At 40.4% G+C, this 288,358-nt stretch overlaps 2 protein-coding genes and 1 long non-coding RNA gene across 13 annotated transcripts; 1 reads left to right on the top strand and 2 right to left on the bottom strand.

The window, feature by feature from the left end:
* Positions 1 to 71,280: 71,280 nt before the first annotated feature.
* Positions 71,281 to 145,412, top strand: DCBLD2 (discoidin, CUB and LCCL domain containing 2). The gene is made up of 16 exons (XM_061134056.1): positions 71,281 to 71,512; positions 92,674 to 92,901; positions 106,424 to 106,561; positions 120,309 to 120,360; positions 122,649 to 122,721; positions 123,024 to 123,157; positions 124,759 to 124,799; positions 126,219 to 126,434; positions 127,497 to 127,621; positions 130,046 to 130,196; positions 131,009 to 131,095; positions 131,242 to 131,367; positions 137,801 to 137,894; positions 141,772 to 141,821; positions 143,648 to 143,785; positions 144,444 to 145,412. Exons 1-16 carry the CDS (start codon positions 71,296 to 71,298, stop codon positions 144,911 to 144,913), a joined length of 2,340 nt encoding a protein of 779 aa, XP_060990039.1. The 5' UTR covers positions 71,281 to 71,295; the 3' UTR covers positions 144,914 to 145,412.
* On the bottom strand, positions 124,069 to 126,211 carry LOC133049989 (uncharacterized). The gene is made up of 2 exons (XR_009691507.1): positions 125,149 to 126,211; positions 124,069 to 124,438 (listed from the first exon to the last, which is right to left on the bottom strand). It is a non-coding gene; the product is annotated as an uncharacterized LOC133049989 (long non-coding RNA).
* Positions 145,413 to 147,828: 2,416 nt separating the features above from the next.
* Positions 147,829 to 237,707, bottom strand: ST3GAL6 (ST3 beta-galactoside alpha-2,3-sialyltransferase 6). Of its 11 annotated transcripts, none has more exons than XM_061134060.1 (12): positions 237,457 to 237,707; positions 214,984 to 215,136; positions 197,815 to 197,914; positions 193,361 to 193,438; positions 187,228 to 187,331; positions 186,197 to 186,260; positions 158,378 to 158,473; positions 155,033 to 155,219; positions 154,795 to 154,932; positions 150,812 to 150,964; positions 148,851 to 149,967; positions 147,829 to 148,020 (listed from the first exon to the last, which is right to left on the bottom strand). In XM_061134060.1, the coding sequence occupies exons 3-11, from the start codon at positions 197,901 to 197,903 to the stop codon at positions 149,881 to 149,883; spliced, it is 996 nt and encodes a 331-aa protein (XP_060990043.1). In that variant the 5' UTR covers positions 197,904 to 197,914; positions 214,984 to 215,136; positions 237,457 to 237,707; the 3' UTR covers positions 147,829 to 148,020; positions 148,851 to 149,880. The 11 variants fall into 11 exon arrangements, with proteins under 11 accessions (XP_060990043.1, XP_060990045.1, XP_060990044.1 ...); XM_061134062.1 differs by lacking the exon at positions 237,457 to 237,707 and adding an exon at positions 237,017 to 237,133; XM_061134061.1 differs by lacking the exon at positions 237,457 to 237,707 and adding an exon at positions 221,525 to 221,651.
* Positions 237,708 to 288,358: the final 50,651 nt, after the last annotated feature.

Genomic DNA, 288,358 nt, shown 5'->3' with positions numbered 1-288,358 from the left:
TAGTGACAGTTATCCCTAAGAATGATCAATAAACTTACACATGCCCAACATTCTCAGAGTCAAAAGATTAGTGATACCCCACACCTTGCGAACATGGATTTCCTGGTATAGCTGAATTTCTCTGCTCATTACTGGAGTCAAGTGATGTATAATCAGGGTTGGCAGTGAGGGAATAATTGCTTTTGCCATCGACCAGGAAGCCATCGACCCCAGTGGAAGAGGGGTTGGATGCTGGGCAGCTGTGATGCACTGGGAAACACCTTATTAATGGAGCCACAGAATAACTTCCAAATGAGCATAAGTCATGCCTAGCAAATGTGTCAGCAAACCTCTGTGGCTTTATTGCTCACCCCTCTTCCTAGAAGAAACCACCTCCCTCTCCCACAGAGGAGTTGTGGCCAGTTCTGGAGCCTGCACAACTGAACACGTGCTCCAGAAGGCCTCTCCAGTGTCTTTCTGAAATGTTCAACCAAAGCTCTTTCCTGGTGCAACTGTCACATCCCCATTCACTCTATGTTTATCCAGCACCAAGTATGTGCTGGGCTTCACTGGTTCAGACAGTAAAGAATTCACCTGCAGTGCAGGAGACCCAGGTTCAACCTCTGGGTCGGGAAGATCCCCTGGAGAAGGAAATGGCAACTCACTCCAGCGTTCTTGCCTGGAGAATCCCATGGACAGAGGAGCCTGGCAGGCTTCAAAGAGCCTGACACAACTGAGTGACTAACACTTTCGTTTTCAAGTATGTGCTAAACCCAGGAGACAAAAATATCTCCTCGTTTAAACATGAAAGTTTAAAACAAGCCAAATTTGACTCACTCTGGCATAGCAGTATCTTGAAGTTATAACTTGGAGTTTGCCTCAAGGCATTATAGCAAGAGGTTGCATTTTATTTTATTTTGGTTATTTATTTTTGTTCTCTCATATTTTCAGTATGTAATCTTCTCATCAAAAGTTGCGTTTCAGAGTCAGGAAGAGCTGGGCTTCAATCCTGAAAGAAAAAAAAAATATTAGTAACTTTCCCTGATTAATTTACATAACTTTTCTGAGCTTTGATTACTTATCTACAATGGACCTAATAAGACTGATGACATTTAAAATCCCTGCAGCAGACCATTGCAATTCTTATTACATGTTACTTGCCTATGCTGTTAGCAACATATATCTATTAACAGTTAAACATAATAGTAAAGGCATATTCCAACAAAAATCATTGCTACTTCAAAAACACACGGAAAGAATAATCAATTTATCTTATCAGAACAATGTGCCCCTGAGAAACATGGCTAGAGAATAGACCATTAATCCCTCAATTACTTGTAATAAACAGAAGTCATTCTAGACTTTAAAATTTTGTTTTTATCTATATCTGATGGAAGCATTAATTCCAGCACAGAAGCCCTCAAGTAAGTTGCTGACTGTAAAGTAAGGTATCTTACTAGAGCCACCTCTCTCTGAGAAGTCCAAACTACTAGAAACAAACAAACCAATTAAAATCTCACATACTGTTGAATTTTGGCTCAACCCTAAATCATCCAGAAACGGGCAACCAGCTCAACTAGCTTAAACCACACTCGTCAAAGGAAACAAGAATAGCTGCTTTGTATCCTCATTCACTGTTTTCTAGACAGTAGAGAATGACCCAAGTGTTGCTGAGTGAAAATAGAAGAGCTACTTTCTGAAATATGAGAGAGAAGGCCAGGTCAAATGTTCATTTTGCTGAAGGTGAGGATACATAGAGGGATAGTGTAGGAATGAGGCTTGGAGGAGGCTATAGACCATAATTGGAAGTACTTGTATTTGCCATCATCATTTCATTTAAAACTTGTAACATATACAGGATCTAAGCATGTGAGAGATAAGGAAACTAAAATAGGTAATGTCACCATGCAAGAAAGGGGATGGCAGGGTAGATACACAATTTCCTGATTCCTAGGCCAGAGTTGTTTCCCACCATCTCATGCAACCTAGTAGATGTCTTACCAATGGACTAAAATCAATGCTTGGCAGACTGGAATAAATTTGCATACATTTGTTACATTGTTTTGTTATGTTTTGTTCACATGTCCTGTAGCATATGAAATGACAAATTTGTTTTGGTTGCATCTTTGGGGTTAGTATAAACAATAGATGTAAACAAAGTATTATGAAGAAATATACAGAGAAATCACACGTGGATAAAATAATTGAAGAATCACTTAGGTGATGAAATAAATCACGAGGGTTTTCCTTTCTAGAGAAATGAGCAAATAGAGGAGAAGCATGATTTACCATGCCTGTCTTCTCTTGGATGCATCCCCTCAACTGCAAATGAATTATTTTACTTCCTACATATTTTCCTCCTTGAAACCCTTTGATAGTTAGATTAGCTGAAATGTGTGAAGCCCACTGTTTGCTGAGAGTAAAGGAGAATTCTAACTCCAGTCACGGTTCTTCATCTGCTCTTTTTGAGCTGTGACAGTATCTGGAGCAAGGAGATATCTGCCAAGACTTTAAAAATGCCATCTTGCTGCTCCTACGCACATCGGTTAAGTAGAGGCAGGCCCTGACTCAGTCTGACCTCTACAGCCTTCTTTTCCTCATAGACAGAACTACTTTATCCCCTTCTAAATACTCCTTATCCCCAATCTAAGAAACCACTCCTGACAACTGGCAGAAAAGACATAAGTAACGCCAGCTCTCTCTATTCTAACATTTATCATCTTGTGATACTTGCTCCTAGTTAGGTCATAAGCTTGCATCCTCGTCTCTAATTGTGAGAAATCAGAGGACAGCAGCTGTGTCTTGCTTTCCTTTGTACATTCAGAACCTGGCATACCAATGGCATACAGTAGGCACTCAATAAGTGTTTGCTTACTAACTGACTGATTCATTAAACTGAGCTTCTGTCTTGGTGCTGAAACCCAGTCACCACCAGTCTGGGGACTCAGTCCCTATTCTGAGTTGGTATCCAACCCCTGTTGGGTACTTCCTAATATTGTAGCTCTTCTTGGACACAGGGCCCTCCGTTTCTCGCTCCTGGAAATTCACACACAGACCTTAACTCCTGCTCTTGAGCATCTTACTGCAAACTTTTGATTCTTGGATCACCAAATGCCATCCTTCTCTGCCTCCACCTTCACTCCGACTTCGTGACTTGCCAGGACACCGCAGCAGCCTGCATAGACTCTCCTGGGGGCTATTTTTGCCTGGACTATCACTTCGATGAGTGTAATGTATATACCCAGATGTCTTTTGCTTATCAATTATACACAGTAATTGATAAGCAAAATCACCTGTTTTTATAAAAATATAATGGTTTACATGCTACTATAGCCTATTCTATTTATATATAAAATCTGTGACTATCTAAGTTATATCAGCGTTCCATGAAATAATCTGTCAAATGCAAAAAAGAGATACGCAAAATAAATATTATTTACCCAAACAGACAATTAAGTCACCTCAAAACTCATTAAAGTTGTGTGTGTGTGTGTGTGTGTGTGTGGTTTTTGTTTAAGTCAGTTGAACTGTCTCTACCCTTTATGTTTCTTTCCAGTTTAAATAACAGGTCAGTCAACACATTTCCTCATATTGAAAGTTTCAATCTTAAGCTCTTGCTTCATCTTACTTTTCATAAAGTCAAACAATCTAATCTGTTGTTTAGATACTAAGTCATGTCCAATTCTTTTGCAACCCTGTGGACTGTAGCTCACCAGGCTCATCTGTCATGGGATTTCCCAGGCAAGAATACTGAAGTGGGTTGCCATTTCCTTCTCCAGGGGATGTTTCTGACCCAGAGATTGAACCCACATCCACTGCATTGGCAGAAGTTCTTTACCACTAAGCCATTAGAGAAGCCCCAATCAAATGAACTAAAACAAGTCAGTTTGGGGAATTCCTTCTTAAAATTCACCAATGGCTCCATTTGTCATGGAATCTGTAGGCCCAAGTGTCTTGGCCTTGATACTGAAAACTTACCTCTAAGAAAACATCCCAACCAAAAAACCAACCTCTGCCAGCTCACTGCCTACAACCACTAAGATGAATAATTAGAAAAGTCCCCTGGAGCTTGGGAAAAATCAGAGAAATTTGTAACCTTCACAAAATAATGGATAACATTGTCATCAGTTTTTCAAAATTCTTTCTGAATCATTGAGGAATGAATTGTTTTAATAGCATTTTCCCTTGCTAAGAGGAAAATGACTCATGGCTTCAAAGACGAGCTGATGCCAAGGCCGAGGCAGAGCAGTGCTTTCAGTTTATCTACCTCACTGCTCTTAAACCAGTTGTTTGGAAAATACGCCCAATCTTCCTCAAAGGTCCCCATTAGCAGAAGGATCACGAGGTCATGTTTGTCCATATCATGCCACATCCTACAGCCAGTAATGGACGAGCAGAAAAAGTCCTCAGAGGAAAGGCTCATTTCATAACGTTTTGTGTGAAGAGTGAGATGAAACACTCAAGGGAAAATATTTCCTTCTAACAGTGCTTCACCACATGAGAAAATAAAGGAGATTAAATTTAATATTTAAGGATAACAGAATATTAAAGCAGTTTTCTTTCTATCTTTAACTTCCAGATCTAATTGAGTCACAAAGCATTAGAACTGGGTCATTTTAGTTAGGTCGGATCTCCCATTACCTTTGTTTAAAAGTCCAGGGGAAGTAAACTATGTATTGAGTTCTCATGCAATTGTAGTAAAATATGATAATTACATTTAAATTTATCTCCATGGCTGGTGAATGCAGAAAGTCAGGAGGAGAAAGATGGATGTAGTGCAGTAGTCGTTTGATTGCTTTTATTTGCCTTATTGCTTCCACGTGTAATAGACCATAGTCGTAGACTGCAAACTCTTCTTCACTGGGCTGGGTTGAGGGGATATTCTGAAGCCCTTAGCTGTGGCTACCCATGACGCGCAAAGCGCAGGAATGGAACAACCACAATTGAAGGTTCTTTGTACAGATTTTCCAATGGTATTATCTCATATATTTTTAAATACTTTCATACTGTCCATTAAGGGCATCAAAATTTTGAAATTCACCTACTGCTTGATCCTGGGACTTTACCCTTGAAAACAGGCACCCCGGCTTCCTGTGTGGAATCATGGGGATCAGAAGCAACTCCCTAACAAGTAATTGATAGTTCCTCTCCAAAGAAAATGACTTGAAGGGTAAAACAAACAAATAACACCAAATCTCTCAACTTATACAAGAACAGGAAATTACTGGTACTTTTTTGGTTCTCTAAAGACAGAAGCAAAAAGGTAGGGTCAGGACTTGACTTTCTCTGTATTCCACACTTTCTCTCGTTGCTGTAAAAGAAAATCCTCTTAGAACTGGAAAAAAATAATTAGGACAAGTTCAGAGATGATTAAAAGACTGAAATTAATTAAAAGAATAGAATTGTGAGGAAATAATAAAAGCACTGGCCCAACGAGAGCAGAGTAGCCATACATATTGAAGAATATGAATGGAAAAGAGAAAAAACATTATGTATAAGAATAGTATAATGAAAAAAAAGTGAGATTTATCCATAATAGCAGTAGTTAAGTTAGTGAACTCTGCTAAATTCTGTAGAAACACTATTACTTTTAACCCTCACAACAACCTGGAGAGGTAGATATTGGCTCCACTTTATAAAAGAGGAAATAAAGATGACATGCAGAGGTAAAGTAGTTTACCACACAGCTGGTAATTAGCATAGCTGGAATTCAAACCCAGATTGTTTGAAGGCAGAGCCTACACTTTCAATCACAACACCATATTGCCTCTTGGTCTCACTTCTTTTTTTTAACCAACAAGTTGTGTGACAATATCCATCTGTCTCAAATTTTTTTCATAAAATGCACAGTAATACATTATGTTCTGTTTGTTTATGGATTTGGGCCAGGTAGAGCACTAATCTGAAAAGGCAGGGTAGTGTAATGGTTAGAATTGATCGAAAGTCAGACTGAAGGGTTTCAGTTCCCACGTCTGGTCTGCCCTTTACTATCTATGTGACTTTAGGTGAGTTACTTGACCTCTTCTTCATCCATGGTAAAATGAGGATATTAATAATCCCTGCACCATGGGTTTGGTATGAGAATTGAGTTGTTATTGGTACAGTGATCGAGACAGTGGCTGGCACATAATAAGCACCAAAATGTTTTAGTTAAATAGATTTTAAAAATCTGAATAGGTTAAGGCAAAAAGTGTTTAAACATTAGTGTGGATTGGCCACATGTTAAGCAACAGCTTAGCAATCACTACTAACACTTTATAGCCCATGTCTGCCCTCTGCTAATTTTTTAACCAGAAATTTAATCTAAAATGCCAGCTTCCTCTTAATTAAAAAAAAAAAAAAAAAAAAAAAACTTCTGTAAAGGAATTCAGATATGGTTCAGTTGGCGCTCAAATACCAACACTCAGTCCTTTTCCTCCTCTCGCCAGCACTTTCTTCTCTGTTGGCCTCTATTCTCGGGCTGGTTCTGTCTGTGTGGCTGTTTTCAGTACCCACGGGTCTCCCTGCAGCTAAAAATCCCAGTGGAAAAAAAGATTCTTATCACCGATATGTTCACCCAAGTCCAGAACTGACTCTCATTGGCCCCGAACTGGGTCACATGGTGATCCTGGAACCAGTCACTGTGCGTGGTGGCTGAAGGACTGAATGTGCTGAGTGGTCTCGCACACACTGTGTGAAGGGCTTCCCAGGGGTAAAGAATCTGCCCGCCAGTGCCTGAGATGCAAGAGTTGCGGGTTCTATCCCCGGGTTAGGAAGAGCCCCTCGAGGAAGACATGGCAAATGGCAACCGTTCTAGTATTCTTGCCTGTGAAATCCCACGGACAGAGGAGCAGTCCATGCGGTTGCAAAGAGTCAGACATGACTGATCACACACACACATACACATACCGCATGAATGGAAGGTGGGAGAAAGCTTATATCCTAAGGAAAATGAAGGTGTGGTTATGAGAAGATGTGATAATCAACAATAGAGAGGCAAGATAATAAATCTCTACCATAATAGGCAATAATACTTTTGTGCTACAAAGGTTGCATTGGGAAATAAAAACTTTGTTTACCTATTTTTTGGTCTGTGCCGCGTTCAGCATGTGGGGGTCTGAGTTCCCCAACTAGGAATCGATCCCATGCCCTGGCAGTGAGAGCACTCAGTCCTAACCACTGGACCTCCAGGGGATTCCCATTGTGTATGTGTTTTGAAATAGTGACACGCTTTACGCTGAAGTTAAGAAACTTAAACGATTTTGTCCCTATGGCATTCTCCGCCTGTTGAAAAGAAAGATGCCTTTCATAAACAGAAACGATTTAATATTTGTTTTCACTCTTTGTTAACTATTTATAAGTTTATTTTTAAACTCCATTAACCTTGTTCCTTTCAGTTCTCTTATAAAGACAAATGAATAATAAACTCAAGGAAAGCATGAAAAGTCCAACAGACCTATTGAAAGAGCAAAAGGGTTTTGGTTTTGTTTTTTAATTTAATTTACCATGATGACTCCTAGAAACGTATCTCTAGAGGTTATATTCCTTTCCAACCTTCCTGCCTCAGACTGAGATCATGGCTCATTCTGTCCTGTACTTTTTCTTTAAATTAATGCCCTCTTTCTACTCAAATGAACACATTAAATGCATCCAGAAAAACTGGCATTAGAATGAATAGACAAAGAGATTTTAATGTCAAAATTCATGTAAGAGAAATGTTACTATTTTGTTACCCTCTTAAAATCATAAGGAACAGTGATCAAAAGCGGGTTTCCATTTCTTTCCAAGAAATCTTAGTATAGTTTAGCAGAAGCACAAGATATAAGTGGTATTTGGAAACCCCCTGTATTCTATAATGTGGTTAATGTTGTCATACTGTCTTATCTAGGAATTTTTCTGTGCCCCTCTAAAGTGTCAGTCGTCACATTTTAAAATGTTTATCTTGTACAGCTGTTTGCTTCATCCTTTTCCTAAGTCACTGGAATGATATTTCTAAAGAGTTACTTTAGATAAGATTTGGCATTGACCTTACTTGAAAAAATGTAGGCCATTTTACAAGCCACAGTGAATTCCTCACAGCACAAAACCGCCATGACATATGAGCTTTGTGTGATGATAACGTTGGAGCCCATGAAATGTACTAAATATTAATCTGCTCACACTATCCTGGCTCTCTACCGAGCCTGCATTCCCACATGCACACATCTTATTCTCAAGTGAGGTGTAAGAATTGTTGAGCTCAGAGGTGTCAGTCCCCCAGCTCTGACATGTTGTGTGTGTTATCTCCCCTACCAGGCATCTTTCCACAGGCAGCGCAGAACAAATAATGTTGATATGTTTCTATGAATAGAGAAAAAGCTCACATCCAAATTCCCCAAACCTCATGCAATTCTGTGGGTGATTTAACCAAGCCCAATTTCCAGTTCCAGATCTTGGGTGCGGTGGGGGAGAGGAGCCCATTAGCCCTCCTTTTAAAAAGCCCATAACAGTTTAACAGCTTGCTCAGCCTTAATAACTGTCCTTCCATGTCTTCCACGTGTCTTGTAACCCTCAGAAAACATCTCATCTAGTAAATCCTAACTTTCTGGGGAGATGAAAAGACCAGAGTAGGAAAGATGTTCATGTGATTCTTCAGCCTATAGTTTAGAGAAAGTAAGTGTTAGAATGAAATGCTGTCTCACTTCTCTGTATTCTTATTCAGATATGGAAGTCCTCAGGTCACTAGTAAGCTCTTCAGCAGGAGCATAGAAATAAGGATGACTTTGAAATTCTATCGCCATGATCTCAAAATAAGCATTCTTATATGAATGGAAGGTTAAGATGCATCAAAATCATTCTAATAAAGGATCAGTATAGATTGGCCCTTTTGCACCACACAAGTAATACCTTCAGGACTGCTATGTGATAAACAAACATCATTGTGCAATTGAGATGTCAGTGACAAACTTGAAGCAAAGTCTACTTAGGGAAAAAAAAATTGACAAGGATAAAGGCTGTGGGAAGTGAAGAAGAAAGAGAAGGGAAGGGAGATGAAAAGAAGAGAATGAAAGGAAAGCAAAAGAAGTGAAAGGGAAAGCAAAAGGGAAAGGGGAAAAAGGAGGAAACAAAAGACTATAGATGTAGCCTGCATAGAAGTGTCCTTGACAGATTAAACAAGCAACTGTTCACAGAGGGAGGGAATGCCTATCCCTTATAGGCAGGAAATGTGACATAGTTCTTGGACCTCTGTGTAGATGCGGGAGCCAGAGATTTATTTCTCTAGGCCAAATCTAAGTATTGTACATTTTTTCCACTGCCACATTACAATTCACAACAACAACAAAATAAAGTCACACCTACTTATCTTCCTTCCTGAATAGAAAGGAATAACTTCCTGAATAGTTCAGTTCAAAAAACATTAGGTGGGGTGTCATTAAGCCAGTAGTTCATGGCGGGTGGGCGTAGGAGCAGGGACTGCAGTGGCCTGGCAAGGAGTAAAAGCCCAAATGCTGCCGCTGCTGCTAAGTCACTTCAGTCGTGTCCGACTCTGTGCAGCCTCATAGACGGCAGCCCACCAGGCTCCTCTGTCCCTGGGATTCTCCAGGCAAGAACACTGGAGTGGGTTGCCATTTCCTTCTCCCCAAAAGCTTGGTGAGGAGGGTATTTATACATGGTGTCGCTGTTGCTAGGCATTGGGCCAAGAGATTGATTACATATATGCTGCTGCTGCTGCTAAGTCACTTCAGTCGTGTCCGACTCTGTGTGACCCTATAGGCGGCAGCCCACCAGGCTCCCTGGTCCCTGGGATTCTCCAGACAAGAACACTGGAGTGGGTTGCCATTTCCTTCTCCAATATATGAATGTGAAAAGTGAAAGTGAAGTCACTCAGTCGTGTCCAACTCTTAGCGACCCCATGGACTGCAGCCCACCAGGCTCCTCCGTCCATGGGATTTTTCCAGGCAAGAGTACTAATGTGGGTTGCCATTGTATATATGGGTGTTGATCAAATAAGTAGATATATTGGAACTATAAGAATGGTGGGGATCAGCATCTTCACTGCCTAGGACAAGCTAGGATGAATCCTGTGATGTTGGATTGAACTTGGAAGGACCAGTACAAACACATAGATTCCAGTAGATAGATGGTAGATAGGCAGGTAGATAGGTAAGTAGATAAATAGGTAGATATGGATGTTGTGGTAGCCTGCTTCTAAAACAGCCTCCAGTATTTTTTTTTTTTTTTTTTTTTTTGGTAAAAACAGCCTCCAGTATTTTTGAATCCAGTTCCTCATACCTTTGTGAAGTCCTCTCCTATACTGAATAAGGTTCACTTGTGTAAACAATGCTAAAGAAATGAAAGAGTGAGACTTTTGAGGCTAGGTCCTAAAAGACATCTGGGCTTCCTCAGTCTGGGGAAAGCCAGCCACCACACTCAGGTGACAATGACATGACGGAAAAAGACCTCCTGCCAACAACTGGTCCCAGTTTGCCCAACATGTGAGTAAGCCACCTTGACAGTATGTTTTCCAGCCCTCATCAAGCCTTAAGAAGACTATAGTCCTGGCCAACATCTTGACTGCAACCTCATGAGAGGGACAGAGCCAGGATCACCCAGCTAAAAAACCCCTTCTGAATTCTGGACTAGACTGTGAAGTAATAAATATCCATTGTTTTAAGCTACTATGTTAGTTATATAGCAACATATACAATACACATATAGAGAGCACCTGCTTACATATACAGCCTAATCCTTTCCATTGATAGTATCTGGGTGCAATAACACTTTAAAACTAGTGAGCATACCAGATGCCCAGATGCCAGTTTCTAAACACAGTTCTCCACCAAAAGAAGCCAGCGTTCCTTGGAGAAATGGCTGACTTCAGGGCTAAAGCAAGGAAAAATTAAAGATGGGTCCGAATATTTTATTAGTAAGGAAATGGTCAAATAGTTATAGAAGTCATCCTGAAAGGGCTCCCACTGGCCTCTCTAAGGAACTTATAAGTTTATACTGATACAAATAAATAAGTGAAAAAATAAATTGGAAGAACAAATTCCTTACCATAAAATGCCAACTAATAAATGCAGGAGAAATGGTCTAATTAGAAAATAACCAATTGGCAACCATCATAGTAATAATGAATTCAGCCATGAAACATCAGTAGATACTAAAATTAGTGAGTACAAGTTTGATGAAGAATTAAATGTTTACATGGTCTCAACTATCCACAAAATGCTTATTCGTTTCAATGAAGAAAAGAATGGCTTTGCAAAGGAGAAATTTGGCAGACACCACCTAAACAAATTATTAAGATTAATGTCAGTATTAAGGGGATAAATTGAAAACATGTACCATGTAATTGGATGCAATAAGAAGAATACAAAATCATTATGATGGTATTCCAGCCCTAGAGGAAGCACAACTTGAATCTAATCCTTGGGAGACATTAGATAAACTTAAACTTAGAGACCATTTATAAATTAACTCAAAAACTGTCAAACCCATGAAAGTAAAAAACAAAACAAAACAAAAAGACTGAGGAATTGTTCCTGATTTTAAGGGAACTACAGAGATGAAATACCTCTATATAACATGTGACCCTGGGTTAAATTCTTTTTACTGTAGGAGACATTTTGGGACAAATAGTAAAACTTGAATAATATCTGTGATATAGGTGGTAACAATATATCAACATTAATTTCCTGTCTTCAGTGGTGTTACTGTAGTTAGGCAGAAAAATATATTTATTTGTCAAAAATACACATTAAAGTATTTGAAGATTATAAGTCATCTTGTCAACCATTTGCTCAAATTGTTCAGAATGAAAAAACTCTTTAAATTATTCTTGCTCCTTTTTGTAGGTTTTCAATTGTTTTGAAAGAAAGGGGGAGAAAAGAAATACACCACAGGTCTGAAAATTATCTCTCTCATTTGGCAGAGAATATAAAGGCAGTTCAGAGACATAGAATACTAAATAGAAATACACAGAAAGGTCATACATCATACACAGGTAAAGTGCCAAGAATAACAGCAGCATGAAAGAGAAAGTAGGAATATGAGGAATAGGTTCAAACAGAGATGTCCACTGAATTACTTAGTGTCCCCCAAAAGGAAACAGATGGTGAGTCAAAATAGAGTAACTCAATGAGGGTTTATTTACAAAGACACACTTTCAGTGAGGTGGACTAGGGTCACCATACATCCAAGACTTAGTAATAACAGCCTGATGCCTCAGCTATTAAGAGGGGAGGGGGTAGTACAGGAACCCAGGGAAAGAGTCGTGCTGCTGCCTTGAGGGAATCCATGACCGCTGGAGAGACTCAGCCGGCTGGAGGAGACCTTGCCGGGAGGGTACCAGGGCCTTCCTCCCCTTTCTCTGCCTCCAATCTACTCCCAGCACTTTCCATTGGCCAGACTCAGCCAGAAACCCCATGGGAAGCCCCTGGTGTGGTCTGTATGAGTCTCCCTGTCTGGGCAGAAGGCAGGGTACAGAATAGTTGAGAGTGAGGCCAGTGGGGGTCAAGTGGAAGAGATCTGGCCTGCCTATCTTAAATATATGAAATTAAGACCAGCAATATTTAGCTCTGCAGAAGTACCAATCAATAAAGGCTATATTTTAAATCTTTGAGAAAATTTCAGAGAGAGTGAAAATTCTTTGAAATTGTAAGTGAAACAACTACTCCAGTATAATTAGGTGGGTCATCCAAGCAAGGGACACAGAAGTCATCTGATGATTCAACACTGTACAAAGAAGTATGGTTGAAAGAGAAGAGAATCTGGAAAGCAACAGGGAAGGAACTATGAGCCATGTTTCCTTTAAGCACAACTGCCCCGGAGGTTTACCAGTTCCCTACTGAGAAAATTCAAAGTAAATATCAAAATTGTTTGGAGACACAATTTTGCCTGAATTACCCTTGGTAAACTGCATAGAGTTCTCATACCTTTGTGTAGATGCAGTCCTTTCCATTTAATCTTTTTGTTGCTGTATAAAGTTCAAAAGTCAAAATCTCTCCGGGTATGTAAATCTGAATCGAGTAAATCTCATATTTAAATTACAGTCAATAGTTTTTTGTTTTTTTTTTTATCAAACCCCAAATTGATAGGTAAAGGTAAAGGACGTTAAAGGACAGGTAAAGGACTGTTCTCAAAAATGAAGTCTTAAAAAGGTTTCTTCCTGACTGATTGTGCCAAACACTCTTTAAAAAAAAAAAAATTTTTACTAATAAAAATAAATGAAAAAAAATAATAAAAAATAAAAAAAATTTTTTTATTTGGAAGACAATTGCTTTACAATGCTGTGTTAGTTTCTGCCTTACAATAATGTGAATCAGCCGTATGTATACATACATCCCCTCCCTCTTGAGCCTCCCTCCTAACCTCTGCCCATCCCACCCTTCTAGGTCATCATACAGACCTTCTTTATGGTGCAGACAGGTGCAGAGAATGAGAACAGTTTGCAAATCAGGTAAGTCTGTCTCATAGGTTTCCTCATATTTAAAAAGCTTTTAATGCAAATAAGTCAAAGAGGAAAAAAAGTATTTTCTGATAAAAGTAACTTTGGCCTTTGTGGTCATCTTAAAAGAGACTTTACAACCATTACATATCTTTTTATAATATTTTTATTTTCATAGCAACACTGTAGAATACTCAGTCTATATTAGCCCCAATTTATATGAAGAAATTAACTAAAATGTCCATAGCTAGTAAGTAGCAGAGACAAGATTCAAATTCAAATTTTCTGAATCCAAATCTAGTAACTTTCCCCTTTTATGAAGTGAAGTGAAAGTGTTAGTTGCTCAATCCTGTCTGACTCTTTGGGACCCCATGGACTGTAGCCTGCCAGGCTCCTCTGTCCATGGGATTTCCCAGGCAAGAATACTGGAGTGGGTTGCCATGCCCTGCTCCAGGGAGTCTTCCCAAGCCAGGGACTGAACCCGAGTCTCCTGCATTGCAGGCAGATCCTTTACCATCTGAGCCACCAGGGAAGCCCTTCCCATTGTATAATTCTACCTAAAATTAAACCCAGAAGTACAATCAAGCCACTTCACCTATTTTCTATGATCACTTTAAGATTCACTGTTCTGTCATCTTAATGAAGAAAGAATTTTCCTCCAGTTAAATTGAACCCAGGAGGCAGGGAGAGAGAGAATGAGAAAGAAAGGGAAGGAATATAAAAGTTTGTATTTGAAGGACTTTCTGCTAAACTTCACTTGCTGAAAAAAAGTGTTACTTTGAAAGCAAGGCTAAGAGCCACTGATGGTCTTTCTTCATATTCTTGACTATAACTCCATCCCATGAATGGCTACTGGCTTGAATACTACTCAGGTAACCATCAGAAAATTCAGTTCTACTGCTTGGGAACATCATTGCTAATAAAAGATAGAGATTTACTGGGAAAACAGTAGTAACACCAGCCAAAAAGTCAGGCATTTTTTGAATCCCTAGCATTAAAGAAACAAAGATGAGAAAGTATGATATCAATGAGAATGGAATGAAATATATTTCAGCAATAAACAGCCACCCACTTCCTACTCAAAACTAGGATTAATTTTATGCTCTCACTGCATGTCTATTGCAATTTGTCTGGGTCTCTGCTTCAAGTCATCCTCTCTGGGACCCACTCTAGGGAAGCAGACTCTATCTGGAACACTGCTGGTCCTCGCAGCAGATGAAAACAGAGTACACAGCAAATTGTATGCTGCTCTTAAAGAGTCCATCTGAAAGAAATACATAACCTTCTCTTCACATTTCATTCCCCAAAGCAATGAATGACCAAAGTTCATGACCACTCTAACTCCAGGGAAATAGGGAAGTACAAATCTGCTGGGAAAAAGAACCAGAAATATTTGTTGAACAAAACTAATGACTACCAGACACTTTCCTGCCAAGACCTTGCTGTCTAACCTCCATAGCAGCTCCCAGGGACGGGGACAGTTAGGGATCACCAACATTCCATGTGCTTACTGATGTTTCTCAGCCCCCTTTGCAATTATTTTAGAGCAGGGCGATGAGTTAAGGCAAACAGGCCATTGAGTAGAAGTGATATTTATGACTTCTGGGCCTGTGGAGCTAAGACTGATGTGCCGCTCCATCCTTCTTTTCCTGTGCTAGGGAAATCTCAAAAGCCAAGTGTTACTGGTAGTGTGTGTGTGTGTGTGTGTGTGTTAGGGAACTTGCCTGGTGGCTCAGTGGTAAAGAATCTGCCTACAATGCGGGAGACCTGGGTTCAATCCCTGGGTCATGTAGTTAACAAATTATTAGAACCTCCATTAGCCTGGTTTCCTGGATGACAGCGTAGAGGAAAATTTCCCTCATCCCCTCCCTATAATTCTTTCTGGACTTAGACAAATAAGATGAACCCTTGGTTGTAAAAGCACTCAGATTTCAACATATTTATTGTGGTAGCTAGCATTAATCATCCCAATAAAGAAACTAACCCCTGAATGCAGGGTGTTGGTGTAACAAAACCTAACATATGTGAATTTACTTAGTGGGTGATGAACAGCAAGGAAACTGATATCAGAGGCTGAAAAAATAATGACATGTGTTTCGCAGTGATAAAATATTTGGTATAACTGTCATGTGCAGTAACTTGGAAGTCAACTCACATTAATATTCAGCCAGAAGTTTCTGAGTGAAACAAGGGAAAATAGATCTTTAGTGCTATGTATTGGTGATGTTTGTTGCATTTAGCAAGGCACTGCCAAGGAGAAATGAATTTCAGGAAAAAAACAAAAATAAAAAAACTAACCATAAGAAAGCAGGCTGGAAGGAAATTGTAGATAAAGACCAGAAATTCAAGTCCTTTCAGGTTGGAATGTCATCTTATACATCTCAAAAGTAAGAAACAGGATTTATAAAAGCTTTGAGTGACAAATGCACAATTAAAATTCCTAGTTTGTCAAAGTGCTCCTAGGCAAAGTCAGATTAAAGGTATGTTCTTCCCATTTAAACTTAATAGCCCTAAAGTAGTCTAGATATAACCTGGTTTGGGTTTGAAGAAGCACAGAAATAAAGCAAATCTGAGAACTAGGTTTCAGAAGAGGAAGGTTACTGGTACATGAAATAGATCAGAAACCTTCTTCTCTTAGGGGAATAAGTTGCCAGAGAAATAAGAACTTTGACCAAAAAAGCATTTGACTTAAAACCTTGAAGCTTCCTGGATGAGAATGGGTTAAGAAAGCTATTCGGCCCCCAAGGAGGGAATACCCACCCAATGCTCCCTTCAGATCCACCAAAGAATAAAGAGAAAAGGACACGTCCTGTGAAGACCTACAGACAAAGAGATTCCTCTTGAGAACAGAATCACAGCCCAATGAATTAAGGAAGCTCTCTCAGCCTGGATGTTCACGGTGTCTGCTCAGCGGGATTTCAGTACTTCCACAGCCCAGTACCCGCTGTCTGTCTCCATCCCCCATTCTCTGAATCAGTGTCCCTTTTCTCCCATTGTTATCTATTAGAGAGTAGGGAGCGAGGGAGAAAACCGGTCTTTGAAGTTCCCCTAAGTCTCCAAACAAGAGGAGCCACATCTGGACCTGACGGAGACGTCACTGTAATAAAATTCACTCTATCACGTCTGCGGTGATACAGAGAAAGAGCAAAATTCTCCTTCACATTTTAACTGTTTTGAGCACTTACGCTACTAGAATTTAAAACATTTGTTTTGACTTTTAATAATTTTGTTGGGTCAAATTTAGATGTGGTAGAGAACCAAGGAGGAATATCCCTAGTTTTTCTGATCAAGAGTTAGAGAAATTTTGTATAGCAATAAGAGCTGATATTTTGCATCCCAGACTGCTGCTAGTAGTAATACAGGCAAATAGCAGGTAATAGGAAACTCTGTGAGTTGAGATTCCTTTGGCTCCATCTGACCACAACCCAGCAAAAATTAACTTAAGCAGAAAGGGAAGTGAGTTGACGCCTCTGGTTAGGAAACATACTGAGATAGGTCATGAGCTTAGACAAAAAGCCACAGAAACCAGTCGTTCAGAGACTGGATCGGGGCCTCGTTGCCACCACAGTTTTTGTCTCCGTCCCATTCTTATTTGTCTTGTGCTCTGCTTCACTTGGCACGTTTTTCTATTTTCTGCTCCTTGCAAGGTCTCTCCATGCCTTGAAGGGAACAGCCACTGGCAGTCTCGGTCCGTATCCTTATGGTTTACTAAGTGAAAGGAAGTGATTCCCCCTCAACAGTAAGGTTATGGGGAAGAATTCTGATTGACCTGATTTGAGTGATATACGGAGCCTTGGAAAGAACTGTCCAGGTAGGTGTGTCGCTGTGATTGGCTCAGCCTGAGTCATGTGCTCAAATATGCCCGGAAAGGAGGAGGACAGGAATGCCATGATCAATCTGTATACCAGGACCACGTAAAAGAGGAGAAGGATCCCCCCAAAGAAAGGAAAGGAAAATGGAGAAGATGAGTGGACAGGAATAAAAGCTACCAGATTGCTTGAAGATAACTTAAATGCCAAGAGCAAAGACCCCCATGGTATATACCTAGAAAGTATGCCTACCAAGAGAGGCAGACACCTTCCTCCAGGGCACATCTGACCCTGGTCAGTTCTCGCGGTTACCCTGTGTCCCTGTCAATTTCCTCACTGCCGTTCACTCTCATTCTTCAGTGGAATACACAGATCTCCTGGGACAAGTACGATGATTATAGTGAGGTTCTGCCTCCTTCTCTTTCAGGCTTGGGAGTGACCCAAGATTAAGTTCACATGCTCTCTTCAGCCCTAAAACCCACAATATTTACATAAGCCTCTCATACATTATGATTAAATGACTAAATGCTTTCTAATTACCAAATACTTTCTAATACCTCCACCAGCTTAATGTTTCTATGGTGCCACTTTGTGTCACCCCTTATTTAAAAAAAAAAAAAAATTTCTACTCTCTCTAAACCTTACATTATAAACCACAAATCCCAGGCCTTTAAAGCACTCTATAACCTAAGCCCTAAATATCTTTGCAGTCTGATCTTTTATGAGTCTTTTATTCATGTCTTCTTTCCATGCAAAACAGGCTATTCCCTGCTTCTAGTGTACATATAACTCTTTCATCCTTCCTCATTCATTCATTTTTTAACTTTTACTTATTTATTTTATCTTTGGCTACACTGGGTCTTTTTGCTGCATGCAGGCTTTCTCTAGCTGGGGAGAGCGGGGGCTACTCTCTAGTTGTGGTGAGTGGGCTTTTCATTCACAAGCTGTAGAGCTTAAGCTCAGTAGCTGTGGCACATGGGCTTAGTTGCTCCATGGCAGGTGGAATCTTCCTGAACCAGGGATCGAATCTGTGTTGCCTACATTGGCAGACAGATTTTTATCCATGGCACCACCAGCGAAGCCCTTCATTTGTTTTTGAATCAACATATATTGATTGCTTTCTTGTGTGCCAGGAACTGTGATAAGTACCAGTGGTGCAAGGATGAATGAAACATGAACCCTGTCTTCAACGGGCTCACTCTAAGCATAGAAGAAACACACATTATACATTATTATAATTCTCTGTGAACCATGGCAAAAGTGAGTTATGAGGAAATTGCTAGACCAATCCACTGTATGGAGAATGAAGAAAAGTTTCCCCATTGGTATATTTAATCTGGGACTTAATAGATACGTGCGTGCACACTAAGTCACTGCAGTCAGGTCTGACTCTGTGTGACCTAATGGACCATAGCCCACCAGGCTCCTTTCTCCATGGGATTCTCCAGGCAATAGGTGTATGTTTATTCAGTGGAGGAATAAGAAAGAGAATTCCAGGACAGGATGAAGGCATCCAAGAATCTAGCAATATGAAGATAGGCAGCTTGTTCAGGAGAATACAAGCTGAGTAGAAGCTTCCTGAATTAATGTTCACTAAAACAACACTAGAGATTAAATAATGCACTGATTTGCCTGTGTTGGCTGTGTTTGCACTGATTTGGCTGATGCATAGGACATGCTAAATGATTATAAGTTAACATTAAATTCTTCTATTCACCCATAGAATTCTATAGCTGCTGGGTGAGTCTGACATTTATTAAGAGTCAGTGGCCCCCTTTCCCAAATCTGTTATTATAATTACACAATTGAATTAAGTACAATGTAAACCAGGGGTTTTCAATCTCACACTACTGACATTTGGGGCCAACTAATTCTTTGTGCTGGGAGACCATCATGTGCTCTCTAGGATATTTAGCAGCATCCCTAACCTCTCACAGAAGATGCCAGGAGCACCCTCCCTTGAGCTGTGAAAACCAAAAGTGTCTCCACTCATTGTTAAATGTCCCCTGGAACGTGCAAAGTCGTGAGTGGTAGAATTTGGTCAGATCATAAAGGACCTTTTATGTGGACTTGTTTTCTAGGTATGCAATGAGAAATACTTCATGTTTCCTAGTGGGAGAGTACCATGCGGCAATGTGTTTTGGGAGGATAAATTAGAAGAGGTGGACTGGAAACAGGAAGACCTACCAAGCAGGCAACTGCCATAGAGCAAGTGAGACATAACAAACATGTCGATGAATACGGTGGCAGGAATGTTTAGAGGCAAGTTGAAGAGAGAATTTTGGAGATAATCAGATGCCATTTGCTCTCACTAGGATTCCTCTCCATCTTCTCTTCCTACCTGTGCTCACAATTAAATCCAACCCAACTTCAAGGTTCAGTTCAAAACTCACATCCCCAGGCCACCAAACAAAACATGTCCTCCTTTGAAACCCATTGTTCTTTAGTCACTCAATCATGTCCAACTCTTTGCAAGCCCATGGACTGCAGCATGGCTGGCTTCCCTTTCCTTCACTGTCTCCTTGCTAGCTCAAACTCATATCCGTTGAGTCAGTGATGCCATCCAACTGTCTCATCCTCTGTCCACACTTTATCCTCCTGCCCTCAATCTTTCCCAGCATCAGGGTCTTTTCTAATGAGTCAGTTCTTCATCTCAGGTGGCCAAAGTATTGGAGCTTCATCTTCAGCACCAGTCCTTCTAATGAATATTCAGGGTTGATTTCCTTTAGGATTGACTAGTGTGATCTCCTTGCTGTCCAAGGGACTCTCAAGAGTCTTCTTCAACACCACAGTTCGAAATCATCAATTTTTCAGTGCTCAGCCTTCTTTATGGTCCAACTCTCACATCCATATATGACTACTGGAAAAACCATAGATTTGACTATACAGACCTTTGTCAGCAAAGCGATGTCTCTGCTTTTTAATAAATTGTCTAGGTTTGTCATAACTTTTCTTCCGAGGAGCAAGCACCTTTTAATTTCATAGCTGCAGTCACCATCCACAGTGATTTTGGAGCCCAAGAAAATAGTCTGTCACCATTTCCATTGTTTCCCCATCTATTTGCCATGAAGTGATGGAACCAGATGCCATGATCTTAGTTTTTTTTAATGCTATTTTAAGCCAGCCTTTTCTCTCTCCTCTTTCACCTTCATCAAGAGGCTCTTTAATTCCTCTCCACTTTCTGCCATTAGGATGGTGTCATCTGCATATTTGAGGTTATTGATATTTCTCACGGCAATCTTCACTCCAGCTTGTGATTCATCCAGCCTGGCATTTCACATGATGCTAAGGTCACAAGAGTTGGACACGACTGAAACAACTTAGCAGGGACACATGCACTCAGCATATAAGTTAAATAAGCAGGGTGACAATATACAGCCTTGATGTACTCCTTTCCCAATTTGGAACCAGCCTGTTGTTCCATGTCTGGTTCCAATTGTTGCTTCTTGACCTGCATACAGGTTTCTCAGGAGGCAGGTCAAGTGGTCTGGTATACCATCTCTAAGAATCTTCCACAGTTTGTTGTGATCCAACATTCAAAGACTCTAGCATAGTCAATGAAGCAGAAGTAGATGTTCTTCTGAAATTCACTTGCTTTTTCTATGATCCAATTGATGTTAGCAATTTGATCTCCAGTTCCTCTGCCTTTTCTAAACCTACCTTGTGTATCTGGCAGTTCTTGGTTCACATACCGTTGAAGTCTCACTTGAAGGATATTGAACATTGCTAGCATGTGAGATGAGTGCAATTGTGTGGTAGTTTGAGCATTCTTTGGTGGTGTTCTTCTTTGGAATTGGAATGAAAACTGACCTTTCCCAATCCTATGGCTATTGCTAAGTTTTCCAAATTTGCTGGCATCTTAAGTACAGCACTTTAATAGCATCATCTTTTAGGATTTGAAATAGCTCAGCTGGAATTCTATCACCTCCACCAGTTTTGTTCGTAATGATTCTTCCTAAGACTTCACACTCCAGGATGTCTGGTTCTAGGTGAGTGACCACACCATCATGGTTATCTTGGCCATTAAGACCTTTTTTGTACAGTTCTTCTGTGTATTCATCCACTTCTTCTTAATCTCTTCTACTTCTGTTAGGTCCATACCATTTCTGTCCTTTATTGTGCCCATCTTTGCATGAAATGTTCCCTTGGTATCTCTAATTTTCTTGAAGAGATCTCTAGTCTTTTCATTCTATTGTTTTCCTCTGTTCTTTGTACTGTGAACTTAAGAAGGCTTTCACATCTCTCCTTGCTATTTTCCTGAACTCTGCACTCAAATGGGTTTCTTGCCGCTGCTTAGGTGTTTCAGTCATGTCCGATCCTGTGTGGCCCTCTGGGCTGCAGCCTGCCCGGCTAGTCTGTCTATGGAATTCTCAAGGCAAGAGTACTAGAGTGGGTTGCCATGCCCTCCTCCAGCAGATCCTCCTGACCCAGGGATCGAATTCAGGTCTCCTGCATTACTGGAAGATTCTTTATTACTGAGCCACCAGGAAAGCCCTCAGATGGGTATATCTTTCCCTTTCTCCTTTGCCTTTTGCTTCTCTTCTTTTCTCAGCTATTTGTAAGGCCTCCTCTGACAACCGTTTTGCCTTTTTGCATTTCTCTTTCTTGGGGATGGTTTGGTCATTGCGTACTGTACAGTGTTACCAACCTCTACCCATAGTCCTTCAGGCACTCTGCTCATCCGATATAATCCCTTGAATCTATTTGTCACTTCCACTGTATAATCATATGGGATTTGATTTAGGTCATACCTGAATGGCCTAGTGGTTTCCCCTACTTTCTTCAATTTAAGTCTGAATTTTGTAAAAAAGGAGCTCATGATCTGAGCCACAGTCAGCTCCTGGTCTTTTTTTTGCCAACTGTATAGAGCTTCTCCATCTTTGGCTGCAAAGAATATAATCAGTCTGATTTTGGTTTTAGCCATCTGGTGATGTCCATGTGTATAGTCGTCTCCTGTGTTGTTGGAAGAGAGTGTTTGCTATGACCAGTGTGTTCTTTTGGCAAAACTCTGTTAGCCTTTATTTTAGCCTCTCTTCAGGCACCTTGTGATATTGTTAACTCAATGCCTAGATTATAAACTAGAGTTTAATTTCAGATTATAAAATCCTTAAATACAGGGTCACATTTTCTTCATATTCACTTTCTACTCAGTGCCCAATACCATGTTCTCCATATAACAGATGATGGATATTATTTGTTGAGTGAATTATGAAACTCTAGCCTAAATTACTACAATAGATTGTAAGTGATCCTTGAATTCTCACTGTAAGCATTGGGAGAGTATGGGCTTAAATTACTCAGTATTGCATTCTTTATAGATCTGCTTCCCACAGTTCCTATCTACTCACATCCCTGGAGGAAATTCATGTTCATTAATCTTAAAACCTTTCTTATAAACTGCTCCTTAGAGAAACTCCACAAAACAATGCCCACATGATCCCTTCAAAAATAAAAAAGTAACTAGAGGCTAGATGGCATCAAACTAGTGACAAATGATACGGAACTATGTTAAACCAGACTAGAATGAGTGTTAAGTAAAAACACCCATCTGGATTTTTCTCAAGGTTCGTGTTTTCTTCCTGCCATACAAGTCATCAAGATCATTACTCACAGCTATATTCTTTTTCAATCACTCATAGCTATCCTGTTCATTTCTGTGAATGAGTAGCAGGAACTATTAACTGGGGACAAAGTTTTTGTTACAAATTAGGAAATCAGGTACTTGAGAAATAAAGCTCTGGTGATAGAGGTTAGGACAAATAAATAAAATCAAACTGAACCTCAGACACTCTGTACGTAGGAATTGTCTTTCTGCATCAATGAAAATGGCCAAATTGTTCAAATCAATGTTTTTTTGAATACATACTATGAGTTTCATACTCTATCAGCAAAGCAGGAAGTACAGAATTAACAAAGTCAAGAATTTTCATAAACTCCAAATGTTTGCATTCCTAGACAGTTAGCAAAGAAAGATGATCAATGCAGAGTGGGATTTCCAGAATGTTTACATCTATAATTTAAAAGACTTTAGAAAAAAAATAATCACAGGATAAAATGTCATTCCTGATTGTATAGTTCAGTTCAGTTCAGTTCAGTCGCTCAGTCGTGTCTGACTCTTTGTGACCCCATGAACCGCAGCATGCCAGGCCTCCCTGTTCATCACCAACTCCCAGTTTACTGAAACTCATGTCCACTGAGTCGGTGAAACCATCTAACCACCTCATCGTCTGTCGTCCCCTTTTCCTCCTGCCTTCAATCTTTCCAAACATCAGGGTCTTTTCAAATGAGTCAGCTCTTCGCATCAGGTGGCCAAAGTATTGGAGTTTCAGCTTCAACATCAGTCCTTCCAATAAACACCCAGGACTGATCTCCTTTAGAATTATTTCAAATTCTCCTTTCCTCTTTTTCTGTGCATTTGTTGGCATTTGTGTTTCAGGCATCAGTGTGTCTCATTTCAGTTATTGTAATAAGATGTATCCACACAAGTTTAAGGATTCACAACTGAACAAGTGTGAGCAACATCAGTGTCAGTTAATTCATTCCATCTTGCTGGAGATGGAGAATGATTGATTTTCAGGCTTCATATATTTTCTTTGTAGAGGTTAGACACATACTGATGGAATAACCAATTCTAATACAGTACAGAGGCTAGGAGATCAAATATCCCCAGCATTCCTCTCACCAGAAGACACCTCCCTTTCATATCCCTTACTCACCACTAATTTTTAGCCTGGGTCATTTTTTCTCATTCCTACGAATCCAAAACATCCATAGACATTTCCTATAAGAGTTCATCCTGACTAATTATCATCTGTGATTCAACCTCCAGGAGACTAATTCAAGTCTAGGTGTATAGTTAAATTGTTCAATAAGTGAGAATTTCTAATGAGGAAACCTGTAGTGATGAGCCTGCCATTCAGTCTGTAGCTCTTCAAAACAGTGAAGTGCAAATGTTTTCATGCATCCCATGTAAAATCAGCCTTCAATGTTCGCAAGGCTAGAAGCACAGGCTCCACTTTTATAGAAATGATTCACATATTTCTGTCATCTTGGGGATGCCTCTTACTCATCTGACTTTCTTGGCACCATGTCCCTAAATTAGCTAATTCATCAACACAGGCATATCCAGATCAGGATTTTATCTTAGAAAATGTCTTACAACAGCTTTGCACCTCACTAAAAAGTTAGTCACTGATGTCAGTGCAAAATTGAAATGTATTATGCTGCTTTGTATACTGATCAGACAATTCATAAATTTACCTCCATATTTTATTATTAAAAAAATCAAAGAATGCTACTGTAAATTTTCAATATAGGAGACCTTTTATTGAAAAGTGATACACATTTGAAAACACCCAAGGGTAGCTAAAAGAGGAAATAAGGAATGATTTGATAGCATTGAAGCTGTAGTTGGCTACCTCTGAAGGAACCACAGGAATCACATTTTTAAACAAGGAATGATAAACTAGCCTTTACTGCAAAGCTGTTTAGTATGAGAACAGGGTACACTGTCACATAACATTCTTTTCACAGTTCATTATATGACTTAAACTCTAATAAGAACAAGATGGGATGTACAGCTGTTTCGTGAGCAGAAAATTTATTCTCCAGAGAAAACAGATTATTTAGGATGTGTTGGTATTGCTGTGGTCTTTTTTTAATGAAGAGAAAAGTATGATTTTATTTCAGAATACATCTCTTTGATTGCCTCTGTAATATGGTTTTAAGAACATTTCTCATGCCCAAACTAGTGAGAAGAAATAGTGATGCAAATGAGCCAGGACATATTCATCTTGGTGAAGAAGAACCAAGAACGGTTACAAAGACAAATCCTATGTCTTTGGCTCATAATGCTACTTCTTACGCATAACTGGTTTGATCTCCTTGCAGTCCAAGGCACTCTCAAGAGTCTTCTTCAACACCACAGTTCAAAAGCATCAATTCTCAATCCTGAAGGAAATCAGTCCTGAATGGGAGGGACTGGTGCTGAAGTTCTCACACTTTGGCCACCTGGTGCGAAGAGCTGACTCATTGGAAAAGACCCTGATGCTGGGAAACACTGAAGACAGGAGGAGAAGGGGACGACAGAGGATGAGATGGCTGGATGGCATTACCAACTTAATGGACATGAGTTTGAACAAGCTCCGGGAGATGGTGAAGGACAGGGAAGCCTTTGTGCTGCAGTCTGTGGGGTCGCAAGGAGTCAGACATGAGTGAGCAAACTAACAACAACACGTATAAGACTTAAGACAGCACATCACAAGAGAACAAAAGAAGAAAGGAGAGAAAAAAGACCTACCAAAAAAAAAAACTACCTCTCTCAATTAAAGTGACAATAGAATAAGATTATAATCCTATTACTTTATAATATAAAAAGTAACATAATACTTTATAACATAAATACATGTGTGTGAACTGGTTCAGTAGGTTTCTTTAATCCTGGTGTTAGCGTCACTTTTTCTCTAGAGATCTGACAAAAACCTTAGCCACCTGTCACTATAGAAAACATACCCTGATCCTTCATGGATCATCCTGATTTTTATCATCCTGATTTTTATGATTGTTCATTTTCTCATGCTGAACTATAAATATAATAGCAGAACATCCTTGTCCTTCTCTTCACATGGTCAATGTTCAGATTCTGAGTAAAAAAATTTCTTTTCAATGTCCCCTGAAAATGTCTTCCAACTGGGGCATATTTCACTGGCTTTCTGTGACTTCCTGTAGCTCTATCAACTCTTCTCCCTGGCAGCAGCAGGTGAGATTTTATACTTTAAACATTTCTCACCTGCTTATATGTAGGGTGCACCTATAGATGGTATTACTAACTAGGCTAGAAATTTCTCATTGGAATTCTCTAAGACATCATTTAAAACCACTTTTGGGGGTTTGGGGCCACAGATTTTAGATTTTTTAAAAAACCATCATCTAAATATCCCCATTTATTTTATCTGTGAATGAATATGATCACAGCAGTAGGATTTATAATAAAGTACATGGTAGTTCAAATGTTAACATTTGTCTGTGAGTCCAACCTACTATTCTAAAATGGGGAAATTTAAATGCTATAAAGTATACAGAAATATTTTTTATATAAAAACACTTTTAAAGGACAATAGTGAATGTTATTTTTGAGAATCCAGCTTAGGTGGGGAACTATAAAAAATTTCTAGTCTCTTTCTGATCTAAAACTACATAATTTTAGATCTTATAGTCATATAATTTTAGATCTTACTCCATCAAAAATTTTTTTATTCAGTTTCATAAATTTCTTGTATTCATTCCCATCTTGCAATCTTCTCCAAGGTTCAGAACTTGGATCATGCAAAATCTGTGGTCATCCAAAATATTCTGTCATTTCAGAGAAAGACACAATTCTGAGAAAACTGCTAGCGCTGATGTAGGTTCCCCAATGTCCTCAAAATTGACAGGTTGGTGTCCAACAAGATTATTGTCAGCTGAAATACACTTTCTAATGTTTCATAAGCCACGGTGATGGTTGTCTTCATTTTCTGCTTAGAATGACTTAATTAGGCCATGGGACTGGCACCCCCTTCAAAGAGCTTTAGACAACTTTCTACAAAACCTCACCTTCTTACAACCTGCTTACTTTGCCCCATACTATCTCCTCTCCTGCAGGTCAGATGTTGCCTTTATTCAGCTCATTTTAGCTTCATCTTTATTTCTCAGTCCCATGCTTGCCCCTATAACCTGAAGAACAGATTTTACTCTCTTGAACTTTCAGTTATGGATCTTATCTTTTCTGATACTTTGTTGCAGCTCCATCTTATCTTACCATCCCAGGGAATAGCCCTGCCATACCTTCAGGAGGCAGAAACAATCCATCCTATTTCACAGCTCCTGCACCAAACCAGGATTTGTGCTGTAGCTTCTTAACCATTCTCTTGACTTGAAGTTGTCCCTTTCCAATCTTTTCTCCATATCTTTGCTATTTTCATCCTAAAACACTTGAACATCTCCTTAAAACCTTCCATAATTCCATGCTGCTTTAAGATCTACTACAAACTCCTAAGCCTAAGAGTACCCTGCGTGAGTGCAAGGTCACTCAGTCATGTCTGACTATTTGTAACCCTTTGGACGGCAGCCCACCACGCTACTCTGTCCATGGGATTGCCTAGGAGTGGGTTGCCTTCTCCAAGGGAACTTTCAGACCCAGGGATCGAACCTCTGGCTCCTGAGGTTCCTGCATTGCAAGTGGATTCTTTACCCGCTGAACCATTAGGGAAGCCCCTACCCATTTAACTGCTCTCTACACTCCTTTATTTCAGCCACATCCGTCTCTCCACTCTCTCCAGAACATACCAAGCTGATCCTTCCCCCTACTTATTACACCCACGTTGCCACTCTCTTCATTCTTGAGGTCCTAGCTCAAGCTCATTTCCTTCGTGAAACTTCTCATAACTGGTCCACATTGTTCTACCCCTGCTTGAATACATCTAGCAAAGGGACTGAGCAGAGAGCACCACTCCAGGAATCCATGGACAGAGACTTAGATGTTGTTTGCAGTATTCATTGCAATACTTCACTAAATAGAATTCCTCTGTGAGGCTACATATGGTCATCTAAATGGTAACGTGAATAACCAGTTTTCTTAATGGGAAGTTCTAGGAAGACAAGAACTGTATCTTAAAATTCTTTAAGCTGTTCATAATACTAACAAGTAAATACCTGTTGAAAGAAGAACCCAGAAATTCAAGTGACGTTTAAGATTCTTGTTCTAGTCATCCTTGGGTTAAGACAAGGAATGGGCTAGATTATCTTATAGAATGTTTTTTTCTGTTTTTTTTTTTCCTCAGATACTAGACTGTTAGGGTTCTGTTTATGGAAATTATATTAAAATTCTTGTTTCCAAACAACCGGATGGACTATAATATCAATGCATCTGCTATATTTATCATTTTGCATGGGTTTTTAATTTCCATGAGTAATTTGTCTTGATTCACAAAAATTGTCTTCTTTTCAAATACTTCAAACTTGAGCTCTGATCAAGAGGAAGAAGAGTGGAATGATTAAGATTTGGGTTTAAAACCCTGGTTTTAAATTCTGACTCTATCAATGATATGTTGCATGTCTTAAGCAAGTAGCTTAAGCTTTTTTGGCCTTTATTTCTTCTTCTTTAAAATAGAAATATTAATAATAAATGAATCAACCTGATTAGATGGTATTAAGGATTAAATAACATATACATTAAGCAGTAATTATATAATACATAGTTAACAAAAAATACATGCTAGATCTTATTGTCATCAATCGTTTCTATGTAGGCTAAGAATCAAAAATATAGATTTTTTAAATGAATCACTTTTTTACTTTAAGCACTTCATGTATTTATTTATGCTATATGATAGGTCCTATTGGTTATCCATTCTAAACATAGCATTGTGTATATGTCAATCCCAAACTCCCTAACTTTTCCTCCCACTACCCTTTCTCCCTGGTAACCATAAGTTCATCCTCTAAGTCTGTAGGTCTGTTTGTGTTTTGTAAAGAAAGTTTGTTTGTCTCACTTTTTTAGATTCTTCACTTAGGCAATATCATGCAGTATTTCACCTTTTCGGTCTGACTTACTTCACTCAGTGTGACAGTCTCTAGATCTGTCCATGTTGCTGCAAATGACATTATATCATTCTTTTTAGTGGCCGAGTAATATTCCATTGTGTATATGTAACACATCTTCTTTATCCATTCCTCTGTTGATAGACATTTAGGTTGCTCCCATGTCTTGCCACTGTAAACAGCACTGCAGTGAACACTAGGGTGCGTTTATCCATTTAGACCATGTTTTTCTCCAGATATATGCTCTGGAGTGGGATTGCAAGATAATACGGTAGCTCTGTTTTTAGACTTTTAAGGAAATTCCATACTGTTCTCCACAGTAGCTGTACCAATTTGCATTCCCACCAACAGTGTAAAAGTGCTCCCTTTCTGCCTGTCTTCCCCAGCATTTATTGTTTGTGGATTTTTTTGAGGATAGCCATCCTGAGGTAGGAAGTGATATCTCATTGTAGCTTTGAAATCCATTTCTCTAATAAGTAGCAATGTTGAACATCTTTTATGTGCCTCTTGGCCATCTGTATGTCTTCTTTGAAGAAATGTCTGCTTAGGTCTTCTGTTTTTGATTGGGCTGTTTGTTTTGATTATATTAAGCCACAGGAGCCATTTGTAAATTTTGGAGACTAGTTCCTTGTTGGTCACATCATTTGGAAATATCCTCTCCCATTCTGTGGGTTGTCTTTTCATTTTCTTTATGGTTTCCTTTGCTGTGTAAAAGCTTTTGAGTTTAATTTGGCCCCATTTGTTTATTTTTGTTTTTATTTCCATTACTTTGGGGGATGGATTGAAAAGATGTTGTTGCGATTTATGTCAGAGAGTGTTCTGCCTATGTTTTCCTCAAAGATTTTTATAGTGTCCAGCCTCACATTTTTAAAAATTTATTTCTTTTTTATTGAAGGATAATTGCTTTACAGAATTTTGCTGTTTTCTGTCAAACCTCAACGTGAATCAGCCATAGGTATACATATATCCCCTCCCTTTTGAAACTCCCTCCCATCTCCCTTCCCATCCCACCCCTCTAGGTTGATACAAAGCCCCTGTTTGAGTTTCCTGAGCAATACAGCAAATTCCCCTTGGCTATCTATTTTACATATGGTAATGTAAGCCTCCATGTTACTCTTTCCACACATCTCACCCTCTCCTGCCCTCTCCCCATGTCCTTAAGTCTGTTCTCTATGTCTGTTTCTCCACTGCTGCCCCGTAAGTAAATTCTTTAGTACCATTTTTCTAGATTCCATATGTATGTGTTAGAATACAGTATTTCTCTTTCTGACTCACTTCACTCTGTATGATAGGTTCTAGGTTCATCCACCTCATTAGAACTGACTCAAATGTGTTCCTTTTTATGTCTGAGTAATATTCCATTGTGTATATGTACCACTACTTCTTTATCCATTTATCTATCGATGGACATCCAGATTGCTTCCATGTTCTAGCTATTGTAAATAGTGCTGCAATGAATAATGGGATACATGTGTCTCTTTCAATTTTGGTTTCCTCAGGGTATATGCCTAGGAGTGGGATTGCTGGGTCATATGATTGTTTTATTCCTAGTTTTTTAAGGAACATCCATACCATTTTCCATAGTGGCTGTATCAATTTACTTTCCAACCAACAGTGCAAAAGCATCTCCTTTTCTCCACACCCTCTCCAGCATTTATTGTTTGTAGACTTTTTGATGAGGGCCATTCTGACTGGTGTGAGGTGATATCCCATTCTAGTTTTGATTTGCATTTCTCTAATAATGAGCAATGTTGAGCATCTTTTCATGTGTTAGCCATCTGTATGTCTTCTTTGGAGAAATGTCTCTTTAGGTCTTTTCCCCACTTTTTGATTGGATTGTTTGTTTTTCTGGTATTGAGTTGTATGAGCTGCTTGTATATTTTGGAAATTAATCCTTTGCCAGTTGTTTAATTTGCTATTATTTTCTCCCATTCTGAGGGTTATTTTCACCTTGCTTATAGTTTCCTTTGCTGTGCAAACGCTTTTAAGTTTAATCACATCCCACTTGTTTACTTTTGCTTTTATTGCCATTACTCTAGGAGGTGGGTCATAGAGGATCTTGCTTTGATTGATGTCAATGAGTGTTCTGCCTATGTTTTCCTCTAAGAGTTTCATAGTTTCTGGTCTTAGATTTAGGTCTTTGATCCACTTTGAGTTTATCTTTGTGTATGGTGTTAGGAAGTGTTCTAAGTTCATTCTTTTACATGTAGCTGTCCAGTTTTCTGAGCACCATTTATTGAAGAGGCTGTCTTTGCCCCATTGTATATTCTTGCCTCTTTTGTCAAAAATAAGGTACCATAGGTGCGTGGGTTTATTTCTGGGCTTTCTATCTTGTTCCATTGGTCTGTATTTCTGTTTTTGTGCCAGTACCATTCTGTCTTTTGTGCCAGTACCATACTTGTCTTGTTCCATTGGTCTATATTTCTGTTTTTGTGCCAGTACCATACTTGTCTTGATAATCTGAAGTCAGGAAGGTTGATTCCTCCAGCTCCATTCTTCTTTCTCAAGACTGCTTTGGCTATTTGGGGTCTTTTGTGTTTCCATATGAATTGTGAAAATTTTTGTTCTAGTTCTATGAAAAATGCCATTGGTAATTTGATAGGGACTTCATTTAATCTGTAGATTGTGTTTGGTAGTATAGTCATTTTCACAATATTGATTCTTCCTACCCAGGAACATGGAATATTTCTCCATCTGTTTATGCTTTGATTTCTTTCATCAATGTCTTATAATTTTCTGTGTAGTTTTTTTGTCTCCTTAGGTAAGTTTATCCCTAGATATTTAATTCTTTTTGTTGCAGTGGTAAATGGGATTGATTCCTTAATTTCTCTTTCTGATTTTTTATTGTTAGTATATAGAAATACAAGTGATTTCTGTGCATTGATTTTGTATCCTGCAACTTTTTAAATTCACTGATTAGATCTAGTAATTTTCTGATACTATCTTTAAGGTTTTTTTGTACAGTATCATGTCACCTGCAAACAGTGAGAGCTTTACTTCTTCTTTTCCAATCTGGATTCCTTTTATTTCTTTTCCTTCTCTGATTGCTGTAGCTAGGACTTCCAGAAGTATGTTGAACAATAGTGGTGAAAGTGGACATCCTTGTCTTGTTCCTGATCTTAGGGGGAATGCTATCAGTTTTTCACCATTGAGAATAATGTTTGCTGTAGGCTTGTCATATATGGCCTTTACTATGTTGAGGTAGGTTCCTTCTATGCCCATTTTTTGAAGAGTTTTAATCACAAATGGGTGCTGAATTTTGTCAAAGGCCTTTTCTGAATCTGTTGAGATTATCTTATGGTTTTTATCTTTCAATTTGTTAGCATGGTGTTCAGTTCAGTTCAGTCACTCAGTCTTCTCTGACTCTTTGTGACCCCATGAACTGCACACGGCAGGCCTCCCTATCCATCACCAACTGCTGGAGTCCACCCAAATCCATGTCCATCGAGTCGGTGATGCCATCCAACCATCTCATCCTCTGTCATCCCCTTCTCCTCCTGCCCTCAATCTTTCCCAGCATCAGGATCTTTTCAAATGAGCCAGCTCTTCTCATCAGGTGGCCAAAGTATTGGAGTTTCAGCTTCAGCATCAGTCCTTCCAAAGAACACCCAGGACTGATCTCCTTTAGGACGGACTGGTTGGATCTCCTTGCAGTCCAAGGGACTCTCAAGAGTCTTCTCCAACACCACAGTTCAAAAACATCAATTCTTCAGCACTCAGCTTTCTTCACAGTCCAACTCTCACATCCATGCATGACCACTGGAAAAACCATAGCCTTCACTAGATGGACCTTTGTTGACAAAGTCATGTCTCTGTTTTTTAATATGCTATCTAGGTTGGTCATAACTTTCCTTCCAAGGAGTAAGCATCTTTTAATTTCATGGATTGATTTGCATACATTGAAGAATCCTTGCATTCCTGGAATAAACCCAACTTGATCATGGTGTATGAGCTTTTTGATATGTTGCTTAATTCTGTTTGCTAAAATTTTGTTGAGGATATTTGAATTTATGTTCATCAGTGATATTGGCCTGTAGTTTTCTTTGTTTGTGTTGTCTTTATCTGGTTTTGGTACCAGGTTGATGGTGGCCTTGTAGAATGAGTTTGGAAATGTTTCTTCCTCTGCAATTTTTTGAAAGAGTTTTAGAAGGATAGGCATTAGCTCTTCTCTAAATGTTTGATAGAATTCTCCTGTGAAACCATCTGGTCCTGGGCTTTTTTTGGGGTGGGGGGAGATTTTTGATCACAGCTTCAATTTCAGTGCTTGTAATTGGGTTGTTCATAATTTCTATATTTTCCTGGTTCAGTCTTGGAAGGTTGCACTTTTCTAAGAACCTGTCCATTTCTTCCAGGTTAACTATTTTATTGCCATAGAGTTGTTCATAATATCCTCTTATAATCTGTTGTATTTCTGCATTGTCTGTTGTAACCTCTCCTTTTCCATTTCTAATTTTGTTGATTTGATTCTTCTCTCTTTTTTTCTAGATGAGTCTGGCTAAAGGTTTGTCAATTTTGTTTTATCTTCTCAAAGAACCAGCTTTTAGTTTTACTAATCTTTATTGTTGTTTCTTTCATTTCTTTTTCATTTATTTCTGCTCAGAGCTTTATTATTTCTTTTCTTCTACTAATTTTGGGGGGTTTTGGTTCCTTTTTCCAGTTGTTTGAGGTGTAAAGTTAGGTTATCTATTCAGTGTTTTTCTTGTTCCTTGAGGTAAGATTGTATTGCTATAAACTTCCCTCTTAGAACTGCTTTTGCTGCATCCCATAGGTTTTGCGTTGTCGTATTTTCATTATCATTTGTTTCTAGAAATTTTTTGATTTCCCTTTTGATTTCTTCAGTAATCTATTGGCTATTTAGAAATGTTGATTAATTTCCATGTGTTTGTGTTCCTTACACTTTTTTTCTTGTAACTGATATCTAGTCTCATAGCATTGTTGTCAGAGAAGATGCTTGATATGATTTCAATTTTCTTAAATTTACTGAGGTTTGATTCATGACCCAAGATGTGTGTATCCTGGAGAATGTTCCACGTGCACTTGAGAAGAAATCTGCATTTGGATGGAGTGTCCTGAAGATATCAGTGAGATCCATCTCATCTAATGTATCATTTAAGACTTGTGCTTTTTTTATTATTTTCTGTTTTGATTATCTATCCATTGGTGTAAATGGGGTGTTAAAGTCTCCTACTATTATTGTGTTACTGTCAATTTTTCCGTTTATGTCTGTTAGTGTTTGTCTTATGTATTGAGGTGCTCCTATGTTGGGTGCATAGACATTTACAATAGTTATGTCTTCCTCTTGGATTGATCCCTTGATCATTATGTAGTGTCCTTCCTTATCTCTTGTAATCTTCTTTATTTTAAGGTCTATTTTGTCTGATATGAGGATTGCTACTCCAGCTTTCTTTTGCTTCCCAATTGTATGGAATATATTTTTCCATCCTCTCACTTTCAGTCTATATGTGTCTTGAGGTCTGAAGTAGGTTTCTTGTAGACAGCATATATGGGTCTTGTTTTTGTATCCATTCAGCCAGTCTGTGTTTTTTGATTGGAGCATTTAATCTATTTACATATAAAGTAATTATTGATATACATGGTCCTATTGCCATTTTCTTAATTGTTTGGGGTTAATTTTGTAGATCTTTTTTCTTCTCTTGTATTTCTTGACTATGTGAGTCCCTTTAACATTTGTTGTAAAGCTGGTTTGGTGGTACTGAATTCTCTTAACTTTTGCTTGTCTGAAAAGCTTTCTATTTCTCCATCAATTTTGAATGAGATCCTTGCCAGGTACAGTAATCTTGGTTGTAGATTTTCCCCTTTTGGTACTTTAAATATATCCTGCCATTCCCTTCTGGCCTGCAGAGTTTCTGCTGAAAGATCAGCTATTAAGTGTATGGGGTTTCCCTTATATGTCACTTGTTGCTTCTCCCTTGCTGCTTTTAATATTCTTTCTTTGTGTTTAGTCTTTGTTAGTTTGATTAGTATGTGCCGTGGCATGTTTCTCCTTTGGTCTATCATGTATGGGACTCTTTGTGCCTCTTGGACTTCATTGACTCTTTCCTTTTCCATGTTGGGGAAATTTTCAACTATAATCTCTTCAAAAATTTTCTCATACCCTTTCTTTTCCTCTTCTTCTTCTGGCACCCCTATAATTCGAATGTTGGTGCATTTGATATGGCCCCAGAGGTCTCTGAGACTGTCCTCAGCTCTTTTCAATCTTTTTACTTTATTCTGCTCTTCAGAAGTTATTTCCACCATTTTTTCTTCCAGCTCACTGATTTGTTCTTCTGCTTCAGATATTCTGCTATTGATTCCTTCTAGAGTATTATTAACTTCAGTAATTATGTTGTTTGTCTCAGTATGTTTATTCTTTAATTCTTCTAGGTCTTGTTAATTGATTCTCACAATTTCTTCATTTTGTTTTCAAGGTTTTTAATCATCTTTACTATCATTATTCTGAATTCTTTTTCAGGCAGTTTGCCTATTTCCACTTCATTTATTTGGACTTCTGTGTTTCTAGTTTTTTCTTTCATTTGTGCAGTATTTCTCTGCCTTTTCATTATTTTTTTTTTTAAGTTACTGTGTTTGAGGTCTCCTTTCCCAGGCTTCAAGGAAAGTTGAATTCTTTCCTTGAAGAAGGTTGAATTCTTTCTTCCTTTTGGTTTCTGCCCTCCTAAGACTGGTCCAGTGGTTTTTGTGAGCTTTGTATGGGATGAGATTTGTGCTAAGTTTTTGTTTGTTTGTTTTTCCTCTGATTGGCAAGGCTGAGTGAGGTGGTTCTCCCCTCTGCTGATGATTTGGTTTGTATTTTTGTTTTGTTTGTTGTTTAGATAAGGCGTCCTGCACAGGGTGATACTGGTGGTTGGGTGATGCACGGTCTTGTATTAAAGTGGTTTCCTTTGTGTGAGTTCTCACTATTTGTTACTCCTTAGGGTGAGTTCTCTGGTATAGGCTAGGGTCTTAGAGTTAGTGCTCCTACTCCAAAGGCTCAGGGCTTGATCTCTGGTCAGGAACAAAGATTCCACAAATGGTTTGTTATGGCATTAAGTGAGATTAAAACAAATATCCAAAAATGAGAAACCAAAGATGAAACCCAGACAAATGGCAGTTACAAAATCAGGCAAATAATAATTAAAATAATGAAATATACATATATACATATACATCCATGAGCAAAGTGAAAACAGTCCAGCAAAAATAAAGTACAGTAGATTGACCTGGCAAACAAAGGAAATCAAAAATTATATTTACCAGTTAAGAACAAAGCTAACTTACGGACAAACTGGAAAACAAAACTAAAGCAAGATGCCAAGTGGGGAATAAAGCAATGAAAACAAAACTAACAAATATTTTGAGAGGAAACGAAAGAAAGAAAAGAAAGGATAGATATGCAAAGTTAAATAGAGGTAGATGAAGAAGATTTATATACATTAAAGATTAACTGTAAGGGGAAAAGAACAGCAGGAAAGACAAAAAAAGGAATAAATGTAGAAAAATAATAGGTTTTTAAAAATTAAAATTATAAAAAAGAGAAAACAAAAAAAAATTGGAAGAAGAAAGAAAACAGGGGGGAAAAGGAAAACTCCACAGAACTGCAGAAGTCCAATGTAGAGGCAGAGGTTTATAACAATACGAAGTGTGACTGCATATACACGTATACATATACATCCATAATCAAAATCAAAACAGTCTGACAAAAATAAAGTACAATAGATTGACACAGCAAACAAAGGAAACCAAAACTTATATCTACCAAAACAAAACTAATTAAAGCACAAACTGGAAAACAAAACTAAAGCCAGGTGCCAATCGGGGAATAAAGCAATGAAAACAAAGCTAACAAATATGTTGAGAGGAAAGGAGAAAAAGAAAAGAAAGAAAGAATAGATATGCAATGTTAAACACAGGTAGCTAAAGAAGATTTATATACATTAAAGAGTAATTGCAAGGGGAAAAGAACAGTAGGAAAAGCAAACAAAAGAATAAGTGTAGAAAAAATAATAATAGGTTTTAAAAGTTAAAAATTAAAATTAAAAAAAAGAGAAAAGAAAAAAAAGGAAAACTCCACAGAACTGCAAAAGCCCAACATAGAGGCAGAGGTTTATGACAACATAAAAAAATCTGGCTGAGGAAAAAAAAACAACAACAAAACAAAACTCAAAACCTGAATTGGATTTCTTAGTGCCAATAAAATCGACAACTACAATGGCGGGGAGGGGGGGAACGGGGAAGAATCCAAAAAAATCTACAGAACAAGTCAAAAAATGAGAATAATAAATGTTTTTTCTTGACTCACTGCTGTCAGAGTCCTTTCCCTTGCTGGGAGTCACAGTTCCCCTCCCCTCCCCGGGATGCCCTCCAACACTGCGCTGATCTCTGGACCTGCTGTGGGGGCAGCTCAGATTCTAACCTGGTCCTGCTCCTCTGTGTTCTTGTCTCCAATGTCCACAGCTATTAGAGCTAGTGCGTTTTCTCCTGTGGGAGCTCTCAATGACCTTTTATATATTCCACAGACACACAGTCTGCTTAGTTGATCGTGTGGATTTAATCTGCTTGCACAGCTGGTGGGAAGGTTTCGGGTCTTCTTCCTTAGTCACACTGCCCCTGGGTTTCAACTGTGGTTTTATTTCCCCCTCTACATGCGGGTCGTCCACTGGGGTTTGCTCCTGAGGCTGCCCTGGAGGACGTGGGTTTGCCCCTGTGAGGGCCAGGTGTGGAGGTGGGGCAGCTGCTTGGGTCACAGGGGTTCTGGCAGCACCAGGTACTCAGAGGAGTTGGCAGCTAGGGCAGCAGGAAATACAGTGCTCTAGAAGGGTATGGCAACCAGGATTGGCCAATACAGTCCAACATACTTGCCTGGAGAACCCCATCTATGACAGAGAAGCCTGGCAGGCCACAGTCTACAGGGTCGCAAGGGGTTGGACATGACCAAAGCGACCCTGTGTGCATAGACACAAGGCATATTTTTGCCAGTGGCAGCTCTGCCCCAGCGAGAGTTGAGCAGGAAGGTGGCGTGGCTGCTTGGCTTGCGGGGACCCTGGTGGTGCCACGTGTGCAGGGACATGGACTGCCTCACTGCAGGAGTTATGGCCCCATCAGAGTCTTTTTTCAAGCCTCTTGTAGCTGGTGATCAGAAGGCCTCTATGGCCAGCCTTTCTCTGTAGATCTGCCCATCCCGGCACTTAGAGGGCTCGCTTGCTGTGGGGTCTTTCTCTGTTGTTCAGGGCATCAGGCACATAGAGGGGCCCCCCTGGCTGGGGTCCTACTCTGTAGAGCCTCAGGCGTTTGATGGGGCAGCCTCTCTATCGTTCAGCTGCCAATGCCCGCATGTGGGGAGAGAGAAGCTATGGTGATGGCTCCAACCACTACGCGTGACTCAGCAGTATCGCCTTGCTTCCATGGGTGCCTGCCTTTCCTCCACCAGCATTTCCCACCACTATCTCCTCCCTCACATCCCCTCAATCCATCTCTCCACAGTCAATAGTGGCCCTCGCCCTGGAATTGCTGCACAATCCCTAATCTTCAGCTCCCAGCCACTGCGCCTTCCAGGAGACCAGCATTCCTGTCTGGGCTATGTATGGCTGAGGCAAGGACTGTCTGATTCTCATTGCATTCAGGCTGCCTCGGATCAGCTGTTTCACTCTCAGCCTTAAATGTTTCTCCTCTGACTCAGACAATTGCCCCACTGTGGGGATCAGACCCCTGCTTAAGTTCCCCCACCTGCTGAGCGTAGGTCCAGTCCTACTAACACTCCTGTTTCCCCCACTAGTTCCTTTGTCCTACCAAGTTTTCTGTGGTTCTATATATTCTTTTCCACTGGTCAGGTACTCCTGTCCACTCTCAGCTGTTGTTCTTCACGCACTTCTGTGTCTGAAGGTGAATTCCTGATGTGTCTGTGGAAAGAGAATGTACTCCACGGCCACCTAGTCCTCCGCCATCTTCTTCTCCTCCAAAACACTTTTAAAACTCTCGCCAGGGACTTCCCTGGTGGTCCAGTGGCTACGACTCCATATTCCCAGTGCAGGGGGGCCAGGTTTCATCCTTGATCAGGGAACTAGATCCCACATGCTGCAACTAAGAGTTTGCATGCTGCAGCTCTAAAGCGATGCCCAGATTCTCCTGCTTCTTTTTAGTCATGTTCCAGTCTCACATTTAAGTCTTTAATCCATTTTGAGTTTATCTTTGTACATGGTGCTAAAGTGTATTTTAATTTCATTTTTCTACATGTAGCTGTCCAGTTTTCCCAGCACCATTTATTGAAGAGACTATATTTCTTCCATTGTATGAGATTGTCTCCTTTGTCATAGATTAATTAACCATAAGTGTGTGGGTTTATTTCCGGGTTTTCTATCCCACTCCATTGACTTATATTTCTACTTTTGTGCCAGTACCATACTCTTTTGATGACTGTAGCTTTGTAGTATAGTCTAAAGTCAGGCAACATGAGTCCTCTGGCTCTGTTTTTCTTTCTCAAGACTGCTTTGGCTATTTGAGGTCTTTTGTGTCTCCATACAAATTTTTAAGATTTTTTTTTGTTCTAGTTTGTGAAATATATCAGGCAAAATATAGATGTTGATGTAACTCTTTTTCTAGAACAGTCAGCTGCTATAAATATTTTCCATAGTCTGATCTAATCCACAATTTTGAAGCAGACTAATGATAATTAATGTGATTATTCCCTCAGTCACAGAAAGGGAAAGAAGTGAATTCCCTTCATTTACATGATTCCAAAGTACAGAAACAACAGGGGCAAAGCCAAAAAGACAAGTGAGAGCAAAGAAATGGTTTTATGGCATTCTTTTGGAGGTTCCCTTTTTGGTGACGTGTTCAAGCCTACCCATAAAACATTGAGTAAGTAAGACATCAATATTTCTCACTCCAATCATCTCACTTTAGGGACTTCCCTTGTGGCTCAGCTGGTAAAAAAAAAAATCTGTCTGCAATGTGGGAGACCTCGGTTTGATCCCTGGGTTGGGAAGATCTCCTGGAGAAGGGAAAGGCTACCCACTCCAGTATTGTGGCCTGGAGAATTTCATGGACTATATAGTCCATGAGGTTGCAAAGAGTCGGACATGACTGAGCATCTTTTACTTCACTTCACTTCATCTGACTTGATTGTGTTTTGTCTAACCAAACTGGCAGTGCATTAGCTGATTTTAATGAGTTCGTCACGGTTGATAGGTTGCTTTTGTCCTAAATTCATTGAGCCATATCTTTGTATGGCCACAGAACTTGTCAAGGTGAAAACTGAATACAGTACGCACTCCTATATTTAAAGTGGATAACCAACAAGGACCTCCTCTATAGCACAGGGAACTCTGCTCAGGGTTATATGGCAGCCTGGCTCGGAGAGGAGTTTGAGGGAGAATGGGGACATACATATGTATGACTGGGTCCCTTTGCTGGCCACCTGAAATGATTACATTGTTAACTGACTATATTCCAATACAAAATAAAAAGTTTAATTTAAAAATTAGTCATTTAAAGCCAATTTTCTTTCAAAATTTCCCTTGTTTTCACAACCCAATTGTTCTCTATAACTCCTCAAAGAATAAGAACTTATTGTGTTTTGAAATCTCAATCATTTTTATTAACTGCATTCAACTAAGAGAATACTAGTTTGCTATGAAATGGATTATCGTCATCAGTGTATTGTTGTCATCATTTATCCATATGTGGTATGGTTTTTTTTTTATTTTGTGTGTGGGTTTGTTTTTTTTTTTTTTTTTTTTGGCTGCACTGTGACATTTGTGGGATTATAGTTCTCCAACCGGGGATTAAACTCGTGCCCCTGGCAGCAGAGGCACAAAGATCTAACTACTGTACTTCCAGGGAGTTCCTATCTATCCATAAGTATCCTGTGTGATCATGGCAACAATACAGAGTGAAGAAAAAAATAAGTCTCAATAATAGGTGTACATTTTGAGATACTGAGAATGTTGAATGTTGAGAAAGTAAGGAAAAGGTTTACTCCAAACACATTCCAACTGGACTATTTATTTCCCCTATGGGTTCTCTTCAGCATCTTTATCACTTCTCCAAGTTTCTCCCTGTATCACTTAGTTATGGTTCCTCATAAGTCAGAAGATATACATCACTAATGATAGGGTTTTTTGTTGTTGCTGTTCGGTCACTAACTCACATCCAACTCTTTGCAACGCCACGGACTGTAGCACACCAGGCTCCCCTGTCCTTCACCATCTCCCAGTTTCCTCAAGTTTATGGCCACTGAGTTGGTCCATCTCATCTGCTGCCCCCCTTCTCTTTTAGCCTTCAATCTTTCCCAGGATCAGGGTCTTTTCCAATGAGTCGGCTCTTCGCATCAGGTGGCCAAAGTATTGGAGCTTCAGCATCAATCCTTCCAGTGAATATTAGTTATTTTAAATCAAACATTTTAATGAACTGTTTGGAAGGACATCAGTATACATAAATCGTCTGGTGCATTTCTTTCAAAGTGTATTTGAATATTCAGTTTTTTTAAAAAATCCTCATAACATAGAATTAAGAGAATTGCAATGATTCATACCTCCTTTGAAATGCTAGGATTCAGCTCACTACACTTAATATTGACCTCACAAAGCACTAGGAGGCCATTTCTAGTACTGGATCAGTCATGAGTTTAGTCATGATCTTGAGCAAATTATCTAGCCTCTCTGAATCTCTGATTTTTTTTAAAAAAATTTGTAAAACAAAATTGCCAAAGTGAGCAGTTTTTCAACAGCTTTCCAAATTTATTTCTCTATTTTTTTCATAGGATAAGATCTCCAACTCACATAAGAAAATAATCACATTTGTAAATTTCAATTATGTCTCACCTATCTTTTAGCTATTGACCTGACTGCAGAGTTTGAAGTGAAATAATGAATACTTTCCACTCAGATGTGTTTTAGTTGATAAAAGTTTGCATAGAAATGGCAACAATATAGTAACTTGATAATTGTAAATAAAATACTTAGAGTGGATAAGCACCAAGTTAAATATTGATAATGTGCAATGCCTTTAAAGGAAATGTCTTTAAAGGAAACAACTATTAAGAAACCTCATCTATAAATTCATCCTGTGGCTGAACATTTATTTAAACCACATGCATCCTAATTCAGAGTTAATGCTCAACACAGTAAAGCAGAAGAGATCGGTGGAGTCTGGAATAGTAGTTAAAGCAATTCTCATGTTGTTGAAACATAGCCAGGAATATCTACTGTAGTGGTTGCATGTTCTCCAGTACACCGTGATATAAATTCAGTTGCATCATTTCATCTGTAAGGAGACAAGATGAGGGTGTGCAGCTCGCTCCCTCATGCCAAAAGGAGAACATTCTCTGTATGCAAAGAGGGCTTCCTGCTGGCTCAGTGATAAAGAATCTGCCTGCAATGCAGGAGACCCAGGTTCGATCCCTGAATGGGGAAGATCCCCTGGAGAAGGGAACGGCAACCCACTCCAGTATTCTTGCCTGGAGAATTCCATGGAAAGAGGAGCCTGGTGGGCTACTGTCCATGAGGTCACAAAGATGGACATGGCTAAGCAACTAACACTTCACCTCATGCACTGAAGCAGAGATTGGGTTTTCCTGATACTCCTACTGTGGGAATAAGGAAAAGTTTAATTTGATAGAAACCAGTCTATTTGATGAAAATCAGTCAAAGTCCTGAAGAAATCTAAGCAGTGACCTCAAATAAGTACAGTCTCCTTCTTGCCATTTCTGTTTCCTTCTAATTGTTTTCCCTGGTCCCTGGACTTGGCAGAGTTTTCCCAAAAGGGTGGCAGAATACCTAGAGTGAGGCAATTGTACACCAGAGTTGCTCATTTTGCTGTTCTTCCTGTCTAGAAAGTGGCTAGTCAATCCTGGAGGCATGGGGCCTAGCAATCTGTGTTTTTAAGAAGCACCCCCCGCCCCCCGCCATGTGATAATACACTCAGGTTCGAAAACATCAACAAAGGTTTCAGAGTTTCACTATGCTCCCTCCCCATACCCATCCCACAAGAGTAACAAGGCTTAAATTGCCTTGAGACATTAGATCCAGTTTCTCAGGGCAGCTGTTTTATTTAAAAAATCAGAAGTATCTGACACCTTGGTTTTTTATCCTTATTAAAATCCTCTAAAGCATCATGATTAAAATACAAGCATTCTTTCCAAGTATCAATTGAATAGAGTGTTTCAATAAATATCTATTGATCTCAGCAACTTTATCTTCCAGACAGTCTCTGAATTAAAGAGAAAGGTGATGATAATGAATTTACTCTTTCATATTGAGAACCCTAGCAATATGCCATCCCAGATATGAAGAGAAGAAAAAATTCTTCCTGGGTTCCTCTACTTTGCTTAGCTAAAAGTAGCAATAACTCCAGAAATCTTATCTCTCAGTGGACAAGGAGCTGTGTATAACAAAACTAAGGTATTTTTCACCTATATGACAAAAGCTGAAAAGAATGAAAACTAAAGCTAAAGGATAAATTCAGGTGCGAAGAGATCAAAATGAGCCAGAAAGGTATTTGTCTCCAACATAAGAGTCTGGAGGCAGGCAGTCCAGAGCCCACAGTGCAGTTCCAGATGTCAAAGACTTGTAGCTTTTCTATTTTGTTGCTGTGCTGCATGTGAATTTCACATTGAAATTGATATCCAAAATGATAGCTGACCCATCAGCCCTATCTGAGCAGCAGGTACAAAGGGAAAAGATGACAAGTCCTTTACTTAAAGAAAACATTCCAGAAGCTCCACATACCATTACTTTTAGATACAACTTTTTTTTATTTATACATACCATTATCTCATTTATAATGAGATCTTTAGATCTCATTATTAGACCTTAGCTATATTCTCACATCTAGCTGCAAGAGTGAAAAAGGCTGGCTTAAAACTCAGTGTTCAGTAAACTAAGATCATGGCATCCAGTCCCATCACTTCATGGCAAATTGAAGGGGGTAAAATTGAAAACGGTGACAGACTTTATTTTCTTGGGCCCCAAAATCACTGTGGACGGTGACTGTAGCCATGAAATTAAAAGATGCTTACTCTTTGGAAGAAAATCTATGACAAACCTAGACAGCATATTGAAAAGCAGAGACATCACTTTGCCGACAAAGGTTCGTGTCATCAAAGCTATGGTTTTTCCAGTGAATTGGACCATAAAGAAGGCTGAGTGCTGAACAATTGATGCTTTTGAACTGTGGTGCTAAAGAAGACTCGAGAGTTCCTTGGACTGCAAGGAGATCAAACTAGTCAATCCTAAAGGAAATCAGCCTTGAATATTCATTGGAAGGACTGATGCTGAAGCCAGGTGGTTCAGTGGTAAAGAATCCTCCTGCCAATGCAGGTGACTCGGGTTCAACCCCTGGATTGGGAAGATCCCCTGGAGTAGGAAATGGCAATTCACCCCAGAATTCTTGCATGGAAAATTCCATGAACAGAGGAGCCTGGTGGGATACAGTCCATGGGGTTGCAAAGAGCTAGATGCTGAAGCTGAAGCTCCAATACTTTGGCTATCTGATGCAAAGAGCCAACTCAATGGAAAAGACCCTGATGCTGGCAAAGATTGAGGGCATGACGAGAAGGGGGTGACAGAGGATGAGATAGTTGGATGGCATCATCGACTCAATGGACATGAGTTTGAGCAAACTCTGGGAGATAGTGAAGGACAGGGAAGCCTAGCGTGCTGCAGTCCCTAGGGTCTCTAAAGAATCAGACAGGACTGAGTGACTAAACAGCAAGGAGCATAAACTGGTGCCATGTTTCTATGAACACTTTGGAAATATTCATCAAACACTTTAAAATGTGACCCCAACACTTTAAGGAAGTTATCCTAAATGTCTTTAAGAAAAGGCATGTATTATTATTACATTTACAATAGTGTTTTTTTCCTAGTTGTGGTAAAATAGACATAAAATTTACTATCCTTGGAGAAGGAAATGGCAACCCACTCCAGTATTCTTGCCTGGAAAATCCCATGGATGGAGAAGCCTGGTGGACTGCAGTCCATGGGGTCGCTAAGAGTCGGACATGGCTGAGCGACTTCACTTTCACTTTCCGGTATTCTTACCTGGAGAATATCATGGACAGAGGAGCCTGGTGGGCTACAGTCCATGGGGTCACAGACATAACTGTGTTGGGCATGACTGAGCATGCACTCACATGCACGCACAGAAAGTATACTCAAAAAAAAATTTACTATTTTAACCATTCTTATGTGTACAGTTCAGTAGTGTTAATTAATTTTACACTGCTGTGCAACCAATCTCCAGAATGCTCTTCATTTTGCAAAACTAAAACTCAATACCCTTTAAACAACTATTCATTCTCACTTCCACTTTCCTCCTAATCTACCCCCAGACCCTGACAGCCACCATTCTGCTTTCCATCTCCATGAATTTGACTACTCTAGGTACCTCATATAAGTCAAAATATACAATATTTGTCCTTTTGTGTCTGTTTATTTTACTTAGCATGAAGTCCTCATGGTTCATCCATGTTGTAACATGTATCAGAATTTCCTTACTTTTTAAGGCTGAATAATACTCCATTGTGTATGTGTGTGTGTGTGTGTGTATATGTCACATTTTGTTATCCATTGATCCATCAGTGGGCACGTGGGTTATGTCCACCTTTTGGCTATTTTGAGAAATGCTGTTATGAACATGAATGCATACCATACTAATTTTTTTCTAACCACAGTGATCTTAAGAGCACAGTTTTTGCTCTTACTACTTATTGATGGGAAAAATACATTGCTACAACAGTGACAGGAGTTAAATATTAATTAAATATTTGTATTAAATACATACTCATTCACTCTAATCATCAGCCCAAGAGTAGCCATTCTGTTTAGGTCTGACACACGTCTAGTCAATCACGTCTGGATAGCACTTTATCAGGAATGCGTAGAATGTGTGTGTCTTGCAAAGAATAGGATAAAATAAGCCTCTACTTACGACCTCTGCTTATGAAAAGCATTCTCATAGGAAGCTGAAGCAGATCTAGGCAGAGGGTCATAGAGCATCAGTACTATTGTTATTATTATTACTGTTATTGTCTTGTAATACCTGTGCCAAGTTTTGCTATCCGGTTAGTGCTGACCATATAACATGAATTGGAAAATGAGCCCTCTTCTATTTTCCAAAAAGGCTGTGTAGAATTGGCAGTCTTTCCTCCTTAAATGTTTGGAAGAATTTATCAATGAAACCATCTGGGCCTAGGGATGGGGTGGAGAAGATAGTTTAAATCATGAATTCAATATCTATAGTTGTTATAGGATTATTCAGATGGTCCGTTTCATATTTGATGAGTTGTGGTAGTTTGTGCTTTTAGAAGAATTGGTTCATTTCAACTAAGCTGTCAAGTTCATATGCATAGGGTTCTGTGCAGTATTCCCTTATTACCCTCTTGATGTCTGCAGGGTCTGTACTGATATAGACCCTGTTATAGTGATTCATTCCTGATTTATGTAACTTGTGTCTTTTTTTCAATGTTGTTAATCTTATTGGAGGCTTATTAATTTTATTAATCTTTTCAAAGAATCAGGTCTTTCTTTCATTGATTTTTTTCTTTTTTTCTGTATTCAAGTTCGTTTATTTATGTCCTCCTTTATGATTTCCTTTCTATGCTTACTTGGGGGGGGCGGTGTCTTACAGTTCTTTTCCCAGTTTCTTAAGTTGGAAAGTTAGATTATCAATTGAGATTTTTTCTTCTTTTCTAAGGTACCTAGCACTATAGATTTCCTCTCAGCACTGCTTTAACTTGAGCCCCCAAATTTACATATGCTGTATTTTAATTTTCGTGAAACTCAAGTGTATTTTTAAATTTCTTTGAGATTTAGCAGCATGGCAAATGCTAGGCTGCCAGAACTTCTTGGCCCACCAAAAATGATTTAGACAAGAAATAAAATTATATGACATACTGATACAATTATACTTTCACAATAGTAGTATGCTTTCCTTAAAAATTGGGCTATTTTCTGTAATTTATACAAATTATTGAAGTGAAAATGGGTATTGTAAAACATAAGATGTTGATCCATATTAAATTTCACTATTTGACTTATTTTACCAACAAAAACATTAGTTTTTTTCATATAAAAAGTATGTAACATTGTTTCATGTGGTTCAACCTAATAGTCCTTATAATGTGCTACATGCAAGTCTTCTGTAGTCATTGCCTCTCGATATCCCATCTCAGGATTAAAGACCACAAAGAAAGAAAAAAAAATGTGTGATGCAGATCAGAGTCAGCAGCATGACTCAGAACCAGCTGAGGTCATAGGTCCCCTAAGTCTACCAGATAAGAGAGCAAATTCTTGAGAGCTAACTAAGAGAAAAATGAAGCCTTGACTGGCTATCTCAAGTTTTCTAGAGTGCCCAAGAGGTCAAGGTACAGGAATGAGAAGACAGTGCCAAAGATGAGGTCCCAGGTAAAGGCTTCTTGCTCCATGTTTGGCTACAGGTGACAATCGAATATATCCTTTAGAGGGTAAGGTATAGAATTAGCTAGACTGAAATCTGTTTCTGTGACTTGCAGTGTGACATTAGGTAAGTTTGCTTTTTTTTAACCTTGTCTATAAAGCTGGGATCATAATCTCTGGCTTGAAGTGCTGTCACAGAGATCTAACTAGATAATATATGCTGGGTGCTTGGCATGAATTAGGCACCCCGTAAACGTTAGTTCCCTTCTTTATCAGTCTCTAAGGAAGTCATGCTCTGGCAAACCCTAAAGTTTGAGAAGGGGCATGTGTCACTGGTTCAAGCATGGACTTTGGAACCACAAGACCTGTGTTCAGATCTCAGTCCCATGTGACTGTTGCCAAATTATGCAACCTCCCCATGCCTCGGTTTTCTTTCTCTGAAAGCTGTAACAATAGGGCATACTTCCTCAGGCTGTATAGACGATTAAATGAGCCAATATATGTAATGTGTTTAGTAAACAGTCTGGCACATAGCAAGCACAGTGTAAGTGCCATTTTATTTGTGGTCTGAGAAAATTAATTGGGATAGAAGAAAATTCATTTTTAAGGGAAACATGAATTCCAGAGGAAGAGGAGGGAGAAGAGTGGGAGGAAGAGGAAGGGAGTGGAGGGAAAGAGAGAAAAAAGGAGGAAAGAGCAGAAGGGGAGGGGAGGAAGAGAGGAGGAGGGAAAATATGTGTTGAAAATAGTTCCTTTTTTTCCTGAGAAGTTGGGAGAGGTAGTATTAGCACTGTACCAGACAGGATGCTCTCTACATAAGAGTCTCTGGTAATGAAATCTAGAGTATTTTTGTTTGTTGTTAAAGAAAAAAAAGCAGGTAATGAGGGGAAGTCCAGAGAAAAAGACCTTCACAATCAGTGAATGAGAACGTAGGTAAAAATGAGAGGGAAAGCTCATATGCAGCTATATCATAGCCACTGTGGATTCCATTTCGGAGAACTGTGAGTGACAGATAATCACTTCATTTACTTTGTAGGTCTCTGGAGATAGTTCTTGATGCAGGAGTATCTTTGAGGAGCTCCTTAGTGATTTTTTTTCCCCTTAATGGATTGACATCTTCGTAGAGCATGTTGCGAAAATTAACCTTGCTTCATAGAACATGTTGCAAAAGTTAACCTTGCTTTATCTCCTAAATGCATAACCTTTCAGTTTTCTTTTTAATAATTGTTGGAAACTAGCTTGCATGACAGCACTGAACACAAATACCACTGACGATGATGAATGGATAGAGGAATGTGGGTTGCATTGTACTGAAAGGGTAACACATTATGTCTATGTAATTGCTTCATCTCCCTTAGGGTAGACAAAGTTCAAAGAAATGTGAATGTAGATGACTCACAAGACATGCTCTTTGGGGCTACCCAGAATTCATTTCTCTAATTACATTAACCTTTTCTCCCTTCCTCACTCATCACATGCGCACTTGTTGGACAGGGCATCTTGACAGGGTATTCAGCCACTTCACTTGCCCACTTTTATTTATTGCAGTCTTTTCTCAAAGACAAAGCACTTAAAAACACTAAAGTGGCAGGAAAACATCCATTTGAAATTGGATTTCAACATTTTTGTAAAATATATGATAAGGAGTTTAGGAGTTTCTTTTAAGTATTTCAAGTATTATTCCTTCAAATTTAATGGTAATATTGCCCATTATTATATGCTAAGATGAGTCCTTCAAAGCTTTCTTAATTTGATGCTTTCCAGTTAACAATTGTGTGGATACCTGATTTTTGGCTAAAAACTACCTTTGAAAAGCCAGATTCCTAAGAAAAGCCAAATTCCTAAAACAGCTTTGTTGCAATGCTATTCCAATTAACACTGTTTTCTAACAAATGAGATGTTCAACAAATTGTCATCCAGACACTTCTTGAACCTTCTATTGCCTGGGAACTCACTGCTTAATGAGGCAGCCCTGACTATTGTGAAAGACTTTGAATATTTAGATGGTTCGTTTTGGTTTTGAGCTGAGATATTAACCATACCATAGACCATACCTCTTCAGATATTCTTGGAATATCTAAAAACTGCTATTATATGCCCTCATTTTATGCGGAGTAGTCACTGGACTGAACATCATTTTGGCTAATATCTTGAGTTGGATAGTGTTGCTCGTGAACTCTGATACCTGATAGATGAAATATTCCAGCATAATCTACTAGTCAGAATTAGAATACAGTGGAACATTTACTTCCTCTATGCTGAATCATATTTTTCCTTGCCAGAAGCCTGGGGTTGTGTTAACCTTTTTAGAAGCAGCTTATTTCCTTTCAAATCCAGCTTATGATCACCCCAAAGCCCTTGTCCTCTTTCATATAATCTGTTCTAAAATCAGCTCTTTCCTTATCTATTGTATTCTGCTGTTTGTTTTAGCACATCAAAAATACCCATGTATGGGTTTAACTCTTACACCACGCTGAGGGCATCAAAACAGAATGACTAGGAATATGTACTTTAGAGCCAGTCCACTTAGATTCAAACCTCAACTCTATTCTTCCCTTGCTAAGTGGCCTTGGGCAAGTAACTTGAAGTTCCTCATCTGTGAAACAAGAATTAAATGAGCTAATACTTGTAAGGTAGATAGAAGAATGGATACAGTAAGCACTAGGCAGGGATTTGCAGCTGTTATTTTGTGTTCAGCTGTTTCTTCCAGCCTTGTGTCATCTAGAGTACTATGATTTCTACTTATTAATCGAATTGATAAAAATGCAAACAGGATAGCAGTAAGGATAGACCCACAGAATTTCCCTCAGATTGTCCTTTAAGTTTGAGTTCTGAGAGTAGAGTAGACATTTACCTTTCTGTCTAGAATGTTGGAAGAGGCAACTTCACAGAGTTATGGAAGAGACTGTAGAGATAGCAAATCTTGCCATTGATATTCTATTACTAACAGCCTTATTGTTATCGTTGCTTAGTTGCTAAGTCATACCTGAGTCTTTTGTGATATAGCCATGAGAGGGCCATAAATTACCCTCCTTTGGAATCTGGTGCGATCTGGGCTTCCTGGTGGTTCAGACAGTAAAGAATCTGCCTGCAGTGCGGGAGACCTGTGTTGGATTCCTGAATTGGGAAGGTCCCCTGGAGAAGTGAACAGCTACCCACTCCAGTATTCTGTCCCGGAGAATTCCACGGACAGCGGAGCCTGGGATGCTTTAGTCCATGGAGTTGGAAACAGACACGACTGAGCGACTTTCACTTTCCCTTTTTGTGATCTAGCCATGAGAGGGCCATATTTTACCCTCCTCATCTTCCCAAGTCTTTCATGACCTGGAGTGGTATAGAGAGCAGCTGGAAGTAGAATATGGGGTTTGAATAAGTGTGCACTACAGAGAAAAGCAAGGTGATGTGCCAATCCAGGGTTCTTCAGTGTGGATGGGGAGTGGATATGACAAAGGTACCAGGAGGAGAGTTCTCCACTAAAGTTAGCATTTAGTTGTGTCTCTGTAGATTGTAAAGGCAGGTGAAGCACGCAAACTAGGTTGGTGCCCATAGAGTGTCCAGTCACTAATGGCACCAAAGCAGAAGAGTTACCTCCAGAATAAAAGGCTAGTAAAGAGCACTGTGGATCAAGATTGAAAGCTGACAGCTCCAGGCCCAGTGATGCCTTGAGACAGTCGCATCACAGACCTTCCTGATTACATTTCTTATGTATATGACTTTTTCTGAACTATCGTGAAACCATAAGTATGTACATCGCATAATTAGAAGACCCTCCCCCACTCACACGCCCTAAGTTTCACCCTACCAGCTCCTTTTATGTGATACTGCCCCTTCTTCCTATTACCATTATAGAAGAGTTCAAAGGCACTCATATTAAAGTGAAAAGCACAGATTATTTCAGCACTGTAGATGAAGTAAAGTACAAAAAGACATCATTATCCGGTTATACTGAAATGGTTTTAGCCATGAAACAGTTCATTTAAGCATACTCTATAATTCTTTTAATGTAGCATAGACCACTGGCTCTCAGCTTTGGGGGTCACTATCTCCATTCAGCTGTGACTATTTAAAAGTAACAGAAAACCCTACCCAAGGTCAATTACATAACATTTATCAGTAACAGAAAGGAAGTCCAGATGGAGGTCAGGCTTCAGGAAATGGTTGAACCAGGGGCTCACTGAAGTCATGAGGGCTTCAGTTATTTTCATTTCTCTGTGCTTCCGTCCATAGTGTCAGACTCATCTCTTCATAGCTGTAGGCTGGGTCACATGCTTCCCCAGACTGTGCCTTTAGTCAAAGAGCAGTTTTTCTCTCTCAAGAGTCAGGAAAAACACTCAGTGATGGGTCTCTCAGATTTATTTTTCTATTCTCTCTCATTTAAACCAAGTATTGCAAATCAGATGTGGGGTTATCCTTAGATCAAGCACACCTCCCTAGAGCAGATATTAGTTTCCAAAACTATATCATTGCTACTCATTGGGGAACCATAGACTGAGGGAGTTAACTACCAGGACGGCTCTTGTTGAATCCAAAGAACATGATGGAGCCTGTTTCCCAAAACACAAATGTCTACCGAGATTTTCCCACAGTTTCAGGGGGGTTCACAGGGCCTCCTGAAGCACACTTCTGCCTCCTCTAGGAGCCTACAGACCTCAGGGTTATAAACTTCTCAGCAAAATACTGACCCTGTGCTGCAGTCATCCTAGCACTAGACCTTCCTTCAGTCTCTCCAGCCAGAAATTGCTACGGTTCTCCCTCTGACCTCCAGAGAAGAAAAGGCATCATGTGTATGCCAGGAAGCTCTTTGGTCTTGTGTGTGTGAGTGTGCATTCTCTCAACTGAGTCCAACTCTTTGAGACCCCATGGACTGTAGCTCTCCAGACTCCTCTGTCCATGGGATTTTCCAGGCAAGAATACTGGAGTGGGTTGCCATTTCCTTCTCCAGGGGATCTTCCCAACCCAGGGATCAAACCCACATCTCTTGCATCTCCTATATTGGTACCACTATGTCACCTGTCTTAACCTGATATATAAAATCAACACCTCCGGGATTGCCAGTCTCCTTCTTTCTCCTTCCTTCATTGTGTGTTTTCTGCACCTCTCCACACACTCCATAGACCCCCCACACATGGAGGCTTATCCAATTTTCAGGTCACATTTATCCTTCCTTTCTCTCTGCCTTAAATTCTTTATTAAAAATCGAGTACCTTAGTACCTACATTCTGCATCAAAATAGCCCACATTCTAAGGCACAAATTTATTAAGCATTTACTATAGAGTAGGCATGCTGGTAGGCAGTTTTTGTACATTAAGTTGTAAAATCTTGACAACATCATAGAAAAAGTATTATTTGCCTCGTTCTAAGGTGAGAGAGTCACTGTTCAGAGAGGTTGGTTAGCAAGGGGCAGAGCTGGGATTTGAACCCAGATTTTTCACTTGACTCTGGGTCATGTGCTCTTTCTACAAGTCTCCACACTGTGAGACTTTCCGGCTCTGGACATGACCAAAAAGATACCAAATTTTCAAAGAAGTCTTTGATAAATGCCTATTAGCATTTTAAATATTTCAGGTCTCACATTTATATAAAGCCATGAACATATTGGCTCTTGATCCAGAACTCACCCTTCAATTTACAGTTGCCATATGGGGAATTTCATCCTGGTTTCATAATTGATGCTCTCAAAAAGGAGACTTTTTTTGCACCAGTCACAAAATTTCAATTTTTTTTCTTTTTCTCTACTTCTCACAAAGTCTTAACTTGACCTAGTAATCAGAAATATTTACCATGTGACTTTTGAGCAAAGAAACACAATCTTTTTCTTCCCTCGTTTTAGCCCCAACTCTCTGAAACTCTTCTTTGGTTTTCTTAACCCTATTCACAGAGACCAATTGTCTTCTCCACATTCCGGCCAGGGGAGTGGATTCACACACAGAAACAATCTTTTTACAAATGCTGTGATTATGAGAAGAGACAGAACTCTCCTTTCAAAGCTCCTTGCTTGAAGAAACCATAATCACACTGCAATTCAGTAATGTTGATAACAAAATCTAATACCTTCCTCTCTTAAAGAAATATCTTGCTATTTATGATAAGTATAAATAACAGCTACAAAATTGAATGTGACATACATGTATAATAGAGATGAAACAGAAAAATAGACTGTGGGTATCTTCACCGTCCTGAGACTAGGATGATAGATGACAAAGTCAGAGAAAGGGAGACTTGGTAGATGGTAAAAGAACTGGCATAATAGCAAGGTGTTTAATAACTGGTATGGTACAGGCCCCTATCACAGCACATGCAAACCTCAGGCCCGGTATAGGGCCCTATAAGCCTCTGACCATGCCAAGGCCATCCTGTTGAGATGCTGGAGGGAGGTCTGGAGAGTCCTGGGAGCGGTGCTATAATGGTGAAGGTGCTTTGTCTAATGATTCACTGAACAGAAATATCCCGTGTGCTGTGCTTAGTCGCTCAGTCATGTCAGACTCTTTGCAGCCGCGTGGCCTGTAGTCCGCCGGGCTCCTCTGTCCATGGTGATTCTTCAGGCAAGAATACTGGAGAGGGATGCCTTGCCCTCCTCCAGGGGATCTTCCCGCCCAGGGATCAAATCCAGGTCTCCCGCATCACAGGCAGGTTCTTTACCATCTGAGCCACCAGGGAAGCCCAGAAATATCCCATACATAGCTCCTGCTCTTCGAGGTGTGAACCTGCTGCATATCAGCTTGGAGAGAGAGAAGGGTAGGTGATCAGACACCCCAGGGTGCTCAGGATGGTCCCAGTTTGTATATGTTATCCCAGTGTCATTATCAATAGCTCCTTCTTAGAGAATCATGTCTGGTCTTTGTGTCCTTGTATTAGGATGACCATATGAAGTCTTTTAAAGTGCTCTCAATTAGGCTGTATATGATATAGTCACCCTCATAAAAGGACACAAAGATAAAATATGTTTCTTTTTGAAGAATATTATCCTTTGAATAATGTTCTTTTGCTTGACAAGGAGTCCAATTAAAGACCATTACACATTACATGGTGGGCAAAGATAGTCAAGGAGATTGCATTTATTATAATCCTGAGGTTGTTAAAAACAGCAACTTCCAAATCATCATGGAAAATAAATATGGTACTAGTATATTCCAAACTCTCTCGCAAACAGAGGGTACAAATAAGGAATTTGTTTAATTAATACCACCAAATCACAATGTCCTCAGTTCATCCTTTTGTTGCTAGAAATAAATAGAGAAATAAATTTTTTAATCTGACAAAAAGGTCAGTGGTGGCTGAAGGGGAAGACCTTGGCCACCGGAAGGAGGGGGAAAATGGTAACAGAGAAAATATCCCCACTAAAGGCCCAGCAAAGACTGTGGGTATATGAATGTCAGTTTTCAAGGTCGTCTAGGAACTCAAGGACAGAGGCAAAGACGGCCTAGGATAACAGAGCTGCCAACAGATCCCACTGCCAAAGCTCCAGGGAAAGTAAGAGCGGCAGGAACGGCAAAATACACAGGGAAACTTGGCAAGAGACTCCTTCAGCTACAGTCAGCAAAACAAAAGGCAACCAAAGAATGGCCTGGGCTGCCTTGCATGGCCTTGGCGGCTGTGCATCCCCCAGCAACAAGGGTGCCATTCCCCAGGCTTTGATGCGAATGTCACTGTCTAGAGCTGAAGAGCACACAGCATGCATGTGGCGGCTTCAGAGCAGCGTTATTCCAGCTTCCTTGTGCCCACAGAGAATACAGTTTTTGTTATGCACACTTTTAATTAATTGCATTTCTTTGCTGAAACCCCTACAGTCTGTTCAATCATTCAGACGGTTGGTTCAGATTATGTGCCAAGAAGTCCATGGTATTAATTACTTGGCAACCTTGAAGCAAGGTAATCTCTCCATCCCACCATCAAGGAACAAAGTATATCAGAGACTCGATTTTAAAAATATAGGAGTTAAAGCAGTGAATTAAGATTCATTAAGGATTCTCCCACACTGTGGAAAAATTCACAAAATACACATTCTTATCAGTACACAGACCCTATCACTTCCTTTGAATAATGTTCTTTTGCTTGACAAGGAGTCCAATTAAAGACCATTACACATTACATGGTGGGCAAAGATAGTCAAGGAGATTGCATTTATTATAATCCTGAGGTTGTTAAAAACAGCAACTTCCAAATCATCATGGAAAATAAATATGGTACTAGTATATTCCAAACTCTCTCGCAAACAGAGGGTACAAATAAGGAATTTGTTTAATTAATACCACCAAATCACAATGTCCTCAGTTCATCCTTTTGTTGCTAGAAATAAATAGAGAAATAAATTTTTTAATCTGACAAAAAGGTCAGTGGTGGCTGAATTAAAATATAAATGCAGGATCTCAGTGATCTAAAATGATATTTTGACAATTATCAGGAGCTGGGAAAAAATAGTATAGTTTGTATGGTAGCTAATAACATTCAAGATCATACTTTTTATGTTCCCACGTTCATGCCTTTGTCTACACCATTCTCTTCTCTGATCATGTCCAAACCTTTCAACCTACTGAAATCTAGTTCATCTTCAAGGCCTCTTCTATGAAGCTTTCCAGATCCCTCCAACAAAATGCAAAGTCTTTACCCATTGCATCTATACCCATTTCATGGTAGGCACTGGACTCCACTTTTTAACACATATATTTGTATGCTTGCCAGATATCTCTGGGCTTCCCTGGTAACTCAGCTGGTAAAGAATCCGCCTGCAATGCAGGAGACCCCAGTTCAATTCCTAGGTCAGGAAGATCCACTGGAGAAGGGATAGGCTACCCACTTCAGTATTCTTGGGCTTCCCTGGTGGCTCAGCTGATAAAGAATCTGCCTACAATGCAGGAGACCTGGGTTCAGTCCCTGGGTTGGGAAGATCCCCCTGGAGAAGGGAAAGGCTATCCACTCCAGTATTCTGGTCTGGAGAATTCCATGGACTGCATGGTCCATGGGGCCACAGAGTCAGACACAACTGAGTGACTTTCACTTCATACTTCTTAGTTGATTAAGGGCTTCCTTCATTGGTCAGTCTGTAAAGAATCTGCCTGCAGTGCAGGAGACCTGGTTCTATCACTGGGTCGAGAAGATCCTCTGGAGAAGGAAATGGCAACACATTTCAGTATTCTTGCCTGGAGAATCCCATGGGCAGAGGAGCCTGGCAGGATATAGTCCATGGGGTCACGAGAGTTGGACATGACTTGGCGACTAACCCACACCATAGTTGATTGACCATGTTGTGTTAGTTTCAGGAGGACAGCAAGGTGATTCAGTCATCCGTATACACACACCTATTCTTTCCCAATTTCATACTCAGCATCCGTGAAAGTGACTGTTAGGCCAAGTTATAGCAAAGTCTTTTCAATACAAAGTCCTCTTAGAACATGTTCATTGTCAACTTGCTTAATGATTTGTTTCAGCAGGAGTGTGGTACATCCTACCCCCCATACATATGCATCAGTTAGGATTGCCTGTGGCTGCAAATAACAGAAACCTAAATATATAGACTACTAAATAGGGGTTTATTTTTTATTTTTATCCTGTAACATGGGCTTTAGGACAGAAGGTACTGGCGAAATCTGGAAATAGAAGGGTGGCACATAAAATCTAAAAAAGAAGACAATTTTTCTGAGTCAAAAAACTCACAGTTCTTTCATTGATACATGATTAATGCATCAAACATTTATTGAAAACCACTATGGTGCTGTCTATATATATATATATATATATATATATATATATATATATAGTCCATGATCTCTAGCAGCAAATACTCTAGTTACTTAAAATGTAAGCATGTATGTAGACCAACATTCACAGTTAAGCCTGGATCTTAAGATCCCGTGATATTAAAGGAATGGTCTATGGCTCACTTTACAGTAAGATTTGAAGGGAAAAATTAAGCTCCCAGAAGGGATTCTGTAAAACCTTTAACCTACGCTAAGAAAATCCAACAGTGTAAAGCAATATTTGTGATTTCCAGTTACTCTCAATAGTTTGTACCAAGTTCACTGTAGGTAGACTTCACGCAAGTGGAGGTAGCAAAGCAGCTGGAAGCATGGAGGAAGGGAAGAAGTCAAGCAGAGACACAAGCATGACTTTTGGGAGAGCAATTGTTCCTCACGGTTGGGGTTACGGTGGTGAAGGGTTATTCTAAGATTTACTGGAAGTTGGAGCTTCCCAGGTGGCACTAGTGATAAAGAACCCGCCTGCCAATGCAAGAGATACAAGAGAGTGGGTTCAATCCCCGGGTTAGGAAGATCTGCTGGAGAAGGAAATGGCAACCCACTCCAGTATTCTTGCCTGGGAAATCCCATGGACAGAGGAACTTCATGGGCTAGAGTCAATGGGGTCACAAAGAATCAGACACTATTGAAGGGACTTAATACACACCGGTGGCTGAAAAGAAATGCCTTCAGGACCCAGTTTATCACAAAATTCTCATATGGTCCACTATAAAATTTACAGTTTTATGTTGCTAAACTGGCTCAGAGCAAAAGAGCTTGACAGTTAGCTTGGCACCAAGTCAGTTCGTGCTCTCACCCACCTAGTAAGAAGCTGTGAAAATGCAAACAGAATGTTGGGACTCCAGAGATATTCGATGAAAGTACCCACTGACCAAGCCTACCTCATGAGAACTTCAGTGGGCCCAAGACAAACTATAAGCCGCATACTTCTGGCATAGGAGAATGTTCCAGAATCTCAGAAAGTGCCACAACATTTCGTTTATTTTATAGAGGTACACTGTGGTTTGGTCTTTGGAATTGTGAGAATACGAAGGCAAAAGGGCACCAGAGACCTGCAGGTCAATATGTACATTCACTGACTTGCCGCCACCACCACCCTTCCATTTCCAGGTCTAGCCATTGTCCTTATTGGTATATATTAATACTTTCCTAATTCTTTTAATATCATTTTAACATCATTTTGAGGAGGGAATAAACATTTGTGGCCAATCCACCATTTTCATCTGGAAATTAATCTCTCAGATTCTTTGATCTCTGGTGGGATTCAGCAAAGATGAAGAATGCCAGTTCATTCTCTGAACCCTAAACTCAATGCTATACAATTCCAGGACCTGGGCTTGTGCACTTATCAAAATATTCAAGACAAACATTTTATGAGCTTAGAGATAAAATGGACATCTCCTAGCAGGGTTTTCAAAATAACCATTTGTATGAAATGATAATTTTGTAACCAAAAAAATGCACTTTTATTAGGTATCTGTTGCAGGTTTTGTAAAACATCTAGGTCCCCGAGTGACATAGCATTTCTCAGAATAACATGAAGGCGGTGTGGTTAAGCTGAAAAAACACGATCATTGCTCATGTGAGGCAGGCCTGGAGTCTCAACCCTGCTGAGTCCTTTCCTAATCACTGAGCCAGTGTTTTCATGTGTGAATAATTAAACTTCACCGAGATGCCAGAAAATATCAGTAACATCACATGTGTCAAATACCTAGCAGAGGTAGATGCTCACTAAAGATGAGTGCCCTGCCCTTCCCCTTCTGGCTAGGGTCCCCACACACAGGAGGGGACCCAGCATTAGAGCATGATTCTTCAGGGGCTCATCCTGGTCACAGACAGCCTTCTGGCAAATCCTGGAGACAGGAAAATGTGTGCAACTAATTCCTACCATGAGAAAGCTGCACCCACTGTGACAGGCGGGCTGCTCGCTGGAGACAGAGGGGCCCATTAAGCAGGCACCGCATCTGACCTGTTGTTGGGGTTTAGTCACTGTCTGCAGCCTGGCTTGCTGCCCGTTGCTCCTGGCGGCTGTAAATCAACATTGTGACAGAGAGGGCATTGGGTCAACTACATTCCATTAATGGATCAAAGTGTTTTCTTTTAGACTCATAGAAAAGGAGAAGGAATATGGAAGATATACAGCTTGGAAGGGACACAAGCTTGGCAGAAACAGACATAAAAAGGATTTTTGAATGTAAATCTGAAAAAGTCAAAGACCCAAATGAACTCAAACTGCCTGGTTGTCAGAACTGAATCCTCTAGCCCAGGGGTTCTCAGTATTTTTCCCATCACTACTCAAAAGAGACCAGCGGTTTCCATGAGTGGGCTCTCAGAATCAGGTGACTCAGTTGGTACTCACCATCTCAGGAGAGCAACTCATTGATTCTGCAGTCCAGAAAATTATGTCATAATTTTTATACAGCTTGTTTTAAATTAATTTGGAAATCTGTTAGAGAAAAAAATGAACCTTCACTGGGTAAAGCATGGAATTCTGAGTTTCTTTACATTTTTTTTTCCAAGGATATTTTACATTCTCAAGAAATCGTCAGAGACAATTCATACTGTCTTCTCCTAAATACAGTTTTCTTATCATTTATTGGCTACATGAAGTCCATGAAGATAATTTTTAACAAAAATATTTAGAGGTTACTCTATCTTTCACAGACGTTAGCCACCTCTTGGATTAATTTGGTTTGGGGGAAAAAAAAAAGGTGGGGATTATTTCACATGATGGAATGGAATGAAATTCACAACTGTGAAAATGATTCTAGGACCAGGAAAAAAGTCTTGATAGGTAAAGAAGAGCTTAAATGCTTTGCACACATAGTATACAGACATAAATGCTGGAAACTAACTTTCAGGAGAGAATATGTGATTACAGATAGGATTTGAGTATACTATTTTGTTTATTTATTTATTTGTATTTTATTTTCAGTTGTGCTGGGTCTTTGTTGCTGCACATAGGCTTTCTCTAGTTGTGGTGAGGGCGGGCTACTCTTCGTTTCAGAGCATGGTCTTCTCATTGCAGTGGCTTCTCTTATTGCGGAGCGTGGGCTCTAGGGCTGTGGGCTTAGTAGTTGTGGCACACAAGCTTAGTTGCTCCACAGCATGTGGGATCTTCCCAGACCAGGGATCGAACCCATGTCCCCTGCATCAGCAGGCAGATTCTTATCCCCTATACCACCAGAGAAGTCCCTGAGTGTAACATTTTAAAGTATCTTTAAACACGGCTCATTTGTTTCATTTTGCTTTCCATTGGGACATAGATGGTATTAAAAGATTTTATTCTGGGCCATGCACAACTATAATTTCTCTAAATTGACAGCTGCCATAAGCATGTATGTATGGCTATTAAGAATTGGTTAAGTTGTAGAGAATTTCAATTTAATTATATACACATTGCATGGCTCTCTGTTGGGGATATTATTTTGTAGGTGCTTTAATTAATTCTATGCATGTGTGACATCTAACAGTATCTAGAGTGAATGGATATATTTATATTATGATAGGAAGTATTTTGTTAATCTTATTTTTATATATGTGTATAATAACATGTGATGAAAAGACCAAATTAAATCCTGAATTGCTTTATGTCTGGTATTTGATTTGGGGGAAATCACTTTTACTGTTTCAAATCAAACAGCTAAACAGATAGTTAAGTTTTGTTATAAGGTGGAGTTGTTGTTAATATCTGAGCATCTTCCAAATGAAACCTAGCCAGATAGGAAATCCATGATTTTTTGTTACTATGTGACTTTTTGTGACTATAATTTATATCTTTTACCAAGGTCTTCCCTCACCCTCCATTTTAGTCATCAGTAGTATCAAATATACTGACTATATTTATCAAAAATGAATCTACATATTTTCAGACCTACAGATGGAAACTAAGCTCTGATTTAAAGGGATTACCAGTAAATAATGCCAGATATATGATGAGAAAATAATTTTATTTATTCAAAATCCTGTGAGCACTAGGCATGTACTGTCCTTCAAGATTAAAAAAAGAAATTAGCTAAGTAAGGGAAATTATATTCTGCTTTTTTCCCTCCTAGGAGTTATCTTGGTCTGCAATCAATCCTTCAGAAAAATCCCTCACATTATCACTTTTGTGCAGTATGTTAACTAGCAGCAAAATGATAGTGTATGTCAGTCAAATGTAAAGCGTGACTTCTATTGGTGTTAAAACCTGATGATTAATGCAGAAGCTCATGGCAAGTCAGGTTAATCTGAACAATATATTATTTCCTTTTAGTCTACAATCTGTCATTTCACAGACTATGGTTAATAGAATGCCCCAAATAAATCAATTTAAATGAAAATGTATAATATATTTTGCATCTCATTTATACCTTATTGTATTGAAAGGCAGGCTAACATTAGCTAGTCTGTGAATGTGATATGAAGGAGATGATATACTTATTTGTTTTAAAAGCCTTAGGTATTCTTTTTACATACTGAATCTCTAGAGGCTTCCAATTGTTGAGAATACTGCTTCCTATCTTACTGACTTATTACATTTAAAGGATCTAGATTAAATTTAATTAAAAGATCCAAAAGGAATCGTTGAAAGAATATGCACATTAAAAAAAATCTCTAATTCTATTCTCTTGAATCTTAGAAAATAAAAAGTAGAATTATTGTATTATTATTCACTTGTCCTAGTATAACAGATGTCAGCTACCTGGATGATTCCAAATCGTCTAGCTTGCAACCATCACCTCATCCTTTAATACTTAAAATAGTTCAAATATCCTGACTTACTTGGGGCTGGAATCCGAGTCTCTTGTTAAGAAATGGTGAGCAGCACAGAGGGTTAGGTTTCTCCAGGCCTCTGGTTCTAGGAGCTTTCTGATTTCTCTGAATTTTTGATCCCTGCTGTCATTTCACCTCCTAAGGAAGCATCCCTTTTCCATATAGAATCAATAAACTCTACCACCTGATTGTCCCCCATCCAACTTGTGTACAACTCCGCTTTTCTCAGAGTTTCACCCGGTCTAGGCTGTGACTCGAGCAAACTTGATGAAGAATTTGGGAGGAAGAGGGCTAGGAGTGGCATATGCCACAAACAATCTTAGCATTCCAACCACTGGGGAATTTGCACTGTTTCTCGCCTCTCCTCCATTCCAGCTTCCATTCAGATTGCAGGCCAGCTTTATCTCCTCTGACCTCCCCCATCTCCTTCCTGATAAGGTCCCCTCCCCCCTCCAAGGTCCCATTTGCTCCCTTTCACAGAACAGAACTAAAACTCTTCATCCAGCTCCAGTTCATAAAGGCACTGCTGGGCAGGGTGATGGGGTGTGAAGCAACTCCTGCAAAGCCACTCCTGCTCAGCACAAACAATGCTTTCACAGAGGAATTCTGTAGTCATCAGTTTCCTCTCCCTTCTATAATAGGAAGTGATTCAGGGATTAAGGACTTAGAATCTGGCTGTGCGATGAAAGGGGGCAGCAGACAATGAGAATTTGGAAGAATTGTCTAACTTTATGCATATATCCAGGAAGACCCCCTGGAGGAGGGCATGGCAACCCACTCCAGTTTTCCTGCCTGGAGAATTCCACAGATAGAGGAGCCTGGTGGGCTGCAGTCCAGAGAGTTGCAAAGAGTTGGACATGACTGAAGCCACTTAGCACGCATTCTATACTATGGACCCTATGAAGGGAAGTCGCTCAGTCATGTCCAACTCTGCAACTCCATGGACTGTAGCCCGCCAGGCTCCTCTTCCGTCTATGGGATTTTCCAGGCAAGAATACTAGAGTGGGTTGCCATTTTCCTCTCCAGGGGATCTTCCCGACCCAGGGATCAAACTCAGGTCTCCCACATTGCAGGCAGACTCTTTACCCTCTGAGCCACTAGGGAATCCCATGGACCCTATAGGAAATGCAAGTTAGAAAAGAATCATGCAAAAATTTGGAGCAGAAGCTCCAAATGAGGTGGTGAGGTGGTAAAGAATCCACCTGCCAATCCAGGAGATGTAAGAGAAGATGGTTCGACCCCTGAGTCAGGAAGATCCCTGGAGAAGGAAATGGCAACATGCTCCGGTATTCTTGCCTGGGAAATCCCATGGACAGAGGAGCTTGGCATGTTATAGTCCATGGGGTCACAGAGAGTCGGACACAACTGAGCACTCACCCAGACAGATGCATATACTGAGATCTAAATATCTTCTGTTCCAGACAAGGAAACTGATACCTGAAGAGTCCAGGAGACTTGCTGGAGGTTAGACAGCACTTTTCAGTTGGATAGAACTATCTGGTTATAGTTTTCCATGAGCTCATGAAACAACTCAATTTCTCAGAAGCCAAACAGCATTTCATCTTTGTCTATTTAATTCTGGGCTACGTTGCCAGCAAAGGCCCCAGAGGAAAGAATACAGGGGGAGGCATGCAGCTACTACACACCTATATCATATTATTGCAAGTACTCTAGTATGTTCACTCTTCAATTTTCACTTCTCTGCTAACCATGCATGTGTAATTAATTCTCTAATTTCTAGGCATGATATTGATCTTATGGAGGTCAGTGTGTACACAAATCCTTTGCAGCTTCCATCAGAGATAAAATACCAACCTGAAGCCTTCTTCTTCTGACCCCCAAGAAAGTGAATTGGTTAAATTTCTTATGTTCCTAGAAAGACCAAGGAGGGTAGGGTGGGGAAAGAGAGAGATGCTTGTGACAGAGGAAGAGGCAAATGGAAAATGATCATGGTTAATCATGTTGCTGAAATAGGACAAGAAAAAATATTTAACCTCTTTATCTATCAGTAGAAATTCAATATCTTCTATAATAAATTAGGTTCCCAACACTTATATTTGCTGTAACAAATAAATACCTAAAGAAATAATTTATACCTATTAAGGAAATCGGAGCAATAAATCTGAGAGCTACATTTGACTGACAAGACCCACTGAGAGAAACTTACAAGATAGAGAGAAAAACGTATCCAAACCACTTCCTTCTGTGGGAATGAAGAAAATCTCCTCAGCAGAATTCAGACATTTAGCAGCCATCTTGGTGGTAAACATTTGTCCAAACAGTCAACAGGACAAAGAAAATGCTCCTGTGAAAACAGTAACCAGATCTTAGGGCTCTGGTCTTTGAAGTTTGAAATATTTCCCTAGAACTGCCACATTCCTGTTTCTCCCATTCCTCTAGAAGATCACAAAAGTAAATTCTCATTTGTTCTCTCTCTCTGTTATCCTGCCGAAAATACACATTCACTGATAAAACCCACCAGTGATTCATTACATATCATCATCCCAAGGTTTCCAGTATAAATGCCATATTAAATGAGCCTCTTCTGTTTTATTAATGCATAACAGACACTTAATAGCAATGATGGTGCCAAGGATTCTTACTGTATCATACCATTAAAACCCAGATGTTCTGATACAGTCAGAAGCAAATATACCAGCCCCCAGCCTCTTTTCCTCCATCTTATTTCCTTAGAAGTTGCTGATCTGGGATTCATTTGGAAGCAGAAACAGTGGTATATTACCTCTCTTTTCATATTTCTCCTTTTCTCTACAGGTCAAATTCATTTTCACTATTCCTCCACTTATCAATTAAGGAAGAAAGAATGAGAGGAAGAGGGAGAGGACAAAAAAGGGGAGGAAGGTCTTGGAATTAAAATTTAAGGTGAGACTCTATTTATTTTTAAATTTCTTAACATGGATTAAACAAACATAAATATATTAAAATGATATATATTTCAGTTTTCTTATATTTCATATACAACTACCCCATGTATGCCTTTGCCCAGAGCCTTCATCCAAAGTATTCATTCATTTACCAGTCCATGAACAGAGTCCACCGTGACCACTACAAGTTCTAGTGCATTGTCAGTGAGCTCCTGTGTCATGAAGGCATTACTCGGTACATGTTGGTCTTATCCCCATGGGAACCCCTAAAGAACATGCCTTTTAGAGACTCTGTAGGAAGGAGCTTGGACCAGGGTCTCCTTTGTGGAAGCACTTTAGCTTCCAGGGGTCTCTGGCTACTCTGAAGATGGCCTCCTCCAGAACCATCCACTTTGGGTCCTGCTTAGAATCCTCAGTTCTAATCTAGCCCAGCCATCTGGGTCATGCGTGTTAATAGTCCTGGACAAGTAATGCCTCAGCAGATGTCAACCCCCACACCCCTACACCAAGCCCCAGAGACAAGGAAGATGACAAAATCAGCCTGAGTAACATGCAGGCAGTGAAAAACATCATATAACTAGAATTCTACCCTCCCCAGGCATTGTCCTAGAAATGAGTATCTGTTACACTCTACTGGTGTGAGGTGTTCCAAGAGTCTGGCCCTCTCAGCCAGGTCTTTTGTGGTCATTTTTGCAACTTAGTAGAATAACAGTGATCAGAAGTGAGGAGAAAACAGAGGCAGAAAGAATTTCTACCTATTTGCTCTACTTACAGTTCCCTCATTCAGACAGTAATGGGGCCTCCACAGATGTTCTTTAGCCAGAGTTCTAGACTCTGTATTTCCAAAACAAATCCCAGGAAGCCGAGGCATAAGAATACATACTGAAGTTGTTAGATGATCTCAGTCATCAAGATATTTTGGTTTCACCTCTCTCTATATAACTCTAATTTGCTCCTTTCCCCCTCATCCCCTTCCTGCCACTGACCTCAGTTAGAACCTCTTTAGCTCTCTATTCTCCACTTTTAATGACCCTTTAAAGTTCCAGATAGTCTGTGAAACAGGGATAAAAAAAAAAAGAGATGAAGAATGTAAGTGCTCCTACCTCTTGTGCTATGTATATGTAGGTATGTGTTGCCAGGATCTTTTCATCCTATGATAACCAGGAGTAGAGGCACCTACAACCCAGCGTCCCTGTTCCAGGAAGGCGTTTATAACCTGTTAGCTCACAGAGGAATACTCTGCCTCTGATGCAGTTCTATGTAGTCAATAGAACACCATCCTGAAATTCATAAAATCTTTCTCTGTCCACCGCCTCTGTGACCTCAAGGTTATCTCTCAATGCATGATGAAAGGAGTTGTCCAACAAACAAGACGGGCTGTCTCAGAAAGAATGGCAATGCCTGGAAGTCTTAGCACATGACTGACTGCCTGTCACATCAGTACATATTCAACTGTCCCCATACTGTACTCACACCCTTGTCTTCTACTTTCTCATCCAACCAGTTTCCCTTGCTGTGTAATAGGTACTGCCTTCTACTTAGAAACCTGAGCATCTTTTTCAACTCCTCCTTACTCACCATATCCAGGCAGTAAAACATTCATAAACATTCCTGGGAAAGTCTCCCCTTTCCAAGCCCACTGGAATTGCTGTTCAGACACACCATCACTCCCTTTAACCACACAGATCACTGGGTCAGTCTCTGGACTGGCTCTTCCTGTCTTCACAATCTCTCTTCCTCCAGTCTATTCCTCACCTACCTATCTGGTTGAACTTGTAAAGTAAAAATTTGATAATGTCATTCTGTCTTAGAACCCTTCAGTTGCTTCTCAATACTACAGAATAAAATTCTGACTTCTTCAGTTCAGTTCAGTTCAGTCGTTCAGTTGTGTCTGACTCTTTGGGACCCCATGGACTGCAGCACGCCAGGCTTCCCTGTCCATCACCAACTCCCAGAGCCTGCTCAAACTCATGTCCATAGAGTTGGTGATGCCATCCACCTATCTCATCCTCTTGTAGATCTTGCCCCTATCCGCTTTTCCACACTAGTCTTCAGTTACTCCCATTAAGTCAGCAGTAGTTAACCCCATTCAGCTCCATCAACACCCTTCACCATGGGGTCTGTGGGCCAGCCTACTTTACAGCTGGCCTGAGACCACCTTCCTCACTTTGTCTTCTCATTTAGGACTTGGTGGAGGTTCATCCTTGCCATGACGGGTTCCTTAAACTCCTTCCACTTAATATTGGGTCATCAGTCCATGCTTCCATCCTGGCACTGATAGCAACAAATTTCTTTATACATTTGCCTCCCCCATTCAATGCTGGCTCCTTTGATTGAACTTTGTTTGCTCACTGTCCATGTCAGGCCTTGAGCACCATAGGGTTTTATAGGCATTCAATAAATGCTAATTGAATAAAAACTGGTGCAAGGGTTTAGTGTATGAGTGTATGCTAACCGCAGGGGAATTGAAAACGATGACCTCCAAAATCCTTTTGAATTCTCAGATTTTCATTTGAGGATGTCAGTCCCTTCCATAGTTTTCAGATCACACTCACTTATGACCCTCACCCATAACTTCAAGGTATTCCTCAACCTGAGCTTTAGACGAAAATGTTAACCTGCCTGTTATATAACATCATGTGCTAGCTGAGTGAACATCCCAAGTTCAGTATGTCCAAACTTTTTATTTATTTATTTATTGCTGTCCTGGGTCTTTGATGCTGCACTCAACTTTCTCTAGTTTCAGCAAGCTGGGGCTACTCTCCAGTTGCAATGCTTGGGCTTCTAATTGTGGTGGCTTCTCTTGTGATGGTGCACAGGCTCTAGGCAGGCAGTCTTCAGCAGCTGTGGCACACAGGCTCAGGGGTCTCACACAGGCTTAGTTGTTCCAAGGCATATGGAATTTTCCTGGACCAGGGATTGAAGCCAGGTCCCCTGCATTGGCAGGTGGATTCTTAAACACTGGACCACCATGGAAGTCCCGTACGTCCAAAACTGACGCACTTGCTCATACAACCTGATCCACCTTTCCAGTTTTTTAATGGCATCATCCCTTTTTTAGGGCCCCATGTTAAAAACATCCCAGTTAGTCAGTTCAGTAACTCAGTCATGTCCAACTCTTTGTGAACCGATGGACTGCAGCATGCCAGGCTTCCCTGTCCATCACCAACTCCTGGAGGAGTTTACTCAAACTCATGTCCATTGAATTGGTGATGCCATCCAATCATCTCATCCTCTGTAATCCCTTTCTCCTCCCACCTTCAATCTTTCCCAGCATCAGGGTCTTTTCAAATGAGTCAGTTATTCCCATCAGGTGGCCAAAGTATTGGAGTTTCAGCTTCAGCATCAGTCCTTCCAATGAACACCCAGGACTGATCTCTAGGATGGACTGTCTGGTTCTCCTTGCAGTTCAAGGGACTCTCAAGAATCTTCTCCTAGACCACAGTTCAAAAGCATTAATTCTTTCGTGTTCAGCTTTCTTTATAGTCCAACTCTCACATCCATACATGACTATTGGAAAAACCATAGCATTGACTAGATGGACCTTTGCTGGTAAAGTAATGTCTCTGCTTTTTAATATACTATCTAGGTTGGTCATAACTTTTCTTCCAAGGAGCAAGCATCTTTTAATTTCATGGCTGCAATCACTATTTGCAGTGATTTTGGAGCCTTAAAAAATAAAGTCTGTCACTGTTTCCACTGTTTCCCCATCTATTTGCCATGAAGTGATGGGACCAGATGCCATGATCTTAGTTTTCTGAATGTTGAGTTTTAAGCCAAGTTTTTCACTCTCCTCTTTAACTTTCATCAAGAGGCTCTTTAGTTCTTTGCTTTCTGCCATAAGGGTGGTGTCATCTGCATATCTGAGGTTATTGATATTTCTCCCAGCAATCTTGATTCCAGCTTGTGCTTCATTCAGCCCAGTGTTCTCATGATGTACTCTGTATAGAAGTTAAATAAGCAGGGTGACAATATACAGCCTTGATGTATTCCTTTCCCTATTTGGAACCAGTCCAGTCCCTATTTGGACTGTTCCATGTCCAGTTCTAACTGTTGCTTCCTGACCTGCATACAATTTTCTCAAAAGGCAGGTCAGGTGGCCTGATATTCCCATCTCTTTCAGAATTTTCCACAGTTTATTGTGATCCACAAAGTCAAAAGCTTTGGCATAGTCAATAAAGCAGAAGTAGATGTTTTTCTGGAATTGTCTTGCTTTTTCAATGATCCAACAGATGTTGGCGATTTGATCTCTGGTTCCTCTGCCTTTTCTAAATCCAGCTTGAACATCTGGAAGCTCACGGTTCACATACTATTGAAGCCTGGCTTGGAGAATTTTGAGCATTACTTTGCTAGCGTGTGAGATGAGTGCAATTGTGCAATAGTTTGAGCATTCTTTGGCATTAACTTTCTTTGGGATTGGAATGAAAAATGACCTTTTCCAGTCCTGTGACCACTGCTGAGTTTTCTAAATTTGAAGCATATTGAGTGCAGCACTTTCACAGCATCATCTTTTAGGATTTGAAATAGCTCATACTAGAATTCCATCACCTCCACTAGCTTTGTTTGTAGTGATCCTTCCTAAGGCCCACTTGACTTCGCAGTTCAGGATGTCTGCCTCTAGGTGAGTGATCACACCATCGTGATTATCTGGGTCATGAGGATCTATTTTGTATAGTTCTGTGTATTCTTGCCACCTCTTCTTAATATCTTCTGCTTCTGTTAGGTCCATACCATTTTTGTCCTTTATTGTGCCCATCTTTGCATGAAATGTTCAGGCAAATTTGGCCTTGGAGTACAGAATGAAGCAGGACAAAGGCTAATAGAGTTTTGCCAAGAGAATGCACTGGTCATAGTAAACACCCTCTTCCAACAACACAAGAGAAGACTCTACACATGGACATCACCAGATTGTCAACACCAAAATCAGATTGATTATATTCTTTGCAGCCAAAGGTGGAGAAGCTCTATACAGTCAGCAAGAACAAGACCGGGGGCAGACTGTGGCTCACATCATGAACTCCTTATTGCCAAATTCGACTTAAATTGAAGAAAGTAGGAAAACCACTAGACCATTCAGGTATGACCTAAATCGAATCCCTTATGACTATAGAGTGAAAGTGACAAATACATTCAAGGGATTAGATCTGGTAGAGTGCCTGAAGAACTATGGACGGAGGTTCGTGACACTGTGCTGGAAGCAGTGATTAACACCATTCCCAAGAGAAAGAAATGCAAAAAGGCAAAATGGCTATCTGAGGAGGCCTTACAGATAGTCGAGAAAAGAAGAGAAGCAAAAGGCAAAGGGGAAAAGGAAAGATACACCCATCTGAATGCAGAGTTCCAAAGAATAGCAAGGAGAGATAAGAAAAACATCCTAAATGGCATCTTTCTCCTAAAACCAGTAGTCCTGTGCTTTCCCCTTTCCCAAAGAGCCAGTTCTTTTTTTAAATTTTTTTTGGTTACTCCATCTTTTTACAGCCTCCCTCTGATTACTCACGACTCTGATTAGTATTTATTTTATTCTGACTTTCACGATGCATTTCCATCTCTGTCCCAGCACAAGATTTTGGAAGATTTCTGTATTATGACTGCAAATCCCACAACTTGTAAGTTTGCAGGTACACAGCAGGTGGCCAACAAGTCTTGGTAGAATGGCTTAGTGAATGTTAGGAAGTCAGGTTTAAATTGCTTTAGGGGCATGGATCTTGTCATACACTTTTTTTTACGCCATCCCCCGGCCCACATTAATATAGTAAAAGGCATAGGCAACAGCAAATACATATACATCTTACAGTGAACACTGTATCTGTTATTGTAACTGGGAGTTGCTGCAACAACTGGATGTAATTTTAATTAAACACACACACACACACACACACACACACACACACACTCTGCTATTGAGCGAAAAAAAACTCCCTCCGACTCAGCTCCCAGCTAAAATCAGCCAGAATCCAGGTTTCCCACCCCTTCCAGTGGCCTGATGTGCGACGTGGGAGGAGCAAGGAGCAAGTTGGGTCAGAGCAGCAGGGAGAGCGGGCTAGGGGGAAGTCCCGGAAGTCATTGACCAGAGCGAGCAACCGCCTCTGCGGGATCAGCCTGGGCTGAAGTCCCAACAATAACAGGCGCGCGGGCCGGGGAGGGGGCTGTCGGGGGCTAGAGTTTGGGGGCGGAACCCGTTTTGGGGGAGGCGGGTGGGACGCTTCCCAAGGCCGCAGGGGATTGGAGGAGAGGGATGAGGGGCGGTGGAGCTCGAGGAGTGGGCCGGGGAGCTAACGGGTCGACCGAGGCGAACGAGCGTTGATTGGGTGGCGCAGAGGGAGACGGACCGGGGCTGCCCGCGGATTGGCCGGGGCGGGCTGTGAAGGCGTGGCCAGCACGCGCGAGAGGGAGCGCGAGGGAGCCGGCGGCCGGCCTGCCTGCCAGCCAGCCCGAGCCCAGGACGCGCGCGGCGGGCAGGGGTCGGGTTGCTGAACGCGGCTCGGGAGGCGCGTCCCCCCAGCTGTCCTCCGCGGCTCGAGCACCCCGTTTCCTTCCCTCCCCTCCCTAGCGCTCCGGCCTGGGGTCTCGGGGAGGGGAGCGGAGGGAGGGGACGAAGGAGAAGGAGGCTTCGCGGAGTGCGGGCGGCGTGGGGCGAAGCGCGCGCTGCCTCCTGCTCTCCCGCCGCTGCCTTTGCCTGCTCGCCCGGTGCCGCGGCCCCGGGGCGCCCGCACTATGCAGGCGGACTGCCGGCCGCCGCGATGGCGAGCCGGGCGGTGGTGAGAGCCGGGCACAGCCCTCAACGTTTCCTAGTCCGGGCCGCGGTCGCCGCCCCCGCCCGGGCCGCGCTCCCCCTCTCCCGCTCCTACCCCCTCCCTCTTCGCTCCAACTCCTCCTCCACCGCCTTCCCCAGGCCTCTGTTCCTCCTCCTCGTACTGATCCTGCTCCTGCTGCTCGGGGACGCCGGAGCCCAGCAAGGTGAGTTCTTCCCGAGGAGTGCGCCGCGCGCGGGGCCCCGGGGGCCGTGGGGGCGCAGTTGGAGCCTCTGGGGCGCAGGGTGTCCGGGTCGTTACGGAATCTGCAGACACGCAGGCTAGTTGTGGTGCGCCTCGGTGCCTGGCCAGACCTGGTCCCGCACTCGCTGGGTTGAATTGCAAAGCTTGGTTGTCTGTTTTCCCCCAAGTTGGCGTGGCTTTACTTTTGGGGAAGCCCATTCATTTTTTTTTGAAAAGAGGGAAGTGAGACCTTGCTATGAAGACCTCCTTTGGGCATTGGATTGTTCTGGGGAAAGTATTTGAGAGGAAAAGGACAAGTTTTGGAGATGCGCTGTCTAATCTTTAAGCTAAGTGGATGGACGAACAGAGTAAAACGGCCAGGTAATTCGATAGCATCTTAAATCCATTGAAGGGAGTTGACGACGATTATCTTTTGTGAAAGTGCCACGTTCAAAATCGAATAGAGTTGATTCTGGTTATCTTTGAGTCTTGGATTTAGAACATGCTCTTTGCAATCCCTGCCTATTCAGGATGGTGGTCTAGATAGATTGTCTGGGTCAGACTCTACGTCTGGGACCCAAGACAGCGTGCTCTATTGCCCAGACGGAGCGATCCGTATTAAATGGGCAAGCCCTTACAGAAAGTGACAAAACTTCTTTCCTACTAGGATCGTTCGAGATTCCAGAGCGTACAAAGCTATTTACTTAATAATCATAGTTGAAAGAGAATGCTGGGCTGATTTCTTCCCCTTTTTAGTACTTTTTTCAGGCACTGAACGGCAATTTTGAAAACAATTTGACAGGTTATTGAACACATTTCTCCATTGCATTTCCATTTTATTACAGTGAGAGATAAGAACTGGACTGATACTTAATACTTGGAAGAGGTTTTGTTAGTTTGTTTGTTTTTAGGTTGATCTCCATGTTTAAGTCCAGCATAATGTTGCTTTCATGTAGTTTTCAGTAGAGTGTGGAATCATGGCCTTAAGCATGTCATTGTGAAGAAGCTAAAACTTTGACAGGCATATGGAAATATAATGTAAATGGAAAAAATGTATTTGGTAAACTGACCTCTTTCAATTCTAGGCAGCATTCAGGTTTCAGTTAGATCATCTCCTTAATCGAATTCTTGAACATCAGCACTCAATTAAAGTGAAATCCTTTCCTTCATTGAAGTTTTAGCGCCTATGCTTTTATTTTCCTCCTGGTAGACAGAAAAAGCAATTAACAGACTTATATTAACATGTGGCTAACACTGATCAAATGGGTCTTAATTTGTGACAACCCTAAGTGATTTACATCTATTAACTCATTTAATCCTCACCACAGCAGTCTTAAGTATTGTTATCCCATTTCAAACACAAGGAAACTGAGACACCAGTAAAATAAGGTATGTTGATACAAAGTATAACTACATAAGCAGGATACTCTGACCACTTTTGCTTATTTCAGAATCTGAAAGTGTTTATGTTATGTTTAAAAAAGATCTTTGAATAGTTTATAACTGATTAAATGTCTCCTCCGCAAATGAGACAATTGCTTTGTTTTTAGAGTTTCTCAAGCCTGGCCTAATTAAACATGCAACATTACTTTTTTTTTTTTTAAGTTAGTTTTTTTTTTAATTTTAGTTTTTACCAAGTGTTTTAACAACTAGAGTATCTGGTTCTCTTTCACCATGTCATGTTGTATAAAAACATCAGTATAGATTAACACAAATAGAAATGATCCTGATAATTTAAAAGACCTGATTTCTAGTTCTCCCAAGTTGATTGGGTAAATTTTGTAAACTCACTTAGTTTCTTTGTACCTCAGTTTTCTACATCAGTGATAAGAGAATATATACCTGTTTGCTAGCTTGGTGAAAATGAAATGCTAGTACATAGGAGTCTGGCAAAGGGTAAAGTACAAACAGCTATAACTGATTATCATTGTTAATCATGAGCTTACTAAATTGATAAAGTAAGGGTCATTTAGGTATACATCACCTGAAAACCCAGGAATTGTATGGCATTTGAATTCCCCAATTTTTTAAAAAATTGTATTTCTTATCTGGTGGATCCAGATGCAGTCTGTGGTGCTGTCCATGTTAACAGATGTGCTTTAGGGTCCACTGGGATTCTTCACATAACCTGGAAAGAAGTCTGGCTTCAAAATGAGAAGCAATGCTCTAAGATGCCTATAGAACTTTTTCTAATGGGGATGTCTACAATATTGTAATGTTAAGTTACACGCTGGAGTTTTTACTCTATCAGAAGTCTTTATAATAACACTGGAAGGAGATAATAAAATGATAAAAGTTGTCTTTCGATGGTAGAGTTGTAAATTTCTTTATGCATTTTCAAATGTTCTGCAAATTGCAATAAAAATAAGCTGTGAGAAAGTGTTTTGTGATATACAGATTTTTTTTTTCCTTAGCCAGCCTAGGTAGAAATGCATTTAATATGTGTTTTGAGGTAGAACTGTATTTCAGGATTTTTTTTTTAGTCTTTCAGACCTCATTTTGAAGTGGAAGATACTACACTCATTTCAATTAGTGCCACACATTAATGCCATTCCTCAGCAGATTTTCTGCTGAACAAATGTTTTTTTTCTTTTTATTTGGTCTAGAATAAAATTTATCATTGGTCTGAAAACTTGTCAACCTTTCACAACAGAGATGTATTTAATTAATCTTACTTCATTAATATATTTATAAATTCTGTTTATTCACATCTGTTTGACTGTGATGCTGTTTTCGACATGGCTTATATTTGTGTGTCTTGAGTTCTAAGTTTGATATTAAGTTCACCTTCAAAGTCTTTCTCGTTTTTATTGAAAGCATATTTTACCTGTAAAATATGTCTCTCTAAAAAACTTAAATTGGTGGAACTTATTATGCTGATTGCCTGCCTGTTACTGTAATAAATTTACTTAATAGGAAGTTGCGGGCCTACTGAATGAATTTAAGTCTCTGGTTTACATTATGACTGTAGGAATTTGTGTCACCTCATCTCAGGAGCTCAGCTTCCTCCTTTGGGTCGTGGAGGGTTCACCTACCTTCTGGGTTGGAATTTTTTTTCTTTTTGGCTGTGCTCAGCCTTCCTTGCCTGTGTGCAGCGCTCTGTAGTTGCGGTGCATGGGCTTCTCATTGCGGTGGCTTCTCTTATTGTGGAGCGCAGGCTCGAGGGGTCTCGGGCTTCAGTAGTTGTGGCACACACTTAGTTGCTCCACAGACCAGGCAGGGATCGAACCCATGACCCCTGCACTGGCAGGCAGAATCTTATTCACTGCACCACCAGGGAAGCCTGTAGGTTAGAATGTTATTTGAATGTGGTAAAATATCAGGGGAGTAAATTTTTAAAAATCCATTGAGACTGACTTCTTTATGCCTATTAATACAAACTATTCATGAAAATAATTATTTTTGTTAGCTAATTTAATAAATCTGTCAAATCAGATTCTTTTTTAAAAAGAATCATTCAGTATTACAATGATTTTTGAACTAATGTGGGAAAAAAATTTACAGTCTGTGGGGTAGTGCCTTTATTTGCTTGTGATGCAGGGAAATAGTTTTTGAGCAGTATTTGTGAATTGTCGGAAGTGAAGAACATGTCCCAGTGCAAAGAACATTTGTAATTATTACTAATATTGATATTAGGTTAAATTAGAATTTTACGTGGTCTGTTTTTTTGGTTTGATGAAACATTAGGGCTCCTTGGTGGCCCAGGTGATAAAGAATCTGCCTGCAATGCAGGAGACACAAGTTTGATACCTGGGTCTGGAAGATCCCTTGGAGTAGGTCATGACAACCCACTCCAGTTTTCTAGCCTTGAAAACTCCATGAACAGAGGAGTCTGGAGGTCTGCAGTCCATGGGGTCGCAAAGAGTCAGACACGACTGAGCAGCTAACACTAGGGCTCTTATATGTAGTTTTTTTCAGAGGCAAAAATCAAAGCATGCTTTTTCTCCTATATTTCCAATTAATTTTGCATAGTGAAGGTTAGAAATATAGCGCATATTCCATATGTGTTGATCAAATTTAAAATTCATATTTTAAAAGCTTGTAAATTAAAAATTAATTGTAAAATTACAGGTTAAGGATTTTTAGGTAGATTTCCCAATGTTATCAACAGAGAGGAAACTTTATTTTGTTCTGGAAATACTTAATAGTTCTGTTTGAACATTCAAGCTTCCAACGAAATGTGTATGAGTTAAAGTATCAGTACTAGAATTTAAAAAATAATTAATTAATTTCCAAAAAGAAAGCATCAGATTATAGTATGATGAGGAAAGTCTTAATTTACATAGAGTTAGACTTTAAATATAAGACTGTACTTTACAAAATGAACCCAGGGTATGAAAGTTCAGGTGGTAATACGAGGTATTAATTAAATGTATGCAAATAGATGGTTTCCACTTCCACTTCTTGACTAGTTGGAAGGATGTGGACTGATGACACGAAACTATATAGATCAGGAAAAGCTTTGTAGAGGGAATGATATTTGCTCAATGTGATTGTTGATGTAGGAAGTGAGACCACTTGGCGGTTTTTCTTGTGTGGCTCATGGATTCAGTTTGTTTTATAACAACCTTATGGCCTTAGCACTTTATTTATTTAAAAAATATTGGGAATACATGTAAATCCATGGCTGATTCATATCAATGTATGACAAAACCCACTGGGAAAAAAAAAAATAATAATAATAATAAAAAAAAAATATCATACAGATGGCAGTTATATAACAATTACTCAAAACCAAAAGCTTAACTAATAATTACAGTCCTACCCCTAATCTATCCATTTATAATTTTTGTTGGGCTTCTCTTGTGGCTTAGCTGATAGAGAATCCACCTGCAGTGCAGGAGACCTGGGTTCGATCCCTGGGTTGGGAAGATCCCCTGGAGAAGGGAAAGGCTACCCACTCCTTTCCCTGGAGTGCATTCCTGGCCCAGTATTCTGGCCTGGAGAATTCCATGAACTGTATAGTCTCTGGGGTCGCAAAGGGTCGGACATGACTGAGCGACTTTCACTTCACTGCATCTTCCTTTCTCGTCCACATGCACACACCTGCATAATCTTACATGGTTGTAATCTTAGTAGTGTGGTGTTATGTTCTGCAGACGTATCATGTTAAAATTAATATGTAGACTGATTTAGTACACAGAAGCCTACTTTGAAAATATGGCAAGACAAAAATTTTGAAATTAAAATTTTTTCACAAGACTTTGATTCTTTATGAAGTAATTACTATATTGTTCAAAACTGCTATTACATTATTTCCTTTAATCCATTTGATTATATTCTTCATTTAGGATAGGATCTTTAAGAAAGTATGTCAGTTCAAACTATTACTTTAGAAACCCACATAATGCTAATTTTCCAGGTCCTTATGTGGATTGAATTAGTATATTCTGTAAGTACAAAAAAATACAGGTATTCACATAAACTAGAATTTAATGAATGCCAGTGTCCACTGAAGCAGACGAATAGTGGAATGATCTTAAAAGGCTGCTAAAACATCACCTGCTAGATCCACCTGCACTCTGAAGGTGTGTAGTTGAAAGAAGATCTTTGGCTAGCTCCTTGAGTTACGGGAAAGACCCCAAGATGCATACTCCCTCAACTGCTTTCTAAGGAAAGGACGCTCAGCGTTCCTTGCTTCTGTGGAGTACAGTTTCTGCGAGTTTGCAGCCAGAACTCAATCGCTTGGGATCAAAGAGAAAATGCTGGTACTCGTTATCATCCTCTCATAAAAACTCTCAGCGTGAGAGAGTTCCAGCTATAAACTCCCAGGGTGTGTGCACATATGTTAACACAGCCCGAGATAGTTATGAACGAGTAAAATACTGTCATTGTCTTCAGGGATCCTGCAGTCTAGTTGGTGCAATAATCATCTTCGAGTTGGAGCATGTGTGTAAATAGCCAGGGAAAGTTGCATAGCGCTGTGAGTTTGAAAAGGAGGGTAAGCTCACAGTGCCCAGGGAAGTAGGAGAAACCTTACTGATAAAATGGTTTTAAGCAGATCAGCTGTTAGGGTCAGTAGATTCCTAGTTCACAGGGATAAATGACATTTAAGGAGTAAAGCTCGCAGCATCAGAACAGCAAGGAGTCAGGAAACTTGCGAGTGTCAAAGCCAGCCCTGCTGCGGTGAGTAGCATGCCTCAGCCTCTGGCCCTGGCCCACTGCTTCCTCCACAAGCCCCATACCCTGCACTCTTGCCCCATATTTGGGCAAATATTTGTTGATTCTTTTCTGAGGGCTATGGTTCTGTGCACTGGGGCACCGCCCTCTGGGAACTCTATTAATACTTCCATAGTGTGTCCAGCAGCCCCTTTATCACCTGTAAGATAAAATCTACCGTCTTCCCAGTATCTAGACTCCTATGCTTTTATAGTGAGAGGAGTCCTTTGCGTTTTATATATATTTTTTCAGAATCTGGCCCCGCCCTTCCTTCTCTGACTTGATTGCATGCCAGCATCCCTCACCCTTTATATGTATATAGTTCTGTGTAAAACTGAGATGTTTATTCCTCCCATGTGTAATTTGATCCTGTTTTGCCGTGTTCTCTATACTGGTCTCTTGACATGTATCGTTTTCTCTACTTGAAGAGAAAGAGCACCTTTCCTTATCTGCTTGGTAACCTCCTTGCTGTTATTTAGTTGCTGAGTCATGTCCAACTCTTTGTGACCCCGTGGACTGTAGCCCGCCAGGCTCCTCTGTCTATGAGGTTTCCCAGGCAAGAATACTGGAGTGGGTTGCCCTTTCCTTCTCCAGGGGATCTTCCCGACCCAGGGATTGAACCCGTGTCCCCTGCTTGGCAGGCAGATTCTTTACCATTAAACCCCCTGGGAAGCGGTAACCTCCTTATCATCCTTCAAACCTTCCTCGGTATCATCCTCTCTGAGAAGAGTTCTCTGTCACCCCATACACTCATCTCCAGATGGTAATTTCCAGTGTTTTTCTGTTAAGTCATTAATCACAATGTATATTAAATATTTATATCTGGCAGAGTTTTATTCATTTTCTAATACTTACCATGTTGTCCATCATTCAAAAATGTGAGTTTAGGGGAACTCCCTGATGGTTCAGTGGGTAGGATTCGGCGCTTTCATTGCCAAGGGCCTGGGTTCAGTCCCTGGTCAGGGAACTGAAATTCCACAATCCACTCAGCTGGGCCAAAAAAAAAAAAAAAAAAAGAATTCGGAACTCATTTCTGCAGTGAATTTGCCGCCCCAAGCATGTTATTCATTAGTCACCTGCATGCCCTTCACACTGTTGTCTTTTGTCTGATTCCCTCAGAGCCTGGGCTTCTCAGTTCCATGGAAATAGAGCCCTTTCTTGAACCTTAAGCTGCTTGCACAGGGCCTGACATCCTGCCCAGTGTTTTCCCAGCCACCCTCTTCCCAGGAGCTAGCCTCTTTTGCTTTCAGAATGAGAAGAGTCCTCCCTCAACCGCAACTCTGAACAAAGCCACGGCTGCTGTTTAGAGAACACTGCTCTCTTGCCCTGTCAAATTAGTGGTCTTTAAGAGCTGTGCTAAGGAAACTATAAGTAAGGTGAAAAGACAGCCCTCAGATTGGGAGAAAATAATAGCAAATGAAGAAACAGACAAAGGATTAATCTCAAAAATATACAAGCAACTCCTGCAGCTCAATTCCAGAAAAATAAATGACCCAATCAAAAAATGGGCCAAAGAACTAAACAGACATTTCTCCAAAGAAGACATACAGATGGCTAACAAACACATGAAAAGATGCTCAACATCACTCATTATTAGAGAAATGCAAATCAAAACCACAATGAGGTACCATTACACGCCAGTCAGGATGGCTGCTATCCAAAAGTCTACAAGCAATAAATGCTGGAGAGGGTGTGGAGAAAAGGGAACCCTCTTACACTGTTGGTGGGAATGCAAACTAGTACAGCCGCTATGGAAAACAGTGTGGAGATTTCTTAAAAAACTGGAAATAGAACTGCCATATGACCCAGCAATCCCACTTCTGGGCATACACACTGGGGAAACCAGATCTGAAAGAGACACGTGCACCCCAATGTTCATCGCAGCACTGTTTATAATAGCCAGGACATGGAAGCAACCTAGATGCCCATCAGCAGATGAATGGATAAGGAAGCTGTGGTACATATACACCATGGAATATTACTCAGCCATTAAAAAGAATTCATTTGAACCAGTCCTAATGAGATGGATGAAGCTGGAGCCCATTATACAGAGTGAAGTAAGCCAGAAAGATAAAGAACATTACAGCATACTAACACATATATATGGAATTTAGAAAGGTGATAACGATAACCCTATATGCAGAACAGAAAAAGAGACACAGAAATACAGAACAGACTTTTGAACTTTGTGGGAGAATGTGAGGGTGGGATATTTCAAAAGAACAGCATGTATACTATCTATGGTGAAACAGATCACCAGCCCAGGTGGGATGCATGAGACAAGTGCTCCAGCCTGGTGCGCTGGGAAGACCCAGAGGAATCGGGTGGAGAGGGAGGTGGGAGGGGGGATCGGGATTGGGAATACATGTAAATCCATGGCTGATTCATATCAATGTATGACAAAACCCACTGGGAAAAAAAAAAATAATAATAAAAAAAAAAAAAAAAAAAAAGAGCTGTGCTAAGCCAAAATCAATGAAAGCCAGTGAGGTCCACTCCTTTGCCCGCTCATTCAGATTTTGATCTGAATAGTCACCTCCAGTCACCTGCCTTTTTCTCTGCTGGCTGAAATTCCTGGAGAACATTCAGGTAGCTTCACCAGTCTGGTGTCAGAGGAAAGTAATGCAAAACAGGCCGGAAAGGTCAGTGGGGACGAGATTGTGAAGGACTTCCACTGCGGGGCAAACTGAAGAGTTTGTACCTATGGTGATACTAGCAGTGACATCACCCTTAGCTACGTCTGCTTCTCCCCAGCCCATTTGCCCATTTCTGGGTCACATGTCTCAGCCCAGGTCCATCATCCCATTGATGCTTCTCCCCATGTCTTTGATCGATCCTAAACCTGGCCCACATGCCAGTCCCCACCGCTTTCTCTCATTCAGAATAGCTCTGGGTTACTGGAGAAAGGCATGTGACCCTTGTGACTAGATCTGCCTCAGATAAGGATCACTGGGCGAACGGCCCATGGGATTTCTGCTCAGCCACAGCATCACGACTGACCTGCCTTGTCCCGAACCCTTGTCCTGCTGTTCATCCCTGCAAGTAACACTACATCCTGCCTCACCTTTTCTTCTTCTCAAATCATCTCTTCCACCTTGTCCAGAACCCTGCTTCATTTGGGAATGGAAGTTGTGCTTTTAGTGTGATTTAAACTTCCATGGTGCCTCTTAACCTTGTGTCTGGAAGCACGGTCAAGACGCCACTGGCTTATATATACATCTTTTCTTTTAACTGGTTGCTTTGCCAGCAGCTTATATTTCTCCTTTTTTCAGTGACCAACTAGCAAGTAGACTACATTTGTGCTGTACATTTTCTTAGTGTTTAGCACACATAAGATATTTGTTAAATGATGATTTCCTTGCAGTCTAGCTTCTGCTCTTCTGAAAGTGTCTCTTTAACTGTGAGTTTTTTTTTTTTCTTTTAAACCTGACAGCTTTCTTTGTCTTCATTATTTTTTAACTTGGATGGAGTTTGAAAGTATAGAGATGTTGAAGTCAGACATACATGGATTTAAATATTAATACTAGGTGTGTCACCCTCGGTGTTTTTTTGTTTTTTTTTTTTTAATGTATAACTCACCTCTGTAGAATGTATGAGGCTGTGACCAAATCTAGGCAGTTGCTAAATTTTGGTTCAATGAGTGAAACAATGTGTGAATGAAAGTTTTGTTTCTCTTTCCCTACTCTGCAGTTAAGATTTCCATTTTCAAGTGTTGGCTTTCTACTGAGATCCAGTGCTTCCCCATCCATCTGGCCCTTCTCCCCATTTTCCCTACACTTACTGTATAGGAAAGCTCCACCCCTAGCTTAGTGAAGGGGTCAGGCCGTGTAGTGAAGAAATGTGACAGATTGTTCATAGGAAATGTCCTTACTTGGCCTCCAATCCACTGAGACCTTAATACAGGTTTTGTCACCTCGCTTTTGGCCTCCCCTTTCTCCAACTTCCTACCTGTTGATAGACTTCAACTTCCTTTGATTTCCACTCTTTTCAGGTTCATGGTTCCTCTCCCTCTTCCTAGCATGACCTGTTTCTGGTTACTCTTTTTATCTTAGATGCTAACTTTATAGGTCTGGATGTGAGACATTCTGTTGCACAGGTGGAGGAAGAGTGTTTTAGTTAGTAGGGTTATAGGGAACTGAAAATTACACATGCTTAAAGTAGAACGTAATTTTGGGCAGCATTTTGAGGTAGCTTGTGGAATCTTCTTAAGGACTGAGCCAGACTAAGCTCCTGGAAAAGCAGGGATGCAGCCAGACCTCCGACACCAAGGACTCTGTCTTGTTACAGTCTGGCTTTCTCTGTATGCAGCGGATCATGGCTGCTGGCAATCCTCAAGGCTTGTAGCCTCAACACTGGAGAGATTCTGGGGTTTCCCTGACATGGAAGGGCAGGAAATGGGAGGGCAGGGTAAGTTGGCCTCAAATGGGCAGAGTGTGAGTCAGTACCCACCCTTGGACCAGTTAGCTAACCAGGGGGCATGAGGTCATATGAAAACTGTTGCAACCTACAAAGTAGTTCCCAGAAGGAAGGGAGGGTACTAGATATGTAGACATCTTCAGAGAGATTGTGCCCATTTATAGAATCCACTGCATTTTACATAAGTTCTTACCAAGCCCTCACGATTACCTTGGGAGATGGGGTGGTTATTATTCCCATGTCTAGTTGAGGATGTAGAGGTTGAGTGCTAGGATCACTTCAGAAGTTGGCATAGCTAGAATTTACACCGGAAAGCCTGTCTGATCCCCAGGCCTATGTACTTGCTATTGTATCACTTATCTCCCATTTGCCTAGCCTTGGTTTGTTTTGAGTTTGTTATTTTCTAAATTCGGCAGCATTTAAGAACCAGCGTGCCTTGTTTCTATGTCTGGGGCTACCCAGGCGAACAGAACACATTGCCTGCCTAGCAGAGTTCTGCAGCTGGTGTGGCAAACCGACATAAATATGCATAATTAAGCATATTCAGTAAAGAGATTTTAATCATGGAAATGGAGAGAAAGACCTGGACTTTCAGAAAGGTTTCCCAAGAGAGCACCGAGTAGGTATTTGCCAGGTGGCTCTGAGGAGGAAGGACATTATTGCTGGCAGAGCTGAGAAGTGCAGAGGAGAGAGGGTGGGTGCAGCATGGGGGAGTTACCTGGGAGTCACCCACAGTTCCAGAGCAGAGATCCAGGGGGCAGAGAGGTTCTGGGCAAAGTTGAGAGATGAGATGGGAAAGGGAGTCAGGGGACAGATTATAATGGACTTTGTATTCTTGCCGAAGAGTTAGAGATTTATTGTAGCATCAGTGGAGAACAGTTGAAGGTTTTTTAAATGAGGGACCTACATGACCCAGTCTAAGAAACACTGGCAGGAGTGTGGGCAGTGGATTGGAGAGGAAAGAAAGGAGGTGGAGGGAACTTGTTGGAGAACTCTTGCAAGGGCCTGCAGTTGTTCAGAGGGACTAAATTTAGAGATACTAAGGAAACAAAGTATAAAACTTAATGACCAGTTAAATCTGAGAGAGCAAAGGTCAGTTAAAAATGCTGGGTTTTTTTCCTTCTGTAATTGTCTTCTCTCTGCTTTCAACACCTCCCTCATCCACAAGTATTTGTCTACTTAATTGCTATTTATCCTGTGCATGCGCACGCATACACTGTATCACATCCATTACTTCCCTGCAGTACTCAACATCCCGGAAATTATTTATTAATACTATGTCTGTCGTACTATTTTGTAAATTCTGTAAGGACAAGAGCCTTGTCATTTCTCTTGTTCTAACACCTGGTTCAGTACTTGGCACATGGAAGATGCTCATTGAATGCTTGGTACATGAGTTTGAATACTGTGGAATTTCTGAGTGGAGATGCTTAATATAGAAGTAGATGACAGATTTGAGAATTAGGAGAAAGGTTGGAAACTTTGGAGCATTCTCCACCTAGTGGTAACTGAAGTCGGGGTGGAGAGATGGCCCTGGCAGCATACAGAGAGAGGGGAAAGAGCTCTGGAGAACCGCAGCGTCAGTGATCTATAGTCCAGAGATGTCAGCTAAGATGCCAGAGAAGTGGCAATTAGAGAGTTAAAAGAAGAGCTAAGTTGGGGAAGGAGAGTTCTAAGAAGGAGGGAGGGCCGATAAGGAAGGAAGGAAGGTGGGAGGAAAGGAAAGGCCAGCAATACCAGATGCTGTGGAAAGGTCACAGATGATAAGGATGGCAAAGTATCTGTTGACTTGGCAGCTCGCAAACTGACCGCTTTAGTGAATTAGTCCCATTGGGAAGGTAGGTCTCTGCTTCCTGGTGCTGCCATAACAGATCACCACAAATTTAGATGGCTTCAAGCAGCAGAAATTTATTGTCTTACAGTTGTGCAGGCTGAACTTATGAAAGTCAGGTATTGGCAGGGCCATGTGCTGTCTCTGAAGGCTCTGGGTGAGGGCCCTTCCTTGCTTCTGGCTTCTGGGGGTTGCAGTCTTTGGAATCCCTTTGCATCGCTCCAGTCTCTGCCTCTGAGGTTCCGTGGTATTTTCCCTATGTCTGTATCCCTGTCCGAATGTCCCTCTTTTTATAAGGACACCAGACACTGGATTAGGGTTTGTCCTGATCCAGTATGACCTCATTTTAAATTGATTACATCTGCTAAGACCTGTTTCCAAATAAGGTGACATTCATAGGTTCCAGGAATTAGGAACATATAATTTGGTTGTTGGGGTAATGGGGTCTAGGGAAAGCACAATCCAACCCACAACTGTCTGGAAACCGAATTGTCGTATTTGGAGCCTAGAATGGAAGGGAGTACAAGAGACAAAGAAATAAGACATCAAATGTGGAAAACTGAGAAATCTCTATAAGAAAAAAAAGTGGGAAAAAGTGGTAGATATTGGGGAACACTGGGTGGAGAAAGATTGTATGTTTTTGTTGTTGCCCTCATTGTTAGAATTCTGAAGTTGATTAAAAGTGTGGCTCCTTCCTAGGCACCACTGAAGCAAAATTATACCTGTCGTGCAAATATAAAATTAACACATCAAAGATTTTATTCAACTCATTAATTAATGAAGGAATCAGTAAGAGGTTAAAATGTGTCCAAAGAGTATTTGAGAGACTAGGTGTTTAGATAGGCAGTGTTAGGCTGTAATTGCTAGATTAGATGACTAAAAGTGGGCTACTAGGGCTATAAACTGTAATACTTGGATTTATTTTTTTCAGCTGTCCAGAAATTATATGCATCTCCACAGGACAAAAATCTACAAGTTTATAGGAATAAAACTAGCATATGACCCAGCAGTCTCACTACTAGGCATATGCCCTGAGGAAACCCAAAACTGAAAAAGACATATGTACCCCAGTGTTCATTGCCGCACTATTTACAACAGCTAGGACAGGGAAGCCACCTACATGTCCATCAACAGATGAATGGATGAAGACGCTGTGGTACATATATATAATGGAATATCACTCAGCCATAAAAAGGAACCCATTTGAGTCAGTCCTAATGAGGTAGACGGACTTGTAATTTAGAGCCTGTTATACACAGTGAAGTGAGTCAGAAAGAGAAAAACAAATATCATATACTAACACATAGATATGGAATCTAGAAAGATGGTACTGTTGAACCTATTTGCAGAGCAGCCGTGGAGACACAGACGTCGAGAACAGACTTATGGACACAGCTTGAGGGGAGGAAGGAGAGGGTGGGATGTATAGAGAGAGTAACATGAACTATACATTACCATATGTAAAATAGATAACCAGTGGGAATTTGTTGTATGATTCAGGGAACTCAAAGTGGGACTCCGTAACAACCTAGAGGGGTGGGATGGGGAGGGAGGTGGGAGGGATGTTCAAATGAGAGAAGAGGGACATAGGTAAACCCTATGGCTGATCCATGTTGATGTTTGGTAGAAGCCAACACGATACTATAAAGCAATTGTCCTTCAATTAAAAAATAAGTTAATTAAAAAAAATTACAAGTTTATGTGCAACCAAGACTAGGACCTTTAGTTGATGATAAATTACAAGTCCGATTAAACACTTTGTAGTTTGGGGGCAGCTTTTGGTCTCTATGGCATTTAAAGGTTCTGCTGCTCACCCTTTTTTTTTTTTTTTTTTTTAGCGTATTTCCAAATTTCAGATAATTTTTCTTCCATATTTATTATAATCTATTGAAACAGAGATGGGGGCCTGAGAACCTAATGTTCTAACGTTGACAAAATTGTGAGAAACACTGAGTGAAAATACTGGTGACTTTCAATGCCCATCTGCGATCAGGATCCATTACTGTAATGGCAGCTGTTCCTTAGACTGTGATTTTTTTTTTTCCAGTCGTGCTTGGCTCCTGGGCAGAGAGATCATTTGATCCCAGGTGGAGGGTTCCCAGGCAGATAGATCCTCAAGAAGGCATAGGGGCCCGGAAGTGAAGGGGCCCGGAAGTGAAGGGGCCCGGAAGTGAAGGGGCCCGGAAGTGAAGGGGCCCGGAAGTGAAGGGGCCCGGAAGAGTGTAGCTCACACACTGGATGTGAGAGCCAGGCTGGGTGGGGAAAGAAGTGAGGCTAAGGGCAACATAATAGATGGGGAGAAAAGAGAGAAGGTCACAGAAACCGAGCAGTGGGTGTAAAAGAGCCGGAGGGTCAGGAGACTGACCAAAGGAGTGAGACATTAAAGATTTTGACATTTCACAGGTGGGAGGAGTCTACAGTAATAGCAAAAACAACGCCTAGGTTGTGTTTTCATGAGGCACTGAAGTGAAGTAGAGGTCATCCGGGAGAAGATTAGTGAGAATTACTTTCTCATGATTTATACTTTTCACAGGACACTGTACTCGAAGCTTTAAAGCTGCTGTAAATCTTCTGAAGTAATGAGCCATTGTTCTGATGGCTTAGCGAGGCTGTGCCAAATGCACTGGCTCTACATATGATAAGCAAAAGCCTTTCTGGTCTTTATGACTGTAATAATACCCTCAGACATTTATTGTGGATTAGGCCCTTGATAGTAGACAGGGTTTTTTGCTTTGTGTTGTTTTATCTTTTTATTTATTTACATATTTGTTTGTTTTTGGTCATGCTGGGTGGTTGTTGCTCTCTGGGCTTCCCTCTAGTTGCTGCGAGCGGGGCTACTCTGGTTGCAGCGCACGGGCTTTTCATCGCGGTGATTTCTCTTGTTGCAAAGCATGGTCTCTAGGGTGTGCGGGCTTCAGGAGTCGCAGCACGCTGGCTCAGTGGTCGTGGCTCCTGGGCTCTAGAGTTCAGGCTCAGGAGCTGTGACACAGGGTCTTAGTTCTTCTGTGGCATGTGGGATCTTCCCGGGCCAGGGGTCTAACACGCACCTCCTGCGTTGGCAGGCAGACTCTCTACCACTGAGCCACTAGGGAAGCCCGATAGTAGGTGTTTTCATACAGTATCTCATTTCATTCTTCCCCTATGCGGTTTGAGATAGTAGTATACCCATCTGAAAAATAACTGACCTTTAGCAGCAGTAAACAACCTTCTCAAGATCACAGTGAGTGGTAGGGCATTTGCATTCATCGTGTGACCCCAGGGCCCATTTTGCTTAACCATTGTGTTCTATGTAGCTGTGTGTGCTTGGGGATTGAAGAGGATTTAACATCTCACTTTCGTACATGTGATTGTTTTGTAAATTATTGCTACATGCAGGCAAGAGTTTGGGCTTAAAGAAGACTGAGCTGGGAGCTGTTTCTTCTCCTTAAAATTGCCACCATAACCCTCTTGCAGCTTTCGGCACTTATCCATCTTATTGCAATATTTTTTCAAAAAATGAATGAAATTAAAGTAGGGCCTTGAAGTATCTTTTTGAGATTGTCGTGATGCAGCTTTAAAAATCTTAGAGTAATAGGATTTATATAGTACTTTGTAGTCTGAAAATTCTTAGTGCTAAATAGTGCATTAAAAGTCTTCATTGAAGTCTAATGAAATAGGATATTCTGCTTAATGTGATTCATTCTTCAGAACACTTTCCTACTCTGATGTCTCTCTTCTCTGTTTCTTATAAGATCTCACAGATGTGTTACAAGATGTGACAGAAGTGACTCTTATTGAGAGGAAGTATACAGTCAGACTCAGCCGTGCACCTTGACAAAAACCCTTGAAAGTCCACTGGAAAAGTATAAGCCTCTCCTAGTTTATAATGATTGTAATGAAAGTTGCCTTGCTCTACATTTTTGGCATATTTATGCAAGTTTCCTACATTTGTGTTTGTTCTTGTTAAAGAACGTGTTTTTAGAAGTCATTTCATGTTCATGTTAATAAAATTAAGGTAATTTCTATTATTTTTAATAGTAATGTGACTACAATATGGGGTTAGCTGGAGGGTTACATAAAATCAGAATCATGAGCACATGTTTATCTAAAAACACACTTGCCGTTTAAAAAGCAGCCTAAAATAAGCATGTGTTCTTTGTTGTATTAATTCACTGCTATTTAAATTAACATTCCTTGTGTTTTCTCTTGAGATATGTAGTAAAAAAAAAATTACTCGGCTATTTTCCTGGAGCAGTATCAAAATTTGTATCTGGCTTACCACATCTGACCTGACAGTATTCAGAGGAAGTGAACACATGTTCTCTGAGTAATCCCCTAGATACATCTGCAGCCAAAGGGGCAGTGAAATCAAATTCCAGTGTTTTCTGTCCACTGAAATAAAATTAAAATTCAAAAATTGCATGAAGAGGCTTTCTACCCTTTATGGTCCACTATAGTGTGGTAGAGACCATCTAGGGAAGAAGCAGCTGACAAGCACGGGGGTGATGATGGACTTGGAGAGGGAGAAAGAGCTGGCCATGTGGAGTTACTGATGAGAGTGAGTGTATGGATTGGTCCTGCGATACCCATTTTGAAAATTATTTTTCCAGTAGTGGTTACACTCTCTGTCAATTCTACCTTGTGAAAGTGAGTAATAATAGGTGGTGTTAGCCTGGTCACAGATTATTATTCTTTCCAGTTACAAAGCTAAGCAGAAAATCTGGAGACTCTTACTTCCTGACCCTATTACCGTCCTTTTTCATACACTCGTGTTAAGTGAGGGGCCCCGACCAAGAAAAATACTTGAGGGCTGCAGAGTAATAAGAAGAACCTTTTTTTTCCTTTCCTCTTTGGCTTAAAGAAAAATAAGCCTTCTGCTTATTTCTTTGACCTTGTGGGAAAAACTATTCCCTGGGTTGTACCCTTAGCCAGAGGAAAAGGAACTAACTCAGATCTTCTGTTGGAGATGCCCTAGCCTTTTCTCCAAGTCAGCCCATCTCAGCTTTGACTCTGTTTGACACTTTGGGTCCATCGCCCTTTTATTCTTGGGGGCTGTTCTGTGCCTTGTAAGATACTTGAGCAGCATCTTTGGCCTCTACCCGCTGGATGCTAGTAGACCCTCCCCCTCCAGTGGTGACCTGTCTCTTGTTATTATTTAGTGGCTCAGTCAGGTTGGGTGGGTTGCCATGCCCTCCTCCAGGGCATGTTTCCCACACATCTCTATGCTCTGCCAAGTGAAAGGTAGAATTGCTCCAATGTCCCCCATCCCCGTTTGAGAACCTCTGCTGTCCTGTGTTAGATGATTTGTTGATAATATTTTGCCGATTTTAGTGCTATTTTAAAATATGTCGTCCCATTTCCAGTATTTTGGTGTAGACTGGGCTTCACTTTTAAGCACTGTAGACATAAACTGGAAGCACATTTTCTAATTTGGGGGCAAAAATGAGCACAAGGTCTTTGATTTGAGAATTCAGCATTGTCACCTTTGGAGGCGTGGTACAGTGTTTTTTGTTGTTGTTGTGCAGGTGGGGACCCTTTGGTGGGTCAGGAATATATATTTAAAACCATATTGAGTCGCAGTGTAAAATACATTTCTTACTTTGTAATAACAGAGAAAAACATTTGAAAACTGCTGGCATAGTGTCCCTTCCAACTGGAATATTCTAAACATGTTCTTCATAGCAGTAGGTATTTGATCAGGCCAGCTAAACTATTTATCAAGTCAGATTAAACTTATCAGATAGACCTGGAAATATGAAACATTCAGGCTTGTGCATTGCAGTAGGTTTGAGACTTCCTTTTTTCTGGTGCATATCATCTTGTTTGCAAGAGGAGAAAAGCTCTGAACTCCATCACATATTTTAGAACATTCTTGGCACGTAACTTGTGGACTGTTCATGCCCTCCCCCTCCACAAGATACTGAAAAAAAGACAGCTCCATTTTAATTGTTTTCTTCATCAGCACATGTGCAAAAATCCTGTTTTTCATTCGTTAGTATTTGTTTTGTTAACTTTTGTAAGAACTACACTGCATAGAGGAAAAGGCAAAGAGACGTTTTGTGTGTTTATGAAGAATCAAACAAATATGAACATAAAGATATCTAAAAATTGATATCTAAAAAAGATATCTCCTCACACTCTGCTTGTAATCTTTTTGAAAAATTCATTTTTACATGACAACCTTAGGTTAAGTAATAGCCTGTGGGGAATACATGAAATGCCACAATCTGCCATTACTAAGTTCTGACTTCAGCTGTTAATAACAAAATTCTTGGCTTTCTGAAATCCATCAACACTTTTAATCACTTAAAAAACTGCCTTAGTTTTATACATACTAAAGAAAATACACTTATATTTTGAATTACTTCATTTATTCAGGGTTACTTTTTAAAGATTGAAACACTTCCAGAAAGCTCAGTTTCATCTTTTCAGTGGTAAGAGTACATTTCTGACTAGTTTCATATTGCTATTAATAGACGTTCTCTTAGGATGGTTGTCTTTTTCTCTAAGGAAAAATGTTGGTGATTATTCAAAAGTTATTTAAATTATAATTCATTTATTTTCACAAGGGAGGTTTTTGTATCCCTGTGTTTTTAATTTAGGTCATATCCAGAAGCGATATTAAAGGTATTTTCATGGTAGTTTCAGGGGGAAATTTGTGGTTATTTTCTATTCCTCTGAGTTGTATAACGTTCTAAATTTTATATTTGTAAAAGGTCAGTGGATGTATTACAAAAACTCACAGGTTTATTTAATGGTGCCTTTCTGTATTATGATATCATTGAGCTACAATGCCTCATTTTTGTGTGTGGAGTGAAGGCAGGTGTAGAAGACAAATGAAGTCCGGGTGGGTCAGATGGTAAAGAATCTGCCCCGCAATGAGGGAGACATGGGTTCGATCCCTGGGCTGGGAAGATCCCCTGGGAGGAGGGCATGGCAACCCACTCCAGAATTCTTGTCTGGAGAATCCCCATGGACAGAGGAACCTGGCGGGCTGCAGTCCTTGGGGTCACAAAGAGTCAAACACGACTGAGTGACTAAGCACAATGGTGGTTAAAAGCTACCAACAGAGAGAGATTGATTTAAGAAGCCAGATGTTGGCATTGACCTCAGTAGATTAAGTAACAATACTAATGTGGATTTGAGAGTAAAATTTCTTTATTAGCAAGATATTAAGTATTGTCCTCAGAATCTAGGTACAGAGTTGTTGTTCCTTCCTTGAAGCTAGTTTTGGGACTAGTTAGAGATAACTTTTTCATAGGTTAATGTACAGTTTCTTTATTCATTCAGCTCAGTTCAGTTGTTCAGTCGTGTCCAACTCTTTGCGACCCCTATGGACTGCAGCACGCCAGGCCTCCCTGTCCATCACCAGCTCCAGGAGTTTACTCAAACTCATGTCCATGGAGTTGGTGATGCCATCCAACCATCTCATCCTCTGTCATCCCCTTCTCCTCCTGCCCTCAATCTTTCCCAACATCAGGGTCTTTTCAAATGAGTCAGCTCTTCGCTTCAGGTGGCCACAGTATTGCAGTTTCAGCTTCAGCATCAGTCCTTCTAAAGAATATTCAGGACTGATTTCCTTTAGGATGGACTGGTTGGATCTCCTTGCAAATAAACATTTATTTTACAACTGCTACTTGTTAGATACTATGTTCTTATTCATAGACTTTTAAAACTCTGTTCTAATAAATAAAATCAGCCCTGCATTGCTCTTAAAAATAAAAAATCAAGATAATAGAAAATTTTCTTAAATTTATCTGTATTCATATTGAGGTTAAAACTCAGAAGTGTCACTTTTAATAGTGTTTTTTTTCCCCTAAGTTCTAAACTATTCCAAAAGGTGATTATAAACTGCTCTTTTGAAGGAGAAAATACTATCATTTTGAATGGATGTATTCATTTTCCTATTAGGCATTTATTTGAATCTCATCATTAAGGAATGCTAAATGATACAATTGGAGCAGCAGCTGAAACTTTTTAATCAGTATTGTTGTCTCTTTCCAGGTGCTCAGTGAAATAGCACATTTTATGATAAAGGGAAGAATGCAGATATTGGAGTTTTACAATGTGTTAAGTTAGCTAGGTTTCCATATTCATTTGCTGAGGGAATTTCTGGAACAAATAATGCAGCTCCCAAGATGTGAAGGGTTGCTGTGCCCTCCTCCAGGGGATCTTCCCCACCCAGGGGTCGAACCCCCATCTCTTAAGTCCCCTGCATTGGCAGGCAGGTTCTTCTACCACTTGTGCCACCTGGGAAGCCCCAGTCTTTTGTATAGCTTAAGTATTTTTAGAAATCATTCAACTTCTCACAGAGATTTTAGAAGAGGCTTGTGGTGTTTGTAAGTAAATAGGTGAAGCTGATCATGTAGATTTATTTTTATAGTTTTATTTATTTTGAACAATTACTGTGAATTAATACTCTTAAAGATTGGATTTATTATGATATGTATATATAAATATGGTATAATTGTTACTAAGTTATGTTTACTTCTGTTTATTCTGATTGGAAAGTTCTTTGAACTCATAAAGCTAACCATTGATTGTTTTGACCTAACCTGGCTTCTCCTGGCTCACACAAGTATATTTACCAAGAACCATGTCATCTAGTTTATCTTGTATATGGGAGGTATTGGCGGTTGGTATAAAGTATCTGATGTCATACATGTTTTAAAATATTCACAAAATGCTGATTATTTATAGTGTAAGTTAAAGATGTAAAGAATAATATATCACTTCTTTAACTTTTTCTTTTTTTTAAGGTGATGGATGTGGACATACTGTACTAGGCCCTGAAAGCGGAACCCTGACATCTATAAATTACCCACACACCTACCCTAACAGCACTGTTTGCGAATGGGAGATCCGTGTAAAGACGGGAGAGAGAGTGCGCATCAAATTTGGTGACTTTGACATCGAAGATTCTGATTCTTGCCACTTTAATTACTTGAGAATTTACAACGGAATTGGAGTTAGTAGAACCGAAATAGGTAGGACATTTTCGATATATCCGTGCCCAGAGTTTTAAAACTGAAGCCGTATTAGATGCTTACCACTGATTAACTGTGCTCCATAGGATATGTGGGAAATTATTGAAATGTCTGGAAATCTTAAATTTGAATCTTCTTTTGGGAAGAGAAGATTCTTCTCTGTCTTGTCCACTTTTCTAATAAGCTTGTGTTGGTTCCTTTGTAACAAGATACCACTCTACTGCTTCTAAGGAGGAGGAAGTTAATTATCTTTTTGTATTGGTTTTTTTCTTTGATGATTTTATCTGCAGTTAAATATAAGTCATGCTTAGGAGTCAGTATATCATGGTAATTAAGAGTACGGGTTTTGGATTCAAACTTCCTGTTAGTAAAGCACTAACTCTGCTTTTAGCTTGCTCTGTGTCCTCAGGAAAGTTACCTGATCTCTCTTTCCTCAGCTGTTATATAGCAAATGAGACTAGTACATGTGAAGTGCTTAGAATGGTACCTGACACATAGTATTTGCTTAGTAAATACTAGCTGCTGTTGTCTTTATTTTTAGCTAAGAACAGTGGTTCTCAATTACAGCTGCATTTTAGAGTCACCTGGATAGACTTTTAAATAATACCAGGTCTCTGGTCTCCAACCTACAGCAGTTGAATCAGGATTGGGTGGGACCCACACCTTGGGATTTTTAAAGCTTCCCAGGAGAATATACTTTGAGGTCCAGTTGAGAACCTTTGGCTTAGAGATCAGCACCCTTCTCTTTAGCAGGAAAGGTAGAAAAATTCCTAAGACTGTCTTGGCGAATTAACATCATAAAATTAACGACTCTAAAATTCTCTGACTTTATTTGGAAAGACTTACTGACACAGGTGTGTAAAATGTCTTTTAAAACTATAACTGGAACTTCGTATCTTGTTCTTTTGAGCATCGTGTTCATCTCCTGGGCTCCTCCCCATCTCTAGTCGAACCCTTCATCTCTTCCCCACTTTTCAACCTACCAAGAGGAACAGTTCCTGGTCTGTTGAGTTTTAACCACTGTTGTCTCCCAGGCAGCTCTTAATTAATCTGGGTTCTTGGTCACCATGTGCATATTGCCTTGAATATATGGTCTTGGATAAGCTTTTAGAAACTCAAATCGCCTGAGGAACTATCTATCCCTGTAACAGTAATAGAAGGCGTCTGGATATTAACTGCCTCCTGAGGTGATGCAGTAGGGAGTCAGCAGTCCACCTGAGCATCTTTGAGACAGCGATGAAAAAAGTGAACCACGATCTGATCAAGCCCTTAGCAGTTTATAGGAAATAAAGGGGCTAGAGAAACACATTCTATCAACCATAAAGACTACATGTAAGTGGCATTTTTTAAAAAAGAAAAGGAAGGAGATCAAGATAACTGGCATGCATTAGACAGATAGGTCTTCCAAAAGTAATGTGTGGACCTTGTGATTTTGTTTGGATCTTGATCCAAATTGATTGCAAGAAGACATTTTTAAGATAAGCAGAGAAGTTTTAGGGTAAGATAAGAGTAATTGGGCATACAGCAATACTCAGGAATAATTTTTTGAGGGTATGGTAACGTTATATTGGTTTGTTCAAGATCTGGTTTGTTAGAGACATTCTGAAGTTCAAACAAAATGTCTTGGATTTGTTTTTAAATAGGTCAGAGAAAAAAGTGGTAGGAAGAGGGCAGGTGAAACCAGGAGGGCTCACTGGGCACATGGGAGTGCATCTCTCTACTTTGAGGTTTTTTTGAAAATTTCCATAATGAAAGTACTTTTTATTAAAAAAAGAACACAAGAGGATTATGTATTTGGACAATAGGGTCATGCTGCTAGAGAGGAAGAGTGACATGGGAAAGAAATGGAGCATAGGTTTTAAATCACTCACCAGGTTCTCATCCCAGTCCTAGGACCTACTTGCTGGGAATCCTTTCTGCAGGGCAGAGTCATCACCTGTACTGTAGGAAGATTAAATGAAGCACTTCACAGTGCTCAGCTCTCCCTTATTTCCGTGGGCTTTGTTTTCCCTTGCTATCTCTTCACACAGGTGAGTGGGAAGATGCAGAAAGGTCAGGGGGACTGAGTGATGATTCCTGTTGGACTTGAGTTCTGCTCCACTCCACCTCCCTACCCATTCCATCTCCACCTACCATATGTCCTCTGGTCCTCCATTTGAGGAGCTGTTTGAGGTGCGGGGGTAGAAAAGTAACTTTCCTGACTAGCAGAGAAATAAAGGTCATTCAAGAAAAACTGTTTAATATTCTGATTAGGTAGATGTGCCAGGAATTACAGGATAGAAACAAATATATGTAGGCATAAGATTCCAGTGACAATGGTAAATAGTCCTGTTTTCTGTGTTACCTTTTTTCAGGGTCCCTTTTGAACAGAGGCAGCTTCAAATGAGCTGCATTTTCCTATAAATATGGTTCCTACTTTGGTATAAAGCTTAGATTTTTTTCCCCCCTGTAGGTGTTAATTTTAGGGACTTTTCTCCCCTGAGAGATGGTATTAAGGAATAATGAAGAAAAGAAAGCGAAAGGAATGCTTTCTCAAGGAATCACTTTTTAAATTGTAAATCATTAGAATGTGACTTAATTGATTAAAGCACTTTTGTTTTACATGGTTATTTTCTATTTTATTTAAAGAGTGGGCAGTAATATGTAATATTATTTAAACATATGAGTTTATTATGATACTATATAACAACTTTCTAAGTAGCTAGACTGTCCAGAAATCTTTGTGAAATTAGTGTAGTGGTACTCATTTTCACTGACAAAAAGAATGTGTTTAATGATAGAGTTAAGACTGGCTTTCCAGATCTGTTCCTTTTATAGGCAGATTTTGTTGGAATGAGAAATTTTCATTGTGGCTTTTCCATTTTGATTATTCTTTAATCCTTGATATCTGAAACATAGTGGTTGCTTTATAGTTGCCCCACAATCATAGAGGTGAAAATTAAATTCATTTGTTGTTAATCTTAACTTTTATACATATATAAATATATAACGCCAATGTTTTATTTTGGTCCATAGACATCTACTAGCATCATTTCCCTGATGGATATTGTTGATAATTAGTCCAAACGTGAAATTTAAAAACAAATATTTAAAAGAAAAACCTTTGCTTACTTGTAACCTTTTCCCTCTCTATTGTATATTTGCTTATTATTATTGTATATTGTATTATTTGCTTAAAATTTCCATTTTAAATGAACTTCTGGGGAGATGAAGGAGTTTGTGGGTAGATCTCTAAAAGAGAAGGTAAATATTTTAAAACCAAGTAGCTATTAAAGGAAAATGCATTTTGTAGAAGAAATGTAAATATGTGTCTATGTGTTCAAAGGTATATTTAAAGATATATATTCTGTCTTAAACCTTCATCCAAAGTATCTTTAAAAATTGTGTCTCTTAGATTCTTCAAATGATATTTACAAAGAGGGAAACTGAAGCCTCAGGGCTTCATCTCGTAAATGATTCTGTGTCTATTACATTTTCAGAGAAGTTTCTCTTTCTGTATTGTTTGTCTCCTTTCTCTATAAGATGCTTAGGTCTTCCTTGTTTAAGAGAAAAAGTAAATATATTCTTTCTCTTTACCATCAAACCTCTTGAAAAAGCTGTAGTGATGATACTAGGTATGCAATGATAATAATGATTTCTAATATTTTCTGATTTGTTATTCTGTAGAGGCTCAGTTTAATAATGAAAATAACTACCATGCATGCAGTGCCTGCTATGTGCCAGGAACTATTCAAATCACTTTTGTCAATTAACTTATGTAGTCTTCACAAGAACTCTTGAGATAGGTACTTTTATCACCCCATTTACTGATGAGAGAACTGCAGCCCAGAGAGGCTAAGTTGCCCAAGGTCACACAGCTGGCGGATTGCTGTGTGGAGATCAAACCTAAGCAGCCTGGCTCCAGAATTGGTGTCACTTACTCTAAGCCCTTGGCATGCTTGATTGTATTGAGTCTTGCAAGAATCCTGCTCATTATTCCCATAAAACAGATAAATAGAAGATTTTAAAAAGGTAAGCAACTTGCCCAAAGTCGTATAGGCAGAGTTGGGACTTGAATTGAGGTCTGGCTAACAGCAAAGTCCGTAACCTCAACCACTAGGCCATAGAGTAATAGATACCAGCTATTAGTAGGTACCTATTGGCAGGTATTAACAGGTATCCAGCCAGTACACGAGACACAAGAGACATGGTTTCTATCCCTGGGTTGGGAAAATCCCCTGGAATAGGAAATTGCAAACCCGCTCCAGTATTTCTTGCCTGGAAAATTCCATTAACAGAGGAGCATGGCAGGCTACAGTCCATGGGGTTGCAAAGAGTAGGACCTGACTGAGCGTACACGCATGGTGGTGGTGACATTACTCCTTAATTTTTTTACTGTGTGGTCCACTTACCGTAGGCTGTGGAAACTAGCAGCTTTCTAGTAAAGATTAACTTTTTCCTTTTAGCTATCTATTTTGAAATAACCTTGTTTTTTGGGCCATGTGGCTCATTTCCCTGATCAGGGACTAAATCTGGGCCACAAGAGTGAAAGCCCATAATCCTAACAACCAGGCCACCAGGGAACTCCCTATTTTGACATTATTTTTTCTTTGCAGCCAGTTTAAAATATTTAATAGTAGTTTCAACATAGATATTGACCAATCAAAACAAATGTCAACCCTGAAAAATCTATTTTTCTACAGTGACTAAAATATGTTAACTGATGCACATACATAAGAGAGACAAACTTTTTATACAACAAACACAACTATATGAAAGCTAACCACCCAGAGGTAATATCTGCCTTCATTAACTCGCTCGGATTTCTATTACAAATTATCCTGATCCTTATCCTTCTCTCTCTATAAATCCTAGCTGGACCTGTAACTCTTGTATTTAGCTTCAGCCTCATGGTTAATTTAACTCTGTAAACCTCAGTCAACTGACTTTTCTTTTTGAGAGCTTTGTCATTCTCTCTTTGGACAGTGTTCTCAAAAGTTTGTCATTTTGCCTTCCAAGGGGACACTGGAGATGTCTGGAGACATTTTTGGTTGTCCCACTGGGGGAGAAGGCAGTGTTACTGGCATCTAGGAGGTGCTGTTTTGTGCCCTTGAGTACATAGGACAGGCCCCAAAAGTACTGTCTGAGCCAAGTTCTCCACGGTGCTGCTTTAGATTGACAGTATCAGCTCACTGCCTCTAAGTTGGTCCTCAGGTGGTTAGTATTAAAAGAAACATTGTACACATACTGTTAATGTTAATAGTTGTTTAGTTTTATTGCATTGTGCTTAGAAAAATTGTAATATTCTACTTTATGGAACTTGCTTTTATTTTATGTATAACCTAAGATATCTTTTTTTGTGACTGTCTCATGTATGCTTGAGAGGAAGGTTTATTCTCTAATAGTAAGATATAAAGTTTAATATGCCTCCAAAGTATCTTATTATGCTGTTTAGGTTTTCATATCTTTATTTTTGTTTACTTGATCTGTTTCTACTGTCCTTTTTCTTTCGGCATATCTTTGGGTTTTTACTTTTATAAAGGTGATTGCAATGTTGTTGCATAGCTATTCATAATTATAATGTCTTCATTTTAAATCGTGACTTCTAGCATTAAAAAGTTTCTCCTTTGTCATATTTAGTACTTTTGAGTTTGCATTTTTCTTTGTCTGATATTAGTATCACATAGACACCTTCCTCCTTATCTCTTTTTACATTCATTTGCTTGGCATTCCTGTCTTTGCTCATTCCTTTCCTTTTAGCCTTGCAGAATCATTTTGTTTGGGATGTATTTCTTACATATAACATACTTGAGGGTCTCATTTTATGAACCAAATTGAAAATATTGTTTTAAAATAATTAAAGCTAAGACCTGTTTTATCTGTTTATAAAACTGTAATTTTTTTTGTCTTAATCATGTTATTTTAAGGTATAATCAGTCATGTGTTTTATATTTGCTGTGTTTATCTCTTTGTATTGTTTTCTTTTCATCTATATTTAAACTCATAAGCTTTGTAGTTTTAAGTATTACCTTCCAATTTTGCTTTTTTTTCTTTCAATTTTATGTTCTTAAATGCCTCTAATCCCACTGACTTCGTCTTTTATCTGATTTGTCTATTTTTCATGGTGTCTTTTCATTCCTACCAGTTGCCTGTAACTCCTGTCTTTTATTCATATAACATTCAGTAAACTGTTCTATTACGTTAGTGCAAAAGTAATTGTGATTTTTGCCTTGTTGACATTTACCATTTGATATTGAATACATTCTTAAGTAAATAAATATGGTTATGTTATACCTCATTTTACTACATGTCTTTCTCTGTGGTTTTTTTTTTTTTTTCTTTTGGCTAATGACTTATTGCTTGCTATGTATTTTATATGTATTTTAAACTGTGGAAATGATGTTAGACAAAAAAGCAAATTTAAGTGGTTTTCTTATATTTGAGTTCAAAATGGGTCGTAAAGCAGCAGAGGGACAACTTGCAACATCAACAACGCATTTGGCCCGGGAACTGCTAACAAACATAGAGCGCAGAGGGGGTTCAGGAAGTTTTGCAAAGAAGACAAGAGCCTTGAGGATGAGCGTAGTGGCCAGCCATCAGAAGTTGAAAATGACCAACTGAGAGCATCATCGAAGCTGATCCTCTATAATTATACGAGAAGTTGCCGAAGAACTCAATGTCGACCATTCTATGGCCATTTGGCGTTTGAAGCAAATTGGAAAGGTGAAAAAGTGGGTGCCTCGTGAGCTGACCACAAATCAGAAAAATCGTTGTTGTGAAGTGTCGTCTTCCCTTATTCTGTGCAACAATAAGGAACCATTTCTTGATCAGATTGTGACTTGCAAAGTGGCTTTCAGACAACAGCCGGCGATCACCAGCCCAGTGGTTGGACTGAGAAGAAGCTCCAAAGCACTTCCTAAAGCCAAACTTGCACCAGAAAAAGCTCATGGTCACTGTTTGGTGGTCTGTCGCTGATCTGATCCACTACAGCCTTCTGAATCCTGGCAAAACCAAGTATGCTCAGCAAATCGATGAGATGCACCGAAAACTGCAGTGCCTGCAGCCGGCATTGGTCAGCAGAAGGGCCCACTTCCTCTCCACGACAAAGCCCGACCACCTGTCGCACACCAGGGCTTCCAAAGCTGAACGGATTGGGCTGCAAAGTCTTGCCTCATTCACCATTTTCGCCTGACCTCTCGTCAGCCGACTACCACTTCTTCAAGCATCTGGACAGCTTTTTGCGGGGAAAAAGCTTCCACAACCAGCAGGAGGCAGAAAATGCTTTCCAAGAGTTTATCAAATCCTGAAGCACTAATTTTTATGCTACAAGAATAAGCAAGCATATTTCTCATTGGCAAAAATGTGCTGATTGTAATGGTTCCTATTTTGATTAATAAAGATGTGTTGGAGCCTATTTATAATGATATAAAATTCACTGTCCGAAACCGTAATTACATTTGTACCAACCTAATTCTTTCCTCTTTCCCGCCTGCTTCTTTCTTCATTTCTACTCTGACATAACAAAATTCATAACACATAGTCTGTATCATATAATATCTTAATATTCAACTCATCCAACTTTTGTCACTGTTTAAATATATTAAATGCTCACCGGCAGTCTTTTTACTTAAGTTCTGCCAATTATATCTTAAATGAATGAAGTTCATCTTTGAATAGATTGGTTCTTTAAAAGAGGCTTGAGTACAGTTATCTTGCATGTTCAGAGCTGCTTAATTTAAAATTTTTTCTTACCTTGAGTATCAGTTTGATTTTATATGTAAGGTTTTGGTTCATGTGTTCATTCTCTGAGGGTTTTGTGTTTTTTTTTTTTTCATTCTTTGAGTTTGGAAAAAAAAATGCTCTTCCATTATTGCCCGACTTTTTTATGTTATTGTTGTTGTCTTTCGAGAAGTTTGATACTAATTGAACTCTCTTGCCCTTATGAGATATTTAATCTTTGTATTGAAGCTGTAAAGATTCCTTTAAAGTCAAACAGTTTTACAAGGATATGTATTGAAGTTTATCGTCGGGTTAGTTTTCACTGTATCCAATGAGCACTTTCACTATTTAGATTCTAGAAAACTTTCTTGCATTATAGTTTATGTTATTTCTGTTCCATTTGTCTTGTGTATCTTTTCAGAATACCTTAATTGTAAGAAAACAGCCTTCTTGGCTGTTTCAGTCACAGTCACTTAAGCCACACTCTCACTGATCCTTTTTACTTTTTTCAGTTTCCTTTTCATTGTATTTGTTCTTTTCTTCAACATTTATTATCATATTTTCATTAGAATATTGTTTGTTGTGCACCTTGTAATATTTCTGACATAATTTTGTCACTGTTTTGTATTTCTTTTCTGAGATCAGCCAACTCTTTTTCTTCCCTGCTTTTTGTCCATTTCTGTTCTTAGTTTTTGAGTTTCTGTTTCGAGGTGTTTTGCCATATCCCCAGTTGCTTGTTTGAGGACATTTAATTAAGTTTAGTGTTGTGTTCCGGTTTCCTTCTGTTTTACCATCATTTGCGGGGGTTAGGGGGGTTCCATAAACTGAATTGCTGAGATTCTCATTTTTTTTCTACTTTTTTTCTTTAAATAGGTAAAGACAATGCATAAGTATTTCTGTGGACAGTGCTGGCAGTTTGCAGTAGTTTACAAGTTTTGTAGTTTATCATAAGTTCATGATAGCCCTCTTCTGTTAGTGTAGTAAATTTTTCTTTCCTACCTTTTTTTTTCCCCTCAAGAGAAGAGGCTATAGAAGAGAAGGGATTGTATATCCCTTTTTTAAAATATATATATATATATCTTGCAAGATCCTAAATTTCCTGCTGTTATTTGACTTCATCCCCATCTTTGCCGTACAGTTTCTATATCTCTCTGCTACTTTTAACCTACTTCTTCCACCAAAGTGTTTCCTTTCCAAAATTGCCCTATTCATGATTTCTTTGCTTTTGAGTTCCTCCTCTGAGGTCAGTCGTCTTACTTACCAGTGGATTTAGTTTTCAGTATTTTCTAGCTATGCGTAGGATATCTTAGATGTCTTTGTCTTCCCTGATTGGTCTTTCATTAACCTTTGCCACTTAAGTTACTTTTAGACTCCATGAAATCTCTTGATATGTTTTAGGGATTTGTGACCCTGATAAAAATAAAATAAATTTCATTCTTAGAGTTTCTTTTAAAGTTATGTTTGTCAAAAAAATTATTATTTTACAACAGTTTAAAGTATAAATTATTTCATTTCATTTGAAAGCAGTGTTATTACAATAAAATCATCACTAATATTTTACTTATGGGCAGGAATTAAAGAAGTGATCTTTAATCATAATGATTATGGGTATTTTCCATAGTAGATTTAAGAGCCATGTAAGAATTTCATGTGAGATAAAGTCCTGGTCTGTGAAAACATGATCTCAGGAAGGCTAAAGTCATCTCATATCTGTTGACCACAAAAATACATTGATTACTGTGAATTTTTTTTCATTAGAAGCTGGATGGGTACCCACATTTAACTTAGATTTGTTCCTAATGCAGAAGCATCATACGAGGTTGGTTGTTGCATTGGAAAGTACAGAGGCCACATGCATTTCAAAAGACCTTAGTGAATCTTTGTACCCTAAAATGGTCAAGCTGATTTGTGGACTAGAACAGAGAAATGCTAAAGCTTTGTCTCTGTAAATGGTGTCCTTCAGAATGTTTTTTCTAATGTTTTGAGACAGGTTAGTGAGGAATTGACCCCTGTCTCATTTCTCATTGTCATTCAACTGGATAAAACTAGGCCATGTGATGCTGACCCTACCTAAGAACTCCTATTTGTAAACCCTTACAGGAAAATATTAAAAAGTCTTTGACATCTTGTAAGTGGTAAAAAGTTTACTTTTCCAGAAAATCTTTGAAAGAAATTTCATGGTATGCTGTGTGTGTCTCACCTGTGATGCTTGGCAGCACTTTTGGTTTTGCTGAAGTCCACAGTTATGACTCATTGCTCTTCACATTAGTGTACGTGGTGTGAGAAAACTCTGCCAGCTCCTGAAAGAAGCTGTCAACTTAATAAGAGCCAGGGCCTTGAGTCGTTTACCTTTTCTGAGTATGGAGCTTTCCTCTATCCAGAAATGTGCTGCTTTTCTAGAGAAAAAGTCTTGTAGTTCTCAGTTCGGGTAGAAAGTTTCACAAAAGAGAAGGAAAGCCTACTTAGAAAAATTTGATGAGGAAGGTTGGTATTGCTTTGCAGACATTTTGATCCACATGATTGCGATAAAATTTTCAGTCAGGACCCTTTAAGGGTCACCATCATGGGAACTGATAAAAACTTGGGTGCTCTTTTGTCCATGTTGCCATTATGAAAGAGAATATTGGAGGAGGCAACTTTTCTTATAATCAGAGAAATGTAAACGTTTTAGAACTAAGTATATGACCTCCCTTACTCTTGGATTGGTTGAAAACATAGCTTTTAATATAGTGCTGTGATGAAATTTGTCATTTTTTTAATATTGAGGCTGTAATAACTGGCATAGCTCACTTTAAGTAGCAGTGTGGAAGCAAATGTTAAAAATCACTCTAAAAATTCACTCTTAAATATTTTAAAAGATAGAAGTTGTTATGTTAGGAAAATGTTTATTGCAATATTATTCACTGTGTAGAAAAATCAGAAGCAAGCTAACTTCTGACAATAAGGAAATTAAGATATATCCACTATATGAATAACCCTTTTTGGCTGTTATTAATTGTTTGCTGTGAATGTTCTCTCACCTAGCTTTTGGTGAACATTAATGCACATTTCTGTATCTAGGAGAGGAATTGCTGGTTCCCTGAGTGTCCATATGGTCAGCTTTGGTAGATATTGCCAAGAGCCTCTGTGGTAGTGCCATTCCACACCCGCCACCAATGTGGGAGAGTTCTAGTTATTACTCTCTATTTTTTTCTTTTATCACACTTCTAGTGTGTATGAACTGATATCATGTTGTAGCTTTGCCTTATCTAATGGCTAATGATATTGTTCTCTCTTCATGTGTTTATTAGCCATTGAATATCTTTTGTGAAGAATCTTGAAGTTTTTAATGCATTTTTTCTATTGGATGATTATTTTATTTGTAGGGGTTCTTTTATATATTCTGGTTATGGGTTCTTTTTAGATATAAATGTTACAAATATTCTCTCTTTCTATAGCTTTTCTTTTTGTTCCTTTATATTGGTATCTTTTGATAAGCAAACATTAATTTTAACTTAATTTTAACATTCACATTAATTTTTTTTCATGATTAGTATTAATACTTTTGCATTCTCTTTTAAAATCTTTGCCCTCTTACAGGTTATGAAGATGTTCTCAGGGTTTGCCTTTAAATGCTTTTAATTTTTCCCTTCTGCACCTTTAAACCCTCAATCCATCCAGATAGTTCTTTGTGACTGTGTGAAGGAAGATAAAGATCTCAAGGTCCATTTTCTCACATGAACCTTATTCATCTTAAAATGTGCAGATACTGGATCTGTCATTTAGTCATGAACAAAATAATGCTGAAATAGCTACTTTCCCTTGAAATCAAAATGAGCAATGACTAAGTAGTCCTAATCTTTCCTTCTTTAGAAGGAAAGGCAAATCCATTCTTAGTGATATTACTGAGTCCCTTTTAAACATAGTAATTTGTCCCTCCCCACCTCTCTCTCCCCCGTTTGGTAACCATAAGTTTGTTTACTGTGTCTGTGAGTCCATTTTGTAATGAATTCATTTGTATTATTTTTTAGATTCCCTGTATAAATGATATCATAGATTTGTCTTTGTTTGACTTAGTTCTCTAGGTCCATCTATGTTGCTGCAAATGGCAATGTTTTGCTTTTTATGGCTGAGTAATATTCCATTATGTATGTCTGTGTGTGTGTATATATATATGTATGTATATGTGCATGTATATGTATATATATATATGTATATATACCACATCTTTCTTTTATCCTTTCATTTGTTGATGGATAGTTAGATTGCTTCTGTATCTTGATTGTTATAAATAGTGCTTTGTGAACACGGGGCGGGGGTGGGTACACATGTCTTTTCAAGTTAGAGTTTTTGTCTTTTATGGATATATTACCAGGAGTGGGATTGCTGGATCGTACGATAGCTTTATTTTACCGTTTTCCATAGCAGCTACACCAGTTTACATTCCCATCAGCAATATAGGCGAGTTCCCTTTTCTTCACGCCCTCTCCAACATTTATTATTTGTAGAATTTTGATGATGGCATCAAAGGTGTGAGATGATACCTCATTTCTCTAGTAATTAGCAGTGTTGAGCATCTTTTCATGTGCCTGTTGGCCATCGGAATGTCTTCTTTAGAGAAATGCCTGTTTAGGTCTTCTGTCCATTTTGATTAGGTTATTTTTCACAATTGACTTCTGTATATCAACCTTGTGACCTTAGCTCCCTTACCAGTTCTGGTTTGGGTGGTGGTGGTGATAGAGGTGAATTATTTAGCATTTTCTACTCACATGATAATGTATAGTCTTTGAAAATGATGTCTATGGGAAGTACACATTACTCTCGTTAAAGTGATTTGGTGGTGGCTTAGTCACTAAGTCGTGTCCGACTCTTGCGACCCCATGGACTGTAGCCCACCAGGCTCCAGGCAAGAATACTGGAGCGGGTTGCCATTTCCTTCCCCAGGGGATCTTCCTGACCCAGGAACTGAACCCGGGTCTCCTGCGTTGCAGGCAGATTCTTTCCCAACTGAGCTACGAGGGAAGCCCGTAAAGTGATACGGCTCAACTTAAAGTATTTTTAGAACTTTTTATTCAGAATTTGTTAAAGTTACCTTGTGCATAAGAAAACTCATTTTTATTTTTATTAGTTGTTGGTGCAATATCTTTTCTTTCAATTATTTTCTTTTCTTCCCTTTTATCTTAATAAACTTAGATCTGTTCTGAGGGAAGATCTGTTATTTTTCACATGTCTGTTAGACCTTAAAGAGTAAAAGTTGCTAGGCAGTTAGATATATGCTTCTGAAGTTCAAGGAAAAGGCTATATAGAGGCGTGAATGTGAATGGTCATGTCATAGTTAAAACTGTGGGACTGAACATGACAGAAGGGGTTGACAGAAGTCTAACAATTATTGGAAGAAAACTTGAGAAGATCTGTAAAAGTTTGGAGGGGTCCCTGTGCTCAGGAATCTAGGGGCACCCTATGGGAAACATGTTAAGAATACCACTGATTAACCATTGGTTCATTTATGAGCCACTTGCCTACATGAAATACTTTAAGTTATTTTTTTTTAATTCCTTGTCACTGTTTTAATTCCTTGTCACTTGTGTTTCACAGGGAATTGAGTCATTATAAGTCAGTGATGTCTGAATACACTGTTTTTCCCTTTGAGTCATATGAACAGTTTATTACTTGCTGTTTTTTTGTTTTTTGTTTTTCTTTCCAGAGTAATATTCTAGTCATCATTTTAGATTAATGTAATACCTAGTTTGTTCAGCTTGGTGTACTATTATGATTCTGTTACCTACATCGTAAATAATGTTGATTTTATGAATCATACCAAATATCTGCTTTTCTTTCATCCTAGGCAAATACTGTGGTCTGGGGTTGCAAATGAACCATTCAATTGAATCAAAAAGCAATGAAATCACAGTGCTGTTCATGAGTGGAATTCACGTTTCTGGACGAGGATTTTTGGCTTCATACTCAATTATAGAAAAGCAAGGTAATTTTCACCTTATATGATGATTCTCACGTTTTACAAATTCTGAAAACAGAAATGCAGTATTTTCTTTGAGTACCTGTTATCTGAGATTGGAATAGCGTAGGAAGGTTGAACAGTTTATAACACATACATAAATCTGACAAATAAAATTAAATCAGTTTCAGAATTTTAAAAATTAAGTATATTAACTTTTCATAAAGTTCTTTTGTATACTTACCTTTCCTTAGCATAAGAAATACTGATTTTTCCACTTTTATAAGATTGGAGCACAAGCAATAACTTTTAAAAAATCTGTCAGTTGCTGAAATGATCAATTTAAAGCTTTATTATCCACAGGTTACCGCTTCATCTTACTGTGTTAAAAACCATATTACCATTCTTTCCTAAGAAGCGTGTTGCATACCATCAGGGGTAATGGGGAAAGTGCTCTCTGAGACACTGCAAAATAAGCATGAGATGTTTTCTAAATTGTTGATGTTTACAATATGAAGGGGGAATTAAAAACAAGACTATTAAGTGGAATAGAATGGAAAATTAACTCAAATCTCTATAAGCTAAAATGCAGGACTTGAATGAAATCTCTCCCAAGTTTTGGTCACTGTAGCATTCGTTCATTCCCCTCTGCCATTGGGTTCTTGTGGTGAGAAAAATTTTTTTAATTTTATTAATACAAGGGCATATGAAAGAAATCATTTAAAGTAGAAAATTGATAATTATTTTGATAGTCAACAATGACTTAACTAGGTTGGCCATTTAAAATTAAAAATTAGCCTCTACTTTATGTTGTGTAAATGAGAAAATTGTTGAGAACCTCCTTGGTGTGAGAATGTCTGGGAATGAATGGGCCTGGGAATGATTCAGGGCAGTGCCAGCTGTTCCTTCTCGGCTGCGGTGGGTTTGAGATACACTCTGTGCCTCATTAAAAGTTGCATTAAGAGGATAAGAGAGGGGAGCGGCTGTGTGTAAAGGAAGGTCTGCTTCCCCTTAATCTCTAAGCTATGGGAAAAGGTGTGATAGAATCCCTCAGAGTGAAAAAGAAAGCTCATTTGAATGGAATAATGGGAAGAAATGAGCTGGAAATGTTGTGCTAAATAAACAGTTAATGTATTTGACAGAACAAGGAGACTAAGGCAGTGGGGTGTTGTAGAAGGGGCACTGGGCATCTGGAATCAGAGCTTGTCTTGTGCCAGGTACCAGCCAGGGGACCTCTGACCGGTCATGTCACCGCGGTGAGCTTCATCTGCAAGTGGGTTAGTTGTGAGGACTAAATCTAATAATGTATGTTTAGTGTTTTAGGCCCACATCACAGTAGGCAGAAAACATGTTAGTTTCACCCTTTCACTACTGTACAAACACGTATCTCGTTTTTTCCCACTGTCCACCCTCCCACTATCAAGAGAGTAAGGTGGAAAACAGAGTGAAATGATAAGCTTCCTATCCTTTTCAGTTTTACTTTGTGAAAGTCTTGGGTTATTGGGTGAGAGGATAGAAGATAATTAGCTGCTTATTCTCCTTAAGTTTCTTGTCGCAGGGTCAGTTTAAATTATTTATTCTGCATTTTCCTGTTTTCCCCTTTCTCTGTTATTCATTGAATTAAAAGTTTCTGGAAAATAAGTATCTCCTCTTTAAAAAAAAAAAAAAAGTTTCTTACATTGGATATTTAAATTACGGAGCTTTTGATCCAAAGGGACCTGAATGTCCTACGTTAGAGTTTCTTAAGAACTTCCAGTCCTCTCAGATACCAGAAACAGTGTCTTGTAGACGTGTATACATCTGTGCTAAACTTCAAATAGCTGTGTCACTATTTTAGATGAATCTTCAGTTCCAAAGAATTTTTGAAATATCCACCGTAATCTGGAACTTCTTTATAGTAGCAGTGTCCAAAGTCATAATCATCTTGGGAAATCCTCATTTCACAGCTCACTCCTGGACTTTTTCTTAATGTTTTTTGTGCGTTCTTGCCCATCCATCAAGCATTTGTTTTATTTGAAGTGAATTGGCTAAATTCAAGAGAGCACTGGTTGAATCTCATATTACTTCTTCTTGGGTGGCCTTTCAGACATAATTTCTTGTAATGACTTGTTCATTTGAAGGCTGGTTGGCTTTGGTTTAGAGTCTCAGTTTGTTTCCATCCAGGAAACCTAGCTGCCACACTGAATTCCATGAATATTTTCAAGGAACATCACATGTCCCAGCTTGATAACCTGGTTGAAGGTTGAGAGTATTTGGGAATGCAAAAGTGGTGAAAACCTTGCTTTACTGGCTTCCTCATGTGTTAAAGTGTCACAAAGACTTGTTAATGTTATAGTGTGATATGTTATTGATAGAGTCATGATTTTGTATGAGACAGATTACTTTTCGTTACTTCTTACAGGAGCCCATTGCAAAATTATATTCCCTTTAGTGCCTTTTTTCCTGCCATATTCCTGGCACTGGGAAGACAGCAGTAAATGAGACAGAGGCAATCACACCTTCATAGGATTTGCAGTACAGGGTTGGAAAAAGGCATTAGACATGTGGTTGTTTAATTGCAGTTACAATAAGCGTGATGAAGGAAACATTCAAACAATAAGAGGCCAGAGGGTACGGGTAGTAGGAGATAGATGAAGATTAAAGCTCTCTTGAAGAAACCACTCCTGAGCCCAGAACCAAAGGATTAATTGGAGATTCCAGACAAACAAGGACAAACACTGTAGGGAGAACAGCAGATGCAAAGGCCTTAGTGGGGGAAGGAACTTTGAAGGAACTGGAGAAACAGCCAGCTCAGCTGAGGTGAAGTGAATGAATAGAAAGTCCGTCACGTTATTCAGGACCTTGTGGCAGATGTAAGGGTTAGAGTTTTATCCAAAAAAAAAAATTGCATGGAAGCTATTAGAGCAGAGGAGTGATATGATTGGATTTATGTTTTTGCATTTCCTTGATCTGTAAAGAATGGACCAAAGAGAAGGAAAAATAATTGTAAGGAGGCCAGTTAAAAGGCTGTTCAGAGGACTCTGGATCAGAGATGATCAAATTAAGAGATCTTGTTTGGGAAGATCCCCTGCAGGAGGGCATGGCAACCCATTCCAGTATTCTTGCCTAGAGAATCCCATGGACAGAGGAGCCTGGCAGGCTGTAGTCCATGGGGTCACAAAGAGTCAGCCTAGAAGGAAGTGATTTAGCATGCATGCATACGATGCATGTTATAAAAGTAGCTCCGGGATTAGGCCAGATTCTAATCTAATTCTTTTTAAAGACTTTTGAACCAGGCGTGTCTTTTCCAGGGAAACATTTCAAAGAGTTAGTATTCAGTCTGCACAAGTTCATGTTGAAGTAAGAGGCTCTGGACACAAAGAAGCCTCTTGGGTAAGGCGCTGAGTTGCTGTGGTGTGTTGGGCTCTGCACCTGGTGTCCTCTTCCCTTCAGGGTCTAATTTTTATAACTTTGTGGTCTTATTCCTCTTTGTTATTTTTAAAATCTTTCAGCAGAAGTTTCCAGTCTTTCCCATTACCAGTTACCACTTTTAATTTTCACCTGTAAATGTCATTGTTTGAAAGATTTTATCTACCAATGAAAGGAAGTTTCCCTGTTTCCACTGAGTAACATAGAAAGACGGAAAAATATATGAATCAGCACTTCAGTGATAATTAGAAGATTGGTGGTTCTACTCTGACTTGGCATGTATGTTAAGTCACTTCAGTCATGTTCGACTCTTTGCAACCCTATGGACTGTAGCCCTCCAGTCTCCTCTGTCCATGGGATTCTCCAGGCAAGAATACTGGAGTGGGTTGCCATTTCGTCTTCCAGGGGATCGTCCCAACCTAGGGATTGAACTAGACTTTCTGAAATTGAAATTCTTATCTGACAGTTGAAGGGATTCCCTGGTTGCTCAGGCAGTAAAGAATCTGCCTGCAATGCAGGAGACCAGGTTTCAATCCCAGGTCTACAAGATCCCCTGGAGAAGGAAATGGCAACCCACTCCAGTATTCTGGCCTGGAGGAGTCCATGGACAGAGGAGCCTGGCAGGCTACAGTCCATGGGGTTGCAAAGAGTCAGACATGACTGAGCAACTAACACTTTTTCCTTTTCTGACAGTTGAAGATGTTCGTGGATTCTGAGGTATCCTGGGGTTAGAAGTTCTGTAGAGAGAACTCCTTATTACTGCTGGTCTTACCGAGAGAGGCACAGCCAGCCTTGCACAGGTCCAGATGCACTTAGATCTTTTAATCCAGAATGATAAATGATGCTGACATTTTTATCCTAAAATGTAAATGTAAAAAACAACATTTACCACAGGACTTGAAAATAAAATAAATTTTATAGATGAGTGCTCTCAATTCCTAGTTTTGAATCTGTTCAACATTAGCTGGTTTCTAAGTAAAGCTCAACATTTCTGGGATGACTCTGGGCAATAATTTTTTAGGTAATTTTAGTTACTGAATAATGAGCTCAGAAGACATCCACATTTGCATCAATAACTTCAGGTCTTTTAAGGCAGCCTCTCTTTGTTATGTGCCATCAATTAGCTGTCTGTGTGTGTGACTCTGTGTGTACACATATCTAGGTACATGGCCAGCTGAAAAGTGATATTCTGATATTCCTTTTTTAGAACGTGAATTATCACTTAAAAAGTAATGTTAAAGCTTATTACTTCAGATTTCATCAATCCAGAGTTTTATAGTGGTCAAAGTTTGCCTTTTTTTTTTTTTTTTCTTAGAAAGAAACAGGAGCTAGTTTAAAATTTCATGTGAAATAAAGTAATCCAGTGAAGATATATTAACATATTCCCTAAGTGGAATTCATAAACACTTGTTTATTCATTGTCCGCCAACACCTTTGAATCTGATGACAGTGTGCGTAAGGCTTGGGAACAGCTGAGCCTGGCAAATATTCCCACTTGACAGGGTTATTGTTGCTATATGTTAGATTATTTTTAGAATTAACAGCAATTGTATAAAAAGTTTTAATTGCTACATTCTTTAACTACATTTTTTTTTTTCAGATATTTTCCATTTCTTCCATCTTACATCAGATTGTATTAACTTATAAATAAAACATAGGGGCAGAATAGAGAGCTCCTTTCTAACAGAGTCCAGATTTCTGTAACTGGTTGTTGTTGTTTTTTTTTCCCTGCTTGGCATCTTTTTGGTTTTGAAAATAGAGCATGAATTCCTTGGATTGTTTGCTACCTTAACTGCACAGTAATTTTATAGGATCCTTTCTGTTTTGAGGACTGTGTTAGCTGCGTTTCTGTTTTTAGTTTTTCTGTTGTGTACCTAGTTTCTGTTGTATCTGGCAAGCAGTTTAAAACTTTTAAACTATTCAGTAAGATTTCATTAATGAAGTCTCAATTTACATGCATATTTTAAACTTTGTCCTTGTACACAAATCAGTGTGCATGGTGTTTGTGTGTACACATGCAGAAAAATACATGTATTTTGTTGTCAGTTTGTAGAACAAAGGTGCTGATGAATAAAGTTTTTACCAGTTTCGCAGAGAAAGAGCATTTATAAACAGAATTAGTTTGTTAAGATGGTGTAACCCAAAGAGGCAGTTTATCTTTGTAAGATAAAGTTTATTTCAAGCTGACAGATAACCTGAAGAGCACCTTGATGATTTTAAGTGTTTTCTAGGTGGTTTGGGTTTTGTTTTTGTTTTTTTTTCTTTTTAGTAAGTTAGAAGTGCTTTGAAGGGGCTGCGTATGTATTTGTGCTGACTTGTGCCATCCAGGGGACAAATTCATTCACTACTACTCTTACTAGATATTATGAGTGTCCTCGATACTAGATTACAAAAGAATTTTAATGTCTTATAATTTTTAATATTTTAAATGTCTTTTATATTTTAATATACAATGTCTTATGTTATTTTAACATGTCTTATAATGTCTTTTAATATGTCTTATAATTCATTTTTTAGTATAGAGGCATTTAGGTGTGAAGAGGATTTGATTTATCCATAAGTAGTTTGTGGTCTATTCAACTGTATCACTTACTGCTTAGGCAGCTGAGCCATGCCTACATTGTCTGTTTAAAAACTTTTTTTTTTTTTTTTTTAATATTTCCATCTGAGAAAATTTTCCCTGAGCTCCTGTTGTGGACTCAGCTTCCATAGATGGTGATGTATTAATAATCTTTCTAGGAGAAACTTAAGATTTACTCTACTCTCAGTATGCTAAAGGAAATTAGATGTAAAATACTACATGAGTTATCTCCCACTTAGTAAATATTAGTTACTAATGTCAGACTCTCAATCATGATAAATTACATTTTATGATACATGTAAATTTCCCTGACACTGCATTGCAGATTGTACAAATCAGTGCCAGGTTCCTATTGTGGAAAGAAGGAATCATGCCCAAGGTCACACAATAACACTGACACGAGAATCTAGTAGAAAGGTGAACCTTGTCCCTGGTACTGTAGCTCTTGAATGAAGTGACTGACTGTACACCTACAATGCAAGGTTGCTGACAGAGTGAGAGTTGGAAAGCATGGTGTCATGTCCCTTCAGGCTCTGGGGGGTTTGTTATTTAAAAGAGTTTCAGAGCAAATAAAGGAGGAGAATCTGTAGGTCTACATTGTCTTACTTCATGTATTTTCTTCCTTTTGGTAAATAAATATAATTAGTTATAGTGCTTTATGCTTTGTTGAAAGAAAAGTGAAAGTGTTAGTCAATCAGTCATGTCCAACTCTTTGTGACCCCATGCCAGGCTCCTCTGTTCATGGGATTTCCCAGGCAAGAATACTGGAGTGAGTTACCATTTCCTACTCCATGCATTCTTGAGTTAGAATAAATACAGGCAGTCAAGTATCCCTTCCCTCAGGAGTAAATGGCTTCAAGTGGACAAAACTTATACCCTGCAGCTAATGTAGTTCACATTATACTCTTGTGATAGATACTAACACCGCTGAGAGTCTTTTCCAATATATTCAAGATCACAAAGCTGACTATTAATTGGAGGAAAATCTAAATCTCTTTCACAGTCTGTAGTCTCAGGAATAACCAGTGCTGTCAATCAAAAATATTTCTAAGTTGGTAACCAATATGCTGATATTTTTATTGTATATGAACTTATAAAATATTTATCATATTTTCATAGTATTTTATGTGGATTAGCATTAGATATCATGTTTTTAAAAAATATTTCATGAAATAATTATGAAGCTCCCAAGCCTATTCAGTTATTATGTATTGGGAAAATTTTAATTGTACTTAAAGAAAGGCCTGTGCATAGGATATCAATTGTGGCTCATAGTGATATTGCCAACTAAGTCAGAGCTGTCTTAGGAAATCTGATGTTGATGTCTTTGTTAAGAAAACCCAGAATCTGTCATCCTGTTATTGAATATTGGCTCACCTTTTTATTTTTTTTTTTTAATTTTCTCATGCTCTTCCTCACAATCACATTATCTTCCCTTCAAAACTCCACTGACCCTCTCCTCCTCTGTAAAGCCTTCTGAGGTTAAGGAAGGCAGATGTTACAGCAGCTGTCCGTGTAGACATTATGATCACACTCACTTCGGGGTGGACCCTGCTGCTAAGACCAGTGTAGAGTCTGCCCTGTAGACCCCACCCATCCTTGGGCCCTGCAAGGAAAAGAGGGATTGAGTGCCGTGGGCTTTGGAAGAATCCCTGTGGACATCCTCCTTGCTACTGCTGCTCCTCTGTTGTCCAGAGCACCAAGATGAAGTACGCCAGATGTTTGGTGTTTTGTGTAGTAATATGTATGTTACAAATATTCTTTTGTATGTATTAAGGATTAAAATTACAAAAAAAAAAAAATTCCCATGCAGAAGCTCTTAGCGAACAGAGTGAATTATATCCTGCTGTTCACTGTGAACATGCTACTGATTTCCTGGTGTTGTCAGACATGGTAAAGTGGATCCAGCATAATTGATATGACAATGAGTGCTTTATTAGTGCTTCTTCTTACAATCATTATTGCCTAACTGTTACGTGTGTGTACTCAGTTGTGTCTGACTCTTTGTGACCCCATGGACACAAGAGATACCTGGAGTAACAGTCACATTTGGCCTTGGAGTACAAGATGAAGCAGGCAAAGGCTAACAGAGTTCTGCCAAGAGAACGCATTGGCCAGAGCCAACACACTGTTCCAACAACACCAGGGACGACTCTACACATGGATATCACCAGAAGGTCAATACCAAAATCAAATTGATTATGTTGTTTTCAGTCAAAGATGAAGAAGCTCTGTACAGTCAGCAAAAACAAGGCCAGGAGCTGATTGTGGCTCAGATCATGAATTCCTTATTGCCAAATTTAGACTTAAATTGAAGAAAGTAGGGAAAACCACTAGACCATTCAGGTATGACCTAAATTGAATACCTTATGACTATACAGTGAAAGTGACAAATAGATTCCAGGGATTAGATCTGATAGAGTGCCTGAAGAACTATGGATGGTGGTTCGTGACACTATACAGGAGGCAGTGATCAAGACCATTCCCAAGAGGAAGAAATGCAAAAAGGCAAAATGGTTGTCTGAGAAAGCCTTACAGATAGCTGAGAAAAGAAGAGAAGCGAAAGGCAATGGGGAAAAGGAAAGATATACCCATCTGAATGGAGAGTTCCAAAGAATAGCAAGGAGAGATAAGAAAGCCTTCCTAAGTGATCTGTGCAAAGAAATAGAGGAAAACAATAGAATGGGAAAGACTAGAGGCCTCTTCAAGAAAATTAAAGATACCAAGGGAACATTTCATGCAAAGATGGGCTCAATAAAGGACAGAAATGCTATGGACCTAATAGAAGCAGAAGATATTAAGACGAGGTGTCAAGAATACACAGAGGAACTATACAAAAAAGATCTTCATGACCCAGATAACCATGGTGGTGTGATCACTCTCCAAGAGCCAGACATGCTGGAATGTGAAATCAAGTAGGTCTTAGGAAGCATCACCACGAACAAAGCTAGAGGAGGTGATGGAATTCCCATTGAGCTTTTTCAAATTCTCAGAGATGATGCTGTGAAAGTGCTGCACTCAATATGCCAGCAAACTTGGAAAGCCCAACAGTAGCTGCAGGACTGGAAAAGGTCAATTTTCATTCCAATCCCAAAGAAAAACAACGCCAGAGAATGTTCAAACTACTGCACAACTACACTCATCTCACATGCTAGCAAAGTAATGCTCAGAATTCTCCAAGCTAGACATCAAAACACTACATGAACTGTGAACTTCCAGATGTTCAAGCTGAATTTAGAAAAGGCAGAGGAACCAGACATCAAATTGCCAACATCTGCTGGATCATCAAAAAAGCAAGAGAATTCAAGAAAAAAATGTCTGCTTCCACTTATTGATAGCCAAAGCCTTTGACTGTGTGGATCACAGCAAACTGTGGAAAATTCTTCAAGAGATGGCAATACCAGACCACCTGACCTGCCTCCTGAGAAATCTGTATGCAGGTCAAGAAGCAACAGTCAGAACCAGACATCGAACAACAGGCTGGTTCCAAATTGAAAAAGGAGTACATCAAGGCTGTATATTGTCACCCTGCTTATTTAACTTATATGCAGAGTACATCATGCAAAATGCCGAGCTGGATGAAGCACAGGTTGGAATCAAGATTGCCAGAAGAAATATCAATAACCTCAGAAATGCAGATGACATTACCCTTATGGCAGAGAGTGAAGAACTAAAGAGCCTCTTGATGAAAGTGAAAGAAGAGAGTGAAAAAGCTGGCTTAAAACTCAACATTCGAAATACAGAGATCATGACATCCAGCCCCATCACTTCATGGCAAATAGATGGGGAAACACTGAAAACAGTGGCAGACTTTATTTTGGGGGGCTCCAAAATCACTGCAGATGGTGACTACAGCCATGAAATTAAGAGACACTTGCTCCTTGGAAGAAAAGCTATGACCAACCTAGACAGCATATTAAAAAGCAGAGACATTACTTTGCCAGCAAAGGTCCCTAGGCAATGCTGTGGGTTTTCCATTAGTCGTATGTGAATGTGAGAGTTGGACCATATAGAAAGCTGAGCACTAAAGAATTGATACTTTTTTTTTAATTGATAATTTTGAACTCTGGTGTTGAAGAAGAATTGAGAGTCCCTTGGACTGCAAGGATCAAAGCAGTCAATCCTAAAGGAAATCAGTTCTGAATATTCATTGGAAGGACTGATGCTGAAGCTGAAGCTCCAGTACTTTAGCCACCTGGTGTGAAGAACTGACTCATTCGAAAAGACCCTGATGCTGGGAAAGATTGAAGGCAGGAGGAGAAGGACAGAACAGAGGATGAGATGGTTGGATGGCATCACCACCAACTCAGTGGACACAAGTTTGAGCAAGCTTCGGAAGTTGGTGATGGACAGGGATGCCTGGTGTGCTGCAGTGCATGGGGTCGCAGAGTTGGACATTACTGAGGGACTTAACTGATTATGCATGTGTGTTCAGTCATGTCAGTCTCTTTCTGACCCCTTGGACTGTAACCTGCCAGTCTCTGTCCGTGGGATTCTCCAGGCAAGAATACTGGAGTGGGTTGTCATTTCCTCCTCCAGGGGATCTTCCCAACCCAAGGATGGAACCCGCGTCTTCTTGCATCTCCGGCATTGGCAGGCAGATTCTTTTACCATTATGCCACCTGGGAAACCCACTGCCCATATGCTGTACTTGGAATGCATACCTTTAATTAGCACAGTTCAGAAGCCTTCAAGTTATCTTTGACTCTTTGTCTCAAACCTCACAACCGTCAACCACCTCTGAATGTATATGTACATATTTATCAGCGTCAGACCTTACTGTGATTTTTATTTTTATATCCCTGATAGCTAATCATGTTGAATGTCTTTTTAGGTGCTTATTGGCCATTTGGTATATCTTCATTGGAAAAACGTCTATTCAGATCCTTTGATCCTTTTAAAATTTAGTTTTCTTTTTAGTGTCTAGTTGTAACAATTCCTTGTGTATTCTGAATACTAGATTCTTACCAGATACATGATTTACAAATATTTTCTGTTATTCTTTGACTTATCTTTCTTTTTCAGGATAGCATTCTTTGAAGCATAACAGTTTCAAATTTTGGTGAAATCAGTTTATTTGCTTATGTTTTTGGTGTCATGTCTAAGAAGCCATTGCTTAAGGCAAAATTAAGATTTATGCCTATATTTCCTTCTAAGTATTTTATATTTTGAGGTCTTGAATTTGACTCCACCTTGAGTTAACTTCTGTGTATGATCTGAGATAGGGGTTTCGTTTCCTTCTTTTGTATGTGGATATCCAGCTGTCCTAGCACCATTTCTTTAAGACATTTTTGCCCCCTTTAAGTTGTCTTGGCACCCTTGTTGGAATCAATTGACTGTAAGTTTGAAGATTTATTTCTGGACCCTCAGTTCTAGTTCTGTTCCATTCATTATGATAACTTCCTACGTTGCTATGTGAAGTCTTTCCTGAGTCAGATGGTTTTCTTTGAGCTGTATTCATCTTGCCCAGGCTGCATACTTATTAACTAGGAGCCTTAGAGTAATAGTGATTTTCTGGAATGCTCTTTACTTGGGAAATGCTTTCTAGAAAAACACATTTTAAAACTTACCAGTTCTCTGCTTCATTGATATTTTCTTTGCCTTTGTGCAGTTGTAAAGGTCAAAATCTCTAAATCAGACTTTCTTTGTCTGTTTTCTTGACTCTGCTTATAGCTTTCTGTTCTGAATTCATGTTTTCCTCCTAGGGAGCTCTTTTGAGCCCCCAGGGAATTTGAGAGTGAGATCACGTGAGTTACATACATTTGAGCATAATCTGGACTTTCAGCACTGCATGGACTTTTACTATAATAAAGCCCAGCTTTGATCAAGTATATCCATCGTTGACTAGCATCCTGGCATGTGGCCTGAAGCTAACAGGGCCAGCTGGCAGTCTTCTTGTGACTTGAATACCATGCTGGACCACACAGGTACCTTTTCATCCCAGACTATTAATCTTAGAAGTTCACTTGCTAATCTTAGAAGCTGGAAACTCTCTTGGTGGAGCAGGAAAGTGGAAAATAAATTTCTTGTTGAGGCTGTGTAAAGATTGCCTTGAATAGCTATAAAGTGCAGGTAATTCAATTTGTCAGCTTTTCCCAGTCAGTCAACCAGGTGGTCGTTAAACTCCAGCCAGGCATGTATCCTCTCAAACTCCTTAAACACAGATTCAACTTAATCGTTATTCAAGTACCTCTGGTATGTAAATACTAATCCATATACTCACTCTCAAAATACCACTTTCCTGTTAGTTTAACAGTTATTATGCTCTAGTTCCTTCAAGATACATAGCAGTTGGATAATAAATACATAATTTTTCTTCAGAATTGTAAAATAGAATACTCGGTTATTTTGTGCTCTCTACTGATTTAACAGATATCTGTACCCCTGCATTGTGCTGGGAAGCATGTGAAGCATTACTTCTGTCAGTGTTTTGGGTGACCTCATCATTCACATTGTATGTGAAATCTCACCTTTTTGATTGGCTTACGACCGTCTTCTAGGTTTTCCTCCTGCGGGTTAGTCTTATGATTGGACTTAGCCAAACATGTTAGCAGTCAAACATTTATTTTTCCATTTATTCAGTAAATGTTGGTAGAAAGCCTCCTCTTGAAACGCTGTATGCTCTGGTAGTTGCTGACGATACAAAGATAGAGACCAACAGCCTTAGTCTCTACACATAAGATGATGTTGCTTCTACCTCTAGAATTGCAACAGACCTTTCTTACATAAGACTGCGAGAATGTATATAGTCATCCATTCATTAAACCAGAAAACCTGTAAGTGCCTACTATGTGCTATCACAGTTGGACTTGCAAAGATCAGGAACAGCTTTTGAGAGGATGTGATGGTTGAGCTGAGCTCTGGAGAGGGTCAGCCAGGTGAAGGGATAGTGGGAAAGCCTTCCTGGCCAAGAGAGCACCGAGGCACAGAAAGAAGGCTCATATGGCAAGAAGGCAAGACGGGGACAGAACCAGACCTTGAGATGTTGTTCCTTGAGGTGGGACCTTGCGGGCCATGTTGAGAATTTTGCCCTCTGTCTTAAGAGCTGAAGGAAACCCCTGAAATGTTTGAACCAGAAGCCTCTTACACACAGCATGTGACTTAGTTCTTAATTGGACACGGTTAGCTCTTACACAGATTTGATTTTGAGATAGAAAATGTTAAAACTTTTATGCTTCATCTTTTGCAGAGTGTGCTTTAGAATTACCTGCAGGACTTGCTAAAACAAATTTCGGGGCCCCACTCCCAGAGATTCTGTAGCTATGGATGGTGTTCAAGAATGTGAATTCCTAGTAACACCCCAGAAGACGCTGCTGCTGGTCCTACCCATGGACCAGATTTTAAATAGCAATTGTTAGTGCCATGGAACTAACTCACCTCTCTTTTCTTACTGTTCCTCATGTGTAACCAGCAAAGGATCATTTTTAGTCATGTAATAACAAGAAACATTTTTTGTTTCAGGAGCTGTATATTATAGAAGCTACTTCCGGGCTGTAAATTATACTTTTTCTGTGTACCATCCATGTGTATGATATGTGATTCTGTGAGGTGATGTGACAGTATTTAGTACGGGGTAGACATAGCCCCAGAAATCAGGATACTTAAAATCAGAAATAAATCGTGATTAGCAAAAACTTTTTAAAAAGTTAAAGTACATCCTTGACAGCTGTTAAGATTTTGAAGTTTAAAACAATATGATTTGGGTTTGGAAAAACAGTTGGTGTTTCTGCAAGAGTAAAGCCACTTTTATTGAATCAGGTTTTTTTTTTTTGCTTGTTTTTCTAGATCTAATTACTTGTTTAGACACTGCATCCAGTTTTTTGGAACCTGAGTTCAGGTATGACTATATTTGTGACTTTTTTTCCTTAAATGTCACTGTTCATTTACTTCATCCTCATCTTATGCACTTGATTATATAATGCACTTTGTATGACTCATAACCGTTGTTCTAAAACATCAATAAATCAGAGCTTATTTAAAGCCACTCAGTTGTCATGTTTAAATTTTGCTTAACTCGTAGCATGTGAATCTTCTCCACAGTGGAAATATAATTTGGATATACTTTAAAAGTAGAACTAGTCAGTCTTCAAAATCTAGTAAAAACTCCTTGGAAAGATAGAAGAGCTGTTTATTTTTGCTCAAAAAGAGTTAGGTAGACAGTTGAGGCTGTTAGAGGAGAATTCTCTGTTCTTAGCCCGGTGGCATTTTTACTATCATTTCCCTGCATTACGCCCTTGACTCTTGCCTGGACTAGGATGAACTCATAATTGGTTTCCCGTTTCTCACCTTGCTGGCTTTTTTCTGCCATTCACATTCTGCCAGGTTATTTTCTAAAATCTGTGTTCTATCACTCCTCTGCTTTGAAATATTATTTCAAAACTTACTATGACAAAACACCATCCCTACTCCTTAGCCTGGTTTTCAGGTTTTCACAAATAGTCTGTAGGCCATTTTTCTAGTCTTACATTGAAACGTCTCTGGATTATTTATACTGCTCTGAGCTCTCAGAACTTTTGTCTGGAATCACTTTACTCTTTGCTGCTTAGTAAATTCATTCTCGTCTTCAAAGACCCATCTCACTTACTTCCCCCAGCTTGCTACTACTCCCCAAAGAAACTTCATTTTATCTTCAAGAATGGGTTCATTTTATCTTCAAGAGTGAGTCTCTCTGTGAGCTGGGGGCGCTCTTCAGCCCTCCAGGGGATCCTGGTCAGCAGAGGTAATCCTGGTGTCACTGTGTGTCATGCAGCCCTCCCAGAGGGTCAGCTGTCTTGAACCCCCCATGCACCAGCTCCATCTTCACCACCCAAGTGCACACTGCCATCCTCTCTTGCCTGGACTACCTAACAGTGTCTTATCCTCCACTCATGCTCCTTACACTCTCTTTTCTTTCCAGGAGCCAGAAGAACTTAAAAAACAAAAAGCAAAATAAAGCACAATCAGGTTATGTGTAGACACCATTAAAATCCTTTAATGACTTCCTCTTTTAGAAATATACCCCCAAGTCTTCTCCCCACAGACCCCCCAGCTTCTGTGTGATCTGATCCCTGGCTCCTGTTCCAGGCTTCTTTCAGACTAGCCGCGCCTTTCTCACCGCACTCGGCCTGCATGGTTTGTCTTTGGTCCAGACCCACACGAGCCACCCTGCCCCAGGGAGAGGCTGTTTCTCCTGGTTGGAGCGCATGTCCCTACTGTCTCCAGTGATGGTCTCCGGTTCCCTGCTGAGGCTTCGCTTCCTCAGAGCCCCATCCCCTGGCCGAGGCAGTTGCCAGAGCCCCACATGTGAACACAGAAACTGGAGCCCAGCCGCCTCGGCACGGCTGTGTGACCTGGAAACACAGCTCCTCGGTGTCTTCATCTGTGAAATGAGGATAATGATGGTACCTAGCATGTAGGGTTTTTACGTGGATGACCTGAGTGTAACTCAGAATGCTGCTTGGCGCATAGGGGGTTTGTCAAACGTTCATAATACTTTTGTGAAGTTAGAGTCCTTCTGATTATTTCACAGAGTACCTTTTCTTTACAGCAGAAACATAATCCCATCCTTTGGTTTCATGAAGTATTGGCTTAATACTTAATACTTCTCCTACCGTGGGCATATACACCCAGAGAGGACCGCCACCATTTGTCTGGTTGACCTTCATGAACCCCACCCCTTGCTCAGCCCAGCACTTACAGTGTTACAGACATACATACATGTAAATATGTGGAGTGTGTAGGTGGATGAGTGAGTAAGTGAATGAATGCCTAACATTTTTTTAAAATCACCTTAAATTTGATCAATAGAGGATGGGTGAAACAAATTATAGTTCATCCACAAAATCAAGTATTATGTAGCTACTAAGTATTTTGAATTGCTTTTACAGCAGAAATATGTCTGCCATTCATTATGAAATAAAATAATCAAATCAACATGTAGAATATGAGGTGATTTTTGTATATTTGTGGGTGAAGACATGTGTAGATGGATGGAAGAAAGTCTTAAGGACCTTTTAGAAGTGGTGGTTCTCTCAAGGTGGTGAGATTATGGTACTTACATTGAACTAAAAAAGGGTAGGTTATTTTTTGCTTTTTTCCCCAGAAAGTACAGCAATGTATACCATTTAACTTGTTTTTATTTCACAGCAAGTACTGCCCAGCCGGTTGTCTGCTCCCCTTTGCTGAGATATCAGGAGCCATTCCTCATGGATACAGAGATGTAAGTTGACTGTAGACTTAAGTTAAAGTGATGCCAAAACTTCTCATAGACAGATGTGTAACCTATTGTGTATCTTTATTGTGACTTTTATTTTCTGACAATTATTTCTTTTTAGTAATATGTAGTATTTTGTTCTTTTTCTTCTGCTACAAATCAATTCTATGTTGTATTACCAGTCATCTACCCCATCTTTATTAAGAAAACTGCCCAGATCAAATAATTTCTAGAGGAAGTGTAAGTGTCTTGTTTATGAATTATCAAAAGAAAATGTGGACCTCATCTTGTCTCTTTCCTTCCTGAAGTCCTCCCCGTTGTGCATGGCCGGTGTGCATGCAGGCGTCGTGTCAAACACTTTGGGCGGCCAGATCAGCGTCGTAATCAGTAAGGGCATCCCGTACTATGAAAGCTCTCTGGCTAACAACGTAACGTCCGTGGTGTAAGTACACGTGCTGTTTATAATAAATGTGCTGCGTGGGGTGGGGTAGGGCCGAATGACGCCTGAACAGTATCGCTGGTGATGGTGTTCATGAGATAACGCTTGTGCGACAAGGACTCAAGTGTGTGTCCGATGTCTGAGTGCGCCGAGGAGCACAGCCAAGGTCGCTTGTTCTCCAGCTGACAGGGCAGTGGTCATTTGGGGGGAGTAATTTGTTTCTTCTTTCTGAGCGTAGAAAGAGCCCAGAATGAGTCTGGAAGTTTATGGCCAAATCTTTACTTCATTTTAAAGATGAGAAGGCATAACTAACTACTCTGTTCCTGATGCCTGTGTGGCCCAAGATGGATTAAGATAATTGAAGTACACTGAATAGAAGTCAAATTTTGACATAAATCAGAGATAATACTGTTAGGAATCCCTGCCATCCCGAGAGAATATTGTAGGAATGTGTTTTCATTGTATTGATGATCTACTGTTTCACAAAATCTAAACAAGGTATCCAAAGTGGGAGGAGTTGAAACCCCAAGTAGAAACATAGGATGGGTGATCTGTCTGTAAACCTTACATCTCAGACATGCCCGGTCCTGCAGTATAATTGAAACCAGCTTCTCTTTAGGTCCTGGGCCAGTCTCCTTCAGAAGCCCAGAGCTCCACACTCAGGACAGTGGAGAGTTTTACTGTAGAAAGCCAGTATCTCTGTCGCTTACTCACAACTTTTTAACCATGTAAAAACCATTCTAAGCTTTCTGATCACACAAAGCAGGCGACGCCTGGACTGTCATTGGTCCATCCCTGCTATAGATAGAGTCAGCTACCTTTTCCCCTCTGGTTTCTTCTGGATGATTTTATGCAAGTTGTTTCATTCCTTTCCTCTGTTCTACTTTTAGAAAGAATTTCTTTTTCATGAGTTCTTTCTTTTTCTTTTTTTTTTTTTTTAATAAAGGACAAGTCGCATCCACTTGTAATGGTTTGAATGTTGTGCTGAAGGCAGACGTATACACTGCTGATTTAGATGGTTTTATCCCTCCAAGTTCCTCAGGGCCCCTTGACCTGCCATGTGGTGAACTAATCACTTGTCCCACCCATGCGCTCTCCCCAGGCACCTATCCTGCCAGTTACAAAACCCAAATGCAATGCTACCTTGTAGCACTGAAACATTGATTTCCTATAACAAATGCAGTCTCTTCTTAGTAGTCAGCTTTTCTTCTGTTTGCCCCTGGAAGCTTGAGCCTCTTTCTCCAAGAAGATCACCTTTTGTTTTATAGGCCAAAAAAGCAATTGCTGTAGAAACATTTTAGAAATATGTTAATCTCATGAGAAAGAAATAGAATACGTACTTATTAAAGGTTGCATGGATACACTTGCATAATTATGTATGAAACTAGGCACTAGATACTTGAAGACAAAATTATTTATGCTGATTTCAGAAGTTGTTCTGCTTAATTAGAAATGTGACTTTTTTGCTAGGAACAATAGCAGTTGTCTAATATATAGCCATAGACGATTCTTAGTAAAATAAAAACAAGAAAGTTTTGCTAAGACAAATATGAGGAAGTCATGTGTTGTATGAATGTCACCAAAAAAACCTTTCTCTCTTTCAGGGGACACTTATCTACAAGTCTTTTTACATTTAAGACAAGTGGTAAGCCTCTCATGGACTTCATAACTTATATGATTTATATAATAGCCATTATTTTTTGAACACCGTATGTTAGGCACTTTGCCAGTTTCTAGGTTTTGTTTTTTTGTTGTGGTTTTTTTGTTTTTTGGGTTCTTTTTTTTGCACTTCCTCATTTAGTACCACAAATAACTCTAGGAGAAAAAATAGATTGTAGTTGTTGTTTAGTCACTCAGTCGTGTCCAGCTCTTTGTGACCCCAGGGCCCGGAGCACACCAGGTTTCTCTGGCCTCCACCATCTCCTGCAGATTGCTCACACTCCTGCCCATTGAGTTGGGGGTGCCATCCAACCATCCCATCCTCTGTCACTCACTTCTCCTGCCTTCGATCTTCTCCTGCATCAGGGTCTTTTCCAGTGGGTCAGTTCTTCGCATCAGGTGGCCATATTATTGGAGCGTCAGCATCAGTCCTTCCCATGAATATTCAGTCCTTCCCAAATCAATTCAGGGTTGATTTCCTTTAGGATAAAATAGATACTTAATGATTTAATGAATAGAATAAACTGGAGGTTTTATATTAATAGAGAAATGATCAAGTGACCATGGAAGTTTCCTAAGTAAAAGGGATTTTTTTTTTAATATGTCTGAAGAAATTAATTAATCAACAGAAAATAATGAGTGCCTTTTTTCATTTGTCAGACACTCTTCTGGTGCTAGTGAAACAAAAGTGAGCAGAATTTCCATTCTGGTAGTGAGATATGGACAATGAACAGTGGATAAGTAAATGAATGTTTACAATGTACTGTCTATAACATTATAAAAGATATAGGAAATAAGGCAAGGAGCGAGGACAGGCACTGCCGCAGGGACTGGTTGGGAGTTTGAAGTGGGTTGGGGCCGGCCTCACGGAGAAGGTGACGTCTGAGCAACACCTGGAGGAGGTCGGGGAGCCTGTTGCCCGCCGAGGAAGGTGTCCCAGGGAGAGGGTAAGGTGTCGCCAGTGACTAGTGGGCATTGCTGTAAATGGGCTTCTCAGGTGGCTCAGTGGTAAATAATCTGCCTGCCAATGCAGGAGATATAGGAGATGCAGGTTCAACCCCTGTGTCAGGAAGAACCTCTGGAGGAGGAAACAGCAACCCACTCCAGTATTCTTGCCTGGAGAATTCCATGGACAGAGGAGCCTGGCGGGCTACAGTCCATGGAGTAGCAAAGAGTCGGACACAGCTGAGCATACTCACATCCATTGCTGTGAATACATACGTCTGTGTGTTCTCTGATGAAACACAAAGACAGACCCAGGAAGCATTTGTCTGCTTTTGAAATCCTCTAGTACGGGCTATTGTCAGCACAGCGAATGTTAATTAAAGGTACAATTCAGAGTTTCCAATGAATAAGTATGTGTAGCTTTCTGAGTTTATGTCTGGAAACTAAATTTGTGTTTCAGGTTGTTATGGAACGCTGGGCATGGAATCTGGCGTGATTGCTGATGCTCAGATAACAGCATCCTCTGTGCTGGAGTGGACAGACCACACGGGACAGGAGAACAGCTGGAAACCCGAAAAGGCCAGGCTGAAAAAACCGGGACCTCCCTGGGCTGCTTTTGCCACTGATGAGCATCAGTGGTTGCAAGTAGATCTGAATAAGGAAAAGAAGATCACAGGTAAAAGAGACAGAAGTTTCTAGATGATTTACAATGCTGATTTCATTTGAAAATCTGGTGACATGTAAGAATTTCATAGAAAATTTGGTCACTGCCAATTTAATTATATGATTTTAAGTTTAGTTCTGGAGAAGGAAATGGCAACCCACACCAGTATTCTTGCCTAGAGAATGCCACAGACAGAGGAGCCTGGCAGCCTACAGTCCGTGGGGTCACAGGAGTCGCACACGACTCAGCAACTACACTGCCACCAAGTTTAGTTTACTGGTGTTAATATGACCAAAGAAGGTTTTATAAAGCATTGCAAAGGAGAGAAGTTAGTATTTGATTCTTATTGGTTTTTCTTTTCATTGTAGTAAGTTTTTTTTAAGGGTAGTACTAGAGTAAAGGGATCTTGAGGCATCTGAAATAACCATCTCCTACAGTCATTAAGTGGAGAAGGAAATGACAACCCACTTCAGTGTTCTTGCCTGGAGAATCCCATGGACAGAGGAGCCTGCAGGGATACAGTCCCTGGGGTCACAGAGAGTCAGACACGACTTAGTGACTAAACAGCAACAAGAGTCATTAAGAGAAGTTTGTGTTCAATGAGTCCATTTTAAGTGCTGCAAATAATATCCTACATGTATAAGAATATCCCACGAGAATAAATTTAATTATTTAGAGCAACTTAACAAATGGCCAGAATAGTTGGTTAGGATTGCTTTAGATAATTTTGTTAAGATTTATTTTGCTTTGGTACTAAAAATAATGCCAGTAATCTTTATTCATCCCCAGGAAGGCATTCTCTTTTGGTAAGTGAGCAGTATTTTGCAGTGACATGAGTACAGGCTGCCAAAATACAATAGTCCGTTCCTTATATGTGGTCATAATTCTTCCTGTCCCTCCAAGGGAACGAAGCCAAGGAGCAGTTCCTATTAGGATGAAACCTGGCACTTAGGTATGGTCCTGTGCCATAGACAAAACTGTTTGAACAGTACATGTTAGGTGTTAATGCTTCAGTGATGAACAAGCTTCAAGGATCCGACTGTGAGCTCTAATGAATGACCTTCCTGTTCCTAGGCATTGTGACTACTGGCTCCACCATGGTGGAGCACAATTACTACGTATCGGCCTACAAGATTTTGTACAGTGCCGATGGGCAGAGGTGGACTGTGTACAGAGAGCCTGGTGTGGACCAGGATAAGGTAAAATGATCACTAAAGTATTTCTAACGAGCATTTTTAAAAGTGGGTGATGGGTAGGTGTGGCCTCTGCAGTGAGCCACGGAAGCTCTTCCTATGTGATACTGAAAATTAAATATCACTTGGTTTTGCTCTGCCCTCTCCTGGTTGTTTTAGGTAGTGTTGGTTACCGGGCTTCCCTGGTGGCTCAGATGGTCAGGAATCCACCTACCATGCGGGAGACCTGAGTTTGATCTCTGGGTTGGGAAGCTCCCCTGGAGGAGGGCGTAGGAATCCCCTCAGTATTCTTGCCTGGAGCATGGAGGGCTGTAGTCCACAGGGTCACAGAGAGTCGCAGACGACTGAAGGACTAAGCGTAGCGCACACGGTTACTGGCCTTCTCCTTCTAACACGGTTAGGAGAGTCTCAGGGCTTCTGGGTCCTTTTTGATGGTTGTAAGGGCAAGAACTTTCTTGATTCCTTTTTCCAGTATTAATTAAATTGTTTAAGTAATTCATTATTTACTGTAATTAATTAATTTCTTATCTTTAAAAAACCTCTCTTATCAATCCACAGAATGGTGGAGATCCTAATTTGTTCCTAGATTTCTGCTCTCTAGGCAAGTTGAGGGGGGTGCAGAGGACAAGGCAGAAGGGTGTTAAATTATAGGATATTATTGAGAGATCATTTCAAGATCACCTCACCAACGTTTGTTGTAAAAAAACAACTATTTTTTTTCCTACCTGGAGAATTTCCCTATCTTATTTTTCAGTTAGCCAAAAAACGACAGTGCTGTAATGTGCCAGAACAGAGGCTAAGGGGTAGAGAGAGAGAGTAGCAGAGGTGGCCCTCAGCTGGAGGTCAGTGTCTTTCACCTGGGCTCCCGGTCTTGATCCACCCACCGCAAGCGGTCCCTGTCCCCAGGGACGGTGGATGCCTCTCATCTGGAATTGAATTATGAGCACATTTTTTTCAGTGAAACCTCCCCGTGAGTTTTGTTTTGATTTTATGATACTATCAGTTCTCTGTCATATATATGGTATGCTAATATTTTCACTTGCCACTTATCTCTCCGTTCAAAAAACTCCAGGGGTTCCTTTTAGTCTTTCATCTGGATCTAAACTCTTCAGCTGTTATTCAAGGCCTTCCTTCTTCTCTTCTACTTGATATCACATGAACTTAACCTTTAGTGAGCCTCCACCCCTTGAAGCAAATAACAGTATTGTCTCTGTATGTAACTTATTTCTGCTTAATGCCCCCAAACTTGACTACTTTTTACTGTTAGCACATCTGTATTTATTTGTATAGTAATACTTGTTATACTTGTGGAATAATTTTTATAATCATAAGTATTATCAATGGTTATATTTTGAAAACATCTTAACAAATTTCTGAAAAAATATTTTTGGGTTCTTTTTTGAAAGATAATTTCACTGAGTTTAGACGTCAAGGTTGGGACTTCCCACGTGGCTCAGTGGGAAAGAATCTACCTGCCAATGCAGGAGACGCAGGATACATTCTTTAAATTCCTGGTTCGGGAAGATCCCTGTAGTAGGAAATGGCAACCTACTCCAGTATTCTTGCCTGGGAAAGCCCATGGACAGAGGAGCCTGGTGGGCTACAGTCGATGGGGTGGCAAAGAGTTGGACATGAGTTAGTGACTAAACCCCCACCTATAGGGTCAGAGGTCTTACCTGTAAAATGAGGAAGGGGTCTGGCTTCTCAGTTCTGATCTGCTTTTCTGCTGTGACACACACAGCTATTCTGGGATGCAGTTAGGTTACTTGGAAATCATGTGATCTTTTCAAGGCTTACATGTTTGTGTTGTTAGGCAAGACCTGAGCAGCTTTAGTTCTCATCTTTCCCGACTACTGAGACAGTATTGTTCTAAGAACTCAACCCAGTATCCTTTGTCTATGAGGCTTCCCCCATCTCTGCTGGCAGAGAAATGGGAACTGTATCTATACAGTTTCTCCAGTAGGTGGAGATATATATCCGTATGTTTATTAGTGTGTTCACTTTCAATTTATTGACATAAAAATTATGAAAAGTACACAGTAAAGCATTTCCTCTAAGACCTCAAATGTTCAATTATGCTTTACTTTAAAAATAAATTTATTTAAATGGCTGATGTTTCCACAGGAATTATTAATACAATATACTGTGCACTGCAGTTAAAACCTTCTCCTCAAATTACCGTTCAACTTTTGTTATGTTTAAGTCATTTAAAATGATTTTTATATTCAGTATTTCCTTTTCTGAAATTTTTGTGAGGAATGTGCAGCTTCTTAATAGTTTTTCCAAATTTTCATACAAATTAATGCTTATTGTCATACTTTTCAGAGCTCTTTTAAGGCCCAGAGCAAAACCCAAAAGCATGTTTCAGTGGAGCAGTTTAGCCCTGGCCTCTGTTGATGTAAAGTATCAATTTTTTGTTGTTTTTTAAAGATATTTCAAGGAAACAAAGATTATCACCAGGATGTGCGTAATAACTTTTTGCCACCAATTATTGCACGTTTTATTAGAGTGAATCCTACCCAATGGCAGCAGAAAATTGCCATGAAAATGGAACTGCTTGGATGTCAGTTTATTCCGAAAGGTAATTCAACAATATGTTTAAGGCATCTTGTTTTCACTGCATTAATTAAAAATGACTTCGCTGTTTTCTGAGATACTAATAATAATGTGCTTATCCTGTGGTTATCATATCTTCTTAAAGGGATTTTAAAAAAGAAATAGTTATCCCTATTAACTATCATATTAGGTATCAAACTGGTTTCTAAAATTACAGGTGGAAGAAGAAAAGCATCACTGATGAGACAAAGAGTTGGATTTCCAAATGTAATCTCAGCCTTAATCATTTATAATCAGGTCTCATGTAGTAGAATATTTCTATCATTTAAGCACTGATGATTGTAACAGTCATCTTAGCCTAAGTACATTTTACTTTGAATAAATTAAAAGTAGGCATAAGTTCCATCAAAATTATGTAATATTTTAATACTTTGTTTACTGTTATATCCCCAAAAACTACCATAGTGCCTGACACATAGTAGGCCCTCCATAAATATTTATTAAATGAGTTGAATGAGTAGTAAGTATATATATATTGTGACAACATTTTTATAGCTTTATCCTTTCAACATCCTCTATCCTTTCAATATCATCTGGTATTCGCCTTCCTAAGAAGATTCTTTTCGGACAATTTGCTTATTTAAAAACTCAGAAATCTCAGTATATTTGTGCATTTACTGCAGATTACATTTATCATTCTGACATCTTTCTCTTAGATTTAAAGTTACTGTGTAAAACTAAGTGCTGTGGGAAATGTTAAACACATTTAAAATTACTATTTTTTAACTATGATTTTTATAAGCAAAATGTAGAAACTTTTCTAAACTATTTTTCAAGGTCGTCCTCCAAAACTTACTCAACCTCCACCTCCTCGGAGCAGCAATGACCTCAGAAACACTACAACCCCTCCAAAAATAGCCAAAGGTATGCCTCCTTTAAAAGTGAGCATTCAGTATTCCCTAGTTTTTTGGTATAATTTTCCATAAATATGTTGAAAGCATTATAAAGTAACTATTTTAGTCAAGTTGGTGTAGATAAAAGAATAAAGAGTTTTTAAAATTTCTTTCAAGGTCGTGCCCCCAAATTTACTCAACCACTACAACCTCGAAGTAGCAATGATTTTCCTACACAGACAGAGCAGACAACTGCCACTCCTGAAATCAAAAATACTACCGTAACTCCAAATGTGACCAAAGGTATGCAAACCCAAAAATTAATACCTGTTTATAGGAGTGAATTTTTTTGTTCTTAACAAGTTTTCAGGAACATCTCCAGCTTTTAAACCCTCAAGGTTTCCCCCCACCACCACCTTTTTTTAAGTATAGCAAAAAGTTCAGCTCCATACCTTATAGAAAACTGGCTGCATTGCTAAGTTCTGTTATCTGTTACAATGTAAAATCATTCTTTAAATATTTAGAGATGGCTGCTGTATTCTAGGCTTCCTTTTGTGATTTTTTTCCCTTCTATAGCTAAATACATGGAGCCTCAGCCTTAGAAAGAAAATTTTTCTAGAAATAACTAAAAACCATAGCAAGAAGCAAACTTTTTTCTGATTATATATTAATTTGTTAGATAGGGATTTGGTAGCAAAAAGGGAAGGAAAAAAAAAAAGGTTTGGTGAAAATTAACATACTTTTTAAAAAAAATAGATACTCTATTAACATTTATTTTAAAAATGGGGTCTCTGTCTTTTAAATGTTTATAGTTACTTTTTCAGATGACACTTTCCAATTTACTTTCAAGCTTGTTATTTATTATTGTTATATAAAATGTTAATATATATAAACATACTAGTTTTTTATTTTACTAGTTGAAAACAAAATTTCAGTTGAATTCAGGAACAAAAGAATCAGTGTCATTAAGGAATTAATTTCAGTGTTGACAGATGAAAAGCACACTAATTTTCAAGACAATGCAGAGAAGAGAAAGCATCCATTCAGAGTGACTTAATAAAATTTTAATCATTCTCATTTTCTGAAAATTTGTCTGGATTCAGATAGCTTTCTACAACTTTCCACATCAGTTTCCTTCGTATCTTCTAAAATATTCCCAAAGAGACCTGTGTCTTTCTCATGTTGCAGGAAAGGCTAGTGTTGATTGGAAAAAAAAAAAAAAAGCTTACAGCCTGAAAATTGAGAATTGTGTTTTAGCCAGGTTCTTACCGAGGATTGTAGTCTGGGATACAGCCTCTCAGATAGCTCTATGAAACTGTTCTAAAGACATAAGGGAGGAGCTGGGATATATAGGAATTTTTGCTGGGGAAAAAAGATAAAAAACAAGACTAATCTAAAGTTAATGATTTTAATGCTTTTCTATGTAGGGGAAGATGCAAGAGTCTGCGCTCACTGAAATTATTCATTAATATGTATCTTGACTGTTTAGAGTCAGTATTCGGTTTTTCTCCATCCTGAACTCCTCTCGGGGTACATGGTCATGGGTGGGGGTCGTGGCTGAGCACTTGAGGCAACACTGAAATGGCAGGCAACATTTATTTTGTCCACGTTAGAAAGAAGCCAGAGTTGACAGAGACAAGAAATTTCAGCATCCCACAAAGAGCTTCAGTTTACAAAAAGCATGCGTTTGGGTGGGATCCCAGACCACATACCATATGGAAGAGCAGTCATTTTAAAGTGTTGCTCATCTTAAAATCTGATTATAGAATTTTAAAATCTTAGGACTAAAAGTGTTCTTAAAGCATTTTATTCTGGAACTAGGATCCATGTAATCTTTAAAAGACTAACAAAGAGCGTACAGGTCTTTTTGATTGAAGACCTCCCTGTCTCCTTTTCTTTGAGATAGTACTGTATAGAATTTATTATTTTTTGAACCTAAGCATATATTGTGTTAATAATACCTCTGATTAAGTCAGACAGTATCCATCTGAACATGACTATTTTCTCTACGGTTTCCCACATTTTAGGGATAAAGCACTTTTGCTTTTCTAATTTCTTAGTCCTTTCTATCCTGAGTCACTATTTCTGTTGGACGCCCTTCTCCTTTCTCCATTTTTACATCCAGTCTAAGGGTGATGCTGGTGAAAATCACATCATGGCCAGATTTGTGGTGCTCTAACATCAGGGTCCTCCCTCAGTACCAGCTGGTGGTCTTTCTGTTTCCCTGGTTAGTTCTTCTGTCTGTTCCCAATAGTAGCTCTTAGAAACATTCTCTGTATTTTTCAAACCCTTGACCCAGAGATCCTCACTCTGTCTCAGTTACATCTTCAGCTTCACAAAGTAGAAGCCATTTGAAGGGCACTTCAGTGGAAGCTTTTTCTGGAACCTGCATACTCATCTATTTCCCATCCATCCTACTTTCTCGGAGGCCTGGTGTTCTGGATTATCCTCTCCCTTCCTGAATCTTCAGGCTCGCTCTTTCTTTGGGCCATGACGATATGGAGTAAAGGAGATGCAGGTCTGGAGCTTCCCACCCAGCAAGTATCAGCAGCTGTTGCTGTTGTCATTGTCATGGCCAGGAGGAGGTTAAGGAGTGGAGGAAGAAACCAGCTTCCCAGATGACCTTCGCTGTTGTTCAGTCGGCCAGTCATTTTTGACTCTCTGCGACCCCAAGGTCTGCAGCCTGCCAGGCTTCCCTGTCCTTCACTATCTCCCGGAGTTTGCTCAAACTCATGTTTACTGAGTCGGTGATGCCACCCAACCATCTCATGCTCTGTTATCCCCTCCTCCTCCTGCCCTCAATCTTTCCCAGCATCAGGGTCTTTTCCAATGAGTTGGCTTTTCACGTCAGGTGGTCAAAGTATTGGAGCTCCAGGTTCAGCATCAGTCCTTCCAGTGAATATTCAGGGTTGATTTCTTTTATGATTGACTGATTCAATCTCCTTGATTCTCGATCTCCAAGGGAGTCTTAAGAATTTTCTCCAGCACCACAATTCAAAAGCATCAACTCTTTGGTGCTCAGCCTTCTTTATGGTCCAACTCTCAACATCCATACATGACTACTGAGAAAACCATAGCTTTGACTATCAAACCTTTGTCAAGAAAGTGATGTCTCTGCTTTTTAATATGCTATCTAGTTTTGTCATAACTTTGCTTCCAAGGAGCAAGCATTTTTAATTTTGTAGCTGCACTCACTGTTCACAGTAATTTTGGAGCCCAAGAAATAAAATCTGCCACTGTTTCCATTTTTTCCCCATCTATTTGCCATGAAGTGATGGGACCAGATGGCTTGCCATCATCTTACTCATCTTTTGAACATTGAGTTTTAAGCCAGATTTTTCATTCTCCTATTTCAGCTTCATCAAGAGGCTCTTTAGTTCCTTTTTGCTTTCTGCCATAAGGGTGGTGTCATCTGCATACCTGAGGTTGTTGATATTTCTCCTGTTAATCTTGATTCCAGCTTGTGATTCATCCAACCCAGCGTTTTGCATGATGTACTCTGCATACAGGTTAAATAAGCAGGGTGACAATATATAGCCTTGACATACTCCTTTCCCAATTTTGAACCAGATGACCTTGTTGTTCAGTTGCCCAGTCATCTCCAACTCTTTGTGACTCCATAGACTGCAGCACGCCAGGCCTCCTTGTCCCTCACCATCTCCCAGAGTTTGCCCAAGTTCATGTTCACCATCTCATCCTCTGATGCCCTCTTCTCCTGCCCTCAGTCTTCCCCAGCATCAGAAACTTTTCCAATGAGTCATGTGTTCACATCAGATGACCAATATACTGGAGCTTCAGCTTCAGTATCAGTCCTTCCACTGAATAATATTCAAGGTTGATCTCTCTTAAGATTGACTGGTTTGATCTCCTTGCTGCCTGCAGGACTTTCAGAAGTCTTCTCCAGCACCACAGTTTGAAGGCATCAATTCTCTGGCATTCTGCTTTCTTTACGGTCCAGCTCTCAAAACTGTACCTGACCACTGGGAAGACTATAGCCTTGACTATATGGACCTTTGTCGGCAGAGTAATGTGTCTGCTTTTCAACACACTGTCTAGGTTTGTCATCATTTTCCTGCCAAGAAGCAATTGCCTTCTGATTTCATAGCTGGACCCACCATCTGCCCTGATTTTGGAGCCCAAGATGAGGAAATCTGTCACTGTTTCTACCTTTTCCCCTTCTGTTTGCCATGTAGTATTGGGGCCAGACGCCATGATCTTATTTTTTTTTTTTTACTATTTAGTCTTAAGCAGGCTCTTTCACTCTCCTCCTTCACCCTCATCAAGGGGCTCTTTAGTTCCTCTTCGCTTTTTGCCGTTAGAGTGGTATCATGTGCTTATCATGAGGTTGTTGATGTTTCTCCCGCCTGTTTTGGTTTCAGCTTGTCACTCATCCAGCCTGGCATTTGTCATGATGTGCTCAGTGTATAGCTTAAACAAACAGGGCAACAGCAGACAGCCCTGTCCTACTCCTTTCTTGATCTTTAACCAATCAGTTGTTCCATACAGATGACCTTAAGCAGGCCATTTTCTACCCAGGATTCCTTATCTATGGAGTGAGGTCACTTAATCCCCTTATTAAGTGATAAGTGATTAAGTGATCTCCAAATTCCCAGAGGCTCCAGCATTGTGTTGGTTTCTGCCTTGTTCATGTGTGCATTTGGTTTCAGTACTTAATACTATATGCAGAGTACATAATGTCAAATGCCAGTCTGGATGAATCAAGCTGGAATCAAGATTGCCAGGAGAAATATCAATAACCTCAGAAATGCAGATGGTACCACCCTTATGGCAGAAAGCAAAGAGACATTAAAAAGCCTCTTGATGAAGGTGAAAGAGGAGAGTAAAAAAGCTGGCTTAAAACTCAACATTCAAAAAATGAAGATCTTGGCATCTGGTCACATCACTTCATGGCACATAGATGGGGAAACAGTAGAAGCAGTGATAGACTTTATTTTCAGGGGCTCCAAAATCACTGTGGATGGTGACTGCAGCCATGAAATTAAAAGATGTTTGCTCCTTGGAAGAAACACAATGACAAACCTAGACAGTGTATTAAAAAACAGAGATGTTACTTTGCCTACAAAGATGTGTATAGTCAAAGCTATGGTTTTTCCAGTAGACATGTACAGGTGTGAGAGCTGGACAGTAAAAGGCTAAGTGCCAAAGAACTGTGGTGTTGGAGAAAACTCTCGAGAGTCCCTTGGACAGCAAGGAGATCCAACCAGTCAATCCTAAAGGAAAAGAACCCTGAGTACTCATTGGAAAGACTGATGCTGACACTCCAATACTTTGGCCATCTGATATAAAGAGCCAACTCATTGGAAAAGACCCTGATGCTGGGAAAGATTGGAGGCAAGAGGAGAAATGGGTAACAGCGGATGAGATGGTTGGATGGCATCACCGACTCAATGGCCATGAGTTTGAACAAGCTCCAGGAGATGGTGAAGAACAGGGAAGCCTGGCGGGCTGCAGTCCATGGGGTCACAGAGAGTGGGACACAACTTAGCAACTGAGCAACAGCCACAACTTGGTACTATGGTGTTATCTTTTCACATCTGTGACTATTCTGCCGTCACTTCCAGTATCTAGGTAATATTTTATTATGAGGAGGATACGGTGATTTACTTCCTCCCCCTCACTGTTGAGCATTTGGATTACTTCCTGGTTTTCGCTCTTCTGCAGATACAGTAGCAAAGATCTTTAAAGGTATATCTTAGAATGCCATCATAATTTTCTCCTAAGAATCGTTCTGCATAGAGAGTTGCCAAGTAACACCTTTTTATTACTTGGCAAATTTTGCCCCCAAATGCCGATCAGAATGATAGTTTTAGTCCCATCAAAATACCTGTTTCTTGAGACCCTCTTCAGCAATTAGTTGTTCTTTTAAATATTTGCCAGTTTGATAAGTAAAAATAGCATCTTATTCTTGTCTGAGCTCTACTTCTCTGATTACTAGTGAGGTGAACATGTTTAATGCTCACTTTTTTCCCCGCTTATTCAATAAGTTTATTATTGTCTTTATCTGAAAATTTTTGGTTATCAAATTGTGGTTTGGTTTATTAATTCTCGGCAGCCTGTTCCTGAACTTGAAGGAAGCTGATCTTTCTTCTGAGCAAGTGACATTTTGGGACAGTTCCACCTCTTCTTTTTAACTTCTTTCTTAGGCGTCTTCTCATACGCTGGATTTTCTCGTATTGCAGCGTGAGCTTTCTTATACATCTCCTCCATCATGTCTGGAGTTACATTGTCCTTTATGTACTGAGAGAATTGTTTCTTGTAAGCATCCTCATCTTCTTCAATCAGGTAACGCATGTAATCTGCAGCATCCTGCTCCACGATATGCTCTCAGTGTACCTCAGTGTTGAATTCTTTGCCTCTTAATGCATTGCTTTTTCATCTCTGCTGACCTGTTTATTTTTTTACTGTAAATTCTGTAATAGATTAACTATTATTAACCTCTTATCACATATGCAGAAAATATTTCCCGGTTTATCATTTGTCTTTTAATCTGTCTTGGTGTTTTAAAAACATACAGTGGTGGAGCAAATAATGCAACACATTTCCATGTATCTGTGAAATCTCTATAGTTACCACTTGTGCCCACTCTCATGGCATAAATTATGGGGTGTTTTTTTTGAGCTAGAAAAACTTTGAATGACAATACGGTTAATCTTTACTCTTCTCCTTGATGATTCTTTCTTTGGTGTTAACATCTTTGTCTGTTTCTCTGTTATAGATGTAGCCTTGGCCGCGGTCCTCGTCCCCGTGCTGGTCATGCTGCTCACCACTCTGATTCTCATACTGGTGTGTGCTTGGCATTGGAGAAACAGGTTAGTGCAAGACCAGTTCACCTGACCAGTCCTGGAGGGGATATAGAACTAAATATAGAAGCTGAACCCTTTTGAGAGGAAGAGTTAAGGTGGCCATTAAAATAAGAAGATGTACATGTCTCCTTTATTCCCGTAAAAAATGAGTAACTTGAATCCCGTAGTAAGTTATTGAGTACCTTTATTATATCAAACTTTGTGTTACACACTGGGTTACACACAGTAGTAAGGTAAATAGATCCTGAGTAACATTTACTGAGAGAATGAAACGCCATTCTTATCTCCAGATTGTCTGGCCGATTGACCACTATACTTGGGCTTGATGAGTTGTACGTGAAGTGCAGAGGAACACAGATGTAAGAACCTTGAGAGTTACCTGAAACCTTTTTCCCAGAAAAGAGTAATCCTCATATTTGACAAGTTATCCCTTAAAGGGGGAGTTGATTTTAGCTAGACAGAGGAAGAAAGAACGGCCCAGACTGAGTGCATGGCTCGGCAGAAGGCACGGAGATGTGGAATGTAGGCAGAATAGTGAGTTGTCTCATGGGGGCTTGGCATGGGGGAGCACTGGGAGACTCATAGAGATGCAGCCTGGGTCTGGACCAGGAAGGGCTTTCTGTAGATGGGGAAGACTTTGAGCAGTGTTCAGCGGGCAGGTGATATTATCAGATGACTGTAGGAAAATGGTGGCAGCCGTTTGTGAGGGTGGATTGAAGAGACAAGAGACTAGAAAAGACAGAGAGATGAGTTAGGAAACTGCTAAGGCCAGGCAAGAACATAACACAGCAGTTCTAGGAGACGGGGGAGACATGAGGCAGAGAGGTTTGCCAGTGGTGTCAGGGGGGGACTTGATGGGCCGCTTGCCAGAGGAGGAGGATCTAGGATTCACTCCAGCTTCTTGCCTGTGCAGTTAGACCAGTAGGGATAACAGAGCTGTGGGGACAGCTTTGGTGACTAACAGGTTTGGGAGGAGTTCATTTGTTCAGCCATTAAATATTTGCGCTCTGACTCTGTACCAAGTATGTCAGCCGTCTGGCGGGAGCCCTCTGGTGAGCCCCAAAGTCTGTCCAGTGGGAGAAAATACATTGCAGAGAACCATCTACCATGGAACCTGCTTGTCATAGGGTGGAGCTCTCAGGGCAGGTAGGAATCACAAAGATTGGAGTGGCCAGTATTCAATAAGTCACTGGGTTTATTACATGTAATTAGCACAGAACTCAGGTTGGGCAGAGTAGGGGGTGTGGGGTAACGAACCACTCCAAGGAGCAGTCTGGAAGGAGGCGTCTCGGCACCAGCAGCAGCAGTCTCTGGTCCAGCTGCAGGCCTTGGCCCCAGCAGGGCCACAGGCAGCGTCCATGTGCATGGGTCAGGGCCTTCAGCCAGCAGCCTTCAGGTCACTCAGCTCAGTGGTCTCCTCTTAAGGAGTAACTGTTCCCCCGGGGAGGAGGCCTGACTCCTTTGGTCTGTCTGTCTGTTCCTGTGCTGTACACGGCCCATCAAACTTCTGAGCTAAAGTAATGTTCTCAGTTTACCGCTCTAAGACCCTGGCAGCCCAATAGCAGATGTTTCAAAACAATTCTTAGGAGAGTTCACCGTGGCCATGGGACTCCCATTTTTAACTAGGTAGCAAGTCGTGCGGGCTTCCCTGGTAGCTCAGTTGGTAAAGAATCTGCCTGTAATGCAGGAGATCTGGGTTCAGTTCCTAGATTGGGAAGATCCCCTGGAGGAGGGAATGGCAACCCACTCCAGTATGCTTGCCTGGAGAATACCACGGACAGAGGAGCCTGCTGGGCTACAGTCCATTCGGTCACAAAGAGCTGGATACAGCTGAGCAACTAACGCACATACATACACACACACACACACGCACATCATAAATAGCTTAAATCCTGTAAGTTTCACACAAGAGGAGTAGGAATCGTTAACACAAATCCCATCAAAACAGGACTGACTACAGTGTGTTCCGGGAGGAAGGACGCTGTCTGCGGGACTGACAGCTAGGCGAGGCGGGGGAGGGTGAGGAGGAGGAGGAGGAGGAGGGAGCAGGCTCCAGGAGGGTCCAGGAAGGGAGGCTCAGCTGCTGTCGGGCCAGTGGGCAGCAGCGATAGTGGTGGTGACAGTCGCACCAATGGCAAATCTTTACACAAAACAAAGTGAGATGCTGACTGTGCGCGTGGTTCTAAATGCCTTACACGTTTAACGCATTTAACCAGTTTGTAAAGCAGGTATTGTTACAAATCCCATTTTACAGAAGAGGAAAGTGAGACAGAGGGAGCACAAGTAACTTGCCGAGGTCACCTGGTCAGCACCTGGCAGGGTGGGGATTTGGCCCGGGCCTCTGACAGTCAGCCGACCAGGTCTACTCATCTGTGGTTAAGCCCTGGGCTGGGCGGTGAGGAACGGGGAGCAGAACTGTTGAGAGCCCGGAGGCAAGCCCTGAGATGAGTTTGGGATGGTGTCTAGAGGCCTCTGTGCATATTCAGACTCCAGAGAGGCAGACGGAACACGAGCCTGTTCCGGACAGAAGGTCTGAGCTGCAGAGTTAAGGTTACTTTTAAGAACTTAGTGGATGCAATTGCGGACAGCTGGCTTTGGGACAAGGAGCAAAGAGGAACTGCCGTTAAGGGGCTTACGGAAGATAGCCAGCAGAAAAGTAGTAATAAAAACAGCCGCCACTCGCTGAATCCCTGACCCAGGCTGGGCACTGTTCTAAGTACTTTACATGTCATGAGTAAACAACCTGAAGCTTTTTCATTTGAGATCAAGAATATGCAATCCTTTATAGTACAACCATTGGGCAACTTCAGCACCTACCTTCTTATCCACAAATTTTACACTATACTTACTTGAAATAATGAAGTATTATATTTTAAATACAGCTATACTTTTAAATGAGGAAGCTTTTAGTATCAATAATAAAAACACACTCTTATATTGGAGAAGACGGTTTCCAAGTAGGAAAGGCACATACCTTGGGCTCTTTGAGGAAGCCTCATTTGTGATGGTGAGCAAATCACATAACCCTCCTGAGCTCATTTATAATGATGGAGCAGCTTCCTTCTCTTTAGCTTGCAGCGCATTACTTTAATTAGATTTACTTTCTTGAACCAGAAAATGTCCTTTCGTGTGCTTGATATTTTTCTCTGTAGATAGCAGTTCTTAATGCCGAGGAGAGACGGAAGTTTCTCCAGGGAAAGACATTCTGAATTCTGAGGAGCAGGCTGCGGAGAACCTTCTCCACAGCCCGAGTGGCCCTCAGCTCTCTCACTGTGTGTGATGGTGTTGGCTTGTCCTGGGCAGGGTGGAGGAATCAGGTCTTCGCAGTTAAGGGCATGTGTGACAGTTTAAACTTCTCAGGTGCAAAGGACCGTAAGGAAGAAACAGTACGTTGAGAAAATAATAACAGTTCAGAAGAAAATGTGAGGGTTCTGTTATTCTTGTTGTCCTGTGAACTTGATGAATCAATAGATTTGTGAAATTTGTATTTGAAACCAAAATGAACCTAACAGGATTTCCCCATCTTAATCCACACATCAGGGTTGGGTCTTTGGTTTGATTCAGCTTTTTTACTTACAGAATCAGTCTTTTTTAAAAAAAAAAAAAAAACTCTCTTTATCCATTTTGAGTGGGAAATAGTTGGGTAACAAAATAACTCTGTCAGCAGATAGTTACTTAATATTTATTGAGAGTCCAGAGTTCAGCCATGGCAACCTTGAAAGTCAAATGAAAAAGAGGTCTCCCCTGGGTAGAACAGCAAGTAGCAGTGTGTACTCTTGACTAATTATTAACTTTTGAGTGTTTATCTTACTGTTTCAGAGCTTTCTTACTAGTGAATTCACTCTATTTGCTTTTCTTTTTTTTTTCCCCTGTATTTTTCCAGAAAGAAAAAAACGAAAGGCACCTATGACTTGCCATACTGGGACCGGGCAGGTAATTTACAGCTTCGTATCTCCTTTTATCAGAGGGAAGCCCTACCCTGTAAGGGGCGACAGGAGGAGAGGAAGGCCATTTTCAGGCCCACATCAACTCCCCGGCACCGTTAGAAAAATGGCATTCCTCTTCTGATCATTTTTTTTCTTTTCTGTAAAAATCTCCTGTAGTCTCCAAGTAATGAATGGAATTTCATTATAGGAATTTCTCATAACACACGCTTTGCTCTTTTCCTCCTGGAAACCTTGTCTGATTTGCCTCCACGTACGTCTGTGTCCCGAGACCAGCTTTCTGTGTGGTGTGCATGAGCACCGGGTACGAGGCAGGGGGCTGCGGCTCTGGTGACAGCGTGGTCGCTCTGCTGTGGCCGTTTGGCCCCGTGGGGTTGGTCTGCCGTCTCTGCCTCGAGTTGTCATTCCTTCCGAGTCCTGCTGTGTGTGGCCGGGGGCGGCAGGGCCCTTCTGCGGGTCTCCCACCTCCCCAGCCTCACTGGGGTGACTGTTTGGAGCCCAGAGAGCTCACTGCGAGCAGGGCAGAAAAGAGCAGTGGTGCGGTCAGATCCTGTGCTGCTGTCCCCCCCAACCCCCCCCAACAGGGTGAATCTCAGAATTCTTTGAACTTATTAATGTATTAAAACCCACTGCTGTAACAACTGTCCTGCTGCCCTGGAACAGCTGTGGTTTGCTTCGGTATATTGCTTTTGATAGAGATTTGTACCATGTTCTGCTTTGCATTGGATAGTCTATCAAAGCAGAAAATAAGCTGGGACAATTTAAGGAACTAGAAAAAGAACAAGCTAAACCCAGAGCTACTGGGAAGAAGTAAATAGTAAAGATTAGACAAGAGAAAATAGAGAATACGAGGAAAACAGAAAATGGCAAGTGTTGGCAAGGATGTGAAGAAATTGGAACCATTGTGCACTGTTGATGGGAATGTAAAATGGTTCAGCTTCTTTGGAAAGTAGACCTTTTTTTTTTTTTTTTTGGTCAGTTCCTCAGAGTTAAAAATACAATTACTGTATGATCCAGCAATTCCACTTCTAGGTGTATACCCAAAAGAATTGAAAGCAGAGTCTTGGACAAATGTTTCTACATCCATGTTCATAGCAGTGTTATTCAAAACAGTTAAAACATGGAAGCAACCCAAGTATCGATCCACTAATGTATGAATAAGCAAAATGCAGTATACACATAAAATGGAATGTTAAGCCGTGAAAAAGGAAATTCTGCAGTATATACTGCAGTGTGGGTGAACCTTGAGGACTTTATGCTAAGTGAAATAAGCCAGTCACAAAAAGAAAAATAACATACGACTCCGTTTATACGAGGTACTACTCATATGTAGTAGTCTAAAGACAGAGTAGAGTGCTGGTTGCCAGGGGCTGAGGGGAAGAGACAATCAGGAGTTACTGCTTTCATGGATATGAAATCTCAAGTTTCACAAGACGGAGATATCTGGAGTGAGGGTTGCCCAGCAATGTGAACATATGTAGTATCACTGAGCTGCTTAATTAAAAATGGTTCGGGAAGTTCCCTGGTGCCGTGGTGAGGATTCCAGGCTTTCATTGCTACTGGACTCAATCCCTGGTCAGGAAACTGAGATCCTGGAAGCTGTGTGGGTGCAGCCAAAAAAAAAGGGGTAAGACAGAAAATTCTGTGTATTTTACCACATTTTTTTTAAAAAAGTCTTGAACATCAAGGCTCATTTTATAGATATTTGTTACAGAAATGGCTTAAATGCAGGAGGATTTCTCCCTTCATATACTGTTATCATTTCAAACATAGCTTTCTCCTTAATGGTCTCTCTTGCTTATGATCACAATGAAGGTTGGTGGAAAGGAATGAAGCAGTTTCTTCCTGCCAAATCCGTGGAGCACGAGGAAACCCCAGTTCGCTACAGCAGTAGTGAGGTGAACCACTTGAGTCCAAGAGAAGTCACCGCCGTGCTGCAGACTGACTCTGCAGGTAATTTTAGCGCGGCCCGGGCCCAAGGAGAAACGCTGTGCTTGCCGCAGAGCGCATTGGTGTTTACAGTATTTATCTTTTTCACGTGTAGGAGATGAGCTAGTTTCCACATGTAGATCCACTTTTTAAAAAAGACCTCGAGAGAGTCATTTCTGTGTTTCAGATGTTCTATCCATAAAATCGGGGTATTCATTTCTAAAAACTTTGGGCATATGTCTGCTTATCTGGAATTTCATTTGGTTTTATTGGGAGTTTGAGGGTAGTAAAAGGAGAACAGGAAAGACACAGTGGCCTCGGTATTTATCCTATTAACCCAGTGTATATTTTAAACATTTCCAAATATTTGAAAAAGAAAAACATGAAATTATTTTCCAAGATCAATATTATTTCAGTAATGGACTATTTTCAAATGAAATAGTTATCTGTAAATCTGAAGAACACATATACTCTTTATGCAGAATTCCACGAATGAAGCTTTCTGGCACATTGACATATTACCTTGAGATAACATCTTTAATTTTAATTTTTGAAGCTGATTCTTGCAGGAAAATCCATCCGTCTCCCTGATAGCACAGGTGCCATAAAGATGTGTGTGTTTTCAGGGTAAGCCTGTGGCATTAATGAGAGAACTTTTCTGTTTGTGTTTTGCAACACCCAGAGTATGCACAGCCACTTGTGGGAGGAATCGTGGGCCCCCTCCATCAGAGGTCTACCTTTAAACCCGAAGAAGGAAAAGAAGCAGGGTATGCTGACCTCGATCCTTACAGCTCCCCAGTGCAAGAAGTTTACCACGCCTATGCAGAACCGCTGCCAGTGACCGGGCCTGAGTACGCGACCCCGATCGTCATGGACATGTCCGGGCACCCCTCGGCTGCAGCTGGCCTGCCCTCCACGTCCACTTTCAAAGTTGCAGGGAACCAACCGCCCCCCTCAGCGGGAACATACAACACTCTCCTCTCCAGGACCGACAGCTGCCCCTCGGCACAGGCCCAGTATGATACCCCGAAAGGTGGGAAGCCGGGCCCGAGCGCCCCGGACGAACTGGTGTACCAGGTGCCGCAGAGCTCACAGGAGGTGTCAGAAGCAGGGAGGGAGGGTGAGTGTGATGTTTTTAAAGAAGTCCTTTGAAGGTGATGCTGCTTTTTTACAAAGCATCATTTTAAAGCACATGGCCTTTTTGGTTGTTGTATTAGTGGTAGAACGTATTACATATCTGTCACGGATGTGGTTGGGGGAAGTGTGATGACCGAGGTACAAAAAACTACTAATCTTACCATCTTGCTTTTAAAGGGTTACTGTGGCACAGTTACTGCTTGCCTATGAAATTTCAAACATCATGTTTGTTACTACTGTAAAACACTATTTTATACAGAAAAGGCTCCCTACTATGCACTTCAAAGAAATTTAAAATCACTGAGTATTTATTACCGATGCTGCAGGTACATTGATGAACTCGAGATGGCTCTGTAAGCCTTTCTGGCAATAACGCATGGTACTGTTCTTAAAAATGTCTAAAAATGGCTTGAAATTCAGCAATTTATGAAAGGTGGGTACTATTGTTATTTCTTCCTCTTCTATTCCTGTATTGCTTTCTGAATTTAAAAAAATATATATTGATATAATCATTGTTTTGATTGCAGCATTATGTATTTATCCATCTTTCCTTAGGAAGAGCTGTAGCTGGGAAACTGACCTGTAGTGAGCAGAGTGATTTTTCACTTTCTGACACTCTAATGAACTTAAGCATCTCATAGTACATGACCTGGGCTCATCCCTTGCTTGTTCCACCTGGGGCCCTTGGTGGCCTGTCCCATTCTCATGCTTATAAATGCCTGGGTTTTTTTAGTGGGTGATGCTTGCTATATCAGTCTCATTAATTTAGATCCCCTAGTGTCTCCATGTGGAAACAGGAACAATTTTATAAATTTAAAAAGCTATAAAGGAGATCCTCTGCTCCAAACTCTGTTTGCAATGGAATTCTTCCTAGGAGAGTGTGAAAAGTTAAGGGCTTCTAAACAAGAACACTGTAAACAATACCCACTTAATATTTATCATCAACGTGAAAGGCAAAATTATTCCTCAGGAATCATGTAAATTACCTCCCCTCCACAAAAGTAACCAAATTGCTTTGGTTTTATATACAGACTGTTCTTTGAATCTCAAGGTATTTATTGTTTTTAGTGAAATAAAGAAATGTTTTTCCACAGTAAGAAATGTAAAGCCAGCATGTATTCTTCAGCTCTCTGATTATGCCATCTATGTGGTCGGGGGGTGTGAGTAGTCTCGTATATCACTAGGGAACAGAGGGAACAAATGTTTTAGCATCGTAGCAAAGGAAAATTCCTGTCTTGCTTTTGATACCTCTGGGCAACTTCGGTCACCCAGAAGTAGTTTAAATGACCGAAAATAGAAGTCATCTGCAGTTTACTAGCCTTAGTGTAGAAACCATCTTTAGAAGTCTATAGATTGGTAAGATGATATGAGAAGCTAACCATATGATTAAAATATATGAATTTTACATCCCCTAGTTTATAGTTAATGTTGAAATGTACTTCCCCAGCAGGTTCTAGTCATTTCTTTTAGCCTGTACCGCCAGATGATGGCAGAATTTGCTAAAATTTGACCAACTATATAGTGTTCATTTTGCTTGCTTCCATGAGTCTTTCAGTATTGTAAAACATTGCTCCAAAACAGAACTGCCAAATTCTACAGCCTCCCTGTGTTCTAGTTGTATGATTTTGTTGGTCTTATTTTCAGATGCTTTTCCTTTTTCCAACAGGCTTTTGAGGCATAATTTTATTCACTGAAAAGCCAATACACATTTTGTTTCAAAATATTTGAAACAAAAAGCACAGATGTTGAACTTTTATTAAAACAGGTATGAATGTGTAAAGCACATATATTAATGCAGTCATCCCCCTCCAGGTGGGAAGAGAGTAAACCAATTGCTTTATTTTTTTATTCATCCTTAGTATACAAAAATATACTTTCTAAAATCATATGCCTATTTGAAGCTTTAAGAGAAATGAGTTCAGTAACTATTTCTTTTTTCCAAAGATGCTTGCTATTTTTAATTGTGCATACCTGATTGTTTTCCCATAGAACTTTTTTTTTTGAAGCAAATGTTCTCTTAAATAATGCATGTTTTAAGACTTGATTCATATATTGCCACTGTGCTGTCCCTGAACTACCAATAATTTTTACAAAATGTCTAGTTTTTAACTACTATTATATATTTTACTTTCCAAATGAAGAGCTGAGCCTGATACAAAAGGTTAGTCTGGTTTGTACTTTTTAATTCATTTTTATATTAGTTTTTTTTTTTTTTTTTGAACGTTACTATGTCTGATATATATACAGCTTTGGAGACAATCATGTAACAACTGAAAATGTGAAGGTAACCATTTTTTACAAAATTCCCTTGATTTTTTAGTCTTTGCTTGAAACATGTAGGAAAAAAAGTCACTGTGACTTACTGGGTTAAATTTTTTCCTGTTAATGAAGTTATAAAAATAGAATCAGACCGTGGTACAGGAAATATGGCCCTTAAGGTTTCATAAAATTACACTGACTTCGCTGTTACTTGATTTTAGGAACCAGCACAGTTAAAGGTAAGATATTGTGAATGCTGACTTATATTGTATTAAAAGCTATAAATCTAAAGAGATCCTATTGTGTATGCAGGGTCTAGCCCAGTTATTTAAGTTCACATTTCGCTATTTGCACTTTGCATTGAACAATGGGTTTATTTGCTGTTGAAATGGTTCGAGTAGAAGATTTATACAGTAATTGAAATTATGTTGTGTATACATTTGCCCTTCTCCCTCCCGCCCACAAGAGGGAGCAGAAAATGAGCTTATTTAAATATGAATGTGGCCATAATTCTGTGGAATGTAATAAAGCTTGAACCTCTTTCCCTGGGCTCCACATTGTTACCTGGACAGCAAGAGGGTTATAGAAAAACACCATGTCAGATAATAGGATTAGAAAGAACAACTAGATTAGGTGGGGTAATAAAAACTTTTCAACCCTCTTAAGAGAAATCAGTGAAATTCTATTTATTAAAAAAAAAAAAAAAATTACCTACTGGCTATGCCTTTTGGTTCTGAACTTGAAATCCCTAAACTGTAATATCTAAGAGTTGGATATTTTTAGGTCAACTGTGGCATCAGTTCTCATGTAATCCAACTTGTAACTAGTTTCTTCTCCTCCTCGCCTCCTCTTCTTTTTTGGCACTGGGAAAGGTAGAAACAAAACATATTGGAAATAAAAGTGGCTTTGAGTGTCAGTGATATTCTCCCAGAATGTACTTTTCTTACCTCGGCATGTACTGTAGTCACTCAATATTTGTATATGTTGCTAGAATTTGATTGTATAAATAGTGAGATTTTAATGTGTTCATGTGTTTTTAATAAATTGTATATATGTGTCTTGTTCCCTTTTTTTTCCCCCTTAAACCTTGAGGTTTGTAACCATTCTCGTACTATACAAAACACCTGATTCCTCAATTTTAAGATCAGTCAGAAATGTTATGGCCAGTGTTTACATTTGAGAACATTTGAAAATGCCACCATTAGTGTTTGACTTTTTTCTGTAGACAGCACCATGCTTTCTGAAACCAGACTCAGCATCCACAGTCTTAGCTGTGGGCCCCTGGCTGTGTGGTGTGAGGGAATGATCAGCTCTGCCTTTCCACCTGAGTTATCAGAAGAATCAAACGAGACTGGTATGTGGGAACATATGCTGGGATTAACAGCACAGAGTCCATCATTCAGCATGTGGGTCTGAGTTCAATCAGCTACTAGTTCTCTCCCCCAACATCACTTTCAAGTATGTCATTTATTCCTGTTTCTGACCCAATATTTATACATGCTCTTTAGAGAGGCAGGTTGTCAGTGATAATTATCACTGTCTCCCAGTGATACCAATTCTTCCTACACATACCTCTTCTGACAGCTTTTGATTCTAGCCAAGTAATGTCTACTGCTCTCTTCACCCACTGTCCCCCCTCCCTCCCCATAACCTTTGGTTATAGTCATCAAAGTAAAAAGGGAGACTGGCTCACCACTTTAGTCCACCTGGCTTGTCTGCATCCCACAAGTCTTTTCTGGCGCACCCTAGGCAAGCTTTCCATTTGAAGATGTGACTGACTCATGTGGACAGCTGGTCTTGTCATGAAAGTGCCACTGAAATCCAGAAACAGCTCGACTCTTAAAGGTTTACTCATTCTTGTCTTCTTTGTTTCTTGTCTTGTCTTTTTTACTTTACTTCAAATAAGCTTCGAAAACGTAATGAATTAATAAGCCAGGCAAAAAATACCGCTTAAAAGTTTTCTTCTTGAGCTTGCCTACTTCAGCTTCTTTAAACTTTATTTCTTTAAAATAATGAAGTCACCAGACTTGAAGAATTGCAGTCTTTGGTTATTTACTTATCCAGAGTTTCATGTTTATCCTGTTTCTTTTGACTTGGGGAAAAAAAAAAAAAATCTTCATTCTACCAAACTACTGATCATAATCATGGTTTACTTAACTGCAGGAGAAAAATGCTTAATTCAGTCAGTATGATCTTAGATTTCCATAACCAAGCATGCCTCAGGTCTGGTTTAAGATTCCAGTCCGGCTCCTCGGGTATAACTAAAAGGAACTAGAGTTATACACCTGAAGTGGGTCCAGTACACTACATCAAGGAACTGCCGCACACCAGTTCCTAACAGTTTACAGTAGCCAGATGAACCTCTCAACATGTCCTGTTACATTCAAAATTTGTCGTAGTAAGCTTAAACCCCCTTACTTACTAGGAAGTCACAGCCCTTCAGAAGTCTAAGATGAACTAACTATAGTTAAAAACACCTCAGAAAACTAGCTTATTTTTAAACAACGCAATGAAAAGTTCACTTTCCCTGATATCTTAATGTCTTGGTTTCCATAAATTAAATATATTCACAGAAATTAAGCTGGTGGTTATGAATCACCAGGCAGCAAGAGACTTAATACACATAATTTCTTGACAAGTACATCCAACATATTTAAAAATAAACTAAAAATTGCAGTATAAAAATAAAAATACTGTTAGCATTATCTTCTGAGTCTGTAGGGTTACTGTTGGGTCAAGTCGGTTACAAAGTTTTTTTCTATAATGTCCTTCAGAAAGAGCTGCTCCGCAGTGACATTGTGATATTCATTCTGAAGAAGAAAAACAAAAGTCACCGTCTGTCATTCTTTTGCCAGAGCCCTCCCTAAAAGCCCACTCTTTCCACTTAAACCATCAGTTAAGTAAGAGGTTCCCTCACATCATCTTCTGGTCTACTGAATTATGGTGTAAATCTAGAAACCAAAATTGACAAGATCTAACCTGAATAAATTCCACTTGTTCAGCTTACATAGTATTTAGGGATGAGGATTTAAGGGGACTGGTTTCATTTCATGGGATATAGCCATATACTTAACAGTAAATCCCTCACTGTTCGATGTTAAAATGTACATGTAATATTTTAACTCCTATCACTTGTGCCACTAATCTAAGTTATTAGGAAAATAGAAAATTCTTTCCCATTCACAGTAAAAATTTAAGGATCAAATCTACCATTATTAATCCCCATTCAAGGGAAAAATGATCTAGTATAAAAGTTTACAACTTTTCTGACCATGAAGATTCTTTCATGAGGTTAAAAAGTTATAGACCTTCCCATCTACTTAACTGAAAAACTCCATGAAAAGAATTAGTATGATCATGGCCATGCTTTTGGGTGAATCTGTCATATCTCAAACAACAGGTTTCGAATATCTTTTCAAACAGTGCATCAAATATAGCATCTAAGGTAAGGCTTGGTTCCTATGTAGGTTTGATAAGATTCTTCCAAGGGTCTGAGGCCAACAGATTGGGAGCTGCTGCTATAGTGAGAACTCTGGACCCCACTCCTAATTTCAGCACATGCTATCTCTGTAAACCCTTATTAAGCCATCAACTTCTCAAAACCTGTTCCCTAAGTAAAATGACAGGGTGAAATGGCAGAATATATAAGCTTACCTCACTCATCAAAGACATGGTGGCATTCCCATAGTAGTGCAAAGGACTCTTGAGGTCAGAAAAGTTGTACTTAAAGCCAGCAAGATGAACTTCATGACATATGTGAAATGCCAAGGTAATGGCAATAATGCCTGTGGTTGGGTGTTTGGGTTTCTGGGGGAGGAAATGAAAATTTAGGGGAAAAAGTACACACAAGGTACTTGTTTCCAAAGCCTATTTGGGTGATCCATCTTACAGCATCTTCTGAGCATTTCATCAAGACAAAAACTTAAGTTCAACCTTCATCATGCCCCAAGGCTCAAGTGCCAAGTTAATATCCTAACTCTATAAAGTGTTGGTTGTAATCTTAGAAAGTCTTTCAAGTAAAACCTAACTGCAGTACTAGTCCAGAAGACAACTATCAGATGGAGCCTTGAGGAAAAGGATGCTGCCGCCTTATTTAAAAAACACATCAAGTCTGGCAACTTGTGGAAAAGAAGCAAAGCCTGAGAATATTAAACCCATGTATGAAATGTAAGAACCACTTAATTCACTAACAGATAGAATCATGCTAAAAGGCTTCAAATCATTTAGCCAGAAAATAGTTCTGTTTCATAATGCTGATAATTCAGCTCTAGGGAAAGATCACTTTAATTGAGTAACTTCAATAACAAACTGCCAAGGTGAGGATCTGACTAGAAAATGAAGATTCCAGATGTATATACATAGTAAAGTCACACTCAGTTTTGTTTTTAAATTAATAAATTTTAACAACAAGAAACCAAGCATCCCCTTCACATGTACATATACCCTAAAAAGTACTATCATAGATGTCTGACTGAAGGGTCTTGGCATTCTAAGCTTTAATTCTCGTAGGATAGCCTTCAAAAGCGAAAACAAAATATATCTTTGTTTTTTTTTTTTTAAACAAAAATTCAAGGAGATTTTCTTTTGATTAAATGTTTCCTACAGATCCCATGGAAATTACATATGATTAATTATGGTTTCAAGAAAAATCAGAGCAGCATAATAAAATCAGGTAAACTCCAGGAAGCAAATTTGTCTGAAAGCCTAACAGTCTTCTACCTAAGTTTTTCTTTACCCCTCACACAACTGTGACCCCACCACAGCTTCTCCACCTGCTGTGAAAGGAAGTTAATGGTTGGGTTAAAAACCTAGGGGTCATCCCAGCTCACCGATGACATCACATTTCAAGTTCTCCCTCTCCCTTCTTCACACCTTAGAGTTTCCCATTCACCATTCTAGGCATTCCCTGATGGAGGCCTTCAATTTACTTGGGCACCCACCACCCACAGAACCTATACTGTCCCTGACAGAATCTTAACCCTGGTTAAGGTCAGAGAAAACGGCATACTTGACTGGTCACAGATTACATTTGTGACCATCTCAAGTGGGCATTCAGTCATGTCCAACAACCCAGTTACACTCCCCTAGTAAACTTCCATTTGTACTCTGTAAGATGGCAATCTCATACCTTTCTATCCAACAGCTCTACCTTCCTTCCTACTTTAAACTGTCAGTTTAATCCTCATTTTTCTTAGAAAACAGAATCGCTCAGACAAGAGCTACATCACCTTCCCAATTCCAAATCTCCCTTTGTCTTTACCCATATTTCCAGGGTTCACTTCTATGTGGATGAGCTGTCCCTGTTTCTCCCGAAAGCCAGCCTCTCCACTCACGCACTCCATTGTCCCTGTCTTTTTTCTCAACAATTTTGCTTCTACAAGTATCCCCTTTCTCTCATCATCAGTACTTCCCTCTAATGAATCGTCCCTTCAGCATACAAACACATCTACCTAAAAAGCCAGGACAACAAAAAGAACCCTTCCTTGAGCCTGTGTCTTCGAGTCATTCCTCTGCTTTCTTTTCTAGCAAAACTCCACTGAAGATTTGCCTCCATTCACTCATGTCCCACGTTCTTCCTCTTTCTATACTTGTCCCTAACAGTGTGACCTCTGTCCAGGACGGCATCTGACACAGTTGACCTCTGAAATACAGCTGTGTCCCTCACTTGGCTTCTAGGACACTGCCCTAGTGGAATTTCAGTGCACTTAAAACTAGTTCTAGTACCGTCTCTAAGTAAGACCAGAGGCTTCCTGTGTACTACCTAAAGCAAAAATCAAGGGATAAATCTGATCTTACCTCACTTAGGAAAGTAAGAGCTGAAAATTCACAAAATATACATTCAGAAGCTGTCCTTTCCCCTCAAAATTAGCAAGACAGGACTTAATATTTATGCTTTTTTGACTTCAGGATTCCACTTCCAGGTGTCTTTCCTACAGAAATCACACAAGTGTGCAGAAAATCCCTATAAGCACATGCATTTCTATATTACCCATAGAGGGAAAAAAGCTGGCTATAAAACTAAAGGTCTACAAATAGGGGAAGAGTTAATTAGAGAGGAGAAACAGCAGAACAATATAGTATAATCAGAAATTACACTCAACAACAAAAAAAAGTGCTGTGTTTGTAATTGAATAGACAAAAGTTGATGCAAACAATAAGTGCTGGAGAGGATGTAGAGAAAAGGGAACTGTACCTTTGGTGGGAATGTAAATTGGTACAGCTACTGTGGAGAAGGAGTATGCAGATTACCTAAAAAACTAAAAACAGAACTACCATATAACCCAGCAATCTCACTCCTGGGCGTATACCTGGAGAAAACCATAGTTCAAAAAGAATACATGCACCTCAATGTTCATTGCAGCACTATTTAAAATATCCAGGACATGGAAGCAGCCTAGATGTCCACTGACAGAAACAGATAAAGAAGATGTGGTACATAACAGACAGTGGAATATTACTCAGCTGTAAAAGGGAATGAAATAGTGCCCTTTGCAGACATGGATGGACCTAGAGACTATCATACAGACGGAAGTCAGAAAGAAAAATATTGCTTGTATGTAGACTCTGGAAAAAATGGTATAGATGAACTCATATAGGAATAGAGACACAGATAAACTTATAGATGCCAAGGAGAGAGGAGGGATGGGATGAATGGAGAGATCGGGATTGACAGGTATACTCTAGCGGCACGATGTATAGCAGAGATAACTAATGAGCAACCTACCGGACAGTGCAGGCAACTCTGCCCAGTGCCCTGTGGGACCTACAGGAGAAGGCGGTCTAAGGAAGGGATATCGGGACACGTCTAAGTGATTCACTTTGCTATACAGCAGAAACGAACACAACATTATAAAGAAAATATACTCCAATAAAATTAAATTGTATTTGTGTTTGTAAATGCACAGAGAGTCTAGAAGGATATAAAATGCAAAAGAGCTTGGGAGATAATCTGAATTATACAGAGAAAAGGATGACTTCCTTTTTTAAAAAAATATTCCTTTGTAAAAGCTGTTTAAGCATGTACTATTTCAGAATTTTTTTATTGTGCCTTTTATTTCATGAAAAGGTACAAAATACAAGTTTATTTCTTTGGGTTTTTCCCAGTTACAAAAACAAAAGCCTCCTTTCAGCTGAGATATCACATTACACATTTACTCAAGCTTCAAATGAAAAATACAACCTGTCACTGTATGGATCTAAGCTACATTTTTCCTAGGGAATGTAGACAAACAGGGCTACAAGAGTCGAAGTCAATGAGATTCCTTGTAATTAAAAAGAGTTAAAGAATCCTGCTGTCTGCACACAGCCTGCCCGTCAGCGCTACACACCCCGTCCCCCTTCCCCCATCAATATTCTCCTCCCTGCAGAGCGGTGAAGAGGTGATGAGAGATGGGCCACCTGGACATCTAAACGGGGACCCCAGAAGGGCCCTGCAAGGGCAGGAAAACACTGCACTTAAAAGGTTGTTTTCCTTGCAATCTGAACAACATACGGATTAAAATCCACAGATAACCTAATCTCACTAACTCAGATGTGGCCCTCACAAGTCACCTCATGAGTCATGGTTCTCCCAGGAACCCCTCTATTCCACCCCAGTCATGTCTTTAGTTTGAAACTGTGTGAAGGAAAATACATACCTCATTTTTGGGAAACACTTTCGGGAAATGAAGCAGTTCATAAGCTGCCATTCTGGTGATGTAAGGATCTAATATTCTGATTTGATAAGGTTTATAAATCAGATTTAAAGCTGGTTCCTTCCAAAAACCATTAGGGTTCTGAAATAAAGAATATAGAAAATACAACTTGTTGTCTTTTTTTTTAATATTAAAAAAAAACTGAAGGAAATCAGAAAACAGATCGATTTTGCCAACTTACTATTTTGCCACCTGTCAACAATTCCCACAGCCACTTTAAATCAAGAGGCTTAAAAGCAGTGAGAATCACCGTAGTATTAGGGTCATTGTGATCAGGATCTGAAAAAACAGATTCTGGATAAAAAAGTCGGAAGGTAGTCCTTCTTCCAACTTCCTCTTCATGTCCTAAAACAGGACCATTATTCATTCTGTGGGTAGTAAACACACAAGACATGTAGACCAAGAGCAGTCAGGGTCATTTCCATCACAGTTCTCAGAGATTTCAGAGCCAGACAAACGTTGTCAGCCACGTAGCTGGGCTCTAAAGCCATGTGGCAATCCATCAAGTCTTTCACAGCCAAGGAAATAACTCCCTTTCCTGAAACAGCTGCTTGATCAAAGGCAGAAACATTTGTGTTTGAAAATTAACTGTGGGGCCACCAATAGTTCCTTCTTACCTCCAGAAAAACTGAAGACACAATGAAACAAATGGGAACATAAAACCCCAGAATACTCAAAACAGACCTTGGAGGTCATCTCGATAAAACCCCATGTGCTTGTAGATAAGGGCCCTGACATCCATAGAGATAAAGTTACTTGCCCAAGGTTACAGCATCATGGAGCACGCGGATGTGTGCCTAAGTGACTAACAGGCAAGAGTCAAGCTGATTTGAAGACCCATCAAAATTGATGCGCTCTGAAGTAAAGAAACAACAAAACTGCTATATTTATACCTAGGCATAACCAAGAGTAACTATTGCTGGGATGAACGAAAGAACCACAAATGATCCAGTGCTGGATTTGCGGATGCTCAAAATAAGCCAAGGCTAGATGTGCACTATTTATGCACACACCATGAAGGTGTGCTATGAAAAGGAATGCTTTGTTGCCAAAATAGTGTCCCCTAGGAGACAAATACTGTTTGACCCTCTGGCACTGTGTAATATAAAGCAGCCTTAATAACACCTGAAATGACTTTCATAATGTCTTGCCAGGGGCATTTTCCCACAAGGGCCCGGTGTGGTTCTAGGGACCGGATTTTACACCATTACAAAGAAATCTGTGAGTACTTGAACATTGTTTTGTGGATAAATCTTCACAGCTTCCTTAAAATGGATAATGGCCAGAAAATGCGGTGACCATACTGTGCAGAAACCCTTGGCAACTTGTAACCCAGCAAAATGCCCAAGTACTGCCAGGCCATCCTAATGCACTGCCCAGCAGGAAGTTTCCCCACTCTTCAGAAGACTGTTCACAGCCATTCCCAACACATACACACTTCATGACCCCACCACTAGGTCTATGGGACTCTCAGTAGCTGTGACGACAACCCCAACTTTCCCTTCCCCTGCAGAGATAACCACGCTGTGCTCCAGGCCCCGTGCCCTCTCTCGTTACCATACCAATCTCTTTATTCATTTCCATCTGTTTACTAATGTTTTAGAATCTCCTATCTTTATAAAAGGAAACAAAACAGAAAATCTCCTTTAGGAGTCCGGGATTATCTCCAGTGACCATCTTATGTCTCAACTCCACAGTGAAATTTCTCCAAAGAGTAGTTTATACTAGTTTACTAGTTTCTCTGCTTTCTCACCTGTTATTCCCTCAAACCGCTCCACTTGCCCAAGGTTACACCATCATGGAGCCTCCAAGTCTTCTGTCAAGAATATCAGTGAGTTTCAACTTGCCAGTCCAATGTGAACTCTGTCCCCATCTTACAGGACCTCTCACCAGCATCTGTCATGGTTGAAACCTCCCTGTCTTACAACATTGTGCTGGCTTGGCATTTATAATCACCTTTTCCTGACTTTCTTCCTACTTCGGGGGCAGATCCTCTCCTTTACTCCTTTCTCTTTGCACAACCTTTAACTTTTAAGTACTTCAAAGCTCAGGCCTGAGCCCTCTTTGTCTGCTCCTGGGAAATCTCACCCAGTCCATGGTCTAAATACAACTTAAGTTAAGATTTAACCTCTTTATCTAACTGCCTACTTGATTTATATACTATAAATCTAATAAGCATCTCAAACGTGGTATGTTCATACCAAAATCTTGATTCTCCCCTAAACCTATTCCTACCCTAGTCTTCCCCAACTCAATGAATGGTATCACTATCCAGCCAGTCTATTAAGCCAAAAACCTGGAAGTATCCTGTATTCCTTTATTCCCACCTCTGCTCACATCTAATAAAAAGCAGATCCTGATAACTGTAACTCGAATACAGGCCTCAATCTAGTCCCTTATCTCTGTCCCTGCCATGACAATCCTACTGCAAGCCACCATTCTCTACCCAAATGCAGCAACCTGACTGGACTCTTCATTTCCACCCTTGTCCTTCATGTTTTATTGTCCATGCCAGCACCAGGGTATTTTAAAGATAAAACCAGGGCTTCCCTGGTGGTCCAGTGGTTAAGAATCTGCCTGCCAATGCAGCGGACACGGGTTTGATCCCTGCTCTGGGAAGATCCCACATGCCATGAGGCAACTAAGCCCATGCATCCCAATTGCTGAACCCGCACACTTTAGAGCCTGTGCTCCACAACAAGAGAAGCCGTCTCAACGAGAAACCCGTGCAGCGCAGCTAGAGAGTAGCCCCTGCTCACTGCAACGAGAGAAAGCCTGCGTGCAGCAACAAGGACCCAGTGCAGTCATAAATTTTTTTTTAAAAAAGACATAACCAGATAGAGTTGCACTCTTGCTGAATGATTTTCAAAACTTTTCTGTTACACTTAAAACACGAGCCCAAATCCTAGTTGACAAAATCCTACAAAGCCCACTCCTTAACAACATCTTCAGCTGCCGATTGCACCCGTCTCCCCAGTCTGCTGCCCTCCAACCTCACTGGGTTTCTTTTTTGCTGCTCTCAAACCCAGCATCATACCTTCCGGAGGACCGTCAGTCAACATTTTCTCTGCCTGCATTGCTCTTCCCTAGTCTTCATATGGCCAGGACTGTGTGGTCACTTAGGTCCAGTTTAAGATGTCTCTGCCTTAGCATTGCCACCCATTCAAAACCAGCCATTCATTCTTGATGATTTAATTATTTTGATTGTTTACCTGACATTTATTATATTTCTTTTCTTAATTTTCTTCTTCCCATTAGAATGTAAGCTCCACAGGGAGAAAGAACATTATTCTTATTCACTGCAATAGCCCCCTGAGGCTAGAACTGTGCCCAGAATGTTCAGGGGATTTCATAAATATTCACTAAATGAATGACCCGAAATCTAAGTCTACTCCAGCCAACAACTTGAGTAGTAAGTAACGTACTTAAACATACTAAAGCAACTCCACTTCCTTTTAAAAATCGTCATACTAAAGCAGGAAACTATGTTCTTTTAAAACAGTTCCATGTTAGCAAACATATTTACCTTATTATTATATCATATGAGTCAATTTTTTCTCCTAATGTCTTATTCTTCAATATTCCTCCATTACCAACCACCACACACTTCTTACACGGCACACTGTTGAACAAAGAGACAAGTGAGAGATTGAGACATCTTTTACAAAACTGGCTGATTCCAACAACTTGTTCATACTTTGAGGAACCCAGAAAAAAGAATCAATTGTAACTCACAGGTCTAGGGATATAGTAAGACTCAAGAAATCTTGTTCCATAGGAACTATATCATTGTTAGCAACTATTAATGCTTATCAGTTCATATACATCCCTTCATTATGCTTCTCATAACCACCCATGGAGATAAGTAAGCCTGATATTTCAATTTTACAGAAGAAAAGATATTAAAAAATGTTTAGGTAACATTTCAAAGTCATACTGCAGAGGTAGAACTAGGATTGAGTCCAGACCTCTGGACTACAAAGATACCCCTCAACATAAGATTCTCCATGTTAATATTGATACAAGTGGGTTCTATACTAGATGTGTATGTATTTTCCAACAGTGTTAGCCATTCCCCTGAGATTCCAGCTTTGAATTATGGCTATGCATTATAAGTGTCGAGACAGACAGTATAGAACCTGGTGGGCAAAGTGCGGCTTCTTTGTACCTGCCCATGCTCACTTCAATTCCCCAAACAGGTACTGATCCTTAAAGTTTAGCCAGTATACAAACGAAAAGTTTAGTCTGTATTCCTGCCAAAGAGCTTTAAAGTAGGACATGAAGTGGAACTTCCTGTTGCTGGCCGGAATCAGCCTCAGCCAGTGGATTATCTATTGTTCAGCTCTCAGCCAACAGGACCTGGCCTTCAACATAATAAAGGCCATATATGACAAACCCACAGCAAATGTCATTCTCAACGGTAGAAAGGAAAAACTGAAAACACTTCCTCTAGGATCAGGAACAAGACAAGGATGTCCACACAAAGCTATTTAATATAGCTTTGGAAGTCCTAGCCACAGAAATCAGAGAAAAAAAAAGAAATAAAAGGAATGTAAATTGAAAAAGAAGTAAAACTTTCACTGCTTACAGATGACATGACACTATACATAGAAAATCCTAAAGATCTACCAAAAAACTACTAGAGCTCATTAATGAATTTGATCAAGTTGAAAGATACAAGATTAACATGCAGAAAATCTCTTGCATTTCTATACACTAACAATGAAAGATCAGAAAAGAGACATTAAAGGAAAAAATCCCATTTACCATCACATCAAAAAGAATAAATTACCCAGGAATAAACCTACCTAAGGAAATAAAGACCTGTACCCAGAAAACTACAAGATTCCAATAAAGGAAACCAAAGATGACACACACAGATGGATATGCCATGTTCTTGGATTGGAAGAATCAATATTGTGAAAATGCCTATACTACCCAAAGTAATCTACAGATTCAATGCAGTCCCTATCAAATTACCAATAGCATTTTTCACAGAATTATGACAAAAATTTTTTACAATTTGTATAGAAACATAAAAGACCTTGAATAGCTAAAGCCATCTTTTTAAAAAATATATTTATTTTAATTGGAGGGTAATTACAATATTTTGATGGTTGTTGCCATACATCAACACGAATCAGCCATGGATATACATGTGGCCTCAATCCTGAGCTCCCCTCCCCCCTCCCTCCCCAGCCTATCCTGCTGGGTTGTCCCAGAGGACTGGCTTTGGGTGCCCTGCTTTATGCATCAAACTTGCACTGGTCATGCATTTTACATATGTTAATATACATGTTTCAATGCTATTCTCTCAGGTCATCCCACTCTCACCTTCTCCCACAGAATCCAAAAGTCTGTTCTTTACATCCGTGTCTCTTTTGCTGCCTTGCATGTTGGATCAGCATTATTGTCTTTCTAAATTCCATATATATGCATTAATATACAGTATTTGTTTTTCTCTTTCTGACTTACTTCACTCTGTATAGGCTCCAGTTTCATCCACCTCATTAGAACTGACTCAAATGCATTCCTTCTTACAGCTGAGTAATACTCCGTTGTGTATATGCACCACAGCTTTCTTATCCACTCATCTGCCAGTGGACATCTAGGTTGCTTCCATGTACCAGCTATAGTAAACAGTACTGCAGTGAACACTGGAGTACATGTGTCTCTTTCAATTCTGGTTTCCTCGGGGTATACGTCCAGGGGTGGGATTGCTGGGTCACATGGCAGTTCTATTCTCAGCTTTTTAAGGAATCTCCACACTGTTCTCCATAGTGGCTGTACCAGTTTACATTCCCACCAACAGTGTAAGAATGTTCCCTTTTCTCCACATCCTCTCCAGCATTTATTGATTGTAGACTTTTTGATGACAGCCATTCTGACCAGCATGAAAACTGTGGTTCTGATTTGCATTTCTCTAATAATGAGTGATGTTGAGCATCTTTTCATGTGCTTTTCATGTGGAGGTTGATTCCTCCAGTTTCATTCTTTTTTCTCAAGATAGCCAAAGCAATATTGAGAAAGAAAAATAAAAGCTGCAGAAATCAGGCTCCCTGACTTCAGACTATACTAAAAAGCTACAGTAACCGAAAAAAACAAAACAGTATGGTATTGGCACAAAAACAGAAATATAGGCCAATGAAACAGTATAGAAGGCCCAGAGAGAAACCCACGCACCTATAGTCAGCTAATCTATCACAAAGAAGAAATAAGCGGTATAGAGAAAACAGGACAGCTACATGTAAGATAATAAAATTAGAACATTTCCTAACACCATACATAAAAATAAACTCAAAATGGATTAAAGACCTAATTCTAAGACCCAGTACTATAAAATTTTTAGAGGAAAAGATAGGCAAAGCACTCACTGACATAAATCACAGCAATATCTTTTTTGATCCACCTCCTAAAGTAATGAAAACAAAAACAAACAAACGGGACCTAATTAAAATTTGAAGTTTTGCACAGCAAATAAACCGTGAAGAAAACAAAAAGAAGGATTAATCTCCAAAATACACAAACAGTTCATGCAACCCAATATCAAAAAACAAACAAACAAAAAAACCAATCAAACAATGGGCAAAAGACTTAAATAGACATTTCTCCAAAGAGGACATACAGATAGCAAACAGTCACATGAGATACTAAACATCACTAATTATTAGAGAAAGGATCAGAGCGACGATGAGGAATCACCTCACGCCAGCCACAATGGCCATCTTCAAAATATCTACAAACAACGAATGCTGGAGAGGATATGGACAAAAGGGAACCCTCTTACTCTGTTGGTGGGAATGTAAATTGGTACATACTATGGAGAACAGTATGGCGGTTTCTTAAAAACTAAAAATAGAGCCACTGTTATCTGGAGAAAACCATAATTTGAAAAGATACATGCAGCCCAATGTTCACTGTAGCACCATTTACAAGAGCCAGGATATGGAAGCAACTTAAATGTCCATCGACAGCGAAATGGATGAAGACAATATGGTGCATATATACAATGGAATTTTAGTCAAGCAAAAAAAAAAAAAGAAATAATTCCATTTGTGGCAACAGGGAGGGACCTAGAAATTGTCTCTGAGTGAAGTAAGTCGCTGTAAGACAAATATCAGATGACAGCACTCATATATGGAATCTAAAGAAATGGTACAAATGAACCTATTTACAAAACAGAAATAGAGCCACAGATGTAGAAAACAATCTATGGACAGAAGGGGGAAATACTGGAAGCAAAAGAGTCAGACATGACTTAGAGACTGACCACCACCAACGTATAACCACTAAGGGCGTCCCGTATAGCACAGGGAACTCTACTCAACACTCTGCAATGACCTATACGGGAACAGAATCTAAGAACAGAGGATATCTGGTGAACGGATTCAACTCACAACATGGTCAATCAAGTACACTCCAGTAAAAACTAATTAAAAACAAACCGACAGACAAAAAAAAAAACATGGCCTGGCCCAATCCAGTTCCAAGCACTCACCACCACTCAGCTAGGCCTAGAGAAATAACAAAAGATAACGTCCTTCTTCTCCCAGGGGCAAAGCTACAGAGGGTAAGGCTGTTGAGATTGTCCTTGCAGGGCCCTCATGATGTGAAAATAGGAGGAAAAAACTGTTTCTCTAAGAACCATGAGATCAGCAGACCAGATGAACTCCAGATCCTAAGGGCTTTAGGAAACTAATGAGCAGCAAAGCTGCACAGAATTCTTAAGCATAGAGAACACAGAAGTACAGGATCTACTGAAAGGCGCCAGGCGTTGGCCTGGTTGGGTTAAGAAGAGACAAGATACACATTCCTATACATGTGAATGTACCGTTTTAATTTAGAATTTGTTTAGTTCATCTATTTATATTTGATGGCTTTACACCTTAAACTTTCTAGATATGTTTCTTTTCTAAATCTGCTTGCCTTTAACTACAAAAGTAACATTTCTAGTTGCTCTAATATACAAGTTTGACATAAACCCCAATCCCAGGAAACCACTCTGTCCACCGCGCTCTGCAGCCAGGTGGCCTGGGAGAAGATGGGATTGCTCGCTGGTCAACCCTGTCCTCCCTGGGTCTGTGACCCTGACCATCCTCCCCGGCAGATCTAGCCCATGAGGGCTCCATGGCAGGGAGCGGCTCCTACACTCACAGCTCGCCTGGCTTTTCCTTCCATAACCTCAGGGCCAGTAATGCAAGTGAGATGCTGAAACTCCAGACACTGGCCTCACCTCCCCATGAGAACCCTAAGCAAGGCTGGGCACTGGGGAGGGAGTGGCTAGGAATGGACAGGATGGGAATAACAGCTCCGTTCCTATGAGGTCACCTCTCTGGAGGTGAAGGAGGAATATCTATCATTTATGGCATCTAGACTAACCCTCTTTCCTTCAAAGAAGGCTGCAGGCCATTCCCTTCCCCAGTCATTTCTTCTACCCAATCTTCTCAGCCTCTTCCCACTTGGGAAAAATGGAAAAAAATCATGGACACTGCCTCACCCAAGAGAACTCCAGTTCCAAAGATGCTTTATACTGCCAAGGTCACACATTTTAGAAATCTCACTGTTTTCTTCTCTGTTGGCTTGGCAGAGGGCAGGTGAAATGGGGAAGGTCCTTCACCATGGGAAAAGTTTACTGATCTCTTTAAAAGCAAACCTTATCAATGGAATTTTCCTTTTTCTCCCAGCAAGGGATACAGCAAAGATCCACATTTTTTTTTTTTTTCCAGAATATCGTATCATATCTAACACTAGAAACTTCTTTAGGGATATGCCCAAGACTACTCTTTGGCAATAACACCTTCTCTGCAGCAGAGACTGACAATGCCCCCATGATGCTAGGAAATGCATGAGGAACAGATACAGTCTGACCCACCCACCTCGTTACTCTCTGCTCCCCTCTCTCCCCAGAAGGGACCCTCATGTTACCAAAGGAGTGATTCACCCTCCCCACGGCTTCATCCCCTGGCCTGGGCTCCTGGCCTCCCTTGTTTCCGTGGCATGAAATCAATAATTTTCAGTGTTTGTTGGGTAACTCTATAACTTCACGCTATTTAATTAACACAGGTGTCCCAGGTTGTGCAGGTGGTTAAAAAATCCACCTGCCAGTGCAGGAGATGCAAGAGATGGTGGTTCAATCCCTGGGTCAGGAAGATTCTGGAAGAGGAAATGGCAACCCACTCCAGTATTCTTGCCTGGAGAATCCCATGGCCAGAGGAGCCTGGCAGGCTGCAGGCACAAACAGCTGCAGTGACCTGTGAATCCCTAAAGGGCAAGAACAGTATCATTTATATTTCTGCATCCGCTAATCTGGAATTTCCTGATTCACATGTTGTACATTTTAGAAACTGCTTTGGTTGTCACTTTGTGACTTTGTATCTGGAGAAATCTGTTCTTCCTTCCTCTATCCTGAAAACAGAGGGATCCACGTGCCTCAAATTGCTTACCCAGAAAACAAAATAATTCCCGACTGCCTGAACCTATTAATGAAAAATCTAGAAAACTGCTGAGATAGTAATGGTAAGAGCTTACACTTCCTGTAGGTAAAAGACATATTTCTCAATCAGTCAGGGAAATCCAGAAAAGTTACTAACTTAGGCAGTAAAACATCAGCAATCAATATAGGGGAAGTAAATCTGAAGTAAATTTGTCCACTTCCAATGATCTATGATCTGTCTTTTCTGAATGCTTTACGATATTCATTTGTCCCTTCAGCAGCATCATATACATTAAAATGTATCATTCCATCTTCAATGTAACAATCTTTGGCAGATCCCACTTGTCATATCCCCATTACCCCTGTGCCTGCTGGCAGAGCCTTGCTTTCACAAGCCTAACAGTGGTGAGTATATTCTTGTGCCAAGGTTGGTTTAGATGTGGCCATATGACCCATCCTTGGGCAATCAGATATTAAGGAAACCCTTTACCCTCAGGAAGAGAAAAGTTTGAACAGAACACTTTTGTTTTAGCCATCCCTTCCTTTCTGCTTAGATACTGACACATGATGACAAGGTTAGGGCAGCTTCACATCTGAGGGGGAAAGACAGAGAGAACCACCAAGAGGCTGCCCTGACATCACTGAGCCACTAATTCAATCCCGTAACCAGAGCCAGTCCACACAGATGTAAGGTGGTACACAGTCCAAATACAAAGGTACCACCCAGACAACTACATGTGCACGTCAGCATCCCCTGGGTTTGTGCAATCCAGTCTGTGCAGCCATATGTGGCCGCCCTTTGAGCCGGATCCACAAATCTGTGGAAGTAAACCCATACATCTTTAGATATAGGATATAATAAACATCCGCTGAGTTCAGATCACTCTTAGGAAGAGTGTCACCTGCAGCCTGCAGATTCTAAAACCCTGGGCAATGGACCGGAGTGGGGGGCTCACTGCTAACTCTGGCTCCCCCAGGCAGCATCTCTGGGACCCTGGTCATGTGACCGAAACTCTTGGGTCTCCGTATGCCCTTTTATGAAGTAAGGACATCACTGAGGTCTGCATGCATGCTCAATCTCTCAGTCGAGTCCAACTCTTAGTGACCCCATGGACATAGCCCACCAGACTTCTCTATCCATGGAGTTTTCCAGGCAAGAATACTGGAGTGGGTTGCCATTTCCTCCTCCAGGGGATCTTCCCTATCCAGGGATTGAACCCACATCTTCTGCACCTCCTGAACCGGTAGGCGGATTCTTTACCTCTAGTGCACCAGGGAAGCCCCCTTACTGAGGTCTGGAATGTTGCTGATTGATGTTGCATGGAGCCATTTCCCCCAGCATGTGTACCATGGTTTCTGTATCTCTCTCTATCCAACATCAGACCAGAGTAGCTGCTATAAAACACACTTATGTTTCTCTTTGCCATGTATGGTTCACTTTGTTGAAGCAGAATATCAACCTCCCCTCAGCCTCAAGTCTCCCTCCTGGCTGAAAATGCTGCCATGTAAAGACACTGTGAGACTGGAAGGTGTCTAGAGCAGTGAAGCAGACACTGATATTTCTTATAGAGCTTGGGCTATTTTTTTTTTTTTAAATAAAGACTGCTGACATCTTAAGTTGTCAAAGGCCATGCTCCTGTACTGGCTGACTGCCAATCTAACCCAGCTCTGCTGATGCTGACATAATGCATTCTGCCTGAGTGAGCAACGAGGCAACTTTCCCAAATCCCCCATCCATTTAACAAGCAACTGACTTAACACAGTGCTTCCATTAAGTGAGATATTTATGTTGAATTACTCTATAACCACCTGTGCAGGACTCGGGCACTCTTTACAGAATCTGGCATGGTTGCAGAATGCCACAGTGATGGCTGGGAGTGGAGAGCTGGCTCATGTATTTTAAGTGAGGGCTAAGAGTCTGTGATTTGGGGTTTCCACTGCTCTGGCTGTGGAAGGAGGCACTCCCACTGAGGAAAAGGGAACAGCCCTCAGGGCCAGGGTTCAAGCGGGTGCTAAAGTGCTCCATGGACAGTCAGGAAGGATCAGGACCGCATTACATGGGCACATTCTAAGTACCGCTTCTCTGTGATGCAATTCCCTTAAAATATCTTCAATCACTGACATTTATGAAAATATAAATATATAAATATATGTGTATATATATGGCCACCCTGCACAAGCTGTGCCTTGGAGAATAATGAGGAATGTGAGTCCTGAGAAATCAAGTAACAGCACAGGGCAAATATGGCAAGAGAACTAGGGTGTGCTATTCCGAAACATCCATTCTAATTGAGTCATCGCTGTGCCCTCTGAACAAAGCAACTGGAAAGGAAACTAGAGGATACCTCAACCCTCCCCCCTCCTTTTTAAAACTGTTTTTTTAATTGAAATATAATTCGCATGCCATAAAATTCACCCTTTAAAATAATAAAATTCAGCAGGTTTTTAGCAATTTCACACAGCTGTGCCACAATCACCATTATCCAACCCAGGACATTTTCATCTCCCCACAGAGACATCCCAAAGCTGGTAGGGGTCACTCCACTGCCCCCCTCACCCCTGTCTGTGGCTCAACTAATCTACTTTCCATCTACAACTGATCTGTTTATTCTGGCCATTTTCTGGACAGTAGACATGTTGACATGCTCCTGAGCTCGGTCATGTCCAGCTCTTTGCAACCCCGTGGACTGTAGCCTGTCAGGCTCCTCTGTCCATGGGATGTTCCAGGCAAGAATACTGGAGTGGGCTGCCATTTCCTATTCAGGGGATCTTCCCAACCCAGGGATCAAACCCTTGTCTCTTTGCATCTCCTGTATTGGCAGGTGGATTCTTCACCACGGCACCACCTGGAAATGGTACTCATGTACAGTAAATCGAGTCTTACAAATATGTGGTCTTTTGTGACTGATTTCCTTCATTGAACTGAGCAAAATGTTCTCAAGGTTCATTCGCACTATAGCATGAATCAGTACTACACTGCTTGTTATGACTGAATTACATTCCATCATGTGGATGTACATTTAATTTATCCATTCAGCAGAAGCTGGACATTTCGACTGTTTCCACTCTGGGGCTATTATGAATGATGCTGCTATTAATATTCATGTACAAATTTCAGGTGGTCATCTGTTTTCAATTTAAGCTTTCTATTTTGAAATAATTCTAGACTCACAGGAAGTTGCAAAAATAGTGCTGAGAAGTCCTGCGTACCCTTTACCCACTTTCTCCCAGTGGTTACACTGATTTAACTATTGCATGATGGCCACCCTCACTTAACTATTAACTAGCAAAACTGACTCTGGTATAATGTGCATAAGCAGTTCTGCCTCCTCTTTTACAAGAAACCAAGGTTCAGAAATTCAGAAATTTGCCCAAGATCACAAAACAGTTACAACTGACCTGCTGGCTTTAGCAATTTTTCAGTATGCTGTCTCCTCTATTTTAGATGGACCACGCCTACTGCCTGCCCTCCTCTCTCCCTCACAAAAGAATAAAACAATCTAACCTATCCTTTTCTGTCCTTATCATCACTTCTCTGCTGCCGAAGTTCTAGTCAGACAGCTAGTTTGAGTATTCCCATAAAAGGAGGAACATGAAAAAAGAAAACAAACACAAAAGGTTACTCTAATAATTGTTTTAAAATGGTTTGCCTTTTTGGAACTAGCTAGAGGTGGTGGCTGCATAATATTGTGACTACTAAATGCCACTGAACTGTTCTCTTTAAAATAGTTTGTTTATCTTCTGTAAATTACACCTGAAGGAAAAAAAAAATGGTTTCTCAACATTTCTTTGAGACTGTTTTTTTTTCTTTACCACATTTAGGATCCTCTGGCTGGAGGTGAAATTACAGAGAAGGCCAACTGATACTGTGCATGATCTTCAGGATGACAGCTGAGAAAACTTTTTCAGTAGTATCTATTCAGAGAAGATTCTATCCAGATCATTTATCTTTAAGAGGAAAAAATTTGAATATAGTTCTATTTCAATGAATCTACACATGCAACATCAGTTCAGTCACTCAGTTGTGTCCAACTCTTTGCAATTTCATGGACTGCAGCACACCAGGCTTCCCTGTCCATCACCAACTCCCAGAGCTTGCTCAAACTCATGTCCATCACGTCAGGGATGACATCCAATCATCTCATCCCCTGTCATCCCCTTCTCCTCCTGCCTTTAATCTTTCCCAGCATCAGGGTCTTTTCCAATGAGTCAGTTCTTTGCATCAGGTGGCCAAAGTATTGGACTTTCAGCTTCAGCATCAGTCCTTCCAATGAATATTCAGGACTGATTTCCTTTAGGATGGACTAGTTGGATCTCTTTGCAGTCCAAGGGACTCGCAAGAATCTTGTCCAACACCACAGTTCAAAAGCATCAATTCTTCAGTGCTCAGCTTTCTTAATAGTCCAACTCTCACATTCACACATGACTAATGGAAAAACCAAAGCTTTGACTAGATGGACTTTTGTCAGCAAAGCAATATCTCTGCTTTTTAAAATGCTGTCTAGGTTGGTCATAGCTTTTCTTCCAAGGAACAAGCATCTTTTAATTTCATGGCTACAGTCACCAACTGCAGTGATTTTGGAGCCCCAAAAAAACAAAGTCATTCTCTTTTCCACTGTTTCCTGATTTATTTACCATGAAGTGATGGGACCAGATGCCATGGTCTTAGTTTTCTGAATGTTGAGTTTTAACCTAGCTTTGTCTGTCTCCTCTTTCACTGTTATCAAGAGGTGCTTTAGTTCTTCTTCACATTCTGCAAAACGCACTGGTCACAGCAAACACCCTCTTCCAACAACACAAGAGACTACTCTACACATGAATATTACCAAATGGTCAATACTGAAATCAGATTGATTATATTCTTTGCAGCCAGATATGGAGAAGCTCCTTACAGTCAGCAAAAACAAGACCGGGAGCTGACTGGGGCTCAGATCATGAACTCTTTATTGCAAAATTCAGACTTAAATTGAAGAGAAAACCACTAGACCATTCAGGTATGACTTCAATCAAATTCCTTGCGATTATATACATGTAACATAGAGATGTTTTAGTTTAACCCTATGAAAGTATTAAAAAATAGTTTGAGGTCAGGACTTCCCTGGTGGTCTGGTGGTTAAGAATCTGCCTTGAAATGCAGGGGACACAGGTTCAATTACCTGGTCAAGGGAACTAAGATCCCACATGCCATGGAGCAACTAAGCCTGAATGCTACAATCACTAAGCCCACAATCTCTGGAGCCCGCGAACTACAACCAGAGAGCTTGTGCACCACAACAAAAGATCCTTCATGATGCAAGAAGACCTCACATGCTGCAACTAAGACCCAATGCAGTCTTAAGTATTTTTTTTTTAATGGTTTGAGGCTAAGGATAAAGCAAAAGCCACATTAAATAATGGTGAGGGGTTGCTTACAGCCCTGGAAATTCTAAAGAATATATCAAACAGAATTCTCAGTTACAGTGTTTTCTTTTCCTTACCTCTTCAGATGACGCTCAATCTAAGACATTCATTGTGGAGTCTTCTGTTTTTTCTCTGCTTGTTAAAATGCAGAGGGAGGAAATAGAGAGGAGTGCAAGTCTAGAGACCTGCTAACCTCTAATGGACCTCAGTCCTCTCATCTTCATGAGGGAACTGGACTAGTGATCCCCATCCTTCCTGCCTCTATCCCACTCTGTGACTTTACCATGCTTTTGGGTCTGGCTCCCAGTCCACAGGCTTCCCAGGGGGCACTAGTGGTAAAGAACCCACTTGCTGGTGCAGGAGATGCAAGAGACACAGGTTCGATCCCTGGGTGGGAAAGATCCCCTGGAAGAAGGCATGACCACCCACTCCAGTATTCTTGCCTGGAGAATCCCCATGGACAGAGGAGCCTGGTGGGCTCCAGTCCACGGGGCTGCAAAGAGTCAGACAGGACTGAGGTGACTTATCACAGCACAGACCCAGTCCACGCAACTGAACAGGAACGGGAGCTCAGGTAACTGGGATTCTTTAGGGAATGGTTCAGCAGCCTCAACCTTCACCCCATCCCAACCTGCTGGACCACTGCTCAGGAGAGAAACCCAGAAGGAATATAGAGGGAAAAGTCCAAGTTTACTAACCTTCCATTAAAAACACATACCTCAAGGATCGAACCAAGAAGATATAACAATTACAAATATTTATGCACCCAACATAGGAGAACCTCAATACATATGACAAATGCTAATAACCATAAAAGGAGACATCAACAGTGACAGAATAATAGTGAAGGACTTTAGCACCCCCCTTACACCAATGGACAGATCATCCATACAAAATAAATAAGGAAATACAAGCTTTAAGAAACTCAAGACCAGATAGATTTAATTGATAATTTTGGACATTCCACCCAAAAGCGGTGAATACACTTCTTCTCTAGTACCATGGAACATTCTCCAGGATAGACTATATCTTGGGTCGCAAATCAAGTCTCAGAAGATTTAATAAAACTGAAACAGTATCAAGCATCTTTTCTGACCACAATGCTATGAGATAGAAATTAATCAAAGGAACAAAACTATAAAAAATACAAAAACATGGAGGCTAAACAATGCACTGCTAAATAACCAAGTGATTACTACAGAAATTAAAGAGGAAATAAAAATACATAGAAATAAATGACAACAAAAACAATGACCAAAAACCTATGGGACACAGCAAAAACAGTTCTAATTTACAGCAATTCAATCCTTAAGAAACAAGAAAACTCTCACATAAACAATCTAATCTTACACCTAAAGCAACTAGAGAAAGAACAAAGAAAACCCAAAGTTAGTAAAAAGCAATGAAATCATAAAGATCATAGCAGAAATAAATGAAGTAGAAATGAAGAAAACAACAGCATCAATAAGAGTTGTTTCTTATTAAAAAAATTTTTTGATAAACCTTAGCCAGACTCAAGAAAAGAAGGGAGAGGACTCAATAAAGTTAGAAATGAAAAAGGTGAAATCACTACTGACACTGTAGAAATACAAAGGATCATAACTGACTACCTCAAGCAACCATATGCCTATAAAATGGACAAACTGGAAGAAATAGACAAATTCTTAGAAAGGGACAACCTTCCAAGGCTGAACCAGGAAGAATTAGAAAATATAAACAGACCAATCACAAGTAATGCAATTGAAACAAATTAAAAATCTTCCAACAAACAAAAGTCCAGAACCAGATGGCTTCACAGGTGAATTCTATCAAATATTTCAAGAAGAGCTAACACCTATCCTTCTAAAACCTTCCCCAAAAACTGCAGAGAGAAGAACACTCCCAAATTTGTTCTATGAGACCACCACCCTGATACCTAAACCAGACAAAGCTATCACAAAAAAAGAAAATTATAGACCAATATCACTGATGAACAAAGAAGCAAAACTCCTCAACAAAAAACCAGCAAACAAAATCCAACAACACATTAAAATGATCATACACTATGATCAAGTGGGATTTATCACAGTAATACAAGGATTCTTCAAAAAACACAAAATCATGATATACCATATTAACAAATTAAAGAATAAAAATTATATGATCATCTCAACAGATACAGAAAAAAGCTTTTGACAAAATTCAACACCCATTTCTGATTTAAAAAAAAAAAAACTCCAGAAAAACGGGCATATAGGGAACCTATATAATAATAAAGGCAATATATGATAAGCCCAGGGTTCCCAGGTGGTGCTATGTCAGGAAGCATTTAACAGGAGGCTTCCTGTGTGCTGTTTTGGAGCTGTCATGAATCCTCTGTTCCTTATTAATTCCTGAATATTCAGGAATTAAGAGGAGAGGCAAGCCTTTCCTGGGACTGACAAATCCATGCATTTCCTTCATTAGTTTTTCCATACAGTGAAAAGTAACTATTTATGACCCTCTTCTGATATGGATCGCCTTTTGGCCTTATGGCCTCTATTGCTCCTTGCTTCCTTGGTAAACTTGTAAAGTCTGGTCTCTTGATCCTTATCTAAAGAAGCTACTGGTATATATACTCTTACCAAAATCAATAAAGCACCCTTGTTCCATCAGAGCTTGGGTCCCCATGTCTTTCTCTCTCTCTCTCTCTCTACTTCTGGCTTATTCCCTGGAGCGCGAAGGCCGGCGGCGTAACCCAGGGAGTATTAGCCTCTTTCCTTCTTTCACTTTCTCATTGTTGACTCCAGACCACCAGGTTCCAGTCCATTAAAGGACCCCAACATGTGGCACCCAGAACAGGGCCTAGTACACGTGGCAGATTCAGACAGAGTGACCTCAGGGCCTATTGAGGCCGGTGAGTCAACTGGCTGGAAAGTCCCCGCACATTTCTACTTCACTTTATCATTTATTTAAACTTCAGGGACTTTCAGTTTTGCATGGGCAAATAAAGGCTTGCCTTCAGACAGTGGTTGAATGTAACCCTCAGTTCCCTGATGAAGGTAGTTTTAATTTGGCATCAGGTCAAAGAGAATGTTGAACTAGCTGCCAGACAGGGAAAAAAATATTCCGATAGATTTCTGGCCCCTATGGGCTCTCATTGAAGCTGTGATTCTGCCATTTCAAGGTAATTCTAGCCCTCCTGACATTCGGCAACAGGAAGAACACTTACCACATGACTATGAATTAGATGATGAAAACTTACAAAAGGCCCAATTGAAAAAATATAAGATATTTCAAAATTTTCCTACTAACCCTGCCCTGGTTGCTCCAAGCGCTCCTCCCCTGACAGCGGGCACAAATCCCAAAATCTCTCCCTTGATAGAACCTGATGATTTTGGCAATGACTCCCTTCAGACACCTTTTAACATTAAAACCTACAACACCTTTCTGAATAACAATAATCTACCTCTTTTGCGACAGAGGCTCTCTGAATTGCTGGCTTTGCAACTGCAAGTCTCTGAAACCGAAGGTTTCTCCGCCTTTCCAGTTTAAGAAATGTTGACACTCAAGGGCAAATAATATCTCAATATGAAGGTATTAACCTTTTTCACATGCAACAAATGAAAAAGGCTGTAACTATGTATGGCCCACATTCACCTTTTACTAGAGAGATTCTAAATGCTATGGCATCGTCTATTGAAACCTTTATTCCCTATGATTGGTGAATTTTAATAAAAGCTCTCCTTAAACCAGGAGAGTATCTTCAGTGGACAATGTGGTTTCAAGATATAGCCAGAGATCATGCTAACAAAAACGCTTGAGCTGGCGCTACCCCAAAACTAAATTACTTTTGAAATGTTAACTGACACCAGAAAATTTGACACTATAAAAGCTCAAATACAATGCCCTTCTTTGTTGCATCGACAATTAAAAACAGTGGCCTTAAAGCTTGAGACAAAATTACTCCTCAAGAAAAACCTACAGGTAGCTACACTAGAATATTGCAAGGACCTAGAGAAAATTATGCTGATTTTTAGCAAGATTAGAAACTGCTATTTCCTGCACTGTAATCGGAGAAAAAGCTAAAAGACAACTAGAGAAATTACTTGCTTATGAAAATACAAATCAGGCAATGTCAAAAGGCTGTAGCCCCAATTCGTGAGACAGAGACTATTATTGATTATTTGAAGGCTTGCTGCAATCTAGGATCAAACACTCAAAAAATGCAAATGCTAGCTGAAACAATGGCTACTTGCTTTAAAAAGGAAAATGAGAGATGTTTTATATGCGGGGATAAAAACCATTTAAAAAGGGATTGCCCTAAGAAAGCTTATTAAAAAAACCTCCAAAAGTCTGCCCTTGGTGCCGTAGAGGAATGCACTGGGCCAAAGATTGTAAATCTAAATTTGATATTAAAGGAAAACCTATTCTGGGAAACTCCAAGCAGGGGACACCCCAGGTCCCCTTCAACAAAAACCAGGGGCAAATTCCGTCTTTTCCCTCAAACCCTCAACATCCGGCAGTGCTGCCATCGATATCTCCTTTACCCTCAAGCAGTCCCCTCTAGAATACCTACTGGACTTTTTGGGCCCCTGCCCCCACAAACCTTTGGTCTTTTATTTGGCCAATCTAGTTTGACTTCTAAAGGGATTACTGTTCACCCTGGAGTAATTGATTCAGATTATAAAGGAGAAATTCACGTTATGATGTCATCTCAGATTTTATGGCAATTTAAAAAGGGGGGTAAAATCACTCAATTACTCCTTCTACCTTACATTTGTATTAACTCCTCTAATAATGTACGGATGGGCGGATTCGGCAGTACAGATCAAAAACAGTCCTTATGGACATCATTGGTATCTAAATTTGCCCAACCGAATATAAATATCAAAATTAGTGGTAAAAGATTTTCTGGTCTCCTAGATACTGGATCTGATATTACTATTATATCCAAACATTTAGGGCCCAAATCCTGGCCTATACAAAAAAATCTCTTGCCAAACTGCAGAAATTTCTCAAACCAAAGTACAAGAGGCTTATCAGAGTACTCAAATTTATCCATGTGAGAGACCAGAAGGCCAGCCTACAACATTAAGACCTTATGTGATAGATACACCCCTTAATCTAATAGGAAGGGACTTACTTATGCAACGGCAAACTCAGATATACATTCCACATTTTTCCTAGGGGCCACTGCTCATGTAACAAACAATACAATTAGTAAAATAACTTGGAAGAATGACGAGCCTATTTGGACAGAGCAGTGGCCCCTCACGAAAGAGAAATTACAGGTGGCTAAGGAACGTGTGCCACTATTCAACCCAACTCTGTACGTGTATACCTGATATGAACACTAATGTTACTCATTTTACTAAACATACGAACAAGATGATTGGGGCTACAAATACTCCTGAAGCCTCAACTGCATCACTCTGGGAGATGTTACCTAGTTCCCCATGGCGAAAAACTATCTTAATTACAATCATTCTGACTGTTTTGTTTTTGCTCTTTGCTCCCTGCATCTGTAACTGCGTAACTGGATTTGTTTCTAGTCACATGAAAGCTTTTAAGTTACACATGGTTGCTCAAACTCCTGCTACAGCGGCAGCTTCTCCCAACTACTACCTGGGGCCCCTGGATCAAAAATCCTCAGTATGAGGATTAGAAGAATATGTTGCCTCACCAATTTAGGGACAACGCCCCTTGTCAGCTCCAAAGCAGTTATAAAACGAGAAGGATGCCCCTTTTCCCTAGGCAACATAATTCTAAAAGAAAAGGTGGGGATGAAAGGGTAACAGGCAGGAAGGCCAGCAGTTTCCAATAGGCTGCAAGTGTCAGACATTTTTAGCTATCTTAAGCAGCAGGAGAAAACAAACTAGCAATATTTTTTTTCCTTCTCTATACAAATTTAAAAGGTTTCTCTTAAAATACTGTGTTGCCATAATGACACCTGGTTTCACTTGAAGTTAACTATTCTCAAACCTTGAGTTAACCAATGCATTTTTCTTATGGAAATGCTTGTCTTAAGCTATGTTAATGTCCTATGCATTTACCCCAGACTCTGTCTTCAAGTCGGCTCTGTCTAATGGCTCAGAACCTACATGACAAACCAGTATGTTATACTCAGATAGTGTTCCCCTAATCTATGTAAAAGAAACTATTTGTATGGTAATCTGTCCTTCTACAAGATTCAAGTCAATCGTTTTATGGCCTGGGATGAATCATCTGGTGCCAAGATTATCCCAAAATGCATCTTATGGATGAGAGGCCTGGTGCCATTCTGAGTTTTAAGACATTCCTTTCTTTTCATTAACAGACTGCTAGTGACTATATAACATACAGCTAAAGACTAGGAGGGGGGTACTCTTTCTGCCCCCTTTTGATGCCTATGTCAGAAGCTTTCTCTATCTCCTTTATACGTTAATAAAACTTTATTACAAATAAATCTCAATTTGTGAACACATTACAAACTTCTACCAATTTCCAAATAGCTTTTCTAAAATATTTTGGAGAAATTTCATTTCATTATCCTTCTGGTAAGCTGTGAAATTTCTTCAGAAATACTAAATTTATTATTTCCCACATTATCAGCTCACAGCCTGTATACCACGAGCTGAGGTTTTTTTATATAGATGGGACTAAAAACACCAAAGCTTCATTCTGGTCTCTTAAAGAATATAAAATCTTTTACACTAAATTCCATTCTGCTCAACAAAATGAATTATATGCTCTTATTCAAGTTATTTGCCTACATCCTTACCCCATTAATATAGTCTCTGACTCTATATATTCACTTTTTGTATTAAAAAATATAAAAACCTCCACCATAACTCCAATCAACCTATTATTCAACAACTCTTTTTGAACTACAATCTGTTATTAAAAGTCACACTTCTCCCCTTTATATTACACATATGCGAGCACATCACACACTAAAGTTGCAATTAAAAAAATTAAAGAAGGGGGAATACACAGGAACACTACTGTCTTCCTTATCTAAAGCAGACTTTACTAGATTCCAACATAAGATATTTTCTAAACCTATAACTATTGTTAATACAGCTTTATTTGTTTTAAAATTTTAATTGTTAATACAGCTTTATTTGTCTTAAATTTTTTAAACTTGCCACAAGGAGATATCTTGACAAGAAAAGAAATACATTTCCAGGAATTGAAGGACACCTCTCTTCCTCTGCCCATTTGGTATCAAGACGGGTTCAATAAACAATGGAAATCTGGGAAACTAATCTTACAGGGAAAGGGATATGCTTGTATTTCCCCAGATGGAGCCAACAAACTCACATGGCTTCCTCTCCAAAAGATTCGACCCAAGGGGGCCCCCGGCATTCAAAATGGAGATGAAACAACAAGAACCCCAGGAGGAAGAAATTCCAACATGGGCCATGGTGGCTCTAAAGATCTTCAGGAAGTGCTGCCCTCAGTAGCATCAACCCTATGATCTCCCCACTCGGGGACAAATAAAAATCTTTACTAACCAAGCTGAAAATTTGGTCTCTCAACAGGGAATGCCTCAGAGTCCTGAAAATCTTCTTATCGCTATGCTGACCTGTGTGACCCCGCTCGAGCCAGATTCACAAATCAGACTTAACTGGGCTTACTTACCCAACCCCCCTTTATTACAGGTCATAAAATGGATGGAGAAAAGACGGATCGAACGTATCAACCAATGACTCTACTCATATGCCTCCTCCCTGGAACCCTCACACCCAGGGGAGGAGGGAAAACTAACATTTCTTTAGGCTATGAAGTCTTTCTATTGTGCCTGGGCCCAGAAAAATTATGCATAAACATCAGCCAACAAACTTGGGTTTTCATCCTGCCTCCAAAAGAAGATCTTTGGACACTGTTTAGGCTATTTACTGTTAACCATGTTTATACTACTAAAACTTTAGGGAAAGAGTTAGGGAAAGAACAAAAAACATTATGTATTATGCTACTTAAGTGGCTTAAAAGGTTACTAACACTATGATGAAACATTACCATGACAAAGGACTTCTTGGCTGGCTTGATGGTGAAATGGCATCCCCTCATCCTAGAATCATCCTCAATAAACAGAGTAGGCCTGAACAATGGGACATCTGGGAACTTGCTGCCAGCACCAAAGAACTTGGGACTTGGACCGGACATTTCACAGGGACCTGTGGTGGTCATAGTCATAACTATTTCATTTGCTACAATCAGTCATATTTTATACAGGCCTGTGTCCCACTTCCTTTTGTTACAGACATAGGAAATTTACAATTTAATAAGGCTTTACATTCTGTAACTTGTATTAATTGCCAATTTTGTGTTACTCCTGTTCATTTCAATCATAGTACCTATAACTGGGAACAAATCAAATTTCATTTACATGATAATGCCTCTCTGAATGTATAATTACTGCAAAAGGAAATCTTTGAAACTTTTTCTAAATGTCTTCCCTCTCCCACTAATTTGAAAACTTTAGCTAAACAACTTGCTGATCAATTATCTGGGCCAGACCCATGAAGATGGTTTCAAAGTATTACCCACAACATCAGGTCTGGGACTGTAACTTTGGTGATTGTCTTGGTGATTATATTTTTTGTTTATCATTGCCTTTCTATAAGGTTGGTTAATACTAACCAAACTCATTTGGTCAGGACCTCTTCTACAAATATAATGAAATAGGGGGAATTGTCAGGAAGCATTTAACAGGAGGCTTCCTGTGTGCTGTTTTGGAGCTGTCATGAATCCTCTGTTCCTTATTAATTCCTGAATATTCAGGAATTAAGAGGAGAGGCAAGCCTCTCCCAGGACTGAGGAATCCATGCATTTCCTTCATTAGTTTTTCCATACAGTGAAAAGTAACTACTTACGACCCTCTCTTGATATGGATCGCCTTTTGGCCTTATGGCCTCTATTGCTCCTTGCTTCCTTGGTAAACTTGTAAAATCTGGTCTCTTGATCTTTATCTAAAGAAGCTACTGGTATATATACTCTTACCAAAATCAATAAAGCACCCTTGTTCCATCAGAGCTTGGGTCCCCGTGTCTTTCTCTCTCTCTCTCTCTATTTCTGGCTTATTCCCTGGAGCGCGAAGGCTGGCTGCGTAACCCAGGGAGTATTAGCCTCTTTCCTTCTTTCACTTTCTCATTGTTGACTCCAGACCACCAGGTTCCAGTCCATTAAAGGACCCCAACAGTGCTAGTGGTAACGAATCTGCCTGCAATGCAGGAGACCAGGAGACCTGGGTTCACCTAGGTGGGGAAGATACCCTGGAGGAGGGCATGGCAATCCACTCCAGTATTCTTGCCTAGAGAATCCCCATGGACAGAGGAGCCTGGTGGGCCACAGTCCATAGGGTCACAAAGAGTTGGACACAACTGAAGCAACTTAGCACACATGCACTGTTTGCTGTGACAAACCCACAGCGAACATCATTCTTAATGGTGAAAAACTGAGAGCATTTCCCCTAAGACCAGGGACAAGAAAAGGATGCTCACTCTCTCCACTCCTATTCAACATACTTCTGGAAGTCCTCACCAAGGCAATCAGAGAAGAAAAAGAAATACAAATTAGAAAAGAGAAAGTAAAACTGTCACTGTTTGCAATGACACATTACCATCCATAGAAACTCCGAAAGATTCCACCAGAAACCTATTAGACTTAATGAATCTGGTAAAGTTACAGGACACAAAATTAATGCACAGAAATCTCTTGCATTCTTATATGCTAACAATGAAAGATCAGAAACAGAAATTAAGAGAACAATCCATTTACCATCACAACAAAAGAATAAAATATCAAGGAATAAATCTACCTAAGAAAGCAAAAGACCCATATTCAGAAAACTATAAAACACTGATGAAAGAAATCAAAGAGGACACAGATGGGAAAATATACCATGTTCTTGGATTGGAAGAATCAATATAGTGAAAATGAATACACTACCCAAAACAATCTACAGATTCAATGGAATCTGTATCAGATTACCATAGCATTCATCATGGTATTCGAACACTACCATTTGTATGGAAACACAAAAGACCCCAAATAATCAAAGTAATCTTGAGGAAGAAAAACAGAGCTGTAGGAATCAGGCTCCTTGAGTTCAGACTATATGAAAAAGCTACGCAGTCAAAACACTACAGTACTCACAAAAAGAAAAAAACAGAAATATAGACCTATGAAATAGGTACAGAATAAAAAGCCCAGAGATAAACCCACACACCTATGGTCACCTAATCTATGGCAAAGGAGGAAAGAATATACAATGGAGAAAAGACTGTCTCTTCAATAAGTGATGCTGAGAAAACTGGACAGCTACATGTAAGAGTGAAATTAGAATACTAATACCATACACAGAAATAAACTCAAAATTAATTAAATATCTAAATGCAAGGCTGGAAACTATAAAACTCTTAGAGAAAAACAGGCAGAACACTCTTTGACATAAATTGCAGCAAAATCCTCTTTGACGCACCTCTTAGAGTAATGGAAATAAAAACAAAAATTTAAAAATGGGACCTGGTTAAACTTAGAAGTTTTTGCACCATCAACAAGATGAAAAGATAACCCTCAGAACTGGAGTGTGTGCAAGTGTAGTCACTCAGTCGTGTCTGACTCTTTGAAGCCTCATGGACTGTAGCCCACCAGGCTCCTCTGTCCATGGGATTTCTCAGGCAAGAATACTGGAAGGGTTGCCATTTCCTTCTCCAGGGGAATCTTCTCAACCCAGGGATCAAACCCACTTCTCTTGCATCTCCTGCATTAGAAGGCATGGATTCTTTACCACCAGTGCCACCTGGGAAGCCCGTCAGAATGGGAGAAATATTTGCAAATGAAGTAACAAAGGATTAATCTCCAAAATATACAAACAGCTTATGGAGCTCAATATCAAAAAACAAGCAATCCAATCAAAAATGGGTGGAAGATCTAAATAGATCTCTCTCCAAAGACAACATACAGATAGCCAAGAGGCAAATGAAAAGATACTCAACATCACTAATTACCAGAGAAATGCAAATCAAAAATACAATATGGTATCACCTCACACTGGCCAGAAAGGCCATCACCAAAAAAATTTACAAACAATAAATGCTGGAGAGGGTGTGAAGAAAAGGGAACCCTTTTACACTGTTGCTGGGAATGCAAATTGGTACAGCCACTGTGGAGAACACTATTGAGGCTCCCTGAAAAACTAAACATAGAACCCAGCAATCCCACTACTGGGCATACACCCTGAGATAACCACAACTCAAAATGACACAGGTTCATTACAGCACTATTTACAATAGCCAAGATATGGAAGCAGCCTAGATGTCCATCAACAGATGAATGAATAAAAAAGATGCAGTACACACACACACACACACACACACACACACACACACACACAGGAATATTACTCAGCCATAAAAAGGAATGAAGTTGAGTCAGTGGAAGTGATATGGATGAACCTAGAGTCTCTCAGACAGAATGAATTAAGTCACAGAAAAACAAACATCATATATTAACACATACATATGGATTCTAGAAAAATGGTACTGATGAACACACTTGCAGGGCAGGAACAGACGTGCAGACATAGAAAACGAACCTGTGGCCACAGCAAGGGAGTGGGGGGGACATTGACAGACTGTGTTGACATATATACAGTACTATGTATAAAACTGATAGCTAGTGGGAGGCTGCTATATAACACAGGGAGCTCGGCTCACTGCTCTGTGATGACCTAGAGAGGCAGGATAGGGGAGAGGGTGGGAGGGAGACTCAAGAGGAAGGGGATATATGTGTACATACAGCTGATTCACAATATTGTGCAGCAGAAACACAACACTGTAAAGCAATTATATTTCAATAAAAAAACAACATACCGAAAAGATAAACAAATAAAATAATAAAAATGGGGGATGCAAAAATGGCCTATTGTGTGTTCTCCTCTTTTCACAGGGAAAACGGAGAATTCCTGTCACAAAATTATGGAGAAAGGAAAATTTCCAGAATGAATACTTTTCATATAATGAAAATATAACAGGTGTAATTACAAGTGAAAGTGAAATTGCTCAGTCGTGTACGACTCTTTGCGACCCCATGGACTGTAGCCCACCAGGCTCCTACATCCATGGGATTCTCCAGGCAAGAGTACTGGAGTGGGTTGCCATATCCTTCTCCAGGGGATCTTCCCAACCCAGGGATTGAACCCAGGTCTCCTGCATTGCAGGCAGACGCTTTGATCTCTGAGCCACCAAGGAAGCCCATTGTAATTACAAGAGGAGAGGCCAATTATTACAATTTTTGCTAAGTGACCAAAAACTCTGAAAAAGAACAGGTTGGTGGGGAGCAGTGTGGGTGATGGGGGCAAAGGGGTTAGGGAAGCATGGAGGTAGAAAGAAGAACAAGGATGGAATTGTTACAACTCCAGGGCTCTTCCATACAGAGTTATGGCCAAACACACACTCCTGTTCCCTCCCCTCTAATTCTGGCCCAAGTTCTTCAGGGTACTAACTTTAGAAAAAGGCTGATCTGCCTCCCTGAGTTACTTTACTCACATTACCTACAAAGATGGCATAAACAAGACCTCTAAGAAACTCCACCTCAGAATGATCTGCAACACCAACATTTTTCAACCACTTTCATCTCCAAGAGACAAACCACCACTGGCTGCTTCACGTGAGCGAGGTTGGTGTAGTGTTACATAACTGACTTTAGAATCTTGACTATTTCCAGGCACAGAAACAGAAAATAGTAGACAACACTGACAAAGACTGTTACTTGCCACTCAATAATTATGTTTCACTAAGTAGGCACACGGCCACCTAGAATAGAGGCTACACTTTTCAGTCCACGTCCCAGCGAGGTGTCGCCCTGTGATTATACGTCTAGCCAGTGGAATATAATTGGTAGCCACTAGCATTTTTTTTTTTTTTTTAACAATTAGTCCTCTTTGGGAGACAGGGAGATGATGGGGAGCCTTGGTTTGTAGCATTGCCATTTTCCATGGTATACATTCCCATCACAGCTAACTTCAATCTTCCACCTTGATGGCACTGAACACAGAGTTGGGAAGAGCAGCAGCTCTCTCACAAGTTGGTACCAGCTGGCTTCAGCACATCACTGGATGTAATAATGGGTTGTATGTAACTTCTGGGAAATGGCCTTAAAGAAGGAGGCAAGTCTCAATGGCTGGGGGCATGCCCTTCCTCCTTTGTCCCCTCTGCTGGCTAGAACATACATATGACTGGTCAAAGTCCAACCATCAGGATGGACCAGAGGGAGGAATAGGAGTCACAAGAGAGAAGCCGTGGTCACCGAGCTGCTCTGAGAACGCTTATATGCAGACTTCATTTACATGACAATCGTCAGAAAGAGGAAAATTTGTATCTTATAAATGGAACTGATATTTGGAGTTTTCTCATTCACAGTGTAATCTATCCCAGGACGTCCCTAGGACAGTGCTTGCACTGCAGAGGGTGAAAGTTCGATCCCTCCTTGGGGAACTAAAATCCTGCAAGCCAGGTAGAGCAGCCCCCCCACAAAAAAAGAAGAACTCTACCCCAACTAAGAGATCATGCTTGCTACATAGGATAAGTAAAGAATTCAGATCTGAAACAATGAAAAAATATCTTAAGTTTTCTGGGAGGACAAAGAGGACATAGGGTGAAGAGAAAAGTCAAAGGGGGAAGGGACTTGAAAAGGAGGTTCTTGCCTCTCTCCACCTGAGCCCGTCTCCTCGCTGACCCACAGAATCCTGCAAAGAGTGCACCCACAGACCCCTCCTAAAGCACGTGGGCCGCAGGTTCCAGATCCACACAGCAGGCTCGGGGAGGACTTCTCAGCTAAGGGGGGTCCAGATCCTCAGCCTGAGAAGACCGACTGTTCTCAGACCTCGTTCTTCTACAGCATCTTCCCAGGTAAAGAGGAGAAATGAGAACCACATAAAGGTGACCCAGGGGACAGACTAAGGGGACTCTGAGGCAGCAGTTGGCAGTTTAGTGTATTCTGCGCTGCTGGAGTTTACTTAAAATATAAACTTGGGCATGGGCTGAGGCCTGCTATTATCTTGGGGTTGTACTGTGGGTTTCAGACAAATGTAGAAGGACGTACTTAGAATGTAGGTCAAATTTATTATTACATGTCAACTCCTCCTAAAAGTCAATATATAAATGAAGATAATTTTGTCACAAGTATATTCTTATTTACTTTCAAAACGCTCTTTCTGACATCTCTAGGGACCAACTTTGGACGCATCAACAAGCAACGGAGCAGTGCTGAGTGGCCAGCGCATCACCATGCTTGCTCTGGGAGGCTCCAACAGGGATATTCGCCATTCACTCCACACCTGAATGGTTTCTGTCTGTACACTGATGTGACTTCCATCTCTTAACAAGTTCAGATCCAAGAACCCTTGTACCACCAGCATGATTTTCAATCCTTCATCACCACCCACACCCACCTCCCTCCCAGTGCTGGTGACAGTAAGAACCTGACGTGGGTTGGTGGTGGGTGTGGGGGGCACGCCCTATGAGAAAGGAGGAAGTGTGGGGAAGAGCCAGACCAAGTCGGCAAGAAGAGAGGAAGTAGCCTGGCTGAGGTACATACAGATGATGAACACTTGTGTAGAGAGTGGCTCTGAAAGCAACTAAAGAAAGCATAGATAGTTTTAAGCTATGACAAACCTAGACAGTGTATGTTAAAGAGCAGAGGCATCACTTTGCCAACAGAGGTCTGTATAGTCAAAGCTATGGTTTTTCCAGTAGTCATGTAGAGATGTGAGAGTTGGACCATAAAGAAGGCTGAGCACCAAAGAATCGGTGCTTTCAAACTGTGGTGTTGGAGAAGACTTTTGAGAGTCCCTTGGAAAGTAAGGAGATCAAACCAGTCAATCCTAAAGGAAAAGGGCCCTGAATATTCATTGGAAGGACTGATGCTGAAGTTGAAGCACCAATATTCTGGCCACCTGATGAGAAGAGCCAACTCATTGGAAAAGACCCTGATGCTGGAAAAGATTGAAGACAAAAGGAGAAGAGGGTGGCAGAGGATGAGATGGTTAGATACCATCACCAACTCAATAAACATGAGTTTGAGCAAACTTCAGAGGCTAGTGAAGGACAGGGAAGCCTGGCATGCTGCAGCCCATGGGGTCACAAAGAGTCGGATATGACTGAGCATCTAAACAACAATAACAGTTTTGAGACAGAAACCAGGCCAGAACAAAACCTCCAGTCATGTGCCGTCTAGAATCTTGACAGTATCTCACATTTACAGGGCCAAAGAGTTTTTCAAAGATTTGCAGATACTTGCTACAATTATTTAAGACATAACCACTATCACTCTTAAACATCCAGCCCTGGATAGACCCACCCAGGTTCACATGTTGGCTCTGACATTCACCAACTATAACAAACGACATGGATTTGCCTAGCCTCAGTTTCTCGATTTAAAAAATGAAGATCACCAAGCATACTTTGCTGGGTGCTTGTAAAAATTGGAGAGAACTGATAAAAAGTACACATGCCAAAGGTCGGCATAAAACGATACAGATGAGAGTTATACAAACTTCAGGAAGGAATATATATGGCTGCTGTGGATATGCAATAAAAATTGAAAGTGACTAGGTTGATGGCATAGCTTTAAATTATAAAAAGTATAATCTGAAATGAATCAACATTATTACATAAATTATACCTCAATAACCTGGGTCCCTGACAGAGAAAAGCGAGATAAATTCAGACAAAATCTGTCACCGCTCCTCCAGCTCTGTCTCGTGAACTATCTCCAATTTCACACTTTTGTCCGCTACCATCATTGCTATATGTATCAAAAAGCGCCTCTATTCTCCTGGATAAGAGGGGAATTCTGCCCATTTTCCTTTTTAATGGAGGTCTCACATCTGCCAGTCACTCTTTTCATCCCACTGGACAACCAGCCAAATTCCAAAATTCAATTTAAAACTGTGGGAAATAAGTCCATCTCTGAAAAATAAGTTGACTTGCTAAGAAGTCTGTCTGTGGCAACTCAGTTCCTAAGAGGTAACAGAATACCAAAATTTTCTAAAAACTAAACTGCCTTTTGTTGCCAGAAATGTGTGTCTAAGCACGCCGTTCACCTCCCTCAAATATAATTCTGAATAAAAGGAAGAGAGCTGTTTCTGAAATCCAATATTCAAGTGAAACAGAAAAGATTCTCATGATCGAGCAATTGAGAGCTTGTATGGGAAGGTATGGGAACCATGGAGGGAGGCTGTGAGCTGATCAACAGGGAGTGTGAATTAATTCTTCAGTAACAACAACTTAGAAAAGATGACTGTGGGTTAAAAACGTCCTGACTTGACACTAGCATGGTGTGTCATCAAGACTGTCTGCAATTTTGAGCCAACAATTATGCAATGTCTAAATTATATTTGTAGTGTGTTACTTCAAGTGCCACAGAAATAACTCCCAGGCATTTTAGTTATGCACAAAAGCTATGGTATCTTCCCGAGTGAATATATGTTACACTGAAGTACATATTTTGTACTAAAACTTAGCTAAAACTAAAAGTAAAACAGAAGCAAGAAAACAAACTCACTTGTCAAACTCATCAAAGAGACCACAATTCTGCAGTTTCGAAAGAGCAAGTCGAAAGTATGTGGCTAGAAAACAAGCGTAGTGTTAGGAATAAAAGCAATCATGACTTCTTAGGTACATGGGAAACCACTTTATCCTCTGCCCTCCCCCAAATCCACTTCAAACTGGCATGATTACCTATGATTTATTCTGTGGTGAAAATTCATGATACGACTGCAACTAGTCAGCCCTACTTAACAGGGGCACCTAAAATGTAAATACTCTAAGGATACTTTCCAAAAATCCCAGGAAAATAATATGTTAATCTGAAAATAATCATAACCCAAAATTAACCATATCAGATGATTCAGAAAATGACATTGGTATAGAACTCAATATTCTGCCAGTTTAAATTTATCAAACTCTGTACAATATATTCTAAATACACACACAGCATCAGCTGAATAAGGAAAATCTAACTCAGGAAACTATAGACTTGTCACCTAAAAGGCTTTCAGGGTTTCTCAAAAATCTAGCATGTAAAGCAAAGCAGTGGTCAGTAAGCAGAGGGAAAATCATTTCATCATTAGTAGATGGAGCAATTTCTCTCTAAATTTAGCAAAAACAAAACATCCTCTGATTAAATTAGAAAACTGACCACAGATTTAGAACTTGCTGATGACATAAAACTCCTAAGAGGCAAAATGGGAGAATAGGAGGAAGTTAACCCACAGAATTGTCTTGCTAATTCTCAACTGGAGTAAAGTAAAGCATCGAACTCACGAATAATATGGTGGTAAAACAAAAGTGAAGAACAGTTTCTCAACAACAAAAAAAATCCGCCTTTCTTCATTCTTTTATTCTACACTGACTCAAAACGAGTGGGGATTTACATACTAAAATATAATTCCTTTCACCCAATCTCAAAAATCACATCCTTAGGAATCACTATGAAACAAAAAGATTAAAAGACCTTAAAATTATAGAAAAACATATGGTTCACATCAAACACCAGTCATAGTTATTAGGGCAAGGTAAGAATAATATACTGACCTGATGCTCTTATCCCATAGGGCAAATCAAACTTATCGCTACCGTAGAAGGAAACAGTATTTTTAAAATCAGCTGCACACAGAAAAGGGTGAAACTGATGATACCTGGAAGAAAAGGATAAAGAATGACTTTCCCAAATGTGTACAGTATTTGCAGGTTTTTAAAATCACAACTGTAAAAAACTGTAGCATGTCATTCCTATCATTAGTTTGACTATAAATGAGCATATAATTATTTTTAAGATTCTTTCAAAATCATCTTAAACACCACTTAAATGCTACATAGAATAGGATAGGCAATGGAACTACACACTCAGAATGGAAATGCTTTCTAGGTAGTAAAACCAAAACCATGTAACAGCCTGGGGAAGCGGACACAAAGTTTAAATACAAGTGAACGCCAAAGGTAGCCATCTACAGGAAGAATCAAAAGAACAAGTGAGGGAAAATAAAAGTACAAATGCTGATCCACTCCCCAAAGAAAAGATGCCATATATATATAAAGCTGTTGTCAGCAGTGAAAATTAAAATACACTAAAAGCTAGATGAACTCTCTCCTGATATCATTAAATTAAAATATACTCAAGAAGGACGGGTGTCTTCTTGCCTCCCTGCCCCGCTTCTACACTCAGGTACTCCCTCAGACAAGAATGTTTCATGAGACAGCTCTGTTTTTTTTATGGTCCCTTCTTTCCACCCTTACCAGTTTTGTTCTTCCTAAATAAATAAACTGCAGGTGGAGATCAGAGTGCCCCTGGGGTTTCAGAGGCCATGTGACAAAATGGAAATAAGAAGCACTAGAGTAGGAATGAGGGCTTCCCCAACGGCTCAGTGGTAAAGAGTTCGCCTTCAAGTGCAGAAGGTGCGGTTCAATCCCTGGGTTGGGAAGATCCCCTGGAGGAGGGCAGGGCAACCCACTCCAGTATTCTTGCCTGGAGAATCCCATGGACAGAAGAGCCTGGTGGGCTACAGTCCATCGGGGTCACAAGAGTCGGACACAACTGAAGCGACTGAGCAAGCATGAATAAGGATGAATTAGCTTCAGCTTTATCTTTGTTTTGCTACTCAGGAACTACTAACCTGGGCAAGTCACAGGAGCTCAAGATCTCCAGAGCTGAGCTGAGAACTTACACCATATTCAGACTAAGCAAAGAGGTGACAGACCACCCCTTCCTACTTGAGAAGAGTGTGTATGTCAGATTCAGTTGTGACAAGTGTTAGCAGCCTGGGGAAGGGGATTCCAGCCAATTTCAAAAGGTCATTATCTGTATCAGGGTTGATCTCGAAGCTCGGGATCTGCTCTGGGAAGAGAAGTGTCAGGGATCCTGACTTAAAATTTCTAAATGAAATAATTGCTCAACACTGTGGGCAAAGAATGTGGCCTGCCATTTCAGTAAACAAAGGATATTGAAGCCTTTAAGCCTTCAACTACTCCATTTGAACCCCAACTGCACTCTGTCGGGAATTCAGTAAGAAAAACAAAAACAGGATACAGGCCCCAGATAGCTATGGTGCATATCCAAAGAGTAATTTCAATAATCCAGTCTCTTGCATCTTCCCACACATAGAAAAGGGCTGAATTCATTATCTTGAGATGTCTGTTTAGTCTAATTAGCACTAATCTTTTGATGTTTGACTCCCTGATGTTGGTTTGTTGTTTTTGCAAAAACTCCTGTAAATCCTGGCTTCTCCTATACCTCTTTGGAACAGTCCCTCAGAGCTATCCGAGAGGCTGTAACCCCGGCTTAAGTCCTCAGTAACGCCCCAAATAAAACATAATGCTCAACTTGTAGGTTGTGGGTTTTTTCTTTTTTTTCCAGTCGACAGCACCATGTCTCACACAAAGTTGGGGCTCAATAAGTTTCAGCCTTATCTATAATAACTATACTTGACATTGTATTATATTACAGTAGGTTATATTACATTATAATGATCATATTACATATTTGCTGTTGGTACTCCTACAAAAGCCTGGAAAGTAAATTCTACTAGTCAGTTTAGACTGTCGACAAAAAAGGTGACCTGCCATTTCAGTAAACAAAGGATGCTGAGGCCAGCAAGCCTTCAGCCACTACAGCTGCCCCAGAGGGAAATTCACAATGGAGGAAAACAGAATACTGGCCTTAGACAGTGCCCTAGACGGTTATGGTACATAACAAAAAGAATAATTTCAATAAACCCAGACTCCTGCATCTTCCTATCTATAGAAAAGCATGAAAATCAATAACTTGAGGTGTCTGTTTTTGTGATTCGGTTCAGTTCAGTCGCTCAGTCGTGTCCGACTCTTTGCGACCCCATGAATCACAGCACGCCAGGCCTCCCTGTCCATCACAAACTCCCGGAGTTTACTCAAACTCTTGCCCATTGAGTCAGTGATGCCATCCAGCCACCTCATCCTCTGTTGCCCCCTTCTCCTCCTGCCCCCAATCCCTCCCAGCATCAGGGTCTTTTCCAATGAGTCAACTCTTCGCATGAGGTGGCCAAAGTATTGGAGTTTCAGCTTCAGCATCAGTCCTTCCAGTGAACACCCAGGACTGATCTCCTTCAGGATGGACTGGTTGGATCTCCTTGCAGTCCAAGGGACTCTCAAGAGTCTTCTCCAACACCACAGTTCGAAAGCATCAATTTTTCGGCGCTCAGTTTTCCTCACAGTCCAACCCTCACATCCAAACATGACCACTGGGAAAACCATAGCCTTGACCAGACAGACCTTTGTTGGCAAAGTAATGTCTCTGCTTTTTAATATGCTATCTAGGTTGGTCATAAGTTTCCTTCCAAGGAGTAAGCGTCTTTTAATTTCTTGGCTGCAGTCACCATCCGCAGTGATTTTGGAGCCCCCCAAAATGAAGTCTGACACTGTTTCCACTGTCTCCCCATCTATTTCCCATGAAGTGATGAAGTCAGATGCCATGATCTTAGTTTTCTGAATGTTAAGCTTTAAGCCAACTTTTTCACTCTCCTCTTTCACTTTCATCAAGAAACTTTTTAGTTCCTCTTCACTTTCTGCCATAAGGGTGGTGTCATCTGCATATCTGAGGTTATTGATATTTCTCCTGGCAATCTTGATTCCAACTTGTGCTTCTTCCAGCCCAGCGTTTCTCATGATGTACTCTGCATATAAGTTAAATAAGCAGGGTGACAATATACAGCCTTGACGTATTCCTTTTCCTATTTGGAACCAGTCTGTTGTTCCATGTAAAGCAGAAATAGATGTTTTTCGGGAACTCTCTTGCTTTTTCGATGATCCAACAGATATTGGCAATTTGATCTCTGGTTCCTCTGTCTTTTCTAAAACCAGCTTGAACATCTGGAAGTTCTCAGTTCACGTATTGCTGAAGCCTGGCTTGGAGAATTTTGAGCATTACCTTACTAGCGTGTGAGATGAGTGCAATTGTGCGGTAGTTTGAGCATTCTTTGGGATTGCCTTTCTTAGGGACTGGAATGAAAACTGACCTTTTCCAGTCCTGTGGCCACTGCTGACTTTTCCAAATTTGCTGACATATTGAGTGCAGCACTTTCACAGCATCATCTTTCAGGATTTGAAATAGCTCAACTGAAATTCTATCACATCCACTAGCTTTCTTCATAGTGATGCTTTCTAAGGCCCACTTGACTTCACATTCCAGGATGTCTGGCTGTAGGTGAGTGATCACACCATCATGATTATCTGGGTCGTGAAGATCTTTTTTGTACAGTTCTGTGTATTCTTGCCACCTCTTCTTAATATCTTCTGCTTCTGTTAGGTCCATACCATTTCTGTCCTTTATTGAGCCCATTTTTGCATGAAATGTTCCCTTGGTATCTCTAATTTTCTTGAAGAGATCTCTAGTCTTTCCCATTCTGTTGTTTTCTGTTTGACAACACGTCTGTCTTTTTCAGTAAAAACGACTCTATATCCTGGCTCCTCCCTTCCCTCTTTGGAGGCATTCCTCAGAGCTGTCTGAGAGGCTGCCATCCCAGGCTTCAGTCCTTAGTATTTGGGCTCTGCTCTATCGCTCGGTCGTGTCTGACTCTTTGTGACCCCACAGACTGCAGCCCACCAGGTTCCTCTGTCCATGGATTTTTTTAAGCAAGAATACTGGAGTGGGTTGCCATTTCCTCCTCCAAGGGATCTTTCCGACCCAGGGACTGAATCCACATCTCCTGTGTCTGCTACACTGCAGGTGTATTCTTCACCTGCTGAGCCATAGTAAGGTAATAAGGTTCCCAAGTAACATATTCTCAACTTTTAGGTTGTGCTTTTTTTTTTTTTTTTAATTCAGTTGACAAGACAAAGAAACTGAAGCTATAAAAAAAGTGAAGTAACTATTATCTGGAGCCACTAACCCATTTGTTTCAGCTTTCAAAGCTGAAACCACGCCTAATCTCAACACTAGGGAAAGGTATCCAGTCCTAGCACATTCACCGATGGTAATACTGCCAGGTTTCCCAGCAGAGCTTCTCCCAAAGGCTACTGACAAAGGATGGCCCTGCCTCCAAGGAATACTATTCACAGGAGTGTGCAGACTTACACATCTGTTGCGCAGTCTTTCATAAATACTTTAACCCCTTTGGGTTTTCTCAGAAAAGAAATACCTTTCTTCTCTAAAGCTAAAGAGTACCTTGATTCTAGAGAAGCATTCCAAACCTGCTGTCTGCAACCGTTCGTGGCTCATGAAGTCAATTTTGCAAGTCAAGATCAGCTCATTTTTAAAAAGTGAATAGAATAGATTATAGGGTATCTGGAGTAGAAGAGGTAAAAACTGTTTATTTTTTTATTATAAATAAACTTAGTACAAACACTAAGTCCCAAGGCAAGATATACTTCTTACTATGGGTCATGGTAAACAAAAAGATTTTAACCACTCTTCTAGTTTTGCAATGGCCCTAACTGGACACACACCCATGGACTGACTACAAGCAGCCATGGTACACCCACAGTTAGACATAAAAATATTTTGTGTTTCTAAAGCATTCCAGAGTTGGCTGATTTTAAACGGATCTGTAGCCTCAAAAGATTAAGAATCAGTCACGGAAAGGTCCTGAGAAATGGAATTTTTCCTGCCATACCAGTAAATAATGTCTCAGTCATCAGTGATTGTAGTCACCATTGATGGTGAACTGGTAAGCCCTGAGGGAACTCAGGATGTGAAAACACAGGACATTAGCCCCAGATAGCTAAGGTGCATATCAAAGGAATGATTTCAGTGGGCCCAGACTCTTAAGTCTTCCCATACATAGAAAAGCACTAAATTCCTTAACTTGAGATATCTGGGTTTCCTTTAATTAACAATAATCTGTTAATATTCAGACTACCTGCCCTTTAATTGCAAAACTTCTATATAACCTAGCTCCCCTACTTTCCCTCCTTGAAGCAGTTCTCTCAGGGTTACTTGAGATGCCGCCTCCTGGACTTGAAGTCCTAAAAACGCCCACCACATAAAGCATAACTCTCAACTTTTAGGCTGTGAATATTTTTTAAGTTGGCAGGACAGTACAATGATATAAGGAAAAAAAGACAATGTGAATTTTAGATCCTTAACAGATAAAAATGCTGAAAAGTTTCTATGTGTTTACACAATTCAACATGCCCAGACCTGATTGTCATTTATTTCTGGAAGCATTTTGACCAGCACTCTGTCAAAGCTATGGTGACAAATGAAAAGAATATTTGTGGATGGAACAGTAAATTCTTTTCAAGTCCTGACAACCATAATCAACAATCAGTTACATCCTATGAAGTTCATTAAAAGTTTGTGAAAGGAAAATTTCTGCTGTACACTTTAACCTAGAGGTAAGGCAGAAGAAACCACAAAATAAAAAGGGTGGAAAAATAACATGGGAATGAAGGTGGGAAAATAAAACCCTGAAAGGACAGTGCACTCTTATGATCAAACACAACCAGACCTCTCTAATCTCACCTGTGTGAAAAGAAAACTGGTCTGACTGAGTTCTTCATTGCCTTTTCTTAAAATATATGCAGAGTTCTGACTAAAAGCACAAAAAGACATAGGACAGTCAAGCTCTTCCTTAAATGCAGGGTATCCATTTTACATTGCTAAGATTAGCACAGAAAAAAAGCAAACAAGTGTGGAGAACAATGACAAACACATTTTTGAACACTTTGTGGGCCGCGGTTTCTTTTGAATGTTTACCTCAGGAGAGAGGCAAAAGCTGGCTTTGATGAACAAGGCTGGATCTTACTCCTTTGCTTCATGTCCATAGGTGTCACCCTAGGAGACAAAACAAGTGTCCGTCAGAAAGCAGAACTGGGCAGCCAGCCCAAAGGGAAGCAAGCACCCTGGGAACCCAGAGGGACCCCCAGGGAGAGGCTTCTCAGACAGGGGATATGGATCCTCACTGTAGCCCCTGAGGTAGGACAGAAACTTCTCCTAGTCCAGGACATGTCTGAGGATTCATGGATATAAAGCAAGAGAGAGTGGAAAAAAGGGAGAGGTGACAAGTGACCCAGAAGGGCCAGAGAGCAGCGACTCAAAGGACCCTTCGAGAAGAATTGGGAAAAAATAAAGAAAGAAGAACTAGGACTCCCACACTATGGAAGCCATGACCTGCCTCATAGTTTAGAAGTTCCTGAATGCCTGAGAAATGCACACGGCTGTCAAGGTCCTCCATGCCACCTGCATGGATACCTATGGGCAGTAAATGCCAGAGAGACGCTGCCCTAGGCAGGTTCCAGAGCCCCTGCCTGGGACCTGGGGACCCCACCGTCCCACTACTTGGCGTCATAGCGAACTCTCCTCTGTTCTTGGCACAGGTTAGGTGCTTGTGTGTCTCCTGAAAGGAGCACTGTCTCCACTATTTGAAAGGGTTTTGTGAAACCAGACAGAGCATGACAATGAAGACAGATGAAGGGGACGGGGCGGCAGGGTCCAGACTCAGCCGGGAAAGAGGAAAACAGCCTCACATGAGAAACTAGGAATGATCATCAGTGGTATGGAGAATTAACCTAAAAAAGAAAACCAACCAGTTTTCTTCAGGAATCACCAGATTCAAACAGAAATAGCCTAACCCCTTCAGGGATTGACTCAATTTTAAAATTTTTTAGTACAAAATTCCCAGTTAACACTCTAGATTTCTGTACTATGAGGCTAGTTGAAGAGACTCATCTTTGGTAAATACGCCGAATGGCAAAAACCTCTTGATTTACTTGTAAGGAAGATACATAAATATGTATGGATATGACACCAAGCCATGAAAATCAAATTATATAGTCAGAGGACAAAATAAAGTGTAAAATATTACTTGGCTTCCAAGTCTATTAAAATAGAAAACAAACTATTTGAGGGTATTGTGAAGCCAAACTTTGAGTGTTTCTTTCAAAAGACAATTATTCGTCTTAAATAGTTAAGTAAGCAAGTTCACAGCATCTGAGGTAATTTCATGATATTTTCTGTGGAGTAAAGTGTTCATTTAGGAGTGACATGAGCATGCCTCAAATTCTAATGACAAAAAAATGTGCTGAATTTGGACCCTTTTCATTGTCTTCTTTATCATTTCCCCTGTGAGCCAGGATATGATTTCTTGGGAATCAGCTATTGAGCCAACTTTGTACTTTCTCTTCTGTTCTTATCTCCCATTACTAAGTATGGAACAGAGGCAGGAAGGTACAAAGATACAGGGAGAGATGCTGGGAGTAGGAGCCTCACGGGGTGCATGATCAGACTTCTAAGATCTCTGACTCATTGGTGATTGGTGGTTTAGTCACCAAGTCATGTCCAACTCTTGTGACCCCATGGACTGTAGCCCGCCAGACTCCTCCGTCCATGGGGATTCTCCAGGCAAGAACACTGGAGTAGGTTGCCATTTCCTTCTCCAGGGGATCTTCCCCACCCAGGGATGGAGGCCGGGTTGTCCAAAAACCTCAAAACTTACAGCCAAACGCACGCACCTGGCACTGGATTTCTCCAGTGACCATAAAGAGCATGATAATGATTTGCTAACTTCCTTCCATAAAGAGCACTACAATGATTTTTTAATCAACCAGTAATGAAATCAAATGCAGAAGCAGCATTTTTTTTTAATTTAGTAAAACAAAACCTAAAACATGATCTAGCATCTACTATTCAAACACTGGCAAAAAATACTGGACTTCTGTCTAAGTGAAGACGTTTTTTTGTGGTTTATTTGACATCATATAATACTACCCATTCAGAATTTAAAGGTCATTAAAACTCGATTCCTTGCCAAAGGACTGGCAATAGGAAGAAAGGATACCTCGAGACTATCAGACAGCTGTCCTCCAGGACTACATTATACATTTACAAGCTCAGTAACTGGGTTTTCCAACCTGCTGTCCACCTCACAATTTTTCTGCTCTAGTCATCTGCAGAAGAGGTGTTTTTTTTAAACATTTGTACTAAACAGTAGGCAATTTCTGAGCAGAACTCTGGGAAACTCAAGAAGAGTAATTCCAAAAGTATCAGACTTCTGAGTTCTGAGTTTTAAAGATATATTTTGAGGAGAAAAAGACATAATCTATTTTGATGCTTTCATTTTAGTATTTTTGAATCATCCTCAGTGTTAAAAAAAACTGTTTTGCGTAACTGAGGATACTTTTGGTTCAAACCATGTTACTTTACATGGTTTGTTGCAAACATTGCAAAATAAAGCAACATGTATATTAACTTTTCTATTTATCTTTATTATAGAAAATATTCTAGAATGTTCTCCATAGACTAGCATAGTTATCAATGGTCTCAAACTCTTGGTGGGAATGATAGTTAAGCAAAGTATAGCTCAAGAATTTGGAAAGTTAGAAAGAGAGAGCCTCTCTCCCCACCCCTATCTCAATGTGAAATTTGGTAAATTAGAATACTTAATAAAAAACAAATTCATATTAATCACCATTATAAGAGGTGTTTGTTTTTAACTACATTGAAGACAATCAGGAAAGTTTTTTTCCCTTAACGTTTCTCCCTAGGGTAGCATCATAACAAAAACTTAATGCTAAGAAACATTTTATATGCTATAAAATGTTTAATACACAGTTTAAACTAGATTATATGTTTCTTCTCCCACAATAACTAATCTGTTTTTAGTATCAGCAACATTTGGCAAGTTTATTTTTTAGATATAAACTGTGGTTCATCTGTTCACTGTTTCAAGTAAAAAAAAATCATTTCCAGGAGAAAAAGCATCAATTAACAAGAAGGACAAGTGACTTCGTTTGTTTTTAGAAAAAGAAATGCTTAATTATCTATCTTGTATTCGGACTTATTCAGGTGTTAAGACATTGAGGGAGGTATCAAAGGTTAAATGATAGCAATGCTCTTTTTTTAACCTAACAGCCCAGCCTTAACTGTGAACTTGAATCCAAAAAGGACAGTTGTCATTGAGCGACTCAAGGAAATGTCTGGTTGGCATTGATAAGCACCAGCAATAGTCAAATGGAGAGACATACTTGCATGATCAATTTAGTCTCTAATTCCAGTAAGTTCTTTGCTTTTAGAAGCACCTCTCTTTTTTTTAAACACACCACAAGGAAAGTATAGACAGCTGCCCTACATCACATGCTCTGTGACTTATAGAAATCAGTACACTTTCAGATTCGACAGATCATTTTTTAATCTTTGGATTTGTTTTGCTTTAGTTTGAAAAGTTGTATTGTAATTAATCAACTCTAGCAAGATTTTGTACATGGTAGTATAGCGTTAATTTATCCTGTGACAATGCTGCTCTGAATTTTCTTCTGTTTTTTAAAAAAACAAAACCTGTTGCTTAGAAGCCATGAACCATTTTACTCTACTTCAACTTGTCAAAATTTCCTTGTTTTAAAAAATGATCATGTGGGTTCACTCAGGAAATTCATGTCCGGAAGCTTGTACTTAAGTTCACTACTTGTGATAGACTAGGAACTGCTGTTACTCCTTTTTCAAAGAAATATAAATGATTTTGAAGCTTTCTCAATTGTCACATGCTCTGCAACTAGTGCAAGGAAATCAAGTCCTGTGTTGTATCTGTTCCAGTCATTTCTATTCAGGTCACATATTGTAGATAATTTTTATTTGTAATTTGTTTATTCAAACGAAGTAAATACTTTTCAAAACAGAAAAGGGAAAAGGATAAAAAGCTTAATATAGGAGTTTTCTCTGTAATAAAGCTACCTGTGCCTCTCCAAATTTTGTATGTGATATTTCAAGTCAAAGTCATTTCAAATTCTGCCTGTGTCATTATTCAGCAAATATTTTTAAACAAAGGAAACCATATGTAGTGTCCACATTTATCAACAATCTTTATCCCAGTATTTTAGACTCAAGACTCGAATGCCACTGAGTCTAAGAAGTACTCCATCAATTCAAAAAGATGAATTACATACATCAGAATCCCAAAGATGGTCAAGACCACTGCTTCACTGAAAAGTAAAAAAAAAAAAACACAAACACCGATGTTGCTTACCAATATTTAAATGGTTATGTGTAATGTATAAGATATTAGAATGGTAAAACTCTAATCTATAATGGAAAAGCTAGAAAAGGCTCAAAGTGTTCAGGATTTGTGTGTTTTGTAATAGGTCCTTCTAATACCATTTGTGTGTCCATGTGAAAGACCAGTTGGGGGGTCATTTTTAAGCAGCAAAAATAAGACTTACCCGTAGTCATTTGTTCTCCACAATATACAATGCAGCACATAATACAGGAAGACGGCACTCAGCAAGATGGCCACAAGGTACCCTCTCATGGCTGGCCCACCTGGAACACAGGGAACGATGCCAAGGGAAAGGCAAGGTCATTACACAGATGCTCTACACAATGACCTGCCTACAAGCATCAGTGAATGAAGAAACATACAGAGGGAAGAACAGAAGAGACTGATGTCAGCCTATCATTTTGGAAATACCCACTAAATTTGCAGAAGAAGAATATTTTTTTTCTGTCTCTCACCCTCTTTAATCAACACAGCACGATTCATGTCTAGAACAATACTTTCCCTTATTAAAGAAGTAAAAAATTCATTCAGAACAAAATTTTACACATCTATTTAATACTCATTTTTTCAAAAAATACCTATTTTCTCTCTCTCAAGAGAAGTGAATATATATCTTAAGATGTAATAAAAACCTTTTGTTTCATCAGTGCTCAAAATGACTTTTAAATGCTATATAAACTAAAAGTCATTTCCTCACTTGAAAAGACTGGGAAAAAAACTACTAAAAAATATTTACCATATCCTCAATTTTTACACACTTTTATATGCACCACGTCACAGCATAGGTAAATTTAGCCCCTTTACAAAACAGATTTTTTTAAAGCCTAAAACATTTTCTTTAGTTTCCACTTCTGCTTCATAGGCAGATATGAACATGGTCTCACTTCTACATGGAAGTAAATGTGAAAGACAAATTTAAAAATGTCTGTATTTCAGTGCCTCTTTCCATCTCCTACCAGGTTTCTGGTTCACCTAGACTCGAATGTCCCACTCCACTCACTCTTGTCCAAAGTGTGAAAGTGTTCACTCAGTCATGTCCGACTCTGCAATCCCATAACTATAGCGTGCCAGGCTCCTCTGTCCATGGGATTCTCCAGGCAAGAATATTGGAGTGGGTGTGGAAATGGCTATTTCCCTCTAGAGGGAATCTGCACAGCCCAGCGATCGAACCCAGGTCTCCTACATTGGCAGGTGGATTCTTTACTATCTGAGCCACCAAGGAAGCTAACCTCAATTAGGGTGATGCAGTGTAGAACATGTGAGTCTAGTTAGATTCTTTTTTTTCTTTTTTTTGTAATTTTATTGAAATATATTTGATTGGTTAGATTCTTAAAGAACTCACTGCCTTTATGGGTATAATGGACTAAACATAAAAGAAGCTGTTCTTGATAATGTGAGGTCATCATAACAAACGTCATTCGTTGTTCTGGGCACAATTAGAGTTGAGACTCTCAGGAGCTCCTGAGGGTGTGGGGCTGTTTGGAAGTGATCCTCCACTGTAGGGATGATCCCATGGAGATTGCTAGGCAGGCCCCCCGCTTGCTGTCAGCTGTTGCTTCTCACTGCAATTAATGCAGCCACCACCCCCACACGCCACTATTATAAACTAATTAGAAGTTAAGGCTGAGTCAGGAGGAAGCAAATGAACGCCTTAAATGAGCAAACTTTAGTTTATCCATACGTCCAATTTAGCAACAAAATCCCCAATCAACACCGGTTGGAAATCAGAAGACAGAAATCATGGCCCAACTCCACGTAATTCCTGGCCTGGGGGTGGGGCAGGGCTTAGGTACATCAGTCTCCCTTTTCCAACCTGACTGTTCTCACTTGTTGAGGAGTAAGAACACACAACTACCTCTTTGGACTATTAAGCCCGATTGGCCAAAATGATGGGCATCTGGCATAACCCAGGACACAGAAGTACGGGCTGAGTAAGTCTGTATATTTTATGGTTGTTTGTTTTCTAAAACTAAAGCCAGCTGTGCGTTTTGTCTCTTACATAGTAAAGTGCATGGGTTTGAGAAAGTCAAAGGGAGACTTGGCCCACCCACTGCGCAGCCTGAGCCGTATCCCACTGGACTGAAGGCAAGACTCAACTGGGCATGGCCATGGCACAGAGGCCGCGTCCTCTGCGGCAAGAGAGACCAGAGCAAGCAAGGGCATAGGCCGTCTCGGGCCCAGGCCTCCCTGCCCACTCTACTCTGTCCTCCTCGCCCCCCTGTAATATATGCCTTGACATATCATGCATTATTTTAGAAATCATCTTAAGTTTTTGGTAAAAAGCAAGAAATAAATTGCATGATCATCCAGTGGGTTAAAAAAAAAAAAAAGTATGGGTCTGGGTTTCTTGAAAAATAATTGACAAAAAAATCCAAGGAATGGAAAGGACTCAGGTTTGGGATGATCAGAGCGAAAGCCCAAGAAAATGAGGCACTGAAGATGGTGGATGCATCACTGACCTAGTTAACTGAGGAAACAAGGACAGCAAGACAGTGAGCCCACAGCCTGACCTTTAGGACATGTGCAGCAGATGCCGGCTCCACGTCTTCCCCTTCCTGCGCCAGACAATAATGTGTGCTCTGTCGTGTCCAACTCTTGGCGGTGCTGTGGACTGTAGCCTGCCAGGCTCCTCTGCCCATGGAATTTTCCAGGCAAGAATACTGGAGTGGGTTGCCATTTCCTCCTCCAGGGGGGTCTTCCAGACCCTGGGATCGAACCCGTGTCTTTTGCGTCTCCCGCATTGGCAGGTGGATTCTTAACCACTCGCACTACCTGGGAAGCCCACGTGAGAGAAGTGATAATGTTAAACACTTTGGCCAGAGGCCATGAGCCATGCTTCATGCTGACAGGATACAGGGAGCTGGCGCGAACTGGCCTTGGCTCATGCCTTGGACTGAACTGGCTCTGGCAAATGTTTTTGTTTTTTTTCATGCATCACACAAACATGAATGTAGGATAAATATAAAAGACTCCAAAGAACACTGAGGAATTCTTTATATACCCTGTGACTCATCTAAAAATACACTGCAACTAAGCCTTTTTGTTGTACATCTGATAGTCTCAGTTATCAGGGATGTTTAGCAACTAAGTTCTAAAATGCACAAATTAGACTTGGACCAAGAAAGTTTTAGAAATTACTGATACCAGGCTTAAGACTGTCCTGGAAGGCATTTTACCATGGGCCAAAATAACCACCAAACAATTTGCTTAAATACTCAAATATTTAAGACTCCATCCAAACTAACATCAGTTATGCAAACACCCAACAAGGATGCCACTTACCAGTAATGGGAGTTTTATACAAAACATATTTAGGGCTTCCCTGGGGGCTGAGTGGTAAAGAACCCTCCTGCCAACGCAGGAGACATGGGGTTCGACCCCTGATCTGGGAAGGTCCCATATGCTGCAGAGCAACTAAGCCCATGCGCCACAACTATTGCGCTTGTGTTGTGGCTCCCAGGAGCCGCAACTGCTGAAGTCCAAGCCAGTCCGCCCTCCACAACAAAAGAAGCCGCTGCAATCAGAAAGCTGAACACTGCAACAAGAGGGGAGCCTGCACAGCAGTGAAGACCCAGCACAGTCAAATATAATGAAAATCAATCCCCCAAAATCTGCATCTAAGGTAAGGCAGCACATTCCAGTCTAAAGGAAGAACTCAGGATTTTCAGTTCAGTTTGCTCACCTGTCCCTCAAAACACATTCCTCGGAAAATTTACCTATTACTTTACATTACAAGGAAGTACAAGTAAGTGAGATTGTTGTTTTTGCCTCACCAGTTCATGGTTTAGCTGAAAACGAAGAAGGGTGAGAAACATTTTTTTCCTTCAAAACGTAAAATGAATCTACTCGTGAAGGGTCATGTGTACAAAACGTAAAATGAATCTACTCGTGAAGGGTCACTGTGTACAAAACGTAAAATGAATCTACTCGTGAAGGGTCACTGTGTACACCACCTGAGAAAAATTTGGGAAGCTTTGTCACTCTCTCACATGTCACGGGCAACTCACAGCACCCACACTCAAGCTGCGAAGCAAACTGGGGCCAGCCAGGATATCCGTGTGATAAGCATGTTGAGTTCTTCTGCTTGCTCACAGGAAAAGACTTGCAGAAATAAATGAAGTCTCTAATTCTAAGTCTATAAAGGCAACAACCATTTTGCTTTGAGCCAAAGATTCAAAGCAACACCAGTTAGGATTTAACACAGAGTGCCTGGTTTACAGGGGAACAAAGCCCTTCAATATAGCTCCAAGAACCAAAATAAGTTTCAACATCCTGACCTTAAACAATACATACCAGCTTTCTTGGCTGCAGATGCCACTATTAATAAGAACAGGGTCCCTAAAACACCCTTATAATTGAATAAATCAATTATTCACCTAGAGTGTGAGTAGAGTTTCAAGGGAGAGCAGGAATTGCTGGCAGAGATCAAATGCTTATTTCTTCTCAAATTACGATACATAACTGAATAGATGAATAATCTACATATGCCAGAGGCTTCCCTGGTGGCTCAATGGTAAAGTATCCATCTGCCAATACAGGAGGCTGGGTTTTGATCCCTGGGTTGGGAAGATCCCTCGGAGTAGGAAGCAGCAACCCACTGCAGTATTCTTGCCTGGGAAATCCCACGGACAGAGGAGCCTGGTGGGCTAGAGTCCATGGGGTCGCAAAGAGTCAGACAGGACTGAGTGACTGAGCAGGCACTACATATACCAAAGTGGGCTCAACCTTGGCAACAGGTTTTCCTTCTCTTTAATGATTAAAGTATATTTTTTAAGTTCACAAAAAGCTTGTAAGTCTATCACTTCACTTAAGGCTCAAAACGAGCTTAATAAATGGATGTGCGGGTATCATTTCCTTGATGAAGGAAGGAACTGAAAGTCCCTCGGGGTCAGCGATCGGCCCAGCTCACACGGTGTAAGAAACAGAAGCAGGCTAAGTGTGGTCATTGCTTCCCACAGTTCTATTCCTATCTATCAAGACAAAATGCATGAGGGGAACCCAAAAGAGAAAATTCTAACAGACCACTTCCTGAGAGTGCTCCGTTGGTGGGCAGAGTTCCAAAAGTGCAAATTCAGACATAGTGGATGGAAGAGGGTTGCAGGCAGGCTCCCCAACGTGATGTGGCAGGTTCAAGGGTCTGCACCAGCCGACGACTCGTTAACATGCACATTCCTCACCCCTACTACACTGGAGTTTCTGGGGCTTGGGGACATGTATTGAAACAAGCGCCCTCCAGTCTGATTCTTATGCTGACCCAAATTAAAATTGGAGAATCATTGCTCTAGGATTCTCAAGGGAACCATGGAGGAAACCAATAACAAATGTACTGAAATACAGACAGCATAACAGATATTACAATGACGACCCCACTAGCTGGCAAGACCCATGAGAGCAGGACTTGTCCATCATTTTATTTCCATGCATGTATCTGCATCTAACAAAACATGTTACACAGAAGACGCTACGTAGACAGCCACTGAATGGAGTTCCAGATCTTATAACTAGGTGTTCTGTATTAATTTTTTACCCAAAATGCCCAGCACATGGGCCAATGCCCAGTGAATAATGGCTCATTAGAATCATTAAGATAAATGTGTATTATACATGTGTCAAGGCCCCTGATAAAATGCTTTTGGTGTATTATCTAATGTAATCTTCACATCCACCTTGTGAGGCCTATAGTAAACTCGTAATTACCATTTCAGAGATAAGCATACTGAAGCTCAGAGAAACAGTAACTTTCCTGAGCCAATAAACTGCAGAACAGGTCTCAAACCCATATCCATCAGACCAGAGTCCACACACTGCACTGTTGCTCTCCAGATGTGAGCTTTTACGGATGGGTGCAGGTCTATTCTTCCGATACCAGACTAAGCATTACACAATGTCTAATCTGTCCATCCTGCCAGCCCCCTAAGCAGTGACAATCCTAGGAACTGGTGAAATGGAGATCAAGTTCGCAGTCAAATGCTGTGCTAAAATACAACTCTACTACTCACAACCTTGTTCTTCCCTACCCCATTCTTCTGGATTTCAGTAAATCTGTTATTTTTTTTTCTCCGAGTGTCCTAGAGCAGTGATTCTCAAACTTCAGTATGTTTAAGATTCAAACTGGAGGCTCGGAGCCTTGAGCCCCAGAGAACCATAACAGTGTTGCCTATGAAAACTAAACAAAAACCCTATGGAATGACACTTGAAAATGTCAGATTCTTTTCTTAGACTCTCCTAATGCTTTTTTGAATATACAGCGGCTGGTTTTTTTCAACCACCAGTTAGAAAAAAGCACATTCAGCAATAATTCTGGAAACATCATTCTATTCCCTAGGTACAAAAGCCCTGCGGGTATCTCAATCATTATAGGACGTCAGGGAAGAAGCACGTCAGGGAAGAAGCACGCTTCCCCACGTGGGTGGGCCCAGCCTGTCTGGCTTCTCTACACCCAGCGCCCTTCCAGGCCCAGCTACAGACACATCCCACAGCCCGTCTGCAGGCTCAGCCCCACCCCAACCTCTGATACTGATTCTGGCCCAAAGGACAGGAAGCTTCAGAAGCCTTCAGCAGCAGCTCAACAGTTTGGTCAGGTTCTTACTAATCCCCCGCTGACCTTGAACGTGTCATTCACCAGGCCTGAGTTCCTATTGCCAGGTCCCTGAATTACATCCTAATTTTTCAGGGTCTGCATTCTTCTCTCTCTCACAACCAACCCAGCAGCCCGGCAACCAAACTTCCAATTTTAAGTAACTAGCATCCTAAACCGTGTCGTCATCCACTCTCGTCCCCTGATATCCTGTTTCGCCAGTGACCAATGTCTTGCTCTGCTGAGGCTCTGTCTCCTCTCTCCCCCAGCATACTGATGCTCAACAAAAACACTCAACCACTTGCATCTTTGTGCAAGTTAGAAAACGACATCCCTTCCGGCTCCGCAGAACCCTGTGCGGACAGAATTTCAACCACGTTTCCTCTCAGCCGCCTGCCCCTGTTACAAGGTTCACCTCCACAATCTTACCAAGCGGCCCTGCTCTGAGCCTGCGTCCGTCCAACCCGGGGAGAGGTCCTTCTGCACTCAGGGCTCCGCCAGACCCCAGCTCATGATGACACATACCCAAGACCGTCTCAACTTGGCAACAGATCTTACATCCTGCCTTCCTTCCTCTTTGTGTTTACTGCTTGCTCAGCCTGTGACTCCTCTGCGGTTACGTGTCCCTGGGAGCCTGAGCAGCGGCTCTAGCTCTGCGCTCATGTCTAGGTCTCCGACTCCAGCCCCACGGGTCCCCGAAGCCTCCTAGATCGCCATCTCCACAGAGTCCGAGCCTTAAAGGAGACACACAGGACTCTGGAGCGATGGGTGCAAAGGCCTCAGTTCTCTTTAACTCATTTACTGCCCCTCTTTCATGTAACGGTCCTTATCATGAATGGCACAATCCAAAATGTGTCCCCTCATTTATACACCAATGAGCTCCACCCTTTGGGGCTGATGATGGTGTAAATAACAGCACCCTTCATTAAGCACTTCCCTGGTGGTTCAGATGGTAAAGAATCTGCCTACAATGCAGGAGACCTGGGTTTGATCCCTGGGTCAGGAAGATCCCCCAGAGAAGGAAGTGGCTACTCACTCCAGTATTCTTGCCTAGAGAATCCCATGGACAGAAGAGCCTGATGGGTTCCTGTAGTCCATGGGGTTGCAAAGAGTCGGACGCGACTAGCACTTCCACTTTTATTAAGTACTTACAAAATGCCAAGCCTTGCACCAAGCTCTTTCCACACACGATGATGAAAGCAGGGATGTCAGCATTCCCACTCAAGAGATCTTTCTGTACATTATGGGAAACTTGTAAATTGTACATTTTGAAAAACTATAATTACTAAATTTTATAACTATAACAGCATGAACTAAATACAGTCACTTAACTTTTTAAGCAAGGGAATGATAAAGTATGCATCTATTAAAATATACTTACTTAGAAATAATATAATATGAAAAACTGTTCAATTCACAACTAAAGAGATAAGTCTTAAGGAATTAGTAAGTCTGGCTGATCAGATTTCTACTAGAAGGATCTGAAATCTTTCAACAGGCCATAATTTTAAAATAAAGAATAATACATATGAAATTAAGTAATAAGTAATATTGTGAAGTGAAGTCACTCAGTCGTGTCCGACTCTTTGCAACCCCAAGTAATATTATACCACCTTAAAAAGCTAAACTGAAACCTGAAGTTCTGAGCTACTGTTATTTAAAACAAATTAAGGGGGGGGGGGGCGGAAATCTGATATTACTGAGTAATATCAAAATAGATATTTTCAATATAGAAAAATAGAAAATTATCATTTCATTTACGCACACTTCCCCCTACAAAAGATTTGTATAGTTTCAACAAATTGGACCAACTGTATACATTTGACTGATTTCTAAACAGCACATTGTGCATAGCAGAAGAAGAATATGTATCATTTTCTTTCTCTTTTTCCCCTCGGTTCTTCTGCTATACAATGCTATGCAGCTATTTCCTACATGTGTACACAAACCTCCTCTTTCAATCTTTCAAGAAAGACAATGCTTTTCCCAGATTTCATCCTTGGGATGTATAGACATATCTTTTTACCCAATAAAAGCTAAGCCCTCAGTGCCAAAGCAGATGACCAAATCCTGCCCCCTAAACTGGGTATGCTCTCTGCCAAGAATATAAAAAGAAATGACTTATCAGCAGAATTTTGGTGTTTTTCACAGCATAACAGGACACACCAAAATCATTCAGCTAATAGTACACTATACTAGACGTTAAAAATGAATGAACTGAACCTCCTATTTTCAAGATTTCTCCCTTGAGACTCAGCTTCGTTGAAAATAAACAAAGGAGTTTTTAAAGGAACTTCTTATGTTCCTACTGTTCATTCATATTTTCTCCCAGAGACCCATTTCTTCTGCCAGAGTGGAAATTTTCTCTACTTCTTAGATTAATGCCCCACTGACTAAGTAGACTCTATGAGTAAGAGATACTGTTAACAGGTTAATGATGTGGCCAATTTTTAAGGTTAACTGTGTAGAGGGAAAAAATTATAATAAAATCCACCACTTTTAAGTGTACAATTTCATGAGCTTCGACAAACCTGTACAGTCATGTAACAATCACCAAAATCATACTAAACATTTCCAGCAAGTGTGAAAGTTCTTGTGTCCCTCTTTGCAGGCAATTCTCTTCCCCCAGTTTCTGGCCCCTGACCCGTTCACCTCTCTAGTGTCACTTTCTCTAAAAGGCCATATAAATGGAATCCTACAGTCCATGTCTTATTTCTGGTTTATGTATATTAGCATAATGCTTTTGAAAAAAATTATCCATGTCATTATTTCTACCAGGAATTCCTTCCTTTTTCTTATTGGGAGGGAAAAAATGTTGCTTGCCATTCCAATAAACAACAGGGTTGCCCACCATCAAACCATCAGCCATTGCAGCCACTCTCTGCACTCTCTCCACCACCCCTAAACCTCTGACAGCACACCCTGAGATGGAGAAAACAGGATATGGGTCCTCGACAGTTAAGATGTCTATCAAAGGAGTAATTTCAATGAGCCCAGACTTTGCATCTTCCCACACACAGAAAAGCACCAAAATCATTAACTCAAGATGTCTCTTTCGTGATTAGCAGTAATTTTCTGATGTTCAACTACGTTTGTTTGTTTAGCAAAGCAAGCATTAGTTGCTCAGTCACATCTGACTCTTTGTGACCCCGTGGACTATAGCCCACCAGGCTCCCCTGTCCATGGAATTCTCCAGGCAAGGTCAGTGATCTTCCTGACCCAGGGATCAAATCTGGGTCTCCTGCATGGCAGGCAGATTCTTTACCATCTGAGCCACCAGGGAAGCCCTTTAATTTAGCAAAAACTCCTCTATACCCTAGCTCCTCCCTAGCCTCTTTGGAACAGGTCCTCAGAGCTATCTGAGAGGCTGTCTCTCCAGTTACAGTCCTCAGAAAGCCAAATAAAACATAATTCTCAACTTCTAGGTTGCACACTTTTTAAATTAGTTGACATCGCTAAGTAGTATTCCATCTTATGTCTATACCATAATCACAGTTTATCAACTCACCAGTTAACAGACATTTGGTTACTATTATATAAATACAGCTACTGAAATCAAGCAGGATGCTGTGGGGCTCCTGGGCATAGCAGCCTTTCTGTGCCCCCACCCCTTTCCTCGTTTGTAGGGAATAGCTTCCAGCCTCCATGGTCTTCCCTGAGTTTTAAAGAGCAGATTCAAACAGTTGCTGATCAGGGAAGGAAGGGGATGCAGATACAAAGGAGACCCTGAGGCCAGATTAAAGGAGCAAAGGGCCTGCACACACCTAGATCCTCATCAGCAACCATGCCTTTGGGCCACTGCTATAAAATTCCTCACCAAACCCTTCCGGGAGGGGAGACACAGTTTTTCAGCACACAAGACTGCCACGTTCCCCTTTGCCTAGCAAAGTAATAAAGCTATTCCTTTCAACTCCACCCAAAACTCTCTCCGAGATTCACTTTGACACCGGTGCACAGAGACTTCAGCTTTCAGAATCACTACACCGAAAATTCTAATACAAGGATTTGGGTATACACATGTTATCATGGGTCACATAGTAAATGTATTTTTTAACTTACATGAAGGTTATTATATTTGCTTCAATCTCTCAGTTAAAAAGAAAATCCTCTATCTATAAACAATTCAAATTACTGATGCCACTGAACCATACAAATCGCTGACACGGGTAAGAATGGATTACTCTATGACTACTGAACACTTAATACGGGTGTGTGCTCTACTTCAAAACATGGTGAACGGAGCTCCTGGTCTGGTGAGGGCAGTTACATTGTTCCAAAAGGAGTCTGATTACCTGCTGTGGTAAGTAGAATGAAACATTTTAGACCCCAGCTCCTCAGAGTGTGGTTCAAAAACCAGGAGGACCCAGTGGGACCCTCCCTGGTATACATCCTTCCTGTGTGCCCCACAGGAAACGTGTATGCAGGTCAGGAAGCAACAGTTACAACTGGACATGGAACAACAGACTGGTTCCAAATTGGGAAAGGAGTATGGCAAGGCTGTATATTGTCACCCTGCTTATTTAACTGATATACAGAGTACATCATGAGAAACGCTGGGCTGGAAGAAGCACAAGCTGGAATCAAGATTGCTGGGAGAAATATCAGTAACCTCAGATATGCAGATGACACCACCCTTATGGCAGAAAGTGAAGAAGAACTAAAGAGCCTCTTGATGAAAGTGAAAGAGAAGAGTGAAAAAGTTGGCTTAAAGCTCAGCATTCAGAAAACTAAGATCATGGCATCCAGTCCCATCACTTCATGGCAAATAGATGGGGAAACAGTGGCAGACTTTATTTTTGGGGGCTCCCAAATCACTGCAGATGGTGACTGCAGCCATGAAATTAAAAGACACTTGCTCCTTGGAAGGAAAGTTATGACCAACCTAGACAGCATATTAAAAAGCAGAGACATTACTTTGCCAACAAAGGTCCATCTAGTCAAGGCTATGGTTTTTCCATATTCATTGGAAGGACTGATGTTGAAGCTGAAACTCCAATACTTTGACCACTTGATGTGAAGAACAGACTCATTTGAAAAGACCCTGATGCTGGGAAAGATTGAAGGTGGGAGGAGACGGGGATGACATAGGATGAGATGGTTGGATGGCATCACCAACTCAATGGACATGAGTTTGATTAGACTCCAGGAATTGGTGATGCACAGAGAGGCCTGGCATGCTGCAGTCAACGGGATTGCAAAGAGTCAGACATGACTAAGCAACTAAACTGAACTGAACTGATGCATGTTTGAGTTCTTCTGTAGAAACTACAGCATCCCACCCAAGTCTAAGATGATAACTTCAGGCTCAGCACAAGATTCCTGTAACATACCCTGTTACCTCACCACCAACCAATCAGAACAAAGTCACATACCCTGCATCCCTCATCCCATATTTTGCCATAACAACTTCTCACCCCAAATCACCTGAGAGGTGTCAGGGGTTTTGAGCACAAGCCACCCATTCTCCTGGCTTGGCCCTGCAATAAACCTTTCTCTGCTCCAAAATCTGACATTTAGCTGTCTGGCCTCACTGCAGGCTCACTGACCTGCACTGGGTAACAGTCCCAGCATTGCCTCGGAACCTGGTAGAGATGCAGAATCTCAGCTCCCCACACCTTGATCCACGGAGTCAAATATGCAGTTTAACACGATCCCCAGTGATCTGCATGTTTGCAAAGCACTGCTAGAGAAGGTCAAAGGAAAAAGGAATTAGATCCCATGGAGAGGATCAGGGCTTCACAAAAAACAGTCTGAAAGGAACTGGAAGCTCATTTTAAGTTCCATACTACCCCTTTTAAGAGTTCTTTGGGCTTGATCTTTTAAAATTTCCAATCAACAGAATTTTGTCTGAACAAACTCGTGGGACTCCCTTTGAAAATAAATGGCTTTGAGAAAAACTTCGCTCAGCATCCCAGGGGATGTTTGCAGTCTCTTTGTAAATTCCCAGACATTTTCTCTCCTATATTGTTTATAGCCTCAGAGAAAATATATAGGATTCCTCTCAGATTACACCTAAGGGACACACACTTCATTCTCCATCACCTTCTTATTTACCTGAAAAGACCAACTGAATTGCCAAACAATCACAACAACATTTCCAATGATTGCTATTCACAACTGGGACCTAGGTATTATAGATCATAGAGCTAGAAAAACTGAAAGAGTTCAGGGCATTCAGATAGAGTAAGGTCCTATGTCACCACATCACAAAAGCAGCAGACAGGATTTAGGAAAAAAAAGCAAAGACTTGCCAAAAGTGACCTCACTCATAAGTAGCAGAGTCGGCAGCTCAGGAGAACATTTTTATGTGGGTTTTCCTCCAGCCTGACTCCGGGCTCGTCGTGGGTACACAGTAATAACCCTGAAGTCTTCACTTCATTCCAGGCCTCTTCACTCTCTATAGTTTTCAATCCCTAAAACGCGCCTTGGGTGGCACAGGGTCTCACCCCTGTTGCCTGAGCTTCTAACTCCTTTCTTCCTCACCACACCTAAATACAGGTGTTCTCAAGCTCTTATCTTCATCCTGTTTTCTAAACCCATGTTCTCATTACTTCTCAAACCACAAGCAATGATCTCTAAGCTATCTTTCCTTTAAACCAACCCACGGGCTCACTGGCATAAACTCCCCAAAGGCCAGCTCTCATTTTGTCACCTGCCCCACAGGAAAACCTTCAGTGGCATTCCATCGTCTGCAAAATAAACATAAAATCACTTAGCCTGGCATTTAAGAATCTTTAAGTTGGTTCTTCCATCTTCCTTCTCATCTTCTTCATACAATTCAGGCTTCGTAGCGAGCAGCACAATTCGGTGTTAAGGTTGCCTGTGTGGTGATCAGACCCCTGGGTTTGAGTTTCAGTTCTCTGTCTAGTGATATGACCCTAGGAAGTTTCTTAACCTCTTTATACCTCATCTGTAAAATGGGAATAAAGATAGTACCTAATAGAGCTATGTAAGTTGTAAATATAAAGCACTTAGAAAAATGTCTGGCACAGGGTAAGGACTTTCCTAATCTTGGTTTTAATTCTTCTTTTAAAACTAATAAAGTATCAGCTGCTCATACACCAAGACTTCATGAAAAAACTAACTCATAACATCCTGGTGATTATACCACAGAACTCATGACATTGTACAACAAAAGCCAAAAAAAAAAAAAAAATTAAGCTTCCATTACTGTATGCTAGCTATTATTTCTCCACATTCATTAAAATATTTCAAAGTATCTGTATTGGAAAGCCTTACTCATCGGCTTATAAAATAAAAGGCATTTAAGATAACAGTAATTCATTAGCAAAACTCAGACCATATTTCTGGCTATAGAAGCCATATCTTTTTATGCTTTTCATAATAAAACTGCTCTGAGCCCTAGTAAAACCAAACAGCCTAGATGTGTAATCAGCATATCAAATATATGTCTTGAAGCAAGAAATGAAATCAAGAGCTTTACAAATAATCTGACTTGGAAAAAAGTTTTCATCTTACACTCTGATTTGGACCCATTACAATGTTGAGGATTCAAATACTATGTTTGAGGCTCAGAAGCAAATGCTGGGGTCAATTAGCAACACCTAACACCTTCATAGTTAGAACTGGACATGGAACAACGGACTAGTTCCAAATAGGAAAAGGAGTACGTCAAGGCTGTATATTGTTACCCTGCTTATTTAACTTATATGCAGAGTACATCATGAGAAACGCTGGGCTGGAAGAAGCACAAGCTGGAATCAAGATTGCCAGGAGAAATACCAATAACCTCAGATATGCAGATGACACCACCCTTATGACAGAAAGTGAAGATGAACTAAAAAGCCTCTTGATGAAAGTGAAAGAGGAGAGTGAAAAAGTTGGCTTAAAGCTCAACATTCATTCAGAAAACTAAGATCATGGCATCTGGTCCCATCACTTCATGGAAAATAGATGGGGAGACAGTGGAAACAGTGTCAGACTTTATTTTTTGGGGCTCCCAAATCACTGCAGATGGTGACAGCAGTCATGAAATTAAAAGACGCTTACTCCTTGGAAAGAAAGTTATGACCAACCTAGACAGCACATTAAAAAGCAGAGACATTACTTTGCCAACAAAGGTCCTTCCGGTCAAGGTTATGGTTTTTCCACTGGTCACGTATGGATGTGAGAGTTGGACTGTGAGGAAAGCTGAGTGCCGAAAAATTGATGCTTTTGAACTATGGTGTTGGAGAAGACTCTTGAGAGTCCCTTGGGCTGCAAGGAGATCCAACCAATCCATCCTGAAAGAGATCAGTCCTGGGTGTTCATTGGAAGGACTGATGCTGAAGCTGAAACTCCAATACTTTGGCCACCTCATGCGAAGAGCTGACTCATTGGAAAAGACTCTGATGCTGGGAGGGATTGGGGGGAGGAGGAGAAGGGGATGACAGAGGATGAGATGGCTGGATGGCATCACCGACTCGATGGACATGAGTTTGAGTAAACTCTGGGAGTTGGTGATGGACAGGGAGGCCTGGTGTGCTGCAATTCATGGGGTCGCAAAGAGTCGGACATGACTGAGCGACTGAACTGAACTGAACACCTTCATCCTAACAAGGTAAGGATGAAGAGCTGAATATATGTCAGCCCTAGACTAGGGAATGGAGGAAGAAGAAGAAACAATGCAACAAAGGGCAAGAAAACTAAATGCTTTGGGTATATAACTCTTTTAATCCTCAAAACCACCCCTTAAGAAAGGTCATCCTATCATACAGATGAAGACACTAAAGCACAGAGAAGTTATAATGTGCCCACAGATGCTCAAGTCTCAAGTGGCAGCACTGGAATTTGAACCCAGGCACACACCAGAATCTCTGCTCTTCACTATTAGGTTATAAAGACTCAAAATATTTCCATCTTCTTGATGGAAGGAGACATATAGATTGACAGGAAAGGCAGTTCCACAAATCACCAAGATGATTACAGCCCAGCAGTGGTGGTTTAGTTGCTAAGTCATGTCAGACTCTTACAACCCCATGGACTGTAGCCCACCAGGCTCCTCTGTCCACGGAATTCTCCAGACAAGAATAGTGGAGTGGGTTGCCATTTCCTTTTGCGGGGGGTCTTCCTGACTCAGTGATTGAACCCATGTCTCCTGCATTGCAGATGGATTCTTTACCGCTGAGCCACAAGGGAAGCCCTTTAAAGCCCAGATTTCATTCAGTTAAGGCATTTCTGGGGCTTTCCTGCTGGTCCAGTGGTTAAGAATCACCTGCCAATGCAGGCGACACAGGTTTGATCCCTGCTCCAGGAAGACTCCACATGCCCTGAGGCAACGAAGCTCACGCAGCACCACTACTGAGCCTTCGTGCTCTGGAGCCCATGCTCCGCAACGAGAAGCCATTGCAATGAGAAACCCTGCTCAATGTAACTACAGAAAGCCCAAGGGCAGCAACAAAGACCCAGTGCAGCCAAACATAAATATTCTGGCAGGAAGAAACTGAAGACCCAGCCCTACCTCCAGCCTATGTTCACGATGCTCAAGAGCTCTGCAAGCCCAGTGGCTTGGGACACTAGGGATAAGCTTTGAATCCACTCATAATTTTGGTGTGAACAATGAAGATCTCCAGAGATTCCCAAGGACTAAATCCCCAAACCACTGTCAATGCCCAGACTCCCCAGTACCCATAAAGCACAATGCTGTCAGTCAATAACTGTCCTTCACACAATGATTTGCAAACAAAGTGATGACAAATTTGAGAGATGACTAACAATTCTCTGACAAATCTCAACATATCAGAAAGGTGATGGATTCATGGGTAAAACACAGAGGTAATTCCTAGTAGACATTTGAGCTCCAGAGCTTTCTCAGAATAAATTTATAAATTGGTGTATATTTGTACATGGGATTCTAGGAATGTAATGAGAATATACCTACAAACTATATTAAAATACTTCAGTGAATATTATTAATTGTAGCATAAAGGCAGAGAGGGAACTAGAGTTCATTCTAACACACCTGGTGAATGGCACTTGTGATACACATAATATTCTAGTTGTAACTTCAGTTTACTTACTCTTTCACTCTGATGTTGGTTTACAACAGTCCCAAAGAAGGCCATTAAGATTGAGAATAAAAATAATAACTAAAGCTTTCATAGTTCAATTTTGAGATATGCTAGAGAACTGACTCATTTGAAAAGACCCTGATGCTGGGAAAGATTGAAGGCAGGAGGAGAAGGGGACGACAGAGGATGAGACGGTTGGATGGCATCACCGACTCGATGGACGTGAGTTTGAGTAAACTCCAGGAGTTGGTGACGGGCAGGGAGGCGTGGAGTGCTACAGTCCATGGAGTGGCAAAGGGTCAGACATGACTGAACTGGGCTGAACTGAACTATAAGAGTCATTGGTTACATAATAACGCAGTTTCAAAGGCCCTCTGGCTACATGTTAAACTAGTGAGAGATAAATTAACAGGCAGCTGTATACAGAGAAGGAAAGGGTGTTTTAAAGTCACCGGCCAGCAGAAAACTTGTCACCGGTCAGCTTGGCGCCCTGTCCTGACCTGGAGGGGCGGGATGGAGGGTGGGGTGGGGTGGAGGGTGGAGTGAGAGGGAGGTTCACAAAAGCTATATGTAGACTTATGGCTGCATCACATTTGTGACGCAAGCAGAAACGAACACAACATTGTAAAGCAATTATATAGCAATAAAGTTAGTTTAACTGAAGGAGAATTGTAACAGAACATTTCAAGTGTTCAAACTTCACATCTAAGAAGTCTGAGATGACAGTCCCGGGGCCTTTGCTCACCTACACTGTGAGGAATCTGCTCCCCAGGGGTCCTCTCTGTCCTTGAGGGTGCAGAATGTGGTCAGGGCGCCGGAGGCCCAGCAGGCTGCTGCTATATTGTCCACTAGAAATTATCCAAGGCAAGAGGTTGTGCTGGTGCTTCCCTTGCAAGTGCTGAAACAAAACACACATTCGGCATGCTTATAAGGATGGCTCAGCAACCCGAGAAAAATCTTAAGGCATTAAAAAGAAAAGTCTTAATGAAAACACTACTTTAGTAAAGGCACTACAGACCCCTCCCTAAATTCTCCACTGGATGACATGATTACCAAAAACAAAGAAACCCAAGAGCAAAAGCAGAAATCCAAGAGCAAAACCTCCTTCATGTACTCCAGGACTATAGCTCATGACTGGTTATCCACGGGACCCAGCTCAGTCTCCTTGAAAAAAATAACAGATCCAACTCAATTAATCCGGAGCAACCTGGTAATGAAAGAACCATCTGTCTCCTTTTTCAGCTCCTCTCTACACATACACACAGCTTTATTGTTCAATGCAGCGGTGAAAGGAGGAGCTGCTGGAAAACTCTGACGAGCAAGGGGAGGGAGGGAGACAGAAGAAGGAGAGATCAAGAACAAAAACAGCCAGAAGGAAAGGTGGGAGGTGAGTGTGGACAGCAACTGCTTTAACAATGTGTGGTAGGCTACTTTCTCCAAAATACTTTGGAAGAAAAAAAATCTCAAATTGCTCCTGCTACCGTTTTTCTTACACAAGACTAAAAACTCTGATACAGAAACAAAGAAAACATAAAACCCCGCATGTTCTATATTTCTTGTGTTAGCAGAAAGTGTTTTTTTAAAAAATAAAAATGAAACAAATATCATAAACAAAAACCCGCCAAAAATGGGGCAAATATTTATTTCAGAACACATTTATGACTCTAATGTCCTACAATAAGAAAATGATTATGCTTAATTATGAACATCATAGAGTAACATGAAAACTATTTAGATTCTACCAAATAAAGAACGTTTTAAAAAACTGAGTACATTTCCATACGTGAGATGCATGAGTGGTGACACATGACTGCAAGACAGAGAAAAAAGAAATCAGTTGATAGGCTGAGCTGTGGACTGCATGGGATTTCTTTTCTCTAAAGTTCAAAATTTATGGAGAAACAGAAAATGCTTATTTTCATATATTTCAATATACATTTCACATGTGAAGTGCTAAGCAGTTTGTGCATTTAGAAATTAGAACAAAGGCAGAATGGTGCTCTTTAGTGGCAATTACAATAGAAGACTTCTATTCTGTTCTATTAGGGAATTCCCTGGTAGCTCAGTTGGTAAAGAATATGCCTGCAGTGCAGGAGACCAGGGTTCAATCCCTGGGTTGGAACGATCCCCTGGATCTCTTGCCTCCAGGACTCTTGCCTGGAAAATCCCATGAACAAAGGAGACGGGCAGGCTACTGTCCATGGGTTGCAAGAATCAGACACAACTTAGCAACTAAACAACCAGCATTCTATTCTGTTCTAATTCTATGATAATAGACGTCTCCACCGTGAGACAGAATTTTGAACCTAAGTAAATTGCAGATAATGATAAACTTTGCGCCTCAGAATCATTCTCCCTAAATGGATAGAAAGCACAACTCCTGGGTTTCCATCGTCTTCAACCTATACTAGTTACTGTCTGCTAGAACAAGAAGCGATCACAAATCTGAAGCTGGAAGGTTAGCAGAGAAACCTCAAACAATGCTAGAGGATGGGGGTTTAGTTACACCTGGAGAAGCTTACATCGTGGAAGGCAAACAAGATGGCCATTCTCAAGTCTGAATGGCCTTCATGAAAAAGAGGCATAGCCTGGTTCTGAAGGCTAGCAGGGGTTAAGCCAAGGCCAATGAATGCAAAATTCAAGGAATTAACAACTTTGAAGTTGGCATGGAAGAACATGCTTAGGTTACCTAAAGATAATACAGGTTCCATTTCTGGACAATGAGTCACTGATTACTAAAGATACTCTGTTTTAAAAAACCACTTGGGATGGATTTGTATAGTAGTCCTCAAAAAACTTTAATGTCCATTATCATCACCTGAGCATCTTGTTAAACTGTTGATTCCTATCAGGTCAGGGGGTCATGAGATTCTGCATTTCTTGCAAGCTCCCAGGTGATGTCCATGCTAATACAGTGTGGTTACAAGCATTAGAATGTTACTTAAACCAGTATTTCCCAAAGTTTTCCAACAACATGACTTCAAAAGTACTCTCCAACCCTGATTTGGGGGCAGATGATTAATAAATTTTACATATTAAGTAGTTATTAGTGGAATTTTGCATGCACACACCTTTAAATGTTAAAAAATAAATAATATATAATAAATATATTGATTTTATTAATATATATTAATTCTTATATTAATAGATTTTATATTATAACTAATATAATATTAATGTTAATATTTATTAATATATATATTAATATATTAAATAAAATAGATAAATATATAAATAAATAAAGCTATCCCCCCAGCTGATACTTTTAAACAATAACCAATTTTGCCCGATTTTAAACAATACTTTCTTTTTACTTCTATTAAAAAAAAGAACTAAAAAATGACAATTTTACTCCAAGTTTGGCAAAGTAAGTGTGTCCCGGTGAATGAATGAATGAATGAATAAGCATGCTAAGCATTTAAAATGCAGTTACTTACGATTTCCGTATACAACAGTTAACAGAGAAGTAGGACAAGACCAAACACAGCTCTAACTTTTCTTCCTGGTGATTTGTGTTACAAATCATGTGTCTCCAAAGGTGCGGGTATGTGGGCAGAAGACTCCCAAGGTGACATTTGTAGTTTTCTTTTTCCATGTAGGGCTCTGCCTCCTTTTCCGAGCCCTGACATTTCACCTCTCCTCCACCCCATCTGGGTGGTAAAATCCCTTCCAATGCTTTGAAAGTTTCCTTCTTGCTCACATTTTGCTCAGCCCGCTACTTATCTAAGAAACTTGGGCTTTTAATCAGTTCAAAATCCTAAGTGACGTCTTTCCTGGAGAAATATGCTAGTATCTGAACACACAGCCCTTCCTCAAATTTTAAATCCTTCTTAGGTTTCTCTCCCAGAATAAATAAGCCAACAGCTAATAGGGAACTGGCTTCCTGTCTTTCCTCCTACTCTATAAGTCCCCTTTCCAAAGGGTTTATTGTTTTATATTGTAAAAGTTATAAGCAACATTCCATCTGATTTACAAAAGCCCTTTTTCTCAAGCTACTTATTACATCAGTGTATTCTGAATGAATGCAAGCTTATTCTGCTCCCTGAGAAGCATCATTTCCTGCTTAATTCCCCTTTTGCTATTTTTAAAAGAAAAAAAGCAAGTAAGCTTGAGGATAAACAATCAGAAGAGCATATATCAAGTCTTAAGGTTAAAGTACTGGAAATGTTCCAGCTTACTATCTATCAGAGGATCCTCCAAAATCAAATTACAAATATGATGCTAAGCTTAACTTGGGGTATAATTATTGTTACAAAGAAACCATCATACATGGGATATATATTTTTATTAAATCATATATAATCCTAGATTTACTTCTGAATGCAAGCCAAATTAATCCTATAGGCAAAGGGAGTTAATTCATTTCCTGGTAAAATTAACTATGGAAGTTTTCACCTCTACTATAACTATGCTGATTTAGGCAATAACCAAATTTCTGGGCTTTCCTGGTATTTCAGTGGTGAAGAATCTGCCTGCCAATGCAGGAGACACAGGTTGGATCCCTGATCCATAAAGATCCCACATTCTAAGGAGTACCTGAGCCCATGAGTCAGAACTGTCGAGCCTGTGCTCTAGAGACCAGGAGCTGAATTACTGAAGTCCACAGGCCCTGGAGCCTGTGCTCCGCACCAAGAGAAGCCAGCTCAGTGAGAAGCTCACGAAAAGCAATGAAGAAGAGGCCCCGCTCGCCACAACTACAGAAAAGCCTGCGCAGCAGCGAAGACCCAGAACAGCCAAAAATAAATTTTAAAAAGCAAAAGAAAAACCAACTTCCCAACGCCAGACCTTGTTCCAGGCACCAAAGACACAGTAGTGAAGAAGAACATCCGTTTACAATCCAGGAAGAGAGGGAGAAATTAACAAGCAGTTGTTATTACTATTCAGTAATACTATTCGGTGTTATTATGACGTAGCAATTATTGAATTACAACTGTGATCTGACGAGGCACTGCCCTAAGTAGGGGAGGACAGAGAGCCTCAGAGGAATTTGAGAGAATTCAGAGAACTCCTCTGAGGAGTAAACAGATGAAATCAGGGTAAAAATGAAAAGCATTCCAGGCAAAGGAAATGGCATTTGTGACTGAGGCTGCTGCTAATAGAAGTGAGCATGAAAAAAAATGGAAAAAAAAAAAAAAGTGAGCATGAAAGTAAGAGCTAATCTTTGTTGCATGGCTACTACATGCATGAACTCACAGAATCCTCACAACAGTGCTGAGTTGGGCCTGTTTTTCTAATTCTGTAAATGAGGAGGCTGAGACATAGAGAAGTTAACTTGTCCAGGGTGTCTCAAAGCTAGATGTTGAGCCAGGGTTGGGCTAGGTAATCTGCTGCTGGTCTATTTATTCTGAACCCATCAGCTACTCTAGCTTTCCAGGAATAAGATCAACCTGAAGCCTGCCTCATCTTCAAGATTCACTCTGCCAATTTACATTTTTCACAGAATGACATAGTGAAATATAGATGTATTGGAAAATCTTCAGTCTCATTCCCAGAGTCTTGATAAATGTAAGATTCCTAGGTTGAAACCTATTATATTGGGAAATATTACATGAAATTTTTTCATTACAGAAGCATTAACAGAAGTCCGAACGTTAATATAACAAATGCTCACAAACCCATTAACCAAAATAACCATTACCTTCTCAGGGATTCTTTTTTAATGGAGATTTGTGTTCCTCTCCCTACCCTCCTCTTTTTCTCTGGGATCCAACCACAATCATGAATTTGCCTACTTTTTATTCACATGTACACACATATATGGTATATGATGCTGTTTTAGGTAATAGTTTAACATTCACATATGAAATACAGAATATTTTGAAATTTGAATTTTTTCACTCTACACTTCAGGCTTAGAGATCCATCCATACTAATGCATAAAGGTCTGGTTCATTCAAATTCTGTACAGTATCCTATTAATCAATTGCATCACAAATCTTTCCATTTCCTATCAGCAGATATTTAGGCTATTTTCAGAGAACTACTGATCTAAACATCATTTTGGAGCCAAATCTCTTTTTTTCCAATCTAAAAAAAAAAAGCAGCTTACTAGGATAATCTTACCAACAACTCTGTGACCACATGGAGGCCAGAATACTGGAGTAGGTAGCCTTTCCTTTCTCCAGGGTATCTTCCCAACCCAGGAATGGAACTGGTATCTCCGGTATTGCAGGTGGATTCTTTACCAACTGAGCTATCAGGGAATCCCTACAAACTGCTAGGAATACTTTACAATTGAAATTTCATTTCCACATAGTCTTTTTTCTAAAGCATAAACTTTGATAACTCAAGCTGTTTAAAAATACCTAGATATTTAACATACCAGGTATGACTCTTTCACTTATGCCAAAGCCTTCGACTGTGTGGATCACCACAAACTGGAAAATTCTAAAAGAGATGGGAATACCAGACCACCTGACCTGCCTCTTGACAAACCTGTATGCAGGTCAGGAAGCAACAGTTAGAACTGGACATGGAACAACAGACTTGTTCCAAATAAGAAAAGGAGTACGTCAAGGCTGTATATTGTCACCCTGCTTATTTAACTTATATGCAGAGTACATCATGAGAAACGCTGGGCTGGAAGAAGCACAAGCTGGAATCAAGAATGCCAGGAGAAACATCAATACCCTCAGATATGCAGATGACACCACCCTTATGGCAGAAAGTGAAGAAGAACTAAACAGCCTCTTGATGAAAGTGAAAGAGGAGAGTGAAAAAGTTGGCTTAAAGCTCAGCATTCAGAAAACTAAGATCATGCCATCTGGTCCCACCACTTCACAGGCAAATAGATGTGGAAACAGCAGCAGACTTTATTTTGGGGGGGCTTCAAAATCACTGCAGATTGTGACTACAGCCATGACATTAAGTCGTTTTCTCCTTAGAAGGAAAGTTATGACCAACCTAGACAGCATATTAAAAAGAAGAGACATTACTTTGTCAACAAAGGTCCATCTAGTCAAGGCTATGGTTTTTCCAGTAGTCATGTATGGATGTGAGAGTTGGACTATAAAGAAAGCTGAGCGCCGAAGAATTGATGCTTTTGAACTGTGGTGTTGGAAAAGACTCTTGAGAGTCCCTTGGACTGCAAGGAGAGCCAACCAATCCATCCTAAAGGAAATCAGTCCTGAATATTCATTGGAAGGACTGATGTTGAAGCTGAAACTCTAATACTTTGGCCACCTGATGTAAAGAACTGACTCATTTGAAAAAACCCTGATGCTGGGAAAGATTAAAGGTGGGAGGAGAAGGGGATGGCAGAGGATGAGATGGCTGGATGGCCTCACCAACTCAATGGACATGAGTTTGAGTAGACTCCAGAAGTTGGTAATGGACAGCGAGGCCTGGCGTGCCACTGTTCATGGGGTCGCAAAGAGTCGGACACAACTGAGCAACTGAACTGAACTGATGACTCTGTGAAAACACAAAGTTAATAGTATTTTAAATGAGAAAATACATTTCTAGGTAAAGTAAATCTACAATCATTTTGAAAACAAAACATATTGAAGAAAAAGTGTATGCAGAAAGTCTTCTTATGACCACTTTCTTTTTCTGATAACCACACTGACTAGGCAGAAAACTCTGAGTGCTTGAGCAAATAGATAAACAAACCACAGGTTTCCCTGGAATGCTTTGTTCAGTGTTTTAGCCAGAAAATAATCCAAGGCACTACCCCACAGAAAGATAATCAAATTTCTCTTTAGAATTGAGTGATTAGGATGTACTCCCATGTACCAGAGTCAATGATGGATAAAGTGAACAACAAAGCAAAGTAATAAAATACCAAGTCTTTCACCCTGAAGTCTTTAGACCCATAAACAGTGTGACCACACACAATGACCTATTTACATTAACGGAAATGTTTAGCTCAAGGACATTGTAACAAAGTTTATTATCCAGGCCAAACCGAAGTCGAGTCTACAAATAAGTGAAGGCTTATCAATGGCATTCCTATACTTTTAATATCACTTTCTATAAAGAATCTGAGAAAACCTCAAAAGGTAGATATTTTAAAATATGAATATACGTTTACTAACGGCTGCATTCTTTACACACTAAAATAACCTAGTCTCGGGAGTTCCCTGGTGGCCCCAGTGGTGAGGACTCTGCGCTTTGACTGCTGTGGACCAAGTTCAATCCTTGGGAACTAAGATTCCACAAGGCTAGGTTAGCCAAAAACAAACAAGCTACCCTAGTCTAGAAGATGTAAAAGAAATTCGAAAAAGAGTATTTTCTCTGAAGAGAGGGGGGAGAAATGTCTTCTCTCTTAGCAGATTTCCAAGAAGTGTTCAACATTCCTAAGAAGGTAAACAAAACTGGGTTTCCAATGAAAGAAGTAACTCCACTGCACTGGGGATCACAGTGCGGTCAGCTCCCTGGTCACAATCAGCCAAAATGTTTTAGCACATTTCACAGGCCAGAGCCAAGGGGATATCACTTCTAGATTCCCAGTCTCCAGTCCAAGAAATCCCCCTGGGCTTAGGAAAACCTACCCAGGCTTCAGGAGGCAGCTCAAAACTCAACTGAAATTCATCCTACCAGTAGTTCAGTGAAATAACTGGCCAAGCAAATGGAGAAACTCCATTATCCATTTATCCATCCAAGACAGACACCTATTGCCCATCCTATCACATGGGACAAAATCTCAGGGAAAAAGAGAACTCTGTCTGAGAGCACAGATGCTCGAAAGGCAAGTCCACAAAAACAGAGACATACTAAACATAACCTTTGCCCCATGCCGACCTCTTAACTATAGCTTCGGGCTTAGTTGCTCAGCCATGTCTGACTCTTAGAAACCCCATGGACTGTAGCTCACCAGGCTCCCCTGACCGTGAGATTTTTCAGGCAAGCATACAGGTGTGGGTTGCCATTTCCTTTTCCAAACTATAACTTCAAAGTGCCCTACCTTCTTGTTTTTCAATTAAGTAACAAGTATCTTATAGAGAAAACACAGAAGCCTAAAACATGCGACTTTTTTGCATTCCCCCTCAAAGGGGCAAAATATATTATTGTATGAACAGCAGAAACTAGTTATAAAGAGAATAAGAATCAGCAACAGGCCAGAAACCAAAATTAGAACTGCTTAAACTTTTCAAACTTCCCCACGTTGGTGATTTTTCTAAATGTCTGGTGACTTCCCCTGGTGTCAGCAGCAGTAAGCAGTGACTTTTGAACAGAAAGCAGGGGCCGTGAGAGGCACATGCCCTCTGCAACCACGCTAGGCTGTGGACACGTAAGGTGAAGGGCGAGTCTGTGCCGAGCATTCCAGACAAACATCCCCAGCAAATCTCCGGGTCCTAAAGGAAGAGTACGAAAGAAGGGCAAAGCAAGCGGCCCGAGCATGTAAAGTCTCCCTGGGGACTTCCAAACAGTATGGTTCTTACCATTCCCCTTACCCTAGAAACTCAGCCCAGAATAAGCGAAGTTACTGTCAGGCAGTCTAAACCCAATCCTTTGCTGAAGAAAAAAGTACTCTGTCATCTGCTACCCTCTGCGTAGTTCCTTCTTACTAACTGAAGCCTAACTGTTGGACTGTTTTTGGATCTGAGGGCTTTTTTAACTCTCTGAAACGAGAACTGGCCTTTGATATGTCAAAGTAGAGCAAAATGAAGCCTTTATTTACAGCATGCCGTACTATTCCTAAATAGAGATTTCATTTAAAGAATAAAGTTCTATTTTTTTTCCCTATCAACGATGATCACGAATCAGAGTAACTGGGGACGACTTGCCAAAGGAGGTGGCTCAGCCCAGGTCTGGGAGAACGGGTCAAGGACACCTCCGCAGAGACGAGAGAGGCACCGGCGGGGGAAGCAGAGAGACGACGTGCGAAGCTTGGTCTGGGATATGCCAGGAAACCAAACTGCTTCGGTCTGAAAACACGAGGGAAGAACAGCGTGGAGAAATAAAGAAAAAGCCCTATCACTGCCAGGAAACCTCTGTCCTCCTACGGGGCACAGGCAGACATGCAGCGGCCAGGGGCAAGACAGGGAAAATTCCAGAACCAAGGACGAGGGGGGATCTGGGGAATGGAGATAGGAGGGTTCGGACACCAGGCCCACAGACACTCTGTGTTCATTCCCCAGGGCTGCAACAGCAAAGTCCCACAAACACGGCGGCTTACCATAACAGAAGGGTATTATGTCACAGTCCAGGAGGCCAGAAGTCCAAACGCCAAGTGTGGGCAGGGCCGTGCTCCCTCTGAACCTGGTAGGGGAGGATACTTCCTTGCCTCACGCTAGTTCCTGGCGGTTTGCTGGCACTCCTTAGCGTCCCCTGGCTTGTAGATGCCATCCCTCCAACCTGCTGTCTTCACACGGCGCTCTCCCCGTGTCTCTGTCCTTACACACATGCTTCTTATAAGGACCAGGGGGCCACCCTACTCCAGTGTGACTTCATCCTAACCCCTACATCTCCATGACCCTAGTTTCAAATGAAGTCACATTCTGAGGTCCTGGGAGTTGTACCTCAACATGTCTTTTTAGGGAGACACAACTCAACCTATAACACATCTCTTGATGCCCAGTCCCTACTCTGAGCCAGAGGGACTCTGATTCTCTGCATGCATGCTAAGCCACTCAGTCGTGTCTGACTCTCTGCAACCCTGTGGACTGTAGCCCACCAAGCTCCTCTGGCCATGGGAGTGGGTTGCCATGCCCTCCTCCAGGGGATCTTCCCGACCCAGAGTTCAAACCCGTGTCTCTTAGGTCTCCTGCACTGGCAGGATTCTTTACCCCTAGCATCACCGGGGAAGCCCTTCTGACATCCTAGACTCATTCAGAATATGTGGGTGTCATTTCAAATTAAAGAGAAAAAAAAAATAGCCTACAGTGATGAAAGTCAGAGTAGTGGTTTCATCGCAGGAGAGGAGCGGTGATCAGGAGAGAGGGTATCGTGCACTCCTGGAAGGCAGGTTATATTCCACCTCTTCACCTGGAGGCAGGTTACACAGGTGTGCTTCTCGGGAGGAAATGTATTGAGCCATATGTACATGGGCTTCCCTCATGGCTCAACAGGTAAAGAATCCACCTGCAATGCAGGAGACCTGGGTTCAAACCCTGGGTTTGGAAGATCCCCTGGAGAAGGAAACGGCTACCCACTCCAGTATTCTGGCCTGGAGAATTCCATGGACTGTATAGTCCACGGGGTCGCAAAGAGCTGGACACGACTGAGCGACCTTCACTTTCACTTCATATGTACATGGTTTGTATGCCCCTCTGCATGGATGATGAATTTCCTGTAAGAACTTTACTTTTAGAGAACCTGGTGCGGTCCAAGAAATAAAGGTGTTGACAGCCCAGGTGTAACTTCAGAAAGGAGCTTTTCCTGAGAGAAGCCCCAACCCAAGAGTCAGCCACTCAGCCTTGCTGGTTCAGACATTTGAGGGGTCCGTTTACCTGAGATGTTCAACTCCCAGGGGCTGGTGTATAAATGGAAATGCCCAAGTAACACACTTATAATGAGAAAAATATAAGGGCCAAGGAGTACATATATTTGAACTAAAAGATGGACAATTTCTAGAGGCAAATTTCTGGATGACTTAAAAAAAAAAAAAAAGTTGTTTGATAACCACAGACCCACAATAAGGGCACAGGCTTCCCAAAACAGTGCCAGAAATGAGCTACAACAGTTTTTGCTCTGCCCTGTTTTTCTAGCCTTCTTGTGGACCTCTGCCCCACACTCCATTTAATCACAGCCCACGTATATTTCAGTGTTTTTTCTTTCACATCTAATTCTCCTCCAGGAATTTTAAACTCATGGTTAGGGAGTTTTCCATCCTATTGCCTAATTTCTAAGCAAAAGAGATCAACACCAAAAGACAAGAGTTAAAATACACCGGACCCCACTCAGACTTGGTAGAAAATATATTTCTGCAGTAAAAATACGTAGGATTTCCTAGAATTAAATATAAGTCAGACAGTTAACATCAGATATTGCATAAGCGCAGTTGTAGAAGTGTCTGGTGATGGAAGCAAAATCTGATGCTGTAAAGAACAATATTTCATAGGAACCTGGAATTCCATGAATCAAAGTAAATTGGACATGGTCATTCAGGAGATGGCAAGAGCAAACATGGACATCTTAGGAAACAGTGAACTAAAATGGACAGGAATGGGGGAATTTAATTCAGAGGACCCTTATACCTACTACTGTGGGCAAGAATCCCACAGAAGAAATGGAGTAGCCCTCAGAATCAACAAAACAGTCTGAAATGCAATAGTTAGCTGCAACCTTAAAAACGACAGAATGATCTTGGTTTGTTTCCAAGGCAAACATCACAGCACTCCAAGTCTATACCCCAACCACTGATGCCAAAGAAGCTGAAGTTGATCAGTTCCATGAAAACCTAGAAGACCTTCTAGAACTAACACCAAAAAAAGATGTCCCTTTCATCACAGGGGACTGGAATGCAAAAGTAGGAAGTCAAGAGATACCTGGACTAATAGGCAAGTTTGGCCTTGGAGTACAAAATGAAGAAGGCAAAGGCCAACAGAATTCTACCAAGAGAACACACCTGTCATAGCAGACACCCTTTTTAAACAACACAAGAAACAATTTTACACATGAACATCACCAGATGGTCAATACCGAAATCAGACTGATTATATTCTTTGTAGTCAAAGATGGAGAAGCTCTATACAGGCAGCATAAACAAGACCTGGAGCTGACTGTGGCTCAAATCATCAGCTCCTCAGGTTAAAATTCAGGCTGGCAGTGAGCAAAGAGGAACTAAAGAGTATCTTGATGAGGATGAAGGAAGAGAGTGAAAAAGCCAGCTTAAATCTCAATATTAAAAAAACTAAGATCATGGCATCCAGTCCCATCACTTCATGGCAAATAGCAGGGGAAAAGGTGGAAGCTGTGACAGATTTCCTCTTCTTGGGCTCTAAACTCACTGGGGATGGTGACCACAGCCATGAAATTAGAAGACAATTGCTTCTTGGAAGGAAAGCTATGACAAACCTAGACAGTATGTTAAAAATCAGAGCCATCACTTCGCCAACAGAGGTCTGTATAGTCAAGGCTATGGTTTTTTTCCAGTAGTCATATACAGATGTGAGAGCTGGACCATAAAGAAGGCAGAGCACTGAAGAATTGATGCTTTCAAACTGTTGTGCTGAAGAAGTCTCTTGAGACTCCCTTGGACAGCAAGGAGATCAAACCAGTCAATCCTAAAGGAAATCAGTCCTGAATATTCACTGGAAGGACTGATGCTGAAGCTGAAGCTCCAATACTTTGGCCACCTGATGAGAAGAGCTGACTCACTGGAAAAGACCCTGATGCTGGGAAAGATTGAGGGCAGGAGGAGAAGAGGGTGACAGAGGATGAGATGGTTGGATTGCACCACCAATTCATTGGACATGAACTTGGGCAAACTCTGGGAGATGGTGACGGACTGGGAGGCCTGGAGTGCTGCAGCCCATGGGGTGGTGAAGAGTCAGACACAACTTGGTGACTGAACAACAACAATTGCATAAGCTCTGAATAACATATTGATGTGTTAAAAATTGAATGATGTCTTAAAAATGGGAGTGGGGAGGAGAAGAGGAGTAAGAAAGGGGAGCAGAGAGGAGGAAAGGAAGCCAAACTTTAACTGCAAAGGAACCAAATAAATATCAAATCTTAATCAAACTGTACATAAAAATTATTAAGCACATAATTATAGAAGAGGAAGCTGTGGCTTTCTTGAGTGTGAAATGTAATAGGAAGGTACTGGAAGTCTCAAGGCTATGAATTTATAATAGTCCTGTGGACTGTTTTCCTGGGATATCTCTGTCCTGTTGAAGCCCCTCACCACTCTCAAATTTCATATAGAAACCCAGGTTTCAGAAGTCTCAAATGTACTTCACATCTCTTTTTTCTTTTTTTTGGTTGTGCCATGTATGACTTGCAGGATCTCAGTTCCCCAACCAGGGACTGAACCTGGGCGACGGCAGTGAAAGCCTGGAATCCTAACCACTAGGCCACCAGGGAACTCCCTGACATTTCTTTCAAACACTTAGGTTATTAAAAATGAGAGATCAAATATCAAATATATATTATGTTAAATAATGTTCATCATTTTCTCATGGAATGTTTTCATCATCTTCTCATGAAAACAGCAAATGGAAGAAATGCATTCCATGCCACTTTAAAATCCAAGTCCAACTTTAAAAGCAACGAGCAGACTTTGACCATTATAAACTGTCTCTGTAGATCTACCATTCCAAGTGCATACATATTCTTATACGGAGATGTAAACATACAGGCCATAGGTCTGAGTCTCATTTAACTGATTGTAAAATCCAAATCCAACTTTAAAAGCAACGAGCAGACTTTGACCATTATAAACTGTCTCTGTAGATCTACCATTCCAAGTGCATACTTAGCCTTTTAGGGAGATGCAAATATACAGTCCATAGGTCTCTGGGTCTCATTTAACTGACTCCTACATCCTCTCCTGCATCATCTCCCAAAATGCTTGACTTTGACCATCATGTGCCAAACTTTCCACAATTCTCCATTCTACTCAACACTATCCCGTGCCTCAGTGCCTTTGATGACACTGTTCCTACAGCCTAGAATGTTCCCTCCTATCCTCTACCTTCCTGCCATAAATCGGAGGCAGCTAGTGGGATTCTGCTCTTCAAGAAAGTCTTCGTTCTCTACTTCTACCCGTGTTTAGATGAGGACAGAGAAGATTTTAAGAAAGAAAATACATGTAAAGTGTTTCAAGAACATATGTTTCAAGATATAACTATCATGTTTTTTAAACGACAGAAAAAGATGAACAGATGTTAATGTTTTTAATGCACATCTGAACACAGTAGTTTTTATCTCAACCCTAGTTTGTTCTGAAAAATCACAGTGCCATTCAATCAATAGATTTTCATCTCCCAACTCCACCTGAAGCATGCGTACATGCACACACACACACACACACACTGCATCCCTCCACTGTATGCCCATGGATCTCTATACTATAGTTAGTACTGTGCCTGGCACATGAAAAGTGTCCAAATATTTATTACTGTTCAATGAAAACTAAAGAATACAACAACATGAGTAGATAAATAGAGTCCAAAGTGAAGTCACAGGATGAGATGGTTGGATGGCATCACCGACCCAATGGACATGAGCTTGAGTAAACTAGGGAGTTGGTGATGGACAGGGAGGCCTCGCGTGCTGCAGTCCATGGGGTCGCAAAGAGTCAGACATGACTGAGCAACTGAACTGAACTGAAAGTGAAGTCAGGTTCTAATAGGACTCAGACTGGTTTTAAAAAAAAAAAAATTAGAGCCAGAGAAGGCCAAACAGAAAGACTTTCTGGAGAAAGTCAAATTTTAACTATCCAATGAACATGAGTTATGATAATAGCTATAATAAGAGTTATAATAATAATAATCTAACAATATCGATTAAATGTTAGGTATTTGGCAGGCCCTATACTGAACTGTTTGCATGTGTTTTCTTTTTTAATTATCATAACTGGGATGTGGGCATTATTTCAAGTTTAGAGATGAAGAAAGTGATCTTAACAGGAGTTAGGCATGTTCAGAGTCAGGCAGTTTATCAGCCGTGAAGCTGGAAAACGAACGCAGGTTATCGTCTAGCTTGAATGGGGGTGGGTGGGGAGTGGAGAGAAAGGCACTAGTTAAAAGGCCCTCACAACCTGCAGCACGGGGAGGCTTGCAGTGACTGCAGGGGCAAATGGGACAGTAAAAAGAAAATGAGCAGCAGGAGAGAGCAGAAAACTTCAAAGACCTGTGGGAGGAATTCTCTGGATTTTTGAGCAGAAAAAAATTTCTGTAATAAAAACCAAGCTTGAGGAATGTTATTATAAAAGGTGCACGGACAGGAATATTGGTGGTCATAGGTGGAGACTGTGGGTAGAAGCTTTGTAAGAAGAATATAATTGCATTATTTATGGTTAAAGCAGAGGAGGCCTACACACCAACTCTAAAAATAGAGGCAAGCTTTTCAGCTTTTTTGCAGTAGATGGGCCCATTTTGTCCTCCAAAAATATTCCAGGCCTGTAAAACATTTACAGATATTTCAATCATCAGAAATTATACATATCCCTTAACATCCTGCTTAAGAAAAAAATCCAATTACTTCTAATTTAATTGTAACACAGCTGGGATCAAACAAGAGTGATTAGCTAACTTACTCTGACATTTACTTGAGATATTAGCTTCAACTATCAAATGGATCTTGACAGCAGTATTCTTTATCTCACCAAAATCATTCACCAAAAAAAAGTCCTATAACTTGCGGAGTCTGTCCATTAAATAAAATTACGAATTAAATTACTTACTGTTGCTGAAAAGCAGTTAGAAATCCATCTGGAACCTGATCAACTCATTGCTCTTGTCTAAATCCAACAAGATAATCCATTTCTCCATTTTAAGCGCAGTTTATAACTTTATTATACTATAATAGTTACATATTACATGATCTAATCTTATATCAGCTTTATATTATCCATAAGAACAAATCAGAAAACAAACAAACAAACAAATCAGGGAATTTTTTTTTTAAAAACTGGTTTTTTTAATTCTTTGGCTCTGTGCTCAACATAGACTATGCGCATATTCCCTATCTTTGCCTCTTCTATCCCTTAAGACATGAAGGACTCTTATACACTAAAGGGTTGCACAGATTTTAATAAAAGCATTTCATTTTATAACACTTTGTACTGTATTATTTTATTTTAATAAAAGCAGCACCTTCTATGGTGCTGGCCTAAATATTTGCAATAGAATATTTCTTAAGAAGAAGACTCCTCTAAGCTATCAGAAACACTGGGCTGACAATGTCTCTGAGGACTAAAATCTTATTGGGGAGGGAGACTCCCCAATAAAATCAGCTCAAAGACAAGAAGACTGTTTATACTGTTTATATTATAGCAGCATGTCCTTGAGGAACAGGGATGGGAGGAATCTAAAAGGTAGAATCTTTAAAATATGTATACAGAATATCTCTATTAACCAGGAAGATGCCCTCTAAAGACATCCTTCTTTGTGAGAAACTTAGTCACTATGCGTTTCAGCAAGAGCCCACAACTGGGCCCTTCTCAGTTCTCTCCGCCAGGCAGGGACTCCCTCTCAGCTCTGGCCCTGATGAGAAGAGCTTTTTACCCCCAGGGCATTTGTTTGTGTCTCCAGCTAGGTTAAATGATATCTAACAGAAATCTAAGACATATCATAATAAGCAATGGAATTCAAGTGGTGCTTACTAAAGGGCATGAAATCATAGATGTGAGATGCTGGGCTGTTAAAGAGGGAAATGATTTTGTTATCTACTCTCTTGGCACACTTATTTCCTCACTAATGTAACTACAAACCCAACTCAAATTATCATAAATTATGAACCTGAAAATTTGTTGTTGTTCAGTCTCTAAGTTGCATCTGACTCTTTGCAACCCTGTGGACAATGGCAAGCCAGGCTCCCCTGTCCTTCACTACCTCCTGGAGGTGGTCAAATTCATGTTCATGGAGTCATTGATGCTATCTAACCATCTCTGAAAGTTTATTGTACATGAAAACAAATTTGAGAATAGTCATCTGATAATATTCACATACCAGTCTCTTACATGTCAGCCTAATAATTTTCAAAAAGAAAAAAAGGCTCCAAGCCAGAAAAGTTTTAATTTAGACAAATCCACAGGAATGAATGCACCCTTCACCTATCTTCTCCAATGGGTCAAGTTTTTGAGATGATACATTAATGATCCTAATAGTTACAAAGACGAAGCCTAACAGTTATAAAAATGTTACAGCTGAGCTAATATATTCACACTGTGAGTTAATCCATGGGCACGGATGGAGACGCCTGGCAAACATCTGTTCTATCTATAACGTTCTGACCACCACACCAGGTGGAGGACACAGGGGCAAACAAGATAAGACATCATTGCTGCCTGCTCAAACTGAAACATGTTCCAGATTTTACATCAGCACACCGGCCATAAAGAAACAGATACCAAAAGCTGAAAGATAACTGATATATATATATCAGTTCAGTATGTGAATTAATAAATGAGCAGGGCATCTGGCTAATCTCAAAAGTCATTTTCTCTCTAAGAGTATATCAAGTTTCCCCAGAGAGTTGGATACTGGAGATGACGAGCTATCTTGGAATCAAAGAATACCTGATAAAATGCCTCTGTTCATTTCTGATAAACCAGTGCCACTAGGAAGTACTGCCTTGGACATAAATTTTCATGACTTAAGTGCTACTCTAAGACTGAGAAGATTATCTATGAAGAACAATAGAAACAAAATTTCTAAGGCATAGTATAGTCCCATGGCACCAATTACAAGAGTTCATTTCCACTGAAACTGTAACTTCCTGCATAGCCTGGGGGGAAGGGGGCTGGCGTCAAGAAAAGGGAAGACTTTCCCATTATATAGAATATCCCCTCTTCGGACAATCATTGTCCTTTTGGTTGATGTCATCTGAAACTACATGGGAAAAATTAAGTTAATCATCTACTCAAATCAATCACACTCGCAAACGATACCAACTGTGATCGATTTGAGTAGATGATCAACTTAATTTTTCCCATCTAGTTTCAGATGCCACCAGCCAACCCAGAGACTTAGAGACAACTAGATATTCAGCCTAGAGAGAGGCTGAGCAATCAGAGCTAGTGGTGGAGAGTTTCAGGCTTGAGTGAGTACAAGGATTTATTTCAGTGAGTAAGAGGAACACTGTCCACAGTCCTCTGAGGACGGCTTCTCACTGTGGACATGCCTATGCCCTGGCCTAGAGCAAGGAAGGGGAAATCAGTGATGGCCAATCAACTGGGAAGAGAAAAATGTGAAGAATGAAAACGTGTGTGTGTGTGTGTGAGAGAGAGAGAGAGAGAGAGAGAGAGCAAGAAAAAGACCAAGAGGAAAGTCCATCGCCCACCAGGTAAAGACTGAATTTCTAAATCAACCTCCAGTGGCTTCTTATTCTAATTAAACCACAATTCAAACTCCTCCTTAAGACTTGAAGGTGTCTCATAAGCAGTCTTCTGCTTACTTCACTGACTTCCTCTCTTCTAGCTTGCCCTTTTGCACTCTTCACCATCTACAAGTTCTTCAAACATCCCCCATTCATTTATGCCTCAGGGCCTCTGCAGCTGCAGTTTCCTCTGTCTAGAATGCTCTTCACTTGACTGGCTTCTTCTCATCATTCCTATCTTTCTTCATACACCCACTCCTCATGGCAGCTCTCTGATTGCCCTAAACCAGCTTCCCTCACGTCCTGGCACACCCCCACAATGAACTGTCTTCATAACACTCATTCTATCTGAAAAGTGTTTTCCCATATATGTGTGTCTGATTTATTTATTCCATTTCCCACAGAAACATAAGCTCTGAAAGAGCAGAGAACAAGTTTTGTTCAATGCTACACACCCACCTAGAACATCTCCTGTACATGGTAGGGACGCAATAAATATTGGTTCAATCTCAAGTTCTACCATATAGATGACTGCAGAAAGTCACCCAAGAGCCACTGCAAAACCACTCTCTGCCCCTTTTTGTTGCCCCATCAAAGCACAGTGACCATGACCCACAACCACACCAATTCCAGACATGCCACGGGGGGTGAAAATAACATTGCTTCCCTTGGAGAAATCGCCAGCTTCCTTGCCATTTCCTCTCCTGGAGGCTTTATTCTCTCATCTCCCACAGATCTTTCCATCCCCAATCACATAAAAAGTAAGTCAATGTTTAAAGAATTCTTCAAAAACCAGCATTACTCTGTGCAACTGGAAGAAATGATGCCCCTAGCACACTGCATCTCAGGAATAAGGGGGAAGAAGAGAAATACAGGAGAAGAGACTCTTCACTCAGCTTTCTAGTGTTTATGATGAGAAAATCACCTAAAGGTTGGGTGCTTTCTCCTTTTCCCCAATGGTCCAGGAAGGTGAAAACCCTGGTCAGATGTAGAAGGTTGTGGTAGTAAGTGGTAAGCTGCCCATTCCTCCTGGGATGACCAAAAGATCTCCAAAAAGAAAAAAAGAAATATGGACACGGGGAAGAGACTGAGATCCTACTGCTCCTCACTCTCTTTTATCCTCATATCCTCACCCACAAAACATCATTGCTTCTTAGCCCAACCGCCTGTCTGGCAGCCAAGTTCCTGACCAATTTAGTCCCCATCGGGAGAAAAAAAAACCTGCTACCCCACTACAGTGAGAACTGTGCTTCTGACACCCTGACATGGAACCATAAATACAGCTTTCTACAAAAACAGTTATGTCCAATGCACACATCCTGTTCCATACATCAAGTGCACTCCAAATTAAACACTTTAATTCATCAGGGTTCAATTGGAAACTGTGGTGTATGCTGTTATCCGCTGTAGTTAGGATAAACAGGAGAGAGATTCGTTTCAACAGTGACAGTGAGGATGTAGCCCTGGGAAGATTTCTTCCAGGCAAAAGGAACTTCCCTGAAAATATATTCAGAATGAAAAGAACATTCAGAACATAAGCTATTGGCAATAACAGGGCCCTGTAAACCTGGCCAGACACAACCCACCCAAGGGGCATGTCAAAGATGAGGAGAAGATAGAAGATAACTGTTGAAAGGCTGAAACTAGCAAGAGGAAAGACAAAGTATCAGAGCCCCTGCTCAGGAAGCCAAGCCTGAGGGGTAATTAAGAAGGTGTGTCCAGATGGGAGAGGCGAATACAAGTGAGGGTGTGGAAGGCACTGGAGAAAGCCATGCAAATAGTGGAAGAACCTGTGAGGAACATCTGCTGCAGAGGCTTCCTGGGACCCCTGCAAGGCAGAAGTGAAGCGACCCTCCTGTGATCCAATCCAAGTCACTTAACCTTGGGCAGTCTCAAGTGTGTGGTTTTTTTTAAATTATAAAATAAGGTCAAGCATTCCTGTCTCCTAGGGTGGTTGTGAAGATTACATAAACTAGCACAGGTGAACTCACTGGGGATCATAGTGGGAACCACCTGAGTTTTCTGCTTTCCTCTCCTCCTTGATAAGCAATCCCTAGAATGCCCTTAGACAGGTCACAGGTCCCCAGTCTGAATGCAATTACAATGGAAAAAAGCCTATTGGTAATCTGCATGGTTAGCAGATGATGCTTATCAGTGAAACATGGGAAGCACAGCATTACTTCTCTCTCATAATATTCCATGTGACATGGAACACAGAAATATCTCCAACAGAAGCAAACAGCTGCCACTATTATTTAAAATGAGAAAACTTGAAAATTACAATTTTCACAAAAGACAGACTGATTTTTTTAAATGCTATGTCTCGTAAAGTCATTCTTCTGCCAACATTATTTCTATTCCTTTTGAGCTTCAAGGATTTGTATTGATTTGGGGCATGAGAACAAGTTGAGTATTTCCAACAAATCTACTGAAACAATCAAAACAGCAATCTCATTCTATTACACCATAATACGGAGACACGGTCCGACCTGAAACTGACAAACCAGAGAGGGATTCGGTGAAAACATTGCTCAAGAGAAGGCCTCCCCTCTCCCTCCACGATTAAGGAACGCTTCATGCCAGAACAGAAACACCGTTTCTAGAAAACCTCTCTTCTCATAAACCAAAGTTGCCATTATCTAAAGTGCTTCCGGGCCAATCAGCCTCATTCGGAGACGACAGACTAGATCATCTAACAGTGGCTCTATACAGATCTTACTAAAAGTCGCCGGCGAGACCAAAAGGAAAGGAAAACAAATCAATTTACAAATGTCAAATCATCATGCTTCAAATGTAAAATAGCCTGGCAACCTGACCAGATCTTCCCCAATATGTAACATCTCCATATAAGTCAAAAGATAATTTCTCAGCCGGCAGCCGGGACAGGAAGTTTTAACACTGGAAAGTCAAATATCAAAGCTAGCCTTGTAAAAGCAGCTATCAGAAACCACGAGACTAGCGTGAACATGGTGCCAGAGGGCTAGGAGCTTCTCGTAGACTCGCAGTTTCTTAACCATCTACCTAATTACAGTTCTCAGGTGGCGGGCCTCTTAAAGCACGTTTTACTTTTGGATTTAGAATCTGCGGCTTCTGTAGTTTCTGATACGTTGGCATTCAAGGTGTCTTTTTCATCACCACTCCCAAGCACCGTTTTTAAACAGCAACCCCACCCTCAACCTGGTCCCCAACCTCTCTCCCCGCCCTTCGACTGAAGACCTGCCCCTCCTCCCCGCCCCCCCAAAAAAGGTGCTTTGGGTTTGTTTTTAGTTTCTGAAAACCCGCCTTTCATAGATTCTCTTTCAAGCCCAAATAACAGCACACAAGGGGCTGAGATCGCCAGGGAGCTCGGTAGCATTCGGCCTCAAAAACCACAAGTTTCTTCTCCCCTTTCCCCCAAACTAACGGCAGGCCAAGTCCCTGCAATTTTCTCGCTGCCGCACTTTGCGCCAAATCGCCTCGGAGCTGGTTTCTTTAGGTCTAGTTCCACTGTGGCCGCCGGAAGAAGGGTTTTCTCGTAAATTTTTTCTAAGGTGAAACGAGAGAACCTTCCAGACCTCTCGCCCCCGCTCGCGTACATCCCCTTTTACAAGGAAACAATAGTGAGGAACCCGTCACCCCCCCGGCCGCCCCTACCCGGGGAGCACCCGGGTCCGCGCGCCCCCCACTGCCTGACCCCGGGGCGCGGGGCAAGCGCACGCAGGCTCCTGGGGGTGGGAGGGTGCCTGGAGGCGCGCCCCCCGGCCCCTGATCCTCAGTCTCAGAGGCAAAACCCGCGGATCTCCCCGCACCCCCAACCTCCCTCCCCCGGGCGCTGCCAACCCTCAGCGAAGCGGGCCGGGGAGAGTTACCCGCCGAGGCCCAGGCGCGAAGACCGCAGGAGCGCGCGGGGCTCCGGGGCCGGGAGCTCGCCCGCAGCCGCTCGCTCCAGCCGGGTGCTGCCTCTCCCGCGGAGCCCGCAGCATCGAGCCGGCGGAAACCGGAGGACGGTGGCGCGGATCTGCGGCGGCACGGGAAGGAGGCAGTCTCCCCGGACCCGGCGGGGGACCGGCCAGGGCGCGCCGGCGCCGCCCGGGGTCCGAGGCGCCCGGCGGCGCGTGCGCTGCCCACCGCGCCCGGGGCCGGATCCTCGGCGACTGCGCCGAGCGCCTCCGGAGCCGCGGGGAAGCTCCTCCCGCGGCAGCGGCTGCGGCCGCCCCCGAGTACGCGGAGGAAGGTGCGGGGCAGTGAGAGAGCCGCTGGGGCCTCGCGGCCCCGGGCAGGCGAGGCTGGAGCGCAGCCGGGCCCCTACCTTTCCTGCTGGCGGGACTCCAGCCGCGCGCCCTCCCCGGGCGTCCCGGACAGGAAAAATCACCGGGGGAGGGCCCGGGGAAAGCGGCGGGTGGCTTTGGACGAGGCTGGAGGATCAGGTTCCACAGCCAAGGAGACACTCCCTTCCCGCCCCGGTTTTTTTGGAAAGCTGCAGAGGCGAAAGAGAGGGGCGGCTAGGGAGCTGCCTCCTCCCCCGGGGCTGGCAGGCGGCAGAAGTAAACACTTTTTGCTTGGCTCGGCGGGCACTTCTGTGACACGAGGCGGGGCAGGCGGTTTGGTCCCCAGCAGAAAGGGCGGGGGTGTCCAGAGAGACCAGAATTGCTGGGCTCTGCCCTTCAAGGACAAATGTGTTAATGCTTTTTCTCTTTTGGAGGAAACGATACGTTAGGGGGAAGGAAGATGAGATGTGTAGTTTCTTGTTAAAATAGGGCTGCCTTGAGAAAAGCGTATACTATAGTGATGATACTTGGACAGCTGTGTTTTTTAAATGTCAGTGTTTGTGAAATAAATCATATGCCATCAAATGATCCCTGGGAGAAGAGCCACAGACTTGGGTGCAGTTCAGAGTGAGTAACGTGTCAGGCAACTGAAACAAAGTCCCTTGTGATGGAACTTCTGGTGTTGCTGTTAATTTTAACAACGGCCCTAGGAGGCAGCACTCGTTATTTTCCCAATTTTATCAAAGAATCGGACACGACTGAGCGCACACACACAGTCAAAAAACCCAGAGAGTTCAGGAAGTCCCCAATCTTACCGTTTCTACAAATTGCTTCTGTAGTAACCCACACAGATTTTGTAACTATAAAGGTGGTACCTCAGACATCTGAGCGGTAGTGGTGGATTAGTTCCTAAGCTGTGTCTGACTCTTTGAGACTCCATGGATTGTAGGCTCCTCTGTCCATGGAATTTCCAGGCAAGAATACTGAAGTGGGTTACTATACTGAAGATCCCCAGGGGGTCTTCCCCACCTCGCCCAGGAAATGAACCTGGGCCTCCTGCATTTCAGGTGGCCTTCTGCATTGCAGGCAAGTTCTCTACCGACTGAACCACAGGAAGAGGGTATTTGTCCAACTGGGCCCATTTTTCTTGAAGTTACTTTGCTCTTTTAGGTTCTCCTGAGTTTATTACCCTTCTTGTGTTCATCATCTTCAGAATTAAAGCAGTGATTTTACCTCCCACTCTCTAGCTTTCCTAGGAATTTTTTTTTTTTTAATGTGGACCATTTTTTGTCAGTCTCTATGGAATTTGTTACAATATTGCTTCTATTTTATGTTTGGTATTTTGTCCCCAGGGCATGTGAGACCTTAACTCCCTGACCAGGCACTGGAACGTGAAGTCTTAACCAATGGACTGCCAGAGAAGTCTCTTTCCTAGGATTCTTGAATCTGCAAAGTCATGTGCTAAGGGAAGAGGCAGTCCACTATTCTTGGGTGACATTTGTGCTTCTTCATAGTCAGTAGTGGCCAAGAAGACGCTATTCACCATAACCAAGTTCAAATTCCACTTCCTCCTCTGGCCTGTGTGACCTTGAACAACTGACTTAACCTCAATGTGCTTCCTTTTGATCACCTGTAAATTGAGAGAGTACAACCTCTCTTCTGGGGTTGTGATGAGGATTAAAATAGATGATGAAGTAGAGAGTTCTTGGCACAATGCTTATCACAAAAAAACATCAATCAGGAAGTACAGATATTAACTACCAGTTCTTTCCTACCATGAGTCAACTACCCTTCATGTATCATGTCTGTTCCTCCCATTCATCCTGCAAACCAGAATAATCTCATCCCAGAAATGATGAAACAGAGTCAAGAGGTTACATAATATGCCCAAGATCATACCTACCTATTTTGGAGCTGTGATTTGAATCAAAGTACCTAGAGCTAAAATAATTTTTTTTCCAGAATGCCTTATCTGTTATGTAACTATGCGGGCAGGTGCTTTTGACATGTCAAAGATTTTTTTTTAATGCAGAATACATTATTTCTTGGGCACATGATTGCAGCTATGTAAAATTTTTGAATTCTTGTGGAAGGTTGTAAAGAATTAAGCAAGGTAAATTTGTAGCATTCTCTGGGCTACAATGTTTTCACAGTGTAAAGATAATGAACTCAACCTTTGTGTAGAAGATTTATTCTATTAAAATGAGGGGGTGGGGAAGGGCCAGGAAATAAGAGAACTATTGGGACATGCAGGGTCTTTTAAAGGTCCTTGAAATCATAATATTTAGGCAGTGTACATATAGGGTTGGCCCAGTTTGCTAGGTTTGTTTTTTGCTTATAGATGGTGCGATCTCTTTGAATTAAAATGACATTGTTTGATGGGATGTGTCCCAGGGTATCCAGGGACCGGTGAAAGCCAGGTTCCCCACACCACCCTGGAGTGCCATTTAGTATGCTGGAGAATCACAGTCTAAAGTTCAAGAAAGTAGTATTTCTTCCTGACCCCAGTATATGACCTGCCTTCCAAATTCTCACACCCTAGCCAAAGCACAGGCTTTCTTGGCATGATTGACGTAGGACTATCTACTCTACGCAGAAGAGACCTACTTGTAGGGGCATGCTCTCAGCAGGTCACATCAGAGCATGGTAGATGAACCTCAGGACTGCAGATACAAAGTCACAAGAGACCTCTTTCACACAATATCCTCTTTTAAGTTTATGGGGGGTGGGGGGGTGGGAATGTTTTCTTTAACATTCTCAATATGCCAGCAAATTTGGAAAACTCAGTAGGGTCACAGAACTGGAAAAGTTCAGTTTTCATTCCAATCCCAAAGAAAGGCAATGCCAAAGAATTCTAAAACTACCACATAGTTGCAAAAATAAATAAATAAATAAAACTACCACATAGTTGCACTCATCTCACATGCTACCAAAGTAATGCTCAAAATTCTCCAAGCCAGGCTTCAATAGTACGTGAACCGTGAACTTCCAAATCAAGCTGGATTTAGAAAAGGCAAAGGAACCAGAGATCAAATTGCCAACATCCATTGGATCATCAAAAAAGCAAGAGAGTTTCAGAAAACCATCTATTTCTGCTTTATTGACTATGCCAAAGCATTTGACTATGTGGATCACAATAAACTGGAAAATTCTGAAAGAAATGAGAATACCAGACCACCTGATCTGCTTCCTGAGAAACCTGTATGCAGGTCAGGAAGCAACAGTTAGAACTGGACATGGAACAACAGACTGGTTCCAAATAGGGAAAGGAGTATGTCAAGGCTGTATATTGTCACCCTGCTTATTTAACTTATATGCAGAGTACATCATGAGAAATGACGGGCTGGATGAAAGCACAAGCTGGAATCAAGATTGCTGGGAGAAATATCAATAACCTCAGATATGCAGATGACACCACCCTTATGGCAGAAAGTGAAGAAAAACTAAAGAGCTTCTTGATGAAAGTGAAAGAGGAGAGTGAAAAAGTTGGCTTAAACTGAACATTCAGAAAACTAAGATCATGGCATCCGGTCCCATCACTTCATGGCAAATAGATGGGGACACAGTGGAAACAGGGATAGACTTTATTTTTTGGTCTCCAAAATCATTGCAGATGGTGACTGCAGCCATGAAATTAAAAGACGCTTGCTCCTTGGAAGAAAAGTTATGACCAACCAAAATAGCATATTAAAAAGCAGAGACATTACTTTGCTAACAAAGGTCCATCTAGTCAGAGCTATGGTTTTTCCAGTGGTCATGTATGGATGTGAAGGTTGGACTATAAGGAAAGCTGAGCGCCGAAGAATTGATGCTTTTGAACTGTGGTGTTGGAGAAGACTCTTGAGAGTCCCTTGGACTGCAAGGAGATCCAGCTGGTCTATCCTAAAGGGGATCAGTCCTGGGGAGTTGGTGATGGACAGAGAGGCCTGGTGTGCTGCAATCCATGGGGTTGCAGAGAGTAGGACACAACTGAGCGACTGAACTGAACTGAGCTGAACTGAACGTTCTCAAGGCTTGCAGGATTCAGTTTTAAACAGTACCTGGCTGGAGACTGAACTTGACCAACATACAGTCCTTCCTCCAACTCTAGGTAGAGATCCTGCCAGCTCTGTCTTCTGATTATCTTGTGGTTTTATCTCCTACGAGCAATTGTTTGTCACAGTGGCAAAAAATCCGCCTACCAGTGCGGGAGATGTAAGAGACACAGGTTCCACCCCTGGATTGCGAAGATCCCCTGGAGCAGGTAATGGCACCCTACTCCAGTATTCTTGCCTGGAGACTTCGGTGGACAGAGGAGCCTGGTGGACTACAGTCTATGGGGACTCAAAGAGTCAGAGCTGACCAAGTGACTGAGCGCAGGGAACTAAGACCTATCACACTGCCTGGTGCAGCCAAAAAGATAAAAAATTCAAGGGTATGTGGATCTCAAAAACCATAAACCAGTGTGTAAGGAATGTAAATCTTAACTTAGAGCTATGACTCTGCCAGCAATGTAGAAAACGGCAGTCAGTACTCTCAAGCAGACCCCTGACTTCTCCAACATCTCCATTCCAGAGCAGGGTATCAGCTACATGTTTGCATACATAAATAAGCAGTGTATTGTTTTCCCCAGAATTGCGAGTGCATGAAAAAGGAATTCAAGTCTACCAGGAAGCTTATTTGCCACTTCATAAATGATAGTGTCTCCTGATTGTGCTAGTCCTGTCAAGGTTTCAGAGGTCTTAGTGGCCCAGTAGTTATCAGGGACTGCATTTACTCTCCTTCCACAAGCTAGCAGAGGTGGGTGGAACTGGGGCTCAAAGTGTCCTAAGCACAGGAGCATGTCAGTATCTACATGATGGGAGGCAAAATTAAGACAGCTGATGGAAAATGATTGCAATATTATTAAAAATGGTTAATATCCAGAATAAATTAAGAATTCCTATGGATCAATAAAAAGGACAACCCATTTGAAAATAGAACACAGGATATCATCAAGCAATTCACTGAAGAGATACAAATTATCCAAAAACATGCAAAAATTTTAGTGTCTTTTTTTATAATAACACTATGTGAGAGAATCTAGATAGTAGTGAGAAATCAGATAAGCTAAAAAAAAAAAAAAGGGGGGGGGGGGTGGCAGTGAGAGAGTTAATGAGAGCTCCGCTAGCTATCCAGTGGTTAAGAATCTTCCTGCCAGTGCAGGGGACATGGGTTTCACAACCATGGAGCCCAGATGCTGTAACTACTGGGACTCAACTGCTCCAGAGTCCGTGCTCCATGACAAGAGAAGCCACCACGAGGAGACGCCCAAACACCGCAACAAAGACCCAGCACGGCCAAAAATAAAATAAGCAAATCTTTTTTTCTTTTTTAAGTGAGTTAATGAGTTTCTGGCAAAGGTGGCAAGGAATCTATTCAAATAAGTGTAAAGAACTACTTCCTTTTTAGAGGGCAATTTGGTGGTTGCTATCAGATCAGGAAAGGAATATGTCAGGCTGTGTCACCCTGCTTATTTAACTTATATGCAGAGTACATCATGAGAGATGCTGGGATGGATGAAGCACAAGCTGGAATCAAGCTTGCAGGAGAAATATCAATAACCTCAGAAATGCAGATGACGTCACCCTTATGGCAGAAAGCAAAGAAGAACTAAAGAGCCCCTTGATGAAAATGAAAGAGGAGAGTGAAAAAGTTGGCTTAAACTCAACATTCAGAAAACTAAGATCATGGCATCTGGTCCTATCACTTCATGGCAAATAGATGGGGAACAATGGAAACTGTGAGAGACTTTATTTTGGGGGGCTCCAAAATCACTGCAGATGGTGACTGCAACCATGAAATTAAAAGACGCTTGCTCCTTGGAATAAAAGCTATGACCAACTTAGAGAGCTTATTAAAAAGCAGAGACATTACTTTGCCAACAAAGGTCCATCTAGTCAAAGCTATGGTTTTTCCAGTAGTCATATATGGATGTGAGTGTTGGACTATAAAGAAAGCTGAGCTCCAAAAAATCGATGCTTTTGAACTGTGGTGTTGGAGAAGACTCTTTAGAGCCCCTTGGACTGCAAAGAGATCCAACCAGTCCATCCTAAAGGAAATCAGTCCTGAATATTCATTGGAAGAACTGATGCTGAAGCTGAAACTCCAATACTTTGGTCACCTGATGCAAAGAACTGACTCATTTGAAAAGACCCTGGTGCTGGGAAAGACTGAAGGCGGGAGAAGGGGACGGCAGAGGATGGGATGGTTGGATGGTATCATGGACATGAGTTTGAATAACCTCTGGGAGTTGGTGATGCATAGGGAGGCCTGGTGTGCTGCAGTCCATAGACTCGCAAAGAGTCGGACAGGACTGAACGACTGAACTAAACTGATCAGATGTAAAAGGTTGTTTGGAATTTGAATTTCAAAACCCTCATTAAAGTTCCTTGACTTTTCTCCCTGGGAGACAGTTCTGGTTTCAAGCCAAGTGATTTAGGAATGAGGATCAGAAGAGAAAGGACCTGAGATCTCTCAACCAACTCCCAGTTACCCCATCAATGAAGAGGGTGCCTTCCTGTTTGCTGGGTAGCTCCCTTCACAGCACCCCCTGGTGGTAGGACAGCCCCTCCCCCAAGATAGTAGGACACCGCCCGGAGTTGTATGGGGGTATTGCCCAAAGCTGCTTTATCTTGGAGTAGCTTGCTCAGAGCTCTTGCTCAATTCTGAGAAGCATTCAATGCCTGGGCCACTGTCCTAGCAGATATGCCCCCTCCCCATCCGTCTATGAAGATGCTCTGCTAATTTTCAGTCCTGTGACTGATAATTCAAGCAAAATATACAGGTCACTTCACTCAGAGCGCTCAGCCCACTGATGATAAAAATGATGACATTTTTATCTGACACCTTTCTCTCATAACTGGTTTACAGAGCTGAACTTTTTCTACTTCATTTCCTGGGAGTGTTGCTATAGGCTGATGCTGCTGCTAAGTCGCTTCAATCGGGTCCGACTCTGTGTGACCCCATGGACGGCAGCCCACCAGGCTCCCCCGTCCCTGGGATTCTCCAGGCAAGAGCATTGGAGTGGGTTGCCATTTCCTTCTCCAATGCATGAAAGTGAGAAGTGAAAGTGAAGTTGCTCAGTCGTGTCTGACTCTTCGCAACCCCATGGGCAAGAGTACTGGAGTGGGTTGCCATTGCCTCCTCCATTGCTATAGGATGGATCCCTAAAAGTGGAATTGCTGGGCAAAGTGTACAATAAACCTACACTCAACCTTGGGCTATATTAACTATATTTTTATGTTCAAAAATTTATGCTTAGAAGAAAATATTTTCCATAGCACTCCTGAAGCAGAGTGCAAGGTGGAGTCATTACAGTGGGCCATGAGTGGCACAAGGCTTCTCTGTGTTTCCCAAACTCCAGTCTGCTGTAAATGCATGTTCATTTCAAATCAGCAGCTGCATGCTTTGGGACTCCATCCTGCAGAAATGATTACATAGGAACACAAAAATATGTATGGGGTTGGTCACAGGAGCATTGCTTGTAATGTTTAAAAACAGGAAAATAATAGAAAGAATAGAAAGCGATTAATTAGATTATGGTAGTATATCCTGGGCTTCTCTGATAGCTCAGTTGGTAAAGAATCTGCGGGCAATGCAGGAGACCCTAGTTTGATTCCTGGGTTGGGAAGAGCCACTGGAGAAGGGATAGGCTACCCACCCCAATATTCTTGGGCTTCCCTGGTGGTTCAGTTGGTAAAGAATTTGCCTGCAATGTGGGAGACCTGGATTCGATCCCTGGGTTGGGGAGATACCCTGGAGAAGGGAACAGCTATCCACTCCAGTATTCTGGCCTGGAAAAATGAGTGCAACTGTTGCTAAGCTATTAGAAATCTGCATATACATACACTAATATGATGACAGCTATTATATTGGCTTAGGAAGTCCTACATTCATAAAACACATATGGTGCCATTCATTTATATCAAGCAGAAAAAAATAAAGGATCACTGATGTGTGTGTATATATTTGTAAGTACGTAAGAAAAAGTCCTAAAGACTGCACAACAAAATGCTAACAGATTTCTTCTAGAATTACAGGGGCAGAGAAAGGAAGGGAAGGAGGATTTTTTGCTGTATGCTCTAAACGTTTCTAACTTGTGGTATTTATAATGTATATGAGTAATGTTTGTAATTTTTAAAAAGACACTAACAGAATTATTTGTTGGTGTTTGGGAAAGAGAGTAAAAAAATGTCGAATAAAAATGCATCTGTGTTTAGGTGCAAATTTGAACCCTTTAACTTGGTGATTCCTTCCCTGTGTGCTCCTTATTCTATACAATGTTTCTCCAATCAATAGAGACCAGATAAAAATATCAGATGAAAACAAAAACAAAACCCTTAAGTCCACGTTGAAAAAACAAGAGGAAAATCTATGTGAATCTTGTTTTCATTTTAAAGTGGGAAAAACTAGGCATGAAGGAAGCTTGAAGAAAAAGGTTAATACATTTGACTTCACAAAAATGTAGTTTCTAAAGACAAAATACACCAAAAAATAAAAAGACAAGCTGGAAAAAATACTTGCAGCACTTATCAAATGGGTACTCTTCTTCTTATGCCAAGAGCTCTTAGGAGGCAAAAAAAAAAAATCAAGACTTTAGTAGAAAAATAGGCAAGCTACATGGAAAAAACAGCACTCTGAGGAGAAAAATAAACATTACTTAATTAAACAAATATGTATGCCTACTTTGTGCCAGATACCATTCTAAACAGGTATATATTAATAGCAGTGAAGGAAACAGACAATAATTTCTGCCCCTTTGAGTCTTACATTCTAGTAAATTTGAAAAGAGTTTTGACTTCACTAATCAAATTTAAAGTTATGTATCATTTGCACTTATTGGTGAAAATCATGATTATTAAAACTTAGTGTGAAGATAATTTCTCGTGCTTTTGGTGCAAATGCAAACTGGTGAGGTTTTTCCAAAGGATATTTTAGTAAAGTCAATTATAATTTTAAACATGTATACTTAGTAAAGTATGTTGAATATATACTTTATGTATACATTGTATACTCTATATATACAATGTATACTTTATTGTAGAAGTTCCACTGATAGAAACTTCTGTTGTAAATACCTTACATAATTATGCAAAGTTGTGTTTAAGAATTGCCATTCAAATATTGCTTATTAATGGCAGCCCACTCCAGTACTCTTGCCTGGAAAATCCCATGGACAGAGGAGCCTGGTAGGCTACAGTCCATGGGGTCGCAAAGAGTTGGACACAACTGAGCGACTTCACTTTCTTCTTTCTTATTGCTTATTAAATATAGTGAAGAGATACCAGAACAACTCAAACAGCCATTGGTAAGGGATTGGAGTTGTAGGGATCACATATACAAGAGATTTCTGTATATTCAGTAAAACCATGAGCTAGTCCTGCATCTAATGACTTGGAATAATGTCCAAGATATTGCTACATTTAAACAGCAAGTTGCTAAACAGGTTGCCTAGTAGGATCCTGTTATTGTGAGATGTAAAAAAAAAAAAAGTAATAGAAATAATGATGATTATAATAAAGCTTATGTAAGAACACTAACAGAAGGTGTCAAAGGGGATATACACCAGCCGTGGACATGAGCCACGTCTGGAGGATGTATTCATGGAGGACTTTTCTTTCTAAATTATAAATTTCTGAATGTTTGGTTTTCACAATAAGCATCTATTTATCTGTAACCAAAATTTCAAAACATTTTATGTTTTAGGATTTTTTACATGCAGTAGAAACTTGCTTAGAAGCATATCAAAATACTCGGAATACTTGACCCTCCTCCAGGGGTTACTCTGAGAAGTGATGATAAAAACTCTGTTGTAAAGGATGATTGTACACCATTTTAATCAGAACCCTGATAGTGACAGTGTTTTGGGGTTTCTATTATTCTCAATTTTTGAATTAAAAGGGACTCAGCTAGTGGAAGTGATGGAGTTCCACCAAAGCTATTCCACCAAAATCCTAAAAGATGATGCTATTAAAGTGCTGCACTCAATATGTTAGCAAATTTGGAAAACCCAGCAGTGGCCACAGGACTGGAGAAGATCAATCTTCATCCCAATTCCCAAGAAGGACAGGACTATAGAATGTTCAAACTACCAGACTGTTGTACTCACTTCCCCTGCTAGTAAGGTTATGCTCAAAATCCTTTAAGCTAGGCTTCAGCAGTACTTGAATCAAGAACTTCCACATATACAAACTGGGTTTAGAAAAGGCAGAGGAACCAGAGATTAAATTGCCAACATTTGCTGGATCATTAAGAGAGCAAGGGAATTCCAGGAAACATCTGCTTTCTGTTTCATTGACTATGCTAAAGCCTTTGACTGTGTGAATCATAACAAACTGTGGAAAACTCTTAAAGAGATGGGACAATCAGATCATCTTACCTGTTTCCTGAGAAACCTGTTTGCGGCTCAAGAAGCAACAGTTAGAACCTTACATGAAACAATTTACTGGTTCAAGACTGAGAAAGCAGTGAGTCAAGGCTGTTTATTGTCACCCTGCTTATTTAACTTATATGCAGAGCACATCATGCAAAATGCCAGGCTGGATGAGTTACAAGCTGGAACCAAGACTGCCAGGAGAAATATCTCAGATATGCAGATGATATCACTTTAATGGCAGAAAGCAAAGAGGATCTAAAGAGCCTCTTGATGAAGGTGAAAAGGAGAGTGGAAAAGCTGGCTTAAAACTCAATATTAAAAAAACTAAGATCACAGCATCTAGTCCCATCACATACTGGCAAATAGAAGGGAGAAAGGTGGAAGCAGTGACAGATTTCCTCTCTTTGGGCTCTAAAATCACTGCAGATGGTGACCATAATCATGAAATTAAAAGATGATTGCTTCTTGGAAGGAAAACTATGACAAACGTAGTTTTGTCATAGAGAATTAAAAATAAAGGATTAAAAATAAAAGACATCACTTTGCCAACAAAGGTCCATCTAGTTAAAACTATGGTTTTCCCAGTGATCATGTATGGATGTGAGAGCTGGACCATAACGAAGGCAGAACATGGAAGAATTGATGCTTTTGAACTTTGGTGTTGGAGAAGACTCTTGAGAGTCACTTGGACTGCAAGGAGATCACACCAGTCAATTCTGATGCTGGGAAAGATTGAGGGCATGAAGAGGAGGGGTGGCAGAGGATGAGATGGTTTAGATGGTATCCCTGACTCAGTGGACATGAGTTTGAGCAAATCCCGGGAGAAAGTGAAGGACAGGGAAGCCTGGCATACTGCAGTTCATGGGGTTTGCAAAGAGTTGGACATGGCAGCAAGTGAACAATCAGGGTTTCATTGATTTATTCATTTATAGGTTTATTGAGAACCTACTGTATGCCCAGCACGACGGCAGTTGAGGCATTAAACATACAGAATCCTAGACACTGGAGTTCCTGCCTTGAGAAGTGATATGAGGGAAATAGGCTCATAAGTTTCAGACTACAAACACTTTCTGAGATTCTGTGTCATACATTGGCTAAGTTCAAAGAACACAGTGGTGAATGGACAAAGTTCCCAACTTGATGATGATTGCAAATGAGCAGACATGTAGACTAACACTGCTTATCAGGGTATTGTAACTGCTGGACATAAACAGCCTGGTGGAAACAACTTCCTGGGAGAACTTGGAAAGATAACTTTGGAAATTTGCTTTATGCAAAAAATAATCTTCCTGGTCTATTTTTTCCTAAAGATTTTTCTTTTCTAGTGTTTGCTTAAAATGACATGCACATACTTAGAATTTGCCAGAAGACAATCTTACCCAAGTTTCTTAGCCACTGAAATATGAATGGCTTTTCCTAAAAGAGCTTTAGAATTCTTACACTCTGACCCCAGTCACCTAACATAGCTCAATAGCCTAATTATTGCTCCAGATTGTCACCCCCACCTCAGGGTTTCTAATTCTGTGGGACTAGAGTGTGGCCTGAGAATTTTTATTTCTAATAGGTTTCCAGAAGTAGCTGATGCCACTTCAAAAACGGTTTAGGGAATTAAATATACCGACTTCCCAAGTTAAAGACTTTATTAAAGGGCTGTGAGACAGATGATATCTCTGATTCATAGGAGGAATAACAAGGTTCTTTAAAAAACACAAATGTAGATATGTAGGCAAGACACAGTAATAAATATTTTCATTTCAGTTCAGTCGCTCAGTCGTGTCCGACTCTTTGCAACCCCATGGACCGCGGCACAGCAGGCCTCCCTGTCCATCACCAACTACTGGAGTTTACCCAAACTCATGTCCGTTGAGTCAGTGATGCCATCCAATAAATATTTTATATCCTATTTAATAAATGAAAGGATCTATTAACTTGAGGTCAGAAATTTCCTTCTATCACTGATTGTCAGGATTCGAAATACTTTAAAGGTGCTTTATTGAGGTTTAACTTCACATAAATTTTCTTTTTCTCTCCCATACACAGATGTTTTAGAAATTTAGATTAAAAACAATTTCTAACTACATTCGAATGCGTAATGTTAGATTTTGTGATGAGAACACAGTCCCAAGGCTGTGGGGGAATTTGTTTTTTCTTGTGAATGGGCCTCTTGGGAAACAAACTTCTAAGGGAGCAGCATCAATGAGTGCAAACAACAGGCATAGGATGGTGGTGACCATCCAGAAGGTTTGAGCAACATAAGGGGGACAGATGCCAATTAAGAGCCTCTAAAAAATGAGAAGAGAGAATCTGTATTTGTAGATTAATCTGTCTGTAGTCTGAAAACTCAACGTGCCTAACATTAAGAGGGCTGGATGACTGCTAGCTGTCATAAGTGAGTGACTTTAGTCATGTCTGACTCTTCGCTACCCCATGGACTGTAAGCACAGTATTCACAGTTTCTGGGGATCAGAATATAGACAATTTTGGGAGGGAGCATTATCTGGCTTCCCACATGTGCCACTTATTTTGTTCTGGTCAAAAACCACTTGGAGCAGTGTTTTCAATACCCGGCATCACATAATGAGTGATATTCTACAGAAGAGAAAAATCATCAATCATTCATTTAGCAAACATTTGTAAAGTGTTCACTACGTTCCAGGCACTTGGTGAGAAGAGCTCTGGAAATAACAGCATAGGAGGTTGTAGAGTCTAATGCTCATGAGCCAGGACCCTGGAGTCTAACCATCTGGTTTTGAATCCGGGTCTCACCGTTTATATACTGTGTGACCTCACAAATGACTTAACCTCTCTGTGTCTCAGCGTTGTCACTTATGAAACTGAAGTAAAACTTTAACTGTCCCATAGGGTTCCTGTGAAGGCTACGTGAGACTCTCGATGAAGCCTCTGGCATAACGACTGCATGTTGAGTTCCGTGTATGTCGGTACTGAGGAAGCATGAGTGGACAACAGCAGAGTAGGGGGTGCAGAATGACCACAAGGAATTCGAAAAGGCTTTCTGGAGATAGGTCTTGAAAGTTGAGTTTCTGCTAGTTCATCCTAGTTCATCAGCGAGAAATGCAGAATATGTAGTGAGAAGACATAGTGAAGGGTTTGGAAACCACAAGGACTGGCTGAGCAGATTGAGGGATTTACGCTTAGTAGCTTTAGGAATAGGGATCAGAGTCACATGAGTGCTGCATTTAAATCCTCTTGCAGATAAAGCAACAGAAAGAAATTACTTATTTTACTTCTATCCAGCAAAATAGCCAAGCCAAAGTGAAAATGACAAAAGCAACGTTCATCTCAGTATTTGAAAGAACTTGTGAATAATAACGATTCCTTTTTGTAATGGGGTGGGAGAAAGTGAAAGGAGCTCAGTTGTGTCCCACTCTGTAACCGCATGGAATGCTCCAGGCCAGAATACTGGAGTGGGTAGCCGTTCCCTTCTCCAGGGCATCCTCCCAACCCAGGAATCAAATTGGGGTCTCCTGCGTTGCAGGCGGATTCTTTACCAACTGAGCTATCAGAGAGAAGCTGATATAAATGGTGGGAGAGGGAGTGATACAAACCCTCCTGTGCCCCACTGACTGTCAGACACACTGCCTTCTTGATGGAATGGTTGGTCTTAAATCCATTTCCCCCTGCTCTCTTGTCAATAGAAACCCAAGTATTTTGAGAACTCAATGGGCCATAAACTTTAAGGGACATTGGGCTTTTTCCAGCCCCAAGGGTTGTAAATCAGGATTGGCTTGAACCAACCATGGTAACCACCATGGTTGAGGAGGTCAAGAACAGGCATGCCCTTTTAAAATTTTCCTTATCTCTTCAGAAGGTAAATGAAAAAAGTGAGTGTTCTCTCTTTCTTGAAGTGAAGAAAGAAGTGACTTTCTTCCAGGAATGAGCCATCAAGTTAACATCTGGAGATGGAAGAACAAGAGGACAGAAAGGATGGATCCTTCATGAGGTGGATCAGCTGCTAAATTATCCAACTCTGGAATTGTTGTAAAGCTAATTTACTGAATTGTGCATGCCATTTATTATATTAATATGTAATATATTAAAATACACTCAGTGTTAAAGTCAGTCACATTTTGCATCTTACAGCCTGAAAAGCATCTTGCAGTACAACTAGCACTTTAGTATGCTGACAATCCAGGCTGTCATCAGAAAATAAACATGGACCCTCTGTGAGTGAGTGAGTGAGTGAGTGAGTGAGTAAAAGTCGCTCACTCGTGTCCAACTCTTTGCGACCCCATGAGTCCATGGAATTCTCTAGGCCAGAAGACTGCAGTGAGTAGCCTTTCCCTTCATGGACCCTCTGTAGAGTTTATAAAAATGCAGGCTTTGAGAACTAATTTTAAATCAAGATTACTGACTTGATTTCCAGGTGGAAAATTCTGTTAGACATGTTTCTTGGTTCATTTTTTCTCTACTTATCTTTAATTTTATCTTTTGGACCAAACCATATTATTAAAGGGGCTGCCCAGGTGGCACTAGTGGTAAAGAACACACCTGCCAATGTAGGAGGTGTAAGAGACTGCAGGTTCGATCCCTGGGTCAGGAAGATCCCCTGGAGAAGGGCATGGCAACCCACTCCAGTATCCCTGGCTGGAGAATCCCACAGATAGAGGAGCCTGGCGGACTACAGACCATGTGGTCGCAAAGAGTCAGACACAACTGAAGCGACTTAGCACACACACGTATCTTTAAAGGGCAGTGTACTTATCCAGCCATTCAAATTAACACCACGTGGCGTCTAGTGATGGGATAACTTGACTGTATTAACAATGTAACTGTTTTCAGAATCAATCCTGCATATATGTAGGATTAATTTTCTAATTCCTAAAGTGTATATGTCTAAGAGTCTATGATATCAACATTTCTAAGCAATGCACTAAACCCACTATATATTGATAAACTGATTCTTCTGCTATTTTGAAAATTCAACCAAGATATACTCAGAAAAATATGCCAACAGCAGCAAAAGATGATTTCCCTCATGTGGAAAAGAGAATTGTCCCTCCAATTTCTGATAAATGTCCTTTTGGGATCATATATTCCTAAACACCCTTACAATCTCCTTAAGCCTCTCACTTCTCCATTTTGTTTTATTCCATCCATCTCATTCTCCTTTTCAATTGAGATGAGTTGAAACAGTTTACTGGCCCAGTTTTAGGTTCTGGAGAGGATCAGCTCACCAGTGATAACAGTGCATACTTTTCTCTTCTCACATAGCTTTTCTTCAACTATTTTACAGGTCCTATGTCTGCATTTACAGCTGAATAGAGTAGTTTCATTCTGAGCCACCTCCTTGCCAAAGTTTACTAAGAATATCTGTAGACTACAACACATTTACAAGAATCTTTTCTTTTAAAAGAACCTGGACAGAGCAAGAAAATTTGGTCTGTCAACCCCAAGTCTAAGGAAGAATGTCAAGTCAAGTTTTAATTACAGAGTCTAAGATAATGGAAAAAGACAAGGTGTTTCCACTTCTCTCAGGCACACTTCCAGTTAGAAAGTGAAGATTTCCAGAAATCTGCAGCTATGTTTCAATCATCTTTTGGGTGTTTACAAGACTAAACAAAATAAACTATATTTTCTGTACTTTTGATGCTCTTGCATTTGGGGCCTCACTGACTAGTGTGACATTGTGATTTATAACAAGAAATATATATTTAGTCTCAGTACCCATTTCTGGCACAAATTTCTTAAGTGATGAGAGTGACAAAGGCATCTTTTGTTGTTAAGGAAGTGAGTTTTGCACCTAAATGAAGGACGGGGGCTGGTTGCCAGGGGAACCAACTCTGTGGTTCAGTTCAGTTCAGTTCAGTCGCTCAGTCGTGTCCGACTGTTTGCAACCCCATGAACCGCAGCACGCCAGGCCTCTCTGTCCATCACCAACTCCCAGAGTTTACCCAAACTCATGTCCATTGAGTCAAAGATGCCATCCAACCATCTCATCCTCTGTTGTCCCCTTCTCCCGCCTTCAATCTTTCCCAGCATCAGGGTCTTTTCCAATGAGTCAGATGTTTGTGTCAGGTGGCAAAAATATTGGAGTTTCAGCTTCAGGATCTGTCCTTCCAATGAATATTCAGGACTGATTTCCTTTAGGATAGACTGGTTGGATCTCCTTGCTGTCCAAGGGACTCTCAAGAGGCTTCTCCAGCACCACAGTTCAAAAGCATCAATTCTTCGGTGCTCACCTTTCATTATAGTCCAACTCTCACATCCATACATGACTACTGGAAAAACCACAGTGTTGACTAGATGGACTTTTGTTGGCAAAGTGATGTCTCTGCTTTTTAATATGCTTTCTAGGTTGGTCATACGAAGATGGAAATGGCAACCCACTTCAGTATTCTTGCCTGGAGAATCCCAGGGATGGAGGAGCCTGGTGGACTGCCGTCTATGGGGTCACACAGAGTCAGACACGTCTGAAGCGACTTAGCAGCAGCAGCAGCAGATTGGTAATAACTTTCCTGCCAAGGAGCAAGCATCTTTTAATTTCATGGCTGCAGTCACCATCTGCAGTGATTTTGGAGCCAAAAAAAAAAATATAGTCTCTCACTATTTCTACTGTTTCCCCATCTATTTGTCATGAAGTGATGGGACCAGATGTCATGGTCTTAGTTTTTTGAATGTTGAGCTTTAAGCCAACATTTTCAGTTTTCACTTTCATCAAGAGTCTCTTTAGTTCTTCTTCACTTTCTACCAAAAGGGTAGTATCATCTGCATATCTGAGGTTATTGATGTTTCTCCCAGCAATCTTGATTCCAGCTTGTGCTTCATCCAGCTCAGAGTTTCTCAAGATGTACTCTACATATCAGTTAAATAAGCAGGGTGACAATATACAGCCTTGACGTACTCCTTTCTCTATTTGAAACCAGTCTGTTGTTCCATGTCCAGTTTTAACTATTTCTTCCTGACCTGCATACAGGTTTCTCAAGAGGCAGGTCAGGTGGTCTGGTGTTTCCATTTCCTGAAGAATTTTCTGCAGTTTATTGTGATCCACACAGTCAAATGCTTTGGCATAGTCAATAAAGCAGGAGTAGATGTTTTTCTGGAACTTTCTTGCATTTTTGATGATCAAGCAGATGTTGGCAATTTGATCTCTGGTTCCTCTGCCTCTTCTAAATCCATCTTGAACATCTGGAAGTTCACAGTTCATGTACTGTTGAAGCCTGGCTTGGAGAATTTTGAGCATTACTTTGGTAGCGTGTGAGATGAGTGCAATTGTGTGGTAGTTTGAGCATTCTTAGGCATTGTGTTTCTTAGGGACTGGAATGAAAACTGACCTTTTCCAGTCCTGTGGCCATTGCTGAGTTTTCCAAATTTGCTGACATATTGAGTGCTGCACTTTCACAGCATCGTCTTTTAGGATTTGAAATAGCTCAACTGGAATTCCATCACCACCAGTAGCTTTGTTCATACTGATGCTTCCTAAGGCCTACTTGACTTCACATTCCAGGATGTCTGGCTCTAGGTGAGTGATCACACCATCATGATTATCTGGGTCACGAAGATCTTTTTTGTATAGTTCTTCTGCATATTCTTGCCACCTCTTCTTAACATTGTCTACTTCTGTTAGGTCCATACCATTTCTGTCCTTTATTGAACCCATTTTTGCATGAATGTTTCCTTGGTATCTCTAATTTTCTTGAAGAGATCTCTAGTCTTTCCCATTCTATTGTTTTCCTCTATTTCTTTGCACTGATCACTGAGGAAGGCTTTCTTATCTCTCCTTGCTACTCTTCGGAATTCTGCATTCAAATGGGAATATCTTTCCTTTTCTCCTTTGCATTTCACTTCTCATTTTTTCAACAGCTATTTGTAAGGCCTCCTCAGACAGTCATTTTGCCTTTTTGTATTTCTTTTTTTGGGGGATGGTCTTGATCCCTGTCTCCTGTACAATGTCACAAACCTCTGTCCATAGATCATCAGGCAGTCTGTCTATCAGATATAGTCCCTTAAACCTATTTCTCACTCCCACTGTATAATCATAAGGGATTTGATTTAGGTCATACCTGAATGGTCTAGTGGTTTTCCCTACCGTCTTCAGTTTAAGTCTGAATTTGGCAATAAACAGTTCATGATCTGAGCCACAGTCAGCTCCCAGTCTTGTTTTTGCTGACTGTATAGAGCTTCTCTATCTTTGGTTGCAAAGAATATAATCAATCTGATTTCGGTGTTAACCATCTGGTGATGTCCATGTGTAGTGTTTTCTCTTGTGTTGTTGGAAGAGGGTGTTTGACTCTGTGGTTAGAGGGATGGAACTTTCGGATTCATTCCCAGACCTCCCCAAAGGAGAGAGGGACTGGAGGTTGAATTAAGTCACCATTGGCCAATGATGTAATCAATCTACATTAAAAGTGAAGTGAAGTCGCTCAGTCGTGTCCGACTCTTTGCAACCCCGTGGATTGTAGCCCACCAGGCTTCTCTGTCCATGGGATTCTCCAGGCAAGAATACTGGAGTGGGTTGCCAGTTCCTTCTCCAGGGGGTCTTCCCAACCCAGGGATCGAACCCAGGTCTCCCGCATTGCAGGCAGACACTTTAACCTCTGAGCCAGCAGGGAAGCCCAATCTGTAAAAGCCCAATAAGATAGGGTTCAGAGAGCTTTCTGGTTGTTGAACACATGAAGATTTGGGGACAGCAGTGCACTCTTCAACATGGGACCAGATAATAATATCTGCCGAATTTATTTTCAAAATGTTTTGGAAGACAAATATATTAAATGTATACCAGTGCCAGGTTAAAACCTTTAGAGACCCCACATGCTACAGAGCTCATTTTCAATACATAATTCAATATAAAAATAATTCTAAGCCATAATATAAGTGGAAGAGACCAGCAAGAGCCTTTTTTTTTTTTTTTTGCAATTGACTTCTAAAATTTAAAAATATAATTATATGCCAACCTCTATTAAAAAGAAAAATAGGGTACCTCTTCTTCTGGTGCCCTAAGAATGTACTTAATTTACCTTTGGATAATCTATCAAAAATTCTAACTGAACACTTACCATGCAAAGCCTGGTGCTCTGCGCTACATGAAAATTGAGTGATACAACAGTGAATGAGTGGTGGGCTTCTGACTTAAATTCTTAAGATTATTATAAAAGGTTCTCTGAGAAGGGAACTTTTAAGTTGAAGCTCCAGTAATGAAGAGAACCCAGCTATGTAAAGATCAGCGGAGGGAGCAAGTCAGGAAGAGGAAGTCAAAAGGAAACAGCATCCTGGACATGAAGTAGCTCCCAGATAGTCAGGGAGACAGAAATAAAACCAGCTAATTTTAACACACACCCTGGTTCCTGCTGTACTGTCCACGAGAGCCGTGTGCTCTGAGAAACCAGAGGGAGTGATTAATCAGAAGTGAGACATGCGGTAGGGCTGTGCCAAGTCGGGTATATAAAGACGGAGAAGCTCACTGGGAAGATTTAAACCCTGCCTTCATCAGAGAGAGATGTCTGTTGAAAACAGATTCCTGGACCTCACTCCACGTTTACTCAGTCAGGATCTCTGAGCTGGCTGCCTGGAAATCTCTGCTCCTGACAAGCACTCTGCTGATAGGAAGATATTTTGAAACCCTTTGGTTCAGAGAGCAGACCTTGGAGTTAGAGAAACAACTTGGACACAAGGCTGAAGTCTTGCTTTCTTCTTTGATGAAACGAGGATAATAATACAGTCTTCCTCACTGGGGAACTCTGAGGATTCAACGAGGGAGTATTTGTAAAGCGTCATCTGTCATAGCCATTGTAAGAAAAGCATAGCTTTGCTCATAAGTGAGCGAAGAACTGATTGAGTTGTCCCAGAGCTCATGCATGTATCCCAGGATGTCACCTTGCAGGGGAAATGACAGTGGGGAGCTCAGAGCTATCCGACAAGTGAGGGAGGCTGGAGAAGCAGCAGGCAAGGCCAGGGCGAAAGCATTTCCACTGGTTCCAAAGTACAGTGAACAGCTGCAAGTGATCAAGGTTCTGTAGGAAGCAGCTGCCTTTGCCACAACATTGGTTTTTGTTTCTTTTTTTTTTTCACTTCCTTATTTCAAATGCAAATTGTTTAAAGTCTTTTCCTCCCTAAGACCCCAGCCTAGTCCTAGGCTAAATCAAAACAAAGACATCTTGTTAAAGAAAGAAAACCCCAAGGGAAATTAGAGTGTTAGTCAGAAAGAAGTTTGGCAGAGGGACGTCAGGTCTGGAAAATAATGGATTGACTCAAATTCCTTCTACAGTTTCTACAGCCTGAAAATAACTGTTTGCAACTGACAAGCTCATTTCTTCCAACTGGTCTGACGAGCCTGAGGAGGGGGTTTAACTCTAACCCTAACCCCTTAACTAGAAAATTATTCATCCCTTCCTAAACCAACCACCCATAAACCAAACGCAACCAAACAAAACCACTCACTTCCAGATAACCACCAAAGAATTATTTCTAGGAAATGGTTTACCAGGGTCGCTGTTAACTGCAGATATACAAAAAACCACCTGCCTTTCTAGACTCCAATTTGCTCCAAATATTCTTGAGATGGTGGAAATTTCTTTTGGGGGGATGATTTCTTTTAAGCTCTCCCTTTCTTCTGTGGTTCTAGTAGAGCGACAAATTGGGCTCCCAATATTCCATGAGAAGGGGAATAGGTTATAGGTTTTGTATTTTGTGGTAGGAGGGATGGCAGCCGGACACTTTAGAAGGATCATTCCCACACTGCACCCTGCAATGGTAAAACGATCATGGGCTTTAGGTGCGAGCTTTTAGGGCTTTAGTCAGTCAGGCCTAGGTCCAAATTCCTGCTGGCCTCAGTACTAGCTGGGTCCTGGAGAAGATGCCTCTGATCTTGCACTTTTCTTATCTGTTTCATGACAGACACTCTTCTCTGATCTGGCAGCTGCAATAAATGATCATTCTCTTGCCCTCAACATCTAACCTGTGATCTGTTATCAAACCATCTAAAGTACTGGAGACCCAGATGGTTCTTTGTATTGTGAAAGCAAGTAAGGTTTCCTCACAACTGATGCTTTTAACTGAAGTATCTCTCAGTCCAAAGCAAAGAAACCTCTTCACTTTTGATGACTGGGAGATATACATTAATACAGCGAGTGCTACTATATATTTTTAATGATACGAAAATTTAACTTTCAGCATTTAGTGAGTGCTCAAGGGCTGGTTCTAAAAAGATAATGTTTCCTATATTTTAAAGTGTGATTCTTATATAAGTGTACACAATAATTTCAGTGTAAAATAGCAAAGAGGTTTCCCTGGTGGCTCAGTCAGTAAAGAATCCACCTACAAGGCAGGAGACCCAAGTTCTATCCCTGGGTTGAGAAGATCCCCTGGAGAAGGAAATGGCAACCCACTCCAGTATTCTGGCCTGGGAAATGTCATGGACAGAGGAGCCTGGCAGGCTACAGTCCATGGGGTTGCGAGAGTCGGGCATGACTTGGTGATTAAACCACCACAAAATAGCAAACATGTCAGGAAAAAAAAAATCTCCAGACACAGAAAGAAAACATATAACCTCCATAGGTTATGACTATCACTGAAGTAAGAGCACAGGGATTATGGCAAGATTAAATGGTGGGATTGATTGATGAATGATCCCAGTGGGACGTGAGGGCCAGGAAATTTTCTAAAGAACACATCAGGCTGATCGGGTGATAGTTATCCTCTCTAGCTAGGTATGTGACGTGCACACAGACAACGTTTAGTAGGGGTGTGACCATCAGGGGCCATAAGAACAAAATAATTATAGTAATAGCCACACTTCACTGAGTATCTACATTGTGTTACAATGACAGGTACTTTATATATTTTCAGTATACTACTTGTTACTTTTCCAAAACTCTCACAGAAAACAGATGCTGAAAGGTTAAATAATTTACCTAAGGGCCTATATCTAGCACACCAGAGAACAGATCCCAGGTTTCCCTCTTTCTATTAGACTAAGAAGTTTTGGTTGGGAAGGAATGTAACATAGTGAAGTGGATTGGCCCAGCAGACAGTTTTCATCCAGTAGTTCTACAGACCTGCCTATGTCATGTCAGACCCTGACATCTTAGTGCTGGGGAAGCAAGGATGAATAACAGATCTCTGCCATTTCAGAGTTCATGCTCCAGACACATAAGTGAATTTAATAGAAATTCACCCTACAAAAGAGGCACAGATATCCTTCTCAATAAATACAAGAAGCAGAAGGGTGAATAACCATAACAGAAGGCAGGGAGGTGGTTGTGGTCAGGTTTCAGAGGTCATGGTCCACTGAGGTATCATTTCACTGGTAGACAACACTGGCTGGGTGTGAAGAAGAGAGAGAAAGACCTGAGTGTTGTGTGGCATTAGAAAGAACGATGAACCCCCTTGTGTGGCCCATGAGAGCAAGGGAAGAGTCCGTGAAGGGAGATGACAACAGATGATCAGTTTCTCGGCATAATGAGGACCCATGAATAATGAATAGAGAATTTTGAGATTCTTGCTAAAATGGTAGCTTTAAAAGGTGTAAGTTTCTGATCTTTTTTCAATAACTTGATAAACAGCCTTTAGTTCATCAGGGGAAGGTTAGATGTTTTGAAGATGTGAAACAGAATCAAGAAAGCCCCTAGCAACCCAGTACAAGGTACTTCCCAGGAGGTTATATATTCAGAAGCTCAGGATAGAACCACACTTCATTTAGAGACTGTGACCAAAGGCTGACTTTACCAGTGAAAGAAAACTGTGAAGATCTGACTAGCACATAAATGAAACTCTTCTAGATTTTGTCTGTTTTGACTCATTAACAAAGAAACCTTGAGTGAGGAAGGTTTTTTCTTTTTTTGCTGTTATGAAATCCTTTATATAAAAATTTTTGAGGATTAAAATGCCAGTTTCTTTATGCATGTTTAAGTGTGCACATTTCCTAATTAAAATATGAACTTTTAGCTAATGACTTTGGACCAAAACAGAAAAAAAATAAAAAGTAAAATTTGTCTATATATTTTGTCTGGAGAAAATGAAAACCCTTCCCATTTATATGGCCACTTTATCCCTAACTCGGATAAACAAAGAAATTGTATTATCCTTTTTATGTGACTACTGTGCTGTGGATTTCTTGAATTATAGAAGACTAAAGTAAAAATTTTCCAGTTTGGGTCTCTAACAAACTCTGTGACCTTAGATAACTCATTTAGCTTGTCTAAATCCCAGTTTTGGGAATTCCCTGGTGGCCCCGTAGTCAGTACAACACTAGGAGCTTTCACTGAGGGGGACTAGTCTCAATCCCTGGTGAGGGAACTAAGATCCTGCAAGCCGTGCAGAGCAACTAAATTAAAAAAAAAAAAAACAAACAAAAATCCAAATTTCCTTAGGTACAAAATGGAATTGATGACATGTGCTTGATATAACCACTCATTTTCTAATATTTACTCTGACCATATTAAGGGAAATAGTAGGGATTGAGAGCATAATGAATTCATCTTCTGGGTCTAATAACTACTTGTTATGTGACCTCTGTGAGTTCTGAGAGGGAACTTTACTTTTGTGAACCTTAGTTTCTCCATTTACAAAATGGAAATATGAATGCCTACCTTTATAAGGCTGAGAATTAAATCTGGTGATATCTGTAAAGAGCTTAGGACAGTGCCTGTTGCATATATTTAATACTTATGTGTGAATGTGTGTGTATTATACATCATGTTCTTGGATTGGAAGAATCAATATTGTGAAAATGACACTACTACCCAAAGTGAAAGTGAAAGCCACTCAGTCGTGTCCGACTCTTTGCGACCCCATGGACTATACAGTTCTTGGAATTCTTCAGGCCAGAATATTGGAGTGGGTGGCCTTTCCCTTCTCCAGGGGATCTTCCCAACCCGGGGATGAAATCCAGGTCTTCTGCATTGCAGGTAGACTCTTTACCAGCTGAGCCACAAGGGAAGCCCAAGAATACTGGAGTGGGTAGCCTATCCCTTCTCCAGTGGATCTTCCCGACCCAGGAATCTAACCGGGGTCTCCTGCCTTGTAGGTGGATTTCTTACTAGCTGAGCTACCAGAAAATTCACCCAAAGTAATCTACAAATTCAATGTAATTCCTATCAAATTACCAATGGCATTTTTCACAGAACTAGAATGAAAAATTTCACAATTTCTATGGAAACACAAAAGCTCCTGAATAGCCAAAGCAATCTTGAGAAAGAAAAATGGAACTGGAGGAATCAACCTTCCTGGCTTCACACTATACTACAAAGCTACAGTCATTAAGTATGGTACTGGCACAAAAATAGAAATATAGACCAATGGAACAAGAGAGAAAGCCCAGAGATAAATCCAGGCACCTATAGTCACCTTACCTTTGACAAAGGAGTTAAGAATATACAATGGCAAAAAGACAGCCTCTTCAGTAAGTGGTGCTGGGAAAACGGGACAGCTATGTGTAAAAGAATGAAATTAGGACACTTCCTAACACCATACACAAAAATAAATTCAAAATGGATTAGTTTCTGGTAAGGCCAGAAACTATTAAACAGAGGAAAACATAGGTAGAATACTGTTTGGCTTAAATCATAGCAAGATCCTCTTTGACCCACCTCCTATTGTAATGGAAATAAAAGCAAAAATAAACAAATAGGACCTAAATTAAATTTAAAAGCTTTTGCACAGCAAAGCAAACTATAAACAAGATGAAAAGACAACTCTCAGAATGGGAGAAAATAATTGCAAACAAAGTGGCTGACAAAGGCTCAGTCTCCGAAATACACAAGCAGCTTACGCAGAGCTACAGTCCGTTGTGTTGCAAAGGGCTGGACACGACTGTGCGCACACACACGCCAGTCTAGGCATAGTCTTATTCATAAAAGCACAGATCAAATATCCATTAGGTGTAAGAATGGAGTTGAGTTTTAACTTTCATGCTTTTAGAAATGCATTAAGGTTGGTTTTTTTAACCCTCCCCAGTAACAACTCTCTTACCTTTTCCCACTTATGTGGTACCTGCACCACTCTAGCACTTTCCATTTACTCTAAATTTCCAAAATTGTTTTCTGTCTTTATTTTGAAGATAATATCTTTTCTTTCTCCTCCCATAGCTCAGGTTCTACCTTTATTGCCACCTTTCAACAGCAATTCCATAAACTGGCTTGACAAGGACAGAGAAGATACTCCCTGGGTGGCTGGATTCCTGGAGGAGTCTGAGGCATCAACACACTTCTGTACGGGAAGGAAAATACCAGAATCTTGTATGTGCACTATCGCACATGTGTTAGTTTGTGAGCTCCTTCCTGGTGAGAGCTAGCATGGAAGCAGGAGAACAAAAAAATCATAACAGTTGGGTCTTGATGATATGTGAGGGTGTTAAGAAACTACACTCCGATAGGGTTCTGCAGATTAGCTCTGCGGGATATAAGGCTGCCAGGGCTCAGGATTAGTTCCCGAGTACTTAGCAAGGGATAGAAGTCAGGGTACGGGCATTAAGGAGGAATATAATTTGCTGTTTCTTAGCTTTGGATAAAGCCAATATTATGTTCTCTTGGTTGCATCCTATCTTCAGCTCCTTTGTCCCCAACACTGAATCCTTTGCAGCAACCCAGCCAGTTAATTTAGCTTTGCTTCAAATGTTTTTGAAGTAACTACACACATAAAAGCTTTTCTTTAGCAAAATTGTTCTAAAACACAGGACAGAACTCTGAAAGGAAAATATTAAACTCTGAGGTTACTGCCGTAGTAGCAAATGCTTGTGGAGTTTAAAGGAGATGAAAAGACTGCTCGTGTAGAAGCAGTAGCCCTTTAGAAAAAGAGACAGAAGCAGTACTGGGCTCTCACTCTGGGAACTTATGGGTCTGTTGCATTTGCTATATGTACAGCGTGCCCCAAAATAACCCTCCTGATTCATATTTTGAATGCCATGAAGTTAGAATCATTGGTAGTGGGTCCTCTGCACCTGCCTATACAGAGGGCTGTCAGAGACTGTCTTATATAAAGGACTTGAATATCTGCAGATCCAGTATCTTCTGGGCTCTTGGAGCCAATCCCTCTCAGACACCAAGGTACCACTGTACTTCACTTATAAAACCCACTTCTTCCGCTTAGGGCAGAAGAACAAAGCATCCGATAGACTAGGAAGGAACCGACTTCAGACAAGGGCATCTATTTCTACTTATGGCTTTGAATTCAGCAGAAGGACTGAAGTCATTTTCATGTTTCATGCTTATGGTGAGGCAGCTCTTTCTTTTTCAGTAAATGTAATTGTTGAAGAAGCTTGCCTTGATTTTCCCAGAGGCAAATAACATGTTTCATTTGATTAAATCCAATTCAAGAAGTTAAGAGTCTGTTTGTTAAAGTCCTGAGTGGGTTGAATATGTTAGTGTTTCATTTTTAACATTTATTATAGGAATTATTCTGTCATCTCCATAGCCAATTTCCCACACAACAATCCTATTTTGAAAATGTTTAATCCTTTTTGAAAATGTTCTGGAAATACATTATCCCTTTAGGGTTTGTATTACTTTTCTATTGCTATTGTAACAAATAATCACCAACTTCATGGTTTATAAAGTCACAGTTCTGGAGGTCAGAAATCTGAAAGAGCCTCATCGAGGTAAACTCAAGATATCAGCAGGGCTACACTGCTTCTGTCTGTGTGAGAGAATCTGTTTCCTTGCCTCTTCCAGCTTCTAGAGGCCATAGACATTCCTTGAGTCATAGCCCTTTCCTCTGTCTTTGAAGTCAGCAGCATAGCATTTTCAAATCTGTTTCTGACTCCATATTCTGTCTCCCTCTTCCACATTTAAAAGGCCCTTGTGATTACACTGGATCCACTGGATTAGCTAGGATAATCTACCTTCAAGTAGGCTGACTAGCAATTTTAATTCCTGCTGCAGCCTTAGTTCCTTTTTGCCATGTAACAATTTACTCACAGGTTTAGGAGACAGTGGCATGGACATCTTTGGAGGGCCACTATTTGCCCACAGGGCCTAGGAAATGCAGGGTGTGATCCAACTAAACGCTCAATCTTGGAGGTCCCTGAGCATTGTTATCTGTCACCAGAATTAACCAGACATGAAAACTGAAACTCAAAGCCACCAGGGTTTCTGGAGATGGCCTCAGAAAAGTGCTAGGCTTTGTTCTTGGTTACCACTTAGGTTTTCCACTTTTACTTTCTCAAAGTCGCTCAGGTGTGTCCAACTCTTTGCGACCCCATTGACTATACAGTCCACAGAATTCTCTAGGCCAGAATACTGGAGTGGTTAGCCTTTCCCTCCTCCAGGGGAATCTTCCCAATCCAGGGATAAGAACCTAGGTCTCCTGCATTGCAGGCGGATTCTTTACTAACTGAGCTATCAGGGAAGCCCATTTTTACTTTTACTGTGATGTTGGTTTTTATGGATACCTTAGTTTCCTTGACATCACAGAGAAACATGAAATATATCTTATGCTTTATTTCATAAAGTTTTAAATTGTTTTTAAATTTCACAAATTTTTAAATTATTTTTCAAATATCATATTAATTCATATATATGGAATCTAGAAAAATGGTACTGACGAACCTATTTGCAAGGCAGGAATAGAGATGCAGACATAGAGAACACATTTATGGACACAGTAGGGGCAGGAGAGGGTGGGATGAATTAAGAGAGTAGCATTAAAATAAACCCATTACCATATGTAAAACAGATAGCGAATGGGAAGTTTCTGTATACAAAAAGGAGCTCAACCTATTGCACTGTGACAATCTAGAGGGGTGGGATGGGGTGGAAGGAGGGAGGAAGGTTCAAGAAGGAGGGGACATATGTATGGTTGATTCATGCTGATATATGGCAGAAAACAACATGACATTATAAAGCAATTTCCTCCAATTAAAAATAAATAAAATTTTTTAAAAAGCTTACAGTGTTTTTGTTTTAATTGAAGTATAGTTGATTTACAATATTGTGTTAGTTTGGGGTGTACAAAAAAGTGACTTAATTATATATACATATAGTTTTTTCAGATTATTTTCCATTATAGGTTATTATAAGATATTGAATATAGTTCCTTGGGCGATACAGTAAATCCTTGTTGTTTACCTAAAGGATATATCGTAGTTTAATCACACATTCCTAATTTTTCCCTTCCTCCTCCCTTTCTCCTTTGATAACCATAAGTTTGCTTTCTATGTCTATGAGTTTGTTTCTGTTTGTATATAGATTCATTTGTATGATTTTTGTAGATTACATGTAAGTAATATCATATATCTTTATCTGACTTACTTCACTTAGTAATATAATCATCTCTAGGTCCATTATGTTGTAACAAATGGCAATATTTCATTCCTTTTTATGGCTGAATAATAGTCCATTGCATGTGTGTGTATGTATCACACACATATATATATCTCACATCTTCTTACACTAGTTGTTTGTTGATGGGCATTTGGGTTGTTTCCATGTCTCAGCTGTTGTAAATAGTACTGCTATGAACATTAAGGTGCATGTATCTTTCAAAATTAGTTTTCATCTTTTCCAGATACATGCCCAGAAGTGTATGTCTTCTTTGGAGAAATGTCTATTTTGGCCATCTGCCCAATTTTTAACTTTGTTTTAAACTTCTTTGTTGTTGAGTTTTATGAGTTGTTTGTCTATTTTGGATGTTAAGCCCTCATTGGTCACATCATTTACAAATATTTTCTCCTATTCTGTAGGTTGTCTTTTCATTATGGTTATGAAATGAAAGGTGCCTAGGCCTTATATTGGTGTGGTATCAATTCTGTTGCACACAAATGGTGAAATAAGTCATACTATCTGTCTAGATTCAAAGGGTGGAAAAATAGACCTCTCCTGATGGAAGAAGCTACAATGTATTATAGCCACTTTTGCAATCTAGCAGTCTATCCTTTGCAAAAAAATTACCATTTCATCCACGTGTAAGATCCCCCAAATCTCATCTCATTATGGCATCAGGCTAGTGTGGAATCTTGTGATCTAAATCAGATCAGATGAGGCTCCTCAGGGCTTGTGGCTTTTTAGATCATCCATTGCTTGTTCTGGCAACATATGACCTAAAGAAGACTGATTATCTGCCCTCAGCACACCCAGTAGTATACATGATTGAGCAGACAGGATCACTACAGGAAACACTGCCATCACAAAGGGAATATATCTGAAACACATAGCAGCCACTGGTTTACAGAAATTCTGAGATCCAATAGGACATTTGTTACTAGGTCTTCCCATTCTGGGGGTGGGAAATATTTCTGGATTAAGTCTAGTTTCATCTCCCTGCATCATTGTCCTCCAAGTCTCTTAGCTCTATCTTCTAAGCTCTTGGCTGTCTTCTGAGACTTTGTTCCTTTACTATAAGACTCATATTTTGTAATTTGAGCAATCTAATTTCTTTGACCCAAGTACGTGGCTCATTAGAACAACTCTAATAACTTTGTGGTTTGTCTCTGAATCTGACTGGAGTCTATTCAGCGCAAGGAAAGCCACACCCACGATTCTTTAGAAGTCGAATTATGTGGGTGTGTCAGTGTGTTGTGGGATAGCAGCCTTAAAATTCTTAGACACGCTCCCCCCCACCCCCCCACTTTTCACAGTTAAGAGGATCAATTAGATGCCTTCAAACTAGATTCTTTCAAATATCTTATTAAAGCTTTAATGGTCACGCTGTGATATGACCTTTGATCTCAGGTTTCTTTCACTTGGAGGATTTTACTGGTTAAAGTGATGAGAAACTCTTATTTCCTGTATATTCCCTCTAAATTCTTTCTTCAGCTCTTTTCTGTCTTCCTGGCAGCTAAGTGAAATCAACCAACACTTTCAATATTTTGCCAGGAAATCATTTTTACAAGGTCCATAAATTCATTAGCAATATGTATTTTTAAAAATCTTCCAAGTTTCTGCAGGCAACCACTGGGCCAATTGTTTTTAAGTACATGTTGCCATTTCTCTGGACTGCTATAGCAATTTCCTCACTGTTTTTCCAGCGACCATTAATAGTTTGCTCATCCTTTCTAGTTTTTGCTACCAGGTTCTTAATGTTCTTCAGTCTCTGCCCAATTCAGAGACCCAGGGCCACATGTTTTAGGTTTTCATCACAATAGCAACCCTCTTTTAGGTACTAATTTCTCTATCAGTTAGTTTCTTTTACTGTATAACTCACCATTCCAAAACTAACTTGCCTGAAATAGCAGTCTTTCACTTGCCAACTCCTGATACTGTGGGTTAGCATGTTGGACTGGACTCAGCTTCAAAGTTCTGCTCTGGAATCAGGTGGTCTTGCCTATGCTTTCCTGGTCAGCTGGCGGTCAGTGGCCTCACTCACATACCTGTCAGTTAGCTGCCTCTGCGATGGGGACTGGGTCACACCTCATCATCCGCCAGGCTAACTTAGGCTTATTTACATGCAGGGGCCTCACGGTTCCAAAGAGCAGCAAGGGAACAATCCCCAACGGACAACCACTTTTTAAGTCTCTCCTTGTGCAATTATTTCTACCATCCCATTGTCTGCAGTGCAGATTCAATGGATGGAAGAATAGACTTTCCATCTTCATGGGAGTAATTGTAATCATGTTGCAAAGGAACATGCGTACAGAATGGAGACAATTTGTGGCCACTTTTGCAATCAATTGATACAATGAAATAAAAATGAAATAGTTAGTAGTCCTTATGTTAACCATACAACATAATGCTAATCACACAGCATCATGCTAAATTGATATTTCAATCTTTTTTGATAAAGTGCCTGACAAGTATGTGCTGCGAATGAGTGTTAGCTCTACACCTCGACAGTTTTCTCCTTGTTCATTTGTGCACTCGATACTCACCCTTTCACCTAGTTGCCAGGATACGTTGTTTTGAGTCATCTGTTCATTTTGTGAGTGTTACTTTGAAATCAGAACCAGGATATATCAATCCACTGAACCAGCACACGTGGTCTAACACACACAGGAAACCAACAAGAAGATTGTCAACCCCTTGGCCTTCGACACCTTTCACTCCTTCCTAGGTCCACTTTCATACCATGTATGACAAATGATTGGTAGATAATCACCAGGACAAATGTAGATATGAATATTATTTAGATGTTTATATTTTTTAAAATTTTTTTTTCATTTATTTTTATTAGTTGGAGGCTAATTACTTTACAATATTGTAGTGGGTTTTGTCATACATTGACATGAACAGGCCATGGATTTACATGTATTCCCCATCCCGATCCCCCCTCCCACCTCCCTCTCCACCCGATTCCTCTGGGTCTTCCCAGTGCACCAGGCCCGAGTACTTGTCTCACGCATCCCTCCTGGACTGGTGATCTGTTTCACTATAGATAATATACATGTTTCAATGCTTTTCTCTAGAAACATCCCACCTTTGCCTTCTCCCACAGAGTCCAAAAGTCTGTTCTGTACATCTGTGTCTCTTTTTCTGTTTTGCACATAGGGTTATCATTACCATCTTTCTAAATTCCATATATATGTGTTAGTATGCTATAATGTTCTTTATCTTTCTGGCTTACTTCACTCTGTATAATGGGCTCCAGTTTCATCCATCTCATTAGGACTGATTCAAATGAATTCTTTTTAACGGCTGAGTAATATTCCATAGTGTATATGTACCACAGCTTCCTTATCCATTCATCTGCTGATGGGCATCTAGGTTGCTTCCATGTCCTGGCTATTATAAACAGTGCTGCGATGAACATTGGGGTGCACGTGTCTCTTTCAGATCTGGTTTCCTCAGTGTGTATGCCCAGAAGTGGGATTGCTGGGTCATATGGCAGTTCTATTTCCAGTTTTTTAAGAAATCTCCACACTGTTCTCCATAGCGACTGTACTAGTTTGCATTCCCACCAACAGTGTAAGAGGGTTCCCTTTTCTCCACACCCTCTCCAGCATTTATTGCTTGTAGACTTTTGGATAGCAGCCATCCTGACTGGCGTGTAATGGTACCTCACTATGGTTTTGATTTGCATTTCTCTGATAATGAGTGATGTTGAGCATCTTTTCATATGTTTGTTAGCCATCTGTATGTCTTCTTTGGAGAAGTGTCTGTTTAGTTCTTTGGCCCATTTTTTGATTGGGTCATTTATTTTTCTGGAATTGAGCTTCAGGAGTTGCTTGTATATTTTTGAGATTAATCCTTTGTCTGTTGCTTCATTTGCTATTATTTTCTCCCAATCTGAGGGCTGTCTTTTCACCTTGCTTATAGTTTCCTTTGTTGTGCAAAAGCTTTTAAGTTTCATTAGGTCCCATTTGTTTATTTCTAGACATTTATTTTAAACTAAAACTACATGCTCATTCTCATTAGAGATTTAATAGGTTCTGATATTTTCTACCTGCACCCCAGTGGATTGTCTGATATTATCCCCTGCTTTAGATAATTTATCACCCGGCTACCTATCACATTCTGGGAGAAATCACACCACTTTAATTTTAACTTGTTTCAATTTAATTTTAAATCACTGTGCATAACTTGTGTGTGTGTGTGTGTTTCAGGCAGGAGGTGGGGAGAATTACGGTTCTAGTCATTGTCCTTTTGGAAAACAAAGAAGTCTGAATGCTTTGTCCAAGTTTGCCCTATTTCCAGCTCAGACTTGGGTAGACGGTAGAGCTATTTCTAATTCTCTCAGATAGATAGAATACTTACATGTAGAAACACATCATTTTATTTGAAAATCTTGATGAATCTCTTTTTTTGTTTGGTTTACCTTCAGGTTTTAGGAGGAAGAGGCTAATTGCAAGTGAAGCTATTAATAATAGTCAAGATTTACTAACGACACCAAATTTTCAGTTATGTCCAGTGGTCAGTACAGAATTTGGCCCAATGCCTTGTATATCTTTAGCCCTTAAGCAGGAACTTCCAATGTTCCAACTCATGATCCCCAAGGTACCATAAAAATATCTTCCATCTTTTATGAAAAAGTATGTATTTATTTATGTAATGATGGCCAACTTCATGTCAACGTGTGTAGGCCATGGTGCCCAGATATGTAGATGTAATCAGACATTATTCTGGATGTATTTGTGAGGGTGTCTTTCAATTAGATTAACATTTAAAGTGGCTGACTTTGAGTAAGGCAGATTACCCTCTGTAGTGTGAACAGGCCTCATGCAATCAGCTAAAGGCCTGAAAAGAACAAAAGACTGACCTCCTCAGATCTAATCAGGGTTCTACTGGCAGAAGGCCTTTGCTCTTGAACTGGTACATGGGTTCTTTGCTGGGTCTTCAGCCTGACAGTCTCAACCTATAGGTTTTAGACTTACCAGCCTGAGTAATTGCATGAGCCAATTCTTTAAAATAAAGGAATTTTATTTTATGTTTTTTTTTCACCAGCTGTTTGACATTGGGTAAGTGAATTCATCTCTCTCACTTCATTTTTTTCATCTATGAAATGAAGACATTTATATCTACCCCATAGGTCTGTTGTAAGGATTAAATGAGTTAATTATAAAATGTTTTGAACAGTGTCTGACACATAGTAGAGGAAGGATATGTAAATTCTTTTATTCTTCTCTTTAATTTTAACTGAGCTTATTTGTTTCTTATCGAGATATTTTCAGTCTTTCTGCATACTTATTATTTTGTCTGATTCTTGAGAGGAAAAGCATTGTAAAATCCCTTAGTACGTGGCAAAAGAATTGGCCAGAGAGATACAGAAGAATAGTTTCCATCGAGACGGTAAATCACACCCTGGATTTGTATTAGATAGCCAAGAAGGGACATGATTCATGAGTCATTTGAAAATACTTTAAAAATTGCAAATGTGTTTCATCAACCGCTTCTAAAGGTAAGACACAAGATGAAAAGTCTAGGTTTGAAGTTTTTCCTATGGGGTTTTGATTCCATGCGGAATTTCAAACAGGGAATTTGTATTTTCAAGTTATTCTTGGTATTTGATACAGTATCTACCTCTTTGATAAGCAGGAGCAGGAAGGAGGTTGGGAATTCTTACTTACTTCATACAATTTTGATGGTTCTTTTATTGAATGTGAATAAGACTGGGAAAATTTGCCCATGTAAAATACTTTTGTAATCATCATGATAAGTATAAAATGGCAACAAAGTGTTAGGGATTTATAAGAGAGTTTTATGGAAAGGTTAATTCTAATATGAGCTCTTAAAAGAATTTTTGTTTTTGAAAGAGAGTTTGGACTAGTTCTCAGAGGATTAGTAGGACTTTGTCTGGAACACCCCTAAAAGTGTTATCAGGTAGATGTTAGTCATTTTTTAAGTAGAAAAATATAAATTATTATTTTTACATAATTAACCTCAAGCCAGATCTATTTCTTACTCCCCAGAATACCTAGAAAATTCTAGGAGAAGGCCTGCCTAACAGAAAACCCTAGTCCATTTTTACTTCATTTTTTTTCTTAACAATCATATTTTTATAGCCAGAAAAACACAATCACTTAATCAAATCATGAGCTTGTAACATTCTTTTATTGTTCTATGTGAACTAGCATTAATGTCCCCAAATAGTTTATAAACTCTTTGAGGGTTTTATACTCAAAATGCATTTGTTTTAATGCTTCAATGCATTTGTCTATTATTTCAAAAACTTAAAAAAAATCTTTTGGGGGTGATTGGTTAAAGAGAGAGGAAAGTGAACTAGTATTTCTGCTTGATCACTCTATATCTTACACTTCATAGACATTAGACATCCTCTCTTATCAAACATAACATCCCTATGAGGTAGAAACCATCACCTTCACTTCAATGATGAAGAAATTGAATGATGCTTGAAGGAGTTAGCCAACTTATCCTAAGCCACTCTGCTAGGGCACATAGAAGGCAGAATAAAAATCAGATCTGTATTTATCAAAAGTCTATCTTTTAATAAATTTATAAAATTTACTTATTAATCAATATGCATATCAACAAGATGTATTTTTCATGTCTTCATTCACTCATCACTTTTTCCTCTCAAGTAACACTAAATTTGTAGCACTGGATTATTATAACAAGATACTAAGTAACCACACTGGTAATCTAGAATGAAGAAAAGATAAAACCAACACTTTCCTTGGTTAGTCACACAGATCAAACCACAGCAAATTCTTGAATTTCTTTCTCCCCCCCAGAGGCTTACACTGCTGCTGCTGCTAAGTCACTTCAGTCGTCCGACCCTGTGCGACCCCATAGACGGCAGCCCACCAGGCTCCCCCGTCCCTGGGATTCTCCAGGCGAGAACACTGGAGTGGGTTGCCATTGCCTTCTCCAATGCATGAAAGTGAAAAGTGAAAGTGAAGTCGCTCAGTCGTGTCCGACTCTTAGCGACCCCATGGCCTGCAGCCTACCAGGCTCCTCCGTCCATGGGATTCTCCAGGCAAGAGTGCTGGAGTGGGGTGCCATTGCCTTCTCTGGAGGCTTACACTAGGATAGAGCAAAAAAAAAAAAAAAACCAGCAGGAAGATTAATTCAATACATCATCAGACAAACTGAGAACTTTTTGATTCATTCACCCGAAAGCAGCCTGGGTAACTAGGCCAGGGGGCAAAGCAGTGCGGCTGGGTGGATCTGTGAGTTCCTCTAAGGGACTGCGTTCCAGTCTGCTGGTCAGCACTCTTCAGTAAGCGTCTGGCCTCACAGGTGAAGCGGCCAGGATCATTTCCTACTTGGCTCTGCCGTGTGGAGTCCCGAGGAAACAAGTTTCTGTCAACTTTGACCTGGAACCACCCTCACCAAAGGCCAAAATGGCGAGTGGGGAGGGGAAGGAAGCACGTGGAGACAGGGCCTGAACATGGAAAGGCGGCGGCTATGGGAAAGCTCCCGCTGCACCTCCCCGGAGGGAGTAGGGAAATGAGTCAAATCATGCAAAGTGCCTGGAACTGGACAGGGAGTATGTTGTGATGCAGAGTTCAAGTGCCCGGATGGGAGGGGAGGAGGGTGTATGCTCAGAGAAGGTAAACTGCGGTGATGCAATCAGCGACAAAGTTGACTCTGGGTTAATCTCTACTAGTCCCGCTGGTTGCCCAGAAACACTTGCCCTGTGCTGTTTTGCAGTTTGCCCTAGAATTCATTGTTGCAGCAAAATTGACAATAATTATGGCACTGTCTGCTCTTCCCTTCCGTTGCCCTATATGTTCATTTCTTCCTTCTTTCTTTCTCTGCTTCCCCCACTTCTTATTTTTCCTTTTTCATTCAGGTATTCCCTTTAAATGACTGACACCTCCAGATGCTGTTTATAGTGTTTGCAGAAGAAAAACACTGTCACCTGTTTGAGGATATGGACCAAGACTTTTATAGGAAGTACCCACCTATATAGATGTATTAATATAAACTTTACTTGTTAATCTTATTTTACATACTTTTGTCTATATCTCTCTACAAGTATCTGCATATCTTGTTCACAGAATTTTACATTGGATAAGGAAATTTATTTTGCTAAAGAGAGTCAAACCAGGAATTTTTGTTACTGATACTATAAAAAACTGAACTGAACTTTAAGAATGTTGGAGAATATGACTAATTGCATGTGCTAGATGAACTGTCAGGGCAACTGTTCGAAGTACTGTTAAAGAATTATGAAGGATGAAGCATCAGAGTAAGCCTTACCAAGAATTGTGAAACATAAGATGTCAGAGTAAGTTCAATGTAACTATTGATACAAATCGAATAACTGCTGATGGTTTACTAAAAGCAAGATGATACATTCATTGTAGCTTTAATTCTATTTAAATAGAGCTGAATAGCCTTTGTCCAGTAAGTTTTAAACTCCGAGTTAGTTTCCTGTTTTGGAATGATGATAGCTTCCTTGCAGGATTGTTCTAAGCATTAGAGGTACTTGTGTAAATCTTCCGGTATATAGTGCTTTTTACCCAGTGTATTTTCCAAAAATAAAAAGAATGCTGCTTATTATAAATTAGTTCGGATGTACTCTTCTTGCATGGAATATCATGTCATCATTTAAAATAAATCTCCAAAGACTATTACTGTGGAACAAATGCTTATGGTAAAATATAAAGACAGGTTACAAAACCTGATTTAAACAAAGTAGATTAAAACTCCACAAGAAAGAAATGTTTGGGAGAACGCATACCAACATGGAAGAGTGAGTGTGTATTGCCCTTTGCACTGGAAAAGGCAGGTGCTGCTTTGCAAGGAAAACCCCTTGCAGCTGGGGAACTGGTAGGAGATTCATTTCTGGCCAGTGGAAAATAAGAAGTCTAGGGAAGAATTTCCTCTATTAAAAAAAAATGACATATGGGAGAAATAATCGTTTTGGGGGTCCAAATATTGTCATATTGACCTGTGGTGCCTGGAACATGGGAGGCCATTATGTAAGCATGAAGGCATTGAGCCAATGACCGAGGCTGGTGGTTGGAGAGTTTGCCACTTAATGCAATTGTTGAGCTGCTTTAAGAAATCTGGGAACATTTCCCTCCAGACTTCTTGAATGTAAAGCAACAAATTTCTATTTTTAAGCCACTTTAAGTAGTGTATGTGTTGCTTGAAGCCAAATACACACTGAGTGATTTGAAAACTATAGCTACTTAAAATTTTAATTAATTTTTTTCTCATGGTTTCCACTTTTGAAGAGTTTGAAATCTTTCAACTGAGAAAAAGTATCATAAATAGTAAGTGATATAATCTTAATATTGTGATTTATTAGTGCAGTTTGACCTTAATTGAAGGATGGTTTCCAAGGGCTATTGAGTAATTATTTTCCTTCTTCCTCCATGTCCCTGTGACAGACTGTGACTGGGTGTCAACACTCTGATTGCTACTATGTATATCAGTAAAATGCATGCAATTATCTCAGGTTTGACCAAACCGCTGGCTGTGGCATATCTTAACCATATTATTACTAAATGATAAAGGTGAATGGCATTCACCAAATTGGTATTAGCATTCACTAATTATTATTAGTGAATTCGCTTATTATTATTATTATTATTTTGGTTTAGTGTTATCACCTGCCAGTAGTATGTCTTATTTTTTTCTACCAGTTTTATTGAGCTATAATTAACACATAGTGCTCTATGAGTTTAAGGTGTCCAGCATGATGATTTGATTTACATACATCGTGAAATTACTCTCATAAAGTTAGTGAGCATCTATTATATCACTTATGAAATGTGGTGGCTGGATGGCATCTCTGATGCAATAGACATAAACTTGGGCAAATTTTAGGAGATGGTGAGGGATAGGGAGGCCTGGTGTGCTGCAATCCATGGGGTTGCAGAGTCAGACATGACTGGGCAACTGAAAAACAACATTATCTCACATAGATACAAAATTAAAGAAATAGAAAAAATTTTTCTTTGTGATAAGAACTTTTAGGATTTACTCTCAGCTTTTATACATAACACAGCAGTGTTAATTATAATGATTATGCTCTATGTTACATCCTTAGTACTTATGTAAAACCAGAAGTTGTGACTGCCTTTGTCCAATCTCCCGCATCCTCTGTAACCAAAACTATGATCTTTTTTCTATTTGTTTGTCCATTTTTGAAGTATAATTGACCTACAATATGATGTTAGTTCCTAATATATAATCAGTTCCTAATTCAATAATTCTACACATTTTAAACTGATCACCATGATGAGACTAGTTCTCATTTGTCACCATACAAAGTTATCACATAGTTATTGACTGTATTTCCCACATTGCACATTTCATACCTGTGACTCATTTATTTTGCAACTGGAAGTTTGTACATATTAACTCCCTCATTTATTTCTTAACTTCCCACATCTCCACTCCCCTCTGGCAATCACCTCTTACTCCTCTAATCCATTACTCTGTTTCTATTTTGTTATGTTTGGTCATTTGCTTTGTTTTTAGGTTCAACATGTAAGTGAAATCATGAGGATTCTGTCTGGCTTATTTCACTCAGCATAATCCCCTCTAGGTCCAACCATGTTTCTGCAAACAGCAAGGTTTCATTCTTCTTATGGTTTAATTCTATTATTTTGTGTATGTGTATATATATACTGCATCTTCTTGATTCATTCATCTATTTGGTTGCATATCTTGGCTATTGTAAACAGTGCTGCAATGAACACAGGGGTGCATATATCTTCTTGAGTTACTGTTTTTCTTTTCTTTGGATAAATACTGAGGAGTAGAATTGCTTAATCGTATGGTACTTCTCTTTTTAATTTTTTGAGGAATCCCCCTATATTGTTTTCCATAGTAGCTGCACCAATTTATATTCTCAGCAACAGTGTATGGGGAATCTCTTTTCTCCATATCCTTGCCAACACTTGTTATTTGGTGTCTGATAATAGCCATTCTAACAGGTGTGAGGTGATATCCCACAGTGCTTTTGATTTATATTTCCCTAATCATTAGTGAGTGTGAGCATCTTTTCCTGTGTCCATTGGCCACCTGTGTGTCTTCTTCGTAAAGATGTCTACTCAGATCCTCCATCTATTTTTGAATCATGTTTCTTTTTTTTATGTTGAGTTGTATCACTTCTTTGTATATTTTGGATATATTAAACCCTTCTCAGATAGACTGTTTGCAAATATCCTCTCTTATTCAGCAGGTGGCCTTTTTGTTTTATTGATAGCTTCCTTCACCGCCCAAGAGCTTTTTAGTGTGATGTGGTATCATTTGTCTATTTCTGCTTTTGTTTCCCTTCCCTGAAGAGATATTTCCAAAAAAATATCATTAAGACCAGTGTCCAAGAGTGTAGTGCCTCTGTTTTCTTCATTTATGTGTGTCCAGTCTCTCAGTCATGTCCGGCTCTTTTCGACCCCATGGACTGTAGCCTGCCAGGCTTCTCTGGAATTCTCCAGAGAATTCTCTGGAATTTTCCAGGCAAGAATATTGGAGTAGGTTGCCATTTCCTCCTCCAGGGGATCTTCCTGACCCACATCTCCTGCATTGTAGGCAGATTCTTTACCAGTGAGCCACCAGGGAAGTCCTTCTTCATTTATGGCACCAAATAGAAGCCAACAGTCATGATTAAATACATGAAAAAAAAAATGCTAACAAAGTATTAGAGGCATTAAAATATTAGTTTCTGAGTTCTTCTTGTTCTAATTCTAATCACAAGAGAGCTCCCTGCCCTGTTTTTTTTACAAGCTAAACATTCATAGATTTTCCCAAACATATTGCCTAAAGCTTTATTTTACAAAACAGAAAACTAAGACCTTTGGGCTTCCCAGGTGGCTAGGTGGGAAAGAATCCATCTGCCAATGCCGGAGACACGGGTTTGATCCCTGATCTGGGAAGATCCTGTCTTGGATGACCGCCATGGTGTGGTCACTCACCTAGAGCCAGACATCCTGGAGCGCACAGTCAAGTGGGCCTTAGGAAGCATCACTACAAACAAAGGTAGTGAAGGTGATGGAATTTAAGCTGAGCTATTTGCGATTCTAAAAGATGATGCTGTGAAAGTGCTGCACTCAATATGTCAGCAAATCTGGAAAACTCAGCAGTGGCCACAGGACTGGGAAAAGCCAGTTTTCATTCCAATCCCCCCAAAAGGGCAATGCCAAAGAATGTTCAAACTACTATACAATTGTGCTCATTTCACAAGCTAGCAAGGTCATGCTGAAAAATCCTTCAAACTAGGCTTCAGCAGTATGTGAATTGAGAACTTCTAGATGTACAAGCTGGGCTTACAAAAGGCAGAAGAACCAGGGATCAAATTGCCAACATTCACTGGATCATGGTCAGAAAGCAAAGGAATTCCAGGGAACATCTACTTCTGCTTCACTGATTATGCTAAAGCCTTGGACTGTGTTGATCACAACAAACTGGAAAATTCTCAGAGGTGGAATACCAGACCACCTTACCTGTCTCCTGAGAAACATATATTTGGGTGAAGAAGCAACAGTTGGAATTGGACATGGAACAATAGACTGGTTCCAAATTGAGAAAGGAGTGTATCAAGGCTGTATATTGTCACCCTGCTTATTTAAGTTCTGTGCAGAGTACATCATGAGAACAACAACCAGGAGGATCCCACATGCTGCAGATCGACTAAGCCCGTGAATCACGATGACAGTCTGCGCTGCAGGGTCTGAATTCGGTGTGCGCTAGAGCCTGTGATATATGACAAGCGAAGTCATCACCATGAGAAGCCCACACACACCCACAAGAGAGGAGCCTCCCCTTGCTGCAAGGATAGGAAAAACCCTTGTATCAGTGAAGACCCAGGACAGCCAAAAATAAATTAATAAATACAATTATGCAAAAGAAGAAAACTAAGACCTTGGGAAGTTAGGGACGAGGTCAAAGATTGCACGATGGACAGACCACAAGCTATAACCTAGATCTGGACTCTCTATCAATCCAGAACCCTTTTATCCAAATATTGAGGGAAGTGTAAAACTTCACAGCAAACAGTTTTACCGTTCAGCTGTTAATAGGAAATCTCCTTCTTAAGTGAGCAGCAATATAGAGGTCCAGCACTTATGGTGACGACAATAGAATTCTGGGGCCAAAACATAATTTTGTTTCATTTGGTGCTTTTCAAAAAAGTGTTCTATGATTTTTCTCTTTATGCTTTAGTAAAATTTTTTGTGTAATAAGTTTGCAAATATATAATGTCTTAGAATTAATGACAATTTATAGTTGGGAAATTAGGAACACGGTATTATTGTTAGATCTTGGCATGTCTCCTCGTATTAAATTATTTAAAGCCTTATTAAGCCTACTTGATTTAGAGGATTATAGAAAATAATGTCAGTATAGAAGATGTAAAACAAAGAGAAGGTATTCTGCTCATTTATTTTATAATGTGAGAAGATGGGACATCACACCCTAAGAAGATAAATCAGGCTAAAGTGAGGCTCAAAGAGATAAGATATATCTCATGGAAAAGATGTAATATTTTATCTGGGGGGAAAATCACTTAAACCCTGAAAATCTTAGTTTTCTCATCTGTTAAATTGTCGTTGTTTAGTCTCTTAAGTCATGCCTCACTCTTTGCGACCCCATGGACTGCAGCCTGCCAGCTCCTCTGCCCTTGGGATTTCTCAGACGAGAATATTGGAGTGGGTTACCATTTCCTTTTCCATGGGATCTTCCCCACCCAGGGATCAAACCCACGTCTTCTGCATTGGCATGTGGGTTCTTTACACTGGACACCCGAGAAGCCCCATGTGTTAAACATGGACAATAGAATACCAATTTCAGAGGGCTGATGTAAAAATTAAAAGAGATAGTTCTGGCAAAATACTTAGCAGGAGGCCTGGCATGTGCAGCATTAATTGATCTTTGTAGATGCCATGCTTCCAATTATTTGCTTCATCATCCCCTTTTCTCTTTCCTCCAGTTAATCTCTATAATACTTTCTTTTTCCTCTCCTTTCCATTCCTGCCCTCTTTTCCCTCTTTTATGCTTCTCTTGCTCATCATTTTTCTTTCCGAATAATTTTTCATTCTTTTCTACCCAGATTATAACCTTAGCCAATGAGGGCTAGCACCCATAGCTAAAGAGTTATTGACTTCGAATCCCTTACAATCCTCTGCCTAGTACTCATTATAAGTCTTCTTGCTCCGTTTCAGTTATACATTATATTAAAAAAGGAGGCAAGCACTTTTAGTAAATTATGTGGTTCCTTTAATAGATCCATATACTCTTTTAAGACCCTTGCCTTTGAATATAGATTTTTTTATTTGTACTTTTTGTAAACAAAATGACTTTTATTTAGCATTTACTTTTTAAAATTCTGAACTAAGTTGATTAGTCAATTTTAATACTCTAGTGCTTACTTGATCACAGATTATTGAACGTTCTCCTGCTTCTCTCACTGGTTTATGTTAAAATTTAAATGACAGGGACTTCCCTGGTGGTCTAGTGGTTTAGAATCCAGCTGCCGATGCAGAGAACACGGGTTCAATCCCTGGTCCAGCAAGTTTCCACGTGGTGCGGAGCAACTAAGCCCTTGTTCCATACTACTGAGCCCAAGCTCTGGAGCCCACGACCCACAGCTATAGATGCCTGCATGCCTAGAACCCATGCTCCGCAGCGAGAAGCCACTGCAATAAGAAGTCTGTGCATCGCAGCCAGAGAGTAGCCCACACACAGCAATGAAGACCCAGCATAGCCAAAAACTAATAAATAAATGAATAAAATTTTTTAAAATTGAATGATATCATGACTGAAAAGGTATTTTTTAAACCTTAACTGTAAATTTTGGGGGGCTTCCCAGGTGGCGTTAGTGGTAAAGGATCCACCTGCCAACGCAGGAGACACAGAGAGGTGGGTTTGATCCCTGGGTCAGGAAGATCCCCTGAAGAAGGAAATGGCAACCCACTCCAGTATTCTGGCCTGGAGAATCCCTTGGACTGAGGAGCCTGGTGGGCTACAGTCCACGGGGTCGCAAAGAGTCGGACACGACTGAGCGACTTAGCACGCAGGGCGTAGATATTTTAAAATTGCAGTTAATCAAAAGCTGAATTTAATTTCCCATGTAGTATACATAATAACTAGCCTTTATTGAGAACAGACTATGTGCTAAGTCCTATTCTTTGCATTTCATGTTTATTTACTGACTTAGTGCCTAGAATAGCATAGCATGTGTATTTTACCTGGGAGAGCACAACATCTGACAAAAGCAGGTTTCTTAAAGTTTTTTGAAAAAAGTTATATGTCCAGTAAATAAAATGAAGACAGCACAGATAAGCACAAGAAATTAGCTCATACCCATAATTCTACGATTCACAATTGGTTGGCACTTTAGTGTATATCATCATACATGCAGATATATTTTATAGACACACATATCATATAATTGAGATCATACTGCACACAGTTTTTTAACTGCATACACAATTTTGTGATAAAATATTTCTTGATGGTGTGATGGGGCCTGTACATTAGCAGGGAACCACAGTCATGCATGTTCCCTTCATTGAAGAAAGGCCCTCTTCTCTTTGGAAAAATCACCATTTCCCATTGGTCACAAATGTTCAAACTGCTGTGGCAAGGACGACCCATGGCGGAGACAAATGAAAGACTGGGAGGAAGTAGAGAAAGGTTATTATCCTAAAATGTTCACAGTAAACTTGCTGTTTTTTTTTTTTTTTTTTTTTTTGCAGAAAGCTAATGAAACATTTTTGGATATCCATGACTTGTATCATTAAGTGTGCATCTATTACCATTCTCCAAAGGGTGGTATTTTTCTAAAGAGAGGCATCTAAGGTACTCTGAGAAGATAACAAGTAGAAGAGAAGACCTTTATTTAACATTCCTAATAGAGCTCCTTACACTATACTTCCTGTTTTCAATATTACATAAAAGTACAGAACAGATACAACAGTAAATTTCTGCAAGAAGGTTTCATTAGGAACCAAAATCTTTGGTCTAACTTGGACAAGGCTAAAAATTTCAGGGTTCATATACATCAGCAGTGTTTTAGAACAAGAACTGGTGAGGAGATTCTAAAATTCTTTTTTTTTAATAGCCTTTATTGAATTTGTTACAATATTGCTTCTGTTTTATGTTTTGGTTTTTTGGCCGGGAGTCATATAGGATCTTAGCTGCCCCAAAAGGGATCAAATCTCTCCCCTGGCATTGAAAGACAAAGTCTTAACCACTGGACTGCCAGCGAAGTCCCTGAAATTTTTAGAGCATGTCACAAGGAGTTGAGTCACACACTGAAGGTAAGACCAGAGATACGTCTGAAAAAGGAAGGAGAGATAAAAATTAATATAAGCTGAGTTTTTGCAGCAGAGCCAATTAACATAGAGTAAATATGTAACAAACCACTTTTGAACCCTCAGCTTTGGAGATGATGTGATTGGCATACTGTGTACCCTTCTCTTATGGCCTGGCCCATGGTGAGTGCTTTAGTGAGGATGGGGATTTCCATTAAATGAGTAATATAGTCTGTGACTAATCTGAGGAAATCTGGGTAAGATGACTTTGAAAACATCAGCTGAATTTACCTGAGAAGTCAATACAGAGACGAGGGGGGATTTACATCTAACGGATGAGAACCTGGCTTCTTGGTGTCCCGTAAGTTTTACTCTGAGGCTAAAGTCAACTCACTTTTTAGCCATATTTGGGTGTCAGCCGTGCCTATAGTTAACATTGTTAAGATCTTTAAAGGATCCATGATAGTGCTTAGTCGTGTCCAGCTCTTTGGACTGCAGCCCACTGGGCTCTTCTGTCCACTTAATTTTCCAGGCAAGAATACTGGAGTGGGTTGCCATTTCCTCCTCTAGGGAATCTTCCCAATTCAGGGATCAAACCCATGTCTCCTGTGTCTCCTGCATTGCAGGTGGATTCTTTACCCACTGAACCATCCGGGAAGCACCTTTTAAAAGACAGCAAGGAGTTTTGTTTTTGTATTTTTAAGTTTTCTAATAATATAGAGTAGTTGGTTACAGACTAAACCTTCCCCTGACAATCAGAAATTCTGGACAATACATAAAACCATTGCTTAAAGACATTTGAAACTTATGATGCCACCAAGGGCTTTGAGAGAACAAGATTCCTAGAAGGTGCATTGGATAAATTGAGGAACCTCCTTAAATCTTCCAGGTCCTATCAGTTCCCCAGGTCCTCAAACTTACCATGGACATGAAGTCACAACCATTTCAGGCTCTGCAGGGTGCTTGCCTTTCCTCCAAGGTGAGTGCTAGTCTTGAGCACAGATTGCATTGCTCCTGAAGCGTGAGGAGCTGCTGCAGCTATGCACCAGGTCCTACCATATCCATAAGGATCTGATTTCTTTCATTAGATCTGAAGTTAGAGGAAGTAACATGTTGTAGGGTATGGGATTCTGTTTCCTTGTTGGGTCTGAAGAGGTCAGTTGAAACATCAGGAATGCATTGATGTTAATGTCTTACAGGGTAAATGTTGACCAATGAAAGTTAAGTCAATCAACAGAGGGAGCCATTGAATAAATTCCTGTCTTTTTCTTCCTCTAACAAGACAAAGTGCTTCTACATAGTGAGCTTCTCTGCATGAAGCTGTGGTCATCTGCCGACTAACCTACATCTCCTTTTCCTCCTTTTCTACCAGCTTTATTTTCCTTTTCCTTTTACTATCTCAGAGTTGTTCAGTTCAGTTCAGTTGCTCAGTTGTGTGTGACTCTTGGTGACCCCATGGACTGCAGCATGCCAGGCCTCCCTGTCTGTCACCAGCTCCCAGAGCGTACTCAAATTCATGTCCATTGAGTCAGGGAGGCCATCCAACCATCTCATTTTCTGTCGTCCCCTTCTCCTCCTGCTTTCAATCTTTTCCAGCATCAGGGTTTTTTCAAATGAGTCAGTTCTTCACATCAGGTGGCCAAAGTATTGGAGTTTCAGCTTCAACATCAGTCCTTCCAATGAATATTCAGGACTGATTTGCTTTAGGATGCACAGGTTGGATCTTCTTGCAGTCCAAGGGACTCTCAAGAATCTTCTCCAACACCACAGTTAAAGCATAAATTCTTTGGCGCTCAGCTTTCTTTATAGTCCAACTCTCACATCCATACATGACTACTGGAAAAACCATAGCTTTGACTAGACAGACCTTTGTTGGCAAAGTAATGTCTCTGCTTTTTAATATGCTGTCTAGGTTGGTCATAGCTTTTCTTCCAAGGAGTAAGTGTCTTTTAATTTCATGGCTGCAATCACCATCTGCAGTGATTTGGGAACCTAAAAAGATACAGTCTGTCGCTGTTTCCATTGTTTCTCCATCTCTTTGCCATGAAGTGATGGGACTGGATGCCATGATCTTAGGTTTCTGAATGTTGAGTTTTAAGCCAGCTTTTTCACTCTTTTCTTTCACTTTCATCAAGAGGCTCTTTAGTTCTTTTTCACTTTCTTCAATAAGTGTGGTGTTATCTGCATTCCTGAGGTTACTGATATTTCTCCCAGCAATCTTGATTCTAGCTTATGCTTCATCCAGCCCGGAATTTCTCATGATGTACTCTGCATGTAAGTTAAATAAGCAGGGTGCCAATATACAGCTTTTTGTGATCCACACAGTTGAATGATTTGGCGTAGTCAATAAGGCAGAAATAGATGTTTTTCTGGAACTCTCTTGCTTTTTTGATGATCCAGCAAATGTTTGCAATTTGATCTCTGGTTCCTCTGCCTTTTCTAAATCCAACTTGAACATCTGGAAGTTCATGGTTCATGTATTGTTGAAGCCTGGCTTGGAGAATTTTGAGCATTACTTTGGTTGCGTGTGAGATGAGTGCAGTTGTGTGGTAGTTTGAGCATTCTTTGGCATTGTCTTTCTTTGGGATTGGAATGAAAACTGACTTTTTCCAGTCCTGTGGCCACTGCTGAGTTTTCCAAATTTGCTGGCATATTGAGTGCAGCACTTTCACAGCATCATCTTTTAGGATTTGAAATAGCTCAACTGGAATTCCATCACCACCACTAGCTTTGATCATAGTGATGTTTCCTAAGGCTGTTTCCACTTGACTTCGCATTCCAGGATGCTTGGCTCTAGGTGAGTGATCACACCATCATGATTTTCTGGGTCATGAAGATATTTTTTGTATAGTTCTTCTGCATATTCTTGCCACCTCTTCTTAATATGTTTTGCTTCTGTTAGGTCCATACCATTTCTGTCCTTTATTGAGCCCATCTTTGCATGAAATGTTCCCTTGGCATCTCTAATTTTTTTGAAGAGAACTCTAGTCTCCCCCATTCTGTTTTCCTCTATTTCTTTGCATTGATCACTGAGGAAAGCTTTCTTATCTCTCCTTGCTACTCTTTGGAATTATGCATTCAAATGGGTATATCTTTCCTTTTCTTCTTTGCCTTTCACTTCTCTTCTTTTCAACAGTTATTTGTAAGACCTCCTCAGACAACCATTTTGCCTTTTTGCATTTCTTTTTCTTGGGGATGGTCTTGATCCATCTCCTGTACAATGTCATGAACCGCTGTCCATATTTCATCAGGCACTCTGACTATCTAGTCCCTTGAATCTATTTCTCACTTCTACTGTAGAATCATAAGGGATTTGATTTAGGTCATACATGACTGGTCTAATGGTTTTCCGTACCTTCTTCAATTTAAGTCTGAATTTGGCAATAAGGAGTTCATGATCTGAGCCACAGTCAGCTCCCAGTCTTGTTTTTGCTGACTGCATAGACCTTCTCCGTCTTCGGCTGCAAAGATAATCAATCTGATTTTGGTGTTGACCATCTGGTGATGTCCATGTGTAGAGCCTTCTCTTGTGGTGTTGTGTTGTGTATACTTCCTAGTGAGAAATTAGCACTTAACCTTTACCTCAGGATCCATTTTCTAAGGAACTTAGGCTAAGACAGAATGAAAATTTAGAGAAGTGACCCCAATTTGACCCTAATGTCTCGCTTTAGCCATTTGTCTGTTTATGAGTAGAAGCCAGGAGGCTAAGAAGCTGAGCAGAGTTCCCAACATTCTTACAGTGCTTGTGGTCAAAAATGAAGGCTTCAGGCTGACCAAGGAGAGACTCAGGCAAACACTCCAGTTTTAACTTACAACTCTACAAGGGATAGACAGTAAATCATCAAAATCCTTGATTTAATGAAATGTAATCTTTTAGCTAACTGCTAAACTGCCAAGCAAAAATGAATGCTCTCTGTAAGGTATTATCTAGAATTTTAAAATATCTCTACAATTTATCATATATACAATATCATATATATTGCACACATACAATTATCATATATATTGCATATATACAATTATCATAGACATTGTCTAACTGCCAACCAGAAACTCCCAGGTATACCAGAAGGTGAGAGCACCTGATTGAAAACAAGAGGAAACAGATTATAGAAATATACTCATTGGGAGATTCAAATATCGGAATTATTATACGTGATCTTTAAGATAACCTGTTAATATGTTCCAGAAATAAGATGACAAAATGGAAAATCTCAGTATAAAACTAAAAAGTATAAAAGTCTTCAAATGGAAATTATAGATCTGAAAAAAATAACTAAAATGAAGAGGCAATAGTAGCAGATTAGGAGCGATTTAGGAGAGAGGGAGAGAGAAAAAGAAGGAGGTAGGGAGAAGGGCTGGTGAACATACGAAGCAACTAGAACTTATATGGTAGGAATGTAAAATGGTATAATAAATTTGGAAAACAGTTTGGTAGTTATTTATTAAGTACCATTTCACTTAGCAATTTCACACTGACCAGGAGGAATGGAAACATATGTGCATAGAAAGACATTTATGCATATGTATTTACAAGTATTTGTGCCCACTTTACTCAAAATTGCCCCAAACCAAGGAAATCCAAATGCCAGCAACAGGTGAATGGATTAAAGACGTGGTATCCATACTGTAGAATTACTAAAACAAAATAAAAATATTAACAGTAAAACAGACAATCCAATTTTAAAAATGCTCAATAAAACTTTTAAACAAGGCCTTCACAAAAGAGGATATCCAAGTAAGTAGCAAATTTATGAAAAAGCTTTTCAACCTTGTAAGTTATCAAGGGCATCTAAATCAAACCACAGTGAGATAACCTATCCCGAAAAGAAAGTCTACATGAAAAAAGAAAAGACTGTCAATACCAGGTACAGAGATAAAAAAACAGGAACTCACATACTCCTTGTGAGAGAGGAAATTGGCACAGCCACTTGAGAAAATTGTTTGGCAGTCCATGTGAAAGCTGTTTGTATCCATACCGTATGACACAGCAACCTGGCCCTTATACGTCCTCCTAACAGAAATGCATACACAAGAATGCAAATTGTCACAGCACTACTCATAACGGCCCTAATCTGGAAACAACACAAACGCTCGCTCACATAAGAATGTATATACATAGTGTGGTGTGGTCAAACAATGGGAGAATTCTTCAGCAATGATCACGAATAAATATGAATGAATTTCATCAATATGGTAAGTTAAAGAAGCCAGATGCAAACTGACACGTACCACATGATTCAATGTGTGTTAAGTTTAAAAATCATCCAAGCTTAATAATGATATTAATCAACAGGCATAAGGTGTCCGTTAAATAAGATGAATAAGCTCTAGAGATCTGCTGTACAGCATTGGCCCTGTAGTCAACAACAATGTATACTTAAAGTTTAAGAGGATCACAAAAAAAAATGTTAAAGGAAAAATACAACTCCCCAAACTAAATGATGGTGTTAGAGGTCAGGATAGCGGTTACATTAGTGGGGGAGATAAATGGGGTAACAAATTGGGAGAGAAGGAGGGGCTTCTTTGACTTGGTTATGTTCTATTTCTTGACCTCATGGTAACTATAAAGGTGTATTCTTGTAACTATAAAGGTGTACCATTCTCATGGTAACGATAAAGGTGATAATTCATGAAACGCTATGCTTTTGGTGTACCGTTCTGTATATTACATACTAATAAAGTTTATTTAAAAATAAAGGAGATCAGGGTTTCCTGGTGGTCTAGTGGTTACGAATCTACCTCCCAGTGTGGGGGAAACATGCTCTAGAGCCTGTGAGTTGCAGCTGCTGAAGCCCATGCGCCTAGAGCATGTGCTCCGCAACAAGAGAAGCCACTGCAATAAGAAGCCCATGCGTCCCAGCAAGAGAAAGCCAAAAAGCATCAATGAAGATCCTGCACAGCCAAAAATAAATACATCTTTTAAAAAATAAAATGAAGGAGATCAAAAGAAGCCAAGTGTGGTTATAATGGAAAATAAAATGAGCATTTATTGAAGGATTTGTGCTGTTGAATATATATTCATTTTCTTCCTCACTATAACTTGTTGGAA

The sequence above is a fragment of the Dama dama genome, chromosome 31 (genome assembly GCF_033118175.1).
Source record: "Dama dama isolate Ldn47 chromosome 31, ASM3311817v1, whole genome shotgun sequence".
Taxonomy (NCBI): domain Eukaryota; kingdom Metazoa; phylum Chordata; class Mammalia; order Artiodactyla; family Cervidae; genus Dama; species Dama dama.
Note: the sequence above shows the minus strand (reverse complement) of the source record. Positions and strands in the feature narration are given on the sequence as shown.

Coding starts and splice junctions, on each gene's coding strand:
- DCBLD2 (XM_061134056.1), top strand. CDS start 71,296: ATGGCGAGCCGGGCGGTGGTGAGAGCCGGGCACAGCCCTCAACGTTTC. Junction 92,902..106,423: donor AGTTAGTAGAACCGAAATAG/GTAGGACATTTT, acceptor CTTTCATCCTAG/GCAAATACTGTGGTCTGGGG. Junction 127,622..130,045: donor CTGGTGTGGACCAGGATAAG/GTAAAATGATCA, acceptor TGTTTTTTAAAG/ATATTTCAAGGAAACAAAGA.
- ST3GAL6 (XM_061134058.1), bottom strand. CDS start 200,582: ATGAAAAAAAACAAAAACATTTGCCAGAGCCAGTTCAGTCCAAGGCAT. Junction 193,439..197,814: donor TGGAGAACAAATGACTACGG/GTAAGTCTTATT, acceptor TTTGTCTCCTAG/GGTGACACCTATGGACATGA. Junction 186,261..187,227: donor CTATGGGATAAGAGCATCAG/GTCAGTATATTA, acceptor CTTGTTTTCTAG/CCACATACTTTCGACTTGCT.